General features: G+C 33.7%; 9 protein-coding genes and 1 long non-coding RNA gene across 23 annotated transcripts in view; 3 read left to right on the top strand and 7 right to left on the bottom strand.

The window, feature by feature from the left end:
- Nucleotides 1–4,086: 4,086 nt before the first annotated feature.
- Nucleotides 4,087–27,721, bottom strand: LOC138938572 (serine-rich adhesin for platelets). 6 transcript variants are annotated; one of them, XM_070305643.1, is made up of 13 exons: nt 27,604–27,721; nt 25,987–26,619; nt 25,225–25,420; nt 23,897–24,061; nt 15,403–15,524; nt 15,166–15,291; nt 13,789–14,143; nt 13,076–13,247; nt 12,901–13,000; nt 12,596–12,770; nt 12,018–12,161; nt 10,571–10,813; nt 4,087–9,675 (listed from the first exon to the last, which is right to left on the bottom strand). In XM_070305643.1, the coding sequence occupies exons 2-13, from the start codon at nt 26,383–26,385 to the stop codon at nt 5,279–5,281; spliced, it is 6,594 nt and encodes a 2,197-aa protein (XP_070161744.1). In that variant the 5' UTR covers nt 26,386–26,619; nt 27,604–27,721; the 3' UTR covers nt 4,087–5,278. The 6 variants fall into 6 exon arrangements, with proteins under 6 accessions (XP_070161744.1, XP_070161746.1, XP_070161745.1 ...); XM_070305645.1 differs by lacking the exon at nt 12,018–12,161; XM_070305644.1 differs by lacking the exon at nt 27,604–27,721 and having other exon boundaries at nt 25,987–26,658.
- Nucleotides 27,722–31,448: 3,727 nt separating this feature from the next.
- Nucleotides 31,449–32,842, top strand: LOC138938573 (leucine-rich repeat-containing protein 15). The gene is made up of 2 exons (XM_070305649.1): nt 31,449–32,486; nt 32,755–32,842. Exon 1 carries the CDS (start codon nt 31,450–31,452, stop codon nt 32,461–32,463), a length of 1,014 nt encoding a protein of 337 aa, XP_070161750.1. The 5' UTR covers nt 31,449; the 3' UTR covers nt 32,464–32,486; nt 32,755–32,842.
- Nucleotides 32,843–35,589: 2,747 nt separating this feature from the next.
- On the bottom strand, nt 35,590–83,105 carry Syn (synapsin). Its single transcript, XM_070305568.1, has 10 exons — nt 83,040–83,105; nt 75,173–75,342; nt 72,710–73,037; nt 72,088–72,341; nt 71,646–71,781; nt 71,240–71,344; nt 43,141–43,346; nt 42,733–42,997; nt 42,396–42,642; nt 35,590–42,103 (listed from the first exon to the last, which is right to left on the bottom strand). Exons 1-10 carry the CDS (start codon nt 83,103–83,105, stop codon nt 41,925–41,927), a joined length of 1,956 nt encoding a protein of 651 aa, XP_070161669.1. The 3' UTR covers nt 35,590–41,924.
- Nucleotides 46,318–71,469, top strand: Timp (Tissue inhibitor of metalloproteases). Of its 2 annotated transcripts, none has more exons than XM_070306318.1 (5): nt 46,318–46,785; nt 68,047–68,173; nt 68,540–68,622; nt 68,740–68,970; nt 69,492–71,469. In XM_070306318.1, the coding sequence occupies exons 2-5, from the start codon at nt 68,047–68,049 to the stop codon at nt 69,711–69,713; spliced, it is 663 nt and encodes a 220-aa protein (XP_070162419.1). In that variant the 5' UTR covers nt 46,318–46,785; the 3' UTR covers nt 69,714–71,469. The 2 variants fall into 2 exon arrangements, with proteins under 2 accessions (XP_070162419.1, XP_070162418.1); XM_070306317.1 differs by lacking the exon at nt 46,318–46,785 and adding an exon at nt 58,806–59,003.
- On the top strand, nt 82,801–109,943 carry LOC138938824 (uncharacterized). 2 transcript variants are annotated; one of them, XM_070306130.1, is made up of 9 exons: nt 82,801–83,191; nt 103,149–103,385; nt 104,063–104,175; nt 105,490–105,599; nt 105,732–105,810; nt 106,360–106,496; nt 106,810–106,956; nt 108,267–108,483; nt 108,906–109,943. In XM_070306130.1, exons 1-9 carry the CDS (start codon nt 83,126–83,128, stop codon nt 109,102–109,104), a joined length of 1,305 nt encoding a protein of 434 aa, XP_070162231.1. In that variant the 5' UTR covers nt 82,801–83,125; the 3' UTR covers nt 109,105–109,943. The 2 variants fall into 2 exon arrangements, with proteins under 2 accessions (XP_070162231.1, XP_070162230.1); XM_070306129.1 differs by having other exon boundaries at nt 108,267–108,489.
- Nucleotides 109,944–113,871: 3,928 nt separating this feature from the next.
- LOC138938554 (uncharacterized) lies at nt 113,872–156,388 on the bottom strand. Its single transcript, XM_070305622.1, has 10 exons — nt 156,130–156,388; nt 119,740–120,103; nt 119,195–119,479; nt 118,374–118,647; nt 117,717–117,921; nt 117,142–117,326; nt 116,181–116,376; nt 115,428–115,640; nt 114,933–115,163; nt 113,872–114,535 (listed from the first exon to the last, which is right to left on the bottom strand). Exons 1-10 carry the CDS (start codon nt 156,245–156,247, stop codon nt 114,366–114,368), a joined length of 2,241 nt encoding a protein of 746 aa, XP_070161723.1. The 5' UTR covers nt 156,248–156,388; the 3' UTR covers nt 113,872–114,365.
- An 8,122-nt stretch (nt 156,389–164,510) lies between these two features.
- Nucleotides 164,511–210,357, bottom strand: LOC138938555 (uncharacterized). 2 transcript variants are annotated; one of them, XR_011447722.1, is made up of 3 exons: nt 210,153–210,357; nt 209,413–209,549; nt 164,511–164,997 (listed from the first exon to the last, which is right to left on the bottom strand). It is a non-coding gene; the product is annotated as an uncharacterized lncRNA (long non-coding RNA). The 2 variants fall into 2 exon arrangements; XR_011447723.1 differs by having other exon boundaries at nt 209,417–209,549; nt 210,153–210,356.
- Nucleotides 210,358–223,775: 13,418 nt separating this feature from the next.
- LOC138938728 (troponin C, isoallergen Bla g 6.0101-like) overlaps nt 223,776–244,619 on the bottom strand; it is a 60,716-nt gene continuing 39,872 nt past the window's right edge. Inside the window, exons 2-5 of the mRNA XM_070305936.1 lie at nt 226,100–226,128; nt 225,883–226,026; nt 225,541–225,792; nt 223,776–224,878 (exon numbers count right to left, since the gene is read on the bottom strand). Coding sequence (XP_070162037.1) covers nt 224,844–224,878; nt 225,541–225,792; nt 225,883–226,026; nt 226,100–226,128 — 460 coding nt within the window. The 3' untranslated portion in view covers nt 223,776–224,843. The remainder of the gene's footprint in view (nt 224,879–225,540; nt 225,793–225,882; nt 226,027–226,099; nt 226,129–244,619) is intronic.
- On the bottom strand, nt 228,751–236,028 carry LOC138938933 (troponin C, isoallergen Bla g 6.0101-like). The gene is made up of 6 exons (XM_070306347.1): nt 235,892–236,028; nt 235,545–235,743; nt 230,255–230,288; nt 229,947–230,090; nt 229,114–229,368; nt 228,751–229,034 (listed from the first exon to the last, which is right to left on the bottom strand). The coding sequence occupies exons 1-6, from the start codon at nt 236,026–236,028 to the stop codon at nt 229,009–229,011; spliced, it is 795 nt and encodes a 264-aa protein (XP_070162448.1). The 3' UTR covers nt 228,751–229,008.
- LOC138938726 (leucine-rich repeats and immunoglobulin-like domains protein 2) overlaps nt 232,970–244,619 on the bottom strand; it is an 89,122-nt gene continuing 77,472 nt past the window's right edge. For all 6 annotated transcript variants that reach the window (XM_070305932.1, XM_070305933.1, XM_070305934.1 and 3 more), the window contains 7 exons: nt 242,938–243,546; nt 241,436–241,658; nt 241,071–241,210; nt 240,613–240,765; nt 239,057–239,237; nt 238,738–238,877; nt 232,970–238,471 (listed from right to left, as the gene is read on the bottom strand). In XM_070305932.1, coding sequence (XP_070162033.1) covers nt 238,206–238,471; nt 238,738–238,877; nt 239,057–239,237; nt 240,613–240,765; nt 241,071–241,210; nt 241,436–241,658; nt 242,938–243,298 — 1,464 coding nt within the window. In that variant the 5' untranslated portion in view covers nt 243,299–243,546 and the 3' untranslated portion in view covers nt 232,970–238,205. The remainder of the gene's footprint in view (nt 238,472–238,737; nt 238,878–239,056; nt 239,238–240,612; nt 240,766–241,070; nt 241,211–241,435; nt 241,659–242,937; nt 243,547–244,619) is intronic.

Here is a 244,619-nt window from a genome sequence, read left to right as displayed (position 1 = left end):
GGCGAGATGCGACGATGCCGAGTCATATGAAAACGATATTGCAGATCCCGGAGGACTGACAAAAGTCGTAGATCAGCGGCACAATTTTTTATATATAGATCCTCCGCGAATTTTCGTTATAGCTTCTGATTTTACGCGGATTGTTTATCTTACCGTATAAAATCATTTTTTGAACACATCAAATTTAATTCTTTGTAGAAGGATCGGTTCGATAAACGTATATATGCGAAATTATATCCGTTGTTGGAAAAATATGAATTATATTCTTTTGACAGGAAAAGGATATTTATTTTAATTGCTTTCATGTAATATAAATGTTAGAAAAACGTTATCAGATATTAGATATTATGAATTATCGTAGTATGCACAGTGTAGTATGATGTTAAAAACAGTCTGATAGGAGTTTTGATAGGATCGCATTAAATGCGCGTATCTCACGAATGGCTAAATTGTCGAATTGTCCGTTTATCAAGTGGACAAATCGTTCAGTTAGATGTTAGATAATATCGCCGAACGGAAACAAATTGACGAACATGTTACGTCGGATAAAAAAAAAAAAAAAAAAAACGCGCTCAGCGAAATGCCGGGAATATTGCCGCGGGAACTGAGAGAAATCAATAAAAAATTGGTAATGCGAAACACTGGGAAAAGCCAAGGGAAAAATCGGGAGCCTACACTAGTGGCATTATGTAAAACACGATGGCGAGTAACGTCAAAGCTTTCTCGTACTAATAAAATGTAAAACGTCCCGTTGGAGCGCTCGTGGCGCGTTCCGCGATCGGGCGGACCGGCGAAAAAAATATGCTTATCAACCTTTAATAAAACATCCGTGTGTTGCATAATTCACGCGCTAATTTATACGGCGACCGTACACCCTCGTACATATCGTTAGAGGAAGGCTACCCTCCTCCCCCACTGCGTTATTCCGCATTGGCGAACATCGCCCTGTTCAATCGTCCAACGCGGGATCGCGGACTGGGAGTACTTTCCAATTCGGCGATTATTTGGATGGAACCCCGGGTCAAAGGTTTCGTTTGTTTGCTTGCCCGTTTAGTCCGCCGGAGCCTTCGTAATCGTGTGTTTGCCGAGGGAGCCGGCGGACATGTAACCCCGGACACCTCTTGATTGGCAAACATGCATATTTTATCCGCGGCGACGCTCTCGCGCTCAGATAACGCGCGCTGCCCGTATCAATTATTCGTCTCCTCTTCTCTTCTCGTCTCCTCTCCCTTCCTCTTCCCTCCTCCGTCTGTCTCTTTCTCCTCTCCTTTCCTCTCCCTTTCCGAAATTTGATGCGGCTTTCTCTCTCTCTCTCTCTAATGGGAACGAGGTTTTAATTGAAATGTAATCCCAATTAAAACGAATCCGCAATCCTCGACGCACGAGTGCGTGTAATCATGTTAGCGAAATGAAATGTCCACTCGAGCATGAGTACGTGGCCGTTGCCGAGAGAGCGAGCAGATTTGCGAACGGTAATCGTACTGTTCTATTGTTTTTTTGGAGAATGTAAATATGTATTTTTTTTCATGGATATGGATATATCATTATCACATTTATGACACGCTCTTACTTTGGATTCTGCAATAAAACAACTGATTATTATTGATTCCCTCGACGTGTTATATGCATAGACGTATAATATATAGACTGCGCGTCTCTACATTTCCCGTATTCAGAACGCGTCAAAAAATAGAAAGAGACAGCTGCTGTACGATCATCGATCTGTCTTTGTCTAACTTGGAAAGAGAAAAGTAGAAGGGATGGAAAATATGAAGATAGATTGGTGATACAAAGCATGCTATCTCAGTCTAATATTTGACGATCCCCACTCTTTAATACTCGGTCTAGATATACTATGTCTATGGTTATATGTTACACATCTAAAAATAAAAGTGCATAGAATCGATATAAAAATTTAAATACTTTGAAGAAGTATTATTGCGAAATTATCAATAGATCGAAAATATGTTCTGTCAATCAAATCATATACCAGGAGCGTGAAATATTAAAATATCTGAATTAACAAAGTATTAAAATAATTTCAATATAAAAATAGATTTAAAAAATTGTGTACTATTGGAATATTGTTTAATGAAATAGTAAAAAAAAGTAAACTTTTTTTATATTTTATAATTATAGTTACTGTAATCGAAGCCGCGCAAAGATCTCTCTCTTGGATAAGATATATATATATATATAACTTGCGGTTTTTATTCACTTTCTCAATATATTTATTCAGTTTCTTTATCCATAACGGCTTATCATTCTATGCAATTCAAATATACAGTCTTATATCTGGCATGTGTGACTCGCACTGTATATATACAATAATTTTCTCAAAACATCACGTAACAATATTACACACGCGCCCTTAATCCTTAAATATATTCCCCTTTTTCTTTCTAAACGAGACTTATACATAGGATTTGCATTTTATCGACGCGCCACGCGATATCTTCATTCAAGCTATGCGTATTCATTCGCTGCAAGTTCTAATCGATCTCGGTATCTTGATCCAGTAGAAAAACGCTACTCATCCGTATATGTTGCAACGTATGCTTTGGTAAATATCGAAAAACACTTTACGTCGAGAAGCTTAAATAACATTATGAACTGAATTAAGTGTACATATTGTCGAGCAGTTTTATTCCCGGTTAAATTTTTAACAAAGTGAACCTAATTTCTCTGGATGCGCAATGAGAGTGCAGAACACTGACAAATGCTGACAGTTCGTAACAATAGCAATAGTATTAACGGTGCGGTTGTATCCACTAATTTACTCGGTAGCATTATTAACTATTCTCTTATTTAAGCTACCTTTGTATTTAAATGTGCCGTCGCTTTTCTTTTCCAGCACTTTTACGAATACTTTCCATATTTCACAGGCATCTGAAACTACTTTCGGATTTCGTGAATTCAATCGTACGATGTGACAACTAAATGGTCATAACTGAAATTAATACCATAATTTTTATGTACTTAAGTTTAGGTATATAATGTATTCTGTTGTATACCGATCACTGAAAAGATATATTTAAGTACTCAATATATAATTTATATAGTATGCGTTAATAAATCAAATGAAATATATATATATTATATAAGAAAAAATTAATTACAATATAAAAAAAAATTCTATAAATTTGTTTTTTTTTGCTGGTAGTTTTTTTTATCAACAATTTCATACATTTTTTTTTTTTATCAATAATTTTCTTATATCGCAATTGACAAGTATTATTCGGTAAAATGGACGTGGAAAATGTATGAGCTTTCGTACAAGATGTACATCATTGAGAAATTGATATCGAGTGAGTTTGAAGATTATATGTGCGATTTTTCAGGTAATCTCTGAATAATAATGCATGTATAAATTGCCATTAAAGATGAATTTAATTTATATTTTAGTATTATTCTTTTTTAATGTAATATATAAAAGAATCTGGAATATATATAAATTTTTTGTTAAATTATTAATTAGAGAGAGAGAGAGAGAGAGAGAGAGAGAGAGAAAGAGTTTACTAAAAGAATATGTATTTAATTTAACAATTGAATTATATAATATTTTACATTAATATGTTAATATCTTGTATGTTATCGTTCTCTAAACTATCACAGATGATTGAAATATTCTAGTAGGCTAACCATAAGCTGTGATGAATACCAGGTGCGTTGATGCATAAATTGTATGAAAAGAAATGAATTACGATTTTTTTTTTGTATACTGTAAATTACAAAAGCATCTTTCTTATATTTAAGTAGGCTGTTAACCGAGTAATTAAATATCTCGATAAGAAACGTTCAAATCATTGCGGTAAAACAGAGAACCGCGAGTCCCTTAATGCGATTAACTTTGTTATGTATATATAGAATTGAAGCCATTTTCGTGAGCAAGGATTTAAACTCGTAGTAACAGGTTCACGTGTTTAAACTGCAGTTTGTTCAAGCAATCTGATTTTTAATATTGCACGCGATAATATGAATATTTCTTATTAGAAACATCTAAAAATACTACTTTTATATATATATATTTTTTTTTTATAAAAAGAAACGAAAAGAGAGAGGGAGAGAGAACCTTGTCAAGTCATTTAGGTAACATATAGTCAATATTTGAAATTATACAATATTTATACAGTACAATCTCTCCATCTCCTTTACATCTAATTTATATTGCATAATTTGCTTAAAACTATATAGATTTATATAATAAATTTGCCCAAACATACGAACAAAAAAATTAAGCTTTACATTGATAACTTATAAATTTACGTCGTATATTGTTTTTTCAAAATAATTCATACTATAGATTTTTATTCCTTTGCCTAGTAATAATACAATTAAAATGTGTGAGAAAGACATTTCGTAAAATTCTCTTAATTAAGTATTAACATAAGCTTTGAGAATATCGCGATTGGTTTGGAAGGCATATTTCGTAAGAAATTTTGACATAGTTCAAAACTGGAGGGAATCAGAGGCATTTAATTATAAATTTAACGATTGCATTATGCGAGCGTTGCAAGTGCTGTAATATTTCTTTCGGACTTCTTTTAAACAACAGTTTGAATGAATACGATTATTCGAATATCTGTGAAGCGGACATTAATGATGAAATAAAGGACTAAAAGCGAGAGACACGTGTGGCCGAATATGGGGATTGAATTTATCATTAATCTGCTTTACCCGAATTTGCTATTTCGTAATCGCGTCAATAACGCACGACGTATTATTTCAGCAATATTCCCAAATTTAATTGCATTCATGGAGATATTATTTTGCATTTGCCGCGATTATGATATAACGCGCGCGCGCGCGCGCGCAGTCTCTGCGTATTAATTTTTATATCATTATCGATTATTGATTTTCGCCACGCCTGATTTTTCTCAAAACGAATTTGTGTGCTGTCTAACAAAAATGAAAATTTATTCATAATTCGGAATTATAACCTGATCGAGCACTGAAAAACTTACACGACTTTACTTTATTTAATCATTATCTTAAAATTACGTTACGACTAATCAAGCTTATATTATTAACTTTGTTTAACGGTGTCGGGCATTTAGGAATGCTTAGGCGACAATTTTTTTAGGCCCACTTTGTTAAATTCGGAAAATCGATACGCGACTCACTGAAATGCATCGGGTATGCTTCGTTTTGCGTAAAGTATATAAGAATGTATCGAAACACGATTGACTAGCGAACATAGACATTCCTTTTCGTACCAGCTCGCGTGTAAACTTTCGCGTCGGTCGAAAGCATTATTGTTTCGACAAATCACCAAGCACTACGATTTTTTTAGTTGATCGAAATCGGAGCTCTTCGGCGAATATAGACCCAACTTCAATGTCAATTCTTTAGGTTTTCTTGTGTTATTTCTAACGGGAAATGGACTAAAATGTGTCTTTGGACTCGGAGTAGTATCAACGTTTTCATCTTTATTCACGGTTTCCTCCATGTTACCAAGGCTCAACATCGACTTCTTGTAACTATTCGATCCTTGACTCGTTAAATCTCCATACTTGCTGACATTTATTTTGCTCGGAGATTCCGGATGCGAGACAGGCCTTTTCGCTTCATTTGCCAGACTTGGTGATAATTGCGGGGTATAATGATTTGGGCTTGAAGAGAAATATTGATCTCTGTATTGACGACTCGGCGATAACGCATTATAATCGCGATGTCTTGTTGACAGATATGAACCGATATCCGGCTCTGTCTCTACCATAACATGTGGCAATGTGCCTAATGGTTTATCGTAGTCCGTGTTTCTGACATAAGAATATTCCTTTGGTGACAAGGTACTGTACTTATGACGTAGAAAATCTGATTTATCGCTAGAATAGTCCTCAATATCCAAGCACTTTCCCTCCTTGTTGATAGATTTCGACGGCGTTAGCGCTTTATTATTACCTTTACCGTAATAAGAACTTGCTGCGTTTAAGGAAAACGTCGGTTTATCATCCTGAACGGTTGCATATTCACCGCCAGTCGGCTTCGGCGACTCATCGTCATATCTTACGCGAAACTCTAAAGATTCTTTGGATAATATCGGACTCTTTAGATGCAGATCGTAGGAATCGATAGCGATTCTTGGCTTGAGATCGATATATTCGAACGAATCATCTGGTTTATCGTACGCGATATAAGGATTGTCTCGCGGCGACGGCTTGCTCGGAAAGTCGAAACTCTTGTAAGGCTCGTAAGTTTTTTTAAACGACGTAGTATCGAACGGGCTTGTTTTTGACGGGTATCTCGTCGCAAGCGGTATTTCCGGATAAGGTAATGTGTCTGAAATATACGTAATGGGAGACAATCGTTTCGGCGATATTTTCATATGCGTTTCCGGCAACATCTGCGCGGTAGAGATCTTGTTGAGCTTCTCCAGTTCTATGTAGATGTCTATGTCGCTTCTGGGCGACATGCTTTTTTCGTATTTTAATGTCGCGAACGGGAATTTTTCCGACTGTATCGCAGCTTCGTGCACTGATTCCAAGTCGCTCCTAGTCTCGATGGAATCGTTAGAGGATTTATAAGAAAATACGTTTGTTGAAATGCTGTTGAGATCGAGGCTCTCCATCTCGCTTATGTTTTGACTAGAGGAGCCTTTCTCCAAATTAATCATGCTCGGTGGAGACTCTTCCTCGTAGTTTGCAAGCAGTTTAGAGAGTTCCTCATTTATCTTATGATCTATGAGCGCCTCTCGTGTGTTCAAATAATCGTGCGATATGATCTCGTCTACGGCCAGGTGATCGATTTGTTCCGTCTCGTCAATGAGGGAAAGTTTTGATAATTCTTCATTGATCTTGGCGTCGAACTCCGATACGCTGGTTGCGCTCATGTTGTCGAAGTCTTTGAAATTTATCCGTGCCAGTTCCTCGTTTATTTCGTGCTCGTTTAGTCCCATTTTTTCGAGAATCGGACTGAATATCTTGGAAATTTCCTCATTTATCGGACTGATGGTAATTTCCTTGGATATCTCCTCTAGATCTGGTAAACGTTTCTTCGCCTGGCAAGCCAGTATCTTGTGCAATATCGCCGAGTTTTCTTGAATAATTTTTAACGCCCTGTCGCTACTTCTGCGCCCGTTGTCGCCTTTCTTACGCGGCTTTACTTTCGTCCACACACCGACTTTCGATTCTCTGCCGTCGTCCGTATCGCTATTATTTTTGTTGCATGTTATGCTCTTTAATATACTATCGCTGTTCTCGTCGATGTTGATTTTAGGATGCACTACGTAAGATTTCCTACCCTCGCTCGTTACATTTATATCCGGGATCTCTAGTCGCCGTTTTGAAAAACCGCTCGCTGAATTGCTAAAAGTATCCTGCCGTCTCGCTTCTAAACTTTTCATATTCTCCCAGATGTCACTCGACTTCTTCGTCAGCATATTAGTATCGGACGGGCCATCGCTAAGAGCCTTTGCTTCCAGGTGCTTCATGTCTTCCAGGATATCGCTAGATCTTTTCTTTGCCATAGTCGTGTTGAATTCATCGGTCGAGATTGAAGACTTCAAATCGGTATATCTCCTCTCCAGACTACTAGAGCTTCTTTCGATCAGTCGCGATCGGTCTCTACGCCTGTAATTGTAATTCAGATAATGCTTGTCGAACTTCTCATACGGCAATTGAGGCACTATATCCTTTTCAGAGAGCGGATCGTCCGTATTGTCATCAACGTAATCTCCGCACTTGCGATGCGACTCGCCGTCGATCGATTCGTAAGAGCTCAAATCAGCTTTGCTCTTCTCCCTCGACGTGTAACTCGCGTTCAGTTCTGTGTTCAAGCCGAATTGCGATCTAACAAACAGATCGTTTCTCTCGGAGATTCTCTCGGAAATCTCGGTTCCTTTAATTTCGATTGATTTTGTCGAGTTATCTACTTTCGCTTGATATTCGCCAGAGAACTTGCTCGAATCCTTCGAGTTGATTGATTTTTGATCAGGCGACGTTTCGGCGCTGTCTTCGCTGCATCTTTGTTTACTTGCACCGTACGGCGACGGTGTTTTCTGATTAGGATTTGCAATAGGATAAAATGGCGAGGTAGCGGTGCTCAAATCGAGTGGCGAATCCGACACGTTATCCTGACCTCGTTTACCATAGTTTGAGGTATACTTTATGGAATTGGCACTTACGGGCGATTGCAGATCGGAACTGAATGATCTCTCGGAAGACTTAATTTTGCTCGGGCTGCACGAATCACTAGAGCTGCTAATGACCAATTTTGGGCTCGTCTCGGATTTGTTTTTTAAAGAATCCGTACTAATTGGAGTTGACGGGTTCGATTTTTCGTATGACATTTTCTTCGTGATCGGTCTCGGATTGTCGTGCACGATATCCGAGTCCATAGAATGGAGAACAAGAGTCTTGGAATCTGAACTGATGGATGAACAAGCCGATTTGTCTATCGTGAAGTCACGAGAATCCGATCTGTTTGGTGTTCTCGGACTCACTGTCAGACTCGAAGGCTTCGAATCGGGACCCATTGTCTCTCCAGAGCTAAACGACTTCGTGCTCTCCGGAGATTTCGAGCTTTTCTTCAAGTCAGAATACGATTTCATTTGTTGCTTGTCGCTAAAAGCATCTTTCTTTAAAGCCGTTTCAGGACTTGTCAGATTTCTCGAGTTTACCGCAACATTATATATCTCAGGTGATAATTTCGTTAGTTTATCATCCATCGTCATCGGAGAAATTGGAAGATGACCTACAACGTATCTCTTGGAATAAAAAGATCGTGACTCTGTCGCGACATCTAAAATTCTGTTACTCGCAATATCTGTATCGTTTGAATTGTTATTGCTTTTAGAATCAGGATAAACTCGGCTGGAAAATTTTAAGGTGGATTCGAAAGGTTTGTCGTTAGTGTCTAAAGGCGCGATAAATTTATCAGAATTTTTATCCAAAGAGATGCTTGTTTGTTCTTTGGAATTATCTCGTAATGTATTCGCAGCGAATTCCATTATGTCCGTCTTAAGGCCTGTATCATTGCTAGTCTGAACAATTTCTTTTTTTTCCTCTACATCTTTCAGTCGATCCGTTTTGTGCATTAGAATATCATCCATCTTTTCCTCGACGAGATTAGATTGGAGATTTAAATAATCGTAATTATTCATAGTCTTTGACGACGAACTCGTCACATTCTCGCTCGGCGTATCATCGATGAAATCCTGCGACTTAGATTCCGTTTTTCTCGCCTCTGATTTCTTGATCGAATAATCGCTCGTCAACGATAGCTCGTCGTTATCGCGCGCACTTAATATCTGAGGAACTGTCGTGTTATTATCATCCTCCGCCGAGAGTCTTCGTATTTGATCGGTGATCTTGGCGATCGAAATTTCAGTTAAGGACGGGGATTTATCGCTATGTTCGGTTTCGAGAATCGGATCCGTCTGTGATTCCTCGACCATCATCGTTGACTCGCTCCTAATATACGAACGTGCAGGTGTACTCGCCGAGGTCGATGAACCTTCGATGCAAGCATGCTTTTCGTCATCCGTAGCTATGACGTAAGAGTCGGACGCTGACGTAAGCTCCTCGCTATCGACATCGCTCAGATGATCCGGCTCGTCGCACAATTCCGTTGACGTGCTGTCACTATCGCTGTCAGCGGTGCCCCGGCTGGGTGATGTCACAGATGACGTTTCTGGAGGCGACTGTAAAAATGCTGTACCAAAGGCATCGGCATCTGTAACATAAAATAGAGAATATCAATAAATTGTTTAAAATGATGTTAAAATCGCGATTAATTTCAAAAACGAAGATAGCAATTAACAAATGACAATTACATCAGAAATAAAAATTATTAATCAACAGGGATAAATAACGTTCTGGAAATAATATATTTGTTATAGTTTATATATATTAATGTTGACTTGTTTTTGGAAGAAAATAATCCGCAATAGAGCGACGACTTGGCAAGAGAAAGCACAGAACTGGTTGTTGACCCTATCTGCCACACCTGCATCAATACTAATACTTGCTAATATCGAACATGAAACAGGTGGTTGATGGTATAGGGAATTGAAGGTTCGACGGTAGATAAGCGGTGCGATATGATGAGTCTTACTATTGGTAGATAGCAGTTCTATCTTACTTTCTGTTGGTCACACTTGCCATGAGTAGGTATAGGAAATGATATCGTAGGTTTAATATATATAAATAATTATTCTTAATATTGTGATATTTATAATACATAGTTAAAATACTGTCCTTATTTTCATAAACTGAAATTCATTTAAATTCAAATACGTTTATTTAATTATTAGTTTATGTAAAGACGCATTTTTGCTATTATTGATTTTTTTTATAACTTATTCTTTTTATAATATTAATCATATGTAAGTTTTTTGAAAATTTAATCTTTTAGTCATTATTTATAATTATGTATCTGTTTATATTACATTATAATATATAAATGCTTTTTATGCATATTCAAGAAGTACAATAGCTTGCATTATATTTTACATACATATCGTTTCCATACCAAAAATATTTTTACGATATTTTCAAATCTCAGTATCTTTCGTTTTTTGAAAACTATTTTTTATCTCAATGATTTTTTGACAATTAATTGCACTCACCGCCAGCATCGCCGGCCCTTTGTTTCGGCCTTTTTGCATCTTTCCAATGAAGCGTAACACCTTGTCTCTCCCTACGACTTTTTGGGCTATGAAGGGCCGTCGGCCGTAACTTCGACGTGGCAGTGGCAGACGGCAGGCTCAACGGTCGATTCTTTCCACTTACGAGGGCATTTTTGCCCACTAATAGATGATTCATGGCTGTAGAAGTGGGCGGAGGTACCATAGTCTGTCTTGCACACGCGGCTGCGTCAGAATATAAGAAATTGGTTAGAATAAAGGTAGTGTATATTTTGCTATCAGATGTCTGATTGAAATATAATCTTAATAATATCAAAATATTTTTGAACTATAAATACATTTCGTATCTGCTTCGTTGTATAAAATGATGTTTTTGGCATTGCATTTCGATATCATATTTTCTTTTAACTGCTATATCGATTTTAAGAGAAGATATTACGCGATATTAAAGAACTTATAGAGAATATATGTTATTTCTTATAGTTCCATTATAAAATATAATTCAACATTTGTTAATAGTTATATCTTTCTGTCATAGTGTTAGAATTAAAAAATAATTATAACGTTATATATAAAAATATTATCAATTTTCATAAGTCTTTTAAAAATATATATTATCTTATTTAAATATATTTTTTAAACATATTTTTTATCGATCTATTTCCCAATTTTATTTTAAAATATTTCATCTTGTATGCTTTGTATGAAAACTTCAATTTTGCTTCAAAGTTTATCAATATGTACCAATTAAAAATTATTGATCATATAAAAATTTAATTTGCTCATTAAACAGCTACAAAGTAGCTACTTCAAGTTGAAGCGAGACAAGAGTGCAAAGCACGCTATCTTCGTGATAGGTCAAAATATCTCGAAAGGTTAAGACATTGTTATCGTATATTCTCATCCGGATGGAAATATGATGATAGTATCCAACCGTAAACGCGCGCGAACATGAGTTCGGTTTCATTCATGAATATGAAATGACGAAGCTACGGTGGCAAGTAGAACGGTAGTAAGCATCGTAATGTATCGTGCTGCTCATAAAGCTTTTATAATATGTAACGTCAAACCTACGTACGCGGTTGTTTCGATCGCAAGATATAAGGCGAGAAACGCGTGATTTTTAATTTTCGCCAACGCTATATTCTGATAATTTCGAATAATAATGACAATAGAGAAATTGTTGTGATTCGTTGCTAATATAATATATACATGTATATTGCATGTTATGCATAGACCATTGAATATAATCAGTTTGCAACAATACGTTTATGCTTTTACGTACGATTAAACTTAAAGCAATGTATAATTTTTACTATAAATTAAGAAAAATTACATAACAATTTCAAAATTATGTTATTCGCACATTTTTTAATGTTTTAAAATATTTAAATGTTTTTTAATTTTTATTTAACGTTTATCTTATTACCAGAGAGTATTATGTGTGCCTGTCGCTGTCGTTCTCGCAGTTTTGCATATTGCTGCTTCAATGTACTAATATCGAGAGCAAGGCGGTCTCGATCACTGCTGGGTGCAATCGCTTGTAATGCTCCTATTGTCGAAGGTATACGATCTGGAATTGATTATTTCTTTTAACGAGCAATAGATATTTCATAATATGATATTTTAATCTTCCGTACTTTTTCTTGTGCAAAATATGCTTGATCGCAATCTCAAACAATAATTGCATTAATTTATCATTCAAGATAACATTTACAGGATATTCTGTAATTTAATTTTAGCATATTATTCTCCAAAATAATGAAATTTTTTTTTCTTCGGAAATTAGAGCTAGAAAAATATACTTTTAAATATATGTACAGAAAAATTATATAATATCCTATGTTAAAATATATACGAAGATTTAGGATACTGAATTCAACGTATCCAGCTATAGTACTGTGGTGATTCTAGATAGAATGGCTATAAAAGCGATGAACATGACGCTGTCGTGTTTTTGATTATAACATCGTTGAAGCATCTACGGAATTTATTAACGATAAACACCTTTTTTTATACGTTGGGCCATGTTAAACATGGCAGCCGTTACAGCCACTCTCTCATCCTCTTCCGTCTCGCTGTCATCATCGTCACTCAGCCTGCGCGCCCATGGGGTGATGTTGTATCGATGTTTATCTCTTAAATTTGCCACACCTTGCAAAGGTCCCATGCTAACGATGTTCTGTCGAAACAATTCACAAACAAATTACATTATTTACAAAATATTAGACATAATATACAATGTAATTATTAATGGATAATATAATCGCAAATTATCATTATTAAACGCTATATGAACGACTGCGTTGCACCTTTATAAGGTTGTTTGTGTCGGTGAATTCTAGCATCTCTCTCGTAAGTACTCCCATTATGCTGTAGAATTCATCCGCTGATGTTACGGCCATTATGCGACTGCAGGAACAATCGGTTATTTTATTTTGTAACGTATAATTTTAGTGATCGATTTAATTCGAATTTCAAACTTACTTCGAAAGGCCTTCCCAAATAGCAAGCGCCGTTCTAAGGAGCACTTCGTTACCTTCGAGAAATATCAGATCCCAGACACGAAGCACTGCTTCCTGTGGTAAGCAGTGGCAGAAAAGCGTAAGAAACCATTGCATAGTGAATACATTCGTGAGCGGCGGTTCATAGCTATTTCCTGAAAAGCAAGATTATCTACTATTTATAACAATTAAGAGAAGTAAGATAACAGCAATAAAGTCAAATTAAATTAAATTATTTCGAGATTCTTCCCATTGCAATAAATAATAATTTTTATGATCTAACGGAATTTTGTTAGGTACGTATGTTCCACACAAATAGTATTTGTAAAACAAGCGTTAATTAATTATTTTAAATTGAAGATATTTTGAAAATCTCTTCGTGAATATCCTGGATATATTTTATATAAAGAAAAAAAATTCAATATAAATTAAGTTATAACATCTTATCCATAGATGGAATCTAATATAAGAAATAAAAATTTTTTATTACGATATCACACACAAGCACTATACAAACTTTCTATCAAAAAAAGTGAAAGCATTTCACACGTCGGATACTCGTTCAACGGAGTTATTTGTATCTCAATCATTTCAGCAATACTAACATAATATATCTCGCAGCGGCATGTCTTTGTATTTTCTGCGCTTATTCGCATAGAGAAATTTGTCTCAATATGTTTTATCAATCCGACTCACCCGTCGCCTTATCCTTCGCGTCGCTCTGAAGTGCCTCGAGATGCTTGGACAACTTTGGCAGCCTCGAGCGCAAAAGATCACGAAATACCGCCATGTCCACGGAGAGACCGCGCAAATTATCGGCGAAATAACCCTCCGGTAGAACGCCTTCTATCAGATATATCATCACCTTCACGGCCGCGGATTCGGCGCGGTCCATCACTTGCAGGACGAGGGCGGCCAAAACGTTTAGACCCTGGCAATAGCCCACGGATTTGTTCCAACGAGCGAAACCAAGCAGAACTCGACGAAGCACCGCTTGATTGTCCCGACCGGCGGCGCCGCAAAACAGGCTGCAGCCTGTCCTGTGCAGATCCTGCGAATGGAAATGTCTTTAGCGCCGATGAATTAGCTGAAGATGATCACTTTGATATTTCGAGTCTTGTCAAATGAACAGCAGAAACCAATGTAATCTCTCAGCGAGGTTAATTTTCCATAATTTATTAGATTTTTGATTAAATTTTCATAATGCGTATTTGTGAATGAATAAATAATTAATCTATCAGATCGTTGGTCTGATAAGACGAATAAACAAGGAATGCGAAATGCGAAAATTTTGACTAAAAGTAACGTAGACGAACATTAATTACAAAAGCAACCGGCAATATTTACTCATTATAGTGATAAATTCGGACTATATTAACGTAATTAATAATAATTAAAGCATCGGTCATTCTATAAATGTACACGAAGTTGATATAATCCGACGCGATATCAGATTGCATAAATATTTTTAGAACGGTGACTCACTTTAATTATGCACAGTGTTCACGTTGATTCTAATTGCGTAATGCAGTGATCAATTTTTAGCTTTCTATACTTTATTTCTTTTGTATATCGATTGAAACATTTTTACACTATAGAGTAAAGTTCGATGTCTCATGCCAAGAATTGTATATAAGAGGCATCTCTCGAAGTTAATGGGACGCTATCTCAATAAATACGCGTTCGAGATGCGCGTTCAAAGATAGTCTCATAGAATTAATCAGGTCGCCGTCATTCATTTCGAAGATGGCATGACAAACTGAGCGTGTCTGTCAAACAATATTATCAAAGGACAAAATACCGTTTCTCTACTTAACCCACAGTATTTGCATAACCGAGTTTCTTTTTCGTCAATTTGAATAATAGTCGAAAAATCTTAAGAATGGAATGAAAAATGCAAGCGTTATATTGGATGGCCCGATACTCGTACAACTAACATTGACGTTCGTCAAAATATTGCAAAAGTAGAGGACTTTCGTGCATTCTAGCAGAGATAATCATTCAGGTCGAAGTTTCTACGCAAATACGCCAACGCGTCCGGCGCACTTAGACAATATCTTATCGACTACGTACCTTCACGATTTGTATGCCGAGCTCTTCGTCATCAGGATTACTCCACTCATTGAAACAGATCTTCTCAGCCTGCTTCCAATCTACGCCGTGTTTTTCCAGATGACGTTCCGCCAACGTCAACCATAACTATAAAAAGATTCCAGTTTATTTTTTTTATATATTTTTAGCAACAGATATTTTAAATCTTTACGCGTGCTTTTAGGAATTATTCTTTTTATATAGAAGTAAATTACTCACTCTTTTCCGAAATTCTGATGGTATCCCCCCCTGTAACTTGGCAACCATCTTCATAGCGTCTAGCCATTGCGTAATTTCCCCTGGTTGCGGACTCAAACTGAATCTCATTTTCGTATCTTCGACTAAAAAATTGAGAGAGAAATCTGTAATATATTTTTTTTCTGGTATTATATAATAGTCAATTATTTTAGAACTTAACAACGCGCATATATATGCACAGTATTCTTGAATTACTTATTTGCACTAACAATAAGCCATCGGCATATTTTGTAAAGAAAATAGAAAATATTACCTTATATCGTACAACGCAAAAGCAAAAAAAGCGGTTGCGTATCAAAGCTAAAAAATACTTTAATCGCAATAAACTCGTAAATTATTTTCTAGCGTCTCTGCTTCGGATAATTTAAATATTTTATTGTCGAAATTATAATGAGACCATTACCGTCCCGTTCAATTGAATACGAACGACTGACAAAGTCGCGAAGCAAAGCAAGCTCGATCGCCTTTAACATTTAACAGAAGGGTCGTCGCATAATCGTTTCCATGACAGCCACGGTTGAAGGATTGTCGGGATAGTTTGAGTAGAAATAATTCTGTAGAAATTCGCAGGATACTAGAAAGTTATTGATGCGTTTATATATCGGCAAAACTCCACGTGTTGGTGGAACGTATATCGAAAGTATTCAATTTCCATGCGGATGGATCAGTGCAATATTGCTTATTGTCATCTCGCAGCATTTTACAAACGAACGAGCGCGGCTTGATTACGATGGAATTCTATTAATGGTTGAATAAACTACGCCAGATATACGCGCTCAAGCGTGAAATCAATATCATTTCTGCTATTGTAACACAATTTGTATTATTTTTCTTTTTTGGTACAATATCAAAAGGATTTCGTGAGAATTTTTAAATCGTTATGTATATTATTATATATTTTTTATTGCTTTATTTATTGCTCCATCACAAATTTCTACATTTCTGGAAATTGCACAAAATCAAAATAAAAATATTTTTTTTGCATTACTATAATAAAATAAGTAGATGTTTTTCTATCTTTTGTACAAACTTTACTCGAAATGTTTATTATACAACATTGAGTCAAATGTATACTGCTTGGAATTTATGGTTGAAGTGGCTTACAAATTATAGGTAAAGACATGGTTACACTGCTATAAATTTTACTACCACTATGAAATAGCGTCGGAATACAAAGCGCAACGAGTTAGTCACAAATTAAATTGTGCCATGCACTAAATTCTATGGATACTCTAGCGTTGACAAACATATAACGTTTTAACTTGAAATACGAATTATGCCCAATATGGAAATTGCGACAAATACATATGTTGCAGCAGTTTATTTTGATACTCTTGTCTACCAATAAGTAGATTTACTCCACGATAAATCATACGCATACTTATGTACATATAAAATCTCGATTGTACATAGACAAATAATATCTATAATAAATCAATATTTATAATAAAGACATGATTTTACCTTGTAAGTAATTTAACTAAACATTTTAATTAAACAAAAATTTTTGTTTACGCAATACACTTCTTTATCTTTTTTTTATTTTGAATTTTCACATAAAGTTATTATATTTTTAGATTTACTTAACGACAATGAAAAGAGTAAGCTCTTTAAATTATTTTATACTTTATGTTATATACCTGGAAATAAAAAGATTAATATCTATGGCTAAAAGCAAAGCAGGCTAAGCTACATGATATTTTATAGTATATTAAATTAATGTTATGTAATATTATAGCATGTAATGTTATAGCATGTATCGGATGTGATGTAGTTTATGCTCTTACAGCAATATTTGACAGAATTTAATCCAATATAAATATGCTAATATGTATTATATGTATGTGGTTTACAAAGCTAATTACGTGCTATGTATATGTATAATACGAGAAGACATTAACATGCGAGATGGATGTACAGAAACTGCCGTTTCACCTTCCAGCTCTTCGTATCTCGAGGCAGAGCCGGTAGCATACGCGGCACCGGACGCGAGGTTTTTGAGTGAGTTGAAAAATCCGTTCATTCTCCAATTAGAAGCGCCACTCTCTCTTCTTCATCTTTTCACTTTCATCTCTCCTGTCTCTTATTATATCGCACCCACGATGCTCTCAACCGTTCTCGTGATTCATGATCGGTTATCCGTCGGTTTATTCTAGCGATATTCTTTTTATTCGTAACGTATCGCGATGCTCCTTTCGAATATGCGATATTTTTACTACAACTCTGAAAAGCCGATCGATCCGCTGACTTAATCGCGTATAGAAATATCATTTTTTTTTTTTTTTTTTTTTTTTTTTTTTTTTTTTAAGTAAAAACACATTTTCTTAACATTAAATTAGTTTGATTATAAATTGATTGTAAATTTATATTAATATATCATTTAATATATTATTAAAGTAATTTATAAAAGAGAGAGAGAGGGGAGGGGAGAGATAAATAAAAGTATTAGTTGCAATAATAATAGCAATAAGGAATAATAATAATTGCTATCTAATTTAAATGTGATTTAGTCATAATATATGATTGGTAATAATACTATCATAAATACTATATGTAAGATAGAAATATAAATATATAATATATTAATCAAGTTTTAATATATTATATATAATATTACATATAACATAATATATTTTAATTATCATTGTTATCTCTTTATATCAAATAAAATTCGTCCCTTTGGATAATAAATATATTGTGGAATTATTCCTTTTCGCGTTGTTTCTATGCCGTATGTATACATCTATACCACCTGTTACAAGCATCACAATGTACTACATTACATATACGTGAAATACATACGTCTGTAAATCGTGAGAGATTTCTTCATATAATTTTATTTTGCATATCGAATAGATATTTGCTAATTATACATATACTGCATTAATTTTAAAATATGTTTAATATACATAAGACATAAAAACCTTGTGCTAGCTTGTTCGGGAAATCGAGATAACCATGATAAGAGCGGCTAAAGCCGATAACAAAATCGATTTTTACTTCATCCGCGGTTGATGAAACCGATAAAATGCTCGAGTAATTAATCCGATCGCGACTGATCGATTACAATGCAATTAAGAAGATATATGCAGCACTTAACTTGAATTTATGTTCAGTCATTTATCTTGCATTCCTTTTGCTGTGCAAAATTATCAGATACATTTTAATTGATCATCAAGTTTCGAGAAACTAGACTTCATTTACAGAAATCTATAAGATTGAAAAAGAAAATCATAAAGAAAATTTTGAGTTTTCGGAATCGCGATTTCTATGTCGATGAAAATAAATCGCTTGTGCGTGCAACATAAGTGGGAGAGTGAGAAGCGTGCATGCTTCAAATCAGTTACGGTTGTCGTAGCTGTAATTTTACACATTGAGTGACTTCCGCTTTGATACGACCTAAAAAATGGATATAAAACTGATATATCTAGCAATCAAAATTTTTCATCAATTGTACAAGGCCATATTTATTGATTTGAAGCAAAACGAAGCAGAAACTTTGAGAAACTTTCAATTTTTTATGCTTAAGTCTACTCCGGAAAAGATGTACACTGATCGATTGCTAGTTTTTTAGCGATTTCTTATTTTCTTGACGAAATGCCAGGAACTCGTGCCAATCAGTTTATATCCCACGAATATTTCACATCAATCAAAATACAATCCGATGTCTTTATATACAAATATATAGAGCGAATTGGAAATTGAAGAAAATTCTATATATATATATATTGCCTTTTCAATAAAACAAATCATTTGTACTATTTTCGATTGAACGACACTTTACAGAAAGAAAACAATCTTCATAAATATTAAAAATTATTATTATTATAGTTGTTTAATTTTGTTTTCTATACTTATTTTATGCTTTATAATATAACTTAAAAATTTTAAACATCAGTTTTCCTGTCAAACACAATTTAATTTTGATTATTTAATATGTTTTATTTTTTTAGCTACTCCTCTCTCTCTCTCTCTCTCTCTCTCTCTCTCTTTTTATTATTTCTTTTTTCTGTTATTTCTTTGAAACCTGAATACAGATTGTTCTAGAAATTAAACGAGCAGTCTCATCGTTCCCACGAGATTGACCTAATATGCGACACACAAATTTTTCTATTAAATGCACGTATTTATGAAGCGAGCGTGATTAAACGTGCACTCTATCTCGTTGTTCAAGCTGCTTCAATCGCGATTTTGGTCCATCGGTTGATCAAGACAGTTGATCGACATACTTACTCGCGGCAGATGACATTAAATAAACATGATGCTTTGACATCTTGACATAGCGAAAATAAAACGTCGTCGGATCGTACCATCTTTACCACAAGAATCGACAGCGCGCTATCAGACGATCGTCGTCGTCGATTATGTAGCAGGTCACTATCTCGATATACATTGATACGCACACACTATGACGCCACGAATGCACCACGAGCGAACGACCTCAACGTGCATATCTGTCTCTCGCGCGATACGATTTTACAAAAGCACCGAAAACGCGAATGCTCGCTTCGTGCAAGCGTCTCTTAACCGGTTGGCCGCGCATTCGACAGCACACTCGATAGATTCGCAAAATTCGCGACGCCGACGTCGCGACGACGCTCCGACAGCTGTCCCAAGTATCTGGAGGAGCGTCTTTGTACGACGAATGCGTCGAGTCAGCTGAACGTCAACGGATAGACAGAGCGACATGCGCGCGCGCACAAACTTCGCGGTGTTAACGACGAGACGAGGGGGTGCTCGCCACAAGGGGTGGCTGCCTACTCGTGAAATCCTACAGCAAGCACTACCGCCGTTGTTCCACGAATCACCGTTTCAACCCCGAAGCGAGAGTGGTGCCACTCCCGTCACCACGCACGCGCTCCGCGCGATTTTCCCACGTCGTACATTCTTTCACCCCCGTGCATCTGATGGTTTCAAGAAGAATATACTCGAGACTGCCTCGCTTCGATTCGGATGAATATATCTCGGAAACTTATCGATTTTTTTTTTTTTTTAAATATATACATATTGCATAATGTAATTTACTTTCTCTTACAAAAAGTCTTCTAGAATGCTCATTGAATGTTTAATAAAACAAAAAGTTTTAGGCTTATATAATATCTCTATCCACTTATATTTACATTTAAAAAACGTGTGTCATTTATAATTCATTTATTATTTTTTTATTCATTATATTTTACCGATCATTGATAAGTCATTTGATAATATCAAAAGATAAGCGTCAAATGACTTAATCTAAAAAATACGATTTTTGACAGTTTGAATGAAATATTTAAAGCATTAAAGTTTATCAAGCGCGTGACGCGCTCAGTTGTCATTTTAAACGGAAAAGATTGATGTAGCATACTCGCAGTAACTAACGTATTCACAGTTATAGACAGTTAATAAATATCGACATGCGATGTAGTGGGCGATACACGGGTAATTAAATTTTTATTACGCTGAATAGTTGATCCGTGAAAAGATTAATGGCTACAGGCTTCGATTAAGTGGAGCAGCGTAATGTCAGTTTATCTAATGCGTAGCTTCTCACGAAGAGAGATTATTAAATCAAGCAAACACATGAGAATTATATTCAAGGTTTCATGTTATTATAGAAATATCACTATATATACGCGCCTATATGCAAAAGCACGCATCTTTGCGATGGATTATTTCTCAAAATGTAATAGCGACACAACATCGCGCATGTTAATTAAAACTGTAAAATAAACTGGGAAATGTAATGACTTATTTATGACAAAGTTAATGATTATTATAAATAAAAAATTTCTGACATACAATTTAACCCAAAAAGTATTTGTATAATTTTTATTTGAAATTCATAAAATTACTATAATTCGTATTTTCTTCATTTATCAATTCTTGAAAAAAAAACAGAGTTCATTGTTAGACACAATATAGTTTATTGATGAGAACATTCGCGGGTTAAGGATTGACGTCTTCATTGATTTCATTCCTTTGTAGGTCACTCAAAATAGTTAGCATTGTTACGAGAAATCGAAGGATGTATATCTGTTAAATCGTGTATTTCTTTGATTGATATTCACATAAATGCGAATGTAATTTTTACGTTTTTAAATAGAATAAACATATTATGTTTATATTCTATTTTTTATCACTTAATATAATATTTTTATTTTATGACTAATATTACCGAAATATTTATGATGCGAATCCTGAATTAATAAATCGTTATGACGTTGATTGAACGATTTAACCCAATTCGATCTGTGTAGAATGCCGAATTTCTATTTGTTAATAACATGCAGCTGCTAACCAATAATCAACGAATATAAATTTCAACGGAACTGATTATAAATAGAAGCTATAATTCTGCGCTTGAGATTACAATTTTTTGCTATGAAAGGATAAAGACACATGACTTTTATGTTACATCAATTTAATTACATCTCTGCTAATTTTTCTTAAAAATATAATTAACATAAATAATCTGAAAACTGCTAAAGAATTCATATTTTCTTTTGTATAATGACATTATTTCGAATTTACTTTTTCGATTTTGCTACATATTTAAAAATACAATTTTTTATTACACACGTATTTGAATAGTCATGGCCAATTACCCTAGCGTTACAAGCGTTACATTATGAAAAACGTGATTCAGACAATTCGTAATAATCATTTTGAACATCAGGAAATTTCCATATAGTGTAGTTCATTACTTTGCTCATTTCGTACGAGAACAGAGGTGCACTTCCGGCATTAGTTGGGTTAATGGCACGGAAAGAAAGTTCATACAGATAATATTTGCGCGTCGAATCTATCTTATTCGGTATAGAAATGGTAGGTGGTTCAAAAATACGTGAGATCAATAAATCACGAACGATAGCAGAACGGCAGTAGAACGATCTAAAGAAACTGTAGTGAAGGTATCATTCGTTATGATTGGTCCATGTATGGATTCGTTAAATATGATAGGAGTTAAAATGAGATACGACTTGGGTGTTTTCATTTTCTCTTTTTATCTCAAAAATCAATAATAAAACTATAAAAAAGGGCAAAATAAGCATAAACTTTAAAAACATATCTAGCTTCTTATAGATTCAATGGATCCAATTATTAAAAAAAAAACCTTTTTATACAACATTTTTCGCCAAGTTGAATTGTAGGTAAATATACAAACACAGAGTACGTATTTGTGTGAAAAGTTTATGACAAAATTGTTTCTTTACGGCAAAAAAATGCGCCGTCTCGCGCGCACTCTTCATCTCGAAGTTCATCCTTCGAGTTCATCGTGCCGGCTGAACGCCGGTAAGTCGTGAAGAGGACCGACACGAGAAAAGTCCCGCATATATCCTCCGCCGGCGCGAGCGCAACGGCACCGAAACTTTATCAATGACGCCACGTCGGAACTTCATACGCGGAGCATGCGTGCCACGCTCCGGCGGAGAAACGCGGCAAAGTCTAATTATTGATCACCGCATCGCCGCATATGAAAGCTCGTTTCTTCGCGGCAACGGCAACTTGACGCCGCGATTTTTTCGCGACACCCAGACGGATCCCCGAGAACGGTCTCGACAGTTGAGCCGTTATATATTACGTCGGATTTTTCTAGCTCATATTCTTTGCACGGTATTCATCGCTGACAATAGTACGAACATAATATGATGATATAAACGCAAAAAGCGAAAGAATTTCTGTAACGTATTACGTTGCAAAGGGAAAATAGAGCTCAGATGAGAGAATAAAATACTGCTTTACAAATTAAATATCGATAATATTCTCAATCATATATTTCAAGATTAAATTGACTCTTCTCTTAATGAGAATCGCATGCCTCGTGAAAGATTATTTAGTATTTAAGTATATTCTGAATTTTGTACTTATTTTAAAGAGTAAAGAAACAGGAAACGTTCAAGGGGAGTTTCTTTAATTTTCCACAACCTGAGGTTTGTGTGCTCTGACAATGCTTTTGTATTATTTAACAGTTCTTATAGGATACTTCTGATCCGAAATAGAGGAGTTCTTTTCCGCAGAACTATTATTTACATTACTTTATAAATTTGTAATAGCAGGCAATATATTTTTGGGGAACATCAAGAGTTTCCCAACAACTTTGAGCGAAAATCTTCGAACAGAACGGTACTAATAATGCTATGAGTAGACGGTTTCCTCTGTACATAATTAAAATGTCTTACGAAACAAGAGATGAATAATTATATGTAAAGAAAAATATTTTGTGTCTTCTTTCATTTATAAATATTGATGATTTTTAAGATATATTAATTGAATAGTAATGGGATCGGGCAAATTAAAGATTAATATTATTAATAATAAATTGCTTGAGTTATTTCTTAAGAATTCACACACGTGACAAGAAATTTTATATTGTAAAATTTAGTTATGTTAGCGATAAACATTGCATATTAAATGCTAAATAGTTTTGATGCATTAACGCATTAAAAATATATAAAAGGAAATATTTACTTACATCGTTTAGCGCTGTGTGCTTGTAAGTAAGCCGTGATAATATCATATTGTTTATCACGTTTAGCAGTAAGATAATCTTTTCGGCGCAGCTGACGGATAAGTAACCCGCCTGTGTGAATGACGTGATCATGTAGAGTCATAAGCAGGATCTGCAGTTCATTCTTTCCTGTACATAAAATTATCTCCTTTGGATATTTATTTTTAAAAAATTATTTATATATATATATATTTTTTTCAGAGATTAAAATTTAATATCGGTAAACGGATGCTAACAATTTAAAATGCAGTAATAACGTAGTAATAGTAGAATTTAATAACACTCTTGTTACGTTCGTTTTTGTTTCGCGTAATCATAAAGTACGTATAATAAGCTTTCATTTTTCTCGTTATTATATCATCCAGTTGGAACGCGCTTAATTCGAAAATGCTGAAAGCGCGAGAAACACAAAAGCTTGCATATTGCAAACGCATCAAACGACCGTACACGGTACATCGCGACAACCGTTTGCATTATTCATAAACCAAAGGTTGTGCACGGTATCTCGAAAAATCTTTAAAATGAAATTTGCAAGACCGACGATAATACGGTGAATAATAATGTCATTATTAGAAAAAAAAAAGAATAAAAGAAGAAGTGTATAAGACAATTCTCTGTTTTTCTCCTTCGTCATTATTATAACGCTCTCGTATTAAGCATAATTTTATCGTAAAGTCTTCCAATTGTTCGAAAGAAAGCCCTTGTAATTGATTTAATTAAGAGAAACCAGATTCATATTTGTTCTATTATTTTATAATAAATATGCAATATTGATTTTTGATATATTTTAATATCAAGTGAATGGGGGAGGGGGGGGGGGCAGGGAATCCCCTATAAACGTGAATAAAAATCAAAGAACGTTACATCAAGCTGTCGCTTTTATTGTTTTAGGATATACATAATAAAGAGAGGTTTCTCGGAGCTTTCAATTTTAAGAATATTCCATGTTTTTATTAAACTCATTTATGGACTGCATAATAGAAATTTTTCATATCTTTGATATTACTTACAAAAATCGCTTTGTAAGTAACAACATTCGTTCTGCATTTAAAAAAAATCCAAATGCTATCTGTATTTTTCAGATGAATTTAATATATATGTATATTTTTTTTTGTTTAGCGTATTATGTAATAATGTTTAATTTTATAGGTATTTATATTTTATTGCTGAGCGCTGGCAATAATGGATCGCGTTGCTTATTATCGAGAGTTTCAATCAACAAGATGCGAGCTTTCATGCGTCTCTATTTTTTTGCGACGCCTATTTATTCCGCTCATATTGAATTGTCTTACTTTTCAATAGCAGACGAGCTTTCTGCAGATATTGATGTTGCGGGCGTGGTTTCAAGGACGATGCCGTTGATTCGCTTTCCGAACGTCCTCTGTCGCCCATCGGAATGCCATAAATGTCCAACAATAGTTGATCCACTAATGAGGTAATCACAATTTCTTTCTGTAGCGGCGAACAGCGCAGAGGTGGCGGATATATCTAAAATGCAATCATTAAATGATATATTGTTTCTTTCCGGAAAAGTAATGTAGAAGAGATTAATATAAAGCGATATTAATAACAATATATACCCAAAGTTAAGGGTAATAAAAAGAAGAATGATTTATTCATTTTGCATAATATTACTAGCTATTGTATCAAGTGTTGTTATTCGTGTTATAAGTACAATATTATATCTTAAGTTTATTCTGCTAGCACACATCTAGCTTATGTTATCGTCCGTATCGTTAGATAGAATTTTAAAGAGCGATAAAAGTATATGAAAAATTTAATTTTGTATTTTACTATAAAATACACGTGTTAATATTCCATGCGTATTTATTGACAGATAAATTTAGAAAATTTCTCAAGGAAGAGTCTAACCAATTTAAAATAGATATATATTCCAATTCCAACTACGACTTCGCATGCTAATGCCTAAGTCAACATTCTCAAACCAGAACAGGTAGATATCTATTCAAACTAAACCCGTCTATATCGCTGGCTTGATTCTCCCTGACGAGGATTGATTGATCTAGCTCGAGTCGCATTGTGCAAACGTTTACCTTAGGCCTTTTGGCGACCGTGTCATGATTGTCAGCATTTTCATAATTAAATGTGATCGCGCTCGGTTCATCCCTTATAGACTTGCTGCGCCTTTGCCAGTACGATTTTGCGATACCGATGCTTCCGATCGGCCGTTTGCTATTCAGCTTCATGAAATCCGGTCCGTCCAGAGTCCGCTGTATCATGTTGCGCCTTCGTCTTCTGTACTCCGATGGAAAAGCATAATCGTCCGGCTGACAAACCGGATCCCACGTCTGATGAGTGACGTAGACATCGCTAAACACCCGTTCGTTCTCCACCGCGACGCATTTTACGCGGTAACTGATTTCTGCGTACTTTCTTAATGGCGTCACGTTGTAGCTCGTGATCATCGTTGAAGATCCTGACGTATTTCGCATATATCGAATATGTATACGTATATCAATTCCACTGATCGCCGCCGTTTGAATCTCAAGTTTCGCGCATCGGCATCGTCATATTCGCGAACTTCGCTGCGCCTTGCGTCCTAAAGCGCATTCGATCAATCTCCGGTTGCCTTTGTCGCCCGCAGTGTTTTCCGCAAGTTTAACTCTCACGTAACAGAAAAGCAATTTCCAACGGCATGCTTAATATCGTCAATCATTGATATGCTCCTGTATTAATTCACATTTACAATAACAAATCAGGTTATATCGTTTAGATGCGACTTTTTATTTACCAAAAATTTATATATTTTTGATATCCTGTCTTTATTTCGGGTATAAACTCAAGATTCTTCCGTTTGAAATAATTTGCCATTATTTTGTGATAAGCATCATCGATCCATCTTTATAAATAATTGTTAATGACAATTTTTTTATTACGTAATGCATATCGAAAGATTCATATGAAGTGCGTAACATTATATATTGACATAAATTCGTGAATACAACAGTAATCGGAGATGTTATATATTACAGTTGCAACCGCATAATCGCATAACCTTGGGACTAACTGCAGGATATAAGACAATATGAGAGCATCGATAAATTATAATCTCCTTTATATGCCATATTATTTATTATTATATAATATGTTTATTGTTATTTTTTCCATACATATATTTCAAAAAATCTGGATGTTAGAAATTATTTAAGCAGCAAAAAATATACAATACTATCAATATATTTTTATAAATTTCTCTTAAAAAGAATGATCGATAATACTTATTATTGTCAAATTATGACAAGTTTCTGTAAACACAATCTCAAATCTACGTACGAGATGAAAATGAGATTTTAAAGATAAACTGTTTATGTTGGTATACGACATATGATACAAATATATTATTATAGCCTATGCAATGGAATAAAATCATTTTGTAAGATTTAATTTAGACATAATTACATCATATAATTTTACTAATCAGCAGACGAACTTTTTGTATTATTGAGAACAATTTATGGCATATTGTTTGTTTACTCTATTTTTGATATAATTTATTTTTATTTTTATACGATACTCAAAGCATAAACACTACAGTTATAAAATGCAGCACTAATTCGCACATCACTATAAGCAAGTTTTATTTTCAATGAATTTTATTTTCCAAAAAGTATTTACAGCTAGGAATTTTAAAATAATAAACAAACACGTACACTGTAATAATACAGTTTGAAAACCTGCGTATATATAGACGCGACTACTTTTGAGCTCCTCCAACTTCTTGTGCATACGATATATTTCTTATCACAAGCTAATAATTTCCTTCTGGTAGCCAGACCACAACTGGAAGTGCTGGTGATGATAATCGTTTCATTAAGTCTATACCTACACGCATGTTGTCGCTTGACTTAGTTAATGGAGGTGGAAATGAAAAAACGGAGCGCATGTCTTTATACACGTTTATTTGCATTGCACACACAATACGTAAATCTATAAATTAAACATTCTTATTATCAGTTCTTTTTCGAGACAGTTTTTTCCCACTTTTTCTGGACGCTTCTATCTAGCGTATAAAAGTTTTAAAATGTTTTTTTAGCGAATATAACATTAGTTTACTCTTTTACATAAAAGCATCAGAGTAAGCAAGCGTATTGTAGCATAATCATTGTTGCGATTTATCGTTTATTTTTCAAAACGATAGAATTTTCTGTCATATTTAATTTTTATTTATATAAATGGTGAAATAATTCTGTGTATTTTATATTAATAATTATTTAAATTAAAATTTTAGGCAATGTTAAACTTAATCATTTATATTAATATACGATAAAAATAAGCCTAGTTCAATTATAAATGATATTATTACAGAAACAATTAATATGATGTAATGTGGTTTAAGCAAGATTAAAATAAGTAAGATATACGTCGAATATATTTGTTTCATGCAGAAGAAATAATGGATTCACATATCACTTTGCCTCACTTAACGATAATTCACCGCATTTTATCGCTACTGTCCTCGAAGTGGTTAGAAAGATAATTTCCATTATCGGTGTTGTGCGATAACATAACTCGTGCAGTTTATAACGTAAATTCTACTTGAATTCAAAATATTGTCCGGTTGTCTTATAATCATTCACCTGGTATAAGTCTGTTGACCCTAATCTGAGAACTGTTAGGGGGCCCGTATCTACGTCTGTACATGCATAAATTTCCATTTTCGTGCTTGAAATTTAGCTGCAAAAGTTTGAAAATATTTACCGCGATATGTATACATATAAAGTTTTAATTATTGGAGAATGCATCACATATTACAATATACAATTTCATATAAATTTTATATAAATTTATTTAACAGAACCATATATCTGCTAAATAATCCATAATAATCTATATGGATTAATCATATTTCATTAATTATTATTTTATTGCATTGAAAATAAAAAGATTATCTATTATTGTGCAATAATATGAAATAAGATTACTTAAGCTATACTTAAATTAATGTTATAATAAATTATGAAAAGATATAGAATATACAATACTATATAGAATATATTGTACTACATAAGATATATAATTATTTATTAACAATATGTGTAAAAGTTTTATTTAATTTTATAAAAGATTTTATTTAAATTTTCAAAATATTTGTGTCTAAAATATGTAACACGTAAACATTTTTTGAAGATTTTTAATTATTTCTTTATCTTAGCGGATAATAAGTTGCAATAAATTATAATAAAATAGTATATCGAGAGAACATGAATGTATAATCGCTTCTACGTACGTTTATGTTTGTACAATGTTGAAAACTACTGGTTACATAATAGCATTAGAGTATACATCGTATATGTATTGTTTAGCTTTACTTTATTAGATGTAACACATACATAGGTAATAATAATTATTATTATATGACATGTTAACAATTCATCACGAAATGACAATAATGCAATTTACGTTGTCGATTAATTACGCATATGATGCAAATTAAAATAAAACGAAATTATCCAAAATTGTTTAATAAATAATTAATATATTTTTCTTTGTGTATTAATATAAATATTATATATACGCTTATACATACATGGATTTTTGTTTAATCGATTGTACGCCTAATATCGTTTCTACGGCAACCAAGTAATCATGGCGGACTTTTACGCGAGTGAATTTAAGCGTGCAGCATAATTATTAATTATTGAAGATTATCTAACAATTATTTAAATATATTGTATTAAGTTAATACAATAGAGAAATGGTCGACGTACCGTGCTCTTGTAGCGATGAAAAATTTCCGGATTATCAAAGTGAAAAATTGACCGCACTTGGTCCGCGCACTGATGAGGTTTATCGAACCTACAATCTTCCATCAAAATTCACATATCCAAGTAAGTTTCAAAAATTAATATATATCAACTTTGTAGATAATATTTCATTTTAAGTTAAATTCTTACAAAACATTCTTGAAAATTGGAAAACGTTCAACATGTATATGGTAACAAGTGGATCTCGTTTTTCTCGGATGCAATTTGATGCGATTTACATGTTACGGTTCTTGAAATTCAATATTGCAAACACAATTACGTAATACGAAGCTATTGGTCTTTTTTCAAATAAAATTGCTATGTAAATTCGATATTTCTCCTCTATGGTACGCGCCCTTTGTTTAATATATACGTCCTATTTTACATACGTTCTATCCTGATGCATTTACGAACTTTCATGCGTTTATACAAAATGTGAAAAAATAAAAAAGGAAACTATAATTATTATGAATGAATTATATCAAAATACGTAATTTTTAATATAAATGCAAAAGCATTGTTATTTCGCATTAAATAGATTATTATTTATTTAAATAAATAGAAATAATACGTAGTTTTACTGATGGCAGAATTATTTTCTGAATGCGTTAGCGAATACATTAGTTGTAGGCATTCTCTCGTACAAGAATATATCGTTTCGTTGTATATATTTTGGTCCAGAGAAGTCACAAGTAACTGGCATGATAATGTTCGGCTATTAATAAATCGACGCAGAACCGATCACTGCACCCGTCGAATCTTATCTGCCTACGAACATTTTTATATATGTCCTAATGAATCTTTTGCAAGTAACTCGTCTCCAACCGTACACAAAGTTAATATATGCGGACCGAACGGCGCCTGAATTTTTTATCGCTGCATGTTGTAAAGTGTGAGATTCTGATATGGTCTTATTATTCATCATTGATAAGTTCTTGTCGTTTTCCGGTATGCAGATATATTGTCTGTTTATTGCAGAGTGCAGAAGTTTTGTTTTTATGCAAAAATGTTAATTTATACGGGCGTTGGATATTTTTTGAAAAAACAATTCTTCCGAAAAGTGTGTTCCGTTTAAGATGATTTTTATTATAATATATATCATCTCTATCTATTCTATTATGATGTCTTATATACATTAAACGTTAAAATTAAATCTATCATTATTAAACAACAAATATATATTTTGTCATTCAACAAAAAGGTCATTATCTCACACATCATTATTATTACTCTTAATAATTAAAAAGATATGTAATTATATAATATATTATTTTGATGATATATTATATGATGAATTAAAAATAATTTTTTGTTCGTAATTTTAATTATAAAGGAGGCATCCGTATTACAATTAATGAGCTAAATATTTATTTATTAATGTTTTTATGTATATTAATTAACTCTAATTACATTTATTTTGAGAAGCCAAATATCTTTTAAAATTTTGCATATTTAGCTAGTGTTTAATTGATTTCTAATAAAATTTTTGTATAGTGAATTAATATATTTTATGTTGTTGTATATATTAGAAGATAACATTATCCATTATTATCGCAGTTTTCAATAGTTTATAAATTAATTATTAAATCTAAGATAATGCAAAATGTTTTATGCCGAAGTATGCACGTGTATATGTGTGTATCAGCTTATCGTTGATATATATTCACTTAATAATATCTCGAGCCACATTGTGTATGCGAAGAAATTTCCGACGCACACGAGATCAGTGCACACTCAGCCTCCGAGTGCACCATGTGCTTTCTTCTTCTCGTTTATCTCTTCTTATCGGCCAACGTCGCGATCGTTTTCACGGAGGACGCTGACTGTCAGGTTTACAATCACCTGTATGTCTGTTTGGAGAACGGCGACGTTCTTCACGACGTCGCATTCGAGGACGTCAACGCCGTTCAGACGATCGAGGACATCGAACTGCATCTGGAGAACCTCGGGATCGCTGACGTCGCTAGGAATGCCTTCATCGAGGTCAGCAACTCGTCCGCTCTCTATATCCGCGACAATCGATTGTCGAGTATCGGCCGACATTACTTTGGCGCTCTTGACGAACTCACCTATTTAGACCTGAGAAACAACACGATCATTAACGTGGAGGAGGGTGCTTTCGCGAGGCTGAGCAGTCTGGAGACTCTATTGCTGGATCACAACAATATCTCAGCCTTCCGACCCGGCGCATGGAAGGGTCTCTCGGAGTTGCACGAGCTCTATATCACCAACAACCAGCTAGCGTTGCGGAGAAACATGTTCAAGGGGCTTAGACATCTAGAAACGCTGGTGTTGGATTCGAACGAGATATCGGAAATACCAATCGGCGCGTTCAACGGTTTATCGCACATAGATCTCCTCTATCTGTCGTGTAACAAGATTTCGTCCCTGCATCCCGACGTGTTTCGCGGTCTTAACGAGATAAACGAACTCGACTTGGGCAGAAATCGATTGAGGGCAATTCCCACCGGTATCTTTCGACATATGAAGTCGCTGAGCTCGCTCTGGCTAAACGGCAATCAATTGACCGTGCTAAAATCCGATAGCTTTCAAGGTCTGGACAATTTACTTTTTCTGTTTCTAAACAACAACGATCTCCGTTACGTGGACATGGCGGCGTTCGCGAGAATGAAGAATATAACTGTGGATCCTGGTTTCAAGATACGCGATTCTTTAGTGGACGATCTCGGAACAATTCACGGTCAATATCAGTGCAGTAGCGTGGCGTATCAAATACCATATGATTGTACGGAAATTGATTCATAGGCTCGAGAAGCCGATTAGAGCTCGTAAGCGAGATGTTTCTATATTCACAAGCATATATCCGCGAGGAAATCGCGCGGAAAATATTTTACATAATATATATTATATAGTTTTTTTAAAATAACTTTGTACAGCAGTCACTTATCATGAGCAAATTAATGCAGCTAATATTGAGTTTAATTTTCGTATGAAATTAAGATAATGATATATATATATATATATCTTTAGTTTTATAAGTATTAAATACAATACGCAATACAATAATTATTTATTAATTGTTAATGACTTCTACAGGAGTTTTTAAAGGTTACGGTCACGAGAATCCTCCCTCTCATCCTTGTTACTGGACAACATCCATGGATTACGGCTGGTACGCACCGACAATTCATACAGTGCCGACTACATATTTTCCTCAAAATCATTCTTTCAGCACCGAGCTTAGCCGCGCGGGAATGTACAAAAATTATTCTCTGAACACAGAACTCGATAAATCGTTAGTTTAAATTTTACATCATTTTGTAACTCGTTTGATTTACTTTCAATGCGAGACAATAATAACTATGCATATAAGGCACGATAATTGATGAATTTTTTTTGTCTCTATGCATGCCCTACTTTTTGATCTTATTGTTAGTAGAAATGATTGATTTTATATAAACAAATGATATATTTCTGAATGTTTCTTAAACATATATTTTAAAATAAAAATTGAAGACGCTGGTAAGCTTAATTTCATGTTTAAATTGAATCGTTTAAATTGAATCGTTTAAATCTGTTCGAATATTATGAACATGTGGCGCTATGAGGATGTCACGATATGCCAGGATATTAAAAAAAAAATAACGACATGCATGTGATATATATATATATTTTATGTTTATATTTTTTTATTATTACAGTTCAGCTTACGTATATCGCGTTAAACATAATAATGTAACAGGTTCTACATCGGGACGTTTTCGAAGTACACATAACGTCCCGTATCTAATGCATATTATGGATATCTCACTTGTTACCATTGCTGCTATTATTATTGACGATTAATATTATTTCGTTTTTTGTTTTTTTTCTTTGCGATTCATCTATATACGTAATCGCCTAATCGTTAATTGGAAAAAACATTGCGTGTACACAGTGTCATTGACGATTACACATTAATATTTATAACACTTCGACATTCGCATTAATTGCTATATTTCACATTAATATGGTAATACATTGGTAATGGTAACTTCAATGACAACGTAACGTATATATATTTATATATATTTATGTATGTATGTAACGTAATGGACATTTATAGAATGACGATCTATTGTTTTAACACATTCAAGAGTAAGATTTATCGTAACAACCATAATGATTAGGAAACATTGGAAATATTTTGTAATCTATTATAGCAACAGATAATGAGGGATGAGTAATGGTCGATACACATTCATGTTTCTTTTCTTTTCTTTTCTTTTTTTGTTATTCAGAAGACTGCGACGTATTAATTGCTATTGTTCTACTCTATTGTTCTGATGATATCTTTGTTCGATTAATTACAAGCCACGCCAAATTGTAGCTCTGAGAAACTATTATCGTATCCATTAATCAATTAATTATTCGAGACTGAAATCTTGAAAAATGCAAAAAATTATGAGAATCTTTATATTGCCTTGTTATCCTTGAAAGAATGTGTGTCACACTTGAAAGCTCTCTAAATAAAAATATCTGTCGATTATATTAATAATCGAGAAATCTTACTCGACAATATTGCGTTTCACATTGATTTTACACAAAACTCTTTATCGTAATATATAATTATCGTAATATATAAAATACCGATACAAAAACTTTAGAAGAAAGCAATGCCGCAAGTGCAATGCCCTTCAAAATTCACAAAAGTTAAGACGATAATCTCATCTTTCGATATCTATCGCATATTTCGAATGTACGCTTATATGAATAGCACACGTTAGGCAAAAAAACAGCATGCTTCGATCTTATTATCTGGCTCTGAAAATGATCTATATTCTCTACTTCTACATTTGTATCTCGAAAAAGATTTTCTTGATGATCAACGTACACATACATCGATCTAGATGCTCGTTGCCGACCACTCTTCTTGTTTTTTTTGTTAATAGAAACAGCTTGAGTTGCTTCACAAACTCGTGTTTCATTCTCGTAATCTTTTCAACATCTCAAGATGTTCAAAAGCGATATTTCGAATCACACAATGTTTAATCAAATGACAAAGCTCGCAACAAGCATCCCGATGTACATCTAACGATTAACGTTGCATATCATAGGAATAATTACATGTTTTTGTATTTATATGCGTCTGCATTTAATATATATATAATATATTATATATTTGTCTTTATATATATATATATATATTTTATAATCTTCATATATATTTATACATGTTCTTGTTAATATTGTACTACACTCCTTCGCGTATCCTCTCTAAAGATTATAAACTTATACTCTTATGCTTGATTCCAGCTTAACTTTAGAGCTTCTCCAAACTCTGATAATCCTTAGTAATTAACGATGACAGATAGAACTCGCATTTTATGTGTGTGACTTAATCCTCCTCACGTATTGCGCTTACTCCGGTACTTACTTATACAGATTTTCATTTCTTACGATATATGTAAGTAATAACTTAAAGCACGCGTTAATCTATGCGCGCGCGACATACTACTCGGACGTTGTTCCATATATAATCGTCCTTTGATTTCCTTCTTTCATTCCATTCGCTCTCTCATTCGTTTCCAACGCTCAGGACTCGTTCCGTTGATTCGTTGTCCTCTCAATGACCACTAAAAATACGCTTGTGACCTTAAAAGTACCGTTGAAAGTTTATCGTTAAAAAGTAAACGCGCCGATTCTCGCTATACCGTTCGCGATTTCTTCAATTGAGGAAAATTCTACCGATTTACGTTCTCATCGATCTTGTTTATGAAATCAGAGAATCGATTAGCATGAATCAAACTTTTTTATTTCTCATTTTAAATCACATAATATTGAATCAAATCTGATTATTTCGTGAATTATTGATTATTATTAATTATTGATGATTTTGAAGAAATTTCGTGATCTCGACTTTGATATAATTATGTAAAGATATTCACTTACTTTTTTTTTTTTTTTTTTTTTTTTTTTTAATGTAAACTGATGGACCTTCATAATTGACGGTCATAGTTGAATGTAATCTGCGAGGTGATAGAAAATATACAAGCTGTTACAAATCTCGAGGTATGAAACCGGCGATATATAATGTCAAAATGCGATGTAGATGCAATAAATTTCTGTAATCGGGACAGAAAGAGTCGTCGCTATACATTCAGACCATTCTGAAACTGGTACATCTTGCATTTTTTTCTATCGCACTCCAATTCATCATGAACGAATAATCCTTTCGTATCGTCATCCATTACAACTCGATCTCTTTTTCTTTTTTATTGTGATGGTTAAATTGCACGCACTTTGCACGCGGTAACGTCAAAAGTCATCATTGCTGGTATTCAAGATTAGCCACGTGACTGTCAACCGATTCGCAAGAGCCAAGAGACTTTTCAAACATACGACGGCCTCGATTCAACCCTTTCTCTCGCGTGGGTGGTCCATTCGTGGTTATCGAATCGTCGCGTTTCGATTCTCCCTTTCTCTCTTTTGGAAGCATGATCAACGCGCTCGTTAAATATCCTTCCGCTTGAAAAAAGGACGATGATGACGGCCTTTAGCTTTTCATCGACGCGGTCTTCTACTAATCTACGAAATTGTATTCTGTGTGGATTACATATTATATCATATATCTTGCATAAATTCAACGCTCCGATCGATTATGTTAATTTTTACGATCCCTAACGAATCTATGTAAATTAGTTAGACCTGTGTCTTCCTGAAATCTTAACGCGATAAATATATCTCGATATCTTGCTTTCCTCGGCACGATAGGCTGACTTTAATGTAATAACGGGGATTAAATAACATCGACACCATATCGTACAGTAATATTACTTAGATAGCGTTGCGATACGATTTAATTTTTGTGTAAACATATGTGTATGTATATGTATGTGTGTGTGCGCTCGTATATAGACATGTGTGTGAATGGGTATCATACATGTGGCTAGCACGCATTGAAATCAAGGAGGTAATGCGACGGTGTTAGGCTGCAACGTATATACTCGTCGCGCCTACATGCCTACTGCTATTATCGTTACTTTTCTCGCAAGTTTACCATCCGAGTTTAACATTAAGTTCGTACACACAGAGATACGTACTGAGTATTATCAAGAAACGAGCCGTCGTGTAATCGGGGGTAAATCGATGATGCGTACTCTATCCTCTATTGGCCTGCCACAGCTCAGAAATAAAGATGACCGTTGGAAACGCGTCTTATGAATTCACGCTTTCGTTGTAAATTACTTATAAAGTTATACATATATATAGACTTTGGTGTTTTGGGCGGCCACAATATTATGTAACGTTGATCGAGCATTTAAGTTCTTAAAATAATTCTCGAACACAAAAATGCGAACGCATTCATTTCTCCGTTTCCTCAAGTATCGAGATTTCAGCGTTTCCGAAAGCGTAACAATATAATCCGATTATTCGTTGTTAGCTTGACAGTAGTTGCGTGGAGTCTAATCATGAGCCGTTCTTATAAACGTTAGTTAAAGTGTGAACTCTAAAGTTATTGTAAGTAACTCCCAATTAAGAAACTTTAACTAATGTTATAAGAATGATCTCAGTAATTTAATTTATCTCGAACGAGATAACCTTCTTCCCGTCTACAATCGGATATTTTTATTAATCTTAATACATCTAGCTATTCCATTGTATATATATATATATTTTCATTGGAGAGAAGAAGCTGAGGGAAAAATACAAGGATTATAACGGACTCCATACCACTACTGCTCGACTAAACAAACAGAAGAGAAGGAAATGAGGCACCGAAGTTCAGCGATCGCGCACCGCCAAGATGATATGTACGTAAGAGATTTCTCCTCGATGTACAGTGACGAATGCTCAGAAAGCACAGTGAAGGATATACGTATATAAGAGCATTACGTAAAGTCTACCGAGAGGCGAGAAACACGCGCGAATCGTAACTTATTGCACGATCCTCTCGCGATAATCGCAGGATCGTCGAGATTGTGAGGATGGGAATGAGGGGTAGGAGGTGAGAGATTTATGGTTTGTCAGTAAGCTGACGTTCCCCTGCACGAAGAGGAGAACGCGACTCAACTGTATATGCACAACGATCGATATTACGAAGATCACTAATTTACAACTGGAAATGGCGCATTGATGAGTTTCCGGAACGGTGTTACACGGTTTATCGTACATAATTTAGAACTCTCTTTGCGTAACCGCGTTATTATGAATCTTGCGTATCGCACGAATGTATTTGCGCTATCTAAAGGATGCTGGCACAGTTGTAATACTTTGAAGACTGCGGTCCTGCGAGAATAATGTTCACAACACGAAGATAAGTATCATTCCGGCTGAAAAGCGCCGGAGGTCGTCAGAAACGAAATTACGGAGAATTCTCTCATTAAGTACGCGTGTGTGTGCTGTATATATACGCACATATACATATATGTATATTTTATGCGAGATCGCGCTGACCGAACGCATTTTATGTACGGCAAGGAGAAACGTTATCCATTATTTGTTTATTACTCGTGGGCGCGATCATGTATACACAGCAACACGATCACATATCCTAGAAAATTGAAGAGATTGCGATATATGGTTATACTGTGCTAATTTATAGATATTGCTGGTGCATTATTACTTGCTAGCTACGGTGCAATCGGTGCATAAACGAAAATAAGAAATGCTGCCGCTCACGACATTACACAGTCACGATCATAACTAAACATACCACTGGATAACGCTTTGATAAGTTATGATCTAAGCAACGAAATGCCCGATGTTGTATTGCTAGTCAAGATCGGCGTGCAATCGTTCGAACGATCAGTTCGCGACGAATCGTATATCTTCGGATTTGTTATATTGAAATCAAATATCGAAAATTATTCTTGAAATATTGCAAGTGATGAAGATAAGAAAATTTATATTTTTAATATATGTAATCAAATTATCAATATTTTGAAAACTTAGATTATTAATCACAATTAATTTTTATATAGGATAATTATATATTATATTTTTTTTAATTTTACACAAAACTTGATGGAAAGTTTGATTAATATCATTAAAAAAAAAAAAAAGAAAGAAAGAAAGAAATAAATAAAATTAACGCTCGTTCATTATATTAGAGTTTATCGAGAAAAACGATCGATCGAACAAAATGCGCGCGTAAAGTTTTTTTTTTCATACAGACAATCCCGAGGATCACAATCACAAGGATTTCTTCGTACAAGCGAATCCTAACTCTATCCGCTCTATCGCCTGAAATCGATGTCGATGATTTGACTAGGCTATTCGTGGACACACGCGTTGCCGCTTCTAGTTCCTATGTTATCTAGTGCCTAGACTCGCACCCCTGAGATATTCTTCATCTATAACCGCGTCTACGCATCCAGTGTTGATCGATTGACCTCCGCGTAATGATTGTTTGATTGCTCTTCTCCGTACCGTGGCGTCAGCTCTGAAAAACGGAACTGGAGATCTGTGCGTCGAGTGTTAAACTGTGCAGTCTTTGCTTCCCTGTTTAACCTTGATTGCGCAAATTTCTGCTCTTATCGCGAAACTTGCTAAAATTTTAAGAAATTTTTCCAATGTGAAGAAAAACGGTGAAAAGGAATATTCTAATATATGAATTAGACAGTGAATATTTTTAAGAATACGTTTACAGAAATATAATTATTGAACTATTTAATGAGAAAGATTACTTATTAAAGGCTAAAACATTTTTGTTTCGCTTACACGAGATCTGCTGCTTCAAATATTCAGTTCGCAACGCACGGAAGACATTTTATCATTATATATTGCAAAATCGAAAACACTGTTAGAATCGCAATTTTATATTCCCGCGTAAATTTATATATACAACCACTTACTTATAAATATAACGCATTCTTGATCTTGAAAATGTATAAATGTTGTAACGAAAGTAAGCTTGGACGGCGCGCGCGCTTCTCCGCTGCGGCGAAGATCAATGAAGAAACAGTGTGTCTCAGCGAATATACAAATGGAATGAGATTGAGATTCATAAAAAAGTACAAACAATAGATCACGCGGTAAAGTGCAATGCCTGCCTCAAAATACCGTTGTCTATATCTACGTAATCCGTCAACGTTCGTTGCATTGACCAGCATTCTCATCGTAATTCATACCTTTCAAAAATTAGTTTTATCCGTTTTAAAACTTGTCAACCGTCTTTCGCGAACGATGTGATACGAAGGACACTTTAGTGTCAAGGCACATGAAAATCAAACCGTCAATTATTTATTACTTACGCAGTTAGACAACTGCGAAAAGGACACGACGAAACCGTACGTAATGTAAGATTTCCGTTATATATAGAGTTTTCCAAAAATGAGATTATACTTTCAAATAAATTCACATTCTCTTTTCTCTCTTCTCGTCAATGGATTAAGATTTTTACTCTCTTCTTCTCTCCTTTTTTTATATATTTATATCAATTGATCACATTAATTGATATTTCTCGAATCTTTCATCACATTTAGCGACTATGTTTTTTCTTCAGCGAAGTTCAGATTTTTCACATTTCTTAAATTGCAAATTGTTGAGCCTTCCTTTTTCCAGAGCTGAAACCACGGTCGATTATTTCCCGGTTTTCGTTCGTTAATCTTATATTAAGTTAAATCCAATTATTCGCTGAAAATTACCTTTCTCCTATACTCCGCGTGGCTACGTTTAACTGATACACTTCGCCGGTACATTATATTCAGCCTGTTTACTTGCGTATATGTATATATTTGCAGATTTATGTATCGGCATATTATTTTCTTCCACGTTGTATGCAATCGAATGCCCGTTCTAGTCGAATTACTTTTCGATCGATCCTTCCGTTTCTCGCGCCAAGATCCAACGCATATGCGAATTCGCATGACTCCTTAATGCTAAAAAACATAGCGACTAAATTTTCGTGAATTTTCCATCGACAGCGCGTTTGTCGTCTTATGCAATTTTGACGACGGCTCGCGATGTGTAAAAATTTAAGAAAAGAAAGTGTCGCCATTCTTTTTCTCTTTCTCTCTCTCGGAATACGCGATGAAATTTTTTTATCATCAATGTGAATTCTATATGCGAGATGTTCTCGTCAGAAACTTATTAGCGAATTAATTATATTTTCGACGAGCTATATATATCTCGGTCGATCAATCGCGTGACGAGAGAAAGAACTCGCGGATATGGATCTCGAAAATTCAATTTTTTGTCCGCGATGTGGAGAAACATCCCCCCTCCCCCTCCCCATGATTTATCTTAAAAACTACTTGTGCGCTTAAAAGTAGAGACAACTACACATTTGTTTTTCCGATCTATAGTCCTCGATGAAACCAAACGACCGCTCGCAGTCTCGGTTAGCCAAATGTTCAGAATAATGCCCGAATCTCCTCTTTTTTTGTCGTCTTCGATTATCTCGAATGACGTTGGCGTATGAATATTTTTACAAACACTGCGAGATCGCCCGAAAGACGCCCATTGCCTGCCTTAATTTATATCTCGCAATGCCTTTTCCCTTAAATGACAATATGACACACGACGATCGAAACGTTAAGCCTAAAAGTGGATGCTCGAAGTAAAACTGGTTGAGGAGACGCCAGGGGCCTACGGAATGATCGCCTTGTATTTTATGGTGAGAAAGCGCGTTTATATACGGTTTACGCCAATGCAAATGCTTCACTGGATATCGCGGTAGCAAAATTCAACGAACATCAAAGCTGACTATTAAATAAGTTGCCATTTTTTTTTTACTGCACTCGCCTAACTTTTATTTAATTCGTGTACACGGATTATAATATAGCACTTACTACTTTATTCTCCAATGTATGCGTACATATACACGACCTTGATTCTCTCAATATACAGGACCTATCTCATTATACAGCGCGTTAGCTTAATAAATCGTTGAACGCGGAAAATTCTCATCTTTCGATGTTTCCGCGAAGCACGCAATTATCGTTGCCAATCTCATCTCCCGCTTGGTCTTTAATTTTCCATCAATTTTCTTCGATCAAATTCGAATGATTACTAGTGCATTAATAGTGCACTTCGCGCGGCATGCAATTTCGCGCGAGAGTTTTCTACGACAATCTGCAAATATATAGATATCTACATGTTCCGCGTCATGTACTTTCGCATGATCGGCGCATCGGGTTTCAATCGTCGCTTTCAAACATGCTTAGGGATCTCCGAAGTAATTCGTGAGTTCGTGTTAGTCTTGCCGACGTATTATCTTTAGCTACCTCAACGCGAGAGCGTCCGACGTCTACGCTCTCGCTACGTCGGCCATATCTCACGGTCTACATGTCCCCAAAAATGCCGGCGAAGGTTTTTCGCAGATTCTTCATCGTGTCCTCGGTGTCCTCGCCCTGGGTCTGCGACTGGCTGCCTTGCCGGTGGAATGGAATCCTGGAGGTCGGTGGTTCCTCGGGACGTCGACCGACGGACGGCGCACTGCTCACCGTGCTCGATTGAGAAGCTGCGAAAATTGAAAATAAAAATCAAAAAATTAAATATAGGCGAGACTTTGAGAGAAACGTATATTGTCATTCGATAAAAAGTAGCAAATCAATATTTGAGAAATATAGGAGCAAATATATATATATATATATATATATTTTTTTTTTAATTCATCAAATTTTGTTGGCATTAATTATGATTATAACTAACATATAGCTAATTAAGCTCGTCATATCTATTTTCAATTTTATCACGTGTCTGATTATTATTCTGACGTTTTATTTTTGAAGAGTAATTTTTGTGAAAAATACCTTGGGAATCTCGCCGTTGTAACTGATGATGACTGTCGGAAGTAGCGACGTCACCCGATATTGGTGCGGTGGAACTTACGGAACCTAAGCTTCCTATACTAGCCATAGAACCTATACTTCCATGGGATCCCAAAGGTGCCGTTGGTGGTGCAGTTCGATCTTCCACTGGACTGCCCACCTGGCTAGAACCTGACATCGATCCTCGCGAGGTGGTCTTGGTCAACACGCTCGGTGGTCGACAGTAAACCTGCGCAGATCATACAAATTATAATTTATACGTAATGAGAGATCGCGATCGCAATTACGAGCGCGTAATCACTCGCAATCTCGCACGCACCTGCATCTTCGCGGTGACCAGATCCGCGATGTGACGTCGATCCTCTTCCTGGGAATCTCCCATTAAAGACAGCGCGCTGTCGTTGACCTCGATTATATGTTCCCGGCCATCCTTGCCGACCAGCAGTTCGATCGCACAGATATCCAATCCTCCGAATAATTGCGCCACGTGATCGACCCATGTGCGATGTCGCTCGCTCACGGAAAGCTGTTCTAGCATAGCCGAGCCGGTGTTCGATTTCCAGTTGCCGCTTATGCTTTTTCGCCTATAAGGATCAGAGCGGTAAAAGTGTGTAATTACAATTATTTATTCTATAAAATGACGTTGCTAAGTTATTTTGAAATATTCTACGTTGATTTTGAAAAATTTTTCTATATATTGTATATATCAAATTTATCGCGAACTTACATGAAAGCCTTGTAATTATTTCCGATTTTCTGCACGTGCACATCGTACTTGGTATCGATGTAAGGTTCCGCTGTGACGTAAGTGTTCGCCATAGCCGCCAGCGAAGCGAGATCTAGAAATTCTTGATTTGTTTCCGCACGAGCTTTGCCGGTTCCACTGTGAGCGTGGCCCAGTTTCACCACGACGGGATATCGAGATGCGCTTACCTGCAATCGGAATAGGTAATTGCTTGACGAATTGCGAGGGAATAATTAACGTCCTGTCAATCGAGTCTCTCTCTCTCTCTCTCTCTCTCTCCCTCTCTCTCGCCATCTCCCGTCGTAGTTGCCACCGTTTGATTAACAATGACATCTTTAATTGCGCGATATATATCAGTGCTGAATCGCTGTTACGTGTTAAAAATATAAACAAAATTTTAAATACTAATCGAATATGTTATATGTGTTGTATGTTTTATATGTAAAACACATGTAGAGAATTTAAAATGACATCACACGTTATATTACACGATATTTTCTTTAACATGTATTTAACATAATTACACAGGAAAGATTTTAATTCGATTCCTATTCCTTCATTATAATATATTGATTACAATAACTTTCCTTTTTATTTTATTTAATCGTATTAATAAAAAACAACATAAAAGGTAAATGCATCTCAGGATATCCCGTTACCATAGATAGCTATGGAATCTCTTAGTGATAAAAGAAGAACATAAACGCGAGTGCTTAAGTGCACATGTCACTTGTTGATTTGTATAATGTTTATTAGATTCCTTATTTGTCGCCATATTTTTTTTATTAACCTATTTAGATATTTTCCACGTTGCTCTATGTGTCTAATTAATTATCATCTTTTATTGCCCGTTAGATTACTATCCCACGTAAAATAAAATTAAGATGCCAAGTATCAAGTTATATCTTTGAATTTGAACATATATTTTGTAAGTAAGTATGTGTGTGACATTTTTATGCTATTATAATTTACCATGTATTTAATACTAAAATCAAAAATATAATACTCTCTACTAAAATTATAAGATAATATTTTATAAATAAATATATTACCGGCTAAAACGAATATATAAATTATGTTCAGATGTTATGTTTAGAAAAAAGAATTATTGCAGAGGGAGAAAGGAAGAGAGTGAGAGAAAAATGAGAGATTTAAATGAAAAATCATATATATTGCAGTTGAGTGTTAAATCCCCAGCGTCATTGTGTATTTCGTATCGAGTGATTCATTTTTTGGTCCATTTTGTAAGATTAGTCACCGCGCGAACAATGATTTTTTGCCGGAAACAGGATCACCACTAAAGCGACGCGTGCTTTACCGTTAACAATCTGTTTACAAACGGTAGGGGGACGTAAAAGAGGAAGCGGCTGCTTAGTATCTTGCCCCCTTGCCTGCCAGTTGAGCGGTTGTATCCGGGCCCAATTTCCGACGATACCCGCGATTATTGTACGACGCGAAAGAGTGCTCAATCTGCTAGTGCGAACGCGCGTATATTCGTGCTGGCATGTGGATGTAGAAAAATGCCTTCTGACGATGAGTATCGCTGGAAATGCGTATCTGGTTCTCGCGTTGGCAAAGAAACGATGAACAGCTGCGATTGCGAAAAACAAATCGGGAAAAGTTTGCTGTATTAAGGATAACAATTCGAAAGAGAAAGGTACAATATTATTATTTAAATATTCATCATGATCGCGACATACGAGAGATGCCATTTGTATCAAATTGGTATCAATAAAAGATGTTTCTCCAAGTCTTGAAAATTTGCATAGAGAATAAAAATTTAATTGCGATCGAGACAAGAGATATACGAATGTTTTAATCTGGGAGATAATAATAGATGAAGAAAGAATAAGAAGGGAAGAATAAACGACGAGATGAGGACGAAGTGAAACGGGAAGATGTCTGATCGAGGGTGGCGACTGTTGCGGCGAAGAGATAGCGAAGAGATCTCGAAGCCGTCAGACGTGACTCTAGGCAACGGATGTAGAGTGCGGTAGGTAAAGTTCTCACCGTGCGAGGATGGAGAACGAGCGAACGAGAGAGAGAGAGAAACAGAGCAATAGAAGTGCCGAGAGTATAGATGGTATCCGTAGTCAAGACTTGGAGTGAGCTTAGGTATAAAGTAGTCTTGAAACGGGCTGATAATTGTAGTGGAATTTCAAGGTGGCCTTCGAGGTATCTTTCTTTTAAACTGTCTTTCTCTCAATCCTTCTCAAAATAAGGCAGATAGATCGCTTCATAATCTTTTAAGAATAGCAGATCTTAAGTACCAAAGGCTTGATCAAGCAAGACCTCGTTCATGAAATTAGAAATGATTTAAGATCATCTTTAAAAGCGAGGCGGTCTTTATGAATTATATTGTCGAGCTCATCTTTGAGAGAAAGATAGAGATTACGTATAAATATGTATGAATATGTTATGAATACGACCATACAAAAGAGGCGAGCAAGTTTTTATCAAGATATAACATGCACGTAAAACATGTATATTCAAAAGAGTTAAATATCATTCTCGCGAATTGAAACAATTCACAAAAAAAAAAAAGAATCATCTTATAGACAAGCTAGTTTTTTTGTGAGCAAAACATTTAAATTTCTCATTTTTTAAATTCAGGAGATACATTTAATTATTAATTAAAAAATATATATATTGAATAATCTCTCTAAAAATATTATTTCGATCTATAAATCAATTTCTGGAGAAAACATCGTGTTATACAATACATTCTTCTTCTATGCTGTTTAAATACATAACAAGAGATGAATGGATTAAATTGAACTGGAGCAAGTATCGATCGCGGAAGACAAGGACGACTCAAAAAAGACGGTGAACATTTCAGAAAGACGGGGACAAGGAGATCATCGGCAAGAATATTGAACGAAGATGATTGTATATCTTGTCGATATAGTAACAGAGAGAAGAAACGACAAGGATAGAGGATATACAGGCATCAGAGATCAAGAGAGAAAGAGAGAGTCGATGAGAAAGAGAATGAACGATGGTGAACGAGAGTGGTGTACATTTGGTGGAGAGGGAAAGAGAGCGAAAGAGAGACTACGATGCGGAGCGACAGGGAAAGCAATGGGGAGGGAGGGAGGGACAGGCAGAGAGCACGAGCCAGGAACGACGTGTGTGAGTAAGAACGTAGGAAGGAACGAGAGCCCGGCTTTGCCGCTCGCGCTTGCATTGCTTTTCGAAGCTCGCGCGCGATCGGTCGCTCGTGCGTGCAAACAGACGTGCGTGCGCGCGTACGTGTGCGTACGGTGGCAGCTCGCGAGACAGCGCAGCGCGTAAGAGAAAAAGAAAGGGAATCTCTTTTTCGCGCTCTCTCGCGCCTTCTTTTTCTCTCTTTTTGACCAATGTCATCTCGTGATCGGGATAACTTCTTATCGTGTGCGCGAGAAAACGACCGACTCCTTGAGATCGAATCTCCGCGGAAAAACGCGAGTGCCTTTCGTTTTCTAGTATCGATCGATCCCGCGGCTTATTTCATTCAGAATTATAACGCCCGTTGAACTGTGAGAGAGATCTCGAAAGCGGAGAAGAGACTGTGGGGAAAGGCGGAAGAGACAAAGCGGAAAGTCTGTACGGGCGAAAGGATCAAGAAAAGGTCAACCGGGGAGAAAGGTAAACTGTGTACTGCATTGTCAGATTTCCATCGCAAATATGTTTGCGATACAGCCCCTTCGGTTGTAATCTCCGGACGAATGCATCGTGAATGATAGAGACAAGCTATTCGCTTTGACTTCAATTTGTGCGAAATGAAATCCGTATAATCCGATTATAGAATTGAGAGATATGAGCTTGAAATTCACATCTCTCTCTGTAAGCGAGTGTTTGCGAAAATATCTGATGGAAAACAGAACTATTGGAGAATCGAAAATATTATTTTAAAAATATGTGCGAACATATTTGAATATATTTTAAAGAATACATTTGTATAAATATAAGAGAAAAATATGATTAGAACGCATTCCTCTTATTTAAATACATATATCTTTTGGCAGCTAATTTAGTTATTTAAATAGGAAGAGAGAGACGTTGACATCAAAAATATGTAACAGAATTATTAATATTTCTTTTCAATAATATATCGATTTTTATTTATGAATGAGAAAAACGATATTACGTAAATGTTTTCATTGCATTGTTCTTGCATTCGCAGAAAGGGTGTTTTTTTTTTCTTTTTTGATCGAATGAAACAGATTTTGCGCGCGCACGAAATATCTTAATAAAATTAAAAAAATATCTATCAATTTTGTTCAAAATTTCATGAACGGAAGATATAATGTAAATCAGACAAACTATAAGATCAGACAAGCTTGTACGGATGAAATGATTGGTGGAGGTGAAACGCGGCACCCGACCAGATTGAATAAATAGAACTTCTGAATGTGTGTGGTCAAACAAGTCGATCTATAATGGATTAAACCGAGACTCCTGTACGAAATAATATTTCGAATCCACATGATAAATATAGAACATATAGCAATAATTAATATCAATAGGATCGATGAAAAAAAGCTTTGAAAATATTAGATGCAATTATATAATCGTATTTATGTGCGTAAATATGTCTAAAGGAATGTAATGTGGAAAGAAAATATTTCAGACGGCATGGGACGGTGTTCTTCCAAAATAAAATCCTCGTCGTTTAATTTAAGATTAACTCCGATATCTCTACACAAGATCCATAAATAATGACGTCATCAGCAATTACAATTTGCAACACTTATATATTTATCGTGCGAGTAATAATACAACATCTTATAAACGCGCGCTTATGGCTCTATCGACGCTAATGAATATCGCGAGGATTGTCTTACAGCGCAATTGGTATTATTAGAAAACATTTAAATCCCATCAGTCAGTGTGTAAAATGATGAAAAACATTAAAGAGCACGTATGCACGATGCATAATCGTAAAATTTTCCTTTCGCGTAAGATAACAATCTCCGACATTGATGAATGATCATCAATGATTATCACATAAATTATATACATAAAATCTTTCATGTCCATGGATTAAAATCATCATGCATGTAATAATTAGAGTCACGCGTTTTGAATCGCAGAAATTGCGCCGTCTTACACTCCATGCAATTATTCCGTTAGCCTGTGATAAGCTGAAATTGAATTGTGCCGTTGATGACGATGTCGATTTGCGCCTAAGTTTAGTCCGCTTCTGGGAAAGCAATTTCAATAAAGGGAAGGAAAATATGAGAGCGCACGTTCTCGAGACTGCCTCAACGAGAGTTAGCCCTACTCCTAAGTACATATGTACTTCTCTGCTTGTAACGAGTTAACGATCGATTCTCTCACGTGAGTCGTAGGTGACTATTTTCCTGGCAACGGTTCTAACCGGCGCAGCATCCAAAATAACGTGTCGAGCATTCCGCGCGAGGTGCAAATGTCTCTTCGGAGACAATTTTAATTTCATCGATCTCAAAGAGATGTACATTCCTTTTCAATTGTCAAATAAAAAAAAATATATATTTATATTTCTCATTGTTTTAACGAAAAAATATTTTTACAACGTAACGTTATTTTTCACGCCGGTTTTTCATTATTAAACTTTAGTAAAAAATATTATTTCTTTTCACGACTGAATTATTTATGAGACAATCTTCTAGCAACGCGACGAGATGGCTTCTCAGATGCTCGGCGCACGACACACTGACATATCGACCTTCGCATATTTTCGTGCAATAAGGCAATAAGTGCATCGTGCGTAGAAGAAGAGTATATATTCTCCGATACATGGATTAAATAATTGCTGTATTCCATTCGCGCAATCGCGTCGAATCATGATCGTCGATTTTCGTGACGGCGCGATCGGCTCATTGTGCGATTACACGAGAAGGATATAATTCATTTCGTTGTATAGCGCATGTTAGAGCCAGGCGTAATCAGACGCGAGCCGTATCGCCGTGTATAATATCACGTTTATTACGCGTTACTCCGATATAAATTGGCCCGTGTGGCGCCAACCAGCCGACCACCACATACACGCCACACGCATATTCGGCGTGTTCGCATCATAGGTATCGTGTAGGTACCTCTTTGCGCGTCTTATTCCCTTTCAAGGAAATAAAAGGGGACAGACGGACGGTTTCTCGCATGATTCGCCCTGCGAAGATCAGAGCCGCGTATCGAGTATTTATAACCGCGATACGCCTCGCGATTGCGCAGGTATACGGGAACACGCGAGGAATGCACTTTGGCAATCATTTCAGAACTGCAATCGTCAAAATCGCGAATGACGGCGAAATATATATCTCGAGATAAAATTAATTCATCTTGCCGTCGACACGGTATAATTTTTATCCTCAGTTTTTTTAACGACTCGGTTATCGATTTTCAATAGCTTTTGATATTTATATTCATGTCTCTTGATATCTCGTACGCTTTTATTATTTTGTTTCTAATATTTCACGCTATACAAAAAAAAAGTTTTTATTCACACACACATCTTGTTATTTTAATTAATTGATTTCTTCCGCTTTAAGATTATTAAATGACATTCTATGTAATCTATTTTTATGTGCTATTTTTTCTTATTTATTGAATCCGCCGTACAAGCGGTGCAAAGTATCCTCTTGTCACAGTGGAGCTCTCTATTTAATGCGCGATCGTGCGTATGAGCGTTGTCTGACAAATCACGTTTGTCGGAAGCTGGCTTGCATCCAGTATCTGGCAATAGATGCAACTCGAGATTGAAATGCAACATCTCGTTGAAATAGCGATACCCTTAATTCAATATCCATTTAGAATTTCAATAATGTTTGCCTTATCGGCGCGATTAATCATGCTTATCACCAAGTCACGATTGTGTCGAACGACATTGTGTATAGACGGTACTAATTACTGTTTGAATCTGAAGTTCTTTATCGCGCCAGATAATTTCCATCGCTCCATTCACAACAGTTATATTCTGAGATTGTAGACTGCACCTCGCCGGCGAGCGATATTTTACCGAGATAAAAGCGCCGATCATTATGCCGGAGATATTGATCGCACGGAGAAGAATCCCACGCGCCGCGTAATAAAACAACCATAATGGTTCGACGATCAGTCGACGTGTCCGGACGTAGAATTAATATCCTTTTCCCGATAATGAAGTGAGAATAAACGGTGTCGCGTAAAGTTGCGCGTCCTGTGCGTCTTTTTACCCGGAAACATCGCGGAAAGCTATAGTTCCCACAACAATTAACCACAGTTCAAGAACCTTCGCGCGGTATGCGTCCGCTAATGAGTAGACAGAGGAGTCTGTAACGATGGAAATCGTCGAAATCAAAGGTCAAAAGCAAGTTTGTCGAAACTAACGAAGAACTGAACACTTGAAGCCGTTTGAAAATTAAAACACTGACATTCGGGACTAGCGTACTAATAAACATGTAATAATAACGATAACAATAACATAAATTAATCGACATAAAAGTATTTATGTAAAGTAATTAAATTCATTCTGCAATAATTGTCATGTGAATCGATGAATAAATTAGAAAATTTTTTAGATCTGCAGTCTTAAAACTTTTTTTAGTCGAATAGCAGAAATGAAACAAATTATTTTTATATTAAAATTCTTTATATTATCATTTTATATTTAAAAACAAAATTCTTTAATGGTTACACTTAGTCTGTTAGCGTATCAAGATGCAAAAGGCATTCTGTTTAATAAGATATCACAGATGTTGTAGAGTTTATGGTATACACTGAATATATAATATATAGCAATTAATCTATTTTTATGTATATTGAATCAAGTAAACAAGTTTTGTTTGCTACGAAAACACGCAACCTATCACGATTTCCTATTCAAACACTAATCATATATAAATATGCGAAATGAAAAAAAAGCGAATTCCCAATGAACATATACTGCGAAACGATAAAATATTCCTGAATCAAGTGTAATTCTCGTAAATATGAAATGATCGTGTCGTAAGGTGTGAGGAAATTATGAAAGTGATTACAAGATGTTAAGTAGCTATTAACACGAGTATCGTAAAACGTCGAGATCGCGTTAAATTAAATCATTGCATCGTTTATTAAATCTCAAAGAGTAAGACACAGTAGTGCATCATGATTAAATATATAATATTCGTGTATTATACACGAACTATTGAGCATATAATAAATTACGCGCGTTCGTGAATTATTATTGTAGTTTATTGTTAGACATGTACGCCATTATACGTACGTGTAATTCTTTTACAGCTGTGAGTTATAGAGCCACGACTTGTTGCCTACAGTACCGTTAATATTCCCAAAGGTGCGGACAGTTTCCATGTGTACGTAAGATGAATCTTTGAACAGTTGAATGCGTTACACGCGATCGCGTAAAATATTAATAAATATCCGCCGGCCATCCGCTCAAGATTCTCTTATAATCGAGTTGCTCATTAAATAGTTAACGGGTCTTGCTGCAACTAAACTCTGCATGCAGCTGAATCTAATAAATTCTATTCCGTGTATAAGAACGATATAATCTCGTTACAACTTCGTGTGACTACAAATTGAGTTTGTGTATCCATATGCACTGAACTGTTGCGGGTATCGGTCCGGAATTAACTTAATCCTTGTGGAACTTGGTAACGACAATGTGCACGAGACACGTTCCGTTAGGAATTAAGGCTATCCGTATATTTCTGGACACAGCTATCGGCTAACAATAGACATCTCGTAATATTTTCAAACTCACTTCCTAGTTTGTACATCATGTATTTTTACATATCGGCAATAAAATTAAAATATTCACGATACTCCAGTCATGTTGCAATACAATTAATTTTAGATATATGCTATTTTATACATTTCGAGGATAAAAAATTATCGGGCGACAACAATATAATCTAGAAAATTAAAATTTAGGATATGAAAATTTCAAATTTTATCTTTGTATATCGACAATCAAAATATACAATCTTCTTGAATTATATACTATGTAATTATATATCAATTTAAACTTTATATACATTTCAGAGAAATGGATAATTACGTTGTAAGAATTGAATGCTATTATAACACCGAGGAATTTCTCTGTAATATCATAATATATATTCTACACATACCGTACAATGATGTACGCGGTACGTGTCGCGAAAATTCATAGAGTATCCCGAGGACACATCGTAACTCGCCTCGTAATGGCCTTGCCTAAAAGTTGCTGCGGCTTACGAAACACCACGTGGCATCGCGCACCGGGGTGTGGTCCCTCTTCGCGTTTTCTCTCGTTACATCATCGCGAATATACACGGGTCTAGTTGGTCTAGTTATGCACTCCCCGTGTTGATTGACATTCTCAAATCTCGTTTCTCTGCATCGTGCACGATTTCATCCTTTCGCGCGAATGCGAGAAATCTTTTTTCCATAAACTACGTTATGTTGTCTCATGGCGGAATTTAATCGACATTCTCGCTTATTACCCGGCAGCTTCACCGGAAGGCGAAGATTGATTGCGTTACGCCGATATCTCTTGAATATCGTAGCCTCCTCGTTTATCGATGCTCATGAATCGAATAAAACTTTTATCAGATTGGTATAGAGAATCTGTATAATTATTGATTTTATAGAAAGAATGAATTATAGAAAGGCGTAACTAAAGGCGTATTGGAAATGGAAGTTTGACAACAACAACGCTTAAAAGCCTCTCTCTTAATATAAATATACCTATATACTTGCAACGACATTAGCTTGTCTTGTTCCGAATGAAATAAAACCGCTCTTCTATTAATATATTTTCATTTACCGTGTGTCATATGTTTGGTTACCGATTGCGCGATTTGTTTCTATAATTACTTGGATATCGTACATCATACGTTACAAAGTATGATCACGCACAATAATCCATTAAATAATGTCTTATATAAAGCAAATAATTACTTATATTATCGCATTAAGATCCATATCTTTTATTAGCCATGACGTAATGAAAATATATCATGAATCTTCTATCACAAAGATACCAAGACATCGCACAATTGTACGATTTACAAATTTCCGTTTAAACTACACATGTTCTAAAATTATGAAGATGCATCTGTTTTAAATTAGAATAGAAAATACGAATCAAATATTCCGGTGCCTTTAATTATATTATTTCCGGTAATATTATCACACTCCTTTAAAGATTAAAAATTAAGAGATAATTAAATTATTTGTAACTACATTATATTTCCTAGGAAAAAAAAAAGAAAATAATTTTTATGATCTAAACGCGTATGTACGTTTTTAAGATAAGGAGAATTTACAACCGTACGTACACTATCTCGTTATGTACACAGAACGAGCCACTATTCTGTATGATAATTTCGAGTACGCGGAAGACCTTCGCTCGTTTCTTGCGATTTTAGGATGTCTTTTTGCGACGCGTGTCAAATGATACCGCGCGTCGGCGGTTCTTGTAAGCCGGCAACGACGTCTGCCGCGTTCTTTCGTGACCTAACTAATGCGTAGCTTTACTACGCATGACTCAGCGGCCAACAATCTCATTCACCGAAGAACGAGAATCGCGATAAGCGCGCATAAAACACTTTCGTAACGTCGCTTCCGAGAAGAGGAAAATTTCTAGGATGGGAAAGCGTTTTGCTAATTGGAGCCATTCGTTAATCGCGCGATATCTCGTTACTTCTCCTCTTCGCGGCGATACGAAGACTTTTACTAAGCGTAATAGAAAGCATGTGATACGACCAGTATCCAGCTGAGAATCGAGAAAGTCGAGACTCGATTGAATTGATTGTTAAGAGTTTAAGAAAATTAAGAATATTGAAAGTTGAAACTTCGAGATCGAAACTTGCAGTTTAAAACATTGAAGTCTGAGAGTTAGATATTAAAAGTTGAAAATTAAGAGTTAACATTTGAGAAAAAAGTAGGCGTTTGAAAGATAAAAGTACGCCTAGCGTTATACTGATGTGAGCTAAAAGCTGAAATTCGAGAATATATACGGACGAGATCGTGCTCGAAATTATTGTGTGTTTAGGTTTCCTTGGTGAAATCAGTCACGCAAATAGTACACGTGCGTCAATGGTGTTTTGGATTGCTTTCCATCGCCCACTCGTTCTCGTACTTAGAAACGGTCGCAACGCAGAATGCATGGCGCGTCCTGCGCCCGAAAATGATCTCATCTGCTATTGCCACGGATTTATGGAGTCTCAGTGGGTGGCTGATAGCTCTGTTTCGAAAAATGCTCGATGAAACTTATCCCCATACGCCGTTCGATCGAGGTATCGATATCAATTATACGACGGAACCGTCATCGCTCATTGAATCTCGTCGTTCGCTCCGTTGTCAGTCATACTCGCACTATTTCCGCGAAGCGGGGCTATAAAATTATGTTAGAAATGATGCGCGGTGCTGATTCGCGCGATTTATGAATTGCCGATGTGTGGGATCCTATCGCCGCTTTTAGAAGCGACCATTGATCAACCCGCGGTGACGTTGTGATTTATGCCCCATCACGACTTTAGCATCATTTGAATGAACAAGAACCCATCTGGGAGTCCTTCGTGCAGTTACTTCACACACATCGCTCTTTGACCCTAACCGACATACTAAAAAGGGACGTTTATTTCTAGCGAATGCCGATTCACATCTTTAATTAAATGTTTTAATAAATTTTTGTATTTACAATATTGTTCTTGTCTCGAATATTGTTCAAAGAATGAAAACAGAATTTTAAACAACATTTATGTGCTAAATGATACTATCGGCTCGATCGCTTTGATCTTAACCAAGTTTCTAAAATATAAGACATATATAATGAGAGGTGGGGTTGTTAATCTACCGTTACATTCCACAAGACACCAATAAGATAGATGACCGCTCTATTTTCTCTTCTTGACGATATAAATAGATTCTTCGATACTCTCTTCGTGACTCGAAACTTGGCTGTTGTGTTTTGAGTAAGCTTCTTATTTCTCTTTTTCTTAGTACCAGTGAAAAATATCTAGCTAGTCTATTCTAGCGCTGTCAACTGCTTTATATATTTCCGCGCGTATTTTACGATATTCGAATTTCACTGGGAAATTCTTGCGTGTCAACACGTTGTATCGAGATACCAAATTTCTCGATAGTAGGATTTACGTTACATTTGCATAAATTGTGTGTTCACTGCATGAAAGTAAAATATCAATATACGTTTTATAATATTTTCTATCGAAATCAAGATAAATATAAAATATCAAATTTTATCTAATAAAAATATTAATACGCACGGTTTTATTTTAAATAATTTTTTAATGTGTTTTTTCATATTTTGTTAAATTTTAAAATTCTGATCTTAAACATAAAATTATTAAAATACTTTAGAAAAGCGAAATGTTAATATCTCGATGGTTTCGCGATACGATTAGCATCTCTTTCGGCGTCGACTTTTTATCTGTCTTATCAAATCGCGAGACGCTCCAGATTTACTTCACAAGAATGCCGACATTCTCGGAATGAGAGGAGGATGGCAAATTCCTCCGAGCATCCGATGCAGTTGTAGCGGCCAATTCCTTCTTGGTGGCTGACCGCAATTTAAATGTCGAGAAAGAATAAACTCACACACAGATTGCGGTTGCATGACCTCGCACGGATGAAAATTACAATTTCATGTAATTTATTGACGCGTTTAATTATTCCCCCGCTAACGAATGCGCATAAATGCATGAAAGTGATTAATGTCCCAGAACCGATGCTTCTCGCGTATTGTTCCTTGTGTAACGCGGGACAAAAGTACTCAAGCACTGTTCTCATTAGCAATTAGGACAGATAGTGGTCGATCGCAATCCGATTAGTGCGTCTATTGTTTCTCTACTCAAATTCTACACGAAAACTCACATAGAATAACTTGAAGTGAGATCATAAATAGATTTTTCCTGATTTAAATATAATTTTAAAAAATCCTAATAAAAATTTTTGTCTGATATAAACTATTATATATATTTATGAACATAAAATTGAAGAGAATATATTTCGACTGTGAATCAGTTTTAAAAATCAATGATGTAAAAATATCAATTTGGACTTATAATAATATGTTTGAGATACAGATATTATCCCAAGGTTTCATTCTGTGTGAATCATCGTACATACATTTCTTTATACATTCATGTTCAGTAATTCAACTTTTTATTTGTATACGATGATTAATCATAAAAATATTTCAAAGCGATAAAAATTTCAGATACGATAATATATTAAGTGCTGAATAGGACTCTTATTTTCTTCACTTATCGTTAAAATGCGACACGATTTTCTTCGTAAGTGATCGATATCCAAAGCGAGATAATTTCCGCGAAACCGTATAAGCGGACCTTAGATACTTGCTACTGCGAGCGAAAACGATATGAAGTCGTCGATAAAAATAAATTTTGTTGACATTAAATTGACCGGCGAAACGATGCGACCGCCCACGTCTGACATAGATCGGTCTGCAACTATTGCACGAGGAGGTGCAATGAAATTTTGAATGTACGTTTGATGAAAAAGCCTATTTACACAAACACATAATGTTTACAATAATGTACAAAGATTACTAGCAAATTTTTTGTACGTATGGATGTATCTCGTAGAATGTATTGTCAAGTTTAAGGTTGATAGACCGAGAGTATCTGCGTTATATGTGTTAAGTTCACGCCAATTTATATTGCACTTTCACTTTAGCCAATGTAGTATAGAACGAAGATTGACGTATTACGATGATATAAGCGGCATATCTTAATAAGAACATTAATAACCACCGCGCACAATTTGCATGTTTATCGGTATTTGCATAATAGCACGATGATTCATATCGCAAATATTGAAGTATATTCGCGGATAAACAGATCAACTGTACGATTATTGGAATTAATTTCCTTATTTGAATATGTGTATTTTGATATAAATTTCAACGCGATTCATTTTTAATGTGTACGAGTAATAAATAATTAATCTCACAATATCGATTTATCTTAAAATTTTTTATATAATATTGATTTGACACAGTATTAATTATAATCATATTTTATTTTTAATTGAAACAAAATGTATTATTGTATATTTATATATATTTATATATATATAGTTTCTCTGACTATTCTATATCGTGTCGTGAATATTACACTTATTTTTGTAAGATATTAAAATTGTATTATTATTTTTTTATATAGATTCAAAATCTTTTCCTTTTTGTATTGATATTATATATATATATATTATTATTATAACATATATAAATGTGTGTGTGATGGTGTCACATTCCTCGTCAGTTTAATTTACCGACCCAATCTCACACACACGCAATGCATGCAACACGTAATGTAACCGCGGGTTTATCTGATGCGCTTCCGAGCATGACGATGAATTGCATGACGCAATGTCCAAATTTATGATTAATCGAGCCATCCGTACAGTGCGCGTCTGCATTTGCGACTTGTTTTGCGCAGATCCGTCTCGAAAGAAGATAAATATAAGAAACAATAATTTTATTAGTACATTGTCTTAATAAATAATTTGATATATATATATATATATATATTCAAGAGAGAATTAGATATTTAAAACACCAAACTATAATCTAATGTTATAACGTATAATTGTAACGCGAATAGTATATTTTTCCATTCGGTTAAAATTTATGCGTGACTTGTCCTATTTTATAATCCTTTTTAATCCTTATCTTTAAATTAGCAATCCAATTTAAATCCTATAATAAAATTTACATATAATTAATTAAAAAACAAAGCTTATAGCTGTATAGCAATTAAAAAAATGTGGCAATTTCAAGACATTATTTATTTATAATTTGGGTTGTTTATACTTTTATATACTAAAAGAATATACTAAAAGACTTATTTATACGGTATACATACGGAAGAGTAAAGCTAAAGCTTTGCAGATGTGTATCCGCTTCCGTTAAAGATTTATTTTATTCTCGGAAGTTAATTTGTTTTTCATGGGGATTACATTTTCTTAAGTTAGATCTTCCTTAATAAATTTTATTTTTATTTTATACTTCTGTGCAAACATATCCATTCGTATATTTTCTTCATAGCATGATCGTTGACTGATCGTTCGAGCGTTAACTGACCCGCTTCGACCTGTGAAATGCGAGGTAATGATTTGCTTATCTGATGCACTTCAACGCATCCGGAGTACATTACACGACTGCATTACCGAATTCATCGAGCGATGAATTATCGGCTTTGTTCATTTACATTTTTTGTTGATATACGAGGATACATGGAATTATTAATTTTCAGAAATATTATATATTTTATCGCGTATCGATCATTCCAATAGAATTAAATCGCATGAGATATTTTATAATAATTATGGCTGACTATCGATCATCTCTCATCAAAATACGCACGAGATCGATTATTTAAGTCCTCGTAATAATCACGTGTTCCGTCACGATCGGATCGATTTTTCGGCAAGCCTCCACTTTCTGAGAGAGAGAGAAAAAAACACGGTCGTTCCCTCGCGATTCATTTCCCGACCATAACGGACGGGATACATGACGCAACGTCCGAAAGTCACATGATTAATCGAGAACCGAGATGCCTCTTGCGTCTACGGCTCGCTCCGGTCAGCCGGTCTTCCTGTTCCTTTTTCGGAGCACACGCACGTCGTGCCGGGAATCGCGAATGCACCGGCATCACGCTGCACCCAAATGGCATATGAGCTCAGAGGCTCTGTTCACGCGTGCACGCATGTACGGATGCTGGCCGGCCGTGGAATATAATAGCGGTAATACGTTGGAACTGGGGCAGTCTTGCTTTGACGCGCGTCTTAGGAACTTCCACCTGCGTAGTGCGTTCGTCGCGCGAAAATTTACGAGCACCGTGCGTGTTATTTCGTCCTGGGCATTTCTCGAGGTTAGTGTCTCGACGTTAAATGACAAATGAAAGTATGCGGTTCCCCATACGATGTCGTAAGTAGGTCTCGAAGAAAAGTTTTCGCGTATCTAAAGCGTTATCCGAATGTCTGATCGCCAATGCGTTTCGAATAGCGTTGCGCGAAACAAGGTGGCATTTCACAAATATTTGTTGGATATTTATATAATATTTTTATATGTTTATATTTTGTCTATCTTTTGAATTAATTATAATCTTTCGCAATTAAAAGAAATCATTACTTTCTTCGTTATGATTACTTTGTTAAATCTATTAAATTATGCGTGTGTGTGTGTGTGTGTGTGTGCGTCGAATATGTGTCTCTTTTTACATATTTATCTATCTATCTAAAATGATAGTTGATATAAAATATTAAAGGACGAGTAACGTTAATTCACGTGTGATGACGTTTTAATTTCGGATTATCCAATCCGTTATCCGAGAGCGAGTGATTTTAATTAATCGCTACCGCGAACCGCTCCTGATTAATCCCCAGCTGTAATGGACTATAAACTGTATAAGCGAATGTATCGGGTTGAACTCAACTATATTCAACTCACATGACATTACTGTGATGAGTCTGGATACGCGATGGTCCATTAAAGAGTAACGGATACTTTTCCGCCACTTTATACGCCGTCCACTTATTCAACGAAGACAATCTTAAGTTGGATGTATTTTCTCTTAAACTTGATAAAGCCGCTTCTACGATCAATCGATTATATTAATTTTATGTATATCTATATCGTAATGACACATTCTGCAAAGATTTATAAGACAGATATATACTTATTAAATTTACATTCCAGACGCGTACACATTTTTTGCGACGTTATCTGTTTAAGGAAAAACGAATATATACTCGTATCCTCGTTTTATATCATATATATTTTAGTACTCTAATTAATTTTCTGAATATAACACTAACCATTACTTATAATGTCACGTCGTGGTCGCGATGATGCAGGTACTCAATACATCTGATTGATCAAACGCATAATTAATACGCGTCCGCGTACATTGGCGTCGATACCTTCTTATGTATATCTGCAAGATATATCAGAATCGCATATGTTCCCAAAATATCAAAATTTTTACGCGTTTTAAGTATTTCATTAAACTTATAGTAAACCTCATATTTTTGTCATAGCATTTATAAAAATTAAAAGACAATGAAAATATAACACATTTAATTACTTTATAAATATATTTTAATATATTCAATCGCGTATTAAACATATTTCAATATATACTTTCAGTTACTATAAAAATTATTCTGCGTCTTATAATGAGCGTTTAATGATGATTTTAAATTCATAAAAACTGCTCAATACTTTTACATAAAAATTTGTTTATTTAATTAGGATTTATTTCGGATGTGATCGTGACTAAATTATCAAATAGAAAGATTTAGAAAAATTGATTATCCGTGTCGTGAATTAGAAATTATCTCGAACGAATTACTGACGGGAAAACGCGATAACGATAACATCTTGGGGTCTATATTCTTGCCTGTCTGTAGCTACATTCAATGTATTTTCTGTTACGTAACAATGCGGCACCACTCTCACAATTCGCAGACTTGCACGCCTTATCGTCTGATGTCATATAGTGACAATTTCACAATGATCGTTCAAGTCTGAGGTCTAGTGCGGCGCGTTGTCTAATACGGTTTCGTGTCTTTTGCGGTTTTATTCAAGAAATATGATATCGCTGATACTGATACAGAAGGTTCTATATCGATTGATTTATCTTGTCGTCGAATTATCGACTTTTCCATCAGTTTTTTTCTATTCTCCATAATCGAGATTCATTTTTGATATATTAGCTTTAATAAAAATGATTTTTTTATTAAAACAGCTTTAATTTCTTACTTTTAAATTTTATTAGATATTAAAAGCAATAATATCTGATACTTAGGGGAGACTACTTAAATTTTTAAGAAGTAGGGAAGATTGATGATGATAAAAAATCTTAAAATTGCTGCGAAAAAGATTTTACATCTGTTTATATTTATATACAGTATCATTTATACGTACTCAAAGAAATGTCTTCGAGAACCATGCGGGCCATGTGCAACGATACTGGCACTTCGATTAATTATGTAGCGATGGCTCGTGTGAATGGCAATACAGCAACATAGACAAAGATTACACTTGAGAGCCTCTGTCCGGTATTTAGTCTGCAGGATGATAATTACCGACAACATAATTGCCATGATTCGCGTGCTCTCGTTAGATGCACGATGGGATTATTGTGTTTCATGAATCTCTGTCGAGCGGGTATCGCGACGCGGGTTGCACTTTGGCACTAATCACATGCATGAATAATTTTCAATGTGATCAAGCAACGCCAATATTAACGTAACGTATAACAATATTATAATTATTAATAGTGGTAGACATTAATATTAGTAGATAGATAGAGAGAGAGAGAGAGAGAGAGAGAGAGAGAGAGAGAGAGAGAAAGAGAAAAGTCGCACGCTTTAATTACATCTATTATATCATTCTGTAATATTCAACATTTTTTTTTTTTTTTTTTTTTTTTTTTATTATATTTAGTATATCTTTAATTTCAACGTACGAATTCCCCCCACTTTTCAGTCTCTTTCTCAATTATAACATATCTCTCGTTATAACGTGGATCGAATTAAGCCCTATTATCTCAAATTGATTATTGGACACGATTATTAAAATCCTATTACACATCTCATTTATAATCTACGCCGCAAGTCCGATATGAAATATTCTTGACCATTCGAACAACGGGTTTATTTCGGCCGATCCAGAGAGGCTGCTTACGACACGCCGCTGAAAGTTCGAAAGTTGGTCAGGTCGATATTCATGCATATAAATAAATACGCGCTCGCGCGATCAGTAATGAAAACCGGCACCGGCGACGATGCGCCGAAAGGAATAATCGATGTCGGGCCGGATTGACGCGGTCGGCCGCTAATTCACTGAAAGATTTAATTGCGACGAGTACGGAGGTACGTTAATACGATACAAGAGTGCGGGAATTAATGAGTATGTAAATGCGTACGGGACGAGAAAGGTCTGTCGAATAAAGTATATATGACACGTTGATGCTGCGATCGCCATCGCAGAATAGTTTCCCGCAAAATACGAGATCGCGTTTGTGACGCGGTTCTCAAAAACATCGATATTCTCTGTAAAAAGTATGTTACATATTTCTTCGCTTTGTTTTTGATCGATCCCGCATGTTTTACATTTGCATATCAGAATGACAACCTGATCGTTAGCATAATTAAGTACAAAAATAATAAAAGATTAAAATATGACTTTTTGTCATTTATTTATTGGATATTCATATATTTCTAGGTCATTATTTACTGCAATTTTTTAATATTTAATATTACATACTTTATTAATAAGTAAATAATTAAGCTTTTAAATAAATTTCTGAAAAATTGAGATTTGCATGAATTTAAATAAATGTTAAAACTTTTTATTGTTTAATTGCATTCTGAAAATTATTGACTCTTTATTCTTAATTATCTACAAATAAATATCAATTAAAAAAATAATATTACATTTGTCAACAAATGTGCAATTAAAATTAAAAGCCAATCTTACATTTTATATTTGCAAGACTTAGAATTGTTCGTAATTTAATTAAGTACATATATATAGTACAATACGAATTACAATGATATCTACTTCTGCGAGAACAATCTCCCCATCTTGTAATTACGACAATTACTATAATCCCAGACGTTTATTACAAGTCAGGCTTATCCGAGTTGAAGCATTTGAAAAAAAGAAAAACTCTGGGCGCGCGCAAAATACATCATGTAAATGCAAACCGCGTCGACGAACGCGACGGTGTAGTAATTTAGGTTTACAGAGCAAGCGAATTTAATCGAGGGCCCGCCCACGAGTCGACAATGAGGCTCGTAACTTTCGGCGGTGAAGGGCGCTATTCTTTTCGATTTGATGGGATTACCGGTCGACGGGGTCGACCCCGTGTCTGCTCCGTGGAGCGTGTCACAATGGCGAGCCGTGGCCGTCATGGACGGCGCGGCGCCTCGAGAAACGAGAGGGACGAGATCGAGAAAGAAACTATCGCGCATTGTTCGCGCACGATCCACAATGCCGTAGACGCACGGCTACCGTAGAAAAGTAGAATATTTTCATTCGTATGTTTAATTCCACAAACGTGCCCGGTTGAATTCCTTCCGGCGATCCATTCAGCGACTGAATTCCACGCTCGACGTTTGAACTCAACGACGAACCTGGTTCAAGATTGTCCATAAATCTCGACGAAACGTGCGGGAATTTATACACGCGAACGAGAGAACGATGCCGAAAGGCGTCTCGCCACCCAACTTTATGTACTACTCGCGGGGGGATGGTTTCCCATAATTCGGGACAAGTAATAAAAATCATGCGTGTCTGATGATTTTAGTGCGCGCGCGCAATCAGCATTAAAGCCGTCTCTCGTGATTTCTTAATAATGAAATCGCTTCGGCGATCACCCGATCGTAAATATTTCGATATTAACGCGACGTCGTTACTCTCGCGTTTACGATTTCTGCCAAAACACGCGTAAATCATCGCCGCTGAGTCGGAGGGAGCGGACAAAGGATGTAATTTTATTTTAATAAAATCGTGATCTATAATTATGTTTACACGAAGAATCGCGCGAGAAAGGCTGCTGTGTAATACATACTGTTGCCCCGTTGAAAGGAGTAACAAACGTGTTTTACTTAATCATGAGCTTAGCGACTATAATTTCGGGATCGCATGATGATAAATAGCACTCGCGTTATGAAGGAACACATTTCTCATCGTTGTGTGTTTGCTTTTTTTTTTTTTTTTTTTTTTTTTTTTTTTTTTTTTTTTTTTTTTTTTTTTTTAGAAGGAAAATGTTAATTGAACAGGTTTCGTTACTTCTATAGATCCTGTCTGGACAAACATATCCCTGTTAATTAGCGGTTTCGCCATGTATCGGTTGCAATTGAAGATTTCGTATGCGAATTTTTTCATACTAATTTTGAGCAACAATAAATATCAACTGTAAATAATTTCTTCTATGTTTATAGAATATTTTTCCAGGTAAAATAAATCTTCCAAATTCATTTCCTTTTTCTCCGAAATTAAACGACTTAATAAAACGCAGATTAACATGAAAGAAGCTACTTGAGAAACAATTTGCAAAATATTTACGTTGCGGTTGATTTTGTAGTTTGCGTATATCGCTTACGGTGCGCGAATATGCGTATCGCGTTACAAATTTCTGCCGAGGAAAGGTCCAAGGTGCAATGCTGCAAGGTGCTGAATCTAGACATACCTATGTATATTCGATGCGACACTGATGCAACAATAAGACGTTAGTCTTGAATAAGGCTAAATTGGCAAATAAAAAAGCAGTTTTGAGTGAGTTATTTTTTTATGACAATACACTGCTTAAGAAGCTACGTTTTTTGTTGAAGAAAAAGATTTTATTAAACAAATATATCTTTTCGCGTTATTTATTTTAATCAATGAATCGACAATATAAATTAATGCTTTTCATGAGTCATTATAATAAAAAGCGAAGAGATCATTGTAAATTACGTTCACCTATCGAAAAGTACTTTGTTTGAAATCCTAAAATCCGATGTGTGTTAAAAGTTTATATCAATTCATAATTTCTTTCGCATATAGACACACGTAGATTACCATAAATATGAGATGTATACACAGCTCGACACACTCTCGTTTACATTTAACAATCTTTTACTTTAATCAAAGTTTAAAATTAATTGATGCAGCTCGCTTGCTTATTTATAGTCTGAAGATTTTTTTGTACAAGGCAGGAATTATGGATCATAAATTACATTGTATAATCTGTCTCAGCTTCCAACGTTATATACACTTCAACCCATTATATATTCGAAAAGCAATAATTATTGTCTTATTTACAATACATAACATGAAATTTGTTTAATTGTGAAGATTGATTTAAATGGTTTGTGCAAATTATGGGATTGTGCAAAATTATTTTTTATTCCCGATTAGATTCATTTAACAATTCATAAACAAATAGAGATATATATTTGTTCTTTAATCAAATTATAATTTTCTAAATAGTACAATCTCAATATCGAGCAGAAATTAATTAACTACCGGACAACTATTCTCTTTCTCCGATTTATATGTTAACATCCAATTCCCCGTGAATTCTATAACCGTAAAGAGAAAACTGCGCTCAGCATTCATTCGTCATAGGATTTTAGCCGCGGATAAACGCAAACGCATAGCCGTGTAATCACGCGTACGATTACGATGTTCACCGCCACCAGCGTCGGTTTACGGGCTCGCGAGGAGAATCCTGAATCGTGTGACGAATCTCGCGGCACCGTGTCATCGTCATCACGATGCGTCACAAGGCGTGGAACACCGGCAGACGTACGCGCACCGTGGTATTTATTGTCGCAGACGGAAATAAAAGTAATGCGAGAGTATATACGTATACGACAGGCGTCTCGACTGCCTGTGTGACATCAGCCCCCCAATCAATCCGTTTTGCATGATGATGCATGAAGCGCATTCGGCGAATGTCTCGCGAGAACGTTTATCTGGGTGTGGACGCGACAAACGTTGCCCATATAAATCCTTTTGTCAACGCATCGTGAAATCTCGATCATCTGAGCACAGTTTAATGATATGATATTTCGCTTGATTCAACATTTGATTTTGACAATTTTCATTTCTTTTTCTTTTTTTGCACAATTATCTCACCAATTTTATTGCTTCTTGTAACTTATTCTTCTTTGCAAAAAATGATTGGATTTGAACGCGATCGATAAATTTTGCTGCGGGCAAGCCACTTTGGTACCTCGCTGCTTGTAATCGAGGAAATAAATTCGCATAAGTGCACGTCAAGTGATGATTACCGAGAATGAAACCTATAATATTACGCGATCCGTATGCATTGTATACAAAGTATATCAAAGCATTTTCTCTCGATTATATATATTCGGCAAAATGAGACAAATTTGTTTCAATGTGAAAACATATACATTTGTCTATTAAGTTTGTCTATTATATAATAAGAATAAATATTATTTTCGTATATTAATATTATATTTATTTTCATACATTATAGATTTATTTCTATATTATACATATATCTTTTTATGTACAAAATTAAAGTTCGCATATATTGTGTGGGTAGTAGTTATTCTTAATGATCTTAATAACACGAGCCAGCGAAATTGTAAATAAAGATAATGCTAGAGTTCTGAACGGTGATATATCATTATGATCGTCGGGATATACCGGTATTATTACCGATTGTTATGTCTATCGTAACAATAACTACAGCCTTGTCTCTTTACGATATATCGCGGCGGATTTTACGGAGAATTGTTCGAAGAAAGACAAGCGAACACAAAGATTGCATGCAAATCCGGTAGACAGAAAAAACTTGGGATATCATGAACGTAACTCGCGAAGCTAGGAATATAACGGATCGGCGATAAAGCGATATCCAACCGATCCTCTCGCGTATTTCAATATTCATGGTGAATCTCAGAATCAAGAATTATCGCAAGGTAGGATTGGAATATCATTAAATCTATCGAAAGTCCGATCACCGTGTTGCATAAATTTCGCATAAAGTTTTAGTATACATGTTTCCTTTATATCTGTCAGATTGACAAGTATTTTCATCGTCACGGTGCGTTATTCTATCGGAAAATTGTTTCTCTCTGAGAATCGTTTCTCTCTTAGAATCTTTCATAACAAGAGGAATGTGAAAAACAGAAGGAGATATTTTTCATACATTCTTTATACATTATATTGAAATTTTTCTCCTTTATTATATAGAATATCGCGAATATTTTACTTCTTGATTATAAATCGCCAATTTATTTATATACAAATCAATGTAGCTTATTTGAATTAACATTTTGTCAGAAAATGTTTTGATAATAATAAATATAACGTAGATATCTGATAAGGTTAACCAAACTAATATTTGACACGAATCATTCATAATCTAGATTGATGTTTATTTTTATTATGACAGTAGAACACAACAATGAGACATTTTTGGCCGCGTAAAGTGTTTCTAGATCGCGTTCAACTTTGATTATCGTTTCGCATCTATGTTTAGATCACGTTCAGCTGGCGACGATAAACTAGATCGGATTAACGCGCTTCCTTGAGTAAGTTTTCCATCCTTTACTAAAGAAGACCCTTCGTCGTGTCATCTTTTCTTATATACTTCATAAATATCGTGGACTATCGGATTCTGGCAAGCACCAAGCACGATGATATTGCAACAATCGATACTCTAATAGAGTATTTGACAATATGTAACATTCGTTACACAACGTTATATTGAAATGCAGATGATATATGTTATTGTTTACGGACCAATTTGCAATTTAATTATTGTACGCCGCAATCTCTGATTGGGGATGTAAATACAATTAGTTATTAGTTATTTTCGTTGACATTTATTTGATCAAACATTGAAAATTGTATATATGGTGATTTGAAAATGTGGAATAGAGAACCATTTAACTGTCAAATACCACACGTGATTGATGTGGCATTTAAATAAAATAATAATAATCAATATCAATTTTATGATAGCATTTCTTGGAGAAAGTATTGTACAATATCTTACACTTCTTCTCACGAAATTATTTCAAGGTAAATATATATTTTACAATCGCAAGTTGCCAAACGTCAGACGTCTCTCATCATATACGACAGGTAACGAGTTGCCTGAATAACTTGAATGCTTGTAACCGGATTTCGCGGATAAACGGATTTTCCGCATACATAGCGGTTTATTGCATCGCGTTACGCGCGTTTTATCTCACGGTGGTTAAATTACGTTGCGTTACCTTGATGCCGACATATTAGATACATGTTGGAATGCATTTGTCAAAATTTTACGCGAAAAAAGCAGTTTAGCGATGAAAATACGATCGTTCTACCGTAGTACCCGATAGATATCTGGCTAGTTATAAATAATGCATCTGAATTTTTTTTATTTTTATCAGATGTGGCGATTACTTCTATGGACACACTTTCTGCTGCTAACCGTGCTGCTAGCACCGGTGCAGAAGGTTGCAGCGTGCAGCTGTGCACAGGCCCACCCTCAAACCAAATTTTGTGAATCGGATTTCGGTACGATTATAATTTTAATGGTTAATAGCATCTTTTTGATATTAGATTTTGATAAATATTATATAATACGAAACATATACATTTTATGATTTTATTTTATGTAAGATATAGTATCTATAACTAACACATTAATGTTTCACTCTTTCGACATAATAACATTTTAATGGAAAAATTTTGAATATCTAATACAAAAGTACGATAATTGTAAATGTTTTTCGCGATAAAAATATTTTATATATCAATATCTGTCTAATGTGTCAGCTACAGCTTTTGTAAAACATAAGATGGTTACGCACTAAGTAACAGGGAAATTCACTCTTTGCGGCTTTCGTAAAAATCGCGGTTAACGACACTCCTTTGTCACAGTCGCTGTGGTGAGGGTGAAAAAGGTGCTCCCCGTGAACGAGTACGAGATCGCTTACAAGGTCAAGATAAACAGGGTCTTCAAGGTGTGTATTATGCGCCGGTGAAACGTCACGCGCGCAAGGAGACATTCGTCGCGTTCATCGCGAAATGTAATCTAGTAGTTTAATCATACGTCATTTCTTCTTCTTTTTCACCCGCAGTCCAACCCAAAAGCCGACGTGGCTCTGATGCAAAACCTTTTACGGACTCCGTCCTCGGACTCGATGTGCGGCGTGACGCTAAAAGTCGGCGAAACGTACGTTCTCAACGGAAGAGTCGTCTCTGGACAAGCACTCATATCGTTCTGCGGACTCTCGATAAGATGGGCCGATACGACCAGTAGGCAACGCAAAGGATTACGACAACTCTATCAACAGGGATGCGTGTGCGACGTAAGTATTGGATTATTTTATCCGTGAGATTTCAAATTAATCAATCTCATATATTTATTTCTTAATATTGAAAAAAATCCCGTATTTAAAATATAAAATTTAAAAATTTTAACTTAAAAATTTTCTTGCCAAAGTTGATGGTTATTATAATCTTTCGTGAAATCTGCGCGTTTGTAGATGAAGAGACTGGTATTTTTCCAGTAAATAAATTAAATTGAGGAGACATAAATCAAGTGCAATATTAAATATTTTTTCCGATTGATTCCGTGAAGCTCAATTCACGTAAAGATTAAAATAATAAATCATTTACGCTATAAATCTCTGCCTATTTTATACATCGGAGAACGCTTTCAAAAATGGAGCGCCCTAAAAATATACATGCGCGAGCGGCGGACTGCTGCACAAATGCGCAGTCGTTCGATTATAGCTGACTTCTGCGAGAGAGTCGCGAATTTACGCGACTGAGAATACAAAATTGCGAGAGGGAGCGTGAAAAGAATGGCCTGGTTTTTGTATCGCAGATTCTGTATACACACTGGAGGCGCAAGGGAGCCGTGCTAGAGTCCAGTGGCGGAAAACGCTGTCTGTGGGAGAGCACACCAGGTCCCCAGGATTGCCAAGAAAAATATGGCGTGTGCATGGCGGTGCCCGGCGGCTGCTCTTGGGTACCCTCGGTCCCGTACAAAAATTGTATCAAAGAATATCAGCGTCAACGCGATCAGCAGAGGTTGCGGGAACCTTAATCGATAGCGTGTTCTCGCGATGGCAGCAGTTAAATCTATCAATTTGTCGTAAAACGACACAACGCGTTAATTAATTTAATTAAACACGCTGAAAATAATTGAATCATTGAGAGGCGAAATGGTATAGCGCTAGCTTAATGGAAAATTCAACGTGTATTATTACACAAAGAGATGCACGAGATTAAAAAAATCCGTTCCTTGTTTTCTTCCTTTTTGCATTATTTATTAAAAACAATAATATTTAACGATAAATTTCTTTTCTACTTGATATTTTTATACTAGTATTTTTGAATAATATAAAATTTGTTTAGAAAAAATAATAATATGTTAGATTCTTTTCAAAATGACGGAGAACAGCTTGGCAAACTTGTAAACACTTTACTTGAGCGACAATTATGTATGTCGATTATTAATATATTAATATATTAATCTTTACATATTAATTTTTATAGACTTTTTAGATTTTGATGGACTTATCGTTTGTTAAATTATTTGTGATTTAACAACAAAATCAGGTAATTTTTATAATTTTATTAACTTGAGATATTTACTATAACAGACAAAATAGTTGATTATTGATAGGTCTAACTGATGTTAGTGCAATCGACTTTTAATTATTCGATTATTATTAACGTGAGATAAGTTCGCAGCGCTTAAATATTTACTGTGAATAGGTCGTTGATAGCCGATATGCGTTTTGTTACTGAAATATATAAAAGCGACCTACTTTCACGGTTATTCTATCTTAGCAAGTTGTATATATTATATTGTTAATGTATATTGCGCATCCCCTTAAATTATTCAACTATCGTTTCGTTGTACGTAGAACCTTAGACGTTATATAAAATTTTATTCGTATTTTATTATATTTCGTCATATTTTTTTATGTGCGTTTTTAGATTTAAATTAGATTATGACATTGCATATATATTTGTTATTTACGTGAATTATTATTTACGATTGTCAGATAAAATCAAAAGCTTGGAATGTTTGAATTCATAATTTTATAATTTTAAAGGTAAAATTTTATAAAGATGTATAAAGAGAGATTTTTTTAATTATATTGTAGGCACATTTAACATTTGATTTCAATCATTGTTGTATACAATTGCAATTTTTCTTTAAATAAAAGTATTTTAAGTGAATTGAAATTTAGAATAAAATGCAAAATTTTTATAAATTTTTGATCGAAAGAAGATCGAGAGATGAATTTTGTATCTATTTAATTTATCGTTTTAATTTAATTCTCTCTCTCTCTCTCTCTCTCTCTCTCTCTCTCTCTCTCTCTCTCTCTCTTAAATGTAATAATTTTATAAGTGTTATATGTGACATGTAGAATAAAAATAAACGAAAACAATTGTTCTTACAGGCATGCTTTGATTGGAATACGTTATTTTAGTTTAGACGATATTTTCCTGATGATGCATTCTGTTTATCGGGTGTAATATTTTTCTAACGATGATTGTTTGCTTTTTAAAAGAAAAAGTAATGTGTTGAACAAATATTCATCAATCGATTTTACTCACCATTTCACGATGATAGGGATAATAACTCTGTTCGATCAGGGGAAAGCTGTCTTTACCCAAACGACGTTGTAAACCCAGCAGGTGTGCAAATACCCATGGTTTGTCCTATTTCGTAGAACACATAGCAATTATTGAAAGGTTAGATCATATATATATCGTGTGTATAAAAGGGATATGTATGATAAAATCAATAGAAAAGATATGTGTAACATTGTGTGCGAAATTTTTCGCACATAAAGGGCATATATTTAAATTTTGATCATTTTTATCATTATCTTTAAATGATAATATCTGTATTCCAAATATAGAATAAAAAACTTGTGCTTTTTTATGTAAAAATGAAAATAGAAAAACTATAATATAAAAATAGAATAAACTTTAATATAATAATAAAAATAAATGTTACCTGGAAGTTGTAAATCGCTGTAAGATTATTAACGCTGGGTACGCCGCCGTACATCAGACCCAGAAGAAGATTTTTATAATCTTCTCCAGCATCTCGCAGATTTTGTCGTATCAATACGAAATCAGGCTTGAAGGATCTAATGACAAACATCAATACACATTTTCTCTGCTCGATGATATCGATACTTTGAACAAAATTTTTATTTCGATTGCGCGTAATTTAGATTATTATTTATCATTATATTTAACGAAGATATGTTTACATCAATATCAATTTGATAAATTTTAAAATACTTAATTTATCTCTCAATACTTATTTATTTCAATATTGAAGTGTAGATTGAATGCGCGCAAAATTATATTAATCATGCAATGTCGTTTAATGCTAAAAAGTATTGGAATGTAAAAATGTATTTTTCTATTTCTCTTATCTATTATCTTACCGAATGACTTTGGTCCCGTTACGATAGACAGCCATGGACACAACAGTGCCGGCCTCATTGGCTGTAAGGGACAGTTCGCGAAATTCCGCCTGCTCCACGCGAATCTCATAATCGCCGTGCAGTCTACGACCCCGGAAATATTTGCTCCAGTCGGTGTTCTGGTCGTCGATCACCAACAGAGTGAAGCATCGGTCTTTGCTGTATGACGGGCCTCTGGTTGCGCCAGATACCGCCGCTCCCAAAATAGAAGCACCCTACACGTCATTTTAACTGTCAAACATTCTGCTTTCATAACCGTGCAATATAGTGACCAGCTACACGCGAAAGATATCTTGACTATAATTAAATACTGACATGAGCAATATATTAATATATTTAACTTAGTATATTTCGAGAAAAAAAATTCGATTATTTGTCTCTGAGGCAACACAATTAAATCGAAAACTATCGCGATATTTTAGAATGCTATTGATGCAATCAAAATAATATTATAATATTTCTACTTTTTGATTGTAGTTATAATAATGTTGAGTGATAGAACTATCGTTTCTCGTTGTACTAGCCAATTTCTATCAGGCAATAGTGTTAGATAATAAAAGCAGAAGGCCTGATAAGAACTTGCCTGATCGCGAGCAGCGCCGGTTAAGCTCTGCACTCGCTGGAGCAGACTCTCCCGTGTTTTCGCCGGCGAGGACGGCGCGCTGGTGGTTCGCGAGCCAGGTCTCAGGTTAAGGCTGAGATCGCCGCCGATGGGCTGCGGCGGTCCCTGAGGTGGCGCGCCCGGGATGGGCGGCTGGGACGGCGGCGGTATCGGGCCCGGTTGGGACTGCAAGGGTCGCTCCGGCGCCGCTTGATACGGTTGAGACGAGTCCTGCCGACCCACGGTGGCCAGCCCAGGATCCGCGTTGGGCTCATCGTCGAGTTCCGAGCTTAGATCCCCTGACGAGAACCTGGAAGACAAGCTATGGTGGTCGTCGTGATAATGACAATCGGTCGGCAAGACCGCACGCTTACACCGTTGCATTTGACTGCGCTAAGTGCACATCGACCACAGCCATTTGATGGGATGAGAAATATGAAGATGATGTCGGCGATGAGATTGGCAGTCGCTAATCGGCCGGTGTTATATGCTTGGCGCGGATGTCTATTTCAGCTAAACAGTCACGGTGCTGGAAGCACGAAGTATGATGATATATTCTTTTATCTGTAAAAGGACCTTTTTCCCCATGATACAAGTGACTTGTTTCGCATGGAATAAAACGAGCACCGAGGCGCGAATGATGCAAGGTAACCACGCGAAACCACGTCATTGCACATTTACGTCATCATCGACTCATATTGCCAAGCGTCCGTGTGATTTCTCGTCGTAAATAAAAGCGGGCGAGATAAAAGACACGATATCGTTGATGGGGAGAGGGATAGCGGTTTTATGCTAACGTTGCCAGGCGTAAAGCAATATTAACGCGATGCCTTGATATCGTAGCGTGCGTCCAGGCTGCTGTGTTCGGGGCAATGCTGGAAGTAGTATTTTTAACGAGCCACATGCATACATTCAGACTTATCGAAAACACAAAAACCTTGGATTTATTAATTATCATAACAATGTTAAGATACTCTTATGTGTTTAAATAATCAATTTTTTTAACGCTTTACTTTTAAAAGATAGAAGTTCTCAAAAATAGTAGTATAATTTTTTCTAATATATATAAAATTTCCCTTTTTTCCGCTTTAATCGATTAACAAACTTGGCAAAAATGTCGCAGAATGTTTAGAGAATAGCGATGTTTTTTACTTTTAGAAATTCTTTCGTTAATTTATTGGTATTGATTTTTTTTATAATTCAACTTATATAATTTTAGTTAATTTTTCTTTTTTCTTAAATATATATTCTGAATGGAAATATATTAGATAATCGATAAAAAAAGAAAGTAAAGATGAGACAGAAGATGGCGTAGAATTATTTTTAAAATACACATTGTAAAATAGCTATAATTTCAAGAGAATATAGAGATTATTCTCGTATTAAAGCAACAGAACTTGAGTTTACCTAAAATGACAACGTTATTCTCAAACTCTGTTTTAAACTCTCGTATTTCACTTTACATTATTACTTTGCTACTCGTTGGGTTGGAAACCCTCGCGTCGCGTTTCACTGACTGTCCCAATTCTCAACACCATAACTTTGACATGTGTTGCTGGTGCGGCGCTTGCTTAACGACCGACTCAGGTAAACTCGCTCGTGTCCGGCTAATTGGACAGAGAAATCCATTTTCCCATCACGGGCACATTACGAGAGCCGGTGAGAACCCATGGAATATTGTGATACGGCGCATAACGTTTTAACATCCAATCATTATCATGTGTATCTTGATGCGCGTAACTAACTCGATATAAAAGCTACTGATGAAAAGATTCTGCCCGTTTCGTCGATATACGTAATACATGAGCTTTTATAAAATATGCCTTTTAACAACATATACTCTCGAGCGAGATAGAGCGGTTTATGATAAAATGTTTTCATATTAGAATTTAATTTAAAAAAATTTACACTTGCACTTTACCCGATAACAGTTTATGAATGCTAATCGTAATTAAATTAAAAGCGCATTTACATTAAGATATAAAAATTATATTAAAATGAAAATATAAACTGCTATATTTATCATCTAATATAATATTAACAATGAAGACCGAATTAGAATAAAATGTTTGTTTCATTTGCAAATCTTTTTTGCAAATTTGTTATCTCATATGTTATGTTATATTATAAAAATTTATTATCTATGCAATTAAGAAATTTGTCGTACGAGAAAATCGACAAAAAATTATATAATATAATCGCAAAATTTCGGATTATTTATATAAATTGTAGATTCAGACTGACATTTTTCAATTTTTCTAATGTTATATATGTGCGTATCAATAAAGCTACGTAAGATGTATAGAGGATGATTTCAATTCTTCGAATGTATCAAAGAGTATCGTAAATTAAAGAATCACGAAATTCTTATCGACTCGACTTTAAATGCCAGCTATGAAGTTCGGATCCGATGTGACGGCGGTACTTCTTACCTAAACGACTTACCTCCGTTTCAGGTAGTTGACATTGGAGGTGAAGGACTGACGAAAACTGGAGAATGAAATGTTGCCGGGTGATGGAGCTGTACCACAGTACTTGGCGCAACCGCCGCGGCCGGTAATCTTGATGGTTACACCGGGCTCGTTGCTACGATCAAACGACTCGCGGTTTCGTCGCTTAAACCGTTAGCCGCGATCCGTAAGATAAATCCCTCTGGTTCTCTCTGCCGTCACGATGGTCTTGTGCTGCTAAGATGATACGATGTCGCGACGCGCGAAATAGGTCGTTCGTTTGTAGGTCAATGGATCGTGTCGATGGATCCTGGATCGATCGATGGGCGACTCTCTGCTTGATGCCTCGTGGGATAAACTTCAACGTAAGGTAATCCAAAAGGAAAGGATGAAATAAGAGGAGGTTAGGAAGGAGAAAATAAACAATCCAAGTTGAAATCTGCAACAAGTAAAGGGAAAAAATTGTGCGATTCAATTTGCCAGCCGACATTTTGCAAATTGCAATTGCAGAATATTTATTAGATAATAAACAAGATTACAAATATTATACGAATATAATATACGAATATTTATATTATTTGGATGCATTGTATAAATTAAAATATGATTTTATTTTTGATATAAAATATTTACGCATACAGAAAATGCTTCATTGTCTGCATTAACTTTACGATATTTGAATATGAGGAATAAATATACATAATTTTATATCAAATTCTACAATCATTCCTAATTTAATAAATGTAAAACTAAAATTAATTCAATGCACATTGATTTTATCTTTTGCATCCAAATTTGATTTATTTGATTCACTCGAATATTAAATTCCATAGAACCGAGTATTCAAGTATAGAAATATGCGTTTTACGTTCAGATTCTTTACGGCTTTAATACAAATAGCTCTTCCTTTTCGATTCGAGTGGTTTAAATGTAATGACACATTCGTGTCGCGAATAACGTATTTTTATTGCGAGAAACATCTCTTCGTAATTGGGTTTTCTAGTGTATCGAAAACGGTAAGGTAATATCATGAAAACAGATTCGTGTTTCTTTTACTTACGTCATGTTTCGTGCAAACTTGCGCGTATTATTACAGTGATAAAAAACGTATAAAAAAAAAACTCGATAAAGATTTAGTTCTTTTAATGAATAATTCAGACTAAATATTGCCGCAGAAATATACAAGAAACGCTAATAAAAATTTATAAGATTGACATAAAAATAAAAGGACGACTCTCAAACAATATCTAGGCATGTAATTTAAATAATGATTGTTCTGAATTTATTAAAAAAATTGTTGATGACCATATATTTCTGTTTTCTCTTCTAAACTTATCGCAATATGAAGAGCAATGAAGAGCGTTTCGGAGTCACATATTACGCATTAGGGGGAAAAAATAATGGATGTAACCGGTGTGACCAACGACTCATATCGTAACGCTCGTAAAAGATCGATACTCGGAGCGCGATATTACTTTGGAATTTCTGAAATGCTTTACGACATCGTGCGAGTAAACCGGCATTTACGTATTCTTGAAACATACACGCGGCACAAGAATATTACTTCTATGGCTTACCCGTCGATCGTATCAAACCGGGTAGAACGTACCTTCCTCGAGGAGCTCGCGGGATAATTCTATGCTTGTGCGGCGAGAGAAGAAGCGTCGAGAAAGCAATGATACGTTTGGACTGTATATATTTGTTTCTTGCAGAATTCCTCAATAATAGCGATGTCCATGGTTCGCGGAATTGGTGAACTTTGTGCAATAATCTCTAGCATTCAACTTTCTTGGGATATCCCTCGAAGTGAGAAAACTCGCGATTTCATTTAACGATTTGAATAAAGACAAAAACAACAGAATATTTTCAAAATAAATACTACACGTCAAGCCAAAAAAGAATAGCTGTTTTTTGCATTTTAAGACATTTATCATTATATAACAACAAAATAGAAAGAAAATGTCAAAAATGTCAAGCATGTGAACATGTAATTTAGCATTTTTTAATTTATTTTAATTAAACTTTTTTTAACTAAGATTTTTAAAATAATTCAGAAAATAATATATGAGAAATGATGAAAATTTTTTTAGAATTTGCAGTTTAATAAATATCTGGATTTGATGTATATTCCGTATTTTCTTTTATCATAAGAATGTGTTATTCATTTAAGTCTTATACTGCTTTGTAATTTTACAATGATTTTAATTATTTTATTTATGAGATTATTATTTCAAGAGATTCAAATCAGACGAAAGTAAAACAGAAAATTATATAGAGAAGAACTGCATAAACTAGATAGTAAGAAATGAATTAATTTCTATTCTAATATACAAATATTATACTTGTATAACATTTTACAAATTTCTCAACTTGATGCAATGTAAGCCTCGTGAATATAGCAATTATCAAATGGATTGCAAAGGGCTAAACGGATTACACACACAGCTTTTACACGTTGATTAATTTTAACACACTTTAATTTCCCATTCTGATATTTACCTACCATTAAAACTACTGACGGTGTAAATATAAAATATAGAAATCAATATACTCGACTCTCTAAAATCTAGCCGGGCGGATGTTAAAATTTAACGAGAAATTTATCGAGCGCAAATGTATTAATTATTTTGATATTCGTATCGTATTTAGCGCAAATATTTCGCGTACTTTTGTTATAAATTGCATATTACGCATTCTCGTAATTCAAATTGCAATGGAATATGAATTGTACCACCAGTAAATTCACGTAATTGCGGAGATTATATCTCTCTTGAAAAGATTGTTGCGTTTTATCTGTTTTAATTTCTATATTTATAACATTTTCAAACTATTATATGAAATGTAATGAAATTTTTGGGTAGCATTTTTTTCTCGATATATTTGTGACAGATTTACCTCATTAGATTCAAAGATTAAAATGTGATAAACGTTATAAGAAACGGATAGTCATGCAGAGAGAAATCTATGAATGCCAATGTTAAAAATATCTCAGAAATAAAGGATACATTATCCGTGTACAGTCATTATCGAATTTTTATTTAAGTACTTGCCGAGAATGATGAAACAATATTGATGTTGTTAAGAAATGAATAAAAGAAATGAAAGAGACAGATTTTTTTATTAACTGCTCCATTTTTTATTATGATGTTTATTAACTTTTTGAACTATGCTTTTATTATGATGTTTCGTAAAGATATTCTAAGAAAGACAAATTGCATATAATTGTAATGATTGAATCAATGTCAATTAACTTTAATCTTACAATTAGCTCAAATAATTCTTCACTTTTTTCAAAAAACATTGGTAGACAAATTTCTCTATCATAATTTTAAATATTGTTATCTTAGAAAATTATTACAAAGATATATTTATATATGTAATGCTGATAAAATTAAATGAACATAAAAGAATATATAATTCAATACAATAGAGGATGGCTTTGTCGCACAAAAGAATATTTTTCGACATTTACATTGATTATTAAGATCTTTCATGACTAGAACTTTCTATGAAAAAGCGGCTTATATTAACGTCACGATATAAGAAAAGATGGAAAGATGACGTTGGTCAGCTTCTATATAAAAATACAATTTGATAAAAAAAATCAATGAAAGTGCTTCGTGAAACATACCACTACACGTTACATTTCCTTTATCTCTCTAAAGCTTATATATAAAAAAGAATGTCAGCCACCGTTCTTCAATTATCGTTCCATTTCTCTCTTCCCGGCTATCCCGACTATTTATGACTGAACATCGATTGTACCCCGTCCAACCAAGACCGGAATCTTGCGCAATGGATGTAAATCCATAGACTGCACTTGCGTACGAAAATATACATCCTCATTCAATTAGATAATTTAGATCCCCCTTTTATCAATAAACGTCCGTATCTGCTTCGCGAATGACGGTATCTTACCTCAATGATCTCGTTCGCGAAGACGTTAAAATTTCAGCTTTCGCTCAATAAGCAGCCGCTGAACACTCAGTCGAGCCAATTCAACGGTCACAAATTCGCGACGTTGTCCCAACGACGTTATTCGCGCGGCTTATCGATAACGCTATCGAGCGACTATCGAGGGTTACGATGAAACTATCCCGAAAGTGGCATCGAAACTACCCCCTGCTTGACGAAGACCAACCGTCACGTGAAGGTGGTGCGCGCCACCAGTCTGTCACTTCGCGTACTCCGCGAGACCGAACCGGCGAGGGTGATTCTAAAGATGAAATCGAAAGCGCAAGTTGCAAGCGATACCGTCGTTTTCTCGACGACGACGCGATCGACGCGTTTTCACGGAATCGAAAATTCGAGCTGACGAAGGGAAGACTTGTGCGTCTCAGTCAAACTGCGAGCACTCTTACCTGTGTCGCGTGCGTGTACTACCCACTAGTTTGCCGATGAAGCAGTGAAGCTCGGCGGAGAATCGCGAGGGTGTCGCCCGGAGGGTCACCCTGGTCGATACGTCGGCGCCTGCGCAACCCCTTATCATCCACCTGCGCTCTTCCGGCGCTCGTAGGGCTCGCTCGCGCACCCCATCGTGACGCGTACGTCTTCGCGCGAGGAAAATGATGAAGGTAGAGGAGGGAGTTGAAACAAAAAATAAGGAAGTGGCTCTCGCCTGTCTGTTGGTATTTGTATAAGATTGTTCGTATGTCAAACACGCGATTCGCCGGTACTTGCCGACAGGAGATGAAACTTATTTTACTTTCGCACCCTTTCGCTATAAGCGCCATGTCCTCGCTATTTACGAGCGGCGTCACCCAGTAAAAGAGGAGAGAGGTCGACTTCGTGACGAGGATTATCTTTCGAAAGCGCGCGAACCAATCGATGACGTGCACCAATAACTTCTTCTTTTCGGGGGAGGATCATATTCACAAAGAATATAAACGAGCGTGGTGGATATCCGGTTGTTATTAGAAACACGACGTTCAACATCTCTTATGATATTCCATTCACACGCTGTTACATAAAGTCGAAAAATTTAGTAGTGATAAATTCCTTGCGGTATTGACGTACTTGCCGAAGTTCTCGTTGGAAAATTTTAGCTTTGAAAAATCGATATAAGAGAAAGGCTAAACTTGCGTTATTAAGAGAAAAAAGATGTCTCTTAAAAATGTATAACTTATTTCAGACGCGAGGCAAAAGTTTGGAAGAAATATGTCTTTGCGAGTATTCTTTAGAAAATACACGTCAGATAGCAATATTTTACAGTTCATTATTCATTAGATTACTACAGAGCCGACGTTTTCTTAAATATAAGATTGTATTCGTATCTTTGTACGATCCATCAATAATGCAAAGGATTATATTTGGCAGTAAAGAATGGATGTCAAGACGAATGGATATTAAAAATATAAAATTTTTATATATATCTTATAAGATTTCCATACAGATAAGGAAGAGAGAGTTCTACATAGCGCGCTCGCATTTTTTGCATTCAAAGAACCGCAGTCAAGACGTCCCGTTTCAAGGAAACTTCAATCAATACGCGACGTATTTCTTCTCGTATTCCTATTAACAAATTCACCAGACATAGATGAAAGAAGAGTAAAAAGTGCTGACAGTTTCTTTATCTCGCGTTGCAATTAATTTGCTCACAATTAAGGAATGTCGCAGATATAAAATAATATCGTGAAGAATCGCATTTTATTCTTTAGTTTAGACCAGCGCTGAACAACATAATCCGCTCGACAGCCAAACTTGCATGCAATAACATATTAAGGCGATATTAAATTAATTAAAATTTTGTATGTAAAATTAAATTGTTAAAAGGAAGAAACAAATATACAAAGAATTATTATATCTATATGTGTATGATTGTGTGTTTATTTTATAAATATAAGGATTTATTTTATTATTTTTTGAATGATAAAACAATATTATAAAATTTAATAAATTTATAAGGTATTTTTGTCTGGAAGCTAAAATTAAAGGGATATTTTATCGTTATTTATGCATAAGACAATTGATGTTAATAAATTGAAATTAGGACGATCAATATTACGATCTGTTGATGCTAAATAGAAAAAAGTATTAATATCTTACATGTATCTCTTTTTTAAGAGAGATTTAAAGTCAGAAAGAAACATTTATTACTCTTATTTCCAGTCTTAATGCGTGTATGATTGATCACCTCAGTCTCAAGTCTCAGATACAATATATTTCATCACTCATCAAGATATACTGTACATTATTCGCGAATGATTACACGCTACTTCTATTGTCTACTCTATGAAGTCTTTGTTCGCTTTGTGATATCTTAAGTATTGGCCTGACAATACCACCTGAAGAGCATCCGTGAAAGTGTTACGTCCGAAAGTAGCGAAGATCGAACGAAGCTGAATTTATCCCCGAATGACGGCGGATTTTATAAGAGAAGCCGAATAATTAAAAAAAAAAAAAAAATGGACTCAAAGATTCGCACAATTTCTCTCAATAAGTAGAACTAGTTTTTAGTACATTTGTTCTGAAGCTAATTAAAGTCTTGTATCCTGTTGAATTTAATAGATAATTAATTATTATTATCGTTTTGCAAGCTTTAGATGTAATGTATTTAAGGCTTGCAAAACCCTAATTAATGGTAATAAACAATGTCATACACAAACAAGTTTAATATCGCTATTCAGCAGTTGTAATATATCAATTTTCATCCAATTATTGAAGTTAAATAACATCGAGCACGATAAGTAATTAAATGGATGACTGTTCGGAAGCATCGTACGCCATTGACATCTTCTATTTCAAACTATATTAATTGGTATAATTTACTTCTGCTTCAAGTATATATTTATGTCAATATATATTAATTTTTTATATAATTATTTAATATCATATCTGCAGAATGATACGCTTATCTATATCTATATTATATATCATGCGATTATCAATTTTCTCATTCGACTATTAAAGTCAGGAGGTCGTTGAACAATGAAATTAAATTAATATGAAACTATTAATTTAGTATTATATCATCAAAAATATTATGTTTTTATATATTTAAACTCTTATACATATTTTTTGAAGATTACTTTAAATGTATGTCTAACGCTTACTACAGTTGTTGCAGACTATAATCAAAAGGGCCGACACACAAAAATCTCTTTATCTCCGAATATTTATAACGGAATATTTATACTACCAAATCAGCAAAGAAACGTATGAAATGGCACGATTTTTTTTATAATAATAATTTGACGATTTGCTTGAATAACTGCTAGCATCATCTTTTTTGCTTCCAAGTTGCCACCAATTATCTTTCAATCGTCAGATTAGTTAACTATTAGACAATCGTGATTATTTGATTAAAAATATTGGTCCCATCTTTCGATATACCAGTGTTGGCTAATGACAATACTCTACGGGCAGCCTAAAATGTTGCAAAACTAGTACCCTGCTGGCATATCAGAAACCGTGGTTGCCAATCCCTCTTGTTTGATCTCTACCGTCCTCTTGTGATAGTACCGGCAACTAACCAGCGAATAAGCCGAATCCGGAGACATGAATGCCCGCATCGCGTATACATAACGAGTCGAATGAAGAGGGAATGGCTACTACGGCCAACTCCATCCCCACCAGAAAACCGAACATCTGAGCGTCCCTGGAAGCAGCTCGGCGGGCACAGTCATTATTGCGCCAGTCTGACACCCGCCAGCGATCTTCCTCGTCGCGACCGTGCCGACTTTCCCGGATCTTTTCCGAGACTTTGCCGCGGTACCAAGAGCGTCAGCAAGAGCGTGTATGCCAGAGGAGAACGACCTCGTGGTCATCTCGCGAGCGCGTTGACTATCGCGTCACGGTACCCCGGCGTGTGTACGATGAGACTCTTCTCGAAGAACGAGGAAAATGTGACGTGATAGACTGACCTTCGGCGGGTCCTTCGGCGAGTGCGACACGTTCGACGCAGTCAGTAACGCGCGGGCGCGGGTCATCCTGCAAAGTGACCGTCGCGATGAGGAAGTTTCTGTCGACGGCAGCGGTGTGCTGCTGGCTCCTGGTGGCGCTCGGTGTCGACCAGGTAAGTACGCGGAAATGTTTTCTTCGAGATTCCCTTGGATTCCACCGTTTCAAACGCGCCAGCGAGCGCGCCGGAAGCCGCGCGTGTTTGTACGCGGATGTGTCGTCGAAACACTTCGCGGGAAACAGAGCAGGAACTTGGATCAAAAAATAAACTTGTCATAAATATTGCAATATTGCTGTCAGATTAAATTTTGTAACTAAGAAAATTATTTTATATTTCATATTGAAGAAATGATTTTTTAAAACCATGTAAATATGTAAAAAAATAAGGAGTAGGATTAACAAATGAAATTTTTTTTATATTCTATATATAATGACAGTTTGCGATGTCTAATCCCGTTTTCCGTCTTAGTTTCTCTATTATTATTATCTCAGCTGTAGCTCAGAAAAGATTTTATTACTTAGCAGATGTATTATAATGTAACCACAAAGTTTCATCTATCAAAGTAATTACTGACACTCAAACATCCGACTTTCTGAAGTTGGATACTTTAAATGTAATAAAGACCATTTCAGGTTTCCGGTATGTTTCTTTCTTACTTTCTTTAAAAATAAAATTGGATTTTTTCGTTTAAAAATATATATTTTTATTGTATTTCACATTTAAATTAAAATTTCGTTAAAATAAATTTTATTTAAAGTTAATTAAAAACAAAAGAGTCGTATGTAAATTTGATAACTTATGATTTGAAAAAAATTATATCTTTCAATATAAATGCTGCGAAAAATTATGTTTTATGCAAAATGTTTATAATGAAACTGAAGTAAATCTATAATAATTTTATATAAATTTATAATACAAGTAAAATTCGTTGCTTTATCTTTGTAACTACCATGTCATTTATCTCATAGTCTAATAAGGGTAATATTAATATAGGACACAATGAGCGATGAATAATTATCACAAACATAAATAACAAATGAAAGTTTAATAAATCAATGGGAAGCAATACCCTTGATGCATATGTATTAATTCAAGATAAAGACTATTTGATTGCGATATATAAACGGAGAAGGCCGATACTATCAGCTGATTAAATGCCTAAAGAGTAATTTAAAAGAACGATCGTTTGATGATTCGATAAGCTTGTATCGTCTTGTTATTAATCTTTTTCTTGTTTGCTCGATTTGCTAATGTGTATAATGTTTAACGCTACGATAGAATGAAGAAGAAAATCAGAAATGCATAAATCATTAAATAAAAAATGACATTCTGCAACGTTATGCTATACCGACTCAAATTACATGCAACCGCGACTTATCAGCAATGAATATGCAAAATCAATTCGTATTTTTCTCGCAGATGCATATATTATTCATAACACTTTGAAGACACGTTATTGTAAAGAAGTAAAAATTATATTAGCGTGCTTATATTAAACACAACATTTAAGTATTCTTTTTCATTCCAAATTATTCTTCCTGAATACATATACGAATATATTTATTATTTATTTTTACCATTATGCTAGGGAGCAGATGAAGAATTAAGATAAATATTTAAATACTTGAGAATCTTTCGTTCTTTTATTAATTATACTTACAATTTGTGAAAGAGTGGAGAAAGAATATAAGAATGAAATACTCTTGCAATTACCTATATGCGTCGTATTTTTCGATGATTTACATCTAGCTATTCTATTATTCGCGATATTGCAAATCGATCTTTGTGCTTGATGTATTATATTTACGACAATATTACTTCCAACTTAATACATACGGCATTGGCAAGACCGTATTATAACTAATTGCTTCCCGCAATTTTTACGCGAATATTATGCGACTTGACTATTATGAGGTTAATCGAATTATACTCTACAGCTATTCGTTTTAGTACGTATTCATTTCCTATAATCTATTGTATTACATTTTTTTAATTTTCTATTTCTTCTTCTTTCTCGTAGGCATTTTCTAGAGAAATTTCATTTTTTATCGAAACTTACGAGCGAAAGGAATGATATGCATTAAGTTTTTTTTTTTTTCAATTTTTATACAACAGCAAAATTACACGCTTCTTGAGATCAAATGATATGTAACGCAAACGGACGCAAACTAGTTTCTCAATTTTATCGTTGTGCAACAAAAATATCGTACGACAAGAAAAGTCACGATAACGTGAAAGTATTATCATTGGAAAGCGACGGGGTCCTTCACAGTTGCGAGTTTAATAACGCGCGAAAATTTGTCCAACACGCAAACCCTTAAAAGATGTATTTTTCTTTTAAGATAAATGTATTATCTTCTTTTATTATTTTCTATTTTTTTTTAAAACAAATCATGTAAATATCTTGAATTCAAATATAAAAATAGTAATTTTTTATTCTATGTGCTTCACGTATGACTTTTATTATAACTTGTTAAATTTTTATTATAATTATATATAGTTTTAAAATCACATACATATATATATATATATTTTCTTATTTTTGCAAATTTAGAATAAATTATCTTAAAAGGTTAATGTTTGCTCCGCAAGGCGCGCAATTCTTCGGCTTACTCCGAAATATATCGTGGGACGAAAAGATCTCGAAGTCCGCCTATTACAGAGAAGGAATGCACTGAATCCACGAGCACGTGTGTAAGCATGTGCGTAAGTGTGTGTGCGTACGCACACACAAACATGCAACACGTGCGAGTAGAGCGACCGTCCGCTCGAGCATGGTTCCAGCTTTATACAATTAATCAAAAAATCTAATTAACGAGAAGCTGCTCCCGCTCCATGGGCGGTATCCGCATTGTTTATCGCGCATTCCACTGATTATCATTTGTTAACACTAACGTTGCGACCTTTAGTAGATTTCAACCCTCTCTGGACTAGTGCGCAATTATAGCACAGAGATTTAATCTCGTTCAAACGGAGATGAAAGAAATGAACACTTTAATGCTACGCGTTTACCTCGCGTTCATTTTGCCTGCATAGTTTGTAGCATATTTTGAGAGCGAAGCAACAAATTTAATATTTCACAGAGAAATCTACAAATTAGACTAACAAGAAATTATCTTCTTTGAAGCAAACAAATCTGAGACCGTTAAATGGTTGATTTAACTTCTCTTGCGGATATATATTTCATATTTCATCTAGCGATATTTACAGTTAATACTTTTAGTTGCTTCTGTTTTCTCTGTATGATATTACATGAAGAGAAAGTGAATAAGTTTCTCTCAAAATATTTTCCACAAGTTTATCTTTAATTAGATATTCAAATAACATGATGATTTAATTATTTTTATCTCTCTTTCCCTCTCTCTATGAATTCATGAACGATATATTATAAATTAATAATGGAGTTTACAATAATTAGCAATGTATATATAATATCCATTACATAGTTTACATTGATAAATGGAGAAGAATCGTGTGTAAGCTCGATGAAAATTTTAATTGCAAAGAACTCGAGAATCTCGAGAAATGCGCTCGCGAATTAATTGCGAATACGTGTATACGAGTTTTAAAGCGAATTTTTCACTCTTTCCAATGTGTCCCTGTAATAGCATCGGATTCCGATAGTAGGCGTTCTTATTGAGCGCACGGCTTTACTATGTATAGTTACTCTTATGTTGCTATATTAATATTAATGAGGTACCCTATGGCACTATGGTGTAAGATAATGCGTTCTATATAAAGCGACGCGAGAAAGTGATAAATTTGGACCATTATATAACAGGCCCCATACACTTTTACATTAACTTATATAAGTCGGATCGATGTGCGTCGTGTTGGAGAAAACGAGAGAAATATTCTTCCTCGCCGAGCGAGCGTTCAATGGTGCATTATACTAACTCATTATTTATGCGCGGGCAATCGCTGTCGATTGTAAATCAAGCTGTGGGTAAGAGGAATTTGTGACAAGCTATAGGTGATTCTTAATTGCACGTAACTAATTGAATAGAAAGATCTTATTTTGCATTCAGGAACAACGAAAATTATATTGTATAAAAGTCAATTCGTCACATTTCTTTATTTAAAATTTTAACAATACAATAATTTTATATAATTTTATAATACAATAATTATATATATATTATATTATTAATTTTTGTGTTATTTTAATTTTTAAAGATATTTTAAGATAGAAGAGCCATACTTTCATCTATATGATGGTACGCGCGAATAAAAAGAATTACACACTGATCATCTTTGACAGCTACATTGCCGTTGCTAGCTTTGTATTGGTAATGGAGCATCTGATCTTTGACATTGTAAAATCGCTACATTGCATTACGATAGTGATTTTAGCTTGTTTCGCATGAGCGAGATATGAAGTAGTAGCGGTTGACGTGCAACGTAGGATGATCTGGTCATAAACGTAGCGCTCCTCAATGACAAGGTATCGGAACGCGCAAGGTAAAATCAACCTAGATTATTTAATTGATGCTCGTCCTTGTGCATGCTTGCGGTTTCGCCATCCGATATCTTATAGTATCCCCGAGCGAATCGATCACGCGTAGAGAAACTTTTTCCTGCGCCTTCTTGCGTACAACACGCGATCGCGAGAGAGTTTTAAGTATGCGCACACGCGCATTCGTCTTTAATATTTTACGAGATGATACTAAATCATCGGATGAGGCGTGATTATTTCGAGAATCCTCCTCCTCATCCTTTCATTCTGCTCATCTCCTTTTTTCATCGTTTATTTCTAAATTACTGCTACTCCGGTAGCGAATAAATTGCAGCTATAAATGACGATGTTTGTTACTTTCCTCGCGAGATTATTCCCTCTCTTGGATAATTTTTCTCCGTATAAATTTTTATATACTAATACACGAGAAAACGTATGGATTGATAATTTCTCACTTTTCTTTTTTCATAATTATTTCATAATTATATTTCATAATAATAGCCATCATAATCATACAAAATTTCTCGACAATAAAAAGATTAATATAATTCTAATCAATGCACATATTATTCCCAACAGTTTTGGGAATTGTTTTGCAAACATCGATTGATATATTTGATCATAGTACATTGTGCAGCACAGTACTAAAACTACATTTAAACAACATTAACGTATCTCATCCCGCTTTATTTGATCGCGTCGCGGAATTTATCATCGGGAGTCTACTCATTAAATCCGCCATGGCGATTGTGTAAATATGTCTGAGGATGGAAAAGAGGTACCTTAAGTTACAATCTATTCAACATGGAACGTAATGTCATAAATCGGCGCGGGCCGTAGCTGCAAAACATAAAATAAAGTGTCTTTATCACAGTGGCCCTGTCTGTTAAATGTACGATAAAACACCGTAAAGCTATGATCACAAATAGCGGTTTTTCAGTATACTGGATACTACTCTCGTTTCCATTCGAATGGTTTCGCGTATATTAGCGCGGATTACAGTTCATTCTTATGTTTGTCTAATGGAGTTCTTTACAGCGTAACGAACACGTTTCTCTGGCGTGCAAAGTATTAAGAGGCGGGAATTATATATATATTTTTTATTCGGATTCTTGTGATAAATTCAAAAATCATTAATCGGTTTAACAAACCTATTCCTATATGCAGAAACACACATGAAAATTATTAAAAATTACTGGTAATTCTAATAATTTCTAACTACAGACGATCTACGAATAATATAGAAAAAATTTTTTATTTCTCCCATACTTTTTTTTTATATAGATTTTATATCTAAACATGAAATAATGTAAAAAATAAAATCTATGATAGAAGAATTATTTTGAAATTATTGTTCGATAGAAGCGTTTGTAATATCGAAACATCTTGAAAAATCTTCAACGCAGACGGGTTTAGAATACAGCATCATTGGGTTTGGCCAACTTGAAACGATCAGAGAAACACTACGCGTGCCTCTCTTCCGATCGCCATCGTGCCCATTTTCGGAGAACGAGCAGATAGTTCTGCCTACGCCGTGCGGCCGCAGCCTACGTTCGGCTTACGATAATAAGTCTTTTCTTTAAGATTGCGAAAGTGCGAGTGGCTGTGTAATAATCTTGGCACGGTCGTGCTCACCCGTCGCGTCACCAGATATATCGAGAATCGATAGCGAGAGCGTCGCGCCGAGGGACAGAAGCGTAAAATATCGTCTTCTCCGATTTTGGTCCCACGTCAGTTCCCCCGAGTGAGAGTAGTAAACTTTACGATTTATTGCTGTAAACACGACGATACCGATGAAAGCGCGTTCATATTAGAACCGTGTAAAGTTTTCGAGCTCAATAATCGAGAAAATCTTAGAGATACGTTGATCGAAAGTTTACGAAATTTGTATCTATTGATATCGAATCAGCTTTAAAACAACACAAGTTCATAATTGCGTGAAATATTAAAAGCTTTTTGACACATAACATGTGTCAAAATTCTAATATTTTATATATTCTATATTTTTTATTCAGGATTTAATAATTCGAGATATTTTCGGGAAAAAATGAAAAATATGGTTGAAGCTCACAAAAAAACATGTGGTTAAAATTTATGACAAGCGCGTGTTTTGCGGGGAACCAAGCGATGCATGATGCATAAAGTTATGGGATCAGAAAACGGCTGCCTATTCTTGCGGTTCATCAAGCGCATTGCGTTACGTGATTTATGTACGCAACCATGCAACAGTGACGTGAGTCTATCTGGAAACGTAAATTGTCTCAGCGTTAAACGTTTTCTATGTGTACAGATATCGATTATAATCAGCTGACTAATCGTTTAATTATATTCCGAGACCGAGCCCGCACACAAATTCCAAAGTTTGATAGTCATCTCGATTCCGCTACTTTGATGCGATGCATGCTTTCGGAGAAATTCATTTTTACGATACTTGTGTGTGTATATAATACTTTTTTTACGCAATCTGCGAAAGTGAAAATTGTTCACTAATGACAGCAAAGTGAAAGGGTAATTTAATTTCACGCGCATCGTGATATCACACAAACGCAGATTAATCTCTACAAAGATATATTTAAATATAAGAAATAATTAATTCTGAAATGTTGTGTAGCAAGTAATAATCAGAACAGAAATGAACTAAGCGTAAATTAAAGCGTTCATTTCCAGGGATTTTCAAAAGTTGTTGCAAAATATTTTTTAATATTTCTGCGTGTTTTCCTATCGCCTAATGTATCATGTATGTGGTTTAAAATAATGTTCGATAAAATATAGTATACAAACGCTCTGGTGAAAGAGAGCGGAATAAAATAACGCTAAAAATTCCCCCTTAAGTGGGAGATTGATGCGGCTGCTTCTTCTCTTGCGAGATTTCTTCTCTTGCAAGATTTCAGAGTCAACGAGGCGAGGGGCTCCTGGCGAGAGGAAAAAAAACGAGGAACGCAACCGTAAAAATGTTGGTCTCGCTCGGCGAACGCGAGTAGCGTTACTCGATTTACGTTGGAAAAATCCAGAACACTACTGGGAATCACGCATCGCTTCAGCGATGTTACGAGCTTTGATGTATCAGAGTAAACGGAAACGGCGCTAATGATGACGCGAGTACTATGCGCCGCATAGTACGCTCATCATAATGTGCGCGCACAATTGCGTCGCGATTTCACCGTACTTTCATTACTCTTTTTCACCTATTATCAAGATATTACTTAAACGAGTCAACGAAAGCGAGAACGTGTATCAGCGAGATGCAGCACGCCACCCGCATCATGGAGAGAGAGAGAAAAAAAAATGCACGCCATTCGTACTTTTTTTTTTTCTTTCCTCTCACTCGTTAGGTATATAGATCGTGATAAGCGTTGACGATACGCACGACCGAACGCGCGTAATTAATAACGCAATTTTAACCATTGAACTGGATTCGTAGAAACGAGAATATCACGGTTGAGATGCAAACGCGACGCGAAAATTCGAAACTCGCGCGAGGACAGAAGATACAAATTGAATCAATAATCCAAAATTTGAAAATCCGTTTATTTTTAGCAGAATTTTATCAAGTAAACTGACGTAATTAATTTAAGATTAATGTAGATATACTTTTTTCCGCATTACATACTGTTGTTTCAATAAAGGAAAAAAAATTAAGGAAAAGATCTATTTGCAATAGATAGAATGTCTATGATTTATAATATAGAGAGAGACAACACATATTTATTATAGGTTTAAAACATTAAATTAAGTGTTCAATGATGATTATCACTAATATGCACTTTGTAACTTTGTATCAATAAGTTTTACTTTATTCCGATATTCATGTAGGCGAACGGGATCGTGGTGTTAAAAATTGAGCGAATAAAAGATCGATCGCGATTAACTCTCCCACGGGGGAAGTGTGTAATTTCGAGAAGAATAGCATTGAATACAGTGATTATGAATGCATGTAGGGCGCTTGAGGTCCATCACACGTGCCGCGCAATTTACGCATTTACGCATGACGGTATCGTCCGGGCAAAAATGGATCTACCACTGCGTGAACACGCGATTTGAAGTATATACTGGTCAATGTATCTCTCCTCGTTCTTCTACAGGATAAAGGGGAATTATTCGGAAAAAGAAACGTGCATATCGTGCGATATAATCTTGTTATTCCTTCAGTATCGAAAAATATGACATTTAAAAAAATATTATTTCTACCTTTTTGTATGCGCGTAGCAATAAACCCGAAATTTTTGAAAGATTTTTGAACAAATCAGATTTTTGAAATATCTCAAATTTTATTGATAGTAAATGAAATTATTGGAAAAAATATTTTTCATGCGGATATGTACACGCGGAGATTCAGAATCATTTTATTTATTATATTTCTTAAAAATGAATGATTTTTCTTTTATCTTTTTATAAGTTTATATCCAACACTTTATAACAATTCAAATTTTTGTAAACGTATATGATATACTACTTTTTATCATATCTATAATATATTCTATTCAAGGTAGTTATGTCGCAGGCTCTTAATATCGGTTTATTAATATTCCACTTTGCATAATAATATGAAAGTGACATTCTCTCATGACGCTTTAGCTGATGCGGTATTGATAGTAAAAGACCCGCGATACTATAACCGAGGCGTATAGGATTAGCGGCGGGTTCGAAGGAGGCCTCTGTCCTTGGTTCGCTAACAATTCATAGCTCGCTACGGGAGGGTTAAACACTTGACATTGCATGATCTATACAGAGCTTATACCCGCGGTATATATGCCCATGGCAGTCGGCAAATCAGGTATGTCAGTCGAGATCGTGATTTATGTCCGCGGTTCGGCCGCGGGCGAGACGTCGAGACGAAATCGTCGAAGCGTTATTCACGCTCCGCGCACTCTCGCGAGTACGCTCGAGATAGCGTCTCGTCGTAAACCCGTACGAGCGTGCGCGAGAGTTAAGGCCGAGTGGCGAGACCGCAAGAGGGAGGGCGTCAACCCTTAACGGCGCACTGTCTGATTCTTTAACGGCGAGAAAAATATTCCGCAGACAAATATATCAGCGTTATATATTGCATGCCTCGTGCAATGACACCGTCAGTAACACCGATCGACTGGAGAGTGCTAAACAAATGTGTCAACTAATTGTAAAAAAATATTTTCACTCGTAAAAAAAAAGTATAAATTTTATATTTGCAGAATACTGTGTTTATTAATATATTTTGTCAGATTGTTTCAGAAATCATTAAAGATTAGTTAGCAAATATTATATATTATAAGATTTAAAAAATTAAATTATACACCCACAGAAAAGATTTCCGGATCTAATGCTATTACTCTTCAATCTATCATAAAATAGGATCGATATAGCGACAATCATATTTATTATTGAAAAAGGAATATTTTAATCTTAAATGGAAAATTCTTAAATCTAGAATAAAATGCTCTTGGTGCTATCCCGTTAATTTTCTCACAAAGATGAAGATGGAAATTTGTAGCGATCTAACATCAAGTTATTCTAAATGCAAGAATATATAAGCTTAGATTTGTATATGTTACTCTTGTCTCAAGATAGTAAGACAATCTTATTTAATTCGAGAGAGAAGAAAAGGAATTATCGATTTAATTTTAAAATTATTTTATTTTTATACCGCATAAGGTTGTGATACGATTAAATGTGTCAAGAATATTTTTTGTCTCGTTATCAGAAATCCTTTCTGAGAGTGTACAAAGATGTATAAAGTAATGTCAAAGAAGTAAGAAATTTAAAAAAAATATGATACGAGATAGATAACTATAGCTCCAAAGAGCAATTGGTGCCAGATTATTTGAAAAACGCGTTCGTTATTTTAGAAATATCCTGGAAAGAGTACCGGTCTCGTGACGACGTTGCATGCGTTCGTATATCCGCATAGCAAGCTCGTGTACCTTCGTAGTAACGGCGAAGCGAAATTATATATTGAAACGTTCTTCACGCTTCGTACGTGTGCGTGCGTAGACGCACGAATGATATGTAAACGCACACGTGGAAGCATGTAGCTTGCATTACGCGCGCTCACGAAATGGCATTGTCGTAAAATCGCGGGCGTGTATGAATCCTATCTAGAAGCCGAGGCGTTGTAGCGAGACCACAAAGGAAGAGGGACTCGCGCATCAGGAGGACCGGACGGGTTAGAGAGGCCTACCTGGAAGAACCATTGTCGCTCCTGGATACGAGAAGAATAAGAGCTGCTTTTCGAACAACGAAAGAGCTGATCTTGTCTCGCGCGATTTACAGCGTTAATATTTATTGATGCTCTAAAAAGAACATAGACTTCGCGCGTCTTTTATTCTTATTGCATCTCAGGAAACAATTATAACATCGGTTGACTGCAAAAATGAAGAAACTTTGTCGGTTTCTTTACAAAGAAACTCCTGTTGACTTTCTTATTTCATTAAATCTCCTATTTTAATTATCATATCGTAGCAAATTGAAAGGGAAAGAAAGAAATCCGATTTAAAACATAAAAGGATGGCCAAATGGACACATTAATGGCAATAAAATCATCTCCATGAGACTATCTCAGATTCTCCTCTCGGTTTTTTATTCTTGACACTTTCACTTTTCTCCGTGAGCTCTACGCAGCTGCGGCCGTAACGCGCCATGAATGGAAAGGCTCGTATGTGTACATGGCATCCTTTTCGATGCGCAAAAGTGTTCTGTTAAAGAAACGATTGCACAAGAGCGAAATTCCAGGGTTGCTCCTTTATTTGCGAACGTAATTTGCCGTCTAGTTGACAGTTTGCTGCGATTGTGACGGTAAGATAATTTCCATTTTTAGGAAGATGTTCTCAAGATTCTAAAATCTTGTCGAATCTCGGAGATGAGATCATTTCCCGTCATTTATAATAGATTACTATAATATAAATTATATATATTTTTTTTTAAGTGAATGAAGAAGAGAATTTTGATATTTTGATTTTTCCCATAAAAATTGTTTTCTCTGGAAAATTTTATTTCTACAATTTCCATTTTTTTTTTTTTTTTTAAATAATGCAATAAATCGATAAATCAATTATATTTTCTCTCTTATTTTGAGATCGACAAAAAAAAAATCTTTATATAATTTTGAACAAAATGACAAATAATAAGTTTATATTATACAGAGTGAAACCAATCACATCCAAATCAAATTCAAATAACGATTTTCCACTTGACTTGGCGATACAAGAGATTCGCGGAGGAATAACTGTAAAATGCTATCTATTCTTGTGCCATTATGCAAACACGGCGCTACCGGAGCATCGCATTCTTTATCATTCCTTACGGGATTGTTAAAATCGATTCGAGAGGGAAACAATTTGTTCTTAAATTACGTTGTTCCCAAAGGTACACGCGGTCTATAGTGTCGGCTCTATTCGAGCGTATTTGAATCCATCACAGCCGGGGGGGCGGGGTGGGGGTGGGGGGTCTCTCAATGCACGGGCGGCTCGTTTCAACCTTGTTACAATGAAAATTCCAATCGCGCGGGAATAATAAATACTCTAAGTAGATAAGTATACATATACCGTATGGAGAGAGAACGTTTGCGCGCGCCCGCAAGATCGTAATATCCACCTGCTCGAATGCCGGGCATTATTCTATCCCCTTATCGATTTCGACGCGTGGATGGTGAAGGTGGTGAAGGTAATAAGTATTGCCATCTCCTTCGATCCCGTAATCGCAATAATTTAATGCGATTCACTCTCGCTATTCAATGACACGCGCACGCAAATGCGCAGACATCCGACGACTATAAATATACCATATATGCATCACGTGTTATTGATGCCGATTTATATTACCATCACATTCCCGCAATGATAATAAACATCTTGCTTATTAGAGATAAATTGCTCTCAAGAATTAGAATGCAATATTTGCTTAAAACATTAATGTCATATTTTTTACTTAAATAAAATTTTATTGTATATCAGCATCCCTCTCTCTCTCTCTCTCTCTCTCTCTCTCTCTCTCTTTCTTTCTCTTTCTATCTGTCTCTAATAATAAACCATATAATTAAACATCATATTCTCTTTCTTCTCTAAAGCGTATTTTGTGTGTATGCAGGCGCTGGTGACCCCTGGCCCGACATATAATTTACGTCACATACGAAAAGCAAATATTGCGTGGAAAAGTGAGATTTATGCGCGCCTGCAAAATCTCAGCGCACACGCGCGCGCGCGCTCCTAAGAAATTATTTTCTTCCTTGGTCGTTACGTTTCGGTTAATACGTTCCCTGTTAGATTATCAAGTCGGGCAAATATACGGTCGTAAATGACGCGCGCCAGGAATGCAAGGACAAAGAAGCCGAGGCGGCATCGCGAAGTGGGATTTCCTGCTCTCCGATGCCGCACATCCTTCGAGCGTGCGAGAGATTGTCGATAAACGAAGATAACACGCAGAATGATATCGTTCGGCCATCTCGCGATAAACTTGCGGCGGTTTAATCTTCTCCCAAGCCGAGTTATTAATTGAACGGCTTTTATATAAAAGAGCCCAGACGCGCTCTCTCCCTTTCTTTCTCCCTTACATGATAACTGAGACTTCTAAGGTCTTCCCTCGAGAGAAGACTGTATTGTGGCATCTTTTATATATACAATAAGGATAATTTATAGAGCTCTTATGAGAAAAATTGATCTATTAATGATTAAAATCTAATTACTAATATATTAGAGATGCGTAATATGAAAAAATGTGCGACAAAGAAAAAGCAACTTTAACTTTGTTGAAAATTAAAGTGTAATACGGTATAAAAGAACGGGAGAACTATATGTCTAAAATATTTCCAAGATACGAGAATTCTGAAAGTATCTGCAACTCAAGACAGAACTGGAACTCTTTTCATGTAGAAGCTCTGTTCATTTCTCTCTGTTGATTCTCTTGCCACAGCTATCTCTTTATGACGTAAAGCGGAAAATTATTTTCTCCGATACGGCGAATGCGAGCTTTTCAGTGTTCCCTTTCGGCCATTTTTTCTCCGGTGGATGACTTTAAAGATGAATTTAATGCGACCTGGAAAATATCCCGCTTTCACTTGCACGCTTTCGAGTTTCGAAAGATTGCCCTCGGAAAAGAGTGGGAGGATGCAGCGCGGGCCCATCAGATATCGCAGAAATTTAATAATTAATTACGCACATTCTGCAACCTGCGATCTGATAATCGGCGGCATCGGTTATTAATTATTTTCACGGGTTATACTTTGTACAATTAATTTCTATTACTATGTATATCGAGCTTCTCGTAATTAGACTCTTTTTTAATTATTTTGTTCGAAAGCGTAATATTATTCGTATTAATTTAGTAATCGATTTTTGTAAAATAATTAATATATAATTTATCATTTATATTTTATAAAATTTATAAATTATATTTCGTATAATTTATCATGTGCATGTCTTGTAAAATATATAATTCATACGAAAGAGACAATTTTATACACTTGCAACTCGAAAGCTGTCGATGTATCGACATTAAGAACAAGCGCGATAGTCTCTTCTGTCCGAACACCGGTTTTATTCCAAGTCGAGAGAAAGCGGACGATGTATATATCAAGCGTCCCGTATATTCGGACGTGCGAACGTAACGCGAACGTAATTATCTCATTATTGCGTAAACGGGTATTTTTCGAAGGACGCGACGAACCGTAAAACTCGGAACGCGAAACTGACGCTGCAATACGATGCGATGCAATGCGCGATGTCGAGATGGCGATGATCGTAAATCGCATACACTGCGAACGATGCACTTCTGGCAAAAATGCCGCAGGGTTCGGTTACAGCGGACGCGCGTTAAAAAAAGGACGACACGAGCGGTTAGACGAAGGAACCCGAACGAGCCAGGGTCAATAACATACGTTTTGAGACTTCGGCTTCCTTTTTCTTCGCGAGATAATTCGAGGGCGGGCACGCAGCCTCCGGGCGAAGAATGCTCTTTCGTGCCGACGACGCGTTGCGTATATCGTGCTCCTCGCATCCGCGACGAGATACAATGACATTCAGCTGCGTACCGTGACACGAGTAATTGCCCTCTCAATTATTGAAGAACGTACCTGTGTATAGCAGTAGACGCAAAAGGAGTAACACGTTTGTTACTATAGCGCAATTATTTACGATCGGTCTTCGCGTAGAAAAGGGAGATATGAATTAAAGATATGACATTAAAGTATTGTATATACCTTGTATCTACCTCGCATAAGCAGACAAATCGCTATATTTTATCTCATACTAGTGGCAGTTATCTGAAATAATGACTCATGTAGCTTTCCGCGAATCACATAAAACTATATTTATGTAAATAATGTAAATAGAGACACTATACATTGTATAAGAAAGGAATATAATTACTATACAATTATTACAAAATATTAAAAGAATTTTTTTAGCAAAAAGAATTGACGAAAGAATTTTACTTTCGTTATGAAATTTAAGAATACTCTTTTTCACATATTTACTTAAATGTCAAATTCTTGTAACTATTAATGTTTAATTTTGTTGGAAATATCCGTTTTGTGTTTTTAAACTTGTCGTATCTATTTTCTATATTTTTCCTTTACCTTTTTCTTTTTTCGCTGTCAAAGTAAGTGAATGTTTCTTTCAATTGCAAGAATTTTTATCTATCGTTTGTGCATATGATCCTTAATAAAGGAGATGACTCGGGACTGTAATTGCACTCTTCTGCTTGTCTTCTAAGAAATGAGAATTGAACATCTTTCAGCATTAGAGAAACGAATAGATCTCGTAAACAATTACTATACAATTAATAGACGTTGCAGGAGTCTTGCTGAGTCAGGGAATACGATTGTAAGGTCGATATTCATGCTATTTCTCGCGTTTTGCGAGAGTGACGTGGCTGCATTGTTCTTTGAGGACGTGACTTCCTCGTGCCTTTGTAACTTCACTTATGCCGCACCTCTCTCATACGTATACTGCCCCTCGCATGCGATACCATTCGACGTCGCTTTTATTTGCGATTCTTGTTAAGTCGCAAAAGGTAAAGGAATTGTAGGATAAGCTCAATCGGTGATGCCGAACGCGACAGTGATAACCATCTAAATTTTATATCTTGTCCTACATCTCCTCGTCCTTCGCTGAGTTAATCGTGATGCGAATTCTTAAATTCATTACACACGTAGGTTGTTTTAATCTGAATCCGGAGAGATGAACATTCTCTGTGTGAAATATACTTCATATGATATTATCTACATTTAAAAAAATAATTTCTGAGCAACAATAATAATAAATATGTGATTTATTAATTAGCGTAATTAAATTTAATGCAAGTAATAATAGTTAATTGTTTTAAGAAATTAAAAAAAATAAACCACTCAAAAGAACATCATTCCCCCTCACGCGCAGCTAGAAAATTTGTAAAAATAGAAAAACCACATTTTTCGTTTTACAGCATGATTCATCGTATCTAATTATCCCCATCGTTTCTGATAGTAATTAACCGTGCTCGTTAAGAGATAGCGTACTTAATTGGAGTATCTTTATTAGCAGCTATACTTATCGTAAGTTACATCGAAAGACAGCGCGCAAAAAAAGAGAAAAATTTCATCTATGAAATGAACATCTATAAAAAACCATGCTTATTGTATGCAGATGTTAATAATGATACACGATATTGAAGAATTGATATCATTATAATTTTGTAGGAAGTTGAGATATGCGTTTGTTTTATAATTTATTATCGCTTAATTAATTTCAAATTAACTGTATTATGAATTGAAGTGATCTTTTATCGTCTTTTAATATACAATGATTATTTGTTTCATTCTTTGCATTTGTTATTTGAAATAATTTCTCAATGATAAAATTAACGTAATGATTTTTTACTTACTCTCTACTCCGTGCTTATCAGACTTTCTTTTTCAAAAAAGAAAATAATTATCTATCTCTCCATGATCTTTCCGAAAAAAATGTAAAGAAAGATGCAAAAAAAATTTAAAATTCATAAATAAATACGTCTCTAGAGAACGGGGGGAGAGAGAGCACAGGCTAACGTTACTTGCTCGTTATATCTTATTCCTTGGCCCTTAATACAATATGTTTCGCCGCGCGTCCCAATCCTTATTTATCGAAAGACACGTCTCCGACAACCGAAAGTCCCCGATCGACAATCCGACAGTGAGAAGAACGATCCTGTTTCTGCGACTCGCCGGGACTGGGTGTGCGCGCTCGGGGAATGCGTTGAAACATCGCGGCCACGAGTGCGGTCGGGATTAAATCTTGATGCATTGCCGTTATCCGCGCGTGAATTTTTACGCTCGTGCATTAAAGCCCGGGCGAAAAAATTATCAATTTATTGCGCGCGCGGCGTCGATACGCGATAGGCGCAACCCTCCCGGCGAATTATTAATTGCCGGCCCGATCGCAATTGTTGTACGAAACGAGTTCCCGCGTCCGCGTAGTTGTTCGCGTTGTATAACCGCATTTATCGCGATCCCGCCGCCGTGTTGTCGCTAGGTGGTGTATCTTAAAAATACAGCTGTGCGTTCGCGCGATCGCTTTTGCAATTATTCACGAGTAAAATTTACATTTTTCTGCCAGCTATTTCTTTCGCGTTTTCTACAAAAATCTAAAATTTTCTGAAAAGAATTTTATCTCAAGATTAATATAAAAAATTGTAACATGCGATTAGAAACCATTTGCATTCCTCGCGATATTTCCACATGCCGTCGATTTATGTCGTAGCTTCGCGCGGGATCGGTATGTACATATTAATCCGACCGACTCGCTCATAAGCAACTAATTTATTTCCTATTGTTTGCGTTGCGATTACGTGATGTCAGCCTGTTATTTTAAGCTTGTCCATTCATGCCTCGCATTTTTATGAAAAATCGCCGCGCGGATAGAAGTTGAACGACGGAAGTTGCGGTACCGCATATCCAAGTCAAGCTGTTTAGCCGTTGGACAATAATTGGCGCGCGCGCACGATATTTATAATGGAATATCCTTCAGATGCGGAGGATAAGAGTCCAGTTTAACAGGCGGAACTGATGTTTCCGCGCCGAACGTAGCGCGCCGTTACATCGACGCTCCAGCTTTATGTAACCGTGCATAATGCACATTATTGTACCGAATTATTTATTCGCCATTGAGCGAATGATTATCGTGCGTAATATGGATTTTGCAGGAAGTTTGTGAGCACGTATTCCTACGTTTTGCCAATTAAATATCATATAGTTGGTCGCGAATTCCGAATGCGTTGCATGCTTCGATCATTCAGTGTTGCAAGCTATTGTTGCTTTCGAAGCGCGTTGGCGTATTAATATTAATGCGAATATCGATTTCAGATTTTATTTCACATATCTTGCTGCATCCTACGATACTTTTCGAATTAAGTAATCGAGGATATCTGAGAAAATCTAAGATTTTTAGATCTTTAGATTATAAAACATCAATGTGTTCGTGTAAATCATATTTAATAATTTGATTATTATAATTATCAAAATTAATAATATTTATTATTTATTCGTGACACTTTTCGAATTGATAAATATGATTTATAAGTAAAGTGTAATTTGTAATAGAAAGATAAAATATTTTGCGCGCGATAATCTGATCAGCATTGATCTCGATTGGCTGATTCTCTACGACTGTATTACAGTCTTTTAAATATTCGCCGGTATAAGCTACACCCGCGACGTTAATACGAACTGAAAGGTATTTCTTTATATAAACGCGCGTGCTATGCATTTCGGGACATCGCGAACAGTCGTACAATTTTCTGCCAGACGAACGAGCATCGTTCGAGCAACAACGCGAATGCTATTAAATTATACGCGCATAATGTCATACGTTGCCAGACCGCCACGGGATACGACTCTCGCAAGGCCTTGCCCAACGGCGACCACGATCCTCTCTCGTCCGCTATCGTATACCTGTCATCGCACACGTAGACAAAGCATCCGCCGCTAATCGAGGACCGCTAAGCCGCCTTTCTTCCTCGGCGAACAGTTCGCCCGCGAACGAGAGACTAACGATTGCTGCGAGATCCTCTTCCTCGAATAACGTCGGAGCATTTAGGACTCGTTTGCGTCCTTGCCGAACGCCTACGTGCGGATCTTCGTCTTATAGGCTTCGGGCTAGATTGCCAGAGATAGCAAAATTGTACCACTTTTGGCACATTACGCGAGAAGTATGTTGAGAAGGATATTGATTTCGCCAAAGGCTCCTGAATTCTATATGATGCAAATTTTAAAATCGTCCTTAGATCTATAATTTCCGATAGAATTTGAAATAGAATTTTATTTATAATTTTAGATGTTGCAAAAATATAAAATATATTCAAAGAATCAAAATACATACGTATATAAAGTATTAGAAATTAAAATATATATGAAATTATAAATTGATTTTTGTCCTGAATTTTGTCGTAAATTATAAATAATAATTTTCTTCAAAAACATTTTATTGCATTCATGAATTTTTAATAATATTTTTAATAATAGAGATTTTATTAATTAATAATAATTTGATAATAATAAGACTTTGTTCCTAGTTCCTAGGTGCTGCTTTCAGATTCAACTTCCATCGAATACTCTTGTAATTGTCGATTCCACGTCGCAAAATCGTTATATATAATATTTCCTACTTTGTTATAAAATAATAATACTATAAAAATATCCAATGCGTATAACAAATAATTGACACAATAAATTGTTTTCAATTACACTTGTAAAAATAAATATGGAATTAATGGTGTCGTTGCCTAGTAGCCGTATCCATTCGGAGATGTTATATTAACCCAAGATTAATATCAAGATCGTGTTATGGATACGCGTCTCATCGCGCGTATTCCTGACAGTACAAACGCGCGTTATCCTTGTTACGGTGCGGTCCAGCTGCGTGAAATTGAAAGTTAGCGTGGGTCGATAGCTATTGCCCAGACCGGTCCAAGTTTGCTCGTACATTAAGGCCGTGATCCGGCCTGAGGAAATATCATTGGTCCGCGTTCGTCGAGTGCTCCTTAGCGGGATAGTGACGGGGGGTGGAGATCGCTCCGAGTCTCACACGCCCGATATCGCGCGAAACAGGCCGGTCAGGCCTGTTTACAAAGAATGTAGACACTCGTTTCGTTTCGTTTCGTTTCACGATTCGATATAATGCCACGAGATAAAAGAAACGTAATTCGCGTATTTTTGCAATTTTCGCAAAAAACGCAGTACTGGCTCTAAATATCTCGTTATATACGAGCGGAGTTTCACGACGGTAAAAAAGAAGCGACAGGCAAATTCCGACAAGTTTTATGTACTTCCGTAACGGGGAGTACGGGCCATTGAAGTTCGTTGGCGCAACATATTCTTACGTTCAGATTGACACATTAAGAGATCTGGTTGGTTCTCGATCCGAGACCGTCTTTCTCCATCGGTGTTGTACGACCGTGATCTAGAATGGGACAAGCGAAGTTAGCTAGCCGATGCTGTTATAGCGCACAACACTGACCCTGATTTAAATATTTATGAAGGCTGGACTTTTTCGACGCGTCAATGGTTTCTCGCGGACGCGAAACATAGAGAGATGCGTAGAAGATTCCAATACCGAAGATCCTCTTGTTTTAAAACGCAATAATAAACGTCGTTCGGAATTCCGGAGTCTAATTCCCGTTTCCGTTTGATTGCAGGTTGTCGGACAATTATTGGACACGGAATTCCAGCCGACGGTGACGGCAACATGCAAGGGCGGCTACATGACGATACGCGTCAATCTTAATCAGAGTTTCGTAGGCGCGGTTCACGCTCGGGATCATCGAACCCCGCAGTGCATGGTGTCCGGCAACGGCACCACGCATGCCACCCTGGGCATCAACCTATTCGCGTCGCAGGACAGTCCCGAGTACTGCGGAGTCCTCGTGAACAACGTAAGGCTTCTATGATTATGGAAATCACTATACGCCAAGGGCGGTCGAGTTATGGGACACGAAGAGCAGCATTGACTGCTCTTTAAAATTCCTGAAAAATCAACCGTATGAATTGAGCGAGAAATAACAAGAAATCAACTCGTTACATGAGTATCTTGCTGCGTGTAAACAGATATTTCGCTGCCCCCGAGGTGCATTCGCGTTTCGCGGAGATGCATTTGGATTGAAATTAATATCCGTCTTTATTTACAAATGTGACAAGTTTCAGAAAATTAATTGTTTTGAGAAGGTTGAGTATATGCTAATTTATCTAACTGGCAACTCTAAACGCCTCGAGAATAACATAAAAATTAGTCATATATATGGAAATGACCATTTGCATTTGAATCCTTCGTTTTCCACCGAGATGTTTGTTCTGCAAATGTAACGACTTTATGGTCCCGAAGATTTTTCTCACTACAATTTTTATACATACACGTATAATTGAAAATTTATAAGGAATTCTCGTATATTTATTAATACTTTTGTACATGAAAATCAAAATTGACAATATTTTTTTAACGATGAAATAATTCAAGTATTGTAAAAGCGATTCATATAAGAAATATTTTATACAATATAGTTTAATATGTTGTATCGATATTCTTTTTATATTTAAATATGACAATATTACACAGCACACAGAAGAACGTTCCATTCCTATAGCTGTTAGGATACATAAAACTCTGGAGCTGGCGGACGACAAGTTTTATGTTATTACATGCGGAAAAGCGGGCTTCAAAAATGCCAAGTAAGTTAGAATTCAATTATAAAAAAAAAAAAAAAAAAAAAAAAAAACTGTAACATAATGTAATACTTTATAAAAAATTTTGTAACGTAATCGATAGATTGATAATTTAAAAAATCTGATTCTAAGTTATTTTTTGATCAGTTTAAATATTTGCAATTATTTTCCGATATGTGTTCTTTCATTACTGCATATGTCGACTTGTGGCATTCGTAGCTCCCATGGCATGCAAGCGATAGTTTCATAGCTAGAAGATTCAAATTCTCAAAATGACGGAAGCTATATTAATGCTGCATTATAGATTTATGGATTCTCCATAATACTGTCGTGAATAATCAACATGTGGTAGATTCTGTTAAACGTACACGAGATAGAAGTAACTCGCGCCAATAGCGGGTAGACTATCGCAAACAGCGCTATCTAAACGGGAAATATCATTCCTATGGCTCTTAATCAGTCATTAGCAATCGCGCGTTTTCTAATCGTTCACTGACATTTGCCGTTCGATACCAGTCGGCCGTATATTTTCGCTCTTGCATGCTGATTATACCTAAAGATACTTTTCATTTATTAGAGTGTTGATATTTCGCTCGATTGATCGCCCGAACGGAGCTCGATACTTCTTTGTAAGACTCTAGTATTCCGCGATATTAATTTTGCTAATGATAAATTAGATTATTTAAAAATTCCACGTAATATTTAATACAATCATTAAAAAATATTTCTTTAACTTTAAAGTATTAATAAATGCGATCGAATTAGTATTCATCTATCGTATAGCGGTTTCTTTAAAAGTTAAAAAAAATTTATATATCAAAGTACTGACATCTTATTTACTTATATACTCAGAATAAGGACAGTTCGAGCAACAATAGAATTTAATTAGATACCAAGAATTAGATAAACGGAGCGGTAATTAGTACGCCCTTGACGGGGTGCGGTTTACCGCAAGCCATATTTTTTATTCCGCGCAAGTGCGAAATGCGGTCAATATTTAGTATACAACTGTCGTCGAATAAGATACTTCGCAAATGATAATTATTTTTTTTTGTCGGAATAACGTTACATATCCTCGAAATAAATTTTTCTGAATCAAGGTGTTTGAAAAATCGAAATGTGATCCATAGATGTTCTTATCATGCGTAACATTAGATATATTGACTTCTGACATATTTTTTGTCATACTTATTCATCCACCTTGATCGCAATTTATATAAAGTCTGCGCGCTGTGTCATGATTCTAATAATGAAGTGTACTATGAAACGCGCACGAAGAAGTTCTTAAGTGCTCAAAACAAAACGACGTCTTTTGCATAGAAATGAAACTTCATTGGTCTCCTTGCGCTTTCTGGATGAAGGTGTCAGAGTACAAGAAGTTATATACGGTCACAACTACACTCTGCGTGCCGAGATTTCACGCCCAGACGGTTCGTATCTTATATCCTATTCCGTCGTTTTGCTTTTACGTCCAGTGTCGATACGGACAAGTCCGTTAGAAATGTTTCTTTGTGAGATCTCTCCTGTTCGAAGCACTGTATCGTTGAACATTCAATTTGCAGGAATGTACGGGATTCGAGTCAAGAATTGCTTCGCGTTCAACAAGCTCAATTCCAGTGTACAGCTTATAGACGAGAAAGGGTAAGCACATGATAATACATTTTTAAAGAATCAATAAAGATATAATTAACAAGTTTTATATTTATCGCGAACATTTAAGTGTGCTACATATAAATGTTAGATACTTGTATATTTGATACCCGAGATGATAATACACGTGTATACATTAAATATCGTAATTTATATTAAAGGTATCCACAATATTTTTTTTTTTTTTTTTTTCATTCGGAAGTTCATATCGAAGTATATAACTTTTTATGATAGTTTGATAAAATAGTTTGCTCTCTAAGAGTTAAAATTATACTTAGCAGTAATTTCATTAAAATTTCAACCGACAAGATCTTTATTACACAAAACGAGAATTCTCCGTTTAATAAGTTTCCTTCTCTATCGAAGTAGCTTTAGAACTTCGCAATGTAACGAAACATTTAAAGAACAAGCAACTTTAAATTAATTTCATTCTACTTTTACTATCATATCGACAGAATAATGTGAATTTTTTTATTAACGTAATGTCACTTCGACGATTGAAACGATATACTAATTGTGACTTTTTTTTTTATCACCAAGCTGCCCCGTGAAAGTTCGGATGACGAAATTCATATACGATCGAAGCACCGGTATAGCGGATGCCACATTGTTCTCGATGTTCCGGTTTGCCGACAGTTCAGAGGTGCATTTCCAATGCGACATCGCCGTATGCAGAGGTAAACTGATCCGTTGAATGATTTTCCATTAGCATTTCATTACGAATGTGGGTTATAAAATGGCATTCAACTTTTACGACTCGTTGTTATGTTGTGACGCATTGTGACAGATAACTATTCCCGTTCATTTTATGAGGAGATGCTTTTTGTAAAAGTTCCAACCTTCTTAGAATGGAAATTTTAGCAATTAACGTCACATATTGATTTCATTTCAATATTATATTTAAAAAATGTGTAAAATTGCATATAGAATATTTTAGTAGCAACATCCATTGCGATATAATGGAAAAAAAAATTTACGTGGTATACTTAGGAAGTTGCGGTATCCCTATATGCGAAGGAGACAAAGAGGAACTGATAAAGGGTGGCTCCTCTACTAATGGACAAAGTATTAGTAGCGAAGAAGGAGTACTACTTGCCGGAACAAGTGTTTTTGTTCTTCAACCAGGCGAAAAGCGAGGTAGGTAAAATACGCTATAGAATTCATCAGTATTACCATTTCTCATATCATTTTATATTACATTATTATCGTATTTGTATTCTTGACACATTTTCATCTTTTATCTTATATATAAAAAGAAATAAAGTATTAATTTTCGATTAATGAGCAGTAATCTTCCTTTAGAATAATGTTTTTTCTTAAAAAAATTTTCATGTCTATATATTTATTAATATTGAAATATAAAAATTAAAATATAAAACATAGCATATAGTCAATCAACAATATATATGATTGATATTGCATTTTGTCATCGAAATGGACAACTTCTTATGACAGTAAAATGAAATGCTTTGTAAGAAATATGTTCTGCAGTTAATAAAAAAGAATCTAGCAATATTTAAAAAAATTACAAAATAATCAATTTTAATCATTCCATTATTGAAAAGAATTGCTCTTTCTCGGCTGAAAATTCATATAAGAAGAGATTAAGAGAAGTTTATGAAGCGATTCATAAAAGCAATCGGATGTAATCCGATAAAGCTGATTGCGGTCAGCTGTAGTTTTGACATGCCGTGACAGAAAAACTGTATAGTCATGTCGAGAATGCGCGCAGTCTGCTTCTTTCTTGATTCCCTCATTGCTCTTCTTGTGTATATTCACATTTATATCTTTCTATCTCGCAACATGGTTACTTATCATCCCTCTTCGTTATTCTGACCTGTATTCGAATGTCGTCTCGGCACGCAACCTATATCCAAAGGCTGTCATCAAATTATAATGCGTGTTCAGACTCACATAAGTGATCTTATTCCGCTTATCACACTTTGTGCTTCGAGTTGATTTTCTTTTTCGTCGAAAGTTCCATTCAGTCCCGTGCTATAATTTTCCCTACCGGTCAACGATATCTTCGCGAAATTATGTCATTAAATTAATTATACGGCACCGCAGAAGTAAACAGATCATTTTCTTATCCCGCTAAAATCTGAATAAAGCGATGATGCACAATGTGATTTTTCATCATAATAAAATAAATGGTTAAGACCATTAAAACCATTAAAACATCGACAGGTTAAAAATGGAATTTATTGGAAGATAATTACGTTATTAACTTATCTCTTATCTCGACTTATTTTGATTATCCCATTTGACTCTCTGTATTTATATAGAACAATTGTTTTCTCTTATTGGATATAGAATACTATTTGAAGAAATGGAATTTTTAACACCAATATCGACGGTATTTCCATTCCAACGTGCGTCACGAATCCATACAAATGCATGAACACCTATCGCAATACAAAATTATATAGTAGTTTTCTCGTTCGCAGTTGTACAAACATTGTACGATGACGGCAGCGTGCACCCGCTATGGCTCCTGTGGCTGGCGGTAGCGCTCGGGATATTATTCCTCATCATGCTCATTATCAACATATTCCTATGTTCGGCAATGACCTGTAGCTGCACTCGGACCGACATTATCGAGAAGGAGCCGTCAATCATCGAGGATTACGATCCGTACCGCAGTTGGCACGGCTCTCAATACGGGTCGAGGTTTGACTTAATTATCTCCTCTGCTAGCTACTCTCTCGCGTGACACGCCGACAAAGTATCTCTCTCTTTCTTAATTGCATCAATAATATGTGATTACTCGTATATAACCGTATGTCATTTACACGAAGCGCTTCAACACTTGAGCCCAAGTGCCTCGAATTGATCATTGATAAGCTAATATATTTCTGTCAGATTAAAAGCGCGACATTCGATTAATTCTTTCTTTTTTTCTTGCAACGTGCGATTGAAGAATCTTTAGCTCATATATAAATTGTTGATCGAGCGAAAATAAAGAGTATCGAACTTTCTAAGTGAAATTACGCGCAGCGGAGTCACGATAATGGCAATTAATATTACAGATTACATATCATGACGTATGCGATTGCGTGCCTGAACGAGACCCTTTTTGTATCCAGGTATTCGTTAAACGGAAAGCAGGGATATGCCTCCGGGGGATCTACCATGAATTCTACGAGGTCGATATCGACGAATAGCGATCACTATGCAATAGTACATTCCCGGCCAGGAAGCAGATATTCTGGTCCTGGACAAAAACATCATCATCATCACAGAGGACCGCCGTCTAACATCGGTTCACACTATTCCGGGAAGTGACGTTCCCGTTAGCTTCATTTATCAAAAACTATAAAATTTCATTGTCTTCATTAACGTTACTTTAAATGAACACGAATTTTACGCGCTGTTAGTGACATTATTCCAACCGCACGAATGACAAGGATTTGGTTTAAGCGTAAAATATCGCCGATATAATTTTAAAATCTTTTTTATATGTCAAACACGATATATCAGCACTTTCTTGATCGCATTATTTAAGAGATAGGTTTAAGTCGATGATCATCGTATTTACTGTGCATCGAGACAAATATAATCAAAAAATTGTTACAACGTATAAATAATCGGCTATTTAAAAATTTATATAATACATAATAACTTGTCTAGGATTAGCAATGCGTATAGATTTCACATGCACGTAATACATCAAGAGAGTGTTAATATATAAAGTTCGATATCTAGTGTGAGATAAATGCTAATTTTCATCTTTCGCAACAACCTGAAATTTTCTGTCCATGTGAAAAATAGAAAAAAATTATATGATACCAATACATTTTTCCGTATCCCTTACAAGAAAGTTTTTATTTTATGCTTTTGCACTTGTTAATAGTATCAACGACAATAAGCAATGCCTGATTCGATTCGATAAATGCGGATCAAGTATATTAATGAGATAAAATTTTCTATAGATAAGCGCGATATATAAAACTACGCATCTAGACATCGGTATTTTTATGTTTAGCTTCATCATTCGTAAAACGATTCTCTCGTATGCTAGACTGCGTATATATGTATCATAATATATATAATAGTCATAAGCATAGGCATTAGCATTTATAAAATTGCGCAAAACATTGATCCTAATTAAGAAATATACTAGTTAAATGCTTTTTGTACATAAATCCATTTATCTAAAAACATATGTGCCTTTTATTTCTACCGGAAAACATCTTTGGAAATCCAAATCTTCAGTAATTCAGGAATACTTTCCTACGGACACAGTCGAGAAGATAATAAGAACGGCGTTAAAATTGAAAACGTATCATATTAGAATTGAAAACATAATCTATTAAGATTAAAAGTTTTTTCTAGAATGAGGAATTGACGCTTTTCACGTTTAGCTTATGATAACACAATCACACGATCTTTTTTTTTTTCAAACATTACTTATATCTTCATCCATAGTGTTATTTTCATCCAATTATGTTTTTTTATTGATGCATGTTTCAGTTCGCCGTAATAATGCATCACGCCGTTAACTAATTTGTTAGTTAGATCTACGATTTTTTTTCAGAAGACACAATCAACAATATACAATATATATATATATAACATATTGTTATTCTTGTAGGATTTATATCATCTCAGTAATTATAAGTATATATATATATACTTATAATTTCTGAGATGATATAAATCCTACAAGAATAACAATGTATGCGTCAAATAAACGTATCATTATGATCACGTTACTGCGCTAATAATAATAATTTCTATTACGAAGCGCGTACACATATTATTTTTTTCGCGTTCCTATTTTTCCAGAAATATTTCCTCCTTGCTTTCATATTTCATTACTTTCTTTTTTTTTCTCTCTCTCTCTGATAATTTTCTAACTTACCTTTTTATTCTATAAGTAGGCAAATTATTACTATGCGGGAGTCATATCGCATCTTCTTTGCAAAATATATTCATTACACCCATTTTGCAAAGTATAAGTCGGACGGCTATTATATAGAAGAAACTCGGAATCCCCTCTTGTGTGAAAATTGAGGAATGATTTGCTCTAAAGTTTTCCCAAAGAGGAAAACAATTTTAATAGAAATATTAAACGATAGATTGCTATTTTTTAAAACGATTTATTATTAAAAATACATTTTTAGAATAAAATATACGAGAGAGTAGACTTATATGCATCTATACATGAGCATAAATCTTTTTCTTTCTCTCTTCCTCTTTCTCTCTCTCTCTCTCTCTCTCCTTTTCTATTTTTTGTTTTTTAAATACTCTATTTATATAAAATACGAAAAAATTTATTTTTTTGCTTATAAATGGTAACTGCCGGTATGTATAGAGGTTTAGTAAATGAGTAACTATACAGGGAGAAGGAACCTGATATTATTAGCTATAAGAAACTAGAAAAAAATCTTCAGTATTACAATATTTACAACACAATCAATATATCTGCTTGAAAAATTAATCAGAATGTAATGGTAGACTATTTTTCTTCGCTGTAACAAGTGCACTACTTTTAATAAGATGGACGATCTTCAAATTAAAAAGCCAAACTAGACAATAATAGGCGTGGGTATGCAAAAAGTCCATTTCAGAATTTTATCATTACGAACTATTCTTGACAGAAAAGATTATCGATGAAAACAATTAAAGAGAATTGTTTTGAAAAACGTATAAACTTTTATAAAAGTTCCATATACATATAAATTGATCGTATATATAATCGGTTAGCTATCTTTCAAAATTTGATTAGTAGACGATGGAAAGGTTAATATCATACTTTATACACAAGTGTGATGGAGCAAATATAGCGTCGACCAGACCAATTGTAGTATCACGCGGTATAAAAGACACAGATGTGTTTTTCAATAGTATATAACTAGTTATTTCTTATCGTTTTTTATAATAAAATCTTATAATATCTATATTAAATATAATCATTATATATTCTTTTCATAATTTTATAATTATTATACTTACCGCGAAAGCGGCATATATCTCATTGTCAATGTTGCAATTGACCTGATTATCTCTAATGTGTGTATAATGATACGAATATCATGATTATCTCCCAACTAAAGCTCTATTTGTAAGTACTGTGCACTTCTCATTGTGTCTGCAAATGACGAAGCATGATTGATCGTCGATGATGAAATCGTAACTCTCGCCGCTCATCATCGAGCCATTCGAATTTCAGCTCACAAGAAAACGCGATATTGACGTGTTCATGCTACAATTAATTAAACGGCAGGTACGTTCTCCATTGTCTTTCCTGTAAACTATCCCTTACTAAGGATAACAATGAGTATTAAAAACAGCGTATATTTGCTATCCCACAATCTATGTCCGTTCGAATAGACCGATACTCTGTCAATTCCGACTGCTTCGAATGAGAGTATTAAAGATATATTTTTGTCTCTCTTACATGACGAATTTTCGAAATCGCGCTTCTTAGTCCGAAGAACGTTTTTCTCATTAAAGCAAAAAATGAACAGCCGACTCGAGAAAACAACGGACTTAAAAACGGACACGCTTCGCGCAATTCGATGGCTTAATACAAGAAGATTGCATTTTAAAATAAAGTGCTAATAGATTCTATATAAAAATCATATATCTCTTCATATCTTAATTATTAACAATTTATGCTATGTTAAATATGATTCTACTATTTATTATTTTATGCTTTTAATTTTTTTTACGTTATATTTTTCTTTTGTAACTAAACCATCGAACCATGTTTGTTAGCGGATTTTTTTACGATTATGCTACTAAGTATTTCGGTGATTTCAAATATATCTAATGAAATCAATCAGAAATTTATCTACATATAAACGATTATCTCGTAATATGTAGTGCGTCTGTTCTGTATATTAGTTTATGTATGTGTATGACTGAATGATTTAAGCGTTAATTGTGAGTTACGCATTAATATAGAGTATTTTCCATTGAAAATGGAGGCACCATGAATAAACGTACAGCTATATTGTTGCGCCGTATGCATAGCGCGGTATTTTAATCATAAAGTGTCAGCCTGCACATGTGAATACTTTCAATTACGATTAATTTTGGAGCGGACGCTGCGTTCAGAAGTTAACACAAAATAGAAGTGAGAAAATAAATAACGCGTTAATATAAGTTGATGTATGTGTATATTGTGCGAGAGAAGAACGACAATCGATTTATCAAGGACAGCATTTCGTTGTCGCGTTATCTTTAGATTGTCCATAAAATTTCAATAACCGCGACAATTTTATTATTACTTTTATCAATTTTATATAATTTTAGGCTGATGGTATGAAAACGAAATGCGCGAGCTGTTCACAAGCGCAAATTTAATCCCCTAACTAAGAAGCTATTTCAGGAGTCTGGATCTGTCGAGGGAAATTCGTTACCATCTTCAATCGCGATCACAATCACCTGTTACCTCTCATCAAGCTATTATTATATTTCCTCTCTTTAAAAGAGACGAAGAAATGAAAAAGAAGCATCTGACGAAGAAGTCGCAAGGATGATTAAAATGACAGACCGATCAGAGGAAGTAGAATCGAAAGAGATTAGCAGTTAGTGGAAAAAATTAAGCGCTATTAATTTAAATAAATATTATATCTCTCGTATCCATGCGAAAAATTATTTTTATCTTCATAGATTACTCTTTTTGGAGCTTTTGATATCCGAATCTCGAAATAATTTTGTAAATCGCAGATTTTGCGATCGTACAGGTCCAGCCTGCTGGAAGGAGCCACTTACCTTTGTGATAATCCACCGATAATCGAACCGCCGTCTTGGTTTTTCGGCGATCTCTTATATCCATTACTCCTGTATTAATATCTCTCGTTAAGTGTAGTGACTATTTCTACATTATTTACAGAGCGTTACAAATGTTAGTCAGTAACATTTGTACGTTTCCAACTGTAGATGCTTCACTCGCCACATCGGAATGATATGCGATCGCCGTTACATTTGCGGATATAGCATAAATATCCAGTATTTCTAGGATATTGAAATGGACATTACATAATATATATATATATTATAACAAAACAAATTGTTGCGACCGAATTATACAATCGCGAAATGTGAATATATCTGCATTGTATCACGGCAATGCAAGGATAACAAGGAATGTCGTGTAGCAGGAATGACAGTGTGACGGATGAAGCATCTGGAACACAATAAATTATCGACTGCCGCCAACGTAATGTCATCATCGTCTCTGAGAACGCTCGTCGTTTCGCGATGCCCAGCAGGGCATCGATCACCTTTTGTTAACTCGTTGCCTCACTAACACCTTCAATGTATCTAACTCACCTTGCCATTTTCTTCGCTCTCAGTCGGATTACGTAAGGTAACGGGTCGACACCCGTTGAATTCCTTGCTCGCGATCGATCGCGATCGTCACGAGCAAAGTACGTTCTCGAGAGTAAACCGACAAGGCGTTGCGTAGTTAAAAAAAAAAAAGAATATTACAGGCTCGCGCTACTTTACAGGAATATGCTACAAATATCGTATGGACTTTGGAGCGTCTCTCTCAGTGTTTCTGAGCTCGTCGCTCATCAATCAATCGCGCATCAATGGAACGCGTTCAATGACAGTGGCGGCGTGATGGGCGGCAAATGGTCACCACAGGTCGGGAAATTTGGCGGTATCGGCGGCAGATCCGCGTGTGTCCCAACGTGAAGGATCAGATTCATGCCGATCAATATGTGGAACAAGAAATGACAGTGGAACAGCCAGTATCCTTTAAAGAAGGAGATATCGTCCAAAATTAATATAATTTTCGCTTATAACTTCCAATGATAAAATTGAAAGTCAAAATAATAATGGTATGTTTAATTAAATCACCACATATTTAATAAAAGCACCGACTATTGATTTCATCATTGGTGGGAAGGAATATCGGAAAGATTATGTTTACGTTTGTTCGCAGAAAATTATTTCTAAATTTCGGCCAGAAATGCGCAATCAATATCAACTCGAAGACTAAACTAACATTTTACGTACATAATATTCTTGGACACACAACACAGTCAATGTATGCAAACTTTTGCAATTATGCGAACAGTTGCGAATGGAAGTAATTCGTATCTCATGAGACTAATGCGTGAGAAGTTTTCAAGTTATCGTTGTTAACTTACCCGGGTTGTTCGCGCGGAAGCGGAAGATGACGTAACCATTGTTGGGAACGGCGATGGTGTCTTTGGCAGGTGGCAGGTTGAACTGTCTGTGCAAAAGACCTCGCTTATCGAGATCGAGAGCGTGCTTCAAATTGATTTTCTTTACGTTTCTATCGGGAGAACGGCCGATGCCGACTATGTTGAACGCGTATCCGTGCAAGTGGAAGGGATGCGACAGATTGGGCTGTTGTACTGTAATCAATCGTACACACAAAGAAATCAAAAGGATGCTTTAAATTTCAATAATGCGTGATAAAAATAAAATTATGTTGTAATAAAGAAAAGTCTCATTAGAATCAGAGAAGTAATAAAATAGATTAGATAAGAAAAATAAGATTTGAAACTTTCATATTTCTTTTAATGCCATTTTTTTGAAGTGTATTTTTCTGCTTAATATGGAAGAGCTTTGCGTGACAAGAGCAAAATTACCACACATAACAAACATGGTGTACATACCTTCGTCTACGAGAACCACCTCGACGACCGCATTATGCGGAATGTCGACCTGATGCGTGCACATGCAATTGGCGCCGCAGTCAGCTGGTCTATTATCACCGTTGCAGAACTGTTCAGGTGGGATGTCATCGATCTGCGAAAGTGGCGGCGCCGGAGGAAACGTGAATGAGATCTCATCCACGAGCGAAATCACATGGTCGCCAGTCGGTGCAACTGCCGACACAATCGAGATAATATACAATAAATTTTTATTATAACTTTCGTATAAATATGTATAATGATAATAATGAATGATTAATTCAAATAATGAATTAACTCCGTTAACCCTTGAGTGAATGGAGTTCGCGACAAATTCCGCGAAATCGAATTTTCGTTAAAGAAACATCAACTACGAGCTAAAAATCAAAGAATTGAAAGATGAGACGATAATTTCAAAACATCTTGTACGCTTCGATAGTACAACCGGTTTGTATCTTTTCATACTTATCGAATCTAATTGTCCCGAGCAAAAAGTACCACCACTTATAGCAAATATACCCCGCGAAGAATCTCGCGTATAATTCTTGAAATTTCAAGTATCGTCCAAGATGTTGCATGCACAACGTGCGCCTAGATATTATATCCCTTTTTAAGCATACCTTCCTGAGAGTACTTGGAAGGCCGTGTTTATGTCAAACGAAAATGAAACGCAATCATCGCGTGGTATGTTTCTTTCTTTTTTGCAAATTAAATCAGCTATTAGCGCATCCTTACCGAGGAAGCGATTGTAGGTCTGCGGCTGGAAGATCTCCTCGGGTCTGTAAAACAGGAAGCGGAACGGCAAGAAGATCTTCACGTCGGGGCGTTGCTGGAGTATACCCTGATCGATGTGTCGGGCGTTCTTCAACTGATTTACGCAAATCGCATCCTGGCGCGGTCGGTTGCAAATAGCATCCAAGGGATTCAGAACCTGAAGAAGAGAACATTCGATCTTGATTGTTCTACGCGACAGCAAAATCGAGTTTTTATTGAATTTAATATAGTCGAGAACTCCGTTAATCTTACGTGGATTACATACAACGTATTCATTGCTTTTTCACTTGAAATATTACGCATGAAAGAAAGCTATATTTTATTTATAACATGAAAGCATATTATTCCATTATATTTATGATATAGTTGCATTAATTCTTTAAAAAATTTTTTGAATTAAAATTCACAATATTCGGTCATTTTTTCAAACGAAAACGATTTGATAAGAAAGAGAGAGAGAAGCAGAAAAAAATAATTTCTTGAAAGCTTTTTATCATTTTTTTTTTCTAATGTAAACACATCTTTTTCATGCACCTGAGATTATAAGACAATCTCTATTCTATCGATTGCAGATAACATGCAAATTTTTTTCCGCTGTTATGCTCATATAAATATTATATAGTCAAATTAAAAGCGATATTTTATATTTCATTGAATTATACAGATAATAATTTAAATATATAATTATAATTTATTTTTTAATAACTATTTATCTATATGAATTTCTTTTGTCTCAAGTATTCGAACAGATGGCAGTTCATACATTAACAAGATTTTAAGATCTCAAAAATTTATAAGATCCTAAATTTGAATATTTGTTAATAGACTGAGCGCAAAAGATTTAATCTCGCCTTTAGCTTCAATCTTAAAAAAATATGTGATGCAACAACTAGTAATCTTTGAGAAGTAGAAATATGCTTACGACGCCCTGTGGAAGACCGAAATCATATGTAGGCGGTGTAGTAGTCGGTTGATAAGGACCACGAGCGTATCGCAGGATAGCCAGCTGCTGGGCGCGTGGAATTCCGCATTCTCCGAGCGAACGAAGTTGAATCCAATAAGCGCCGATAGGCTGATCGGCATTTATGACGAAATCGTAACGTTCACCTATTCGGGAAATATAAAAATGTTTGACACAAAATCAATTTTTGATTGGTTTCATGAAAGATACGTTATCAAGACATTCATTATGTCCAATATTATGCAAATAATCTTCTTTGATAACAGTCTTTAAATCAATCATTTAAGACATTTAAGTGAATCGATTATTTGACAAATAACGATTTAATTTTTTTTATTCATAACTTGTGCATTTATAATATATCAAAAAATATTTCGTTAAATTTTCGTAAACTTTTTATTCTTGCAATTTTAATATCCTAAAATTTTTCATGTTTTCAATCATTATTTTTTTTTATTTGCCTTGTTTCTTAGATGATTAATTTATAATTAGCTTTGATAAAAAATTTAGAATCAATGTGGAATAAATCGCTTTACCTGAAAATGAAATTATAGTGTTCACTTGTACTGGCTGAACTGCTTCACCATCGGTAGCGATGACGGTGAGAGTGTGACTCTCGACTGTAATTTGAGCGGGACATACTGATCCGTATGAATTAATCATTCGGAATCGATAACGACGGCCCGAAGTTATTGTGAACACTTCAAGTGGCGTATTTGTCATGAAACCGGTATTAGGATCCTGCATTAAAAGATAAATATGATATATTAGAAAATAAAAGTAATAAAGTTTAATAAAGTAAATAAAGTTTATCGAAAATTTTGCGTATGAATTAATCATTCGGAATCGATAACGACGGCCCGAAGTTATTGTGAACACTTCAAGTGGCGTATTTGTCATGAAACCGGTATTAGGATCCTGCATTAAAAGATAAATATGATATATTAGAAAATAAAAGTAATAAAGTTTAATAAAGTAAATAAAGTTTATCGAAAATTTTGCGATTTTCTTTACACGGATATATACAGATCGCTCTAAGATTTTACTAATTTTTTGAATTTTTATACAGAGAAATCTGAATCTGTAAAAAAAATTCCTAACGTAAATTGAAGCAGATGCTTATCTGATAACATTAGACAATATATATCTTTCTTATCTCTGTTGAAAATCAGTTGATATCTAAAGTGACATACCCTAAATTGACCTTTCCCATTGATCAGCACGCTTTCAGGTGCTTGACCGGTATTGACTGCAAGACGACCCGGAAAACGCTCGGTACCACTCTCGTGGAACCAATCACTGATAAGCATCACGTGCGTGGTTAAATCGTAATCGTACAGATTGCTATTAGGATCCTTGCTTGGCGGTTGTCGGATTACTACGCTCCCATAGAGACCATCTATCTTTTGCATGCCAGTATGAGCATGCCAGAAATGTGTACCCTCATTGCCGGCTGTCCATTGATATCTTCAAATATCGCACAATCATTTCATTTTATAAATCTCGCAAAATCGTTATATAAGTATTACAATATATTAATTTATTGTGTGTGTAAAACAATATTTCAATTTTTTTGGAGAGTTTAAATTTTAAAAAATATCTTGGCAAGACTGTTTTGCACAATACTTTATTGCTCGAGTCTCATCGAATAATAACAAAACCGTAATACGTAAACATTAGCGCGCTATTGTTTACGCCCTCAAAGCCGAATATCATAATAGTGATAATTCGCTGCCGAAATATTTTTTACGTACTATGACATATATATCAAAGTAATTTAAGTTAGAAATTAATTAATTATTTATTAAAAGATAAATGTATCACGGAAAACTTTCATTATATTATTTACTTAATCCTGTGATTCGATTGCGCGTTCTCAATTTGAATTATAATTAAATAATTAAAAAGTGTAGTACGATAAAGTATCGGACGAAACATTTCTAACACTAAATATCGTCGATTTTATTATTCTGATTATATGAAAAGAGGTAAGAGATCTCTTCTCTACGCGTACCTAAACGTATTACCCTCTTGAATGGGACATTGTGTTACGTAAGGTACACCGTCGTAATATTGAGATCCTCTTTGCCACACTCCATGCCAATGAATTGTGACTTCCATTCCTTCTATATGATTTTCCACGTCGATAACAACTTTGTCACCCTGGCATACTTGAATACTCGGGCCAGGGATCATTCTGTTGGCGGTCAAAATACCCCTCTCTACTCCATCCGCCAGGACACACTGACAATCGCTCCACACGGAATTGGTTGCATTCGGTGTGCATACTTGACACGCTCTAAAAATTTATATAACTAACTTGCAACGACACTAGCCACTTAAGTAATCCATATATTTTAAAAGAATAATATTATATTATATTTTTCGAAAAAGTTAATTTTTCAATTAAAAAAATTATACTCATGAAAATTATAATCACTTTATTATTTTGTAAACTATAGAAAAATTATAATTTCTGGTAATTGTTATTTCTCTTTTCTAATTTTCATCGTTATAAAATTTGAATCATTTCGAAATATCTTGTAGTGATGTACTTACGCTCCGAGTACGGTATAATACTCGAGTGTGAAGTGATAATAGCATATCCTGGGCGGCTCGCTCTCGCGGCAGGCACGAGCGCACTCGTCCGGTGCCGAGAGCGATGGATTTCGGCGCAATTCGGCGGTAGAGCGCTCATTATAATCAAGAGGCCGCGTCCGCGGCGGCCTTATCGTTACCCCTCGACTGCCGAGGTTGTCGATCCCGCCGAAACCGCTCCGAAACGCGCCAGTCGGATGGGTTTGCACCAGGCCGTGGGCCGTGGGGAAGAAAGTCGCGCTATCGGTTTGAGAGAAGATGTCGCTTTTGAGAGTAGGACTCCAGAATGAAGACGACACCGACTGATCTGCTGCTGTCGATTGATCTGAAATTCCATCCATTTTTTTTTTTTTTTGGATATAATTTTTCATATTTAAAATATATCTTACAAGTTACGATATTGTAAAACTGAAGAGAAGTAAACATGAAATGTCAAAAGAAAATTAATTATTAATATTTTTCGAATGTTTTATTAATGTATCACAAATTAGCGAGAGAAAAAGAGAAAAGCCAGCAGTGGCTATACTATTCTTAAATAATTTTATTTAATAAATTCGCAACATGTAAAGCAATTAGTTATCCGTATGTTTTGTTATAATTAGCTTAATTATGACAAAAAGTAATCTTCCAAAGTAAGAGCTTAAGAAGCAACAGAAGAAAGAACTTTTATTTAGGCATTTAATTTTGTTTTTATAATATATATAGAATTTCAAAATTTTGAAACCATTAATAAATTCCTTATTGTTACTGAATTTTGTAGGATTGCTGTATATGATATACGATATCGTTCCTTTATCGTAAGCTATGAGCAGTTTCGTAATCGTATCATTACCGAGTATTCTTTTTCTGCTTCTATTTTAGTACCAATTAGCCCTGTAAATATACGGAAGAAACAGGAAAAGTTTCAGCTCGTTACGTATATAGCAATCACATTCGATACGATTTCAATTTCGATCAATACATGAAAAGCGTAACGATATTAAGAACTATCGAGGTCTCGAGTCGAATGTTTCCAGAATATCTCAAGTCTAAGAGTCTGCTTAGCCTTGCAAATGCAGTTTGTAGTCGCGCAATATTTATAAATTCATGATCGATCGGTTGCAGCTTTGAAAATTACTTTGGCACATTATCGTTCGCAATATTTTCGAGTAGAGAGCTGAAATTTTTTCCGATTGTCACACAAATGAGAGATCAGGCTTAATAAGCACATTTGAATACGAATCGTGAAAGTATCGATAAAGATCTGTTTGTTGCGCGAGTATAATTGGCACTCTTGTTTAGGAAAAAAATTAATTAACGAATTGTGATCAATTTCAATCAGTTTCTTCTTGACAATAATTTGCCACTTCGAAACAATTACATTCACTTCTTTTACACGGGATTCCTTGATATATATCGAAGAAAAAAGAGGAAAGACTACACGCGCACTACAGTCACATTTCAAGTTAGCAATGGCATGCCGCGATAGAATGCATTATTAGTAAAGATCAGCCATTGTATATATTGTCTATGATTTATCTTACAATATTTCAAGTATGACGTCTAAATATTTCATGCTTCAATCGTAACATTTATTCGAATAAGTATGTAATGAAGAACAATGTAATATTCTACTTATAATAGAAGATTTAAAATCATGTTATACGATTTTTATTAATCTAATATTCTGAAAAGCTTTTTTGCGAATCATTTTTTTTTTTTCATCGTTTTCACATTATCTTCTTAAGATCATAAAATAATCGCAGAGAATTCTTGCGATATCAGTAATTTTGAGTTTATTTGTGTATTTTATAATATGTAGTATTCTCTTTCAATCGAACGCGAAAGTAAATCTCTTTCTCGAAGAATTAGATAATTTAAAGAAATTTGAATATAATATTTTTCTATTAAACTCGAGACTATTTATGAATTTTGATTAACATTTTCAAAAAAAAACCGATATCTTAAATATCTACATATATTCAATACATTATATATAATATTTTTTCGATAGACAATGCAATTATATCGATATTTCCAATGATAAACCATTTTGAATTGTTTCATTATGATTTATCCTATAATCTCGCGTGGATGACTTAACGCATTCTGATCTGCAGTCGTTTGCATTTCGAATACCATGAGATTGTATAGAACCAGATGGAGAACTCTCGTAAATTTTTTTTTCTTATTGGAATCGTTACATGTTACACGGCGTGTGACGTAATAAACGCATACATTGAAACACGAATTCCTGTATTGTCTGATCGAATCGAGTCGGCGTTGATCTGGTGGATATCAAAGCTGGTACGACGTTTTCCAATGTAATGTACGAGAAATACCATTTCGACTACCGAATGATTTATATCCCAATGAAAGTTGCGATGCCGGTTCTGTGCAAAATTTTTACGTCCGTCGACAACAATTTATTGTGCTATTATTTAGCTGCGAGAAATATGGCGATTCAAATAAGAATTCTTTAACCGACAAGCTATCGAATTAGGCGAATCGATGCGATTTATCACATATATTCGGGGACATTATTTATTAATTAATGCACGGTTCGATACTATTTATAGTTAATATTCGTATGCATATTCTTCATTACAGGCTTAAACTTAAAAAAACTTATTATAGAATTACTCTATTTTGTATTTTTCAAAAAGATGAAGTACATAATATATGATATTTAATATTTTACTTTATTAATCATAATATATAAAATTTATAATTTAATATTAAAATATCAAATATACATTATATATGTCATAAATGTTAAATTTTAATTAATGAATATAATGAAAAATGTATCAAGTTTCTTAATATAATAGAGACTTAATATAATAGAGTTAACGAATCTAGAATATCCACTTTGTATATTCGTATAAGAATTGTCACGCGAATACTCGGAGTGACGATGACAATGAGACGATGAGGCAACGTTAAGCTAGCTCGGTCACATTATTTAAAGCGAGTACATAACGCGAGCATGTAACGGCTCGTCCTCTGGTCGTTCATTACATCAGGCGGGATGGGTGACGCTGACGCAAGCGCGGTTGTGCAAAAAAAAAAAAAAAGAAAAACAATGAATCAAGTAAGGCAAAATCGCGCTTTCATGGTACCTCGATTTTCGCGCGGCAATTAACTCGTCACACTTCCATTTTCACGCCCGCACCGCCGATTGTTCGACCGATTTCCGTGGCACGTTGTTGATAAAACAGGCGCACCAATTATATTTTTTATATTTTTATATATTCACATTTATATAATATACTATGATATTAGGAAAACAATGTAGCGATTATAAGCGAGAACATTATTTTTCATACATCTATCGTATTTATAAATTGCAGATTCTCTAGCGAAGTATATTCGTTACGTGAAGCAGAACGAACATCGATGTTTCTATTACAAATACTTCGAGTTACGCTACGAAGAACGCACTTTCAAAGAATTAATTATATCGATTTTACTACGACTCGTGAATTCTTGTGAGAGCGCTAGTCATTTAATCTATGACGAATTTGTATAATTGTATAAACATAGAAACATTACTCGAGATTTAAAAATTAAAACGGTCCCTTTAGTATCCGAATAAATGCTACAACACTTTTCCGGTTAATTTTTATATATTTCTATAACTTTCTTCAATCATTACACATCTCTCTCTCTCTCTCTCTCTCTCTCTCTCTCTCTCTCTTTCACACACATGTCGACGTCTACATAATAATGTACATTTTGATAGCAGGTCTGCGATCAAGTTCACGCTTGCAGGGGGACCCTTCACACACGTCGATCAACCGCCCCATTAATTATCCTGATGTCTTACTTGACTGGACGGAAACGGCTTTCAACCAACTCAATTTAACACTTTTCACGGTTCGGAACGATTTCCTTTCTTTTTGTTCATTTTTTGGGTCGCTTCTCGCATCTGGATAAAGCCGGATCAAAACTTTCCAGTGTCAGAAAAAATATTTTAAGGCGATACGTTTAAAGGATTCGTAAATAATTTTGTGGAAAGATTTGCGATCAACGTGAAGAAACGAGATAAAATAAAAGATCGCAAAAGTTATGTAAAATGTCACAGTCACTGGTTCAATATCTCGTTGGTTTACCTATATATCCTCGTGGCGATAGCGTTTCATCTACTACAGATGCGGATGCATCATCGCCTGCTAAGAAATCAGGAGCAACGATCGAGGTGAACATAACTAATACTGCCGGCAGTTAATGTAATTAAATGTCAAACACGTCACGTAAGATGCGCTACGATATCGCAATGACTAAAAAGCGCACATATCGGGTGTCCGCAGTTTTCGGCAAAAGAAATACGAACAAGATTAATAAGATTTTTAATATATAAAGTTCTGGATAAAATTTCGTCACTTTTAAGATGATTTTTTTTTAACGAGCTAATTTCTTAAGCTTGATTCTACGATCTAAAAATGAAGAAACGTAAAAACATTTACGAGTGGATAATGAAACGCGCGAGGAAGTGAGAGCACAAGTGATTTGCACAAAGTTGCGTGATAAAAATCCGCTTTCATTTCGAACAGTTAAGCGTTCGCGTGCCAAATCGTGAAAGACAAGGATCTACGCGAATAATCTCGTATTTACGGAAATATTGATTCGATGTATAAGAGCGAAAGTGTGAAATAATCAACATTCCTGCGCGAAAAAGCAACACGTTTTACTTCCGACGATTGCGTTTATGAGTCACGAAACGAAAAATGTGAGAAAAATCTCAGTATTATTCATCCTGTGTTTCAGAAGAGGATCAGATTTTCTTCTCACCATGTATGCACGTTATATTGATATTTACCGTGGGAGTTGCTAGACCGAGATTGCGACTCGTCTCATGAAAGTTCAAATAAAATGCCAGTCGTGGTTCATGATGCGACGATATCGAGTCGGGTACGTTTAATGTCGCATCTTAATCCTCCGTCATCGTTTCCTGAGCAGGAACTTCGAGAAGATATACAGACGTAATCCAATTAATTTGCGTTATTTTATTTAAGAAATTTAATCCGAATTTATATTTACATATTTTTTATAATCTATAAATGATTATATGACATAATTATCTGCTATATAAATCTAATAACGCGTTTATAACATTAAAAAAATTTTGATCATATAAATATACCATAAATATATTTCTTTATGTAAATATAAATATCATGATATTTTTAGAAAAATATCATTTTAGCAAAATATCTTTCTAAATAAAAGTAAATTTAAATATGTAATACTTTAATTTATGAATATTAAAAAAGTTCTCATAGATTTTTGCATACTTATTTAAAAGTTCCCTGTTACAAAATTGGGAAGGCGTATCTTGTAAACAAATTTTTTTCGGAATATAAAAATTTAAAAAAATTAATTCGCGCCGAAGTTTATGGCCATCTGCGGTTAGATGAAACAATTCAGCTAAGAAACACATAGATCGGGGAGAGCGCGAGATGGAAAGTACGATGATCCGCTCGCAAACTTGGCCTTGTCCTTGCCCTCGTCTCATCTTACGGAACGGCTGGAAGAGCTGCTCTCCCGTGCAGATACGCTTGCGTAAACCGAGTATCGGAGGGAGAAGGAAAAAGATAGAGAAACACGGGTTAAGAGAATATGTCGAAGCGACGGGAGGAGCGGTCGCGCTTTAAGATTGATAGATAATGACACATAAACGCAGCTTCGATTGCGCTAATGGATGTAATAATAGCGGTTTACGCCGCAAATCAAGGGATGGGTACCGCGGAGTTATGTATCTCAAATTGTAACCCGCGAAAGCGGCCACGTGCACCGAGAGAGGAGAAATTATCACAACGGGCGTATTCATCATTAGCGTACGTCAATTTCCCTCTCAATCGGCGTGCTATTGAAAGCGCTCGCGTATATGTTTCTCTCATTAAACCAGGCGTGACGGGGGAAATGTCTCTCTATACGATCGCCGCGATGGCGATTTGACGTGGGAGATATGCTGGAAAAGTGTTCACCGCACTGCGGTTTTGCTGAATGGAATAACGCAACGATTAGTGAATACACAATCACGTATGATTCAGATTGATTTAAAACTTCAGCTCTTATTCGAAACAGTAGAGAACTTGCCGCGTATATTCGAAATATATGTTTCTCCACCAATCGTTCATTTATCTATTTATAGATCTAAATTAAGACGGAAAAATTTATCATCTTTGCTCTCACCCGCTTACTTAGTTTGGAAAAAAACCAGCGTTTCGATTTCACGCGATTTATTTTTAAAAAATAAAAATAAAGCTGCATGCGCTACACCTCTCACTGCGAAAAGCAAAAGCGAGCCGCTAATCTCGATATAATGCGATTATCGTGGCTCTCAGCTTGGCGGAACAATTAACCGATAATTAATACCCCAACATCGAAAACGACCTTTTTATTCTCGCTCGAACCTCGTCGTCGTTAGTGAAGATCTTTCCCGCGATTGCGTTAGCCGCGGGCGTGTACTTGGCTTTCTTGGCGCTTCCGTACCGCAAATAAGACGATCGCGAGCCACTTAAATAAATGATTCGCCTGAACGATCGTTACAAGAGAAAGGCATATCTGTCCGCTGCCCACCGTCGCAATAGAGGCAACCGCCGGAAGTACTCACACATATAGAAATAAATTTCACGGTCGTCAGGATTGTCCTACTAAACTCTTAGCTCGAGTACCGCCGACGAGTTTCCTTCGATTCTCTCCCACGACGCGATTTATGCTCGCATGCATCGTGTATACTTTCCTCGGCGAGATCACGGCACGAAAAGCTACAACTTCACCCACCCTTTAAATCTTAAAAGAGGAATAGAGAAACTTTTTTTTTGTATCGATCGAACGTCCGGTCGATCCGAGACTCGAACATCGGGTTCACGCATTGTAATTTTCGCAGTAGACCCGCAGTAGTAATTATCGAACCGCTCGCCTAGCAATATAGATTACGATCGTAAAATATTCCCGTGACTTTCCCTTCTGCCGACGCGAGCGTCGGCGATGTTTCTAATAATGTCCGGGCATTAATCGCACCCTATACGTCTCGGCGTTTTTACATACGTCTTCTTCTGTCGCCTGTTGAATGTGAAAGAGGACTGATAATTATATAATTATTGTAATTATCATAATTATTATGGGATAATTATAATTAAGGAACTACTCGTTGCACGACGAAAGATCAAGGATGAATTGATTGTATGATTGAGAGATAAGATTTAAGTGTCTTCAGATCTATGGTCACAGCGCAGAAGATATTTAACACGTGATACGATCGACCGTAATATTTACTGGATTAAATTTTAAGTTCAAATGAAATATCGAAATTGTGTTTCAATTGTGTTTCAATGTATTACGAAGGAGTAAAGAAAAAAATTAATAGTTGTATCTTATTTTTTATATTTGATCGTAATAAAATATTAATAATTAGATTTAGAGAGATTCTGTTTGAGACGGTGTTTCAGAAAATATCGCATAATACGATATGCAGAGTAAATCTGTTCTTATTGTTAGACAGAAAAAATATGAATATAATGAATATGAAAAAAAATATAAAATTTAATCCTAGTATTTACTATATTTAAGTATGCTTTTTTTAGGTACTTAATCATATCTGTATTTAAATAATATATATATGTTATAATAATATAATGATGAAATAAAATGATGAAATTTGAAGTAATTGTGAAAGAAACATTTATAAATATGAGAAATACACATGTAAAACGTGAAAAACACCATTTCTAATAAAGAAATATTATTTCAAAATATAATGTGGCGTACAGAAATCTACACTTTCATCTATTCCTCAAGCTTTAATCTTCAGCCTAGCCTTAATCTTGAGTTTGATCGAAACCGACCTTCGCTTTTGCATGCTCAGTTGCGATATAAAAAAAGTAGAGTATGCCGATCATGGATGTGAAATTTGCTCAACAATTTTAATGCAATCGTGTCTGCGTATACGTACAAAATGTAATAGCAAGATAATTTGATTGCGGTAATGATATAGAGTGGATAATTACGTTAAGGTATATTTTGGTGTTAGAATCAGCGGGGAAAGTTAAATTTTAGTCGTAATAATAATGTATATATGCACGCCGCAAATTACAGCAGAAGGAACGATTAATCAGGATACATCATTATATCGTTCAATTTTTCACGTCTCATCTATTTTTATTAGTTACTATTCTATAATAGTATAGTATTCTCGGCGCTCTCTCTCTCTCTCTCTCTCTCTCTTTCTAAAAATGCGTTTCAATTTATTTGGAAATATTTATCTTAACACATTTATGATTTATCTCCACCTCCTTGAATCTATAATATATTTCTCATATCTCATATAAATCTTAGGGATTCGGAATATATCCGATACAACGTGACGAGAAGATATCTTATGCATTCGAGGGTTAATGCCATCGCTTCTTATAATCTAGCCTTTAAAGAAATTCAACATAAAATATTATATGTTTCTTGAAAGAAATATTGCATAATATCAGAAGCGCGCAATATACTGCACGTTTTTAACGCGTCACGATCTTGATATTCACAACACATATGCATAAGTTATATATCTCTATTTGTTGATCGATGGAGAATTCTTTGGGTAACTAGTTTATGCTGCAACATTGTTACGCGACCCGCAGAGAAATATCAGGTAATTACCACGTAGAATCACGTCACGTTCGTAGACTCGGCGAACACGAAGGTCTTGGTCCGAGGATATTCCTGCATCGCGATGCAAGATGCACGTTGCGTTTGAGCGTTATTATTGAATTTTATGCACCACTTGTTACTATTTTCTCTTTCGTTTATTGAAGAAAGTAAATGAATAGAAAATTGTATATAGATCGAAAAGCCATTATAACGTGATTTTATTAATTCAAATAAGAGCGATATAAAAAAGTCGGATTCAAAAATTAATTAAAAAGAATTTATCATTAAGATATAATATGATAAAAGCAAAATATATTCTTTGCATATGAACGATTATTTTTATTAAATCTATCAGAATGAATCGTGTTATGGCAGATTTACTTTCGTTTAATTAATTTCGAAATTCTCGGTATTTCATAATGAGGAACCACATTCTACAAAGTCATAGAGATACTTTTATTCTTTGTATCAAAATTGCCAAATAATTTCATTATTGCTCGCATAGTCAACATGTTCTTATGTTGTATGTTTAGAACTGCTTTAAAATACTTTTGGGAGTAAAAAATTTAAATTATTTACATCCTCTCTCAAAAACTATTAAAAAGGTAAAATTTTATTTCTATAATATATAAATTTGAATAGTATTTTATACTATTCCATCTATTATTGCCATATTATTGTTATTAACTGCCATTAAATTCACACCTTAATTCAAGTTGGGAGCGTAAATGTTATCAGTTATCGCGAGAAAGTATCGATTATATATATACGATTCTATAGAACTATAATCGGGCACTAATATTATCCATTATCGGCATTTTATTTTATCTCTATTTCCCGTTTTCTTGTCCTACATTGTGAAATTTTTTTTCCGCAAATTTCAATGAACTTTTCTTTGGCGTCCGTTAATTTTTCTGTATGTCAATATTATTAAAATATCTTTTTCTCAATAACAATATTATTTGAGACTCGCTTATCAAGAAATATAATCTTCATAATCATTTTTGTTAAAATAGAATTTGATTATTCAAATTTGATAATTCTTAATATTTATGAGTCCTAATTTGTTTCTTTATTTCTATTCTTATGTCATAGATGTATTGTTATATGTTTTTATCAAATATGTAAAATATTAAATTAATTCAGAAAAATTCAATGGCATTTTAATAATGTAAAGTTGTCTCTCGGAACGAATTATATTATTCGATCCAATTTTAATATCGAGAATATATTTCACTGAAAGGATTATGCGCTCTTATCGAGGATAGAATCTCCGGGCGAAATACTCGGATTATATATATATCCGTAATGGCATAGTTTACGATGCGTCTGGGTCACTGCCACTTGGGAAAGAGAACTTGCTCTACTCCTTTCTCTTCTTTATATTTTTCTCATTTTTACTCGTATGCCGGTGAGCGGTAGCTCGATCATTTGCGATTTGTTTCCGTAAAATTATATTTCCTCCAGGGGCGAGCAGAGGCTAATAAAGCTCTGATTATAGAGAATTATATGTACCTAACTTTGTGTTTTCCGCCGTATCATTTGTCGATTTGAAACAATTCTTGAGGTCATTCTATCGTTATTTAACGCGACACCGATCGTCGCGAAATTATGCAAAGGCAAATTGCTTCTGTACAAGGAAAGCTCGTAATTTCATAATAATGGTTACATTGTCTAGGTAAGACATTATATAATAGAAATTGCGCGGTGCGGGAAATTTACTCTCTCAGAGCTGACTGATCCGATTATTGACGCTGGCATAACTTTCTTTTGATCATCACGTAATCAAGAGTATTGCAATTTAAATGAATTCTTAATTATTTTCAAGAAATATAACTGGTGTTAATAATACATTATTAGTATATACCTCAATATTTTTGTCAAAAAAAAAAAAATCAAGGTCGAGAATCTTATAGCATTTTTGGAGATTTTAATATATTTACGAAGATTGTAGATACATTCATAATTAAATTAAGCTATAATTCTTGGAAGAATGTCGTCATGCAGTATTTCATCGAAATCTTAAGACGTCAAACATATAGTGTAATGTGTAATGTATAAAGTTATGAGATAAATGAAAAAAGCACGCGTAAGCTTCACGTAACGTGCGTGTGATTAATTGACTTCGACAGATATCTCGACTTTTTTTATCAGAGCATTAATTGAGCGAACACAAGAATACACTTTACAAACAAGTCCACCCTTTCACGGCCGATATGCCCTCACGTAGGCTCATCCATCACTGGTCCGACTCTTAAACGCGCGAAGGATCATTTTCGCAGTAGCTATCGATGGCTTATTCGGGTTTGGATTGACATACACAGAAACATAATTCTTTTTATTACGATCAGGCGCTTGACAGACTCCCTACGCCAAGTGTTTGAACCCATAAAACGAAGTATTGACCTGCAGTTCATAATTTGTATCCCTAAATATAGCTCAATTTTAATAAAGCAATATTTTTACAAAAGAAATCTGAGTTCTCTAATTTGAAATTCGCTTACATAATCGTTTCGACGATGTAATTTAAATCAGTAAAAATATGAATATATACTCTATAATCCTCATTAATAATCACTCGAGAATAATATAATAATATTTAAAATGTTGAATTTTATTAATTCAAAATTATTGATATTTTAAAAGTAATTTAGTTTTTGTTACAAGTATAGTTACAATTTGCTATAATATTAATATACATGATGTAGACAATGTAGATTGTTTTCTTGTAAAACTTGCAATCGATGATAAAAGATAGAGCAACTTCATATATCGATTGAAATACAAAGTTAATTTGTATACGATGGTTATATTAAGAAGTTCGATAAAGAGATGATGAAACGAGATATACCTATCTCTTTAATTTGAAACAAGTCTCTTAAGTGAAAGATCAGAGATTGTAATGGAGAAAGGGGATTTACGAGTCCAAATGAATTCACATACGCATAATGTGAACATAATTAAGTGAAATGTCTTATTAACATGTAGTACCATAAAACTTTAGCAATTATGATAATAAAACAAATTTATATATATATATATATATATATATATATATATATAATACAATTAATACATCTATGCAGTTTGTTTTAATTATAATATATAAGAAAGAATAAAAATTGTTTAAAAAAATTATTTATTTCAATAATTTCAATTTGTATTATTTGTATATCGTTGTTATATATATTTGTGCGTATTTGTGTATTTATTTCCAAATTTTATTAAAATTTATATCAATATTACAGTATTATATGCATTTTTAAATTAATATTTTTTTAAAATTAGAAACAACACAAAATAATGTTGAAAATATAACAATTATTAAAAATCTATTTATATAATTAAATAGATAAAATTGATTTATATAAGACGGTGATGGTGCAATTTATAGTTATATTAAAATTTCACGATTACCTTCCAATGAATCAGCCTCTAATTTTATAGAACGAGAAAGTTCAGTTGGAAAAAAAATTTCTTTTGAAAAGGCGATCATCCTAATCGTTCGAAACAACGATCGGTCAGTCACTCGCATAAAATCGATCTTGTTCCGATTTGATCGACTGCCTACGTGTCGGCGAAGTGATGCAGAAAGCGTGACACAGTTTTCGATGGTTGAGACAGCTACTTCGGAAATAGAGAGTGGTCGATCTGTTTCGCGCACGAAGATCCAGATAGACATCCTCCCTACGTCTCCGTATCCGTGATGTTTTCACCGGCGAAATTACCTTTCGCCTTCGCCTTTGCGGATCGGGATACACGTAATGCTGTGGTCTTCCGATAATCAGTCATTAATGAGGTTCGTGTAGAATTTTTTTTAACAAAACTTCCAACTGGTATATTCTTTAGTATCCATACATTGGCAGTCTATGATTAGAATGATTATGATGAGAATAAAACACTAATGCAAAAAGAAAAAGCAGCTGCTTATCAAGTTTCTCAATTTTTAATCTTGATACTATTATTGTATTAAGAAGGGAACACTCATAAAAAGATAATGCAAGAAATTTTCCGAAAATTTCTCAAAAACCTTTGCGCACATAAATATCATGAGATATATTTTTAAAAATTTGAAAAAATTAATCAGTAAATCCGAAAAGATTTGATTTTAATTTTTCTCATATATGTTCTACCGATATATTATATATATATATATATATATATATATATATATATATATATATATATATAAAATACTCGTTATATATTATCTAAAGCACTTTCAAAAATCATTCAAGGTTTTGACAAACTCTGTATCTTCTCTTTAGCAATATATCTTCGACAATATTCTTTTAAATGAGTCTTTTAACAATAATTATGTTAAAATATATATCGTCCCGTAAATGGAAATGATCGCGATATCATTATAACAGAATGATTCAGCCGACTTTTCGATCCGTAACGGGCGTAATAAAAATCCGTCATTCGACCTTGCCAAACGGTACCAACGTCACTCTTCGATAAGGAGAGGATGGCATTAAGCAGTCAACGACCGGCAAGAAAGCCGCCGGGCTAGTTTCGTGAGACCAAATACATCGGGCGCACCGTCACCGCCGGTCTTACCAATGTCAAGTGCACGCGCTCAAGGAACTTCGACTTCATCTCGTTTAATACGGACTTAATGGGTCCGCCTGGAGTATGTTACGTAAAGATTCGACGAGGTCATTTAACCTTAAATTCTACAAAAATGAGAAATGGAAAAATATACGAATACGAACAGACACATACATATATACGTATATATACGAATAAAAAAATTGAAATATAATATACAATTATAATAGTATATCACTGTATAATATAAAAATAATATTTAATTTTATATTATATAATATAAAACTCAATTTTTTATTTTCTGTTTAATTTTTTAAAGATAAAAATTTAAAGTAGAAAGTATAATTAAATCAAGGAAATGGCCTGCAGTAACGGGTTGATTTCAAGTTTGATTTCGGTATTCAAGTTTCGTCTTTAAATATCAATGTCAGTTTGATAGTATCATATACCGGAAACGACGGATCGATACCTCGGTAATATCGATATGTCATATATAGTAATAGTTGTCAGGTAAACGAACGGATATGACTGACAGCGATATTCCCTTTAAGGGGACGGTGAGAGTATTTTTGCATCCTGAAAAGCAATTAAGCTAATTAACGGAGTTAATGGGTTCCCTTCCCATTGGACTTGCCCCTCCCATGGGACTTGCTAATTAAAAATCCTCGTCTACTGCAAAAATCGATACATTCGTGGATCACCATGAATCTACAAGGATACTTCGTATTTGCATTTGTTTGCAAATATGATTACTAGTTATGCACTCGAAAATTGTTAATTATCAATTCGTTTTACAAAGAGACGAAATATTCAGTCATATTAATACGCACACATATACACGCATAAAATCAGCTGGATTTATATAAATTTTCAAAGAAAAAACTGATTAATATAAATATTTTTTAATTTATATAAGTGACAGAGAAATATATATTTTTTCTAATCAATTTGAAAGATGCGATATTGGTATACAGGCGAGCATTTGCAGACTAAGATACTTTTTTATTCAGTATGTTATGTGTTTTTTCTTGTTGTGTTACAACTTGTTTTTGATGCTATGTCCTTAACGGTTTATGATGAGTCGACATATGGCTTGTGGTGATATATCGTCATGATTGAAAAAGTATTGATTTGCAAGAGACACGAATGTCGAGAATTTCATAGAAACGTGATTCGAATCCTGCATGATTCTTCATGCATTTCTTTTCTTTGAAATATACAGGACATTTGAGAAACATCGCGCACTTTCTCGTGACAAACAATATTATTTATGCAGAATTTGTAGTCGACAGAAAATGTATAGCGTCTGAAATGTCCTATATACAAATGAATTGCGAATCTGAATTTCATGTTAGTAATACTTAATCCGAAATTTAAGGAAACAATCCACTGTTAAAGAAAATTATATTCCTGAAATTTAGAGTTAATACGTTTAATTGATTTGTGGATATAAACAAGTATGCTTTACGGTTCACAATCAATATTGTTTTTGAAATCAGGTCGCAACCGGAATTAGAAAAAACTTCCATAAGAGATGTACTAATCTATATTGATCATTCGTCGCGTACTATAAATTTAGTCATGAGTCAAATGGCGGTAAATTGATTTAATTCAATAGTTCGATTTAATTGCTACTCGATTTCTTATTATCATTCATAATGTGGTACTAAAAAACAAATGAGAGAAAAGTCGTATAAATAGCTCTTAATTTATGGAAATCGAACAAAAATCATTTATTTATAATATAAAATATAAATTTAAATTTTATAAAATATGATTGAATTTTATAAATATTTTTTTACGTTTTTTTAAAGATATGGCTGTAAGATATTATATTTTATAAAAAAAGATGCAATATATATATTTTAATATCTTATAATTTACTTACAATAATTTCAAAATGCAATATATAACTTACTGCGTTTCAGAAACCTCAAGATAAATACACTCAACCTACATAGAGTATAATCTGTCACTGTCAAAAAGTAGTAATATTGCAACTGTCATTTATCATAAAACTTTTTAGTTGTTTCGAGAGTTCTCGTGATAAAGTTGTAAATGGAAGCAGTTTTTTACCTTAACGACCAATTTATATAAATAGAATAATAAGTTTAACACGTCTAACAAGTTTCTATCCCATTTCGTCGATGCGCGAATCTATCTGTGCTAGTATAGCATTATATCATACATACATATATCTCTATACCCGATGACTTTATTAAACTAGCATATTGTATCGCTGAAAAAGAATATCGCGTGGAGAAGTATAATAATTGATTAATCCACAAAATCACCGTTAACATTTTACAAACTTAACATATTATCCTCTAAAAATTCTTTCCCTCTTTTACAATTCTCGCTGTATTAATAACGCAAAACTTTTATATATATATATATATATATTTTTTTTTTTTCTTTCAAACTTGGATGTATCTTGCGCCGAGCATTCTCACTTGGAATAATTTTCAGATGAGTTGTGGAAAATCGAAACCACGCAGTTATAGATATGTAAATATGTTTGTCTGGCGCAGTTCCTTTTTTCATCGTCTGCATGTGCAAGTCGTGATCCAGAGACCTATTATGCTGGACTCTCTCATTTTCTATTGCGCGACCTTTAACGTGCACCGGTTATACTTGATGTTATTTAACTGCGGAGTAAGCTTACGTCGATTGCAGATATATTGACATAACAACGAGATCTCTTAAGATGATTACCAATAGCTGTAAACACGCAGAACATTAAGTAACATCAATTTAATCATTTACAGTTTCATATTCCGTATTTGTTTTAGAGTTTTAATCAATATTTTATTATATTGATTATTGAATCCTTGATGTAAGATTTAATAGATTAAATTGAATGAGATAATACATTATTTTGTTTGTGCAACTAGATACTAAATATCATTTTTAAAGCATATTCTTTTGACCTGAGATTAACAGATTATTAATAGATAATATAAATCTATTTTTTAATAAATTAAATCAATTAATTTAAAATTTACATAAATAACTAAATTTATATAAGTTTTCTTTTGTTATTACACTGACAAAAATATAATTTCTTAAGTTTTAATTTATTTCTCAAATACTATCCAAATTAAATGAAATCTTTAGATAATTATCTCTCATGTCGGCGGATAATCATAAAAAATTCGGATGATCAGTATCTTTCTCGGTCAAGGAAATTGAAGATGTGCACGTCACGAAATTTAATGTTGGACACGTGCTATCGTCATTGACTAAAATTTCTGTTGATCATTCACGACATGTCCTGTTATTTGCGTGAGACGCATACTAATTCGCATTCGTTTCTCTCTAAAATCAAATATTGCAAGTTCTAAATATATATATATATATATATATATATATATATATATATATATATATGTGTGTGTGTTTTGTAAATATTAATTTTATTTCTACTGCCTTCCTTTAATATATATGTATATCATCATGAAATACTAGGAATGTTGATAGCAATCGATTACAACATTAACACTTTAAAAATATCAATTGCTATCGATATTCCTAGTATTTCATGATTTTGATGTATTTAATACCTTGATAAAGTTAAGCGTTTCGAAAGGATAAAACAATACCAATCTCGATTCAATTTCGTCATCTGATTAAATGAGACAATCATTTCGCAGGCTGAATGTTAATCCGATCTCTAGCGAACGTCGCATGACTTCGCGAAATTGGTCTCGTGATTATGCTCGTGCGATAGCCACGAAGAAATCGTGCACATAGTAGTAATTCGACAGCGAAACGCGACGGTAATGTGACGCGTATTAAAATTCCCCGAGGGATACTACAACATGAATCGAAATCGTACAATCTGCCGGATAAGTAGAAAGCGCAGGGGAGTTGCCGCGAAGCTGTAAGAAAGATACGAATGCGATTTTTATGGCGTAAAGAGAAGATATTTCACATGTCATTAATATGTAATATATATATATATATATATTTTATTTATATGTAGTATATGTAACATACGATTTATTTTTCATTACCATTATTATATAGCAGATATATATAATATCCTAATAATGAATTATTTGTTTAATTAAACGTTTAATTAAATTTATAATAAAGATTAATTACTTAGTTAAGATAAATATCTGCAAACTTGAATTAAAATAATATAAATTACTCGCGAGTATATATTTGCATTAAAATTGCTTTGTCAATGTCACAAATTTTATATTAACGATAGCGAGTTTATTAGCTCATTAAATAATTCCGATAGCTTCTTATCTGATTATTTATCTGACGATTGTTAATGCCCTAGTTTTGATCATTTTATCTGTGATAAAAGTAAGCAATTAATTCCACTGTTGTCTATTCGAGAATTATACCGTCGTAACTAGACAGGCCATTAGTTGAGGTAGAATCTGAGAAAAGTGGACTTTTGTCATTCTCGGTTAATTTCTATTCATTAAAACGCAATTGGTTCATCGAGTAGCATGAATCACTCCGAATGCAACGCGACCGTCATAAAAAGGGTACTCGCTACTGCGATGTCTATTCGTGCGTGAATCGCACGATAGGTGAATGTAGATTTTAGTTTAGAACAAGAATTTTTTACTGTATAGTATTACGGCGTGATTATGACAAAATATTCTTCATTTTCCAAAAACAGAATAAAACATATAATTAATTAGACAAATCAAATAATTTATATCTTTACGATGAGGGATAATATCGCGCGCGTATATAAGAACAATCTAATTAACAAATGTGAAGATTTCTGTAAAATATACCAATGTATTAGATTTTATCAAAATTACGGAATGTCCATATGAAGTCAACGTGCATCAATCTAACCATTATTATCACTCTCTACAGGGAATCATGTTCACCATAAGAAGTAAAAGGAAACGTGTTTGTGTCAATCGGTTTCTCTTTCCTTCAAAACGAGATAATCCCATTTCCCCATTTGCCATAAATCAGCGAAACGCACCGCTGTGAAAATCCACGTACGTATTGCAAAAGCCAACATTTTCCTTCGAAGATTTTTTCATAGAAAATGAGATAATTATAACATTATATTTTTTTATATAATTTAAATTTTATCCCTTGCTAATTTATAATAAAAACGATGTATATCTTATCAATTTAGAAATATCTCTCTCTCTTAATTCGTTATATAATATATTATTTACGAGACGTTATGTAATTATTATTTAATATTAAAAATTTTTTATTCAAATCAAATTAATAATTAAAGTAATTTTTGAAATTGCGATATTATGTAGGGAGAATTAAAAAATTAATTTATAAAACTCTCGCAAAAGAGGAAAAATGATTTGAAATTTAATAAAGATATTTGTTCGTAATTTTTACTGCATTTTTTACCGTACATCCTATACATCAATTTATAATAGCAAATAATGTAATAGATAAAGATGTTAGATAATGATAAGAACAACTAGCTAAGATGAGATAATGATATATGTGTAAGAGCTAAATATTAATTGTTCTTATCATTACCTATCATGTTATCTTATCTTCGTTTATCCTATTACTTGTTATTCTGAAATGACGGATAATGTAACAAATAAAAATAAGAGCAACTACTACGTTAGTAATTGATAAATGTGATAGGTAATGATAAAAGCAACTAATATGTAATACTGCTCTTACATCATTATTATATTATCCACAAGAGGGAGAAGACATTCTCATGATCCTCATGCGATCTCTGCGAACCGAAAGAGAAATGCTGATGCGTCAGTTTAATGGATTATGTGAGTAATAAAAGTCATGCTCTCGCACGCGTAGTCGCGTGCGATATAAAAGAGCCAGAAAGGGAGAAAAAGAAAGATTTCACTCATCGTTAGACATCTATGTCCGGTGCGAATCTTCGAAGAAGCATAATCATCTCAGGTGAAATGCAATCCTCTATGAGTGTGCTATCCACGATACGCATTTGACGGCAGGAAGCAAACGATATCGAGCAACGTCACTGATTTGTACGATATTTAATTTCTCTGAAGCAACATGTCATGGGAATGTTGAACATATTTGCATACTCATGAGAGCTAACAATGTAATGTTTTATATATATATATATATATATATATATATATATATATATATATATAATGTGCGTAGAAAAGCGATTTTTCTCTCTATAATCTTTATATTAGTATATAATAGCTTTATTAAATATATAATTATGAATATGCGATAAAAAAATTAATGCATAGATCAATTACGCTTTTGTACGGATTTTTTGATCAATTCAAAACTAATTTTTTTTAACAAAAGTGGAATATTTAAATTATGGATGATTAAGAACAAAATTAAAAAACTTTTAGCAAATTAAACTCCAAAGCCTATGAAGTATTCTTTAACACTTCGATGGGATTGATCGATATTTTTTATAATTTTATATATTTTAAAATATTTTTTCTTTTTTTACAATAGAGTCGAAAAAGAAGATGAGTATCATCGTTCGTAGACTGCGAACATATCGATATTCAAAATGCTTATGCGAATAAAACACCTGTCGTCACTTGGCTCTTTTATAAAAGAACGACGACGTTAAGAGATACTTTTAGCTGTGAAAGTGTTAAGAAAATATTGATTTCAAAATACAGTATGTGAAGGAATCTGTAATTGAAAACTATCGTCCTAAATATTATAAGATTTCAGCTATCTTGTGTGTATCATTGCCGGAACATATGTATCAAATTCTAGTTAGAACCGCATTTAAATATAGTATTTCCAACGAGTCTCGGTTTCGCCGCTTTCTTGCGCGATCTTTGGGGAACGGATGTGTAAAAGTTCCACTCGAGAAAGCTCTCTAAGTCGCTTATGCTACTCGAAGCATTGTGCCGCGACAGCACGTCACATTTCGCCGCGTCACGCCATGTCAGTAGCTGATGATGTAGACGTAACAATCAGTATTATGGGTATCTAGATCGCATCCGGATCTTCAGACGAGGCGACTCAGAATTCACGACGCGTCAAAAAACGTCGCGCATCTCGAGCACGGGCCGGAACTAACGATGCCTCTTATAATAGAAGCATATCTAATTAAATAAATGTATATCTATTGTAGTCTAATATATATATAAAGAGAGACACTTTAAAAATGCGACTAATTATTTGATAATGCTGTATATATAATTAAAATTCGTAGAACAAGTTAATGACCTTTTCACTTGTTTCTTTATAACTTTAGTCAAAGTTACGTGGATAGATGAATGTCTTTCATTACATTTTATATATTATTTTAGTTTTCTTTTTATTATTTTTCATACAACAATATATGTAAATCATAGGAATCTATGTAATACCTTTGAGTATTTTTTCATTTTTTTAAATAAAATTTGCATTTTTTTATCAACTCTCCGTTGCATATAAAATCTTACGAAATTCAATTGTAAGTGTAGCTTGCGTGATCAAAACAATATCGTTTCATGCTCTATAAGAAAGTAGATTTATATGGTAGATAGGTAGATAATAAGTCTACAAAAATTCTCACGGATCAACGCGTTCTTAAAGACAAGGTTTCTCATCTAAATATATGAGAGCAGCTGCAACGGGACTTGTTACATGTGTATTAGATTCCTAATACATCCACATAGACAATGGAGTAAACACCCATGAGCTGCATGGCGTGTGACACGTTTTCCCTTGCCATCAACTTTTTCTCCATACTATTCGCAAATACATTCTTGCGTACAATATTTAAAAAAAAAATTCTAACTAATCTACAAAATAAAATTTTTATCATACATTTATTTTTAAATTATTTGTCATAAATTATATTTAGTTATAAATTACCGTTTATTTATTAAAATTATATACTCAACTTTTCAATGTGTCTAATTAAATTGAACAAACCTGTTAATTTAGGTTAGTTAGGTAAAAAATTTTACGAGAAATAAATATGGATGTATCACCGATTTCACAATCTGTAAAAAGAAAAAGAAAGAATTTTTTTAAAAGGCATTTTATAAAAATGTACGACGTAGGACTTTTGGACATACTCGCACGGCAATTTGGACTACATTTCAACGCTATTCGGTGAAAGACCTTATCTTTGAATATGTTTACGATCGTTAAAGACGAGATTCCACCGTTAAAACGCAATAAATTTCGTTGAGCACGCACGAGATCCTTTATTTCAACCTTTATTGAGTTTAATTTAATGATCGCGCGATTCGAAGAACATATTCAAATTTACGTATAAGCCGAGAAGAAAATTTAACAGAATCAAGAAACATTGTAAAGTCTGCTAACATATATTTATTTATAATTTATAATTAAAATGGCCAAGTGAACTGGAATATATGTGAACTCACGCTGCGATACATAGATTGAACGGGAATCGAAAACTGGTCCAGTCAGGCTATAATGCTATCGGCAAGTCATACTCGTTTATCTTTCGGCAAGAACAGTTATGTGACTATGAATTGACTACAGAAATAGTATATCACGAGGTGCATTAAATCAATCAACAATCACAACTTGGATATTTTTTATGCTATAAAGTCAATCGTGATATATGAAAGCGCGAACACTTAAAAACTTTCTGAAAAAGAAAGAGACTAAGAAACAGATATTTCTTTCATTTTATTTTTACAGATACTAAATGAAAGAGACTATATTAGCATAGTATCATAATTGATGTTAATAACGTTCTAATATCTTACAATTCCCCTTCAATTTCAACGATTGAAATGAGATTGTTCGTAATAGAATATTTTTCGCAGACTTGATTGATGCTGCACGAGATCTCTCTCATTCGCGTGTTTGAGTCTCGAGTCAATCGTGAAACATGCGTGAAGAATCGCTAATTGCGATTGTCTGGCGCAATTAGGGGATTTGATTGCATTTGACATATCAATGCGAGTTATGGAAGCCGCCGCGAGAGTGGGTGCAGGCGCAGAGGGTGTGTTGCAGCAAAAGATAGATTACGAGAAGCAAGGATCGAGGACGGCAGGTCGGCGTCACTTTCTCGATCTCGTCACGTCGTCGCTACACGCTTTACACGCTCCTCCGTTCTTGTACGGGGAGGATGCCGACCGCAAAAAGCGGCTTCCTACTCCCAGGCGGCGTGGGTGCACAGACAATACTAAGATAAGTGCTTTTCGCTTTCTGCCCCGTCACGACTGATTGGTATATTGAAGATGAATTTCACCATCGTCCACCTTGTAAACGCTCGCTTTCTGCGATTGATTCTAATTATGCGCAAATATGTAGATCTTCAAGAAAAGTAGACAAACTCTCATCACGGTTTTAATAATTAATAATTTTATTAATTTTAATATTTTTAGTTTCAAATTTAATATGACCTCCGTGCTAACAAAATTCGGTAATTTTTCAAATTAATCGCCAATCATATTTTCCTGACTTACTCTTTGCACATATCGCTGCACCAACGCAAAAACAATGCATATATTGCTTCCTACGCTTATTTAATAATGTTCATGTTACTCGTTCTTCGTCAAGAAAGGTTACTTAAAGTACACGATATGATAACGATCTATCGTATAATATAATTCTTTCTTATTCTCATCATTCATATATAATTCACGCATACATACTTTATATAATTTAATCACAGATTTTTATTATTAAATGTGGGAGTGAATAGTATCTGCGAAATTCCACGGTGTTATTTCATTTTTTGCATTAAGAATGGGAAATGTAACCGGAAGTACCTCACGTTGCAAGAAAATGCACGAGAATTGCAGTAGCATCGTGGGCGTTATTTTCTGAAAGTGCTTGTATCATGTAACGACACTGAGTGGCTACTATCGTATAATATCCTGGCAAAATGTAATATAAAAATAGCAAAACGACCAAACGCTCACCGGTGACGCGTTTCCTGCTCTGAGAAATTATATAGTATAAGTACGAAAATAGCAGTTTTTTAATCAGATTTTTATTCCATGGTAATAAATGTAATTAAGTAAGTCATTGAAATTACTTGACAACTAACGATTTTATAATAGAAATCGCTGGTATAACAGCTGAGAAGAATCAAACTGATGATGACGTGAGATTGGCGAAACGCAATGTTTTATAATAGATGATGCGATAACGCACAATGAAATATTATTAACATATGTCGATTTTTGTTAGATCAAGATAAAAAAATACGATATAATTAGCTGTTTTTTAAATAGATGGCACATCAGTAAAGAACCGCTGTTTTTTCTCATATTTTCTTGCGCAAATAAAAAAGCAACCCGCGTCTGTGCATCTCCCCCGAGGTTAAGTAATCATCGGTAGAAGCACCAGCTACACGTAACAACGAGCTCATTGTCAGAGAAACGTTGGCCAATGTCCGTGCAGAAAAATTTCGCATAGTTTCGCAAGTCTAGGAAGATCGCGCAAAAAAGGCAACGAAACGAGCAAACTGTCACAGCGATGTGCGAGAACTGTTGCATCGAAACCCGGACGCACCCGGATTGCGGACAATATTATATCGCCGGCGTGAGGCGAGTGTGTGATGCAACTTACCACCGGCATCCTATTAAGTGCAGGAAGTGAAGCAAGTGGCGAGAACCTATGAAGGATCGTAGTATTCTCAGCATCGCGTCCCGATTCGGCTGACTGCTAATTAGCGGGCGAATAAAATGCTAACGAATCCGAACTTCTTGAAATCTAGCAGACGGACAAGATCATGAAGATGACATAATGCTTAATTGGCTCAAAGATTTTTTTTATTCTTCTCACTTCTGTACGTAAGATATCTAGACAAGTGGGAAAATTGCTGGTGTGAAGTTTTTAACGCTACAGCGATCGAAAATTGCCGACCATTCAAGAAAAAAATTTCTCCCGTACGCAAGGAAGTGATAAAAAAGAGAAGGTAAAAAAGAGATATGTGATTACCATTACGCTTTTAAGTTATAAAATTAAATATTTAAGATAATTAGTCGGATTATTTTATGCTCTTGCGTTTTGTATTTTATGCGTATTTTATGTTTCCAATTTTGCAAAATATACATATTTAAAAAAATGTAAGCTTGACAACTGGTGGCAAAGTACTTATCGGTCAAAATAACAGTTTAATATTGTTTTAGTTACAATGCACTATGAATGTTGAAGGAAAAAAAAAAAAATTTTTTTTAGACTAATGAAGAATAAATACAACGTGTGTTCAATTATATCTCGTAAAAAAAAATTCACGTTACGATTAATCCTTTTCTTTTTATTTTTAGCCTTTTTAATAAATAAATTTCGTAAGTATTTTTTAGTACTTTACATTCGAACGCTTTGCCTGTTCGAATAAAGCGCATTATATTGCTTGTGTAACAATCGTTAGCAGTCGTTCCAGTTGATCGAGCTTGAATATGATTCAAAGGACTCTTATACCAGGATGGCAGGCAAAGCAAGCCTCATAATAATTTCGCGACATTCTAAGAACGGCGCCGTAGCCACCGCGGATTCTCGTAAGCATTGTTCGAATACTGCTACCTGTTCTCACGATGGAGTTAATGGCATTGCTGCTTTGTCAATTTACGTGCAACATAGATATAGACTCGTCAACATTTGTTTTTATCGAACAGTGCATGGCGCGAACTACCTTTCGCTTTTACCCCGAGCAAAATCGGAGGCTCAAGGTGATCTTTCTCTCCGAAGCGGTCTACACGCGCCGTTATACTCGATTACGATATACGTACGACAGGTAACAAAGCTCCTGAATGAGAATTGCGGATCTTACCGCGCGTTACTGATCTCCTTGCTTCTGTTCAATGTCGGAAAAGTATACTTCTATTCCTTCAGTTGCGCATTAAATTACTTATTCGAAATGATCAAAACAGAAGAGAAGAGGCTACAATATATTTTCTAAATTAATTAAGTCTTCAACAAATTTGCTATCATTAAAAAATTAAGAAACTTTTCAAAACCAAGACGAGTTTTGTAATAAAATCATAGCAACTTATTTATATCATAAATAAAATATTATTGTAAAAGATAAATGCATTTTATAGATAAAAAAGTGATTATAAAATATCATGAGATTAAATTCCACTTTGAAAATCTAAATCGATTTTTAAATTTCAGGATATAATAATTGCCTCTTTCTCTTTTAATATACATAATTCATTTTCTATAAAATTCATAATAATAATAATACGTAATAATAGCATAAAAATCACACATTCAAATGTCTTGCTTGAATGAATCGTAAAAAAAATATATCACGTGTCAGAAAAAGACCGATCAAGGCTTCGAGGCGCGAAGACTAAACTGTAGCGTGTCCGAGAGACCTTTCGTTAAGACTTTACAGATCGCTGCTAGGTGCACGTATATTCACGTTTACTGTCCCTCTCTCGCTTTGGACCATGTTCCGTTCAGCTTCAATGCCTTTAACTTCGAAGTTCTGTCTGAGACACGCCTTTCGCGTGCAGCTCGTAGCAAACCGATTCCTTTTAGCAATTCCTCAACGTTAAGTACATCAGCAAGTACGTATGTATTATTATCCCTCTGTGTATTATGTCTAATTGTAATGTAATGATTCCCGAGAGATATATGCATTCTCGTAGCACAATGATTTCGTGCAATTATCCCAGCAGACGCACGACTGTATCTCATTAACGACCATCTACCATTTTGATGTATGCAAATTAAATTAATCGAGAACAATTCAGCGAGATGATATTTTATTGAATGGAATGTTCAGCGAAAATAAAATTGCTTGAATAGAAAATAATTAATCAAAGAAGGAAAAATTGAATAAAATAATAAAATCATACGGAACAATACTATTAACTATTATCGAATTAAGCTGTAAAATATACCCATACTCGTTTTAAATCAATTTTTTTTTTTTTTTTTTTATTAGTTATTCTTTCGATGAAATCTTATTTAAATCCGTTTCTTGGAATAGATTTAATTTTTCATAAACTACATGCACTAAATTATCATTATATATATCATGGAGAATTTCTTTCATCACATTTTCATACATAGGATAGATCGTCGTGTAATATATTAAAAAACATAAACAATTACTTCTTGGTGCATTTACACGGGTGCAAGAAAAATGAAATGGATATTATGAAACAGGGATTACAAAACGAGTACACATTGACATAACTGTAAATATGTAAGCTACATCATAAAAACGCAGGATGTCAGTGTACTATTAACACGAAACGCGTGACCGGAAGTAAAAGTGAACAGAAGATATTCTGTCGAGGCGTCCTGGTTTAATCACGATACGTCTATATTGCACCGACTAAACGTTTATTAGACCGAAGACATAAAGTATAACAGATTACTTATATGTAAATGTTTCTGAAATATTTTTGGAGATATTTTTGGAAATATTTTTTGCAGCTCATTTATGTAACCACTTTTTTGCATGGAATCTTTAAGTAATTTATTAGAGACCGAATATAATCAACACTGCATTACTTCGTGATCTCGAAATATTGATACACAAAAAATACACATATATGTCAAATAAAAATAAATAAATCTTAATGAGATGCCCCATCTTTCAATAATTTCTTCCACAATACTTTGCGGGCAAGAAATAACTTTACGTGATATAAAAGACGTAACAATAGCCGTAAATGTCAATAACCAAAGGGAAATGAATTATACATTCCATTAAAAAGGAAAATCTTCTTTTCGTAGATGTTATTCGAAAATACATAGATAAGACTCAAATTATACAGTAAAATGTATTTATCTTGACAAAATATAAGACACTGTCATGTGAAGAAAAACATTTTTTACAAAAATGTTATACATATAATTAAAAAATTTCACCATTAAAAAAGATAATATAAAATTTAATATATCCCGAATAAAAATTGTTTTAAAAATAATTTTAGAAATTTATAAAAGAGAGAGAGAGAATAGTTAAATAATTTCATAGACTATTATTTCTCAATAACACAATATAGTGTAATTATCTAACGTCTTTTATTATACTTTGCGTGTCCATTTACCGGACACTGTCCATTTCAACAAGATAACTACACACAAGATATGACATGCATTCCGTCGCAGTGATATTTCGCGATGGTAAAAAAATTTGAGAGACAAGATGCAGGAACACAGCGCTGTACTTTTACTAGCGATATTGCGTACAGCGGAAGTGCCTTTTAACGCACGAATTCGCACGCAAAGTTGTCGCGCGAACCGGAGAGTTCCTCGAAAGTTTCAGACATACATTTACGATCGAAGAGAAAAAAGAAAGCGAAAAGAGATAAAGCGTTAGATACTCTCGAATTCTTTCACGTTGTATTGTCCGTCGACAAGATAAAGACAGACTCGTAAAGCGCGGTGTATTTAACGACAATCTCGTGAATTTCTCCGGTTTCTACGGGCAATAAATTACCCACTGCGAAATTTTACACGTTGCTAATCGCGTGATGTTTGCGCGTGATGCAATTGTCAAGAATTTAATTTCCTGTGATTTTCAAGTTGCTACTTCACATTAATGAATGATATATCTCAGTCTTGTGTGTATATGCATGTGTGTGTGTTTATTAAATTGTACTATAGTTTCAAAAAGAACAATTAATCTTAAGTTTCATCATTTTAAATTTTCATTTCATTTAGAGCAAATTTAGTAATAGATACTTTTGACTAAATGAAACAATGTAACAAATTTAGATAACAAAAATTAATAATTATTGTTATTGTTATCAACTATTTTAATCTCAGTATATCGGAATATTATTATGTAACTTTGTTCATCAAACATTTTCAATTATTCCATTCAAAGTTGTATAAAATAGATATTTGAAATTATATAATTACAAATTTTGAAAATATCTTGAATTTTTTAATTTATTTACACTTGGCGCGCAAAATTCCTTTAATAATTATTCTTTTTAAAGACATAAGAAGATTTTTATTAAAATCGATGTTGTGAAAGAAGCATTATACGCAGCATTTTAAATATACACGAAAATGAGAAGACAAGTCAATGTGTATAGAAATGAGAACTCATTGCGGTTCACCGCAATCGGACCTCTTGAAAAATGCAGATAAGCATGAAAATCGCAAAGTATAGAAACTGCGAGTGGGGTGAAATCAGCCACCGATGCGGAACTAAAATTTTATGCGTGATACCCGACATCGACGCAGATGAGATGTTAGGTTGCCGATATTACGAACTTTCTCCCACGCACAAAAAAATCATTACTTATTCACCATCGAAATTCTGCCGACAAAAATAAAAGGCTTTTTTCGCATTGCTAATTTCTATTATTCAATAGAATATTGCTTAAATAACCGTTTTTTATACTTAAAAAGACTTTGAATGACAAGATAGTTATCAAGGCAAACTTCATTGAAGAGATTTTTAAATGTAATAGAAACTAAAATATATATCAGTAAGAATTAGCAGATTGAATTAAACACAAATTGCCTTTTTGTTCTTTGGTTTATTTCCGGATCATAAAATAAATAAATTTAAATGCAGAAGAAAAACAAACACACTTAATCCACAAAAGTCAATTTTATAAAATTTGTTTCGTGTCTCAATACTCGTTTCGGACCTCATCTCGTTGCCAATATTTCGGAGCCATCCTTATTATATCGTCAGCCAAAAGCAGGCCTACATGTAAATACGTGAACTTTTTTTTATTCATAATATGTGCGAATTACGTTGAGTGCTCATGTTCATAAATTCGTCGTTATTACTTAAAATTAGGTATCGAAGATTGATTAATTATAATTACCGACAACGAGATAAAGCCGACATGGGAAATGCAGTAGGATGATGCAGTAATAAAATTCGCAATTGCCATATCGTAAAGGTAAAAAGTTGAAAAATAATGATTTCGTGTTTTGGATATAATGTTTCCAATATAATTTTATCATGACTTTCTAACAAAAATATATGTAAAGCGTATCGTTAAAATAATTCTCGATAGCAAACTCAAAATAATACTTCTTTAATAACATCGAAGAAGCTTCGTTTTCTTTTTTTTACAAAAACAAAAATCTGGATATCCAATTAATTTCAATTAATTAATTACTTAAAAAATTCGAGGAAAAAAAAGATTTTGATTGCTACGTGCAACATTTAACATGAAATAAAAATTTGCAATAATTATAGCTCAGATAATACGGGGAAATTATATAGCGCAAATTTCGGACTTTAAATTTGGGTGAAAAAAAGATTGTGTTGAAATGATTGATTAGGGAACACAACAGCCGTCGAAATTGATCGCTTCGAAATCTGATACTTAATGAAAACCTCCGAGCACCCTGTTTACGTGGAAAAAGACCAGTCGCCTACCATCAATTCGAGACTACTCGTTGCAAAGTACCGTTTATACAAAGTCAGTCAATTGATCTGATCGATGAGGGTAAATCGATTGATCGGTTGATCGCGCCAGGAGCGATCACCGCGACTCGACATTCATCGATTATCCGATCGTTACGTCGTGAAGAATTAATATAATATTATTATTTAAAAATAAAATATTCAAGTTTTTCACTGTGCGGGGCAAAATTATCCGTGCATTAATAAATGGTCTTTTAAATTTGAAAACATTTCTTCTTTATTCTTCTTTATATGTTGCAAAACGCTCCGATATATCGATCTCTGAATTAATATCGTCTGACAATTGATCGATCGATCGATCGTCCCCGGTAACTGTGTCGTTAACACACACACACACACACACACACATACACATACATTAACCAGCATCAATTAATGCCGGAACGTGATTGCCGGCAGTTTGAAATAAGCTTACTCTCGGTTACTCTCGGCCGACAAAGGAAACGGTCCTTAAAAGGAGTCGCGATAACGCTCGGAGCTATAAAAGATCGATCGAGAAAATGCCGATTTAGAGTTTTAGAAGTCGATTTTCTCGGAGTCGCACGGATCTCTATAGGAACTAGTCAGAAATGTCATAAACATCGCATCCGACATGTCTACGAGGGCGTATTACGCAATCGCGTATCGCGTAAATTCAGTCGGTTAATTTAGCTTCGGTTAAAACGATTGCCTGATTTATTTCGACGGATAAATCGTGCTTTTAATTATCGATACGATCGCATTTATTAACCGATTATTAAGGATCATGTTCGATCGTTAAAAAATGACGAACAGGACTCGAGTTATCGATACACGTATGAGAATGCTCCAATTTTCCAGCTGTTAGAGACAATTTTCTTCGTTTATCAAGTAATACGAGTATTTACAGCGCGATGCGCATATCGGAATGAATAATTGGATTTGCTTCAACCGATTGTTTATTGCTATCCTGGCAGGCAATCATTTTCCGCTATTCTCCAATTATCTGCATTGCTACTCGGCCAGTTGTTCAGTATATATAGATAAATCATTACAGAATATGCTGCATGTCAAAGACGAATCCATGAATCATTAAAAGCAAATAAGAGTTGCTGGTCGAAAAAATCTGCCATGTTTTTAAAGAATGTAGACTTTAGAACTTTATATATATTCAAAACGTTAGATGCATGTTATAAATATATAGTTCTGTAAACAAAGCATTGCAATATGTGACAGCTAGAAGTTTTCATAAGTAAAATTATGCTGATTAATCAAGGATTGAATGAAGCTTTCTATACATCATTTCAATGATGATCATTACAACTGTTTGATGCATCATTCGTTGACTTACGAACCGTTAACATGCAATCGTATTGCTAAATTGATCACGAAGACGCGTGGCAACGCGTCAATCGCGTTTTAATCAGGAGGTCGTCTACTCCTAAAATCAATCGGTCCTCTCGATCGATGATCGATCGGATCATCGTGGCATGGAGAGATATAAGCGGGCGCAATTTAAAACCCATTAGAAACAATTTTCCCAGACTCAAAGCACGGGATACGCGTAATGCATCTCGGTGGTTTCACTGTGATTGCCATCCGCCAACGACGAAGAAGAGGACGAGTTCGATGGTCTCGATCTCGAGATCTCGACTTTTGCTGGGAGAATCACGATACGAGAACTATGGAGTTTAACCTAGATCCTGGCAGATCGCGAAGGAAGCGGCGATCTCGACGACAATGGCGAAAATCGGTCGCGCGACTCGATTCTAGCAACGATTTCTATCTTCACTCCCGCACCGTGTGACGTACGATCCTTTATCCTTGTCTACCTGCTCGGCGTCTGACGAGAAATGGAAAGAGGGAAAGAGAGAAAGAGAGAAAGAGAGAGAAAAAAAGAACCGGTCCCCAAGTTCACTGACGCGTGCATTTCGCTAGGCTTGTTTGCCCGTGAAAAGGAGCGACTGCTCGTCGTCGTCAGGAGATCCCGAGATACAATACTAGTTTTTAACTCAACTAGAATCGTCGTCGTTTCATGGCTCGTTTCCCCGTTCGTATTGCGAGTGGCCGGTATTAAGTATCATCGCTGAGTCTCCTGTTTAAGACTGTTTTACTTATACGACAATGAAATAGCTGGGACTTTAAATTAATCCCAATGACGGTAAACGAGTGTGTATAGAATATATGCGCGTATCAATGTCTACAAAAATTACATACCATGCCACTTTTTATTAAATTATTCAAATTCATTTGAGAGTTACATAATGATTCACGATGATGTGGCAAAATTTCCGAATTCTGAGTAATCAAACACGGATTCAATCTTAAGTAATATTTGGGTTCTACTGATGTAATGTTCATAGTTTCTTAGAAATACACTCTACTATGGTACGGACACGTAAGTGAAACGCATCGCAAATGGTTTTCTCTTAATCAATTTTGATTAATAGAAGCTGTAATTCGTAATATATAGTATACGTTTTTGTAATCGTCGCAAGTACTTTACACTAATTGAATTTGTATGTGCATTGTATAATTGAAAAACATGACTTTATCTAGATATTGTTTAATTACAGCTGGCTAAATAATAATTAATTACGAAAACAGCTGATTCTTCAAAATAAATCAGTTCCTTTCAACGATAGAGAATTACTTTGTTAATTAATTATTTATATTTATAACGGTCGATTACGTACGATACTTCTGCAGCAAGGAACAAGTTTCGCGGCGTTTCAACAAGTTTCTAATGAATAATCTAACTGGAAATAACATAATAAACTAGTTTAAATGTTCTCGAGAAGTTGTCTGAAATTCTTTTATTCCATAAAATTTGATCAGCTAGTCTTGCAGCTCGAAAAAATGTGATCACATTCTGCTAGAATATTATAATATAAAATTATTTTCGTTTATGCATCTCTCTCTCTCTTTTTCTCTCTTTTGAATTCCTAACAAATTCATTTATATAACAGAGAAGAGGAAATTTATATTAAAAAAATGCACCAGACTGACTCATGAATATTGCCTAGATATTGAAAAAACCGGGTCTATATGAGTTAAAAAACGCGCGATTTTGTTTCTTTTTCTATACCTTAACTACAAGCAAATATTTTTATAATTCAGTGCGAATTTAAATTCTGTTATGGCAAAGTCTTTGAAGTTAATTCAAGAATAAACTTCATTTCATTTTTCATCTCTTTAAAAATTTTCTCGTTTATATATTGAAATAAACTTTTTTTTTATCTTCATCAAGAAATCAATCGATTTCTTTTGGATGATTCAATTTGAAGGCGGGTGTCCGACTTTGTAGTAAATGCCATATCAGCTGGCAATCGTGCGGCGATAACGAACGCACGAGCGGAAGGATCTCGCGGCGTGTGAACGACTGCTGCATGTAGGTGAGCAAGTTGCTTAGCTAGTCCGCAGTAAACTGTTATATGCACTGGCATGCCGCCAGTCGCACGTTGAAAAGCCATTTCTGGTGGCAATGCCAACGATGAAGGCGCTACACTAGAAAATACTCGCGATTCCCCGCATCAAACTCGTTCCAATCACGTCGAAAAGTTCATGGTACACGTTCGTTCTCAAATCCGAGAAACAGTAGTAAAATTATTGAAAGATACGCGAATGAATCGAGTCTATTTTCATTACAATTTAAAGCACAAGACTGTAAAAACTTAGTACTTGATTTGTACATATTGACTCTTATCTATAAACTGATTAATACACATACTAATGTTCACGCTTATATATTTTTTTGTAATAACTTTCACGTGAGATAATTATATATATAGCAGTGTGTGACTTGTTCTATTTGTGATCTATTGTGATCGGTATAATTATTAATTAAAATTTAATAAATAAGTAAAAATAGGTAAATGTATATAAAAGCATTTCGTTAATAATTAATGTCGGAACACAAAAATTTTTATGAGTATGAGACATGCGTGGCTGGCTGGATCCCAAATCTAAGAATTTATGAAAGTCGTAAAAATTTCGTAAAAGTCGTGAAAGTTTGCGCTAACAGAATTTTCGGAATTAAAGAATCGTTAATGAGTGCTAAGGAAATCTTTGATTTACAAATAAAAGCGATAGAATTGAGAAATTCCGATACATCGGGCGAGTATTTCGCAGGACGGAAACGCGTCCGGATCCTGGATTGGGAACGATCGCTCGTCGATCGTCGTCGTTTACATTCCGCGGTAATTGAATTCGACCAATTTAGGATATTTGGTTTGCCTGTTCGAATCATTCCACGTCGCTCTCTATTTAGCCAAATGTGCGAAATGTGTTGTACTTAATTGTGGAAAGGAGCGGACCACTGGATCGGTAACGAAGTAACAAATTATGGCAGCATGTCGATGAGGAAAATCGACATGCTTTGATCACGACTTTGTTCGCAGTTAAACTCCCCGTTCAAATACATTTTCTCGATCATACTTCGCTATATGTCGAAAGGTCGCGGGAATTTCAGTAAAATCGGATTGATTGACACTAACAGATAACGGCGTCGAGAACTTTTCCTAAAATTTAGTTAAATTTTCGCAACACTCGCACTTGATAATATCTAGTAAACATTGATACATTAATGTCTGAAATGTTAGATTCGATTTATAGTGGCATATTTGTCCCTTAAAGTATTTTTTTGAGTTGGAGGGATAAAGTTTATAAAAGATTTGGGTATTCAATTTCTTTAGCAATCTCAAATATTATAATCTATGTTAATAATAAATTATTATATAAATATTAATGTCATATAATTTATTATACAATATAAGGGTGTATATTTCAGACACTTATTTTCTCAACAAAATCGAATAATAAGTCATGAGTCCATATATATTTTCTCTTATTTAACTAATTCTTATTAATTCCTATAAAAGTATTCTGTGATCTTCTATTTTAAAAAAAAATCTCAATAATTTATTTCTTAATTTACACATTAGCATCATTTCCTGCAAAATAGCTTTTATATTCGATAAAACTCTGACTTTTCGTTTCTTCGCATTATTTAAACAAGTATTACGATTATTATAAGCGGCTGTTTATTTTTAGAAGTCTAATTAAATATAAAATGCATACTATTATCACCATGATTGATCATTAGCATTTCATTTTATATTAAACGTGCTGGAATTCATGTCTTACTAAAGACGTTCGCAAAAAGAACTTGCTACTTTCTCTCTACAATTTTTTATCATCACCAATCTCTATCAGTTAATTATAATTTGCACGCAAGGCCGCATTATCGATGCCTTGTGATTTTATATTGCAGAACATATCGAATTCTCGATTTTCTCTACGATCGATCGCATTTAGAAACCGACAGCAGAATTCTAGTATCTAGTAAGAGAGGAACGAAATGTGGATCTCAATCCTACCTGGAACGTGAGGAATTTTCAACGTCTGCGAATTACAAAAATAATTGCCACGTGTATAGTGCGATTAGTTACGCTTACTGTAATTACAGCAATTATTTTCATAGGCGGTCATCATCGGGCATCTGTTACATTTCACGGTTATGACTCAAGTTAAATTGGTCTTTACGACGGATTAAGGCATTGTTTGAAAACCGATCATCGACCTAAATCTTCGCGGAAGCGTCATTTTTCAACGAATTTGTGTCGAGTGCTATTTAACTTGAAAACCAAATCGTCATAATTCTTTGGCTCAAATCGCGAAGGAGCTGTTTGATGGAGGTGGATATAACGGTGTAGCATTATGTACATATCTCACATTATTTTGCCTACTTAACCGATTCGTTATGGAACTTATAATAAAATAAATAATGATATCCGTAGAATATGTGGAAAAACTAAAAACTGTTGTTACACATTGTATTGTCTCTTTAAATTTTTTTGTTGTCCATCTGTTTTGGGGCATTTATATTTTTATACGCTTTTTAATATTTCTCCTATATTTTTCCAATTTCATTATCTTCTTAAGAACACGAGTTGAAAAATGTTTTATATCTGTATTTTTTTAGCACAAAAATAAATCAATGATATATCGAGAATTTAAAATATGTCAAAATCTCGCTTACAAACTTGTTCTTTGAGCAACGTGTGGCAAAATAATCACATGCACACTACAACACGCTATACTACATTTTCTTTTGATACATTTAATTAACTTGTCGCTCTTAAATCGCGTCAGTGTTTCGATCATCACTACACCGTGATTCACTTGCATGCTATTCATAACTCCGCACGCATTTAGCACAACTTAACACTTCACTTTATTTATCGATATTCAATTAAACATTACATCAGTATTATATTGATATAATATAAGCAAGCAAACAAATAGTTATTAATAAGAAGAATACGCGAAAAAGAAGAAGAGAAAGTAGCTCAAGAGTGAAAGAATAAGAGCAGTAAGAAGCCAAAATACATCACAACTACATTTAAATAAGAAAAGAAGATAAAAAAGACAAGATATATACGTCGCGACGCTACCGCATCGCTTGATATACATATAAGAAAAAATAAGAGAAAAATAAAAAATAATAGAGAATGTAAAGATTTCTAATTCTATAAAAAAAAAAACGGAGATGGAGCAGCAATTTAAGGGAACAAATAATAAGGAAAAACGAGCAAATGGAAAAGAGAAAATAAAAGAAAATAAAAAGGATAAAAATAGAATAAAAGATATATTATATTATTCGATGTCTCAAAGAAAGTAGAGTGTAAAAAAGGGATCACACGCACAAGGAACGCGGATGATAAACTCGACAGCGCGTCTGTACGAAGAAGAAGAAGGAGGAAGAAACAGGTGGCACGATGAAAGAAGCGCAACGCACGGCGCGCGAAGGTGGAAGGGATCGTTTTCTTATACGGTGAAAGAAGAGAACAGACATACAAGGTAGCGAAAACGGAAAAAGAATAAGATGCGGAAAAAGAGATTTAGAGCAGAAGAAGATGACTCACCGTTGCTTCTCTTACTGGTCTGTTTGTTGCTCGTGACGCGCACTGTCAACGTGCCGGTCATGTGGGCGAGGATCGTCGCGAGCACGACGAATGCCCGATAGCCGTCGTAGGATCTCATCGTCAGGATGTCCCTCTTTTTTATCGCGATAATGATGATTTTGGTAAAGGAAAGAACGCGCGGCTACGCGATCGTAGGCGAACTTTCTCAGGACTCTCTACCGCCTCGAGCGGACTTGCTGAGGCACTGGCTCAGCGTCGACTGAGACGTACTTTGTAGCCGCCGCTCTATCAGCAGGACCGTCACTCCTCTCGGTACGTTTCACACCGCGGCTCGTGTGTATCTTCCCCGGGTAGAAACTACCACAACCGACAAACGGCACAGAACGATTCAGGCCAGGTCGTGCTGCTACCCACCACGCGAGAAAAAAAAAAAAAAAAAAAAGACGGACCCTCGCCCTTTTATCCCCCGAATTTTGATCTCAGTCGTACCGCGCTATCGGTCGCCGGTCTTCGGTACCGATACTTTTGCTTTCGTATCCATACATGGGGTCTTGCACACCTATTTAAAACCTATCGCTCCACCTCGCGCACCTTACCGTTCGCTCCTACCCCAATTTCTTGCCCAATGGTACACTTTCGCGCGCGCTCACCTCCTTTTCAGATGGACGACGACGATAGAGGTGGATTGCGGGCTCAGATGAAGAGAACGAGAGAGAGGTGACGGATAGAGCTTGAGTGGTAAAGTCCCCCGATTTTACATCTAGATGGTGAATATCATTGTCGCATATGTTCGACAAGCACCGATAACGAACTTCGCGCGAGCTCGCGAAACGAAATTTTCCCCCCTTTCGCGCGCGCCGATCGCGGTCGACGAAGGTGAAGGGGGTTTTAGGTGGGGTTCGCGTGCGAGTCAGCCAAGATCGCGTTCGGTTCTCTCTTTCCGCGATCTCTGTACGCGAGCTGGTCTAGGATGCCGCATTACCGTTCGACCATTTGTCTGCGGTTTTCATTTTGATCGAATGTAAATATGTGCATTTATTCTTTGGAAAAATCAATGGAAAAACACTTCCGTAATAAATTCACTCGCAAGATAATTGCAATTCAGATAAAGTAGAGATGTTGATAAAAATTGATAAACTCTTGCAATACGTTGCATGCAATGTATTTCGTATTATAATAATTCGAAATGTTAAAAGTAGAAAAACATAAGCTAAGTTAAAATATTTCACGAAAACGGAATAAAGAAATTCTATCATAAAATAAATGATAAAAAGTTTTTAATAAACAATTTGTATTTGTTTATTCTTCTAGGATTATAATTTTGTTATGATTATTTATGCCAAATCATCTCCACAATTTTCTAAGATATATTTTATCTCGTACAATTAAAGAATGTCAAATCGAGAATATTGATGCTTTATTTGTTATTGCGGCGTACAAGATTCAACTATTTTTATTTTATTCTCTCCGGAATTATTTTCATATATATATATATATCTAAGATGTATTTGAAAGACTCAAATAATCGATAATTTTACAAAAAATTATGATAACACATTAAATTTCCTATATTGGAAAAGATATAAAAGAAGACTTTTCAAAGTAGCTATATTGGTTAAATATCACAGTGGAATCCATTCGAGGCTTTTTAACTGACCACGTCGAGCCGTTTGGCAAACGCGTACTCTACGCGTGTGCGTGCCATCTGGCACGGCCAACACTGGCGGAATATGCTGTACAATATGCTGCCCCGAGAGCGAACTTTCCTTAACTGCACCTTTCGATTTCGCTCGCGCCATAAGACTATTTCGATAATAATCGTCCAGGCACACCCAGGCCTCGGATACCTTGACGTACCTTGGCAATGAGCAACGCGATTCACTGGCTCTCATAGATTGACTTACCTTGGCACTTCCCTTTCTATAAAACGATGTTGGTTATTTCGCGCTTGCGAAAACCGCGGCCGACTTTCGATCGGCATTGTCGATGGGTAGCTGCCTAATCTCACTATAGCATTTCGCGATCGGCTACGCAAAAAGATCTAATTTTTTTTTCCTGACTGGACCACCTTCAACATCTATGGCGTTATTTACTTTATATCACTGCTAGTAATCCTGACAATAATCATTTACTGTGTATTAGTTAAAGTATTCTTATTTTATTGTTTTTTCAAAACTATTAATTTTACCTACGAAACATAAATTTAATAGCGGTTCCAAGATTCCTAAGTCAGTGTGAATTTATTAAATTATCATACAAAGAATTTTCTTCTTGCAACTATTTAATCTTGCAACTATTCAAGCTTATATACTTCATACGACATATAATGATTGTTTGATCAATTAATGTGTGTAACGTGTGTAATGTGTTATTAGTCGTTTTAAAAGTAGCATGACAGCACAAGATTTATTAAAGTTAGTAGGAGAGTTCAATGTGGCTTTTCGAGTCAGCCCTGGAGCGTCAAAATACCACGCACTTTGGTATTTAGTTGAAGTGCTCTCTTCTTCTCTTTAATTCGATTTTTCCCTTTTATTTTTTCCAAAAATATTTTTCGACAAAATTAGTTTGATATAAAAAGTGTAACTCAATCACCTGATTTAAAAATGTAATATTTTATATTATTTTAAATTACGATCAAACTACTAGTAATTATGATACAATATAACACTGTTTAATTGATCGATGACCGATGACGATTATAGAAATCACATCTGTTCGTACGAGTCTAATTAGTAACGCACGCCTTCGTGATCGACTGATTATTTTTAATCGGCCGGTCGTGCTCGCCAGGCCAAATAAGATTGCACTCTACTTGAGTGGCGATCTTAATTGTTCGTCCTTGAGATTTCATTAAGCATCGACGATACCGCAACGCGGAAGCTCGCCACGCTCGTCCGTGAGGTCCGAACCGTGTCGAAAAGATTCGTCGCGCCGAGACAAGTGTGACGGCCTGGTGTCGGCCCGATCCCGATCATCATGCTAACAATAAAACACTTTCCTGATGGATGGTCCGTCTATTGGGACGAGAAAAAGGAAAAGACCGTCGTACGAGAAAGCTGGCGATTCGGTGAGATATTTATTACTGATAACGATCCGATCATGGCGATTATTTAATCAGAGTTCGTTCACGTTCAATCTGTATTTAGTATGTTATCCCGGGGCGACGTGTTAGAAAATAAAGCTGTTCACCATGGTGTAATTAGGGAAAGAAAAAGGTCATGGGAAGGATAGAGGGTTTTTTGACGTTGTATGAATCGAAAACATGTTAACGAAGTCACGTATAAGAAAAACTCATTACGTTAAAAAGTCACGTATAAAGAAAACTCTCTGGGTTAATCTTATCGAAAATATTAAATCTTTTTGTACACTAAATTATCCTTGACATACGTTAAATTTTTAGCGAGTATCGTTCCAAAAATAACGGCGAGAAAAGTAAATCTGCTCGATGATAAGTCTATCTCTCCATCATGACGAAAGCGATCACGCATCTCTCGCCAAGCGAATACCAGTGAAATGCGTTCAGGCAGACACGCAACGCATTCTAACGCACATTCGCACTAGTCTTTCTCCGCGAGAAGATCGTCGAGATATTTGCGCGATTTCCGTTATCTCGTCGCCCCACACGAACGGTATATCGGTGATCCTCTGTAGAAACTGAAAGGGAATCTATTAACGCACCGAGCGGAACGACGTAAATTGCCCCGTTAGAATTTTAATCAGGCGTTGCACTTTTAACAGCCGGTCGTTCGACCGGTCTGAAAATTGAAAAGTTTCGTTCGCCAGCCGCACGAAGGTGTCGCGCGATCGGAATCGTGAACGGAATCGAGCGGCGCCGTCCGATAAGGTTCGATTGCTTTCCCGATTTTTATCATGCAAATGCCGCCGCAGCAAGGACGTCTAAAGCAGCGATTATTCGCGAACCGGCACCGATTGTCGATCTTCAACGAATTGCCAGAGAGGGAAGTAAAGTTCCTAATCATACAAATTAATAAGCAAGCTAAATCTCCAAGACGCTAAAGGGAATCGCCGCTTTATGAATTTTAGAGAATAATATAAAAGAAAAAAGAATAAGGTAAATTAAAAATTTGAAATATCAATCTGCCATCTGAATTTTTAACAGAAAAATATTTGATATATATGTAATTGATACAATTTTCGTATTGATATCAAGACGCGTATAAAATTCAACATGGATATGTTTCATATTTAATAATAATTAATATGGAGTATAAACGTATTGAAGTTTAGAAATATGATACAAGAATTAATGCTATTTTAAATAGTTTGAAAAGCATTGCGCATATTGGATTTGTTTATTAAGAGACCGTAGAATTTTAATGTATTCGTTATCTATAGATACATCGTGAACGAATCGTTCCTTACACGCACACGCATGCAATATACGTGAATTTATAAATAAACCGGATGAAAGAAACGGCATTTTAGTCCTTATTTATGCGAAAATATTGTAATAACATCTATTAAATAAGTAGAAAGTTATGACTTTCATAAAGCGATATAGATAAGCGCAAGTATTTACGCTTAGGAAAGATAGATTTTTTAATAATATATTTATATATAGTTTATTCCGAGTTGAAAATTGTATTTTGAATCAAATAACTCGCTATAATTAATTTATATCAAAATATGTATGATTGGAATATTCTTTCATTTGTTAACATAAATTCAAAATTATCTATATAATTTTGTATATATATATTTAAAATTATGTAGATAATAGCATTTTATTTATGCAAACACTTTCTTTTCTATTCATACGATATTGTTAATCCATACAGACATAAATATCATAATCGCAACCAATTAACTCACCAAAGCTTAGAATAATTATAGACTGCAATTATTTTCCACAGTTAATAAATCTAGCTTCATTTTTCCGCAATTGACTCGGATTAATAGTATGCATTCGCTCTTGTTCAGCGAATGCATGTGAAGAATGTATTGGATTAATACACATTGTAACACACATGCGAATATATACACAATACTTCTTAATATTGTATATACATAACTTCTTAATACTAATATACTATCTTCTTACCTTATCGCAACTTTATCAAAATGATAGTTATGATAAGATCGATAAAACGCTTGGTAAATCATATAAACAATTTTAAAAATTTGCATTTTATGAAAAACTTACATACACGAGTGAATATAAAGAATTCTACTCATTCATAAATCAATCGCTACAATGAACAAGAATGGACAAAAGCGTGGCACGGAATAAAAATATTCTTCCGTTATCCAAAAGAAGATTAAAACGCATAATGATACGTTGGCGAGTGAAAGATCTCGAGAGGAACAGTTGAGGAAATCACGAAATATTTCGGAAAATGGATTACGTTCTTAATGAGCGCTACGTTGCGAGAATATATAAAAGCGAACAATTAAATCAAATATACGCGGATACGTAGCTGCGCGCTACAAATCAATTAATACTTTCACTGATCCGAATTTCGTGAAAAAGTGTTCCGCCGCCTCGCCTCGCTTTATAGGCACGCCAAGTTTTTGTTCGCGTGAAAGTTTAGTTTGCAATGAAGCAACAGTTTTTCTTCTTCTTATTGCTGCGCTTTTAATTGTTCGTCCTGAAATGACATTTGCGCGATGAGAAGAAACGGACACGAGATATCTGCATTAAATTTAAATAATACCGAAGCTGAAATGACTTTTCACAAACAGATAAGTAAAATAATTAAATGATTAGAATTCGCTAATAGATCTCGCGTCAAACGCAAAGTACTAAGAGTACGAGATTGCGATTCCTTCTCGCGGACAGAAAAACTTGTCTTGCTAAGAACATTTGCATAATTAACCACTATAACACTTTCAACTATTCAAAGAAGTAATAATTTGTATCATAAAGCATTTCGTATATATGATTTTTTCCTAGTTAAGAATGTTAACTGATTAATTTAAAAAGATTAAGTACTTTTTAATTACAAAGATTCATTAATTTTTACTTATACTACGACTACTGTTTCTTTGACAAACTCGCAATTGATCTTCCTTTAACCGCGGAGGAAGTGTAAATAAAAATGTAGGAAATACAATTAATATGGGAAATCCGGTATATATAAATCTTTTTTTACACTAATTAAAATTGTAATTAATGTGCGCTCATAGGCTGTGTACGCTGTAACTAACATGACTCCAGTCAAAATGAGAGATGATTATCGACCATGACGGTATAATCATTAGAGCTCAGACGGTGTAATAGAGCTATAAATTATATCGCGGATTAGAAACAAACTCTGTCAATGTCGTTATTATAGTAACATTTGGCTACCTGTCAAATAATTCTACGAATTGAACTGCCGTGATGAGTCACTAAAGTACCAAGCGCCGTTAGGATAATCATTATCCTTATCTGCAAACGCACAGATTTCTATTATTTATAGAATAAAAAATCGCTTTGTTGAGAGGACAATAGGAAGAGAGATCTACTAAAAATAACATGTATGTTGCTCAACTAGGTATGCCTATTAATTGCTATAATTATATAGAAGCCTTGCTACGCAGCTTTAGTTTTAAAATCGACAGTTTTAAATTATACGTGATCGGCGAAAATTGGCGGAATTGAATACTAATTTTGGTGTACCAGCATGATATATATTGTATAATACCGTTAAGGAATTTCGAGACAAGATTTACGCGAATGGCAAGCAATCGCCTAATTTTTACGCTACTTTCGAATTCTATATTGAGAGAAAGATTTATCTACACTAACAAGTAAATAAATAAATTTAAATATCGGTAAATATCTGTTTTAATTTAAAACTTTAATTCAGATTTCTGATATGAAATATAAAGCCTCGAAATCAGATAAAAAAATTAAAGAAAATTGTTTAAATTTACTATAAGTTAATCGTATTAATCCTAATCGTATTAACAAGTTTTCTTTCAATTTTGTAGAATTAATGGAATTTGCTAATACTCTCTCTCTCTCTCTCTCTCTCTCTCTCTCTCTTTCTCTTTATTAATAATTAAAATAATTTAATATAACCGTTGTAACGTGGTAATCTTATAGCACAATGTAGAGAGTTTCCTGGAAAGTTATGTTACAAAAGACGCATACTAATAATTTTAGTATGCTATGACCTACCTTCATCTACGTAGAGAAATATTACTAATATATGTGTATGCTTGGCGATAAAAATTCTATCCACCTCTTCCGGAGACGTTTCTTGCAGAAACAACAGTCCGTGTTAAATCGAGCTCTGTTCAGGCGTGTAGATTGAAATAAGAACAAAGAGAGATACAAATGTCGTAATCTCAGTTGTAACTGAGTGACTGACGGCTACTACAAACATGGAATTTACCTTTTAACGAACTGAATACATCTTTCGACTTTATTTTTTTTTTTTTTTTATAGTCAACATAAAATTGATACATCAAAAAGAATTTACTTACGCCGAGTATTTTACGAATTAAATTATGTAACGCGAATTAATTGAGGTTCTCAATTATTCGGACCAGTTTGGAAAACAATTGCACAATTAATTTATTGGATTAATGGAAAAAATTCTAATCAGAATCAAATTTTAACAGAATGGATTTTATTCGTTATACATTATTCTATATGTTAAAGATAGTATTTTGAAAGATTTTCCTCTCGGACAAACATATTGTTCAAGAAAAGGATAAACGGTAACAACGTGAATCAAGAATAAAATATCTCCGGGAAATTCACTCGCTTAAATGACAACTAAATGAGAACACGAGAGATACTTTAAAAACGTAACGATAATTATTCCTCACCTGACATCGCGGGATAAAATACGCTGTCACAATGCAGCTGCGGGAACCGACGTCTTCTCCCATTCATTCCCTTTTCCGTTCACATAGTTCTTTTCACGTATGATCGCCAATAGATGGGAAGACGGGTGTATTTTACTTTATTTACATCGTTATCTCTACCTACGATGCTCCGCATCTCGATTGCGAAGTAAAAGCGTTTGAAACGCGGATAGCTTACAACGTTTCTCGTATCTTTGTGAATGTAGATCGTGACTGTTCAATATCGATCACATAATCGTATCGAGATACTAGGTGCACGAACCAATGACGTAACGCATAAATGATCGCGCATTCTGCGCAGAACAACGGGACCGGGTACTTGATCGGATGTAGAACACCCGTATAGACGATGTCTATGATATAAAGGCGAATTTATAAGATTCACTTTCAATGATCGTCGCAGATGAATCGATGGAAATGAATATATCGAATAAATGAATTGTTGTTTAGATAAAGGTACTTGGTTTCTCTTTACTAAAAAGCTCGTTACTTACACAGATTTATTTTCCTTCACAGCTTTCCCGATACTAAAACATGAAATAATATAGTGACTTGCAAATTTGATCGTGTTTCCAAAATTAAAAAACATTATATATGTATATAATTTTACAAAGTTAATTTTTGCATTCTTCTGATAACACGCTATACTAAAAAGTTCTTTTTTATATGTTTATTCTCTTTTCTTTCTTTTCCATTATATTAGAAATTTTTATGAAATTTCCAAAAAATTAGATTGATTTTCCAAGTCACTACGCGCGCGCGTGCATATATGTATGTGTGTATGTGTATTAAATGTATTTATACTACATATTAATAATATCTAAGAATATTTATAGCACGTATTGGATACTGCTGATGATATTTATACGGCTTTTCTAATATTAACGACAAATCACACCAATTTACAATTTTATTGATAAAATTATATTTTATACAAATTTCACGCTTTCTTGTAATTGAACAATTGATCAGGCAATATCATCAGAGAACCATATACATTTATCTTATATTGAATTCATGACAACAGACACGCGCCGAGAGGACCACCTGAAACAATAATTTCATTTATTAGATACATAAACACAGTGAAGATACATAGACTTTGAAGGAAGCTGGAAAGTTATTGCTTGTAAAATAAACTTTCGTAACGGCAAGTACTATAATTACTGATGAAACAATGTTTTAAAATTCCAAAAAATGTGACAGTAAATAAATGGCGTAAAGAAACTTCATTAATTTATATCTTATATAGTTATTTCGAACCTTCTCGCGTAAAAGAAAATTGATTCATCATAATCGATGATAATTGGTAGAGATGGGATTGTAATTAAAAGATGAAGTCGAACATTAGCAAGCATTATGATGCAATGACGCAATGATGAAAGCAAAATACGATACAATAATTGCTATGGATTTATTTTATAATTTCATATTTTTCAAGTAGTTGATATAGCTGCCTATCATCCACTGTATGTATGAGAGAATGCTTCTGAAAATTAAAGAATCATATGATAATATCATTGAAATCTCTTTTACACGAACATGAAAAAAGAGATTGCCGACAGCAGCATTCAATGAAGCTCGTGTAACGCGACATGAGTGTCCGAAAGGGGTAATTAACGCTTCGTCTATTCGACGCGCGCCGAATCACTTATGTAAATAAGCGGAAGATAATGTGTCAGGAGCTCTCGGTAGCGATCTTGAGCACGAGCGTTTCCGGCAGCGCGGATAATCCCGCAAACATTCTGAGCGCGCGCCGATTGTGCAACAGTTACTCTTGGCAAGCCATAATGACACCAATTACACGTGACTGGACTGCTATCGCCCGGTAAATCGCCCGGACCCAGCCCAACACGTTCGGCTAAAAAAAAAAAAAAAATCCGCAGAAAAACGTCCCGGGGCGTATTAACGATCATCGTTGCTCGCTCCGGATTTCACATCTCACGCGCACGTAAAACCGCAGAAATAGGGGGTGGCGGCCACGGAGAAAACCACGTGCGCGCGTGTGGAAAACACTTTCTTCTCTCGTGCGCGGAAAACCGTGTTACTCTCCGCGGTTTCTCTCCGCAGACGAATATGTAGACACGTGAAACTATATGAAATTCGACCCGGAATAATTAAGGACAAAGCGGTTTTGCTATCTGCCCGCAGATCGACATTACGCGGCGACGTTAAAGAATAGAAAGCTCAAAAATAATGTGATAAAAAAAATATCTTGTAGAATTATATATCGCTCCATAATAATTCGAAAATCTACCTGACAACTTCGCACAACTCGTGGGAAATGTTTCGCTTCTACGCGGATACCCATATTAAGATTTCTTTGTAATTCCTGAATACGTATAACATACAATATATACGATTAAACTTTTTACAACGTATGGCGCACAATGTAACGTTTGCAACTAAAATGGATTCAGTTGTGCCGATAAATTTGTATTTATATGTGCATTCTTGCATGTATGCGACTCTTTGAAACGCTCACAATCGTCCGATACTTTTCCGAGAAAATCGCAAAAGCGGCGTTTCTTCTTTAGGAAAATTGTGCCGCTGCAAGGAATCCTTCGTATCCATAATATATGTAGGTCAATGCATAAGAAATGTGAGACGTTTCGCGATACATCGCATTTTCTCAAACTAACTATGAAGCAAACAATGTCCGATATTAGATCGTACACATATCGATGCTACATGAATGCCAAAGTGACAAAAGCAAAATGAAAATAAAAAATTGATTTGGATAAACAATAGCAATATACCTTTAATTAATTAATAATGCGAGATAATAATATATATTAAAATATATTTAACTGTAAAGCAAAAAAAAATCAATACAATAAATTTTTATAATATATCTTTTTTTCCTTTATTCTTGAGCTTCGAAAAGATTTATAAATAATTAAAAAATTTTCAGAAATCATATGTAACCTTAAAAGATTTTATTTTGAGAAACACGAGTACAGATAGATGAAAAAATTTGAAATTCTCGGAATATGTAAAAGATAGAAGAGAGAAAAACGAAAACAAGTAGCATGGCACGATTCCTTTTTATGAAAGACAAAAGTATCTTTTGTTTGTATATATCACGAATGCGCGAATAATAGGATATATAAAGGATACACTGACAATGAGGAAAATATACAAAGAAGCATGTTTCAGCATCCGTGCGGTCATGCATTCCTTTATACATGAATAAATGCGGGTGTATTGCATAGAAAGAGAGCACTGTATGACTCTTTCTCTTTTTTTTTTGCTTTTTCCTGTCTCTCACGCTTCAACGATCAACAATGCTAAGCACCGCTATATCTACCATATTAACGAAAATTCCGATAAAACTGATAACGTCCGTGCAATGCATTTTGCGCGCCGCGAAAACGGCCGTCAAACTGTCACGAGCATCTCGCAGACACGCGTCATTAGAATATACTTTTCTCAAGACATTGATATTAATATGCCGCTGCGAAAATGACGTTGACATCGCGTTTGTTGATGGTATGCGCGGCCGTGATAGAACTATCACCAGCAAACCAATTTTCTCGGATAATACGAGACACGAAATCTTCATGTTCTGAATTCTCTCACTAAGAGAAATGCTGCATACATTGGCGCGTGACAGAGAAATGCGGAATATACTACAAAATTTACTGCTCTGATCTGTACAGATATCAGACTTTTTATTCCCTTTAACACGAGACGCGTTTGACAGAAAGAGAGAGAACGTGTTCTTTTCACTCTTTCAGCACTTTAGATACATGCTGTATACAGTGATTAAACCGACAAAAAAAACGGTACTGCACTATTCTCGAGCACCTGATGTGAACGCACTGCTAGATTACTATTCGATTATAAATTAATAAAGAGAGACCGTAGCAATCAATTTTTTATACGCATGAATCATCATGATAATTAGTTAATAGAGCTTTATAAAGGCGCACTGATGAAAAATTGCTATCTGAATCTACTCTGACATTTTCGTATTTCGGTCAATATCTCAAAAAAGATAAGTTGCAAATTTTCGATTGCGTATCAATTATTGAAAGCGTCATTACCACATTGGTTATTTCTTATTGGTTCGTAAATTAGATGAAGTTGTTAACGGTCTATATATAAATATGAGCGCCAAAAATTCCGTTTCTTTACCAAAGAGAACTGTATTAAGAACTGTAACTTGATACTATACTAAACCTCTTTTTAACGTTTTCTATAGTTGCTCTGATAACATTAATTGTACATTAATAAAGAGTGTAATGCAAATGTTTTCTCTGATATTCTCTTTTCTCTCAAGATTTTTATCAAGTTTTTACACTTCAATAACAGATATTCAAGAGATTAAAAGCAAAACTGGATCGGCGCTACTCGGACATGTTATGTAATAATAAAAATTATGCTTTACTATATTCAATATTAAATCAAAATCTATAGGTAGTCAGACTTAATTAAAAATCTGGATGCGGAAAAGTGTTTCGTAATGCAAAATCTTTTGGAAATCTTTATATAAAAAAATTTAATCTAATATTATAATGATTTTATTCTGTTATTAAAATTTATATTATTTAAAAAAATATTAATGTTTTCTTATTCATATTTAATTGCTAAATATATGTATAAAATCCATATTTCTTTTACTTTACGAATATAAAAGCAAGTATACGCAAAACTCTCTACGGGGGCGATAAGATTAGATTATTAAATATTCAGCGAACAAAAGCTTGTATAAGCACATCAATATGTCTTCAAGAAATGTCTCTTATGTGCCTGAATTTTTGAATAGGACCGTTGAAATATCGCTATCAAGGTAGCGCGTTTTCGCAAAATTTATACGCGTCGGCATAAATAGTTAACAAGAATAAAAATAAAAATGCCTAAACTATGATTGCGTATCGATATATGTACATTTATGTCGCATCATTCAAATCGTGTCGACATTAGCTTCGCGTGACTTTCGCGAGGTAACCCGTTATACGAAAAAGACGGCCTTTGAAATTTAATTGCACATTGATGCAATTAATTAGGTTGTAGCACATTCTCGCAGCACTAGCATGTAATTCTTTTAACAAGCGATCGGTCATGCATATTATTCGGGAAGCGTACGATTTAGAATCGACAAACAAATACGAAATCGGCTAAGTTTATAATTGCACTGTGTGCGTCCATATGCGTAATTATAAGTAATTTTCAATAATATTAAATTGATACGATTATAATCATATATAAATTGTTGCGAATGTAGCAATTATAATTGCAACAATGAAACTCCATGTTTATCATATAAATTGTTTGAAATTAATTTTTTGAAAGAAATTTTTGATTACCTATATAAAGTTGATACATATTAGAAAATTTTTAATTACGTATATGAGATAATTTTCCTTTAAACGTACTAGTATACGTATAATCTGTTACGTCTTGTGACTTTTATGATTTCTTTTCTTCATACAACTCAAATTGAAAAACACTGTGTTATCGTAATAAATCTGATTATATCGTTACATTGAATGCGCAACGAAAAAGACTGGAATTACTTGTAACCTAGAGAATAAAATGCAAATATGGGTTATGACGTAAGAGTCAGGTAAGATTTTTATTTATAGATTGACAAGATAAATAATGCGCCTACGAAAATGTTAATCGCATTTCGATAAAAATGTGATGAGATCTTTCGATAACATTACAAATAATACACATGCTTAATCAATAATGTAAATTTAATAAATCCTGCTATATGACTTAATATAAATTACGATAGATTTATCGGTTTGAATCTATGTAATATAAAGTTGTTTAATATCGTGATATATTTTGTTTCACTATAACTGCACTATATGCTTTACCTGGAATTACGAATAACATTAAAAGAACGATTAATAAATTAACATTTATCTAATATTAAAAAAATATTGCGTTACCACATAATCGTATTTATTTTATATTACTTCGCCAAAATTAACATATTACGAGATGAAAAAAGTTACGGAATAAATAAAACTAATTTTATTTCATATATTTCTTATTTGCCGTTATAATACTCCATTATATCACATTCATACGTCCACGATAATATTAATCGTATATCTTAATCTGACAATGAAATGGACGCGTGCGCGTGACATACCCGATATTTTATATGACAGGTTTTGTTTCCTGCTCCAGTTTTTGTGAGTCGCGAACCCTCTCTTACTTTAATTAAATTCTCGTGGGAAATTAAAGAGCACCAGGAGCGGTTATATTTGACAAACTTGACTCCGGAGTTAACGAGATTTATAGATTCATAAATTCCCTGTACGTTGTAGAGAAACAGGACAGACTTTACGGGCAAATCTTCTTGTAGGTAATAGACAATTGCAGCGAATATAATTTTCACGATCTACAAAATTATTTATTAATTTATAAATCAATAAGAAAGAAGAGAAAGAGGTGAGACGATGTCTCAAAATAGAATTTGGAATTAATTCTTCAAAGAATATTTTATTAGTGATCACTATTTATTTCAACTTTTTCTAGATAGATATGATTATTTATACGACAGTATTTCGCTACATAAGGAAGCGAAAGCATTTCGAGAGCATTGCACCTATAAGAGTGAACACTCGCGGCTTAAAGATGTTGCGAATCTAATAATTAGATATTATAGCGAATTATGTAAGATTATGGAGAGGTATGCGCGCGAATATTATAATTAACGAGTCATTAGATAGGCATCGAATGTGGCCAATGTTTAACCGACACTAACGAAACTGGTTTAACGAACATATGTTCTGCTGTGTGCTCACATTTCACGCAGAATGGCACACTGCCGTTGCATGAACAGAGTGTCTCAAAATGCCTTCGCGTTCTGGTTGTGATATAAGAGGTGTTGCCCGCGTAGAATGTTCGAGCGACATTTCATGCTACATTTCGTAATTAGATTGAAAGCGTACAATGACTTTTAAAGATAATGTGTGTGAAAAATGCGCTCATAAGAAAATCAACTTTATGTATTCGCATGATTCTCAAATCTACTTGAGCAAGAATATAGGAAAAAGAAGTATAATAAAAAAGATATTATATTTTATCATTATAATTAGAATTTGATGAATATTATATTAGTTTTAAAAGGAAAAAATTTAATGTGTCTGATCCAGTTTTTACTTACATTCAATATCATATTTTTTAGATTTTTTATTTTTTATATGTCTTTTTTCTTCGCCTAACATTACCAATTTTCGGAATATCTACGTATTATTTAATAGTGTTATTTGAAAATATTATTTAAACGTATGCAGCGTTGCATTATGCTATGCAGCATGCTATAATATTATTAAGTATGCGATTATTTAATGCAAATTAATTTTAAATCAAATCATCTTTATTTATCTGATAATAATTACGCTGTTTTTGTTTTGTCGCATTACGTGAGAAAAATATGCGATTTGCTGATGAATGCATATGAATATTCGCGATATTACGTAAATGTGGCAAATATAGATGTTAGTATTCTGATATCTTTCGATGATATTTCGAGTATGAAAGACGGAAAGGAGGACTCACAGTTCGTTAATAAATTTAACGAGCGGTTTGTGGTCCGCCTTTTACGAAAAGAATCGCGACTCATCGAGGGCGTAACCTGATGCTTTCGGCAAATTAACTCGACAATCACGATCTGAAATAAATGCACATTTATAACTTTGAAATCCTTGTCTCGTATCTATCTTTCTTTCTGGCAATAATGATTTCGGATCGTTGTATAGTTGTGCAAGGCACACACACATAAACTTTCTCTTAAAAATATTATATAAAGTAAGCACATTTTTAATGGAAAACAATCAAATACTTTAACGTGTGACATATATCAGTAATATATATTTTTAATTTATAAATATAATCAATAAATATATTAATTTTTGACAAATAATTAGAAGTTACCTATAAGACTATATTAATTTACCTCCATTAACGGATTTTAAATATAAAGTATATATATACAAAATTTTATTATTTAATTTTTTATTCCCTTAGTTTTCTTCACGCTTCCACATCTCATATGTTATAAATAATTTTGTACTAAAAAAATGTTTAATGCTAAATATCGGGCTGTAAGCACAAAGCCGATTTCGTGAATCACACGATTAATCGACATCGCGGAAAAGCGAAATGCACATCGTCGGTCGTCTTGAAATCGATATCGGCCAGTTTTCGTTTATGCAAATATAATTCGATCGTCAATGTCGCATAATGGAAAATATTATCGAGCTCATGGGGGCAACACTCGCGGCACACGGCAATCACACGGGATCACTGAATGGGTGTGCAGAGATTTCCAAAGGGGCGATTAAGTGATTGTGCGGCGTAGAGAACCGTCGATCAACGATTGATCGCGCTCCCACGTGTTCCGGTGAGTGATTAATAATAATTTTCACCCAGGACGTGTGTACAGCGTCAGTACCAAACGTCATACACGGCGTACAATAAGCATCTCGGCAACGCATTTATTGTTTGCGCCGTGTTTTTTAAAGATAAGTAAATGTGTATTTCAAAATTGAAATTATGATAAATGTTTAATGTTCTAACATCTATGAAAAATATAATATTATGTAATATTATACTTTTCCATTTCTCATTTTTTTCAAACATTATTAAATTTTTTACTAGTAAATTTGTATTTAAAATCCGTAGTAATAGAATACAGATATAAGAGAGAATAATTCATACAGTCATTTATCATTACAGTCATTATTCATTATTTTCGGTTTACGTTCTGATATTTTGATTCGGATAAGATACGGTGTGTATCGTTTAAAAGTTAAATTTGCGACGAAAGGTCGCAAGGAACGTTTCGGCATGCATTTCGGTCGCTACGAGATCTCCGTGTGCATTCGCGTCGGTATGCAAACGACACCGATCGGTATAATTGGCTTGCGGATCTTTACGGTGCGCGCGCGAGCGATGCAATATTATCGGACTCCCGACGGAGACGTACGAGATAAAATCTCGAACACGTAGGGTTCGCCATCGGGAACACGGCTCATGCCGTCGTCCTCGTCGCCTGCCATTGCATTCCGCGATACGTAATGCTCCGCGAAAGCCGCGTCACCCGCATTACACGCCGCGCACATTCACCGGTCCTGTTGCTCTCTCGCTCGGCGTTATCGTGGGAAGGTCAAGTTGCTTTCCACGCGGAATTCAGACTACTGCGAGAATTGTGCAAAATTGCCTAGTGTGAGAAAAATAATACAGGGAAAACTAGGGAAACGAGAAATAGAGAAAGAGAAAATGAAAATAATTTTAGAGAAGTTTTCACTTGTAAGATGCCTGAAATCGTTCCGTATTTTATAAGACATGTATAACGGTAGTTTGTTCTCGAATTTAGCAGCCGGAAGTTTCAAATAAATTCACGCAAATTCTTTTTTACGCTGATCAAGCCACTTAATTAAATTCATTAAATTTAATCAATATATTGTTTGATTAACATTATCTTCGTGTTCGCAATTAATTAAATTTTTATAAGTTATTGCCCTTTTCTCTATCACAACCAGACATTATTTTTTTAATTCATCTATTTTCTCATCAAATTATAAATGTAAAGAGAGTACATCTCTTTTATGAGCGCACTGTACTGCGCGGTCAGGCGAAGATAAGCTTGCAACAAGCGGAGATACATCCAGCAGGACAGCACGTGCTGGCGGGTACGAACGCCCTGCATATATATTGCGGATAAGCGTAGCATCTCTTCGTTTTCTCCTCCGCCTGTCTGCCACCGTGATGTAAGCACGTATACGCGGTAATTCTACAGCGCGTAACACGCAAGTCCTTACAAGGTAGCATGCATTCCGCGTCCATAGACACTAGTGGTAACGAAGTACCATTGCTCGCGATTCGAAATCGTTTCCCTCCCGATCTTTTAGTTAAATAAATAAAAAAAAAGAGAGAGAAGAAAAAGGAAAAACAAATGGACCAGTTTGGTGAATACAAAGGCCATTGGCATCGAGATGCTGTAAAATATGAGAGGAAAAGACGTATGGCATCATTTAAGCCTCGAATGTCCCCGATTGGCTAAGAATTGAAAGAATTTACCATACACACAGAAAAAGTTGCATAATTACTTCATTTTTTGCCAAATAATATTTTCATTTAAATCGTTATTTTAAAATCATTATTTAAATTTTATATTAATCTTGTATAATTATCTCCAATAATTTCTAATAAAACGTCATATCTGATTTGGCGTTTTTTTTCAGAGACTTTTTTTAATATTTATGAAGATATTTATCGTTGCATCTAGTACAACGTTTGCGTCTAGTACAAAGTCCTTTCAAAAAGATATACAGAGTACGATAGAAAAACAAGATGTATATTCAGCACATACTTTATACGTAAAAGTATAATTAGCAGATAACGTTTATTAACGTTCCAAATACCCGCACAACCGCAGCCACGAGAAAGTGTATATGTTTCAAGACGATGAAGATATCGCACGGCTTAATGACTTCTTCAGCGCCTGAAGTACTCGGAATTGCTGGGAAATTGAGTGTTGCACTTCCAATACATATGGATCAAGCATTTTAATTATTTTATATGAATAGAAAAAATATTGTTCTTTTTTAATTCATAAATTATATACATCTCGTAATTTGCATTTTGCACAATTTTGCATTATGATATTAATCCGTCAATATGAATACACATTGTACTAAGTATATATAAACGAGATTTAAAAAAAAAATATATATATATATATATGTATATTCTAAAAAATATAGTATTTGGAATAGTATTTGGAAAGTACAGCCAATGCTATAAGAATGTTACGAGTTCCTTCTACACGTAGCCGATATTGAATATTTGAATATGTATCACGCTGCGAAGCTTGCAGTTTCACGGCATAGCAGCTCGTTGATTAGAACACGTTACTTTCGGCAAAAACTATTTTTTATTGCTGTCATTTATACGGGCAAAATTTTTCAACTCTTGCGTACAACGTTATATATTCAAGTTGCCAGCATATTTTGCGAGTTATGTTTTTTTATTCCGCGGGATATCCGTGCGACAGACATATTTGTTATTCGTTGTGCAATGTGTATCGTTTCGCAATTTTAACTTTCGTTGACCACGTATAAATTCGTTTAAAAATATCAGTACCGTACTTGGTAGAATAAAAATTATTATATCTCGCATGACAGTCATTCGTGCTTAGTTGACATTCCGGTGTTTATATTAGAGCTCGTGCATTGATTGGTATCTTATCCCGATTCGATTCGTAAGCTCTAATGAAATACGTATTTCACCATTGGCAAAATACGTATTAAAGTTTAAATATAAAACATCTATTTGATTTTAATTTTAGTCAGATTTCAATTCTAGTTAGATTTCAATTCCAGATGAGGAATTAAAAACAGCAATATTAATTTTGTTAAAAAAAAAAAAAAAATCCTGGAAAATTGGTTCAAACTGCGATATATATAACAATTGAATTATAAAAAATAAAACTTTTATCATCGTGTAAAACCGGTCGCATTCTATGAACGGATATATTTTGTAATCATTTATATGATAAATCGCCATCTATAACTAACTCTATTTTAATTGCGTAATGAAACTGCTATATAGTAAACGAATACTCTATAAGAATCTGGAAAGTTGCTTACCGGATACATTGCCAATTTTTGTTAAACTAAAATCGATTGATAGGTACATCACGTATCAAGCGATGAGTAATCGCGAATTACTGCGGAAATTGTAAAACCATCGACCAGGATGTTACATATTTACAGGAAGTGTCCGATGTTTAGCATTTCTAGAATCTAAGATAACTATCGTTAAAGATAACAACCGTTTTTTTTTTTCCACGAGAGACTCAATATCTAACCTGACACTGTCAATGGGGCCTTCGAACTATCGTTTACAAATTCTTTAAAAAAAATGTATAATTTATTATTAATCAAAATTATTTAAAAGAAAATCGCATATAAAAAGATGTACGCTTTCATCAACTTTATACTTACAGAGGGAAAAAAAATCGGCAGAAAGTAAAAAAAGAATCCTAAATAAACATTTTCTTATATAATCGCGTCAAGAGTATATAAAAATAATTTTTTTTTTTTTTTACATACGCGTTTACTCTAAATTATTTTAAAATTCTCTTTTTTTAAATATATATTCATTAATTTTCCAACATAAATATTTTAGCACGATAATAAATTAATAAAATAAATTTTGTCAATCATCTAGCTTGTAGTTATATAGTCTGTACATTTACTTTCAATTTTCAATCTGACCTTTTCATTTATTTTACTAGATCGGTTACGCTCTGTTTATATGCAGTTGCATTCTCGTGTGCCTAAGTACGTATAATTAAAACTATGCATGACATTTATACAGGTGTTTCCATTACAACAGATCCGAGGGAAAAAATCAATTCTATAGAAACAATTCGGCATTTCTTTCGCCTTTATAAAAACATACGATTCCCATATTAATTATCATGCCTTTTATATTAAATGTAAAGCATTAATGTAAAATAATAGGTTAATAAGTTTAAAATAATCATGCAAAGACGCAATATTCTGTGAACTTATTAAATCGGTTTCTATCCCATACGTAACGATAATTAAAAAGCTGTAAGACATTATGTAATAAATGATGATAATACGATGCATAATGTTCTGTTTCTCTTAATAAATCGCTCAGCGGTTTCCAATAAAAAATCTAGAGAGTATCATCAAGATATTTATTATGAAAAATTAAAAGGAACGGGTTACTGTCAAAAAAATTTTTATGCGTATTATCACGTGCGTATACATATAATATATACACTTAGTGTATCAACGCAATAATAGAGTTCGATGAATTGAAAGGCCGAAGAACGGTTTGCACTATACATTGTATGTACCGGATAACCGATACATTCTCCGAAACGGTCGAACGTTGCAATTCGTTTCGCACGAGCGGCCTCGCGATTTTCGAATCTTTCAAGTCGCGCGCTCAGCTGGACACGTCGTCGTATCCCTTTTTTCTCCCTCGTGGCAACATACGCGACTTAGGATATTAAATAATGCCTCTCTCGGATCGGTCACTTTCACTAAACGTATACGACAAAATCCGTAGCAATTCGCAGCAACCCATAGCAACCCGTAGCAACCCGTAGTAATTCGCGGATATTCGGACAAACCGCAAATCATGAGTGCTTGTCACTGCACGCGAGATGTAAAAGTAGATCAGTTTAACAGTCGACGCGGTTTAAACAGTTGGCGCATGCAAACTTTATGCGCTTTATCATACGCAATCTTTAATCTCAGGCTAACGAGGACTGTCTCGAGAAGCCGGAACTTTCCGTTAATCGCGGATCCGTTCATCATCATCCATGTAGTCGTGTGCCGTTTTCTCATCAAGTTCGAGGAGTTCGATATTCGACCTACGGTGCGCCTTCGAGGCAGATATTAATATCTGATCGATATTATAAGCTTTTCCATTGCCAAGACGCGGTTGCGGGTTATCACAATTGCAATCGTTAACGGTCGGTCGCGGTAATTTCGATCGCACTTCCTTCGCCGATTCGCTGCACGCGCGCATGATTCGTGAGATCGCCCGAGAGAAAGTCTCGGCGAAAACAATGCACGTGGGTCTCCTTCCCCGTTTTTTTCTTCACCCGATTTAATGCGTGTAACGCGGGACAATAATTAAGGAGCACATCGCGAAATACAACGCATAAAATGCAGAGTCGATCTCGTGGTCGCATTCGTCGTGAATATTCACCTCTCGATTGTATAAAAGCAAACTTGCACTTTTGACAAATATCGAATAACTTAAAGCAAATTTCATTACAATATGCGTAAAGATATAATTATCTACACATGAACTCTGTATAAATATCATCTCTATACTTATAAAATCTTATACAGATTTATATCTTCAAATCAAATATTACTTAACTACTACAAGATTTTGTTTACTATATTGTTATAAATTTTTACCAAAATTAATCCAAAGAATCGAGAACTCTCTTATTTATTAATAAATATTTAAATAAATAATTAAATCATATTTAAAGCATGTAATTGTAATTAAATTATATTTATTGAATATTCAAATAAATAATTAAATAATATTTTTTCTTCATTAGTACAGACGCAAATAATAAAGGCTTTTGTAAGGTAATTATATTTTTTCTAATTTGCAATGTGGTCGACAAAAAAGCGGACCGTGTAAATTCACCTTAAGCTCCTTCCACATAAAATAAAACAACCCACGCACGCTGATTCGTCCTCCTTTATCTCCTTTATGTTCTTTAATTTATCTCCCGTGTCTTTCTCGTAATAACCGTTATGTAGCATGTCCTTGTCGCAAAGGAAACGATTTATTGCACACCTCGCATATATTGACTGTGACGAAATGCTACCTGCTTTGCGTGACTGTCCTTATTGGATGCGTAGATGTGCATAAAAAACTTATATATGAATTTCTAAGCATCTCGTTATGCTGTCATTCTCTATTAAATCTATATCTCATAAGATTATGTATGATTATGCAATAATTCATGTTGTCATTAGAACTGCTTTCAAAGAATTTTTTAGCTATATATCAATAATTTTTCTTGGAAATATAAGAAAACAAAAATTAAAGAGAAAAGCGCGCAGAATTACCACCGTTCTATTTCTACAGTTTCTAAAATATGTGTAAAAAGATGACTAATTTTTGTATATTCCGTTTTTAAACCGGCAAGTACGGGAAAAAATATTGTACGTCAAAAAATTTGATATAATTTATAAATACTAGAACAACATAGACGCGCGCTGCGCGCTTTTATTTGTGGACATTTTCCAATTTCTTTAACTTTTCTTTCTTTTAAATTTTTCTTTCACAAGTTGTCAAACTGTCAAAATTCTCATGATTTGACAGTTGCAAATAATACGAATGAAGCAAGTCGCAGCGCACAAGCGAGACAGCCAATCAACATGGCGGAAAAGAGACTTCAACACTTCGATATATTCGAGTTCGAGGTTTCATGCCTTTTTTAGAAAGGGATTAATTAAAAGTTTACATCTGCTATTTCTTGAAATGCTTTCTTTACAATATTTGGTCGTTGTCAAATGATGTTTACTGCACAGCGAGACCGTCAAATATATAATCGTCATATGCTTAGCGTAAAAAATACATTGATTGATATATTGGTCAAATTAACTTTTAAACAGTTTTAGTCAAAAGTGGTTGATTCATTTATCAGCTTTCACAAATTATTTAATGCATTTTTTAGCACGTGCTAAATGATACATTTCTATCATAAGGAAACAAGATTTTATGACTGTATAAACGCATTCATCGTGAGATGTATGACTGAGATAAGAAGGCAACGTGGAACATACGTTTCTCATGAAAGCGCAAACGGAAAGTGGCAGATCCGGAACAAGTGTAATCTGAATCAATGTGCAACGAATATTATGTTTCCATTTTTTTATACTATAATATTAAATTAATTTTCACACGTTATTAAGTGTCATGACATATAAAGTTATGTGCAATTATTATTTCAACATTAAACTTGAATTTCAAATATCAGACTGTGTCAGTATAATGTAAAGATTTATAATTATAAAATTATGAAATTAATATGTCTGTCAATATCAAAATTCGGCAGCGAACAATTATCAACATCTTCAATATTTTTATGCATTTTAAATTTCTGAATAAAATAAAGAGGAATCGAGAGAAAATCTATTCTATATTAAATGTTGACACACAAATATAAAATGAGAATAAGAAAAAATATATAAGTACATACATTTAAATCGTTCTAGTATCTGATTTATAGCGTCGCGAACATAACAATATAACGCAATGCCATAATTTGGGAAAATGAAAGGCAAACGCGAAATGTCATCACACATCCGTCTGGCGATCTAGCGAAGTAGACCGCGATATTTCATTTTGCACACTTTCACCGAAAAGTCTCACTCTTGTTGTCCTGACACCGATTTTTCGCCACAGTAAAGTGCCGTTTAATTAACGATCACGTATGTCACATTTTAGTAGCTCCATCATTTTTACTTAAGAACCATTTCATCAAGACAGTTTTAAGACCTTTTAACATCTTTAGAATCTGATACACGTTATCTAATAATCTTTTCCATTTTATAATTTCCAACAAAAATTTTTTTCATTTGAAATAAAAAAAACATCATTGTAATAATATATTTAAAGAATTTTTTGTATCAAAAAATTCTTCAAATATGCCATTATAATGACATTAATGTTTTTACGCAAAATGCTGCCACAACATTTGCAGTTACGTCAATCTTCAAGCGTGCGAGTTTGAACATTTTGATCGAGAGACAGATTACATGACGTAATAAATCAATACATACGTGATCAATATATACCTAATTCTAGTTACATCAAATGCACTATGCAATGCTATACGAACTAAAGCTAGATTAATGATCCAGATCATGCCAACCGAACCGTATACGGCGTCAGTTCGTCGATTGACGAGTTTCTTCTGGTACCCCTAGCATACTGAAGAACACTCGTGCGTAATTGGCAACAATTAGATTGCTTATAGTAAACCACCGACGACACGTACAATGTTGAGTTTTTTCTAACGTTTGGCATTTGCTAAAAAAAAAAATGTAATCAAAACGATCAGATTACCGATTAAATGCGTATGTAAGTACGAACCGATACATTCTTTTCAATAGCAATCTCAGAAAAATAACTTCCGCTATTTTTCTCTCTCTTTTTCCTTATAATATTTTTATATATTTTTTTCTATTATATATAGAAAAAAATTGCTTAACACCTTATCAAAAGAATAATTATATTCTAATATTACTATAATTATAATATATATAATATATATTTATATATCTGTGTAACACACGCGTAATAATAATAAAAATAATAAAGAAATAATTACACGCATAACTAGTATTTTATAATTTTATAAATATAAAAATATTTTTGTAGAACAAATTATTCAATATTATTTTATAATGTGTGTAGAATATAATAATATTGTTTTATAATACATAATTAATATTTTAATTATGGTTATTATGTAGAGCAATCGGAAACAGAAAAAAAAAAAATTTTAATTTCCGCAGCATTTCATATACGAGTTAATCACATCGCAGTGATAATATATATGTTCGTTCATGCCGCTCTCCGCTGCATCCGAATCATTTTTCTCCGCGGTTATTACTGCCTATACCCACGGCCACAATAAGGTCGAAAAATTCTCTCAATCCCGGGCGCTCGTAACAAGAAGATTGTTAGCCTTCGGTGAAAGGTGCTTCCTGGAAAATGTGCAAAGGGAAAAGGATGGTATAACCACACGAAATTATCGGACAACCGTCCCCGATGCTGTCTGCGAATCTGCATACGTCCAAGAAGAAAGCCTGACTTAACGAATACCACGACAAGAAGGACAACCGGAATAAGAGATACAACCTTAACTTGTGGAATTTATGTGATACATGCGAAAGGATGTACAAAAAAAAATGAAAATAGCTATTTATGACACAAATATCATCATTTCGTATAGATTCGAGAAATGATTAAACCCTTCTTTCCCGATTAAAGATCGTTTACGATTAATTCCCTGTGTTATATTTGCGACATTGAAACGAATAATTTACATTAGAAATTTCGCTTTTTAATCTCCATAGCTTACAGAAAAGTTGTGATAAGCATAAGAAAGCCGTTATTACGTGAGGTTGAAAATAGAACATGCTCGGCGAACTTTATTCAGCATGCAAAACAACCTACGCAAAATTCTTTTAGCTTTTCTGCGCGAAAAAGCAATTTCCTTTTCACGAATTATCTTAATCTTACAACAACAATAATGGTAATCATAAACCGTAACGAATACGCGTCTGTCAATTCGAGTGGCGGTTGTAACGCGTTAAAAGAAATGTTGTCAGGACATAATGCTTGTTAATAATTGCAATGACGTCAATGATCTTTTTCACTGAAAAGAGAGAACGAGAAAGCTCCCGGGAAAGAAGAATAGTGCTAAAAATCATATATTTCGATTGGTTTACTTTTAGAAGAATAAAACAATAGCCTTAATATATTTTATTTTAAGTTACTAGTCAAACTTATTCCAAAAAGTTTTGCATACGTAACATATGTATCATGAAAACTTATTGTACTCATTGAGAAAAAAATATCTCCGATATCTACTTGTTTAAATAGTTATATTTAATACATGATTAATATCTAAATAATTTAATTGTGTATGTTTTCAATTTTTCTTAAAAATAATTTTATATTTTTTATATAATATTTATACATAAATATATGTAAGTATACATATATTGAATAATTTCATATGATGATCGTACTCAACCCGTCAAGTCATAGTCGTTTATTCCTCTAATCAAAAAACATCTTTTTTGCCCATAGAGCAGCAATTATGTAATATTGTAATATTAAAGCGATTATCGTTGACAGCCTGATATTAGATATTTCAAAAAACTGGATTTTCGCAATTCTACATTCTACATTCATTTTCTATCCACGTGTCAATCGATTGCGCTTTACTATATAATTTAAAAACTGTTGGAGAAAAGTAAGTGCGTTTACGAGACGAATTTACCTTTTGCTTCTCTGACGGATATCAGGCTCGATCAGTTTCAACCCGCGCCGAAAAAGAAAAACAAATATCCGCGGATAAAGAACGCGAGGCAAAACAAGTAATGAATCCGACGTATCAGTTTTGCAATTATATTAGGACTGGAATATATAAATTGTGCTCAATCATAATAACATATTCTTCAGCGATATTGATTTCGTATACATATCGTATAATGATTACTAAATTGCATAGCTCATAATTAATATGTTTTATTCGTCGGATATTACAGCGTGAGCTTTTACTTTTTTCGATTATTTCGCGATACGTTATTCATTTTTTAGATATAAGTTTTTATAATTCTTACGCAATAACGAAAATTAGAGTACCGTTTAAAGTTTTGCTTCAAAATACACAGTATACATTTTAAAAATATATTTTAAAAATTGGCGTTTATATATATATATATATGTGTGTATGTGTATGTGTGTGTGTGTGTAATATGATAGATCATTATTTGGTTGTCAAAAGAAAACAATTGTAAAAAGATATACACGAAAGCAATATGTCATTTTATATTACAAGAAAATTGAAATGTTCGAAGTTTTGCAGATTAAAAAACACTTCCATCGAATCAAGCTACGATACTTTCTGTGCAAGTTTGTTAAGAGTGGAACTCATTCATTAAATATTAATAGCTCCCTGACAACGAAGAATGAAAGTGTAATTTTCAACAGATCCCAATTACCTGTCGAGTGTTTAAATGACGATTAGAAAACCGGACATATTTTCACAGCAATAAAAACGATTTATGTTTAATTATCACAGCCACATCGACATGCATTTTCACACTCGATTTATCAGAAAAAAATATATTTCTTATCGAAAAGCGAGCAGCACTTATGCTTCCATGCTTGCTTTTTACTTAGAAATTCTTAATTATTATAGACGTGAATGAAATTTAAATTGCGCAATATAAAATAAAGAACTCGGATTTTCTTCAATCAAGTTGAAAGTCAATTTGGAATTATTTATTATTATTTTGCATATGCTGATATATATTTCGCCATTTTTCCATCAATTATTCCTTAATTGTTATTTTATATCTTATGAATTATTGTAAATCATATATATACACACACACACAGATAACAACATCATTGTATTGACGAGCAAATACGATTAAATGACGATTAAATACGAATGCATATTATTTATCAATAGCGTAGAAATACGAAACTATTAAAATCTTTAAATAATAATAAATTTCTCGTAAAAGCAGATATAATTATATATAATAACTATAAATAAAGTTTGTGCATTTATTTCCTTTTTTTTATAACAGCGTTCACAATAATAATTTCACTTTCATGTTAATTTGAAATTACTCTTAGCAATCAATCATTGCGTTTCGTGGCATACAATTTGATAATAACTTTCTAACTATCATTAATTTTAATATGTATGCAATGTGTGATATTACAATATATTATGTGATATACAATATATTTATCTTATTTACAAATTTCTAGATATATGATTTTTATTTTTTTCGTAGCGAAAATATAATATGGAATAATATAATTATTTACGAAATTATGATATATGTAAGATTTCATTCTTTAATATTAATTTTGAGCAAAAGTTTTTAGTGCAATAAAAGTCATGATATATTGAATATAGCGCTCTTGTAATTAAATGTAGTTATTCTTCAATATGTTGAATATCTAGAATGTCAACATTATCAATTTCTAAAGGTATAATTACGTAAGACTACACGGTTTTCAATGACATTATAATGCACATAATAACATAAATATAGGATCACTCTTTTCTCAATTAACGACGAGGAAGGAACACGGAGGAAAATAATCTTATCGATGTTGAGTATGCATATTAAATACGCACTAGCTGTTAAAATTTTAATTTATTTTCATTTTCTTCATTTAAATATCTTTTTATGCAATTAAATAGATAACTTTGACCATCATGGCAAGAAAGTAAAATAGAAGAAAATATTATTGGTAGTTTATTTATCGGTATATTTAAGGCTTGAATTGCTGGAGAAATCCGTCCGTTCCAACAGTTAAGATATAATTTGATTTAATGCATCAAATCTAGAGCAATCAATCTTGTAATTTTTAAATTAATAATAAATATAATTGCATTTATGCAATTCAAAAAATTAACGAAGTTGTATAAATGAGTATTGATAAAATAGCAATTTATCTCTTACCTAAAGTAATTTATTGAAAATATTAAATAATTTAAAAGGTTTTTTTTTAATGCAATATACTTCAAATTTTATGTAGCATTGCATAGAATATATGAAGATAAGTCAAACATATTTGCAAAAAGATTTTAGAAAGAGAAAAAAGAACCACTCAATTTGATTTATTCAGCTACTCTAATTAACATTGTCATTTTTTTCTCGCGTTCTATAGATAGTGAAAGCATGCGTCGTAAATTGAATACAGAAATATGATATTTCTTGCGAGACACACGAAAATGATTACGTTTCCTCTACATGCAATCACGCGAAAGTGTTTTCCCGTTGAGATCGTATACGTTGAAGCACTATAATTTGGAAATTTTTTATCGTGTACTTTCGTTTTCCTTTTCGTCACTTTTTTGCTGATTGATTATACCATATGATTTTCGTGCCACAATGTAAGTATAATAGAATATCATTGATATGTAGAAATATGTGTGCGCACATAAAATATCTTACGCAATGAATTTGCCTTTTTTAGATATTTTACTTTACGTAGATAAAACTAATCTAAATATTGCATAAGTATTACCCAACTTACATAATTTCCCATTTGTGGAGCAGCGTATTTTTTATACATATTCAATTATATATTCTATATTACATTCATAATTTACACATCCACATTTTGATCCAGGAAATATACAACTATCTTTTAGCTAAAAAATCTTTAATCAATTCGAAAAATCGATATTTTAGTAAAAATTTATTTAAACGCCATCGAATTATATAAGTTGATAGATGAGATAATTTTACATTTAAGTTCTAAAATAGAATTTTATTAAAAATAAATATTTTAAAGATTTAATTTGTACCTATATCACGAAAATTTAATTTGCAAAAAATATTTTATTTGTAATTAAATATTAATTTAATTTCATTGTCGTGGCTTCATCAAAACAGTTTAAAGTTATTTTCCGAAAATATTTCTTATATCACGATTTCGAATCATTAATCTTTGCTTTAAGTTTTAAAGGAGAAGACATAGAGAGATAGATAACATTGTAAGAGTCTCTATTATTGGACTTAACCGATATTACCATATGAAAGCTCTTGTCTCGTGCCATCAATGACCAAGTGTATACTAAGCGCTCTATTTTCATGCACGATAAAACAGAGCACGGTATAGAATACTGTAATAGAAATGTACGAAAACACTTAGACATTCCGCAAGCAGATCGGTCTCAATAGTTCTCGCTACGGTTCGGTATGCATTGCAACTCAACCTTTGCAAGTACACACGTGATATATCGTGTTGTACATGTATCATATAATAGTTATAAAAATGTCCCCTTAAACATAACAATAAAAAGATACGTTTTCATAAAAGAAAGTAAAATAAAATGATAAAAAATGATAAAAATTAATTAATGATATACCTAATTATTCAACTTAATATTTGGCATTATACTAATTTGAATTATCTCTACATTTATAAGTATAATTAAAGTTAATATATGATATATTGTAACTTTGTATATAAAAAAAAAATGATTGATAAAAAAAAGATAACAAAAAAGTATGTCTTTCTTCCTAATTTATTATTTCCCCATTCAACTTTATTGTTTTTGAAATTTAAAATACATCACGTTAAAAAGAAACTCTCTTTTACAACGCGTGGGTCGTAAGCTTTTCAAGGATCGAGAAGTAGAGAAACCTCAGTTCGAGTCAGACAACGATTTCGTTTACGAAAATAGCACAGTTATAATACGCTTTATGTATCTAATGTGCCTATGGAGTATATATTTACTTCAAAAACAGATAAAAATGTGTGAAAAGAAAAACAGATTATCCTATATCATTCTATATGTGATACAATATTAACATAATATATATAATTTACAGTTAGATATGTTTTATCTTCGGTTTTGATAAAATCGATTCTCTACAAACATTGCAAACAACATATTTTTTTACTCCGGACAAATTTACTTACAATATACAATCTCTCTAAAGCTATATAATAAAACTCCCAATGTGTGTTCAAGTTGAATGGCAATAGAGATAACGAGGCTTATAATAAGATTCATATAATTTTATGATAAAATAAATGTGCATTCTCTCGAATCTGTGAAAATTCAGACTCGTATATGCAAATGCATAAGAAATTAATTTACAAAATTTACTGTGCTATTCTAGGTAAACTAATTGAATCATAGATTTTCTAATCGCGTCCGCGTCGCGAAAACCTGACCTACGTAATAACATAGTTACATTGTGCATTCTCCAGATAATAAATTTGTACTTTAAATGCAATGGGTAATCTTTTAACGAGATCATATACATACCAGTCGAACATTTATGTTCTCGCTATACTCTAACATAAGCATTCCGCATACAGCCATCTACCCATGATTTGTGTTCTAAGGGGAAATCTTTCGTTCACTACGGTTGACTTTGATCTGGCATACATACTGAGAAGCGCAATGAAATTTTACTCGCACACTTCTAACAGATATAAAAGAACATTGTCTCGCACAGTCTATTTTACATCTAAGGAGGCTGTGTTAAACAGTATAATTTAGCGAAAGAGATTGTAATTAAAGAGATCGTAGTTGGATTATCACATCATTCGTGCGAGAACCGTAGTTTCATGAATCTAGTCTTTGTAGACATGTATTTACAGATAAATATCTATGTTCACTGCGTGCTCTTTTTAGTATATCTAATATTTTAGAACTATGTTATTTAAAATAGGAAAAGACAAAAAATAGTAATTAGTAATTAATGCAGCTGTGGATTTATATGTCAAATCAGGAAGACGTGCAATGTTTAAAAAGTTAAGTTTATAAATTTATAATTTCATCTAAGGACGCTGTGTTAAACATTCATCATCATCATTGATACTAAAATTAAACATATTTTATTTTATATAGATTATTGATTACGCACAATTTTGAAATTTTGAATATGGTTCTTTCATCTAAAGCAACATGCGGATTCTGTAGACTGCTATGCATTTATATATATGCAAGACGTGATTTTTAATAACCGATAAAAAGTTATAAATTTTATATTTTATTTAAAATTTTGATAATTTCGAAGAAAACGCAGAAAGTGCAAAGAATCCTACGCGCGGTATAATGGAAAAAAAAACTTGCTCAAATTCTTTTTTTTTTTTTTTTTTTTATTAATAAAAATAAGAATATCACGTTTCAAAAGATCTTTTCATTATTGAAGTAATAGCATCTCTATAATTTATAGTAGAATGATATGTGCAGCTCTTTCCTATTATCCTGTTATTTCCTGTACTGTTACACAGGCTAATATTATCGTGACATTTAGAAACTGGTCACAAGCCGTACATGCAGTTCACAAAATGATATTGTAAGAGCCATTAGTTTGGTTATATCGATGTTACGGTAATCTTTTTAATAAACGTGGATATGCATGCTTCGAAGAAAATTACGTTCGGGGAGATAGCGTCGATATATAACACAATTGTTTCGTATTTATTTATTTCCATTCTAAAAGAATGATGTTTACGTGAGTACATGTCATGTGATATACATTTCGCACGTGTCATTCGCGTAATGTATTTCGTACATTTTACGCAAAAGTGAAATTCTTATAAAACCTTACTATTCGTTAAATTTATCGTGTAACAGACACATTATATTTACTTTATATAACATTATTCACAAGAGTTTTCCTTCATAGATTAAATATACTTTTATTAGCGCTTATAAAATTAAATATTTAATTGTTTCATTCCGCAATAGTTATTTCTTCATATAATGGACATTCTACGTATCACCTCGTATTTTCTATCAACAGTCGATGATTTTATAATCGCTATTTGCTTAATAAATGACAAACTATAAAAAAATCTCATATATAACGTTATTAAAAATATTTGTTATTTCATTAAGTTATTCTATCGCTATCGAAATGTTTCTTTTGCTTGACGACTTATTTGTAAACTGAGAAATCCTTAAAGCTCTTTTTTTTTCAAAGCAGATTTATCTCTTCGTTATAATTCTATTACGTTAGAATTGATGCAAACAACACGATCATTACTTCCCTTCTCGAATTCCTCGCGGATGGATAATCGCATTAGCGCAGCTTGTTTATCCGTTACGTAACGCATATAGTTTCGTTGCTCGTTAGAACCAATGATATGTAAATAGATCGGCATTTTTCGGGACTTTCACCGATATTCATTCCCAGACTGTACAGCGTGTTACTCGAGGAGACCATGGTGAGTCCATGGTACTAAATCGCTTTTCCTATACCATTCGAAAGCGATTTCGCTTTCTTTTTATATTGTCGCGTGCATGTGCGTTGGTGTTACGCTTTACCGCATAACGAAGCCGAATAATAATAATGATAATTGGATAAATGACTTTGGAAACATAAGACCATAATTTTCAAAAATGAACAAAGCATAGAATTAAGCTAATATTATAAAAGTATGAACAAATTCTGTGTGAATGGAATAAAACGAAATATTAAATTAATATATGAAAGTATAAAAGCTTTTGTTTTTAAATATTGCGTAAATTTTCCATCAAAATATAAATACGGTAATTATCTTTATAAAAACAAAACTTAATCGACAGTATTTAATTTACTAACAAAAAATTTAATATAATTAAAAATCAAATAATTTTTAATCAAATAGTTATCATTCAAATAACTTGATGATTTTAAATAATAATTTTTATTCTTCAAATCATTATTTTATTCTGAGGCGCAATTAACATTTGTAACTTTTTTAACAGATAGCGTCTCTCATCAAGAGAGTTACGTAATAATTCTCACAATCGATATGCACGATTAATTATTTCCATATCCTACTATAATCATGTTCATTTTGCTGAGGGTTCACCTTCGATGCCTAATGAAAACGTTTAAACTGATGTCGAATACTAATGTAAAATCATATTTGATTTATGATGGAACATAAGATTCGATATTAATGAATCTTGAACGGAAAACGGACCAATGATGTAATTTAGCCGTAGTAATATTTTAACATGAATGCATTCTACACATAACGAATACTGGCTGGTACCTGTGAATAGCAAGAATCTATATTTTCTAGAGCAGAAAGTGAAAGATTCCAGATGAGCTTTCATTTGAGAATTTTGACAATTAAAAACATACCGTATATTACTAAAAAAACAGAAATTCAAACAAAACAGAAAATAGACATTTAGAGATGAAATAATTTAATAAAGACATTTTAACGTTAACTAAATTCAACCTTATGACAGTTATTTAAGCTATTCGGTGTTTAATTACTTGTAAATTTCTTTCGAAACAGACAATTATATTTGCACGATCTTTGAAGATCAGCCGATTGCTCGATACTTCCGAACACTTCCGCTTTTCTGCGCGTGTCAAACATTCTCGTTTTTACCGTAGGTTTTATTTGATGCTCATGTTTTGCTCGTAATATTTATTAGAGTAACTGTATATGTTGTCGCAATTCCTGCTAGGTTACGACCCATGCATTACGATTGAGTACACCGCTTAACTCCACACGCATCACTTTAACGTCAATTCGATTTTCAATCAACGTACTAAAAATAATTGTGGAGCAAAGTCGTAAAAGAGAAATTAAATCCCGTATGAATATATCTTTTATGCTACCACTTTTCAAGGTTTACATTCGCAATAAATCATTTCAAGTACCGTTGGTACTTGAAATGGCAGGATCAGAGCCATTTTATTCATTTATCATTCCGAACGCAGTGTCCTGTATAAATTCTACTTTTTAAGAACTTGCAAAAATTTTTCGAATAGAAATAAAGGATCTATTAATCTCAAAGCGCAAAGAAATAGAATCGTAAAATAAAATTCAATAAATATTTAATTATATTTTTAAAATATGACATTGTATCATTAAATATTACATCAACAATTCACCGCATGATTTAAATAGAGATACTTATAAGAAAAATTTGTTCTCTATGAAAATCGAAACTTTGGCAAATTGGATAATTTGATTTTCAAATTTTTGAAAAAATATCTTGAAATAATTTCATAAAAAAGATTATATAAAATCTTCCCCAAACATTTTTTACAGCATTTCACACATATTTTTACGTTTGATATGACGCAAAGTGCTGCGACAATATTAAAAGCCTCATCTGTACAAAAATCTTATAATGTTTCTACGATAAAATTCTTGAAAGATATAATATTTAATAGTGTACTATATTAAACCACGAATAAGCAAGCATGTTATAATAATTGAGATGATAACATCTGATTTAACATATATGTTATATTATGACACTTTGTGAATTCTCCTGAGACACATGACGGATCGCACCTGATACAAACGGCTTGGAGATATATGACAGAAAAAATTTCGTACTCCATTGTGATTGACATCCCGACAGCCACTCCCAGATCTTGATTTAAAACAGAAAGGAAAGTGCACTATTCAGAACATACCGCTAAGTTTGGTGGTTGGGTGATCCGTATGTTATCTGATATAGTATCAAAGCGTGCACATACTAATAATGCGGTCACGTCGGCCTCTGTTATGATCGCGATGTGTGTCAAATGCAATGCTAGATTATATCAACCCTTCCCATAATGTCACATTCCCAAAGTGCATGTTCTAAAGCACATACGATAAATATTGTTTATGATATAATTGGATATTAGAAATTTATAAGACCAACGTAAATAATTATCTTACAATTTTTTTGCTCTAGTTTAAATTATATTTTCTTCAATGAATATTAAAATTTTAAACCGTGCTCTTTCTAAAATACTCTGTTTTTCGTTGAGAAGCCGAATTTTAAAAGATAGTGCCATTTTTTTCGAATAACGATAGCAGCATCTTTATACTAAGCAGCTTCGAGTGTATCGAGCTTCCTGCAATAAATTATTGCAATACGATTGCGTTCTCTTTCGGGTCGCTTTATATTCGGGATCTTGCAAAAGCGCGCGCGATGGTTCGATCGAGTCGCGAAAAATGTGAGATTTATACCGTAAGCAAAGTGCCGCGAGCAAATGGAATCGGTTCTCTAAATAAGAGAAGCGAAGGTGGACCGAACGCGTTTACTTTCCTTTCTAAAGTCACGAGTGCAAAGGCGTATTGAAACCGTTTCAGCTGCAATTCGTCGTTGTCGGCGAACGGCCACCGCGATAGGAAACGGTACTTGCTTTATAGCCCATCTTGTCTCCTTTCGTCGGTCGGTTCCTCGAAATTCGCGACCGTTACTTTCCTTCGCGAGACAGAAACGATCGGTTACAGTTAATTAACGACAACTCCAGGCTACGAAAGCCGCCCGAGTCCCGAGGGAGGAAACATAAAGAGAAAGGTGAGAAGTAAATCTGTGACGCTAAAAAAAGGGAAGCGAGAGATTGAAAATCTCGTCGAAATAAGATATTTCGTATCATATACATTCGGTACTTTCTTATTAATAGAAAAAATAATATAAAATAATAATCGTGTATATCTTACATCATTGAGAAATGATCTTGCGAAAATTGACGTAAGTAATAAAATTAAGTTTTTTTTTTTAGGAGTTATAAAAACGAATATACCAGTTCGGTAAGTCGTTACGTGTTTAATGGTTTCAGCAGAAAGCATTGCTACGGATCTATTAATAGACAATTTTTTATTCCTCTAGATATACGAAATTACAACTTGCAATGAGATATATAGTACGAAATAATCGTAATTCTAATGCAAAGTATTACAGAATCAAATCATTGGTATTTCTATCTTCATGAAAGAAAGATTATTGATAGTCGTTGGTATTTTCAGCGATTATAATCTTCGTGCAATTCTCATTATCTTTATTATCAAATACGGAAGGCCGATAATATAGACGAGATGAAGAACAATACACAGATATGCGTAATAGAAAGCCGGAATCGCAGAAAACAATATCTCGTTATCGTATATCTAAATCTATAGGTGATAAAGCATCTCTTCCAAGCTTTCTCATACCCTAATATATGCATTCAAAACATATATACAATATTTCGCTGCCTCGTATATTCATATTATGTCTTTACGAATATATACAGCAACCTACGCGTATTTATTTGCAAATGTGCATGATGCACTTGCGTAACCGTATAATTCTCTAGATCTGATCGATTAGAATTCTCTAAAATACCTAATTGATTAAAATGGACTTCTTGCTATCGCAAGATTTTTTAAAATAATATTGAGAAATTGCAAATGTGATCCAATTATAAGTGTCTAAACCATTTCTCTCTGGGTGATATATTTTCTTAATTACACATTAGGTTATAAAAATATATATAAATATGTATGTGATACAATAGAGAATTTATTTATAATTATACAATTTTTTTCATATCATTACTAATAAGATAACGTAAAGCTATCGGAAAAAAATATTAATCGTTATAATTATTTAAAGATAATTTAAAACTATCAGTAATATAGTATTTAGCGCAAAAAGCATCTCTTCCCTCCTTACTTTTGATAACATTGGAATTAAAATGCGTATGCAGCTAGCAACACCGAATTTTAGAAAGAAATAACAAAGGAGAGAAAGATATAAGAATAGCTTGAGAATAAGATTGGGTGTCGATCAGGAAATTGAGGGGTTCAGTCGATTTATAATTTCATTAAATGAAACTACATACCGGAAGCGCATTCATTCACTACGAAGAAAGAAAAAATGAGATGTAGTATAATTTAAAGTGGGCGTATATCGAGATATGTTGAGAGATAAACTGTATCGTAAAAATGAAAATAGATGTTCGGCTTATACGCTTCGTGAAGAATTTCGAGAAAGTTCTGCGTACAGTGAAACTTCATTAGTAGATCCGGTAACAGTGAGTTTTAACTTATAATCAGATAATCCGACTAATCAGATTCATTTCTGAAGTACAGACCCCTTGTTTCAATCTGAATCTATCCATAATGAAAGTAGACAAATAAAGATTCGATCAACTTAAATTATAAGGTTCACCCGTGTCAGATAATCAATCTGAACAACGCTAACTAGATTATATTGCCTTAGACACAGTATTTATATTAATTAGAATTGAATATTAATTTTAATATTTCGGAGAGAAACCATATTAGCTGCTTTTGCGGAAATAATTAAAATTTTGTATAGTAGAGAGAATTTTTCGAAATATTAATAAATAAATTTATTTATTTAGTATTTTATAAATTATCGATCTTTTACGTTCCAATTCTTTTGCAATAAAAAAGAAGAGATCGCAAATCGTACAATTCTATAATGAGCGACAGAATTTCCCGAATACAACATCATAAGTATACATATCAAAGCATTTAATTAATTAAAATGTAATCCATATCGAAGATCGTATCAAATTCATATAACATCGAGGAACTAATTTAGAAGAGAACAACACGGATGAGAAACTGCCGTAAAGAGCCAACAAAACTGTATTCATAGGATAATCGATGAATACGTTCACCGGAAATGCATTAAAACGGGGTCGCACACCTATATATACGTATTACCGGTTTGACACGTAAAACGATCTCGCGATGACGCGGCAGCGATTGTCTGTTCTATTCTAGCCGCTCCTTGATTTTTTTAATCTTTGCCCGAGATGACGACGGAAGGTCCGTGCCGTTCTCTTCGCATGCGAAACAGCCGCGAGGAAATGAGCGATCTGCGCGGAGAAGGAGAGATTAGTTTCGTTCTTCGGTGACCTCAAAAACTCTAAACCTGTCGACAATGCGCGCCTAAAATGTCGGACCGAAATTAATAAAGAGATCGTCCACGATTTATCAACTTGCAATCTGTGCTGTGTTGTCTTCTGACATTTTATTTATCATTGATATTCAAGACTTGATAATTTTTTTGACCACCTGAATTAAAGTTCGCTTCGAAATGCGGCTATTAATCATACGACACGTGGAAGTTTTGTCTTGAGACTGGACAACTAGCTTATGAAATTGTTCTGATTTGTTCGATCTTTTTTGATATTTATTCTTCAATGGTTGTTGACGATATTAGATAATTCAAGTATTTATGTGAAACAAAGAAAAAAAAAGAAGAAAGAGTATATCTTTAATAATAAATAAAAGTAATTTCACTTATAAATTGATTAAGTTTTAAACAATTTATAATTTGAATAAAAATTCAAGATAGAAATCTGTGTACAATTTTATGTATGCCGTGTATCCTCTAATTTATTTGTATATTTTGCTGTATATTTCATTTTTTCAAATGTTTTCTATTGTATAATATACGATATAAAATTATAAATAGAATTCTGTCTAAATTTTATCGCGAATTAAAGATTGTCTAAAGTGAGTTTTACATAATTTCATTTCCGATCGAAACATAGCTGGATTTGCCTACAATTATTTCTGATTTTGTTCGTAATTATAATAAATAAAATTTTGTAAAAAAAAAATTTGATTTGTAAGTCAAAACCGGAAAAATAATGCGATTAATGTTTATTATCCACTACTATCTATTATCGTACAGATAGAAAGTCCGCACCAACTTTAGCATTTGCGTGCCAACATGCTACCAGTCGCGACATTATCGCAAAAAATTTAATCCGCCAAATCTGTTAATCAATGAATAAAGCGTGCATGTTACAAAATCATTCGATAAATTTTAAAAACATACTTTTTCAAAAAAGATTTTGGAATATGTATGTATATGTTTGACAATAACCGCTTTAAAAAAATGCTAAAAAAAAAACTATTTGTTAAAGTCACAATAAAATAAAATTCAAGATTCCATTCTTTAAACAAAATCGCGCGTATATAGTAGTTTAAAATATATTATTTCAATTACATGAATTGATATATCTATCTAGGCAATCATATAAAAAACTTCGCGCGAAAACTTCGTAACAGATTAAGTTTTCTAATATAGAAAGTGAAAAATCTCAGTGGAACGATGTAAAATGTAATGTGCGTATAACGGCGATTCAATCTATTAATCTCGGAAAGGTTATCGATATAAAACGATTCAGTCGTATAATATCTGACTCGTGCCGGCAAGGGATCATTATGTGCGAGGAAAAATCGGTACCGCTGGCCGTACTAAATGGAGGAATATCAGTCGAGTGTATCATTTAGTGCGATTTCGAACGCAGCAATAACGAAAGGCTTTTAAATCATTGCCGCTATTCTCGCGATTGGTGCTACACACAATTTCCGGTTTTTTTTTCGAATTTCGCGATAATTATTTTGCGGCATGTTTCACCGAAGTGTGATTCTTCTATGCCGTCCATTTACCGTATTCGTATTTCGCGGTGATACTAATGATTACGGTTAATTGCGTACGTGCTGTCGGGAGGTGGCCTCTTTAACAAACGGCGCGATAGAACAATTCGTGAGACTTGATTCAAGCTCCTAACCGCTTCTGCCATACGTGGATTCGTCATTAACCTTTTCGACACTCGAAAACAATGATACGTGTTCTCACCGCACATTTTGTTTTAAATGTATCTGTATCTGATCTTCAAATCGACATTAAATAGATCAAACGCGACGTTATATAACATTATAAAAAAATATAAGAGTAAATTATGATATTTCTACAACAATATATTAAATAGTTTGTTTGAAAAAATCAGTCTCGCTACAATGATTGCAGGATTTTTCGCATAACACGGCAAATTTTCATTAATCGTTAACCGATATAGTGCGCGTTACAATCAGATCGAGATTTAATAAATATAGCCGCCCTCGGCCCTACAACGATAACATTGTAATAATAAGATATTGCGGAGTTTGCGAAACACAAGCAATTTCATATCATTCGTTATCGCTCTCTCTTTCTCTCTCTCTCTGCATTTATTGATTACGTTAGGAATCTAGATCGAAATTTACGGACAGTATGATGTATTACGTAGCGCATAATATGTTCTGCAGTTTCATGGCGTTTATTCTCGCAACGTACAAAACGGTTATTAATTATGCTGCAGCATGACTTTGTCGTAGGTAGAATTAGTTATAAAACATATATACATACTATGTATTTAATAAGATATATTCAGAGAATTCTGTTACACACATTAGATATTGACATAAAATGTAAAAGCTAAAATAAATATTGGCATAATATAAAGAGCTTAATGCGAAAGCTTTTTTAATAATTTGTTTCTTAATTATAAAGTTAGCATATTTTCAATATACAATGAGAGAATGTGTATATTACAATTTTTTTTTTTTTTTATATTAGAAATATAATTTTTTTTGCTCTTTCATGCTCTTCTCATATAATGTGTCAATTCACATTATGCAATATAATGAAACAATTTGATTTGTTATGGTTGAGTATGTAAAAAAAATTAATAATAATAACGTTATCACTTTTCCTCTCACCAGAACGTTAAACTACATATACTAAGATCTTGTCTTGGACAACGCCCAGTTCAACATTGTTTTGTGAAGTATAAACTGCAAATCGTTCTATGCTAGGCACGCATTACGTTGAATGCGTAGTCAATGAGCTATCTGCATTCGCAATTCAAGGCCAGCTAAAAGAGAAATTCAGCGCAACGAGAACATTTTCTAAATAAATATTGCAACGTTGGCGTAAATGCAGAAAAGATGCAACAAAAAAATGATCCCACAATAGTCTTTTCTTGTCGAACGAATTATGAGAGAACTAATCGTTAAAAAAAATAATGAATATTGAACCAATTATTACAGAACTAATAATTTGAATTATAGAGAACTCATTTAATTAATTGCCAATTAATTACCGGAAAATAATCTTCCTATTGTCGATAAAATTATTAACAAACTAATTATTGAAGGATCAACACTATGTGATTTATTTAATCGTAATTAATTATAAAGCTATATATTATAAAAAATAAATATTAAAATCTCAGTTCAACTAATTGTTTCAGACATAATTAATATAAAATTATTTAAAAAATTATTAAAAAATTAATTTTTGTAATTAGAAGATCTCTACAAATTATATGGATCATATTTTGATATAGATCACTTATTGCGAATTCACGCAACCTTCATTCTGCTACCCGCAATCAATAGGAATGCGTTCAGACTATTGCGTCAATTTGAATTAAAACTAGGTCGCGCTGCGACGTTAGAATGGTCAGGGAAAACTTAGAAACCCTTCTCGTTAATTTGGTATCGTTTATTGTTTATCGTGATTCATGATCCGCAGCCTTGATTGATCGAAAGAAATTTCCGCGTTGTATAATCAATTGCCAGCACAAAATTGCTTATTATGCGCCGAGATTAATTAGCCAAATTTTCGATGATCGACCTATTATGCAAAGAAATCTAGCCTAGGGTTTTGAAATTACTATCTCCATGCCACTCGAAATAATTTACATCGCTGCTGATTGCGTACATCGCACATGCAACAAATAATTAGCGTAATTGGTACATTATGTTACAAAGCTGCAACATATAAATATATAAATCGTCTACCTAAAGAAATTTTTTAATAATAAATAACATGTTACGTTTAATCTTTCCTTCTCAACCTTTCGTGTTTTTAATAAACATATTTCTCACTCGTAATGCAAAACATATAATTCTACATTTTCAATCTTGTTGCCTTAATTTATGAATGTATTTTGCTATAGTTATGCCAATAACCAAGAGATTTAAAAAGATTATCGAAATAGATTCTCTAAAAGTTTCTGAAGCTACGTAGAAACAATGATATATGTATTTAAGATTCTATAACACAATCTGAACATGTTCCTTATAAGACATAAAGAGAGCTCTTGTATATATTAAAAAAGACATAGCGTGGCTGTAAACGGCTCACATTAAAGGCAAACGAGTAATTTACACTTACAATTTTTCAAAAACGCGAAGTATGTTTAACGCGCATGTAAATATATCGCATAAAATGTGTTTAGTGAGCGTATGCGTGTATTTATGAGTTTGTTGTCATAAGAATGTAATAATAACGTAACATCGGTATTTATCACTTTTGAATATTAATTGCTCCAGTATATTTCATAATCTAATCATATTTTGTAATATTTTCTTGAATAACAAATTGCGAGGAACAAGAAATGCGCGCACCGTCATTACAAGGATTAACGAGTATCACGAGTGCCCGTAGGTTCTATATCGAAAGTAACTAGCTATCTAACGAATATATGATATATACAATATCTCGTAAATTATTTTCCAGCAAATTAATTTTTTCATGTCTCGTGCAATATTCGTATTCGCATGTGTGTAATGATAATAAAATTTATAGAAAAATTGATGGTAATTTAAATAAAGAGGATTAGAAATTTTAGATGATCTAATAAATTAATATTATATATAAAGTAGATCCGTCTTTTTACGGACGGCGTGCATAGTAGCACATAAGTATTACAATAAAAACAACACTTAGTTACACCATTTATGATTAGAATGTTGTGAAAGCGGCGCGCAAACGAGTAGCTACGATTTAGTAATACCTTTTTTATCTCTTTATAACATTAATCTATTCTATCAAAAAGAAAAATTATGTGCGAACGTTCGGATTAAAACCTACACATAACGCTTTCGATAAATTCTCACGATCTCCATTATAAGTAATTCATTTATTGTGCGCATGTAATCACGCGTATCACAAAATACTTTTTTTAATACTTTTAAAACAGTGTCTCTTTATTAAAGAAGACGTAAAATCTTTGAAGAAATTGTTTTTATATAAATACATACAGAAAAAAATGGAAATTATTAAAAAATAAAATGTGACTATGAAATTTTCGATTTGCATATCACAAGCGAGAAAAATGTCTATCATAGTGGCGAGAAGCGGTTAGGAGCGAGGTGTGTCTTATGAGAAAGACTCATTACGACATATAACACGAGCAATGAAAGAAAGCGGAAAAAACTATGCAGGTGCTAATTAAAAAGATTTACGAGACTCAAGATCCTTAATAAAGTTATAATTGAAATGTATCTGAGGCTAAGATGTGTTGTTAAAAAAAAAAAAAAACAAAAAAAAATTACGATACAATCGCGATGAATGCGATGTGTCTCGCATGATTATGTAACGAATCGTATGCTGCACTCCGCGTAACGTTAAGTGAGACTCCATATATCTTTTCTCGATTCGACTGTTCGTACTGCGAAAGCTCGGCGCTCGCTTATCGAACTTTCACGATCGATCCGTGTTCGTTTAATCAAATTGTACGCTTTGCATTTCCACATGATACGTAGAGATATAATACTCATGCGATACATAATGGCCAGTTTATCAAGGAAGTGAGGCCCAATTTTCCGAGCTTAAATATTCTCCATTCGCCGTAATTGACATTATTGTTCTGTTCTCCAGATTATAATCAAATTTTCTCGATCGCTATCATATCGTATCATCAATATAAATATCGAATTCTAGAAAACAGCGTGATATTAATTGGATCTTTGAATATATGTACAAAAGAGATAATTTTCTAATAAAATCAAAATTAATTAAAATTAACGCAATTTCAAGACATATATTGTATGGAAAAATTAAAAAATGTGCAGAGATATTGTAACGAAACTTGAAAAGATGCAGTAATATACATCAAAACTGCATAATTTTGAAATGTTTAGAATTCTTTTTGAAAAATTTAAAAATCCAAAACTTGCACAATCTCGAGAAAATAGAATGAACAATAACATATGCTCTAGATTATTTCCGATCACAATGCTATGTATGTATTCCTTGTTTCTTTCACGAATTATCTCGCGCAATTTAATAAAAATTGGATGAATAGCATACAATTTATGTATCTGTAATACTATCTATTGAGAGAGATCGATTTCTATTTACCTTTTTATGTAATGTCATGCTGTACGTTTCAGAAATAAAGAATTTTTTTAAACGATGGATGCTAGACTTTCGCGGTAAATCGCGCGAGAAATTCTGCATTGTAACAATGAGAAGGCGCGCTTCGCCAATCACAATGCATTCTGAACCTGAACCGAGATATTCTGTTTTCCTTGCAGTTTTGTTGCGCTCTCGCGGTTAATAAGTGCGTGCAATCTCAACAGCTATTCTGTATTTCCGCATATAATGCCCAGAAAAGTAAGTACAATGGATATCGCTTCGTATACGAATAGTTCTTATAAACTTGTAGTAAAATTTATAGTTACATTTGTAGTAAACCTGCCTGTTACGAATATGTATCTTTTATATAAAATCGGTACAAAATAGTAAGCAATATCTCGTAAATCGACAATGAAAGTACAGCATGTGTTGCCAAACTGCGCGCTCCTATTTTGGGCAGTTAAAATAATACATCAGAAGATAATAATTGTAGAATCAGCATTAATTAAGCGTTAATTAAGAAGATTAACAAGCATATATCGCAAACTCATAATGCAGCCGTACATGATTCAACATATATTAAGTGACTAGCGGAAAATGCGAGAGTATCGTTGCTATAAAAGCATAGGTCATTGTCCTCTTAGGTTGTTGAAACAAATATTTTCTTGTAAGTCGCAATACACATATGCGTGTATGCTTGTAAAAAAAAAGAAAAAACTTCCGACAAGATATTTTCATACCCTATGTTGTGAAAGTAACTCCGAATGTTTAGTGAAATTGGCAAAACCAATACTAACGGTAGCAAATAGACCGAGTTTAGTTTCGTATGTATATGTGTGTGATGTTTTGTATACTTTACGTATTATAAAAACACAAAATATATATATATTAAAAAAAAGAAAAAAAGTCGTAGAAAGTTACATTGCAAGATAAAGAAAAATTAAGAATTACAAAAAAAGACACTTTTTTTTTTTTTTTTTTTTTTTTTTAACACGATCAGAAAGTGAACTTATAAATGAATTATCAATAGAGATATTTCGCTTACAAAAAGTATGTATAAATTAACTCTTTAAATGTTAATAAAATTTTTAGAAGAAAATAAAAATTTTAAATAAAATTATTAAAAAAAAATATTTGTTTAAAATCATGTTTTTATATTTACATGCAATAATTTTGTGAATCATTCTGATATAACAAGAACTATCTCAATATAATTATTTAAAAAAATTAAAACTGAAATCATTATTACTTATTAGAAAATATCTAATCGCTTGTGTCGCATAAAATTCTAAAGGTTATAATTGATGATATTAATAACTAATAGAAAGTATAGAATGTTGTTATTCGAGGGAGATCGCGTTGCGATCAGAATAAAACGGAACCACTTTTACGCCGCATTCTTGGCATTGAAGTTTCCCTCGTACCACACCTGACCCGGGTGGGTGTGGTGCTCGTGACGTATTTCATAAATCATTAACTAAGCTCGTTATAATATATATATATATATATATGTATGTGCACATACACTTGGCGAATTGTAAATATCAACTCGTGAGTTAAGCTGCATGCGTTTCAATTCGTTATAGATAGTTCGATTCTCTAACAGGTGTGTCTAACATATAATTTCAGGAACACACTGTGTTTAAGATTTTAAATGTAATGAAATTGATTGCAGCTGGATTGTTAAATATCTCTCCAAAATCATGCTTTCTTGAAAAATTCATTTTCTTGTGATTCAAACAAACACATTCGTGCATACATTTAAATAAATGAAGATTTTCTCTGTTATTTTAAATCATTGATCACTCTAAAAACTAACTGTCTTTTAAGAATTTCATTTAATATATATTTTGTCATGTTATCTCTATGCATTTGATTATTATTTAAATAAAGAGTAAAACATTTTGAGGATCCATAATTTTTTACTTTTACAGAAACATATATGTAGCTAATTTTCAGAGCTATCGTAATTAAAAATTAATAAAAATAACAGACAAATTTTGGAGTTATTAACTCAAACCAGCACTAGTATACTATACATCAAATTTTTTAATTTACTTTATTTATTATAAAGTAAAAGCTGCGTGAAATGTGCGAAAAAACGTGTCGTAATATAATATAACGCGAGCCATACTTAAATCTTACTTTTACCTAATTGTTATTTTTTTATGTAATTATCTTGTTTAATTGCAATTATGATGATTATATAATTCATGTAATGTATCGTAATTATGCAAATTAATTACTGCGGACCTTATAATAAAGATTGCAAAAAAGAAAATCAATTGTCCCGGTTATTGTTAGATTCTTCATCATTTGTGTTTTTTAATATTTCAAATAATAAAATTCAAACACAAAAACCAAATCAATTTTTTTATTCAAAATATTCTTTTGCTAAATATTTATCTTTCTCTTTCTCTTTGAAAGAAATTAATATATTTACTTTCAATTTGTTTAAAAAATTTTTGCAGATTGTTTTTTCGCTCAATTACTTATATCAATTTATAGTATTTTAATGATTTAAAGCTTCGCTGTTTATAATTCCTATTAGTACGTGCAGCGCATCCTTATCCGATATCATTATTCCGAATGCGATCAGCGATCATTATTCAGAATGACAACCAGTGTAAACTGCCGGCGGAATCCTTGTAAGGACACGACGTCAATTAAACCGCATTGCACGCGTGACGAGAGCAGACATCGCGTACGCGAGATAAAAGAAAGAAATACACAGAGAAGATTCCCTTGAGCCTCTCAAGTTCAGGACGCGCGTCTCCTATCGTTATATGGCCTAGGCTGGCAAGACGTTTGCATCATCGAGTCTTCATCACGAAGGCGATGGAGTTACAGACACACGGCTACGGACAGGCCGATTGCATCATTGAGGATCGTTGCACTTCGCGAAACATCCTCGGATCGGGCAAGATCATGGATCGTCCTCGACACACGAGCCGCGCAACCTCTCTTCGACGCTTCCGCGCTTCATTCAACATTTTCTCTAGGTCATTCGCGCGTAATGATTCCACGTGCGCTCTTACATGAAACGCGGAGTATGTTGTAAACGTAACGGACGAAATATGAATATTTCTACGATATCATATAAACTTGATTCTAAATCAAATCATCTATCAATCTACTGTACGCGCAATGTCAATAGCATTAATTATTCGTTTAAATATTTTCATCCAAATATTATTTATTTAAATATTAGTTTAATTATTTACAAAAATAAAAATAAAAATTTATGTATTTTTCTATAATTTAACCGCCTTATTTATTCGCAGTTTAAGTGTTATTAGAAAAGTATATATACATATAATTTATGACCAAGATAAAACTAATATTGCAAGATTAATAATAACAATTTTAATTCTATGTTATTATTAACAATGACATAATTTGATAATACATTGCTTAGAACCTTTATTACCAAAGCTATAATTATTTGATGACTATATTTTATTTCCTTCTGGTTTTTATTGATTTTCTCGCAGACGATATGTTATTCGCAGTGCTAATTTCGCAGGCAGCCTAACGACACGCGTATTATTATTAACATGGAATGAGCCTTTAATCGTATTAAGCCTGTTAAGAGTATTATGGCTCTGACTTTATTACGCGCCAGACTATAATGAAATTCTTCGGTCGGATTATTATCGGCCGGATTATTATCGAGTCACACGTCGTGGCTCGCCGCCATCAGGAGGAAATCGGCGATCAATTAAAACGCACCGTCGGCTAATATGTATCACCTGTTCGCAATCAACGATCGCCAAGTATCAACATTTCACAAAAGACTCCCCGCGAAGAATCGGCTCGCGCGCGTGTTTGCCTCGCGCCGCTTAATAGCTACCTGTACGCTTACGCGATATAAACCGGGCAGCTGGCATTGATCGCTGAGAATTTCATAATCGATCTACGGGACTCAATTGCAGGTCTGTTATTTTCCTCCTCCTGCTGTAATTAGATTCTGCGACTGCAAACTCTCCCTCCGTTAGAACTCATTCGTTCCGGTAAGACGATCGGCTAAAGGGAAATCATCGAGAAATATGTACTTGTCCGTACTTATTTTACGCATAACTATCCGTCATTTTTCTCTTGTTCGACGACCGTTTTGAAAGTTAAAGAACGTGTACGCACGAGCAAAGCTCAAGAATGTATACGTATAATCGTGCAGTTAATAGCGATTCAAGTACAAAGATAAATCATCAAAAAATTAAGACTTTTTATACGCCTAAATAAAGTGATCTTTTAAAATAATAACATGTGAAAGGCGAAAGGAACAGAAATAAACGCAATTTTAATCTGAAAATAAAATTTCTGCTAAAAGAGAAATTAACAAATATTACAAATTTTTTGAGAAAAAAATCTTGTAAAATAAAAAAAGTATATATAAATATATATTATACAATTATACTGTCCTTACATAAAGGAAGACGCTATCGCTTCGCATGATCAAAGCAGACAACTACTAGTTCACTTCCCGCAATTAACGGAGGTTATTGTCTCCCAACAATCACGATCGATTTTGTTTCTCCTAACACAATGCACAATGAATCATGAGATATAATATATGTATAAATTGTCGCCGTTACGACGACGCGATTTCGATTAGTAGAGTCGATTTCTCGCGAGAGAGATTCCACGATTAAATTAATTTATTTCCAATTAGATAGTCCCCGATCCGACGCATGCGAAGCTAGAAAAAGCGTGGATCCCGCAAAGTATGCAACATTTTAATTATGCGCCGATGCGTGGGACGAATCGCGCGTGACGCAACGGAGAAACTACGCATTAAAGGCCGCTGCAATTTTCCAGGAGTTTCGAACACGAGCAGTCACCGCTGTCTTTACGATTGCGCGATTTGCCGTTGATTAATACGGGATCGAGGCATGTATTTGTGCCATGCGATCAATTCGCGATGATAATGAAGGTGAAATATGCCGCGTTATCTTTTCGCTAATCAATCTAGTGCAACGGAATCGACGCGCCACTTTTAATTACGATCCAAGATGGTTTGTGATAATTTTTACTATCTTCCTATGTTTAATATATAAAATTCAAGCCTTCAACATATCGCGTTTCGTGCGCAACATAACTTGTGGCTACATTTTGAAAGATAATAAAAGTTGCCCGAATATATTTCAAAACAGTGCAAAAACGAAGAATTAGTTCTCGTTGCTCGACTGAGTTGATTGGGGCTAAATATACGGTAAACTTTAATAAAATACACATCGCGCTCATTATCGTATTTTATCGAAGTTAGAGGTGCGCGCATATAATACGCTTGCGGTATGTTATTAGAACGATTATGTAGCCGAGACACAATATTGCGTGCAAATGGCGTTCTAAGAAACTTTCATTAACCATACATCGAGCAAGTATCTAATAAAAGCAATAAATCTTTTCAAAATTTCTTTTGCCAACAAGATCGCATATGGAAGATAACCATACATGATTTCATCGTTTTTTAAATTCTCTTCTATTGCTTTTTTTATAACGACACGTTGCCATTTTTACTTTAAAATTAATTTTAAACAAAAACAAGGGACAAAGAAAAGAGAAAAAATACGCGTATAGTAAAAGAAGGGATGTTATATATATTTCAATTAATAATAAAATTCTGAATATAATTATTATATACGGAATGCAGCAGTTTGTAAGAGCGTTATTGTGTAAATTTACACTGGAAAAAAAAGTTAACTTGACTAAATCCGTTCAACTAATTACCATTCTCTTAATTGAAATATTTATACATTTAAATGAAATACGACATATTAAATCTAACATGACGTATATTCGACTTAAATATATAAATATTTAAAAAAGAAGGGTAATTGGTTGAACGGATTTAGTCAAGTCAACAGTTTTTTTTTCCGTGTATGATCGCATTAATACCCTTACCCGTTACTAGATGGCAAAAATAATTAACGCAGCTCGGCTAATTAACTCCTCTTGGAAACATTTTCGGTACGTAGTAAGGAGTTTTGCGGCGGTAAAACGGAATTTAATACTTAAAATTACAGGGTACAAATGAGACTTGAAGCAAATTGCCTTTTAATTAGATTTAAAAAAATGTCTGGAAAGATTCATTAATTATATGGTAGCACGTAGCTTTTATACGGAAGCAAATAGATTTTGTTATTTGCAAATTAGAAACATAAACGAGACTTTTTATTTATGAGATTAAAATTTTTAAATATTTAACTTCTATGTGTATAAGTTATATATATATATATATATATATATATATATATATATTATTTTTTTTCTTTTTAAACAATATAAAAATTGCATTAAGAAAAATTAATGCATAAGATTTTTTTTCTTACATGTTTATATCATTTGTAATTTATATTTGCATTATCTTTTTTATTAATTAATTCATGATACAATTTAGAGTCGCCTTTTTTTGTCACAGTGTAAGATTAGATAAGGTAAAAAAGATGATACTTGATCAAAACGCGATAAATCTAGTATATCCCTATATGTTACTCTACATAAATCACTTTCGCATAACAGTATATGCGTTGGCGATACAAATGCGTAGGCTCTCGTTGATAAAACAGCACATATGGATATATGCACGCCATTAGAACCGATGTATATAACCATGGAGAAAGTTCGGCATGCGATTGCCGAAGAGCGTAATGCAACCGACGTTAATGCGCACTAAAAATGGATCGTGTTTATTAACGGTGCTTTCTGCGATACGCAAGCCTTAAGCGGCCGCGAACGGATGCGATTTAGAATGAAGGGAATTGACGCGGATAGAAAAGTTGCGGTAGATCGAACAAAGACTAGCAGGAAATAGCGTCCCGGAATTTTATCGACGCGGAATGCAAATTTATGTCGAAAGTGATCTTATCTCTGATAATCGGTGCAGTCGAATCGCGGCCGCACAGTCATTGATTTTTTCACTCGATCCGCGAACGATAGATGAAAATGTTAAGCAGGAAATCCCGCTTATACCACATCCGGTATTTGCCGATTGAAAGCGTACATACTTCCCTTTTTGCTATGTCTCCTTTTGTAGTTGCGGGTGTCCATTTTTAATAATAAGAGAGAAAGTCCAAAGATATAAAATAATGCATAAACGTTACAAATTTTCAAAGATTAGTAATGCATCAATGATCATGTTGCATCGATAATAATCGATCTATTTTCCCATAATTTTTAATTACACCTCTTTTTGAACTGTTATTTATAACATTGAAACACGGAAATAATATTCGTTGAAACTAAGTAATATCAAATCGTATCGCGCTTTAATTAAAGCTGTACGACTATCTATTTCTATTTTTAAAGAGTTTACATATGTAACATGATGTAACATTGCGTCCGAATGCGTTTAAATCTACTAAAAAGTTAGCAACGTACACGTTTTGCTAGATATATAATTTTTGGAAATGTACAGTGATTTTTATATAAACAGAAATCTTTTATAATTTTACTTAACAAAAAGTTCTATTATTATAAAATTTGATTCCCTTTAATCTAAAATTTTTTCGGTACTTTCAATAGTTTAATTTACTTTTTTATCTAAAGCACTTCTTTTACATAACATAATAACAGTGAAACTGAATTATTAGAAACTTCCATGGCTTTAATTACTCGAGCGTATTTAAAAATTTTATTGTAAAAAAATATAAAGCACTTTGTTAATGTTTTTTAATGGTAATTTTCACATAATTATGTTTAACAGTTTTGTACGCGATTTATATAAAATATACTTGACAACATCGCGCCATTTCATGATTCGAAATCGTTCAACAGCTGGCATACAGAATCCATCAATCTTGCTATATGATCTATCCCATTTCAACTGATTACTAATGTCGATGTAACTGTAAAACGTTTATAAGCTTGTCGGAAAATGACGACTATTTATCAACGCGTAATAGATCCCATTATTATACCCTCACACAGATCTGATTCTATATATACGCACGGTTCTATCTCTTCCAATATATTTACAATAAAATTAATGATTTTAGTTTAGAAATAAAAGCAAATCATATATTAAAGTCAGTTAAAATTTTGTTCCACTTGATGTAATATCATCTTCGACTTTTACGCATCTTTCATACATTAAATCAAAATTAAATTCTCAAGTAAAAATTATAATTCTTAATTTATAATAATAAAAAAATATGAATTTATAAAAAGAACGCTTTGCAATCTTAAATTATTGTCATTATATTAGTGAAAGTAGTCGATTAGTATAAATTTGAAGGTTTAAATAAGATGCTTTGATTGAATAATACCACGCATTTCCATCGTGGTTTTTTTTCTGCATATAAATAAGTTTGTAAATTATTAATGACATATTTTAATTTTATTTACTTACACGTTGTGACACATTATATTACAGCAAAAATTATTTCCAATCAGATCAGAAAGAGCAGCAATGTAAGTCACATATGCATGCTAATTAATTAAAATATAGTTATAAATTATGTCAACAGAAACTTGCATAAAATAAAAAATTCGTATTCCATATTAATTCTTGTGTCGCGTTAACACTTTAATATTAGTAAATATCAGAACCAATTCCATTATGCAAAACAACATCAAATACAAATATAGCATATTGATATATATCTATGATATTATTTCTAACTCCATTTAATATATATGACCTGATGTGATACAATTTATATATGTAATCTTTGTCAATTAGATATGTACTGCATTTCAATTGAGATATTTTATTAAATATTTAAATGTGATATTCATTTTATTAAAATAAATAAAGCATATATATGTATATTTAATTTTGTATAATATTAAGTATATAAATTTTATAGTATCGCAATTTTTATTTTTATTCTATATTATATGGTATTCGAATAAATATACCATTGCGACAAAATTGTGCTAATCAAGCAGCAATTAATAAAAATGCATAATTTGTAAAAACAGTAATTACTCACAGACCATTGTATTGTTATAGTACTGCTGTATAGTATTGCCATTGTATCGCTTTTGGATTGCCACTATTATTGCATTATCGTTGCATTGTTATTGCATTGCCATTGCATCGCTGTTATATCGTTGTTGCTACTTGTTCCTAAACACATTAAATTAAAATGTATTTAATATATATTGAAATATATAATTTTTCTATATATATATTTTCCACATTATTCATAGGATCAAATTTCTAAAATATACACACATACACAAGTATATGAACTTACATACAATTCTCCAAATTAATATGAATATATTAATAAGTCCGATATTTTTTTTTTTGGTTCTTTCACATACTACACGAATATATAACAATAATTTCTTGATAATTCAATTAATACAATATTTTTACAACGCTTGTGTACGCAGAATTACGTGAAGTTGTCGCGCGTTCCCACGACTACGTGATATAACGTATTTATGCAAAATACGATAGCATGATACTTTTCGCGGTTCTTTTCCTTGATGCTTTTCTCTCAATATTCCCGATGTTACGTACACGCTTATTTGTAAGCAATAATATAATCTACCAACATATAATACCATAATATCGCCCGATATCTTTCTCGAGAGAGATACTTCCGATAATATATAATAATATAAAATATAAAGCACTTTGTGTCCGTTACTTGCAAAGATCATGTCTATTCTCAGTAACTTAATCATAACTCAGATATGTAATGAGACAAATGATTCTTACCTACGTAGTATCGTGGACATAATTATGATCGATGCGATGCATGATTATGTTTCTTCGACGCTACGAAACTCGATCGCTATTATATCCGCACATCCGCACTATCCAACGTCCGACGTCACAAATAATAATACACGATCATCGCAAACGAGCGCGAACACCGCCAAATATCTCAACTTCCGAATCCACTAGGGCACTTGCGACTCGACCAATCAGAAGCGAAGAAACTAAAATTACTTTACATGCATACGATTGGTTAAATTTCTATCTCTTTTTTTCTCTCTCTCTTTCACACGCAATCTATATTACTATTAAAAGCAACGAATTGATTATATCAAATAAATATTACACACAACGCGTTTGTTAATAATTAATAATAAAGATTATATCATACACATACACGTTTTATCATATTCACGTTTTATATTCGTCACGTTTAATATAGAAAATAACGCCAAATGATTTATACTATATCATGACAACAATATTTCATTATTGCATATATAGCACGTTTAATTATAGCGATAATTAGTATATAGTATAAAGTATAGTACAAGCTCGATATCGCTGTAGTCCGATGAGAAAAAGATAGATAAATAACAGTAGACACAGAGAGAGAGAGAGAGAGAGAGAGAGAGAGAGAGAGAGAGAGAGAGAGAGAAAATTGCGTGTATACATATGTTCGTGTAATATATAAGAAAAAGATCTACTGACTTAACCATCGTAAAAGTCGAGATGATATTAAGTACCAGTAAAAATTATTTTGCTACTTTGAAATATATACGACATCGCATTCCTAAGTGGATCAGCAGTCGTGTACTCGCGCCGTGTGTTCGTATGTATGTGAATGTAAACAAAGCGGCCGAGCGTCGAGCAGCTCGCTCTTCCCCTTCTCCCACCCATTCCCACTCCTCGCTCGCGCATGCCATCTCCATAGTCCTCAAAAGAAATTCTCGTCTAATAATATTTCGATAATCGAGAGAATTAGTTCGCAAACTTATTCGTATCATATATACATGGACTCGTTACGCACCTCGACATATATTACGCACTATACGCATATATACATTTTTTCTCTCCCTTTTTCTCACGTAATTTATATTATCAATAATGACAAAACGATTATCTAATCCTACTTGCAACTCGTATATTAATAATTAATGATAAAAATTATTCTGATGTTTCTCGCGTATTATATTTGATATACATATATACATGTGCCTTAAATCCGCATATTTTGTTGCTTCTTAACGAGGAACGCGAGTAGACATTACCTTACGCAATTGATCATAAAAATAGAGAATTTCCAAAAAATGAAATTTTTTTTTTTTTTCGATGGCCAATTATGTAACGTACGTATGTATTGAAGATTAAGATGCAGAGAATTTGACCAATCAGATCCAAGCGAGGATCTTTATTTTTTTTCCATTCTGATTGATTATGCCAATCTTAATCGTTAATGTATAATCTATGGATGTTTAGTGTCGCGTTTAGTAGAAACTAGCGCCAAATTCACTTCGCGATAGATGTATGTGATTCGCGTAGTACATTGCGCAGAACGCACATGTACGCGGTTCGCGCTTGTGTGCGTTATCCCTTCCATTGCTGACCCGTGAGCCGCGGGACTCGTTTCTGGCATCACTGTAGTACATGCTCGTAGTCGCAACATTGGATCATGGCGTCGTTGAGATCGAAAGTCGATAAATTTGATAATATCCGCGGATATAATCGCGATCGAGCATCGAAAGTGTACAAAAGTATCGGGCGATATCATTATATTATGTGTAGATACATTATATCGCGTACGTTTTGCAATTATATGCATATAATATCGGGAATGCCGAGAATAGCATCGGGAACGTCGAGAAAAGGTAGCGAGAGTGTTGAGAAAAATGGCGGAAATGCCGGAAGTAGCATCGGGGATGTCGAGAAAAGTATCGGGCGATCGTTAATATATATAAATATAGTATATTTCGTCGTCAATGCGAATATGTCGTAATTCTATATATATGTCGTAATTATTATATATAAACCGCGCTCGTAACTACTAAATGTTAATAAAGTTACCGAGATCGCCTGTAAATAAATGCGTAATGTTGAAAGTATCGAGAAAAGTATTGAACGATTGTTATATTATGCGTGAATACACACGCATAATATAATCGTGTCGGTAGTGCGAAATATTGAGAATGTATGACGTTTTCGGAAAAGGAAATCCACGCGATCATGAAAACGACCGAATCTTATAAAATTCAGATGAATTCGTCATCATTAAAGAATTTGGTAGGATGATAGCGTCGTTGCAACAATCGGTGAGTAAATTCATTTATTATTTCGATAATATATTTAATTATATTGTATTATTCGCATATTTTGACAGACTTTATTATTCTTGCTGCACTTTTGCGATTCGATAGATAAATATTAAAGAAAAATATTGTTATTATTTCAATAGAAAATTTAAAAAATTAGAATAATCAACAATGTGTGTGTGTGTGTGTATGTGTGTGTATACGAGAGTATTCGATTGTACGTATCGTAAATCTAAATATGGATAAGGAAAAACGCAAATACTAATTAATAATTATAAATTCTACATAGGTGCAGCATTTATAGCAGATAAAGGTATGATAAAGGTGTGATAAAGGTATCATAGCAGAGGTATGTGAGGCAACGTGTCATCAAAGCGGTGAGTGATTTTGTATTCACAAAAGTACATTGCATATTTTATTGGAAAATTTAGTATTGTTACATCACACACAAAGTTCTTACATACTAAATCTTTGATTAAGGTAAATTTTTTTCTTTTCCAAGAAGAATAAAAAAAATTTGGTTAAAAATACAATTAATGTTAATTACAATAAATATAAATGCAATCTAAGAATAAACAGCATAAATATTATCTATATTTATTTTTCTTGATTAGTTTGAGCATACTTTTTTTCAAAATTTTATATAATACATTATAAAATTCTGTAAATACATATATGTAGTAAGTTGTATCTGTAATATTATCGCACTAATTAAATGATATAGTTTGATAGAAAATATATATAAATGATTCTTTTATTTATAAAATAAAGATATATGTATTTTTTAATTTTAATCGAGAAATAATTTTTGTTGATATTTTAAAAATATAATTTGTAATTAAAATCACGAATTTTAATTAGTATTGTATAACGTATGATTTAATTAGTGAGGTTATAATATAGACAAATATATATTTCACAATTGGTGAAACGCTTTTATTTGATGTGGCAATAATCATCTTTTTCCTAATGTTCAAATAGCATAACTCGATCGAAGTAGAAAAAGACAATCACGTTTAATTATATCATTTATTGATTTTTAAAAATAGTAAAGGCATTGAATCAAAAGCAAATTTTGAAAATGTCAGACAAATCAAACACATATACAATGTAAATTGTTTGTGTTTTTACGAAAAATACTACTTTATCATCCATAATTATAAATGATAATTATAATCTATAATTATAAATCCATAATTATAAGTCATAATTATAAATGACGATTTAAATCGGCGCGAAATCGTAAAACGAATCACTTTTATCGCATCAATCTTAAAACTACCAAACCGTAATATATATATAGGTATATATAATTCATTTCTCTTAGTTGCTTACATAATTCCTTATCGATTATGTCACAATTTTCTTCAATGTACAAATATCGTAAAATATCCTACTTATATAACTATATTGATGCACGCGAAAGGTTATACTATTACATTCGAAAATTTGCTGATATAAAATCAGTATACTTTTTTAAAGTTTTATTGAGTAACAAATTTTTGAAGCTGTATTTACATGTATTATTGTTTAATTATATTGTTCAACAATTATCATAGGACATATATCTAATTTATTAAATTGAATTTTTTAGCAAAAAAAAAAAATGACATTTATTTAAAATTAATAACGATAAACGTGCATTTATATGCACACGGCAGGACTTATTTATAAATTAAAATACGAAAAAATCATTGAATTCCGATGTAACGGATCAAATTTAATGTGTAAATAACGACGACGCAGGATTTTGCGAAGCAGGTACACTGTGGTGTAATGCTGCTTCTGGTTAGTCCTTTCTCTTGTAACCTTTGATTTTTGAAACGAATTCCGGATGAGCTTAAAATAGTTCTGAACATTTCGACGTATATCACGTCACGCTATCATTACCTCCTTGTCTTTTCTTTCGTCCCATTTTTTAACAGGATGTAGGCTTGCGAAAGTTAATAAAGTGTGACAAAGCAATTTTTTCTTTTAATAACGATGACTATCTCTGAAATTAATACATGTGATTTATCAAAATTTGTGCTTAATGCAATTATTGTTTAAAAAATTTTTCATATAGTAAATATAATAAAAAATAAAAAAAAATATATATATATATATGTGTGTGTGTGTGTGTGTGATACATTCTTTTATATTAAATATTACTATTTCATATAATTTTATATACATATATGAAATAATATTAATATTATAAAAAAATATATATATTGTAATTATATACCTAATTATTATATATCGAGAAGTAACATATAAAGCAATACTTTTTGCACATTTAATACTTTATTATAGAATATATCTTCTCAACAACAATTGTTCGTCTTAATTAAATGAATCATAAATAATCCATATTATATAGACTTGCTTTATTTAAATAATATTAGAATTTTTTGATACAACTTGGTTTTTGCTCGCGGACAGATCTAATTTCAAGCAATAAACGGAACTAGTCGATTGAGTCTAATCGTGAATCACATTTGAGAGTGGCCATTCGATCGGTTAGACGCAATAATCCGTCTGTAGCATGCTTCGTTGGTCCGGTGGCATGGTGAAAGGAGTTTGCGCAGCTTTTAACACCCGCGCGTTTCAACGAATTTATCTGCAAATTGCTATACGACTTATAAACACCCGATAACGTAACAGAACAGTGTTCTTATGTAGACCAATGCAACGCGCACATACTGTAGATTTATTTTACTTTAAATGCACCATTAAAAACTTTTAATTAAGTTTTTTTAAATTAAATCCGCGCGTTGAATGCCGCGATAACTTAAGGATTTGAAATAAAATTGGCAAATAACATGATAGCTGGAGAATTTAAACCTAGTACGAAATATGACGAAATACAATACATAATTTAAAATTTTATTTTTATTTTAATAAATTGTAATACTATATTTTAGAGAGAAAATGCACTACGTATATAATGCGCATATATGAGGGATAAATTTTGCTACAATAAAATCAATATGCGCGCGATATCGAAATTATGTCAAATATTCATTAATCTATGAAATGTAGCAATAGTGAATTGTTGATCGCATAGTTCAGTCTTCATTGGTGTAACGAAACTAGGACTCCCTTGTTATTCTAAATTCTAAGGCACTGAGTAGCACCTTATATCGGTTACCATCAGTGAATGCCGTTGTCGAAGGACACACTCGATTACAGTCGATGCCTTGTGGCCGCTGTTACGGCACTGGATATCCGTTACCGCAAAGTAAACGTCACATCGGACAGTCATCGGCTGAAAAGTGCTCGGGGTACAGATCACTTAGAGTGATTCCTCAACAAGTTCGTGCGAACGGAGGTCTGGACTTTCACGGATACCGATCTGTGCATGCGCTAGGTGCATATAGCTTCCTTTCTAATACGTTGGTTAACATTAGAATTTATGATCCCGGAATCGGGTTTTTCCCATAGGACTTTGGTTAACTGAATCAGAAGAAAAATATGAATTTTTTTTCTATCTTCTTTCTCCGGAAATAGAAATGCTATTATGAAAAATTATATATATATATATATATATACATACTATATGTTTATTTATAAATTTATAATTATTTGATATAAATATGATATTTAAAATTGCTTTTATCATATTTAATTTAAATGTATGTATATATACGTGTGTATATATATTTTTATATATCATATAAAATATAGAATTTCGCGAATCTCAGCACTACGCAAAAATATTACTGTTATTTATATTTAAATCCATTTATTTATCTTTTCACTATTGCGATCGCGACAAATATCTTATACAAAGAAGATATGAATTAATGTTTTATTTATTAATAGATATATAAATGCGCAATCTTCCCATTACATCGCAAACAATATTTTTATTCTAGAAACGCGATTGTTTATCATAAAAATATAATTATCTGCATTAATATACATAATCAGCGAACTTTTTTCTATGTAAATTTACTTTCTTTTTTGTGAGCGCAATATAAACTACTTATTTGTGCGATCTTTATCCGAATCTAGTTTGATTTTACTTACCGTTACTTCCCTATCTAAATCTAAAAAAAAACCGTTTAATTACAATGTAAAAATGAGACTCGTTTATGGAAACAGTACCGTGAAACTTTGTTTGAGTTTATTTATTATAATTTTGAAAGGATTCGAAGCAATTCTTAAATTATTGAGAAAACTAATAAAAAAATTATACAAGTTACGCGTAGGTTATTAAAAAATATAATTATACATAACACAATATAAAAAATAAAAAACATAAATGAAAAATATATATTCCGTGAAACTCAAATTAATCGCTTAAATCTCTAGTGAATTATTGCTTTTGGCGATTAGTTTTTCATAGTACACTCGCGTATGGTTTATCAATCTAACTGCAACCGGAATCGTCTCGGTACCGTTGCTGATCGATCAGAATTAACTTCGGAATTATTTATGGTTCGCTTGTTTATGTAGAATACGATTGTATCTGATAACTTTTACTTTTGCAAACGCGGAGAACCTGTCATTGCATACGTGCGTGGCAAACTCACGAAACGTGTGTAATTCCGTGTGTGCTGTTTAAACATTTTTGTATATAATATGTATACGTTCATATACACATACATGTATTAGAAGAGTAACAATCTTCTCTCTCTGAATCAAACGCGCGCGTAAATAATTATGCCACTTATAGTCTCATATATTATTGTTTGTCAAGTAGTTATTGTTGCCATTATGTTTGCCTTTTAATAGTGTCTTAATGATTTGTTTTTAAATGAAATTCGTATATATTATTCAATCAGAATCGTATCTTTATTGTAAGGTAATAATTATCAGAAGAAAACGATCGCATAAATTCATAAAACATTTACATGAATATTACTTGTCATTTTATTATGGAAATCTATATATATATATATTTTTTTTTTTAAATAATAAATGCAAATGTGAAATTATGCCAATAAGATAAAAAAATTTTTTTATAAAAACACGGGCACATATAAATGCTATCAAGATATATAGCTTTCACATTCTTCCAATAAGATCTTTTCATATTTATAGTTATACTATCGTAAAACCTGCGGTATAAGTATATACGGCGATTATTTTTCGTATTTTTAACTGGTTTCGAGGTCTGGTGCTCGAATGCGACAACAACTTTGAATAGTATGCAAAGTGCAGTTGCTTTGATTTCTCGGGATATCGTTTTGTAAACGGCCCCAGTTGAATATCAATCAATCAGCGTTCATTTTCCTTTCTACGAGACCTAAGTCTAGCCTTATATTACTACTATGTGAGTGTTGGCCGTTTCTCAACGTTGAACGACTTTACGGCCGGACGATTTTTAAAACCATTAGCACAATCTCGATCGTCGCGAGTTACTGATATTTTATTTATCGTTATATCAATTTAATTTTCTCATTATGATAAAAATCAATCCTAAATCTTTCTGGATCGTATTTATATCTTATCATTTCAAGAATTGTACATAACCGTGCAAAAATAATAGAAATTTAAGCAAGTAAATGATATACTAGATGAAATTTCTTTAAGTATTTTCTAAGAAAAATATTTGCATATTTTTTGTGCAACAAATTACATTGTTACGCTATACAGAAAATAACATTTATTCGAGACAATTGTTAATATAATATTTTGACCTTAATACAGGAATGTCACTAACATCTTTCTTTCTTTGCCGTTTTCTTGCATTTTTAATCTTTTTTAACATATTGATAGAAAATAATTTTATATTAAAAATATATCATTTTGTTTCATGGAATTGTTATTTTATTACATATTTACTGCAAGAATTTAATAATGATGATTGCTTTTTTTTGCATTTTTACAATAACATTTGATATTTTTACCCTATTTTATGTAAGTATAATAATCCTTTATTTTAAAACCATTTTTTTCCGCAAAGATCTTTTTTTTTATATTATTTTCATTAAAGATGACTGTGTTTCGCAGCATTTGATAAAACTTGCCGCAGCATAAAAAGTTAGGTGTTAGGTTGGCTATTCCCTTGACGGTCATGAGCTCAACCATAACAGGACGTTCCCTATCCATTCTCGGCTCGAAAACCGCACCATAAAACATTTATGGGAAACGTGATCAACTTAACTTCGATCGGACGCATGATCTTGTAATTTGCTCTATAAAAGGTATACGTTTATTTTCCTTTAAAAGCGCCCAGGGAGATTTCGGTTGCTGCACTAATTATCTGCGCAAATTTGTATTACCTTTGAACAGACTTGTATACGGTTTGTATAGGTTCTTTAGGTGGCGGCCTAAAATAGGTAAAAATACGATCGAGAAAGACGATTGTTTTTTAACATAATCTGAGAGAACTGAATTATTCTAATTGATAAAATAGCTATAAAGATATTGAATAAACGAACGAATAAGAAATATATATCATATATGTAGAAGATTATATCTTGTGTTTCACGGAGAGAGCTGTGGAAATCAATTAAATGACTTCTATATCATGATTCTTAAATTATTAGTTGGACGATCTCGATGGATATCGGGATGGAAAATTTGCATTACAATAAATCATTATACTGATCTGCTACTGTTTGCGCAAGATGTTTAATCTCGCAAGCTTTATAATAATTTGTATTTGATAATTTCGAATATTCAATCCCGATATCAGATATCGAGCCTTAATGTACCGATTAAGATGAAATACAAACGAGGTAGATAGATAGGTAGGCAGATAGATAGATAGATAGATAGATAGAGAGAGAGAGAGAGAGAGAGAGAGAGAGAGAGAGAGAGAGAGAGAAATAGGGAGAGAGAAAATAAATTAAAATTTTTAATCTATCTCCCCCAAATGAATCTGATTTATTTGATCTTTATAATAATAATCATCCGCGAATGATTCTAAAAGATATTTCAAAGAAATGCGAGCAAGGCCGTATCGTTAACGGAATGCAATCAAGTTTAAAGCAGATACATTTATTAGTCAATATTGTATAATTTATTACAATTACCGGCTCCGCGATTGCAAATAGTTTCTAGAAGTAATGCATACATAAACTAAGAATTAAGTTATCCACCGCATTTTATCACGAAAAAGAATGTTAATTAAACACTTTTCTTCGCAAGAAGAACATTTAAACAAGACATCGTTCTCGTTAATACAGCCAATCATAAATATAAGATTGAAAGCGATAATAATTAAGTCAATGATTTTATTATTATGATTTTTATATTATTATTATGGTATATGTACAAATTAATATATAAAATATTCTTAACTATATCGAGATCTTAATTTATTGAAGTAGAAAAACATTTTATGTTATATTTTGCAAGCAAGCATGTGCACATTAGATTTTTGAGCTAAAAACTTTTTTTATTTTATTTTAGATTGCCTATACCTATTCTCATTTTTTTTTATGTGCATTTGACAATACAAATAGGAATTAATAGATAAAGAAAAAAGTAGAGAGATACACTCTTGGAATTTTCATATCCTTATAAAAAAATTAAAATCGAACTTTAATTAGAGAAACATTGCTATTTCATTAATTATTTCTATTTTCTTCTTTAGTAAACACAAAAATATAATAGATCAGATATTCTCATATCTGATTATCCCTGACAAGCTCCCCATTTATTCATACAAAGTATAATTATACATAGCGTTCTATTTGCTACGATTAGCGAGGGTGCGCGTGATCTTTCTCGGTCGATCATGTTTTAGGCACTTGTACTTTCTCGCAGCGGGACTTGTTTTGTTGGCAAAATGTAATACGCGAGAAGGAGACTGCAAGAGTAATTGTGGCAAATCGTTCGTTTTAGCCTTCACCCACTTTCTCTTTCATAGACCGAGTTTAAGTTAACAATCGGATCTAAATGTGTCGAGCCAGACGAGCCCCACGTGTAATATAACGCTATATATCCGTTATATCAGCGCGCGTGTTCTGTTATTTACGATATATACAAAAATACGTTGAACTTTAAAATGATTTTCGTAAATTGTATTATATAGGATTGATTTTACATGGTGTCTCGTATTTCTGCAATATCGATATTCTCGTTTATAACAGTTGGTCATAGAAGAAAGCGTAAAGAATCTAACGTGCTTGTCAAACCAGATATTGTATTTTTTTTTTATTTGTAGAAGGGTATATTATATGTGTGTATCGTAATAAAATATTTGGGAAGCGTCGATTGAAGTGCCGGATCTTAGTTATCGAATTAGCTAACTCGACTTAATTGCGGAGAAAGTTTCGTTAAATGACATGCATCGTAATTAAACGAGCTTTGCAACACATTTCTGAGAGTTATGGTTTGTCTCTCGAGACCATTACGCATAACTATAACGAATCGTTGAACACGGCACGATGAAGAAGTATATACGTGCGTTACGCGTGTCGTGCGTTACATCATTTCTCTGTGTAGTCGGCAGTCCATTTTCAGAATTTTGATATAATTAATAGAGAGTTGATTTTTCCTGAAAAACTTCTGGAGCTTTTATTACATTTTAAATAGTATTTAAGCAATTAAATATAAAAAATAGAAATTCTAAAATATATAGGATATTTTAAAATATATATAATTTTATGCCATTATTATACAAAAAAGTGACAATTTTTAATTTTAATTAAGATTAATATGGATCATAATATCATACTTTTTGCTAAAAATTTCTAAAGAGTTTTCTTCCATATTTAAGTTACGTGCACCACAACGCACATCTGTGTGATGTAACTGTGCACCGATCCGTATGATGTCGAATACACGATTTAAGAGGCGCTATGAAATTTGTATCATCGCCAAAAATATTATACCAGGCATGTTAAATGGATCTGTCACTGAGAGTTTATTAAAGATTTCTGCGAACCATTATTGCGGCTATATTAATTTATGTGGAATAAAAAATTAAAAACATATTTTTTCGTATTATATGTATACATATGGAAATAAAAGAGAGAAAATGTTATAAGATAAAGATAAAAATAATTTTTTGTTTTTGACATTATTTAATATACATATATACAATATTTAATATATAGTATTGCGCGTTAATAATCTTATATTAAAAATCCATTTAATCACATTTTTATCACGCAGAAAGTAGTGAGAATCGATCACAGGAAATCTAACATGAGTTTGATATACTCATCAATAGCATAAACTTTTTTGATGAATCAATTTCGCGCACAAAATTTCAATAAAAATAACTTCCGGATTCTCCGTATGCGAATTATCACGCGATAAACTCTCTTGTATGATTAATCCGCGTGGAAAATTCATGGTTTCTTAAATTTAGCTATTTAATTTATTTTTCGAAAGTTTCTTGCATTCGACTCTGTCAATGTATTAAAAAAATATCAGCCACGAACGTCTATAATAAAATCATCTTACTTTCATCGAATAACGATACGGCAGTGTGATTTTTGACGAATGTACGCCGTTTGCACGCTTTCTTGACTCGATGCATTTCTTTTTTTCGTGGACATATATCGAAATCTCTCTTGCATTTCGTCGGTATATGTACTCAGTCAACCGTGAACATGTACTAATCGCGATTTCTAGAATAAATATATAAGCATACTACATACCTAAACCATTTGCATTTCATATATGGAACGTATTCATATTATTTACTACGAAAATTTATAACGAATTTTATGTATATTCTGAAATATATTTTATTATTTACTATTATATATATAAAATTTGTAAATTCTTTAAAAAATATTTTTAACGATTATATAGATTGCCTTAAGGAATTGTAAATGAAAAATTTATAATTTCTAATTTATTTAGAATCTTAAAAAATATATTTGGTGGAAATATTTATAGATTTACCTTTAAAGCTATAACTGACAATCTATGTTTGTATGAAGCTGGCATATTTTGTGGAAATTTATAAATAATTAAGTTCTGGCTTTATTTTCTATAGTTTTTGATAATTTATACAAATGTTTTGGCTGTTAAACCAAAGAAAATTCCTCAGCAAGAAAGCATTATTAATATACCTACTATATTATTAGATAACGATTTTCGATCTCACCTTGTTTACTACGCCCGGCTTTTATTAGTTCATTTCTTATCAGTTTTTATATTATTTAAATTTTTAAGAACTATAGAATTATCGAAAATAAAGGGAGAATTTTTAATTATTTCTGAGTTTTCACGAAATGATACGCCAATTTCACATACACGCAATATTTGGTAACTAGATATTGCCTTCTCTTGGGAACATTTGTTTCATTATTATATTTGACTTATATGTCGTTGCTGAAAAAAAAAGATTGCCGACCACGATATTCGCTATCACAGAATATGTGAATGTTACACTTATTCTGATATGAAGGTATAATGCTCAGTATCATTATTTCAACAGGCGCTATTGCATTTCAGAAGTAAGAAATGTCCTATTTATTGTATATCAATTTTCAATAATAGAATCTCGAACAGTTATTGCAATTTACTTTCGTCGCAATTATTATATGGCATTAATTTGATATATCGAAGTACTATATTACTCCCCGGCTTTCTCCTTTTGAAGCGGATTGGATCGTCAAGAGATGAAGTTACGACATTTCTGTTTTTATTAACTGCAACAAATAATTGTGCTGTAAGCGAGAATCTATGTTCCATGCACAATTCGAGATTGTTGAGCCTCGCGAAACAGATTAGTCCGTGATGACGTGAGAATCGCGAAAATAATTCCATGACGGAACATTTCAAAGATACCTGATTTGGTAAGGTATCTTACAGTACATGGTTGCAGACGCCACAATGTTTATCGCTATGCTTATTATGTGGTTCAATTTCAGAGCGGAAATGCCACTAGTCGGATAGCGCTAGTAATCGGTGTGAATGACTGCGAACATTTGTTCTATTTGTGTGAATCAATTTTTATTCGTCATTATTTTATATTACGTAACATGCAGTTTTCTGATCCATTCATACACATATTACACACACATACACACACAAATGTATACGTATGTATTAGAGGATTCCAATATAAAATATATTTTTTTTCTATAAAAAATATGCTTATATATACGTATAATATTATATGTATTTATGGTTATTTATAAATAATTTTTTTTTCGCTGCATTTCTAAAAAGTAAGATTACGAAATAGCTTGCATATTTAATTTAATAAATTTTGTATCTATGCAGTAACGCGTAATATAAAAACGAATTAATAAAAGTAACTGGAGAAAATACGTAGCTATACATTCTTTTAAGAATATAATTTATCGTGCGTTTGATTTTTTAAATATTTGTTTGATAACTACAGATTGTAATGCAGGAACAGATGGGTTGATGAATAAAGCGTATTGTTAAGATATTTCATAAAATATTACACGGTATTGAGATGTTTATTTCATTCACATTATTCATTAATTGTCTATATAATATGAGATATTGTAAGATAGGATTTTTTAATAGGAAATTTTAGTAGAAAAATATATTTATTTCACAGCACAGTCGCATACATAATATGGAAAGCGGTCTTTATCTTGAAAATGATGATAATAACATTTTTATGTTTTTAATTAATTAGAAGCATGATCTGAATTGCTGAAATTGCTAAGTGATTATATCTGATAGTATTTATTAGAATAATTTTTGAATTTAATTACTGTATTATGATTACATATCGTACCCCTCGCTTTGTAACTAACAATAAGTTTCAAAAAATTGAAGTAGTAACGAAATGGTTATAATTTGTTGATTTTCTCTTTATTGAAAAATTAAAAGATTAATCGTATGACGCGAGATAAGATAGAATTGATTAATTGATTGAATTATGAAGAGAATAACGCGCCTTAATGTACTTGTACGTGATGCGTTACTTCGCGGACGGGATAATATCGTTCAGGCGCAGCGCGTAAAAAGAACACGCAGGCGCGTGAAACTTAATAATTTACGATTTATATAGTAATTACCGAAACCCAATAATTTCACGCGTAGACTCTCGGAACGAATTCCCGGTGATACTCGTACAGTAGGAAATTATAGCTTACCTCGCGATTAGCGATTAGAGATAACTGCATTGGAGTTTTGCGCGTGTACTCATTTTGCTATGACGAAGAAATTTGCACCGTTATTTTATCCGCGTGAACGTGATGGGGCTGTTCCGATTTATTGAGATGATTTTATTTATATCTTGCTTTTGACGTTGATTTAAAAGCATTTGGAAATGTAATCTTCATCTTGCACGATGAAAGCCGCTAATCGTCAGCCAACGATACTACAGATCACCGCGAATGTCCAATTTTCCGTTCGTCTGTAGTTTAGTTTGTAAAAGCGTGTGTGCTGTGTTAGACAAAGAAGAAACGCCCTCTCTCCCCCTTTTGACGATCTTTGCCAATTGTGTGCGAATAACCTCGGCCTTCGAGCGGTTCATTTTCATTATCAGCTTATCTTAATCATCGCCTCCCGTCATGACTTCCATGAACTCTGAAACAGCGCGAAATGCAGTGGGCGTTAGTGTAATCAAACGGCGCCTTATGTTTTTCGTAGGCTGTAAACTTGGCGAACTACCCAAGGCGAGGGACTTATTGAATGTTCGATCGACTTTGCTATTAGTGCCGGTTACGTTAAGCTTCCCTGATGTTGACGTGCGCGAAACGAATTTCCTTGGCTCGAGACTTCGTAACTTGAGCATATTTTAAATGAACTACTTGGCTTTCAAAGCATGTCACATATTATCTTATCTTGCAAATTACAGTTGTTAGTTGCAACTCTTGTGCACAACGTATTATTTTAAGTAGATTTCCCTGGCACGTGTTTTACATTTTTAATGACATTTTGTTATGGGTATATTCCTTGAGCATAATATGAAATCTAGCAAAAACTTTTTTTATAATTTAATATTATAGTAGTATTTTTTACTATGTCACAAAATTAAAAAGGTACACATACATACTATTAAATCCGAAATATATAGTTTTCAAAATCGTTGTGAAATAATTAATTTTAAAAATTAATTTAAATATTAATTTCTCAGCTGCATGGCTATTTTGTACAAAAACGCATATTAGATTGGCTTATTTAGAGTTAATAAATAATATGAAAAGCGAAATGAAATGGGAGAATGTAAACGAAAGTTTAAAAAATACCGTCAAAATCGAGCGTTCCCGATCCATCAGCATCAATCTCCTCGATCATCAGGTCGAGTTCTTCCGGTGACAACTTGTCGTCGAGTTCGTGAAGAATATCGCGGAACACTTCGGTGGTTATATAGCCATTGCCCTCTTTGTCGTACAACCGGAATGCTTCGCGTAATTCTTGTTGCATCGCTTCCGTGTCCTCTTCCACTAAGAATCTAGCAGCCAACGTGCAGAACTCCTCGAACTCGAGTTCGCCGGAGCCTGTCGATACAAGAAATATATACAATATAAAAACGTCAAGCATATGAAGAACGTAATGGCGCGAACATAGGTCCACGTAATTTTGCTTACCATCCTCGTCTATCTCGCTAATGATTTCCTGTAGCGTGTTTTCACTGAGTTCATGACCTAACATGGTCAATATCGTGCCCACCATGTTGCTGCCGATGCTACCCTTCTTTTCATGGTCGAAAGCGTCGAAGGCTTTTTTCAACACTATTTAAAAAAAAAAGATAGTAAAATATTGTCCTGCATTTTTTTCTATTATAATAAAAAAAGATTTACTTACAAGCTAATTGGTCCTTATTTAAATCTTCCTGGAATCGTGAAACATATAATTACTATTCGTAACTATCCAAAACGTCAAATATTATTATTAAATATCACACTATAATGATATAATTCATTTACAATAAATTTACGAAAAAATTGCAAGAATATTAACAAATTTCTTTTTTAGTTTATCTTTTAGTTTTATTATGTCTGTTGAATAGTTTTCTGTTATATCTAGGATGAACATTTAAACTTTGTCGTTGAATTATCGTTCTTTTTTTTAAATTTAATTTTAATATTCAATTGTATTAAATGCTATTATATGAATTTTATTCGTATATCTAATTTTTACACTTCTCGTCGCGGAAAGATATGACAATTTGACGAATAATTTTTAATCAAATTTATATGACTTGCCATAATGATTTTAAATATACGCGCTGCTCGTGGTGGTACGTTGGCGTCGACGGTTTAACCGGGTATGCATGAGATTCTGGCCGTAGACTTCTTTTAAGTAGTCATAACGATGATATTCTGGCACGTGATTGACCAGGTAATATCTACACATGCCGAGTCTAGCGGTTTTCAAATTCATCGAGGACGCTCTCCCCACTCTATTTCCATAGATGCATTTTACCTAATTCTGCAGAACTCATGGCAACGCATTTAATTTTGAAAATTATCCATGCCACTGGCAGTTGTACATTCGATTTGTCAAAACGGCCAAACATTCTGACGTTCTCACATTGGAATAATTAATGCGAGCATATTGCACGCAATCCGTCTTGATGCGAATAATTAACTGTGATGTGTGAAACGCATATTACGTCCAGCTACATTAATTATATAAAAGCTTATTTTATTTATTTATAAAGAAACTATGCATTTATTAATAAAAAGAATAATCTTGTGTATATAACGTTGTCAGATATACAATATGTATTACATGTATATTATAATGTAAGAGCATTGAAAGCTATATTTCATTTGGATGTTATATGTAGATACGACATATCTGATTATATTAAATGATTCTATTATATTAAATTTTTTCACATATCCACAATTTTTTATTTAAATGAAATATATAAAGTTATTTTTTTATATTCCACAATGAAGATTCTAAATTTGATTATATAAATATAATTTATTACGATATAACACATATATCTATATATTACGATACGCTTCATTGTAAATCTACGAATCTACACAATTGATAAAAAAAAAATCGTATGATACGATATATGTAATATATAATATATAATTCATATAGTGCATTATAGTAGAAGAAAGATATTAAATTAAAATAATTGATAAAATATTTAAACAATTCTATAGAAAAATATCTATAAATAATTATTTACTTAATATGATGAGGATCAGCTTTTTTTAAATTATATTTTTATTGTATTTTATTTTAAAGAATACAGTAACATACGGATTATGTTAGCGTGGCAACTTTCATTGTCTCCTTAAAATATCTTTGAATCGTAATAAAATTGTGCCGCATTTTCTAAACAGGCCATCGCGGAAACATTTTATGATTAGAACTCGCATCGCCATATCTGACATCTTACAACCGGTTTATTGTGAAATTTTGCTACGTTTCAAAACGCAGAAATTTACGAGCGACACGATGTGTGACCGGTTGCATGGATGCAACAATAGACAATATTGGCTCATCGCCGGAGAGAATTCATGGGTGAGGCTGACCCAAGACGATTCTATGCAATAATCGTGCACAGGTCTTATTCTTAGGTTCCTAATTATAAGCTCATAAAGCCCGGTGGCTGCTATTATATTTAGGCGATTTTATCTTTCACTCCGGAATACAGCCGTTTGCCATCGCGTGCATTGTCGAGCTCCTTAGAGCACGCTACTCTTTCGACAAAAGTTCACAATAGATTACACTGCTGTTACAGACTCGGGTGTGTAATGCTACAATTGATGTATGCAAATCACGTGTCGCTATAGTTGCCAACACGCGAGTATGTATTTTTAGGTGTAACATCTTGTATTGATTACAGCTATAATTGTAATATAATGAGAGATTACGGAGAATTGCAAAGCATACATGTCATCATTTTTTCATGTCATTGAAATAGCATGTAAAAAAATGTGATCCACTTCTTTATACATTCTCCTCTTAAAACATCAGTAAGTTTTAAAGTGCGATTCACAAATATCCAAAATTTTTTTTTACGATAAAATTAAATATAATCTTATTCTATTGTGTTTTTAATTACCAATGAATTTTGTTATAGAAAAAAAAAAATAAATAAATATCAAGTTTTTATTAAAATTGCATGTTTATGTTTTTGAAACTTTAAAAAAAGAAAATGATTAATTAATGATTTTCATTGAAGTTTGTTTGATTGGAATTTATTATTAAATAAATCTCACTCGTTTGCGATCTTTCTGATTTGTTTTATATATGATTTTATAACATAATCGATTTGCTAATTTTATTCGGCATGTGACACATCACGCAAACAAAATATATTTATCAATTATGATTTTTAGCAAACTAATAATTATGAATTTCGATATGCATAAATCTTATATCATTATTATATTTAATTATTATTTTAAAAGAATATCAAAATCTTTCTCCAATTCATGTTTGACATGACTTGTCGAACATTCCGTGCGTATTATTTTATTAAGAAATTTTTTAATTTGTCTTCGATTACATCCACTATTGGAACTTTCGCGAATCACGTATTTTATTTAAGAAAAAAAAAAAAAAAACGTAAGTTTTACGGCGGGATCTTTTTAATGAGATAAACGCATGACTTTATATTCCGTCAGCGTCACATACAATTTCGAGGAGTTTTTGGCTTCTCTGTTTGCACAGGCACGTTTGTTGTCCGATATGTGGGGGATAGACACGATGCATCCGCGCGTTGCCAAAATCATAATTTATCCTGTCATGACCTCCATGAATTCTGTAACATAAACACCGGGTTATAGTCAGATTTGCAAAGACGAAGTAGACTAACACCTGCGCCACACAAGATCTCTCACCATCAAAATCGACTGTGCCAGATCCGTCAGCGTCTACTTCGTCTATAATCATATCAAGTTCTTCCGGCGATAGCGCGTCGTCCAGTTCGTGAAGGATATCTCTGAACACATCGGTTGTGATATAACCGTTGCCTTCTTTATCATATAATCGGAATGCTTCTCGTAATTCTTCTTGTACTGCCTCAGCGTCAGTATCCTCTTCAAGGAAGTGCGACGCTACCTGGCAAAACTCGTCGAATTTTAATTCCCCGGTTCCTAGAAATGAATATATCAATATGAGATTTACGATTAATCTCTTGTTATATGTTGTAGTGTGTACGTTTTCGAATTCCTTATTTATTTAAAAGATATATTTTTCGTAACTTTGTTGCAAGAATTATTGCACATATTTCTGCACTATATTCTAAGCAAAAAAAACTTATATTTTTATTCGAAATAGATAGATCATAACTTGTCACTATTGTTTAAAATGATAGAGAAGATTTAAAATACGTAGCTGATGAATATAATTATATTCTCTTTTAATCCGCTTTTTTTATGTCACACACACATATTATCAATATATTACACTGTTGTACGTTTTCGAATTCCTTATTTATTTAAAAGATATATTTTTCGTAACTTTGTTGCAAGAATTATTGCACATATTTCTGCATTATATTCTAAGCAAAAAAAACTTATATTTTTATTCGAAATAGATAGATCATAACTTGTCACTATTGTTTAAAATGATAGAGAAGATTTAAAATACGTAGCTGATGAATATAATTATATTCTCTTTTAATCCGCTTTTTTTATGTCACACACACATATTATCAATATATTACACTTACCCCATGTATCAACTTCTAATATAATTGCTGAGAGTTCCTCTGATTTCACTTCATGGCCAAGCATATCGAAAATTGTGCCTACCTTGTCTGTACCAATACATCCTTTTTTATCGGGATCAAACGCGTCAAATGCCATTTTTAAATCTATCAAAAAAAAAAAAAAAATTGTTTTTAATTTTTTTGATACCATGCCGAGTATCTAAATATACTTATTGCAATTGTTAATAGTAAGGTTAAATTGATCACATTATATTCGAAGTGTTTGTATCACAAAAATAATATTGCTTTAATAATACAAATGCACTTACGGGATAATTGATCTTTACTAAGCTGAATTTCGTCCTGCAATATCAAACGAATATTATTAATTAAAAATATAAATTATTAACAATATAACGCGAAAAAAATACTATAATAAAACATTACGTAATTATAATTTAACAAATATTAACTTTATATAAGTTTACATGATAATCACCATATCGTTAAAGTTTACTGTTCTAGTAAAACTGTCAAATTAATCACAAAATAATTAAAGAGTTCCTTTTCGATACGCTAACTCACTGCTTCAACGAAAGAGCTGTACTGAGCTGTAGTAAATTAATTAGTAGAGCGATACTACAGATACACACCTACAATCGATGTTAATAGATCATCGCCAATCACATGTATTGAACCGAACTCGCTATAAAAAGATTCTTATTTAGGACGCTTTCACGGCTGCATCTTCGCGAAACAATTAACATGCTCACATGCAATTGAGTGAACATTTATCTAATTGGATATATTATTATCTTACAAAATTATTATGAATACACACGAATAATGTCTACATTTATTTAAATGTTATAATTTTACATTTTTTTAGTGAAATAAGTTTTATAATATCATATACACTGCATGATTTCTTGGATTCTACGTAATTTTATATTTGTACGAATTTTTATTTAAATAATGCCAGAGAGATAGAGATTTCCTATCTTTTCTCAGAATTACTCTGGTAACAAATTTTCAGAAATGATAATTGTGTATTCTTGCTCATTTATGATGGAGCTTAATTATTATTCTCTATATATTTATTATTTTTTTTATTATTCTCTTTCATTAAGAGAAACAATTTAACATTTTCTTAATAATCATTATATTATAGCTAGTATTATTTAACTTATATTCAGAGTTGATTTAATCTGGGGGAGAATTCTCTCTCTCTCTCTCTCTCTCTCTCTCGTGACATATTTGATATTATCTTTGTATGACGTAGATGATTGCATGTTACAGCGGAACGGTTTCCTCGCACATAGCTAACTATTCGCGAACATGAAAGCGGTTATACGTTGCAAAGCGTACCGTACATATAGCAGTTTGTTATTGGCATTGCATCCTTTTAGAGGGTTGCAGTGGATTGCCGATAGCTCGTACGTGAAAAAAAAATCATCTGGCAACTCTACTTTTAACCTCGATATATGTATGTTAATCTCTACCGGCCAATCAGATAAAGCTTCGACGTTAAATCGAACTACTGACCTAACGGCTAAAAATAATTTTGGGTGGGGGAATCGCTTCATTACCATAATAAACGACTCATTGAAGATTGCTAAGTTTAGAATAGTTAAAAGCGCAAGTTTTCGTCGATGATTTCGATTTTATCATATTTGTTTATACAGCCATTTGTCTATAATTTCCAAAATAATTTCTTTTTCTTGTTTTATTTATTTGATTCTACAGCTTGATTTTTGAAACACTGAGCCTAATTATGATATCAACAAGCAAATTACAATTATATTATTTCAATAACAGAATTATGAATATGTTTTACTTGGAATTTCTGACATAAATTTTTTGTAGATTAAAAAACAGAAGCTTTTTTTTTCCAATAATTATATGAAACAAATTTAAACAAAAAATAACAGTTGATATTAAACACATGCGAATTTTGTACAATCCGCGAGTTTGAGAATATCAGGACATTTTTACAATATCGCGTATCTTTTTGATGCATTTTTATTATTTGTATTTGTACTTTTCTTTTTATTCTTTATTCTTTTTAAAATTATACAATACTATTATTGTAATTTACTATGTGTATTCCCAGAATTTGACATTGACCTACCAGTGAGTTTGGGCTGTTAGCCAAATTTAATTAAGTTTGGAACGAATCGAGATTTTCGGACAAATTCATTGGCTAATATCATGCACGATACATAGTATTTGAAATTCAGAAAATAACGAAAACCAGAGAGCTCTTCTTAAGATAAATATATTATTGTTCAATGAATGAGGCTTTTTTGTTTATTATATAATATATATTATCGAAGAAAAAGCATCGTTGTTTAATTTGATCAGGTAACAGTTAGTTAATGCGTTGATATTCTTCTTCAATCACTCTTCTTTATCTTCTCAATTTTATTATTAGGAAATGTCGATTCTTCGAGTATTAAATTTATAATGATTAGCAATTAACCTGTCAAATAATTACTTTCGTCGTTATAAAACGACGAAAAGATACAGATGATAACGAATAAGAATTTGCTTATGTCATTTTTATTCATTTGAAAGTTTCACATATACACGTAATAATCATTAACGATATAATAAACAATGACATGTAGACATTAGAATTTGAGTAGATGCCCGAGTCGCGGGCCGATAGGGGAGAAATGCTTCATAATACATACATATCACGTAATAGTTACATCATATCATGACAATATATATATGTAACATTATGTATAGACATATACAGACGAATTCGTGTATGTGTGTGTCATATATGTAACATCGATATAATATTAGGCGTGATTTAGTCTTGTATGCGTGTATTCGTTTAGGTACGTGTTGTATACGACAGTAATACGTATCTTCGTCTAAGAGCATTTATGCCGAAAGATGTATGTGTACATACATTGATTGACAAGAGAGAGAACTAATTTTTCTTTATATGTCTAATTTCACATACGGACTTTATTTCTTATATATGTAAGAATTACAATAGTCTTTTTTTTTTCTTTTTTTTTTTCCTTAAATAGAAGACAGTGAGAAAGAGGGGGATGGAATGCTCCGTAAGATTGTAAGGTGTTATCGTGTTTCTCTCTGCATGTGTGATGCGTGTTCGTATAATGTCGTGTACATGCGTATTGAATACGTGTTAACACAGATACAAGGTTTCTCGAGTCGTGCGAAGAAGCGACGTGTGAGCGAGCACCGAGGTTACAAAGATATTATCCTTCGATCAATAGTTAAGCTCCGTTTATCGTTCTTACGCGCGGGTGAGTCTTGAGTGGGACCATCGATAATTTCGTTTACACGTCCCATTGACGCGCACACATGCGCATAAATATACTTACATACATACACACATATATGTATATAAATATATATATATATATATATATATATATATATATATATATATATATATATCGTCTGATGTGCGCGTATACAATATATGCGTCTACGCGTCTCTTCAGGGTATTACGCGCTATTAAATGAAGTAAATAGAAGGGCCGAGTGCGCCCGTCGGGCATGCCGGCAACGATCCGACCACATTGTAAGACGCTGTACAAAAATATCCGCTTATAATAATTAGTAATAATAAACGGCGCGCCCGACGGGGCTGGCGCCGTCTCTCAGCGATATGTCTCGTTATGGTTCTGCGGGCTCGGTGTCCAATGATGTCTGTAATCCTTTCGATACTGCGACTGCTGATAATCGCATAGGACGAATGTCATTTTACAGTCTACGCGGTGCTTGTGAATTGTTTGGATTTTTGAGAATGATTTTTTTTGCCTCTCAACAATTGTATGCGCGTTACGCAAACACAGTATTCTCGTGTACGATAATTGTTAGAGTATTTTCACAGCATATGCCATTGTGATATTCAGCAACGAAAGGATTAAAGTCACGCGAACTAGACGTTCCCGTTTTCGCTCTAAAAGTTGCCTAAAGATATATTCTAACGCGCCCAAGCCGGAAGTTTTTCGGCGAATTAATCTTTCTTAATTTAAGCGGGTTCGGATCTATGAAAAAGTATCGCCACGATCGTGTTATCTTCGTTCTATTAATTTAGTGACAAAAAAAAATTAAATTTAGAAATATTGTAGAAAAGAAATAAAAGTGTGTGTGTATGATAGAAAGATATCAGAAAGATGATTTGGAAAAAAAAAAAATTTCTCATTATATTTTAAACGCATTGTTTATCGACTGTTACAATAAAAGCAAAAGTATATTATATTAATCTTCCGACTCAGATATAATTATGCTACTTTGCTAATTTTACTTTCGTATCTATCAACTTTTTTTTGTAACTCGCTGCCGTTCACACACTGCCGTCTTTATTCTCTTTTTTAATTATAATATATATTCTATACAGAACATTTAAAATAATCATGTGAATTATTCGTATGCATTTATAAAAAATTAAAAAATAAAATTGGGAGATGTGAATAATGAATATAGATATGCCTCGTACGGATCCTAAGCTAAATGTAGGGCCTGCAGAGGATCGTATTCGGCGTATCTTTAATTTTTTATTTTAACTTATCTAAATTTAATGTAGCGGCATAGAATCACATAAATATTTTTTATTTAGAGAAAAAGAAAATATTCCGTAGAATTTTAGAATATTTATGATAAAACGTAGCGAAATAGGAATAAAATGATAAAGTTGGAGCATTTCTATTTAAATAGATATTTAAATGTAAATCAATTATACAACGTCAGTATATGCCCGGCGGTTTTATATTTTTATCAATATAACTTCTTAGAAAAAACATCTAGTGCGTATATATATGTATAGTATATAAGAGATATAGGTATATAATATATATCTTTTATGATCGTAATAATGCATAATAATATATATATTATATATAACGTACATATATGTATATATGTATATGTTAACAAATAAATTCTCTTAAATCTCGTACGTTCACGATATGTATACGATCTTTAGTCGTTATAGCTTCGTCAAGCCTTAAATCGACTTAATTAATCAGTTTATCTTACAAGTAGATTTGGGCGTATAAATGATATGTGTACGTGGCATGTGATATCGTCACGTGCTCCTGCCTACGCATTCGAAAGAGAGAAGATTTTATTTTTTAAATATATCTTCGCGAATTAGATATCGCACTTTTATCAATCACACGATTTTTTCCAGAGAATTGACGCGGCAATACGTAAACTTAAAACCGTTGCAAGTAAAATTCACACGATACGTAAACCGGATAAATATAAAATCACACGTTACACATTATCGTTATCGAATTTAATAATTCATAATTTTTTCTTAAATTTTCACATGTGTGAAATCTTAAAATTTTATTTTTGTATAAGTTCTCTTTATTGAATTATCGACGAAATAGTACATTTATGAAAAAAAAAAGAAAAATTTGCATCGAAATGTTATTGAATTAAAATTCTCCTCTACATCTACTAAAATTCTCTTTCGAAAAACTCGGCAGAACACGCCAATATAACGCATACAGGTGTCCTTAGTATCCCGCCATGTGGCAAGTCCTTCTTATAATAATTGCCTTAGGCTTAATTCTATATTATCCTTATTATATACGCATCGAATAGCAAAACACATATTACTTTCCGCATTAGCACTGTGATCGGCACGACGTTCCTATGAATTCTACAGCGCTCTTCTATGCAATTGGTTTCCTGCTCGATATGTCTTCTCTGAGAAACGCGTTCGTCGCCGGATGCATTGTTGGATGCATCCGTCGAATATTTTTCGAAACGAAGGACGCATAGTTTATATTTCCGTATGTCACGATCTCTCTTTCCGCTATATAAGCATAAATTATTATTTTAAGACAGAAGAGATAAATATTTTATATACAAATCAGGAATTACGCGCTTATGATTGTTCGTCTCGCGAACACGTGCGTCGCATGAGACGCCTCCTTTTACAAGATGATGCAATTTTAGCGTACACGTATAGCGACGGCGAAGTAGCCGAGTCGTAAAGCGGACGCAACGAGGCGTTTGAATAACCGCGTTTGTGCTCTACCGACACTTTGACAAGTGTCGGTTTCCTGCTGAGAGCATCGTTGCGAGTATTACGTGTCATCAGCACAGTCGTTATCTCATTTCGTACGGTCGGGGTCTTTGCGAATCGAATTAAGTATCGAGACAATCTCAAGATGTTAGCGACTGCCGCGTAGGGACATTCCAGAAGAAAAGTTGATAAGAGATGGGTGTTACACCGAGCACATTTTCTTCACGATTATTTTCTTTTGATTCTCTCACAGTATTCAATTATTTATATCTTAAAGCAATTTAAGCAAAAAATTCGAATGACTTTTACTTTTTATTTTCTGATTTATGATGAATATGAGAAGCATTATATCTTCATTCCAATAATTGTCTAAATTTCTAAATTGAAAAAATTTTTGGATAACAAATAAAAAAATAATATCTAGCAGCTTCGAAGCATCATCGAGAAAATCGTGACATACGGAGAATGCGAGCATCATGGAGAATGCCGGCTATTTGCAACACCGACTATTGTTCAACAGGAACGTATTGATATGTATATGACGAGTGGCGCGAAATCGCGCCTAACGGCGATCGACTTCCGGCCACTCGTATCCGCTACGGAATATACTACGCCTCGCGCCGCGAGCTTAATAACAGATAACCATGAAATAATTGGCAACGATGCTGATATGTAACGTTCCGGTGAAGAAACCTCGCGCGTTCCTCGCTCGCGAGAATTCTTCGGTCCACTCGTCGATCGCACGCGATCGACGTTCGATCTTAACAATCGCTCAAGATCCTTTACTATCGAACTGCGCGAAATGAAGTGACATCATATTGCTGTTGAGAATATACTTTTTCTATTCGTTTGCGATAGAAATCTGACAAATTATCGAAACAGCAGGAAAGCCGCGTATTTTATTATTTACTTTGCAGTTGCGGTGGGCGCGATTCGATCGTAAAGCATCCGAGTATGCCATAAATAACAATGATATCATCAGAAATAAATGCGCTCTCGTAGCAAGTATATCTTCTACGCACCGCTTATTATTACATTAAAATTGTCTAGTCGTGCAACATATGTGGTTATCATTTCGACAATTGGAAAGGGATTGCTCGTGATACATATTGCGATCTAAAATTAACGATTAATTTTTTAACATAGCTATTGTTTCGCAAATTGTTGTCATTAATTACGCGGGATTGATCAAGTTTTCATAACGAATGAAAATCAGTCTGGTTCGATGCGCACTTTGGACAATGCTTAAGCATTAAAATTAAATTAGTTCATCTTGTAGCTTCTCGAGTAATTTAGAAACAACGCTGAGAAAATTTAAATGTCTATATGATTCGATTGAAATCCAAACGTTTCGGTAAATTGATTTTCGTAGATAGTAGAATAAATATGGCGCGTTAATCGAATCGAACCGACGAAGGATCTTCCGGTAAACCGGGAAAAAATTATTGCGAAAACGCCTGACAAGTATCCGGAAGAATATAAAGTACTCAGTTCTCAAGAGGAATCGATTGTCGCAATTACAACACGTTATATGAATATTCATACACGATTGCGGTTGCATGGACGCGTGTCTGCTATACTAAAAAAAAAGCAAAACGCGCGATTTGCTATATATATTTATATATACGCCCAATATATCATCCCGTACAAGAGACGGATGTCTGTCTTCTCGCGTGTCCCTCGTGGGAAATAAAAAAAAAAACTATTTTTCGAAGGAATCAATCATTCCCGTCACACCGAGCCGTAGTAATAATTCGTTCGCGTATTGGATTCTCGAAGCTTTCTTCGTCAACTGGTTTATCCGACTATGATTAAAATCTCTTACCATTCCGTCGATCGTGATGATCAACTTTTCGCGTCGAAGCTCGTTTACGTCATTTTTATAACAGGCCACATCTCACTATGAGTATTTTAAATTATTGCGCGTGTGATGATAAAGTTTTACTTCAGTTTCTCTACAAAAGGCTGGCTTTACATGGACAAAAATATTCATCGCGGAATCTCCGCTATCGCGTCACGATTACTTCGAAAAAGAAAGAAGGAAAATAACCGAGAAGAGTCTCTCTCTCTCTCTCTCTCTCATCTTTGTAGAACTTGAATAACGAAACCAAAAACTCATCATGATTCGCGATCATAGCGGCGCTTAATGCAAATGTTAATGCTAAACGCAATCGTTAATCCCGTCTCGTTGGCGTCGAAACGAAAAGTCGATGGTATTGCAATCGCGAAGTAGCGCACTCTCGCCGGACTTATACCAGAACGACAATGAGAACGAACAACAGCATCGTCGCGTCCATGATTTTACATACGGTGGCCGACGACGAGTATTTACCGGCATTCTTGCCTACGCAACCCATCCTCTCGAGCGGAATATTTTGCACGGAGTACTCGCGATGTTCCGTGGGCATCGTGCAGATTGTTCGCTTCTTTGACATCATCTCATCGTCCTTGTCGCGCAGATTTGCGAGCCATATGGAATACCATCGTAGATCGCAATCGCACATCAGAGGATTATCTGCATGGACGAGAAATGGAAAGGAAAGGAAACAAGAATGAGTGAAGTTGCGCGAAATGAAATTTTTAATGCTCGAAATGCGATTCGATGAATTTGATAAGACGCAATCTCGCTAAGATTACAATTTTTCAAAGAAGTTAGATGACCGCGATTATATACATATACATGAAATATATATTATTTTATTCTCATTCATTACTTTTTTACACTATCTCACATAAAATTCGTGCTGTTTATTTGACAATAAAAAAGATATTATACGTTACCTGTTATATCGATATGGCGTAGAGTGTCAACGATGCTTTCGGTGACTTCTTCTGAGATATGTGAGAGCTTGTTATTTTGCAAATTCAAAGTTTCCAGCGAATTAAGGTTCTCGAATACCAGAGGAGGAAGTATTTTAATCCTGAAAAAATAATGTAATGATGCAGAATGCTTAGTAAACACTAGAGAAAACTTCTCGATACATTCATGCTAATAAATTATGAATTATCGTATCAAAGTATAAGAAATGAACTTCTAATGCATAATCAATTGATTTAAATATGATCTGAATCCTCAGTATATGGAAGAAAAGAATATTACATATTTTTCTGCAAATTAAGGAAAGTGATGGAATCTCCATAGCCCGTGAAAGCGTCCTCCAGAAGTGCAGTGATGTTATTTGCCCGTAAATCAAGGTGGCGTAAGCGATGCAAACGTCGTAGAGCGTCACTCGGTACCGAATGTAAATTATTATCTCCCAATCGTAAATATTGTAAATTTTCTGGAATGAAAGATTGAAGATTATGAAAAAGAATATATTAAAAAGAATGTTGATATTGAGAATGCGAAAATAAGACTAATCGTTCCAAAAATTTTCCTTGTTTATCAGCTTCTTTGCGATAGAGTTAATTGATTTTCTCGTTTATTGATACGAGTAATGTAATTGAAACAGTCACGCAAAAATATAAAATATGTATATTAGGACGAATGAGGCAGCAATCTATATATATCGCAGTAGATAGCTTCGTTACATGAGAAACATCAATAATAACCTTCGAGAATTACACGCTCAAACGAATTTTTTTGGATGGTTTGTAGTTAGTTAACAAATCAAGCTACTCATAGCAGCGAATAAATAATCGCAAGTATGAATCAAATACTTTAATGGAAAGCTCTAATTGGATCCGTCATCATAACGAAATAATATATAATCTAAATACAAAAAATTTATCATCTGAATAAAAAGAATTATATATATATATATATGTAATTCAAAATGTGTGTATATATATCTATTTCTAATGTAGATGACATATATTTATTATATGATTTTAATCTTTTATTTAAAAAAATTTTAAGAGAGATACAAATATGTAACGATAATACGATATTTTTAACAATAGAATATTTTGGCGAATCAAAATATAGAAGACATTAATTCAAACTAATATTAAATTTATATTTGTTTATAACAGCGTTTATACATCATTGAATCATTTGTCTTATTGATCGTAAAGCTAGCAATATGTTGCTCGAATAAATCGTCGAAAATGTCAATACTGTTCGCTGGCATGGAATATCGCTTTGTCGAAATACTATCTTGATATTCGAATTCGTGTTTATGGGATGTAGCAAGATGAAGGGTTGTTTGTAAAATGTCGTTTGCTCGTTTATATCCACATCCAAAAGGAACCGATTGCATCGCCGGCGAGCAGTCGCGGCATGCGGTAAATTTAAATGCGAAGCAGTTGCGACGTTTGGAACGATGAATAAAGTAGAACGTGATCTACAAAGACTGCGAGAATTTCATGGTAAAGTAAACATAAGATTGCGCGACCGTATTGAAATCGAGTATTGAAACGATTTATCTCGACGTGTTGTATGTATACACGATTTAAACTATTCGATAAATATAAATAAAATGTGACGTCAGTCATTTATATTTTTTATATATACATACAATAGATAATTTTTATGTAATAGATATTTTTTATAATAATTTATCATACATTGGGTTATTAAATTCTTTAATATTTTATTTAATTAAAAAATTGTAAAGAGTAACACAATTAATTTAAACATTCTAAATATTGTATCCGTGTGTATATCTAGAGTTAATAGATAAAATAATTATTTTAAGTTATAATTACAGTTACCTTCTAGACCGATGAATGCATTGGGATCCACGTGGGTAATTTGATTTCCATCGAGTTCCAAAGAGTTTAATTGCGTCAAATGGGAGAATACACGCCCCGGGACTTCGCGGAGATGATTGTGCGCCAATCCTAATGAATCGAGTGCTTTCAATCCTGAAAGGGCAGAACGTTTTATCCATGAGTCCATTTCATTAATTGTATGAAATACCCGTAATACATATGCGTTTATCAAAATCGTGTTATTTGTGTTTATAAATCGAGTGTGTAATAAATTGAAAAAGTTGATTAATCAAAATTTAAATCGTTATGTAAAAAGGGATTAGAAACAAGTTGAATTGATTGTAAAAATGTGCTATATGTGTTTCTAAGATATTACGTACGCTTCGAAATAAGTTTCGTAAAAGATATAAAAAAAAAAGATACGTCTTGAAAAATAGAATAAATTATCGACACTTTACCTTCGAAATCACCTTCTTCTATACTTGTTATGCGATTTTCTTGCAGTTCTAACTTCTTTAACAATTCTAACGAATTTAAAGATTCAGTTGGGATTCTCGTAAGTTCGTTTCCGCCTAAATTAAGCCTCTTGAGTCTCCGGCTAGAAAAGCGAAATTTAAAACCATTCTTATTTTCTTACAATTAAAGAGAGGTTGGAATATTGGCCTTTCTTTTTAATTCGTATTATCTTATTAGCTATCAACTAAGCAAATATAATTTTAATTTCTTTTTTCTTTTTATATCGTAAAACCTGGATAAGAAAGAGTTTTTTGATCCTGTTTTTATTTTCTTAGAATTTGCGACATAAATAGTAGAAAAGACTTACTTATCGAGTCCTTTGAATGCATCTGGCTCTATACTAGATATCTTGTTTTCGTAAAGCGTTAAGATTTCAAGTGTATCGAGACCTTCGAAAGCCTTGTTGTGAATGGCTGTAATTTTGTTACGATTCAAATTCAAAATCAGAAGATGGTGAAGGTCATGCAACGCATGGGATGGGACGCTACTCAGCGAATTTTGGGAAAGATCCAGCTGTGTCAATCCCGTTCCTGCAAAGAAATGAATTATTGTTTGTTAATTCTTGTTTGCATTTGTAGTCACTTGTATAAATTGTAGTTTGACAGTTTTCGAAGCTCTTTCTCATATATAATTTAGGATATATTATATATATTCTTTACATTTCGTAAAAAGATTTTATCAATTTAATATATTTTACATATAATAAGTAACTATAGTGTATAAAATAACATTCATTTAATACACTTTTGACGCTGTGAGTCTTAAAGCGATTGAACGGAGTCGCGCCCTATTCTCATTAACATCCCCGTATGCGGTGGCCACGCGATGCGGTTATCTCCGCGTATCTCGACTATACGGCAGGTGTAAAAAGAACGTATTTTCCAGTCCCTTAGAGTAATTTATTCCGAATCTGCGTGGCCGCAAACGCGCGGTGCGGTGGTTTGCTAAGTTCCGGAGCTTGGTAAGAGATATAAAGGCAGGTTAAATTTGCAGTCGACTTTAACGCGGACCTCGCGTGACAGCCTGAGTGCCTCAATGTTGGCTTTAATATAAAAAAAATTGATCTTAAATCTTCCATGAAAGTCTTTTGACGCCGGAGGATAGCTACTGTTCTGCGCCGTAAAAAAATGTTACATGAAGTAGTGCGGAGCTTTTTTTCATCATTTCATGTACTGGCAGCGACGTGTCTTGAAATTACGACATCGAATATTTTGTTGATATACAGTTTAATCAAGGGGTTATTTTTTTACTACATGGACACTATTATCTTTGAATATGATTTTAAGGAATATTCGTATATATATATATATATATGAATATATTGAATTATTTAAAAAATTACGATTAAACTTTAAAATTACTATGTGATAACTAGTATAAAAATTTATATAATACATATAGTTATAATCAGCACATTACATTTTTAAAATTTACATAAATTTCTATTAATAAAATAAATTATTAAATTATTATAAAAAATAAATATAAAGAACACTTTTTATATTTTATTACATCTTAAAATGGGAATTTTAAATAAAAGTGCAAACGCAATTAATTTTAGTCATGATTATTACATTTTAAAATATTTTATTTTGAATTTTATTTTATATAATGTATTTTGTATAATGAAATTATTTTTTATTCCATTGAAATGTAATTTTATATAGCTTTCTATATATATATATATATTTTTTTTTTTGTTTTTTTTTGAGTATTAAATACTCAAATCTCAATATCTTATATTTCTTTTTATCCTATCAATATTTCTGCTTCCTTCGCTAAATGAATATCATTGATTTAATTACTTACCGAGAGAACTAAGGGAGGATTCCTCGAGCACCGCGAGGCTACTATTATGAATGGTGAGGTGGCGTATGTCGAGCCCGAGGAACACGTATCCCTGCAACTTGGGCAGGTTGTTGTGCCTAAGCCTAAGGTAGAATATCACGATGTTCGGTCTACCCTTAAGCACGGTCATGGCCTTGGTGATGTGTTGCATGTCGGTGATCTCGCACACAATGTCCAGGCCGGATTTCTTCATGTTGCAGTAACAGGGCGAGATATCGTTGTGGGTCGGACAGACCATCGATACTTGCGCTAAACTCGTCGCTAAAACGAGGCAGAGCAACCACACCAGCCGCCACACATCCAACAGACCGTGCTCCCTCATTTTTTGTACGACTCCACACTTCTCCCCCGTGACTTTGTCACAATAGCCGATCCTCTCGGACCTTCCCTCTCTGTTTGCCCTCCGTGCCTGTCTCCCTCGCGTTCACTCTCGCTTTCCGTCAGCCGCGCGCCTCTCTCCAATCTTCCCCTCGCGCCCTCGGCTTTCCTGTACCTGCAGCCTTAGCTACTTAGCTTCTGCTCTTATCATATCCATTGTTCGCTCTGCCACGGTGTACCAGTACACCGAGTCTGCAAGCAAACGAAAGCTCGATAAATTTCCCTCGTTTATGGAAAGGGGATGAAGAATATGACAGGGAGAATTTAATTTATCGGGAACAGGGAGAACCTAATACATCGCGCATTATCAAATAACTTACTATTAATAAGGACTAAGAGAGAAAAAAAATGTAGCGATTGGTTTAATAGCAGAGTAGACTTTAACTTTTAACTGTAGTATTCCAAAAATAATATATTTATTATTTATTATTTATATTATAATTATTTTAACATCTTGTTATGGAAATAATAAAACAAAATGTATCTTGCTTCAACCATTTTTTTTATACAATAGTATCTTTCTAAGAATTATTTGTTTAGTTTTTCCTTTGATTTAATATTGAATAAAAAATTATGTAGTTTATACAGAATAATAAGAAATGGAAGTTTATTGGAATTATTATTAGTCCAGAATAACACATGTTTTGCGCCTAATAATGCAACAATAATGTATGCAAATAATATTCCGATCGCATTACATATTTATATAACGAAAATATATGCTTGCATAGCGATCAACTTATCGTCGGTCACGGTAGCTGCGCAAAACTTTTACGCGTGGATATTAATAACTACAGTATTAAATTTCCGTATCCATTAATACAATGTTACACCGCTGTTGAAATTTTTGTAATAAAATTTTCAAAGATTCTGCGCATTAAAAAGTTACTCTTGCATTTTTGCAAACTTCCATATTGTTTCTTTACAGAAATATTTGAATGTTAAGAAGATCATATCTTTCGATAAATCTAACTCTTTTGCATTCAGAATTTAACTCAACAATTATTTTATATCGCCATTAAATAAATTCTGCGGATTGCGATTCTTTTAAGTAGTATAAATATTAATGTTTTATCTTGTAATTAATTGTTTTTCTTTTTCAAGTTGACAAAGAATTCTATTCTAAAAATAAATCTAATTACAAAGATATGTAATGTTAAAAATTAAAAACTTGTAAAGAATCGATGGTCATAGTTTAGCCAAGAAAGAATCGATTTCAAATTGATGGAGAAACGCATGTATGATATTATTTTATATATTTTTCT

Source organism: Polyergus mexicanus, unplaced genomic scaffold, assembly GCF_030449975.1.
Source record: "Polyergus mexicanus isolate NDT 795.1 unplaced genomic scaffold, iyPolMexi1.0 SCAF_13, whole genome shotgun sequence".
In the NCBI taxonomy this organism is placed as follows: domain Eukaryota; kingdom Metazoa; phylum Arthropoda; class Insecta; order Hymenoptera; family Formicidae; genus Polyergus; species Polyergus mexicanus.
Note: the sequence above shows the minus strand (reverse complement) of the source record. Positions and strands in the feature narration are given on the sequence as shown.

What these genes read in the sequence shown, in the direction of transcription:
- LOC138938572 (XM_070305643.1), bottom strand. Translation starts at nt 26,385, where the DNA reads ATGCGAAATACGTCAGGATCTTCAACGATGATCACGAGCTACAACGTG. An exon ending in CGCGAAGGATAAGGCGACGG is followed by an intron (nt 13,248 to 13,788) that starts GTGAGTCGGATT and finishes CTTGCTTTTCAG; the next exon opens with GAAATAGCTATGAACCGCCG. An exon ending in ATTTGGGAAGGCCTTTCGAA is followed by an intron (nt 13,001 to 13,075) that starts GTAAGTTTGAAA and finishes TTGTTCCTGCAG; the next exon opens with TCGCATAATGGCCGTAACAT.
- LOC138938573 (XM_070305649.1), top strand. Translation starts at nt 31,450, where the DNA reads ATGTGCTTTCTTCTTCTCGTTTATCTCTTCTTATCGGCCAACGTCGCG.
- Timp (XM_070306317.1), top strand. Translation starts at nt 58,806, where the DNA reads ATGAGCTCAGAGGCTCTGTTCACGCGTGCACGCATGTACGGATGCTGG. An exon ending in CGTCCTGGGCATTTCTCGAG is followed by an intron (nt 59,004 to 68,046) that starts GTTAGTGTCTCG and finishes TATTTTTATCAG; the next exon opens with ATGTGGCGATTACTTCTATG. An exon ending in AACAGGGATGCGTGTGCGAC is followed by an intron (nt 68,971 to 69,491) that starts GTAAGTATTGGA and finishes TTTGTATCGCAG; the next exon opens with ATTCTGTATACACACTGGAG.
- Syn (XM_070305568.1), bottom strand. Translation starts at nt 83,105, where the DNA reads ATGACCCGCGCCCGCGCGTTACTGACTGCGTCGAACGTGTCGCACTCG. An exon ending in GTCAACTACCTGAAACGGAG is followed by an intron (nt 73,038 to 75,172) that starts GTAAGTCGTTTA and finishes CTTGTCTTCCAG; the next exon opens with GTTCTCGTCAGGGGATCTAA. An exon ending in TGGTCACCGCGAAGATGCAG is followed by an intron (nt 42,643 to 42,732) that starts GTGCGTGCGAGA and finishes TGATCTGCGCAG; the next exon opens with GTTTACTGTCGACCACCGAG.
- LOC138938824 (XM_070306129.1), top strand. Translation starts at nt 83,126, where the DNA reads ATGAGGAAGTTTCTGTCGACGGCAGCGGTGTGCTGCTGGCTCCTGGTG. An exon ending in CGAGATTTCACGCCCAGACG is followed by an intron (nt 105,600 to 105,731) that starts GTTCGTATCTTA and finishes TTCAATTTGCAG; the next exon opens with GAATGTACGGGATTCGAGTC. An exon ending in TCAACCAGGCGAAAAGCGAG is followed by an intron (nt 106,957 to 108,266) that starts GTAGGTAAAATA and finishes TCTCGTTCGCAG; the next exon opens with TTGTACAAACATTGTACGAT.
- LOC138938554 (XM_070305622.1), bottom strand. Translation starts at nt 156,247, where the DNA reads ATGAGATCCTACGACGGCTATCGGGCATTCGTCGTGCTCGCGACGATC. An exon ending in GACCAGTAAGAGAAGCAACG is followed by an intron (nt 120,104 to 156,129) that starts GTGAGTCATCTT and finishes ATGGAATTTCAG; the next exon opens with ATCAATCGACAGCAGCAGAT. An exon ending in CAAGAGGGTAATACGTTTAG is followed by an intron (nt 118,648 to 119,194) that starts GTACGCGTAGAG and finishes CGATATTTGAAG; the next exon opens with ATATCAATGGACAGCCGGCA.
- LOC138938933 (XM_070306347.1), bottom strand. Translation starts at nt 236,028, where the DNA reads ATGACACGTAATACTCGCAACGATGCTCTCAGCAGGAAACCGACACTT. An exon ending in TAGTAAAGATCAATTATCCC is followed by an intron (nt 230,091 to 230,254) that starts GTAAGTGCATTT and finishes TTTTTTTGATAG; the next exon opens with ATTTAAAAATGGCATTTGAC. An exon ending in TGGCACAGTCGATTTTGATG is followed by an intron (nt 229,035 to 229,113) that starts GTGAGAGATCTT and finishes TTTATGTTACAG; the next exon opens with AATTCATGGAGGTCATGACA.